Source organism: Lampetra fluviatilis, chromosome 3 (genome assembly GCF_964198595.1).
Source record: "Lampetra fluviatilis chromosome 3, kcLamFluv1.1, whole genome shotgun sequence".
Lineage (NCBI taxonomy): Eukaryota > Metazoa > Chordata > Hyperoartia > Petromyzontiformes > Petromyzontidae > Lampetra > Lampetra fluviatilis.
Genome location: NC_136277.1, coordinates 6,139,155 through 6,427,512, shown reverse-complemented (window position 1 = coordinate 6,427,512; position 288,358 = coordinate 6,139,155). Strand labels below are relative to the sequence as shown.

The following is a 288,358-nucleotide window of genomic DNA, read 5'->3' as shown; positions in this document are numbered from 1 at the left end:
AGGGGAAAGCTCTCTTGCTCCTGAAGTCAGCTATCGGGAAGCTCTCCAGTTCGGCCACTCGAACGTCCGTGCAACGAGTCGAGGTGTGCAGAGAGGACGGGCCAGCCGGAGCGCCGTACGCATCAAACTGTGAGTAAGAGGGAAAGAGAGTATTGAGATTTAGTCTTAAAGCCAAAGCAGCTTAAATCCTATCAAACTAGATAAATCGGGTACAGACCATCGGGAAATAGTGTAAGCCTGCCTTGCCGATTCCTACTGATTCAACAGTGGCTCACAGTCGGCCAGTAATACATCGTTAATAACTAATCACAGCCTCGTGTGGTTTCGACGAGCGGGTGGAAGCGAGTGGTGCTGTGTGTATGTACGCTCACAGCGTGTGGGTCGGTGCTCCACGGGTGTGCACTTCATCTTGCTGATGCGGACCCCCGCACTGCGTGTGGACAAACTCCCCTTGCGAATGCCCATCCCACAGCCTTTTAAACCACCAGTAACGAAAACCCCCAATCGGCAACGCGGACGCGAGCAACGTCATTCGCCCTCCGACTCCTGACCCCCTGTTCAGAGCGTGTGATTGCTGCGTGGGGTTGTGTAGGGGAGGCGTCGCGTTTGATTGGTGGAGAGGCAACGGAGTGTTTTCAGGCGGCCGTGAGCCGGCGACGACCCATGCCCCTCTCGCGGACTCGCGGGGGTGCGACCCCGGGAGGAGAGCCGGCGGGCAGCAGCCCTTCTCCCTCGAGTGATGAGCACAGTGGCTGCAGCAGCTGTTCACACACGAGCGAGGGATCGGGAGACCACGTACCCACTGTGGCCGGCGCCCAGCAGGGAGAGGCCTCGGGGGCCAGCGGCCTCAACACCTTGGTGTCAGAAGTGGTACGAACCCCCACACCCCTAAGGGGAGAGGCGCCCCACCCCAAGCTAAGGTGAATGTGTGTTCACCGGGCGAGGTATACCTTCATGGAAGTCGTTCGCCCACAACATTACAGGTGCTAAGAATTTTAATGGCTGGACAGACGCGGAGGCGTTAGAGCAGCTTAAAATGCATTTGGATGGACGGGCAGCCGACTTTGTGGAAGCTTTACCCGCAGGTACACAAACACAGTGGGGGGAAGTAATACGCCGGCTTGACCTGCGCTTCGGCGCGAGTAATGAAGAGGAGGCGCAGGCGGCCTTAGAGGCGCGCCACCGCCAATCCGGCGAAGACTTTCGCGATTATACCGATGACGTGCGCTCGCTAACACAGATCGCACACCCGGGGTACGCGACAGAGATAATTGAGGATCTCGCCGCCCAGAGGATCCAGCGGTATTTGGCTCACACCTATTGGTGGCAGCCCAATGTAGACTGTGCACGCCTTCCCTTTGACACCCTTGTCGAGCGAGCGCATGCATGTGAGAGACTCTCTGGTGAGCGCACGCAGTTCCGAGGACGGGGACGGGAGTGCGCCGTGGCGAGCCTACTCCCAGACTAGGAAGAGGAGGAGGAGCTCGCCATCGCGATAAGGGGACGAGCAAGGGAGCCCCAGAGACCCCGCGAGACAACCCCGGGGTGGGTAGCCGGGATACAGACCGGCATAGGAGATATCGCCGGCCAGGTGGCCCACGTACGCGAGGAAGCGAATAGAAATATGACCAAGCTGCAGTCCTCTGTTGAGACCATCCAGTCCGAGGTGGAGGAGCTACGCTCCACGGTAGGAGGGCTAACTGGAAGGGTAGCCCGACTAGAAGTAGAGTCTGGGCAGCGAAATACTGGGGGGAGAGGAAGTGGGCAAGGAGCCCACTACGGAGCCGCCACCCTTCCCCAGGCATGTTATATGTGCGACCATCGAGGGCATCTCATGAGAGACTTTCCTGAGCTCGCCCGTTCTAGGCAGGCGCGGGGGTTAAACGCCAATGCCCCCCAGAGCGTGGACCAACTAGGGGTGCAATCGACGCGGTCCCGATACAAATAGACAATGATGAGAATAATGACGAGCGAGTGACCTCCACACAGATCCCAGCAACAACACCCAAGGGCGCGGTGACTCCTGGCGACTGGCTGCGGGAACTGGTGGCGGGAATCACGGGGGCTACGTCGCTGGTGGAAGGGCAGGTCAACGGGCGGCGTACCCAGATCCTGCTGGACACGGGGGCGGTAGCCTCACTCATGAGCGCGGCGCACTGCAGCATGATCGGGGTCGATGTTAGCCACCTGCAGGCCCCGGACCGCATGCTGCACACGGCGAGCGGAGCCGGAATGGGGCTACTGGGGAGGGCCACTGGGAGGTCCGCATAGGCAGCCAGGTGTGCACCTAGGAGTTCTACGTCTCGAGTGTGTTGTGCCACGAGTGTATTGCAGGTACCGACCTCCTAGAAAAGCTGGGACTCAACGTGCAACCCCGCCAGCGGTGCGCCACCATGGAGGGCAGCGGGGAGCAGATACCATTCCTGGGACGAGAGCCGAATCAACCCCTCTTTGCACCCGTGGCCGCTACCCTGGTGACGGCCGTCACCATCGGGCCGCTCGCCAAGATGCTGGTGCCGGTGACAACACCCTCCACCGACCCCGCACACCGACCATCGGGTGAGGTAATGCTAACCCCCCTCCCGGAGTTGGCAAAACGGTATGGGGTTGTGGGTTCAGCCACGTTGGTAAACGCAGATGGGGGCCGATTGTTTATGCGGATGTTTAACCCTCACAGTACCCCGGCGATACTGCGACGGTGCACCACGATAGCCACCGTACACCCCCTGCATGCACGCCACTCTGACGACTCGGTGTTTGCACTCTGGGCTGAGGACCCCGGTCGCCCCGAGGGCGACCAGGACCTGGCCTGGCGAGTCGGCCCAAACCCCGAGCCGAGGTCGTTCCGCTGCTCGACGCATTACACGTACCTTGGGCAGATTTACCTAAGGGGGAGGCCGATCAGCTGCGCGGGTTACTGCAGGAGTATGCCGAGGTGTTCAGTGAACCCGGCTCGGACGTGGGTCGGACAGACCTTGTTAAGCACCAAATTGACACCGGTGCAGCCCGACCCATCAATCTCCCCGCGTACCGAGTGGGCGCCCCCAAATGAGCCCAGATCAAAGAGGCGGTTGGGGACATGCTTTGTGTTAACATAATCCAGCCCTCGGCAAGCCCCTGGTCGGCCCCGGTGGTACTAGTAACGAAAAAGGATGGGTCAACCAGGTTTTGCGTCGATTACCGCAAATTGAACGCGGTCACCCTCGCCAGGTTACGGGAGGTGTTCCAGCGACTGCGAGCGGCTCATCTCAAGCTCAAGCCGCGTAAGTGTTACATCGCACAGCGCGAGGTGGGGTACCTCGGGCATCGCGTCAGCGAGGCAAGGGTGCGCACCAATCCGGATAAGGTACGTGCCGTAGCGGATTAGCCACGGCCAAGGAACCTGACGGAGATCAGATCATTCTTGGGGCTCGCCACCTATTATCGTCGATTTGTAAAGGGATTCAGCGAGATTGCACGCCTCCTCACCAAACTCACTTCCCCTAAGAACCCCTATCAGTGGAGGGAGACCTGCCAGACGGCCTTCACCACCCCCAAAGACCACCTCACCCACACCCCCACCCTGGCTTTCCCCGATTCCACCACCGATTTTATTTTGGACACCGACTCCTGCAGCAGCGGGCTGGGCGCGGTGTTGTTGCAGGTGCAGGATGGGACGGAGCGGGTTATCACGTACGCCAGCTGGACCCTGAGTGGGGCCGAGCTGAACTATTGCGTGACCCGTCAGGAATTATATGCTGTAATTTTCGCGTGTAAGCAGTTCCGGCCATATTTGTACGGCAGGAAATGTCGCGTGCGCACGGACAATTATGCTCTGCAGTTCCTTCTTACATTTAAGGAGCCGCGGGGGCAGATGGCCCGGTGGCTGGCGCAGCTGCAGGAGTACAACCATCAAATCGAGTATCGGGCTGGGCGGACGCATGCGAGCGCGGACGCCTTATCGAGGCGACCCGCGGTGTGCGCTGAGACGAGGGCGGAGGAAGCCTGCCCGTGCTTCACGGGGGGATGCTGCCGGCAGGCAACGGACCCCCGGGAGGCCGCGACAACTGACCCGCCCCTGGTGATAGAGAGTGCGGTATGCATCACAGAGACCCCCACAGAGGAAGCTGGGGGCCCAGGGGACCACCCGGCGATCATGGAGCCCACGACTCAGGACCCGACGGATCACCCCGCCCTGATCGGACGGATCCAAGAGGATGTCAGCTGCGCCTTCCCGGGCCTGGACAACGAGCAGCTGAGACGAACCCAGAAGCGGGATCCAGGATCTTGTGGCAGTGGAAGCGGCCCTACGGGAAAAGAAGGACGCCCTGCCAGGACCCTGGAGTGGTTTGTACGGCCGGTTGTGTCATAGGGATAATCTTCACGGTTTCCTGTGGCCAAGGAATTTGGCGGTCTCCCCCAATGCTAACTCGCACCGCAGCGCTGTGACTTGGGTTGAGATTACATGGTCACGGCGGGGCTGCCCAGCCACCGCGGTTAACACACACACCCCCACACACAAATCGGCAGGCAGGTAGGGGAGCGGAGCCACGAACGGCGGGAAACCAGGGTGGGCGTCTGATTGGCAGGACGAATGTGCTTGTGCATGGCCGCCGGCGCAGCAGCCAGCGGCGGTCCCTTTGATATGGAAACCGGGATGTGGGCGGCGATGAGAGCGCCGAATGCTGCGGCGCAAGACGAGCAATCTGATTTGCCGAGAAGGCCCTCGGATCAGCGACGGCTTTTCTTTGATGTGGGTACACAATAAAAGGGTGACGCAGAAAGGGGAAAGCTCTCTTGCTCCTGAAGTCAGCCATCGTGAAGCTCTCCAGTTCGGCCACTCGAACGTCCGTGCGACGAGTCGAGGTGTGCAGAGAGGACGGGCCGGCCGGAGCGCCGTACGCATCAAACTGTGAGTCAGAGGGAAAGAGAGTATTGAGATTTAGTCTAAAAGCCAAAGCAGCTTAGATCCTATCAAACTAGATAAATCGGGTACAGACCATCGGGAAATAGTGTAAGCCTGCCTTGCCGATTCCTACTGATTCAACAGTGGCTCACAGTCGGCCAGTAATAAATCGTTAATAACTAATCACAGCCTCGTGTGGTTTTGACGAGCGGGTGGAAGCGCGTGGTGCTGTGTGTATGTACCCTCACAGCGTGGGAGGTCGGTGCTCCACGGGTGTGCGCTTCATCTGGCTGCTGTGGACCCCCGCACTGCGCGTGGACTAACTCCCCTTGTGAACGCCCGTCCCACAGCCCTTTAAACCACCAGTAACGAAAATCCCCAATCGGCAACGCGGACGCGAGCGACGTCATTCGCCCTCCGACCCCTGACCCCCTGTTCAGAGCGTGTTGTGTGAGGGGAGGCGTCGCGTTTGATTGGCGTAGAGGCAATGGAGTGTTTTCAGTTGGCCATGAGCCAGCGACGAGCCATGCCCCTCTCGCAGACTCGTGGGGGTGCGACCCCGGGAGGAGAGCCGGCGAGCGGCAGCCCTTCTCCCTCGAGCGATGAGCACAGCGGCGGCAGCAGCTGTTCACACGCGAGCAAGGGATCGGGAGACGGCGGACCCCCTGCGGCCGGCACCCAGCAGGGAGAGGCCTCGGGGGCCAGCGGCCTCAACACAGTACTGCTTATTATCAAGGCTTCTGTAAATGTGATTCAGAGTCTAATACAGCAGATGTGGTGCTGTATCTTTTTAGAAACTCAGATTGTTTTAGATGTAATAGATTGTTGTCAGACAGGAAACTGCTAATTTGGTAGTTCAATACTTTTTCGAAAAAATTCATCAACGGGGACAAAATTGAGATAGGTCCGTAGTTATTTGGATTATCTTTAGGGCCTCCTTTGTGAAGTGGACGAACATTGGAATGTTTCCATTCTAGAAGTACTGATGCTTCTTTAATGGACAGGTTGAAAATATGGGCTATATGTTTGTAAATTAGGTGACCAACATTTAGCAGAGCAAAGACGGGAATGCTATCCGCTCTGGTAGAGGAGGGCCCTTTCCGGTAGGAAAGTTGTTTTAGAACATTACTTTCGTGGATACGCTGGAAACTAAATTCGTTTAATGTTTGGGCAGGCGTGTAGGAAATTGCATGAGCAGGGGTTACTCCCAATACATTATTAAAAAGGTCTCCAGCTTCAGATAAATTAAGGTTAAAATTGTCGACTACTTTATTTGGCTCTGAAAAATAGTCCCCATTTCGGTTAAGCGCAACGGGAAGATTATCTGTGTTAGATGCCCTTTCGATACATTTGACTATTTTCCAGAAGATCCTGGCGTTGCCATGCGATTCCAGGAGAGTGGAGGAAAAGTAAGCATTTTTTTCATGCCGTATTTTCTTGACACATCTATTCCTTAAAAACCTGTATTCTAGCCAGTCTTTGACCAAATTACTTTTCTGAGCACATGCCCAAGCCTTGTCCCTAGTTTGCATGAGCTTAGCAATCAAAGGATCAAACCATGGTGGGCGGTTGCCTTTAATTTGAAATCTAACCAACGGAGCATGTTTGATAAAAAATTTGGAGAAATATTTACCTGAAGGTCTCCCAAGCCGTAGTTAGGTTGGGGATATCACAGACCTTGTCAATATCCGAGTGAAGCACATCATTAGTAAATGCCTGTATGCTGAAGTGTCACATGGAGTGCTTATCAACCAATTTAGGGGGCTTTGGGTCTGGCTGACGATCTCACCCCAAATATGAAGGAGTGATCACTACGGTTATTACCCAGAACACCAGTAAGTGGGAAATTGTGAAGAGAATTAGTCAATAGGACGTCAAACAGAGATGACCTGGATTTTTTTAGGTTGGGTCTTGTGGGGACATTTCTAAATTTAAATAGGTTAAATTAAACTGCTAAATATGTTGCCATAGCTAGCGGGTTTAGCCAATTCCAATTCAGATCACCCATTAAAATTATTTCAACTTTAGGGAGGCCCCCAAGAAGCTCCATCAGTGCGTTCCCAGCTTCAACATCCTTACCACTACGTGGTCTATAGCAGCACACTATCAATATCTGTTGATTTTTAGGGAGATTGATTCTGAGAACCAGACCTTCAAAGCAATATTGTTTAACAAGGAATGAGCTGGTGAACATGCAATAGTACTACAAACATATATGACAATTCTACCTCCTTTAGACCCTCGTTCAAGTCGAAAAAGGTTGTAGTTGTCAATCGTAATCTGCAAGTCATTGACGGCCGGAGTGAGAAATGTTTTTGTAAGGCAGAAAATGTCCGGGTCCAGATTTGCCACTTCGAGTTTAAGTTGACTTAATTTAATCATAAGCCCTCTGATGTTGACGTGTAAAACACCAACACCTTTTCTGCCAGAAAAATCTACAGAATTAAATGAGTTCTTTACATTTGGGCGAGGGTGAAGCTCAATATATCCCAGAAATAAGAAAAGTAGAATTAATAGTTTGCACAAGTATTTTCTGTGAAAGGATGAAGAGCGACGAACCTTGGACGAATAGCAGCTACTTACATATGGCGACATTTTTAAGAGCAGAATGAAGTTAACAAGGAGTGCTGGTGAAGTAATAGGACAGAGATAGGGTTAAAAGGATACAATGATGGAGTGTAGAAGTGGCTATAAGCTGTTTCACTAGGAGGTGTAGAGGGAAATGGAGCATCAAGTACGGACGAGAAATATAGAGGGCTGCCAGTGGTGGAGTTAAGTTTGGCACTAGATATGGCCGGGAGGGACAGCAGTAGGATACACAGCAGAACTGACATTTTTAAAATAACAAAAGTCCACAACAGTTAAACACACGAGTGAAAATGTACAGGTAGGCAAAGCGCGAGAAAATGTCTTGCCACACTCGTCGCACGTGTACGGCTTCTTGCCCGTGTGCTTGAGTTTGCGGTGGCGGTCAGCTCCAGGTCACGAAGTTGACTAGTCGTTCAAGTTCTTGCTGTTTGTAAGCACAACTTTGTGCGTTGCTATTTCTCTATGCTAGTGTAATGCGGGCGTAAGCGACCTTCCGGAGGTGACGTCACGGGGGGTGGAGTCATGTGACGTGGGGGGAAGGTTCGGGGCCTTAAGCGGGTAAACCGGAAGGGGAAGGCAGTCGGGGTGTGAGCGGAAAAGAGTGAGGCCACGCGGGCAAATGTGGAGAGGGGGGGGCGCCGACGGCCATCGGGAGCCAACCCCGAAGAGAAGAGGAAGCTGCGGAGTGGTGTGCAGCTGGGGAGGAGACAGCCAGGAGGGCTGTGTGTTAGAGGCAGCGGTGTGGCTGCCAGGAGGAGCTGCGGAGAGAGAGAGAGAGAGCAAGAAGCTGTGAGAGCTGCGGAGGGAGAAGAGCAGCAGCGAGTACAGCCAAGGGGGGCTGTGTGAGAGAAACAGCAGCGGAGCTGCTGTTGTGGATCGGGCCGACATTGGAGTCAGCACCGTGGAGAAGCTACAGAGTAAAGACAGCCGTGTGGGTGTACAGCACGAACCGAATAATAAAGGACACTGAGCCAGACATCGTGGTCCAGTCGATTATTACACTGGTGTCGGAAGTGCAACGGCATGTCGAAACAAGTGAGGAAGAAAGTTACTCCGGCGCCTGCATCGGCTTCTTCGTCCGACGACGACGAACTCCCTCCAACCACGGATCCTGTTGGGGTGGTGGAGGAGAGCCCGGCTGGGGCGACCACGGGAACAGGAGTGGAGGATGTTGGCGCGGTGGCGGGTCCGTCCACATCATCAGACGCGGATCAACGATGGCAAGCGATGGCGGTACAACTGGAGGCACTTAAGGACGTCCTGGCGCATCTATGCCATCTCGTCGCGCCAGGGACGATGGATGATGCAAGTGGTGCTCCGCGGGCCGCCACGTTGCCTGTCCTGCCGCCGCCATTGCCCACGCGGCAAGAGGCCGCCATTTTGCGCGCTCCGTGGCGCCAAACCGCCATCTTGGCCACGCCGCGGGCCGACGCCATTTTGAATTTGCCATCACAACCACCACCATTGGAAGACGGCGGGAAGAGGAGTCGGAGTCGCCACCTTACAACGGTTAAAGAATTTTCCGTCGGTGGGGACTGGAGCGCGTTCGCCTGCCGCTTCTTGGCGGCGGTACGCACAGCAAGATGGACCGATGCGGAGGCTTTGGAGGTGTTGCCGACTCTCCTGGACGACGAATCTGTCCGATTCTTCCGTTCCATAGCGACCGATAAGAAGGCAACTTTACGTGGTGTTTTTCAAGAAATGGCCGATGCTTATGAGCCACCAGATGATGCGCATCGGCGATTCGCTCAACGACAACGAGCACCAGAGGAGTCGCCCGTGGCGTTCAGGGGTGCGGTGCTGGAGCTGGCCATGGCAGCTTATCCTGAGACGCCACAGGACCTGCTTGAGCCTCTCATATTAGGGAAAATGTTGGAGCTGTCTCGGGATCTAGGGATCCCCATGCCTGTGTGTGGGCATGAGAAGCTAACTTCCCGGATGGCTGCTAAGTGTCTCGATGCGCAATTCAACCTCCGTCGCTGGAAACAAGTGACGGCGTGGACGGGGGGGCCCGTCAAAGAAGGGGAGGCGCTGGGGTGGAACCCTGCGCAGGCCGTCTATGTTCCGGATGACCGGGGCCCTCAACAACTGACGGCCGCCTCCGCTCCATGGACGGGACGCGGCGGGCCGAGACCGCGCGCGGTGCTACCAGAACGGGGCCGTCAGGAGGCGAGGCCTGCGCTTCGGCGCAACGAGGCCGAATGTTTCCGCTGCGGGCGTAGGGGCCACTACGCCAGAGACTGCTGGGCCCGCTTCCCGGCTCCGCCGCAGCAGGAGGCCTCGGCACCGGTCAAGTCGGCTAAAGATCCTCCGAAACAGGCATGTCGGCACGCACCAGACACTCGGCAAGGCTTTCCATCTCACCCACCACCTGTGTTGCGCGATCCTATTGTTGTTGTTAAAGAAAGGCCATCGACGGGGCCTTTTCATTCAGTTACGCAGTGGCGCAAATTGGCACGGAGAGTTGTCGCGGCCGCTACGGGTTCGTCCACTGTACCGGGGTCCATACAAGGTGTTGACGTGCGCATTTTGGTTGACTCGGGGGCGTCTGCGACTATTATATCGGATGTCATTTTCCATCTGTTGGGCATTCCGTCGGGGGCTGTGCGTCCGGTTTATGGGTCGTGCGTCGCTGCGAACGGGGGTAGCATGGGTATCGTGGGTCAGGTGGATGCTAAGATATCTATTGGGGATGTGTCGGCCTCGGGTGTTGTGTTGATATCGAGATCTTTGGCGGTTCCTTGTTTGTTAGGCACCGATTTTTTGGCTAAGATGCCCATTTTGATCAAGATCAATGAGAATTGTATTGAACTGCCGGGGGGCCGTCAAATCTCGTTTCTGCCGTCGCCCTGGGGGCGACCTGCTTCGGCCGTACAAGTGCAGGCGCTGTCCGTCGCATCTGTGGACATCCCACCTGGTACACAGATGCTTATACCCTTGCGGTATCGGAAGCCCCTGCCTGATCGGCTAGGAGCAGTAGGGGTCTTGTTGTCACCGTCCGCCACGATAACAACCGGGTTGGCGTTAGTGGGGGCACAGACCATCGTCCGGCCGGATCAATTACCGTTTTTGCAGGTGCTTAATGCGGGGGGAGAAAACGTCCGTGTCCCGGCCGGTACGGTTGTGGCACATGCCACTACGGCGTTTGCGACCCATGATTGTCCACATAGCCGGGGAGTTGTTGCTGGGGTTTCCGAGCCAAGGAGTTCGGATGATCGTTGGGTTGCTCAATTATGTGACGAAAATTCTTCCCTGTCCATGGAGCAACGTGGTGCGCTGCGTAAATTGTTGTTGACATATTCCGATGTGTTCAGCTCCGATGATTTGGATTTGGGCCGCACTTCCTTGCTTTACCATCACATTGAGACGGGCGATGCTGCCCCTATTCGATTAAATTCGCATCGGATGAGTCCTGCGGAGCGAGAACACGTACGGGGGGCGGTGGAAGACATGTTGGCTGCGGACATTATATCGCCATCTAACAGCCCATGGGGCGCTCCAGTCGTCTTGGTTAAGAAGAAGGATGGCAAATTGCGATTTTGTGTTGATTTCCGCAAATTGAATAAGATATCGGTGGCAGATGCGTACCCCCTGCCGCGTATGGATGACTCCCTCGACGCATTGTCGGGGGCTAAGTTCTTTTCCACACTGGACCTCTCTTCGGGATTTTGGCAGCTTCCCCTTGACGAGTCCTCACGAGAGAAAACCGCATTCCGTACGCCGCAGGGGTTATTTCAATTCAACTTTAAATTTCGATTTAAAGCTTTCGTGACTGCAGGGATTCATCTTATTATGTTTTATTTTTATTATTTTATTACTTCCCTTCTACGTGACTTTACCGAAAGAACCAAGAAGAAGGTTCAATTCAACTGTCTCCCGATGGGATTGAATGCGGCCCCTGCTACATTTCAAAGATTGATGGAGCTCGTTTTGACGGGGTTGCAGTGGGAGACATGTCTTATATATTTGGACGATATCATTGTCTTCAGCCGCACATTCGATGAACATTTGACGCGGCTGGAGACAGTGTTCACGAGGATGCGTTCTGCCAAATTGAAATTCAAACCAAAGAAATGTCACCTACTGCAACGGTCCGTCCGCTATTTGGGGCACATTGTGAGCGCTGAGGGAGTGTCCACGGATCCGGAAAAGACGGCGTGCGTCCGGGATTGGCCGACTCCGGCCACCGTGGGGGATGTTCGGCGGTTTTTGGGATTTGCCTCGTATTACCGAAGATTCGTGCCGGGTTTTGCGACGATTGCGAGGCCCTTGCATCTCCTTACGGGTAAGGGACGGAAGTTTGTTTGGGGACAGCCGGAGGAGGCGGCCTTTCGGAGTCTGCGTGATCTATTGGCCACGGCCCCAACATTGGATTATCCCGATTTCGATCACCCATTCATTCTTGATACGGACGCGAGTGACACAGGTATTGGGGCGGTGTTATCACAGTCTAAAGGGGGTGTAGAGCGTGTCGTGGCGTATGGTAGCCGAGTCTTGTCTCCTGCGGAAACCCGCTACTGTGTCACTCGCAGAGAACTATTGGCGGTTGTTTTTTTCCTACGGCAATTTCGACCATACCTCTACGGTCGTTCTTTTATTGTGCGTACGGATCATGCGGCCTTGCAATATGCCCTTAAAATTGACCAGCCATCCGGACAGTTGGCACGTTGGTTGGACACGCTACAGGAATTTTCCTTCCAAATTCAACATCGGAAGGGAGTGCGCCATGCGAACGCGGACGCACTTTCCAGATTACCGCGGCGCGGCCCTTGTAAATGTGAGTCGGGGACGCATAGGTGTTCGCCGATTCCAAACCCCCCTCAGCCGCTCACGTTGGCCGTCGAGAAGTCGGACACTCCGATGGAACCGGGACCGGCTGACGGGGTTTTGAATCTGCCGCGGTCTGTCTGGATCCGGGAACAGATGATGGATGAGTCATTGGTGTCCTTGCGGAAGCGGTCTGCTAAGGACAATGGGAGTCCGAGTACGGCTGTGGGGCCGCAAACCGCTCTCCGAGATGGTCTGCTTATGTGGCGGGAGGGTTTCCAGGAACGTTGGCGCCTGGTGGTACCAACGTCCTTGCGGTTCGAGTTGATTAGAACCCTCCATTGTGACACTCTCTTACATTTAGGGGTGCAGAAGACCTTGTTGACGTTGCAACGTCATTATTTTTGGCACGGCATGGCGACAGATGTCGTAGGGCACGTGCGCGCGTGCCCTGCGTGTGCACAACGTAAGCCGCCGAAACATCCTTACGTGCCGCCTCTCCAGTCGATTCAGGTGTCTCGAGTCAATGAATTGGTGGCACTGGACATATTGGGACCTTTTCCACCATCGGCGAGGGGTAATAAATATTTGCTGGTAGGGGTTGAGTACCTCTCCCGTTGGCCGATGGCCTGGCCGTTGCCCGATCAGTCGGCCGCGGCCATTACCGACGCCTTTTTGTTTGGGTATATTATGGATAAGGGGGCGCCTGAGAGACTCCTCACGGACCAGGGCAGGAATTTCTCTTCTAAATTATTGGCGGAAGTGTGCGCGGGCCTTGGGACTAAGAAAGTACGGACATCCCCATACCATCCGCAGACGGATGGTATGGTTGAACGGCTGAACAGGACATTGTCTGCCATGCTTTGCCATACCGTGAGTGAACAACAATCAGATTGGGATCTGCACATCCCAGGGGTGCTTTCGGCGTACAGGATGACGCCTCATGCGGCTACAGGATATTCGCCGTTTTACCTTATGTATGGTCGGGAAAACGTGCCGCCGGTGGATGTGCAATTGGGAACTGGGGTGAAGGGACCTCGGAAACCACTTCCTGAATACATTCAGGACACGGTTCGCCGAGTCACGGAGGCACGGGAGAATGCCCGCGTGGCTACGGCCAAAGCCCAGGCCCGGAACGAGCGATATGCGCGACGGTCTGAGGGGGAGTGCCCTTGGAAGGTTGGGGACCTAGCCTGGCTTCATTGTCCACAGGTACGTCCGGGGACCTCGCCGAAATTGCACAAACCCTGGCATGGTCCCGTACGCCTCATTGCGGTTCCCAACCCACAGTCAGCACGCGTCCAGATTGGGTCTCGTCGCTGGGTTGTGCATACGTCGCGCTTGAAACCATATGTTGCTCCCTTACATGATGCGTCATCCCCCAATGTTGCCTTGCCGGGGTCTGTTGCTGCTGACTCTCCCCTGCCTGCGTCCATTGATCTTGCTGGAGAGCCTGTCGTACCTGTTCCAGACAGGCCGGCCGTGACATTGCGGGGGACGAGGGGCCCTGCTCGGAGGACGCCTGCCAGGTCTGCGGGACCTTCGAGCCCTGCAGCCCTTCCGACCCAGCTGCGGGCACGGTCACAGGACAAGCCCAAGACTAACTCTTTAGAGACACGGGACGGCGGTGGACTTCCAGCTGCGACAGGGGGATTACCCCCTGTCGTTCCTCGACTTTCATCGCGTTCCCGTTCTGCGAGTGGGCCGCCGACCGTCCGGGACGGGCCGGCGACCCGCACACGTTCCAAATCGCTTACGTTTCGTTGATTGTTGTTGTCTTGTTATTTTCTTCTTACAGTTGTATTTATTGCATGCTTTTTGTACGTTCGTTGATGTTAATTGCGTGTTGTTGTTGTTCTTGCTGTTACATTGTATGCTTAGTGTCCTTTAGGGGGGGAAGCTCGGTTCGCCGCATTACGATTTGCTATTGGTCAGCCGAGGTCGGCTGGGATTTTTCTACGGGGGAGGGTGGTGTAATGCGGGCGTAAGCGACCTTCCGGAGGTGACGTCACGGGGGGTGGAGTCATGTGACGTGGGGGGAAGGTTCGGGGCCTTAAGCGGGTAAACCGGAAGGGGAAGGCAGTCGGGGTGTGAGCGGAAAAGAGTGAGGCCACGCGGGCAAATGTGGAGAGGGGGGGGGCGCCGACGGCCATCGGGAGCCAACCCCGAAGAGAAGAGGAAGCTGCGGAGTGGTGTGCAGCTGGGGAGGAGACAGCCAGGAGGGCTGTGTGTTAGAGGCAGCGGTGTGGCTGCCAGGAGGAGCTGCGGAGAGAGAGAGAGAGAGCAAGAAGCTGTGAGAGCTGCGGAGGGAGAAGAGCAGCAGCGAGTACAGCCAAGGGGGGCTGTGTGAGAGAAACAGCAGCGGAGCTGCTGTTGTGGATCGGGCCGACATTGGAGTCAGCACCGTGGAGAAGCTACAGAGTAAAGACAGCCGTGTGGGTGTACAGCACGAACCGAATAATAAAGGACACTGAGCCAGACATCGTGGTCCAGTCGATTATTACACTAGCGTGGATGTGACCTAACACTTCACTCTTTTTTCTCTCAGGGAGCATATTCGCGAACAGGGCAATAACCTGATCAAGCAGGTGAAGGGTCAAGACGGTCGAGGGCTTCCTGCCGAAGCTTCGGGTCCTTGCTGACGAGGAGCATTTCTGAGAAAACCAGGGAGCAGCAGTTAAGGCAGACCCAGGGAGCAGCAGCTCAAGCAGGCCCAGGGAGCAGCAGCTCAAGCAGGCCCAAGGAGCAGCAGCTCAGGCAGACCCGGGGAGCAGCAGCTCAGGCAGGCTAGGGAGTAGCAGCTCAGGCAGGCCCAAGGAGCAGCAGCTCAGGCAGACCCGGGGAGCAGTAGCTCAAGTAGACCCAGGGAGCAGCAGCTCAGGCATACACAGGGAGCAGCAGCTCAGGCAGACCCGGGGAGCAGCAGCTCAGGCAGACGCAGGGAGCAGCAGGTGCGGGCTTTGTTTACTCAGTTAAACTCTGTCCTGGGTTCACCTGCACTAAGTCTGATCGGCAGTGTGTGCTCCGTTAAGCCAATGCCGGGTACACCAGTGCGAGTGATCGTCAGTGGAGTTCACTCGCAGCGGGGCCGGCTCCCGAGTGGCGTCAGCTTCTCAAACTCCCCTCGCAGCAGAGGGCGCTTGGGAGCTGCAGAGACGCTCACAGAGTTCACCACCGACAGAGCCAGAACTCGGCCAACGGCGCTTCGAGACGCGGCTCAGTGGTGGCCGTGCTCAGCGCTGCCGCCGCTGCTGCACTCGCGGCGATGTCGGCGCAGGGACCACGAGAGCCGCTGCATGAATCCGCAGAGGACTCCACGAGCCGCAGCGCCGCCTCTATTCCCCGGGGACCCCGAGGACAATCTCAGCACGGGGGGGAGCATGGTCCCCCCCGTGCTGAGCGCGGTGGCAGCAGCCGGGAGCTCCCGGGATTCCTGGGGATCTGGCATGGGCCTCTCGACCTCGCACTCGGCCCTATGCGGTGCGCTGCGGTTCTATGTTTGTAATTTAAACACTCACCACTGCTGTGTTTACTTCATGTGTGATGGGAGTCAGGGTCATCTAAAGCATCATTGAAACTGGTAGCACCTGCTACCCACGTGGCATCTCAGTGGTTCACTTGAGGCTGGGATCAGCGCTGGGTATGGGATGAGAGGCCGGACTGTGGTTGGGGTCGGTGACACCGATCATCCCCCAGGGTGGATGTCTGTGCCAGCTATCAACTCATTCAACATTCTGGTCTAACTGACGTTCCATCCCCCCTCCAACCAGGATCCAGGGCCCAGCTCCCAGCAGTGACCCCTTCACTCCTCACGGCAGAGAGACTTTGGCATGAACTTTCACAATCCAGCCCCTTGCCTAAGACTCCACCCGCTCCTCCCACACCCAACCAATTTTCCTCCCATCACAGCCCATCAACTCACCGAACACTGCCTCTCCTTACCAAACCAGGTTTACCGCTCACCTCTGCCAGTCATCAGCACGCACAGCCCTACAAGCACCCTCTCTCCCTATCTCAGATGACCAACCCAACAGGGCTCATGCTATGTGGCACCGGATCTAAGTTGGAGTTTGCTGTTACAGTGGAGTGCAAAATGTGAAGAGAATGCCCACAATAAGCAATGAGTGTGAGTATTGATTTTAACTCGATACAGGAGGGTTCATGAATCAGTCCCCGTGCAAACGTTCTGAGAAAACGCTTGCTCTGTGTTCTCACTACAGAAGCGGGGTCTGGTGAAGCCATCGAACCCCAACCACTCAAGACCCGACCTCCCTGCATGGATTGTTGAAGCTAAGCAGTTTGAGCCGTGTTTGTACTTTGAATGCATCGGGAATAGCAGGTGCCAATCCCATTACAGTGATTCATATCTATCAATCACTAACTTACCTCTTTCCAATCAATTGCAGACCATATATGGAAGGCCAAACCTCCAGTGATTTGTCTGCTCAACTGAACATTGAGGTGGCCCTCATATACCATTTAAAGCCCTTAGCCAGTGTTGAAAAGGTCACGGTAGTATGGCCGGGGCGAGTCTATCCAGAGGAAACCCACTGGTTGACTTCCCCACAAAGTGGTACTCATTTTATAGGCTGGGCCACTTAGCCGGCTACGCTATTATCAAGACAACGTGAACATAATTTCCACAGTCGCCATTAGAGTGTTGCAAATAAACTGAAGATATCACCGAGTTTAGTTGGTTGCTCTGTTGTTGACACACAGGAATGGTTCTGTACGGTGTGAGTGAGCCCACGTGCGTGTGCAATGTGAGGCATATTCCCCAAGGCAAATGCTACTTAAATTTAAATGTTGAAGAAAACTGTCCCTTTACATCGTAGACCCTGCTATAGAAACAGGGAATTTTCCACACCGACTTAAATCACCAATAGACCTCATCCACAGACAACATTCATTTGGAAATCAGAGACGCCAAACATGGTTATGCAAGTCCAGTGTTCTAGCACCACAGCTACCACATCAGCCACCCAGTGCTGCCTCACAACTCGGAGGCACAGAGGCTGCTGCTGTGTTTGACGGCTCAGCTTTTACATTCGCCCGACAGTTTCTGGGTTGAGCTCGGCAAGAGAAGTGTGGAGTGGGTGGCGGAGTGGCCGAGAGGGAACTCTGCTGAGGCCGCGCACCTCCCAGAGAGGAGCCGCGCAGCCCCGAGGGCGGAGCGCTCCCCATGCTGGGGCCCACAGAGGCTCGCACGGCACGGGCCTGCGGGGCCATGACGTGACCAGGACTGCGTGGTCGTACAGCAAGTAGGTTGCTGCCCTGTACTGTCTAGGGATGCTGTGTGGTAGCCCCTCGTATGCGAGAGGATACCCCCAAGTTGTCCGGTTGCTCCCTCACGCGAGAATGCTCGGTCAGGAATTTGCTAAACATTCCCAGCAGGGCGCTCGCTACAAGAGTTGGGTGTCTGTGATTGTGTCGTGAATACGAGACAATCACTTAACTACACCCCTAGACACACTACCATTGTACTGTATATTATTAAACGTATAACGTCCGTAATGAAATGCACCCAATGACAACGCTGTGGTGTGTTGCACTGCATGGAGCAAGCCCCTGAGAGTGTCTGCAGGCAGCGCGAGACGGGGTCCTGGTTGGAGACGACCCCGGCCTGAGCATCGTCAGCCCCGCAGTCTCAGAGGCCGCGGTTCAATTCCTGCACTGCTCGGTCGTTTGTATCAGGAACGACCGAATCACGCGGTCGGCTCTCGAGTGGACGTTAAAGACACAGCCCTGACGCCATTCGAGAGAGAGGAAACTACTGCGTGTTGGCATCACAGCACTCTTGTGAGTATTACAGCGATCGCGTCTAAATCACCAAACTTGTACAACAGCCCCTATACCTAACTACAGACACCCCCAGGTCTCTCTTACTAAACACAGCAAGAGTCTCACTGGCTAAATAAAGGCCACAAGGTTAACAATCGAGACAGCTTTAACTGAGTCGACACCGTCAGCAGTTTTGACCACCCAGTGACCACCCATAGGCTATGAGCCAGATCGCCGGGTTGATGAAAAGGCTGAGAGACATCGTCCTGGCGATTTGTCCGATCGTTGGCAACGGAAAGAGAAGCGAGAGGACGAGGCGCGTTCTCTAGCTCGGGAGCGAGAGCGGAGCCCGGCCAGAGCGAGCCGCCACCCTGTGGCGCAGAGACGAAGCCACTCGCGACGCTGCTGATGCTGCCGCTCTACACAGACGCTGCTGCTGCTCTACACAGGCGCTGCTGCCGCTGCCGCTCTACACAGGCGCTGCTGCCGCTGCCGTTCTACACAGGCGCTGATGCTACTCTACACAGGCGCTGCTGCTGCTCTACACAGGTGCTGCTGCTGCTCTACAAAGGCGCTGCTGCTGCCGCTCTACACAGGTGCTGCTGCTGCTCTACAAAGGCGCTGCTGCTGCCGCTCTACACAGGTGCTGCTGCCGCTCTACACAGGTGCTGCTGCTGCTCTACAAAGGCGCTGCTGCTGCTCTACACAGGTGCTGCTGCTGCTCTACAAAGGCGCTGGTGCTGCTCTACAAAGGCGCTGGTGCTGCTGCTCTACACAGGCGCTGCTGCCGCCGCTCTACACAGGTGCTGTTGCCGCTCTACACAGGTGCTGCTGCTGCTCTACAAAGGCGCTGCTGCTGCTCTACACAGGTGCTGCTGCTGCTCTACAAAGGCGCTGGTGCTGCTGCTCTACACAGGCGCTGCTGCCGCCGCTCTACACAGGCGCAGCAGCAGCACCCAGCGAGGAGGGGCTGGAGACCGCCCTGGCTCGGGGTCACTTCACGCGAACCCCTTCCCTTTGCCTGCTGCTCGCACACCGCTGAGTCGCCGTGGTGGTGGTGGCACAGGCGGCAGTGAGCGCGCGTTGCTGGCACAAGAAGCACTGAGCAGTGAGAAGTGGAACTCGCACTTCCACGGCGTCCTAGTCAGGGTTAGGGTTACATACTGTAGTGTGGTTCTACATTGAGTAAAGCGGCTTAGAGATGGAGATACGGATAGAGACGGGGTTAGACACAGAGTAAGAGTGAGAGATGGCGTGATGGTCAGAGTTAGAGACAGAGTTAGGGTGAGAGATGGCGTGATGGTCAGGGTTAGACAGAGTTAGGGTGAGAGATGGTGTGATGGTCAGGATTAGAGACAGAGTTAAGGTTTGATACGAGTCAGGGCTGTGTGTACAGTAGTAAGAGTCACAAAACACAAATGTTTACATCTCCGGACACAGTATTTTTTTTACTTCCTTTAAATTAATCATGCACTGCCCCATCTCGTCCTGCTCTCTGAGCCCCGTCTCTCACCTGGCTTCAGTGTTGTCGAGAATAACGAGCGAGTAATCTTCGAAACGAGGCTGTGAGGGAGGTACTGGTTGTGAGAGAGGTACTGGTTGTGTGAGAGAGGTACTGGTTGTGTGAGAGGTACTGGTTGTGAGAGAGGTACTGGTTGTGAGAGAGAGGTACTGGTTGTGAGAGAGGTACTGGTTGTGTGAGAGAGAGGTACTGGTTGTGAGAGAGAGGTACTGGTTGTGAGAGAGGTACTGGTTGTGAGAGAGGTACTGTTTGTGAGAGAGAGGTACTGGTTGTGAGAGAGAGGTACTGGTTGTGTGAGAGAGGTACTGGTTGTGAGAGAGAGGTACTGGGTTGTGAGAGAGAGGTACTGGTTGTATGAGAGAGAGGTACTGGTTGTGAGAGAGAGGTACTGGTTGTGAGAGAGGTACTGGTTGTGTGAGAAAGAGAGGTACTGGTTGTGAGAGAGAGGTGCTGGTTGTGTGAGAGAGGTACTGGTTGTGTGAGAGGTACTGGTTGTGAGAGACAGGTACTGGTTGTGAGAGAGGTACTGGTTGTGTGAGAGAGGTACTGGTTGTGTGAGAGAGAGGTACTGGTTGTGTGAGAGAGGTGCTGGTTGTGTGAGAGAGGTACTGGTTGTGAGAGAGGTACTGGTTGTGAGAGAGAGGTACTGGTTGTGAGAGAGGTACTGGTTGTGTGTGAGAGAGGTACTGGTTGTGAAAGAGGGGTACTGGTTGTGTGAGAGAGGTACTGGTTGTGAGAGAGAGAGGTACTGGTTGTGAGAGAAGTACTGGTTGTGAGAGAGAGGTACTGGTTGTGTGAGAGAGGTACTGGTTGTGTGTGAGAGAGGTACTGGTTGTGAGAGATGCGTTACCTTCCCGAATGTCAACGCTAAGATTGCCAGTGGAGCTCTTCCTGCCGCAACGATTCAGGCGCAGATCTCAAAGTCGCGCAGCGCACAAGCGGTCACCGGGTTTGACGATTCGGTCAATCTCGACCTGGGACTACTCAGAGCTCTCTCACCTCTCGCAGCAGCAGCAGCGGCTCCTGGTGCTCCTGTCCCGGCCTCTGCAGGCGACGCAGCGATGAGCTCAGTGCGGGTGACTCTCTCCTGAGCTCTGGCTCGCTCTCCGCTTCTACCCTCGCCTCCTCCTCCTCACCAGCTCCTCACCGCTGAGTGAGCGTCTCTCGCCCAGTGAGGCGGGGAGGTGCGAGTGGGGCGGGGAGGTTCACTTCGCTTGGCTCCCTGCCCCAGGGGGTTCCAGGCTGGGACGCGGGGCGGGGGCAGCAGCAGCACCCGTGCTGGCCACGTGGTTTGGTAGTGTTTTTGCGGTGATAGGCCATCGCCCGAAACGTCGCCTGTTATATATTTTATTTTAAGGAAGCATCATTGACGAAGTTGTTGGGTTTGATGATGGGTGTGTTTACACTGTGGTGTATGGTACATGGAGTGTGTAGTATGGTGTGATGATGGGTCTGTTTACACTGTGTGGTGTATGGTACATTGTGTGTGTAGTGTGGTGTGATGATGGGTGTTTTTACACTGTGTGGTGTATGGTGCATGGTGTGTGTAGTGATGATAGGTGTGTTTACACTGTGTGGTGTATGGTAAATGGTGTGTGTAGTGTGGTGTGATGATGGGTCTGTTTACATTGTGTGGTGTTGCATAGCATGATATTTGTTTTGTATTTTATGGAATTTGTGAATCAAGATAACAGGGAAATAAGCGAAATTTACCAACTTGTATTCAATGACCATTAAACGAGGAAATATGATCTGGTGATGTGTTCGTAATCAATGTTTTAGACACACTCAAACATATCTTCATACAGCGAGTCCGAGTCTTTAGTCACCACGACTCACCAAGGCCGAAGGTTAATTCAGATTGTACAGGATTCAGTTGATACACCTGTGATGCCGCCGCCGCGAAGCCGCTCGGCGGGCGCCCCATCTACGACCTCGCCACCACCAAGCGACGAGGCCGACCCCGCTTCCCCCTCACCGCTCCCCACATAAACACACCCTCACACAATTCCCCCCCCCATAGAGCTCCGAGGGGAGGTCCCCTGGCTGGCAGGTTTTCACCCGAAAGCCCTCGTAGGGATAATCTTCACGGTTTCCTGCGGCCAGGGAATTGGACGACCTCCCCCGATGCTAATTCGCACCGCGGCGCTGTGACCGGCGTTAAGATTGCATGGTCACGGCGGGGGGCTGCCCAGCCACCGCGGTTGAAACGCACCCCCTACACACACGTATCGGCGAGGCAGGCAGGGGTCCACAACCACGAACTAAGGGGAAGCCAGAGGGGGGGGGGCGGCTGATTGGCGTGGCGGTATGCTCGGGAACCGCCGGCACGCCGCAGCACGCGGCGAGCCTTGTTACGACAAGCCGCAGCTAATTGGCATAACAAAGGCGCCCGTGAACCGCCGCTGCGGCCAGCAGGCAAACCCATTGTTAAGGAAACCTTGGGATGCGGCTTAACGGGCGGGCGACCTGATTGGCCGAGAAGGCTCTCGGGTCGGCATGCTTTGATGTAGGTAAACGATTAAAGGTGGGCGCAGACAGGGAGGGGGTCTCTTGCTCCAAAGTCAGCCCACGGGACGGTCTGCAGCCCGGCCACTCGAACGTCCGTGTGACGCGTCGAGGTGCGCAGTGGAGACGAGATCAACGGAACGCCGTGGGTATCTAACTGTGAGTAAAGACAGAGAGAAAGAGAGTGGTGAGACTTAGTATAAAAACCAACGCAGCTTAGATAGCATCCAAACTAGGTAAATCGGGCATAGACAATCGGGAAATAGTATAAGTCTGCCTCGCCGATCTCTACTGACGCAACAGTGGTTCGCTAATACGCCAGGAATAAATATTTAGGATCAACAAACAGCCTGGTGTGGTCTTTGCGGGCGTGTGGGAATAGCGTGCGAGCGGGTATCCGCTTGCCGTGTCGCGTATGATTGGGACCCGCGAGTACATATCGGCCTGGTGTGATTTCCGACGAGCGAGTGAACGCGCGCGGTGTTGGGATACGTACGCCCCCGGCGTGTACGATCGGCGCCCCGCGAGTGTGTGCTCTAACCCGCATCTACGGACTCCCACGTTGTGCGCGAGTAAACAGCCGGTGTGCTTGCCCATCCCACAGCCCTTTAAAACCCATTTAATACAACCCCCCCTAATCGGCGGCGTGGGCACGAGTGACGTCGTTTACCTTCGACCCCTGACCCCTCGATTCGCGCGTGTGATTGGTGCGTGGGACTGCGCGAGTGGAGGCGTCGCATTCGATTGCCGGCGAAACTCTAGCGGGTATCCGGACGATTGGGAGCAATGCCTCACCGGCCGGACACGCAGGCTCGGGGAGGGGTAAACCAGGGAGAGGAGCCGGAGCACGGCAGCCCTCCTCCGCCCAGTAATGAGTACAGTAGCAGCAGCAGCAGCTCCCACGCTAGTGGGGAGTCTGCGGGCGATGGGACCTCTCGGTCAGGATCGCAGGCGGGAGAGATCTCGGGGGCCAGCGACCCTCACACACCCAACACTCACAAAGCAAACTAAGATAAGGAAAGGTCGAAAAGTCAAAACGTCTGTGCTCAAGAAGCACGAGGGTGTCACTCATTCCTATTGGTAGCCCTAAGCTGGTAGTGTAAAGTCCACATTCCCATTTTTCCACATTCCGATGGTAGAGGCCAAATGCAGTGGCAAGATGTTAAACTCCCTCGCCAGGTATACAGGAGATTGTGGGTCCGATCCCATCCCTGATGCATCTCGTATATTTGGAGTTTGCATGTTCTCACCGTGGTCACGTGGATTTTTCTCCGGGTCCTCTGGGTTTTCCCTCCACATTCAGAAACATGCGTGTAGAGTATTTGGCTGCTATAATGTTCCACATGATCAGCCTCTTCGTTGAGCTATCATTTGTGGCCAGGTCGCTTCTGAAAAAAAGCTATATTCAGCTCAGTGGGCCTTACCTGGGAAATAAATAAATAAATACATTTTATTTTAGTTTCAGTCTAAATAGCATGGCCACTGTTGATGATAGGCTACCGAATATTCTAATAGGAGGGGGGCTGCCTTGCTTCACCACGCGGCGCTGGTGACGCTCGAGTCTCTGTTCCAAAGCATGACGCGAATCTTTTCCACACAAAACCCACTGGCCTCTGTAGCGAACTTCACCACCGCTCTGTGCTCTAGAGGTCAAGGGCACGAGGCGCGTGCAGTGCCCATGGTGTCTACCGGGGTGTCTGCGTATCTCTTCTACTTCTCGCCGGTACATTCCACGGGGGGCATTCACCAACAACGCAGAATCGTTCAGTCGCTTCACGGAGCCCCGGCACGCAGGTAAAGTTCGAGGCTTTTCGAGAGTAGCGGTGTTGTTCACTCGCGCGTTCAGGACGAAGCCAGCCCACACAGCCGCCCTGCCAGTCCAGCCCCACACAGCCAGCACGGTGCATGCCAGGAGTCGAACTCACGAGACTCAGATTGTAGTTTTGAGCAGCTGACTGCAACCACACAGAGCTGTGTTGATAAAAAAATATATATAATCGGCAATGTTTCAAGTCATTGCCCTTTATTAATAGAACATAGAGAGGCCAGAGGTAGAATTAAATAATTGGGGTACAGCGTACAACAATTCACTCCCCCAGTATGATGATGATCCATCATCACCACCACCATCATCACCTTGCTCACTGGACGAAGGCTTCCCAAGGCTGCCACCATCACTCGTGTTCATGGACACGTGCTGCCTTCATTGCTCCATCTCCACGGTGGACGACCTCCTCGGAGGCGCGATGCCTCCTTTGGCTGCCACTCTGTCATTATTCTCGACCACTGGCCACTATCCCTTCCAGTGGCGAGTGCTGGTCCAGACCCGCTCACTCTTCTAAACAGAATTAAGGAATCTACGTCTTCGTAGATTTCTTCCAGAACCCATCCGTCACATAGCCTTCTCGAATTGCATAATTTAGCACCATTTTTTCAAGACAAGAAAACTCTAGTCCGGATTTGACACGCATGGTCTCATCAAAAGTCAGGTTTGCTAGAATCAATGCTGGTGAACTAACAATATCACAGGATGTGTTTGAACAGTCAATACGATGTCTCTACCTCGTGTACAATGCCTGGTCCACGCGTCCCCTTCTAGACTCAATGTGGTTTCGAGTGTGCACCTCTCCACGCTTCTCTGTGCACTCTTCAGCTTCTGTTCCCTCTCCATAGTTCTAAATAAAATTAAATCGTGTTTAGTTTAAATGGCCATGCTTCTAATCCATGCCACAACAGGTGATACACACAGACCAACGCCGTCTTCTCTGGGAACAGCGGTATGCTGCTTCTCATCATCCAATTCCGTTTTTTTATCCGCTCCACTCTTGTCCACCTTTTTACTCCACCACTGTGATCCAGCTTCGCCTGCAATCGCTGCTGCCATAAGCAGCCGGTAAACACGCTGTACTGCTGTGTTTCCCACTGTCCCCCTTCAACAGAAGTCTCCCACTGTTTCGTGAACTTGCTGTTCGTGACTTTTGCTTTTATTGTATTTATCTTGAACCCAACGTTGCAGCATCATCTTATATATGTTTGACTTATTTCGCATCGTACGTAGCCAACCATGCTAACCCGCTGTGCGGGGGACAGATAAAAAAACTAAACACAAAAAGAAGTTCGAAAGAAATTCGTTTTCAAAGTCCTTCAATCACTTCCCGTAGTTCATCTCCATTGGTTATTGTAACGGCTGTGTCATCAGCAAATGCAACATTGTTTTTTTTTACATTTTTTACTTATATTTTATTTAAAAATTTTACCATTCGGATTTTTCCTTTTGAGTCCTCGACCCAGTGATCTGTGAACGCTTTCCCAAGTCGCTGTGAATGACTTTGGGGAGAGGGTCCCCTCGTCTGGCTGCCCTTGCAACGCCAATGTTGGCGCTTCCTTCACTGTAGCCGTTGCATTTTGTAAAAAGCTGTAATTATTGCTAAATGTGTTTATTTATTTGTTCATTATTTGTGTGTGAGAGCTTTGCTGATTCACCATGACCCATAGCGATGCTGACTGTAACATTAACACTGTGCGAGTACAACTGATCACATTCAGCGGGGGGCATTTTCGTCGCAACAGACTCGCTGAGTCGCTGCACGGAACCAGGTGGCGCAGGTAAGTTCGGGCTTTCCGACAGTCGCAGCGTTATTACCTTTCCTGTTCCTGAGAAGCCCGGCACACACAGTCGCCCTGCCAACAAAGACAAAGATCCCCCGATAGCCTTAACCAACTATTGGGACAAGGGCTGTTGGGGAGCACCAATGAAGACATGTGAGGGGTCGGTGGCAAGGACCACGCCCGACCGCCTTTGTCTCCCCAGTGGCAATGTTTACATATCGCAACAGGTACTCATTTGTGTTTCTGCCTGTCCCGAGCCAGGATAAAGAAGGGGGGTTGGCGTCTGGTGGTAACCGAACATAAAACCTTAAGGCCAAAAAAATCCTTGCAAACAAATGGCCATCAGTCCCACGCAGCCTTTAAGTAGGCAGGGGGTGCGAATAATCTCAGGACCCAAGGACTCTGCCGCTGCAGGGAGTGCAGACCCGGGCGGTGGTAATATGTTGTCTGCACATACGAAGATGGAGAAACAAAATGGAAAGAGAAGAAGGTTGTTCAGGAGGAGAATAAGATTGGCCACGTGGAATATTGGAACAATGACAGGAAAATGTCAGAAATTAGCAGACTGCTTAAGGAGGAGGAAAGTCGACATCGCACGCATCCAGGAAACTAATTGGAAAGGCAGTAGAGCGGAATAGATTGACTGTAGATTAAAATTGATATACCACGGAACATCAAGGGGAAATGAGGTTGGAGTTGTGCTGAGTGAGGAGATGAAGACCAAGGTGGTGGAAGTCAAAAGAGTGAATGACAGACTGATGATAGACTGGTTCTGGATAGTGGGGTTGTAAACGTGGTGTGTGCATATGCCCTGCAGATGGGCTGTAGTGGGCAAGAGAATGATTCATTTTATAGGTAGAAACAACAGTTCCACACTGCCCAACAGGGATTATTTGTCTGTCGTGCATAGCCCCTTCCAAACATGTGTAGTGGGTTCGTATTAGGTGCACACACACGCAGCTTGGAGGCAACACTATTTATTAAACGGTAAGTAATATAACACTGTACATGAGGTGGTGACTACCTTCCTCAACTCACTAACACTCTGGAACACAACACAGACTGGACCAGGCAGGCAACGGCCTGCCTGGTCCAGAACGACGACTCGGGACTTGACGACCGATGATGTCTTCACTTTGGAGTACAGTACAACAGCCTCGCTCCGCGTTCACACCACGCTTATATATGCTTTGGCGTGGCAGGCTCCGCCCAGGCGTGGCCGGCTCCTCCCAGGCGTGGCTGGCTCTGTCCAGGCCACGCCTCCCTTCCCAGGCCACGCCTCCCTTCCCCCCACCTCTGGGAAGGTCCGGATCCCTCCACCACGTGACCCCCCAGGCACCCCCTTGGGACCCCCAGCCCTCGTACGGGCCGACACAGTAGTGACCGTTCTATGTCACTACATCACCACAGCCCCCCCCCCCCCCGTGAGAATCACACATGCACCGACATATGAGTGTGGCCATTGGAACGACGGCGTAGGCAATGAGCAAGGAGTCTGAGAGGCATGTAGAGCAGCCAGTCTTCAACGAGTCAATGTGGCCGGGCCTGGGGAACCAGAAGCGGCCCAAAGGGCACGGCCCCTCCCCCCAGGAGTCAAGAACAGGAGGAGCAGAAGTAGCTGACGCATGCTCCACTCCCCCCCCCCCCCCAGTCCATAGCAGGTCGGCATAACCGGCGACTCCAAGGTGCCAGGTAGATACTGCCTCCTGTGACGAGAAACAAACCCTCCTGAGGCATCACTCAACGAACATTCGCCTCCGCTCTTCGGACATGACAGTCACCCAATAGCACCCCCCACCCCCGCCTTTCCGACATGGCGTCTCCATCCTAAAACCCGTGCACGTCAGCCATATTGGGGGGGGAATTTCCATGTTAGCACCCCACCGCCTTTCCGACGCGGCATCACAACCAGTAGCATGCGTCGGCCATATCGGGGGGGAATTTCCACGTTACCACCCCACCGCCTTTCCGACGCGGCATCACAACCATTAGCACGCGTCGGCCATATCGGGGGGGAATTTCCATGTTACAACCCCACCGCCTTTCCGACGCGGCATCACAACCAGTAGCACGCGTCGGCCATATCGGGGGGATTTTAACCCAGTCTCTCTCCAAGACTCGCATCGCAGCATATAGCTGTACCGACCGAGCTGAGACGACCCATCGTTCACTTACTGCACAACATGCACCCTAACAACTGAGGGATACAGTCCCAACGTAACGGGACAACTCCACCTGAACACTACGAATCTCCAGCCCACTTTTTCAACGCGCCTCGGAGTGTCTCACTCTCCGGGCCGTCAGGTCAAGCCATCAGACACAGCATGATGGGACCACACTCTCTGAGCCATGTGAGCGCACAGCCCACTAGGCTAGACAAGCCACAGAGTGTCTCGATCTCCGGGCTGTCAGGTCAAGCTGTCAGACACAGCATGACGGGACCACACTCTCTGAGCCATGTGAGCGCACAGCCCACTAGGCTAGACAAGCCACGGAGTGTCTCGATCTCCGGGCTGTCAGGTCAAGCTGTCAGACACAGCATGATGGGACCACTCTCTGAGCCATGTGAGCGCACAGCCCACTAGGCTAGACAAACCACGGAGTGTCTCGATCTCCGGGCTGTCAGGTCAAGCCGTCAGACACAGCATGACGGGACCACACTCTCTGAGCCATGTGAGCGCACAGCCCACTAGGCTAGACAAGCCACGGAGTGTCTCGATCTCCGGGCCGTCAGGTCAAGCCGTCAGACACAGCATGACGGGACCACAATGTTCGTGTTAGACACGCAACTCTCACTGGGCCATCCTGGTCAGGAACTGTGCCCAAGATAAGTGACAGCCAGCACCACAATTCCAAATCCCTGGCAGCATGTCACCATCGCAATTTAACACCATCACAACACATACAATTTGAATTATGATCCCCCACAGAACTGATCCAATGCCGAACAGGTACGCACAATTTGTGACGATCTCGAATATTCAATGGTCACAGCAATACACCTCACATCCCGTATCCGTACACATCATCTCCGAGACTCGCATTGCAGCATGCAGCTGTACCAACCGAGTGGAAAGAGCAACGCAATTTGACGGCAATTAACGTAAACGCACCCCCGATCCATGTAGAACACAAGGGTCATTCCCGCACAAAAGACATCATCTGTGCAACAACGGACAGGAACCAACCAGTGAGTTTGAAACAAACCGAACCTGTCATTTCAAAATCCCCTTCAACATTAACCATGGGACTCAGGGCATTCGAATTTTGAGAGCAAAAAAACTAGACACAAACCCCAAGAATCGCCGAATTGATTAATACAGTATATGCAGTATACGAAGTTCGTACAGTCAATCATTTGGCGCAATGCTCCATCCAGTCCCAACATGGCAACACACACAATCAATACTCCAGACAATCCGTACATAGTAAATAATCACAAGCAAGTACCCAACAGCCCATACACTGTTAACAATTTCAAGCAAAGCTCCATACGGTCTGTACATTGGCAACAATGACGATCAAAGTTTCTGACAGTTACACGTGACAATCGCGAGCGAAACTCCATACAGTATACACAATAACAATGGCGATTTCGCAACAAAACGACGTAACAACACGAGTCATTAACACGGCAACCTACAGGATATCAACGGAGCTCGGGACACCAAACAACGAATTAATCATTAACTACACCCAGAAGATACCGATCTGGATGCCGTAATTAACAACACTGTTACAAGCAGACACCCGCATGGAAGACGCATCAATTTATCAAGCATACAACCGGACGAACACGCTCCGCAAACCAGCGAGTTAAAAAAAAAACACCCACGATCGCAACCCAGCACATGCAAGATGGGTGAAGTTATTATTATTTTTTTTCTTGGGGCCGGGTGCTTGTCATGTCACGACTCGCCTGGCGACTGTGAATAGCGGAGGGCGGCAAGGTGGAGCACTGGGACGGCCAGAAGAATCTTTCATGGTGAACACGGCCTGCTCTTGCGAACGCATCCACCTCTCGCGCTCGAGCAGAAGACTGGAACTCCCCCTCTGCAGGCATTGATGTCGGCGGGAGCGGCATTTCGGCAGCAGGAGTGGCGTTTTGGCGGGAACTGCGCCCCGACCAGCCGCTAAGTTGGCGGGAGCGGCGTTTGGGCGGGAACCGCGCCCCGACTAGCCGCCGAGTTGGCGGGAGTGGCGTTTTGGCGGGAACCGCGCCCCGACTAGCCGCCGAGTTGACGGGAGCGGCGTTTTGGCGGGAACCGCGCCCCGACCAGCCGCCGAGTTGGCGGCCCCACCGCGTGGCCCACATGCCTGGGCCTCCCCCGCCAGCCCCCGCAGGGACGACGGTGTCCTCTCCCCGCGGCTCCATCGCTCCGTTCCCGATGGCGGCGAAGCAGCGATGCGATGGCAGTCCCGCCGCTCCGCGTGCAGCGCCATCTCTCTCTCTCTGTCACCGGGGCTGCCATCCCCGGGGCTGTCCGAAGGATGGTCGTCACACCATCCCCGTCGTACGAAGGCGTCCAGGTGAGTTTTGTATTTGTTTTTCGTGTGCCCATTTTACTTCCCTAGGATAACACCTAGCAATATTTATATTTCCACAACTTCTGACACCAAATGTAGTGGGTTCGTATCAGGTGCACACACACGCAGCTTGGAGGCAACACTATTTATTAAACGGTAAGTAATATAACACTGTACATGAGGTGGTGACCACCTTCCTCAACTCACTAACACTCTGGAACACGACACAGACTGGACCAGGCAGGCAACGGCCTGCCTGGCCCAGAACGACGACTCGGGACTTGACGACCGATGATGTCTTCACTTTGGAGTACAGTACAACAGCCTCGCTCCGCGTTCACACCACGCTTATATCTGCTTTGGCGTGGCCGGCTCCGCCCAGGCGTGGCCGGCTCCGCCCAGGCGTGGCTGGCTCTGTCCAGGCCATGCCTCCCTTCCCAGGCCACGCCTCCCTTCCCCCCACCTCTGGGAAGGTCCGGATCCCTCCACCACGTGACCCCCCAGGCACCCCCTTGGGGCCCCCAGCCCTCGTACGGGCCGACACAGTAGTGACCGTTCTATGTCACTACACATGTACGCTCCCGGATTGTTTGAAGTGCGTCGCGTGACCGCGAGCTTTCTGTCGTGCACGAATGCGCTATCCAACCAAGTTCCTACCTGCCCACTCCGAAGGAACGTGTTTGGGAGAGCTTAGACCAGGAGTGTCAGAGATTACCGGTAGATGAAGCAGTGGTTATGGGCGCATACTTAAATGGAAGTGTGGGAAGAAGTAAGTACGGATATGAAAGGAACCTTGGAGGATGGGGATATGGCAGTAGGAATGAGGGAGGAGAGGACATTATTCGAATGGCCCAGGCAAATGATCTTGCAGTGGTGAATACCTACTTCCAGAAGCAGAAGGGACATGTGATGACCTAGCAGAGTGGAGAGGTAGAGAACTGCAAAGTGATCCCTGGAGAGTGTGTGACTGGCCAACATAGAAAACTGGTAGCAGACTGCTTAGTGAAAGGCGTTAGGAAGTGGAAGGTGAGATGAAAGAAATGTCGCAGGGTGAAGTGGTGGCAACTAAACAATGAGAAATAAAACTTATGCAGGCAAGCTATGGATAACTTAAAAAGTGTAACGCCTAGGGGGAGCGTGAATGAAATATGGGAACAACTGGCAAGTGGAATACTGAAAGCAGCAGGTAGTGCAGTGGGAGGGAGCAAAGGAAGACAGAGGCAACAGAAGGAAACATGGTGGTGGAGTGGAAGTGCAAAAGGCAACAAGAGAGAAAAAGGCCAAGTTTAAGAAGTGGCAGAACACGAGAGAGAAGTGCCATCTTAATGGATACCGGGCAGTGAGAAGAAAAGCAAAGCTGGTGGTAGCAATCACAAAAACAACAGGATTTGCACAACTCTGCCAGAATCTTGACAACAAACGAGGTGAGAAGATGGTATACCGTTTGGCAAGAACCAGAGAGAAAAGGACCAGGGATCGTCGAAAATGTGAATCTCGTTAAGAACAGTGAAGGACGAACAATCGTGAATGAATCTTGATTTGAAGCTTTCATGACTGTGCACTGCGTTGCACCACTATCCGAGTAGATAACCTCGCATTCAATAAACCTTCAACGCCAGGGTGAACATCCGACTCCAAACGTATTTAATGAATTGAACGAGGTAAAACTGATGGAAAACACAGCACAAAATACAGCATCTGTTTATACTTGAAATATCAATACAATGAATGAACACTACAGCATCATAACATTGTCTTCGATAACATGAAACTCAACAATAGATCCTGGATCGACCAGGCACCTACATTAGTACTGAATAGCTATGCAAGAGAATAAGCTACTGTGTTTAATATGGGCACATCGTGTAATCACCATACTGCAGCCTAAATGTACAGCACTGCACATAACACTGAACTGTGGGTGAGATATTTTGTCATCCTTGCTCTCAAGATCGCAATAAGGTTACATGGGTACAAGTTTGAGTCGACTTATTCAATTACAAGTAACATTCACAATAATGCAAGTGGCAGGCTTCGTTGTTAACTAGGCCTCATATTTATCACAACAATTTAACAGCATTATAAAGGCATTTACAGCATTATATCGGCCATCCTAACATTATAACAGCATTCCCAGTAGTATAAGAACATAAACGAACTTATAGACAATGCTTCTTAAAGTCCCACAATGAACAGTTGCACCTGTCTTCACTGAGACGCTATTTTTGCCTCCATTTTGTAATCTGTGTAATGGTTGATAACCTGCCGCATGGCTTAGAGAATCTTAAATCGCAACTTCCTGGTCACGTGACCAAACTCAACATCAATTCAGGAAATTCCTGTGTACACACACCCCCACACCTGCCGTGAGGCAGAACACATACTCTTTGGTTCTTTCGGTAAAGTCACATAGGTGGAAATAAAACAAAATAAATCACGACGTTTCGGCTTCAAAAAAAGCAGCCATCAGGTGACCTGTCGAAACCCACTGCAACAAGGGGGTTATATAGTCTTGAGAGCTAGAGATTGAACTTATATGTAAATGTAAGAAAGGAGAGGTTTAGCTTGTCAACATTTTTGGTAAAGGCACGAAGGTCATGTAAATGTAAGAGGTTAGCATGTCAATGTGAAAAGGAGAGGTTTAGCTTGTCAACACTTTTGGTAACGTCACGAAGGTAGGTTAGCATGTCAATGTGAAAGGCTCCAGAAACAGCGGTTGTGTTAAAGGAGAGGTTTAGCTTGTCAACACTTTTGGTAAAGTCACGAAGGTAGGTTAGCATGTCAATGTTAAAGGCTCCAGAAATAGCGGTTGTGTTAAATGAGAAGGTTAGCTTGTCTAAAAGCGGCAGTGCAGGCCGCTGAGCGAGGAACCTGGGTAGAACAACCCAGGTTGCAGAGTTGGCTGCTGTGCTGCGAGAGGAAACTGGTTAGACCAGGTTGCGTTGCTGGTCGCTGTGCTGGTGAATTACGTCCTTCCAGTGGTTGCTCTTTCTTGGTTGTATCTTCTCGATTGAAGTTATCTCTATGTTTATATATCTGGATAGCTTCATGGACAATTTTTTTTTATGGTAGCCCGATGGTTTGCAGAGTGCCTTGGTCTCGGAAAAAACAATATCGTGCGAACCCACAGTGTTATAACAATGGTCCGCCACGACAGAGGAATTAGTTCTGCCATGTTTCAGATCTGCATTGTGTTCGCGAACCCGGTCCGAGATATGTCGTTTCGTTTCTCCAATGTAACTGATACCGCAGACACAGCATGTCAGGAATTACATCCTTCACAGATGGGATCAGATCACGGATTTTGTGTACTGTATTGAATCGGACCTGGATCTTGTGTTTGTTTAGGGTTTTGGCAATCTTTTTGGTGATACCAGCTATGTACGGTAAGGTGATGGTTTTGATTGGATCCTCAGAAGGTTGTGTCTAAATGGTTGGGGAAACAGCTTTGCGGATTGTGCCGTCAGAGTATCCATTCATCCTGAGGGCTTGGTGTACGTGCTCCAGTTCACTGGTTAGGTGGCGTTGGTCGGAGATGCAGCGGGCCCTGTGATGTAATGTTTTAAAGAGGGAATTCTTCTGGGCCGGTGGTGGTGGGAATCAAGCTTTAGATAGGAATCCGTGTGAGTGGCTTTCCTGTAGACAGAATGTCCCAACCAGCCATCGGGCCTCTTTTCAATCAAAACATCAATGAATGGTAGCCTCCCATCATTTCCACTTTTATGGTGAATTTGATGGAAGGGTGTATGGAATTGATGTGATTGAAAAATTTGTTCAGTGCTGGCAGGCCATGTGGCCAAATGACGAAAGTGTCATCTACATATCTCTTCCACAAGGAAGGAGGTAGGGTGGAAGTCTGGATGGCATCTGTTTCAAATTAATCCATGAAAACATTCGCTACCACTGGTGATAAGGGAGAACCCATGGGGGTACCTTCATTTTGTTTGTAGAAAGTTCCATTCCAGGTGAAGTAAGTGTTAGTAAGGCAGTGCCTCACCAAAGTTGGTACATCAGGATTCAGTCACTGTTGGACCAGGTCTTCAATAATTGCTATGGTGGCAAGTACAGGGACCTTGGTGAACAAATAGACTACATCAAAACTGACAATTAAATCATCTGGAGACAGAGAAATGTCCTTGATTAGAGAAACCAAGTGAGCTGAGCTAAGTACTGCCGAGGTGGTCTTGTCAATGAATGGAAGCAAGATCTCAGACAGAAATCGGGCCAGTTTGTAGGTAGGTGAGTTGATGGTGGAAATGATGGGACGACGTGGAGTACCTTTTTTATGGATTTTCGGTTTTAGGGAGAGCTGCCTGGTCGGTTCGATTAGAGAAGTCGAATTAGTGATGATATTGTTGGTTTTTGTGGCAAGAGCGTTGGTAGATCTTTGTTGATTTTGGTGTAACTGCCATCAATAAGAAGGTTCTGGATTTTTTTTGCTGTATGTGGTTTTATCCATGGTGAGATAAAGGTTATAGAAATATGTAAAGGGTACTTTGAGAAGCTGCTGAATGTGGAAAGCCCAAGAAGTGAAATGGTTGAGGAACATCAAGTAATGAAAGTAGTTGCAGATACTATAACCAGTGAAGAGGTGGTGGAGGCTCTAGTGAGCATGACACGTCAAAAGGCAGTGGGGCCATATGAGATTCGATGTGTTTGTTTAAATTAATGGAAGAGAATGGTGTTTATATATTGATGGGGCTGTTTGGGAAAGTCTGGATAGAAAAGAAAATGCCGGATGCGTGGAGATAGCACATTGGTTTCCATGTGTAGTGAGTTCATGGAGAGCGGAGACGACTCGTAGAGGCAACTCCTTTATTCCAATAAACGCTAACAGTCACAGTCCCAGCCTTCACTAAGACATCAGCCCTTTTTACCTATTTGCCTGGGGAGGTACAGCCTCCGGACTAGCGTGTCCTAACACGGGGCTACAGCTCTCAGCTCTCTGGCTACGAGTGACCTGAGAGAGGCTACGCTGACCTGACCCAGCCAAGGTCCGGGTCCCGACCACTGGCCCACTCGGACCCCGCCCTTACAAGGACGTTGGGCCGGTGATCCCAGGGTCTCACCATTGGTCCACAGAGTCTTGGCCCTTACAAGGACAGCGGGGCTAGGGTTCCAGGGTCCTAGCTAGCTGGTCTTCTGGCTTCTGTCTTGGACTGGCCCCGGACCCGTTGAGAGGTCCGGCTTTAATATGTAATATCTCAATAATGGCGGGAGACGAGTTGACGGGGCAGCACTTATTGATTAACAATGGTTGTGTAATATCTCAATAATGGCGGGAGACGAGTTGACGGGCAGCACTTATTTATTAACAATGGTTGCACAGTAACAGGCACAACCGAGATAACGCCTATGCTACGTGTGCCTGGCTCGGCCACGCACTCAGTCTCTCCCGTAGGGTACGCGTGTCTAACTCTGCCTTGCACTCAGGCTCTCTGGCTACGCTCTCCCCATGGGGAGCTATCAGACCCGCCTTGCCAGGCCACGGGTCTCGACCACTGAGTTACACAGCCCGGCCCTTCCAAGGACGTCGGGCCGTGAATCCCAAGGCCTTGCTTCTGAGCCTCACAGAGCCCCGGCCCTTACAAGGGCAGCGGGGCTAGGGGTCTCAGGGCCTATCTCTTCCTCCGTCTTCTGTCTTTACCGGTTACCAACTCCCCGAGTGCCCCCGCGCATCGCCTTACATAGCCCTCCGCTCCAGGGGGCGGGGCCTGTGCGGACCGTGATGTGGGCACCTGCCTGCGGACCGTGATGTAGCCACCCACCACGCGCTGTCTCACGATCCTCCCCGCCAGCACGTATCACCACTACATCACCCCCTCCCACATAGCTCGCAGCCGGCCCGGCTGCAAAAAAAACCCCTCTCCGCATGTGCGCCCCGTAACACCAACACAACACAACCCAACACAACACAACACAACCGCAATAAATCCAAACATTAAACAGTAATAAGAACGAACATATGTACACACCGACGAGTAAACCGAATAAAGTATTTACAAGAATGACGTCCCCTCGACCCCCTGGTCCCCCCGCTCGCCCCTTGAACGGAACATTAGAACGGTCGGACGGACGGGGAACGCTGTGACGAGACGATCCGGCAGAACCGTCCCGTGCCCCCCCCCCCCCCTTTTCAGTCAGGAAAAGTGGCGCGACCTAGCGCGAGTCCGCCTGGCCGGTCCATTGTACGGGACAGGACGTGGTTGACCGTTCGGTGGCTCCGGCAGCCCAGGAAGGCACGGAGCAGGCTTGGAAGAACCGCACGTGCCTTGGGGATCCGGTCGCCGACGGTCGGCAGCCGTCAGTTCCGAGACACCTGGGAGCGGATCAGGCGGAGACATGTGAGGATTAGGCGGAGACATTTCCCTCCCCGAGTCGACGGCCACATCACATGCTCGGTCATCACGACATAAAGGAAGGCCATATGGTGCCGAGAATGGTTTCAGCCGGGAGGGGTGAACGTACCAACGGCGCTTTCCCCATTTTATCTGAATGCACTGGGGTCGTGCAACCCGCACGACTTCCACGGGTCCCCGCCATGGCCTCAGTAGTTTAGGGGATGTAGCCAACGGCGCATGCGGGCAGTGCAGCCAGGCCCTATCGCCCAGTTTCCATTCGTGCACGTACACCTTTCGTGCACGCAACCGCTCGTTAGCAATTTGGCGAGGCCTCGAATTCAGCCTAGCAGCCTCCCGTGATTCGGCCAGTTTCGCTATGTTAAATTTAATATGGTCGGCCAACTTAGATCTAGGCCGCGGCTCGGGAATCCCCAGCTGGGCCTCCATGGGCGGATCGGCCTCCCGACCGTACATGAGATAAAATGGGGAAAACCCCGTAGCAGCATGGGGGGCCATCCTGTACGCGGCGAGGACACCAGGGACCTGCAAGTCCCAGTCAACCTGTGCCTCGCATACCTGTTGGCATAACATGGAAGTAATCATTCTGTGGAGTCGCTCCACCATCCCATCAGTCTGTGGGTGGTACGGTGAGGTACGGACTTTTTTTGTACCCAAAAGGTCGCACACCTCATGCAGTAAAACGCTCGAAAAAATTTTTCCCTGGTCGGTCAGCAAGCGTTCAGGAGCACCCTTGTCCAAGACATAGCCCTGGACAAAGGCGTCCGCCACGGCCGCTGCTGACTGGTTGGCAAGCGGCCCCAAGATATCCAGCGCAACGAGCTCGTTCGTGCGCGAGACCTAAATGGACTGTAGCGGTGGATTAGCCGCAATGGGCGGTGGTTTCCGTTGAGCGCACCCTACACACCCCTTGAGTATGTTCACCACATCGCTCCCCATCCCTGGCCAATAATAGTCCCGCTGGAGCAGAGCGAGCGTTTTGTTAACTCCCAGATGCAAGAGGCGTTTGTGTGCGGCCAGAACAACTCTGCCCCGCATAGCAGAAGGCACGGCAAGCACGTGTCGCCGGGACATACTGTCCCATCTCATGAGTAGGCCCTGTTTAAGCACCCAGGAGCCGTCTCCCTTCTGACCTTCTTCGGGACCCCCTGCCCTACAACGCAACGCAAGTAGGGAGCTGTCAGCCATCTGGAGTCGGCCCCACTCAACGAGAGACAACGAAAGTAGCGAGTCCCCGCCCGCAGGAGTAGCGGGAACGTCGACCCGCGGTGCATTCGCGGCCACGACCAACTCACAACCGGGGACAGCGACATGCGGCTTACAGCGCACCGAAAACACGCACATTCGGAACGAGGCAACAACCGCGACAGGGCATCCGCGTTGGTGTGGCGCAACCCCTTACGGTAAGTGGTCGTAAATTGGTAGTCCTGGAGGACCTCCAACCACCGTGATAATTGGCCCGAGGGTTGGGCGACCCGCAATGCGTATTGAAGCGCCGCGTGGTCCGTACGGACCGTAAAATGACGGCCGTAGAGATACGGTCTGAATTGCTGTACAAAAAAAACGATAGCCAGCAACTCGCGACGGGTCACACAGTAGCGCTGTTCCGCTGGTGACAAAACCCTGCTACCGTAGGCGACCACCCGTTTGACTCCCCCGACCACCTGTGAGAGAACCCCCCCATTGCCTGTGTTACTTGCATCCGTATCCAGCAGGAAGGGTTTCGTAAAATCAGGGTAACACAATGGCGGGGCACTCACCAAGGCGTCCCGAAGGGAGCAAAATGCGGCCTCCTCCTCTGGCCCCCAGCGAAACCTGACCCCTTTAGCTGTCAGAGCATGCAGGGGTTTGGCTATGGTGGCGAAGTGCTCAACGAACCGACGGAAGTAGGAAGCAAACCCAATGAAACTGCGGACCTCAGTAACCGACGTGGGCGTCGGCCATGAACTGACGCAGTTTGTCTTCGCGGAATCGGTGGAGATCCCCGAACGGCCGACAATGTGCCCCAAGTACCATACGGATTCCTGAAGTAGGTGGCATTTTGCCGGTTTAAACTTTAACTTAGCCGATCGCATCCTCAGGAACACTCCCCTTAAGCGTTGGAGGTGCTCCTCGAAAGTTCTACTGAAAACGATGACGTCGTCAAGGTAAATCAAGCAGGTATCCCATTGGAAACCCGACAAAACCAATTCCATAAGCCTCTGAAACGTCGCGGGAGCAGAATGGAGTCCCATGGGCAAGCGATTAAACTGAAACAGGCCTACCGGGGTCCGGAATGCGGTCTTAGGTTTCGACTCCTCATCGAGCGGCAATTGCCAGAATCCCGACAGTAGGTCTAGCGTAGCAAAATAACGCGCCCCCGCTAATGCATCCAGAGATTCATCCATTTTGGGGAGCGGATACGCGTCAGCCACGGAGATCTTATTGAGGCGGCGGAAATCTACACAAAATCGCAAGGACCCATCTTGTTTTTTAACTAGCTCGATGGGTGCTCCCCATGGACTGGATGAAGGCGAAATGATGTCGGCGGTCAGCATGTCATTGACGGCCGATTGAACGTGTTCCTTCTCGGTTGGGCTTAACCAGAAGGGATTCTGCCGAACCGGGGCCGCGTCACCCGTTTCAATGTGGTGGCGTAACAGGTCCGTGCACCCAATATCATATTTGTGCTTGCTGAACACGTCCGAGAATTCAATTAGCAGGGCGCGCAGCGCCCCCAATTGCACACCCGACAAGTTACTGGAGCCCGCACACAGCGAGTCCAACCACTGTTGATCTTCCCCCGATTGAAATTTCGGCGCCGGAGTGGGATCAACGTGCGCAATGAGCCGCTCTTCCACAGGGACCGGCGCCGCGTGAGCAAGCACGGTGCCCTGTGGAATGACGGCCGGCCGCGACCCCGCGTTCAAAACCATGACGAACGGGTCCCTGTCCGCCCATACCAACGTCTGAGCCACCGCCAAGTCCAGACCCCCAACAGCTCTGTTCGACGGACCCAACAGCACGCCCTGCCCCGCAGTCTCCCCACCCAATGGCTTCCATAACCGTAGGGGTACCAGCATCTGCGAACCCGGGGGTACGTGCACCGTATGGGTCGCCAGCGCTTGGACCATCGCACAAGCCGTGCGCAGTTTTGTAGGGTTAGACAACAAAGAAATACGGCGACCCGATGGCAGCTCGATACAACCCTGATCAACGATAATTTTTATCGGCATTTTAGCCAAAAAGTCTGTGCCCAACAGACATGGAACCGCCAGGGAAGCAGAGCCCAAAACAGGTCCCGCCAATTTAATATCCCCTATACAAATGCTCGCCCGAATCTGGCCGACAATACCCAACGAGCCCCCATTCGCTGCATAACATGGCACGTCTACCGGGAGCAGGGGCCGACATTGGACGGGGAGAATGTTGTAAATAAGATCAGAAATGATAGTTGCCGACGCACCCATGTCAACTAGCACCCTGACTTCAATACCATTTATAAATCCCCATAACCAAAGACGACCCGGCCGATGCAGCCACCATCCTGTGGCCCAACTCGGACCATTTGATCGCTCCCGGCCCCCGTACGAACCCCCCTTGCCGAACTGAATCCCCGTCCCCCATGCGCACCTCCTCTGCCGCGAAGCGGCGGCCCACGTGTGACGTGTATGTGGACCGAGCATGTGTAGTGCCGCGACTTCCCGGGGGTAGTTGGGACGACTTTGGGCCTTGGTCGTCGTCCAGCCGAGGTCCCGTGGCGCGCTGACGCGGAGCGCGGCACCCGGACGCCACGTGGCCGCGAAGGCCGCAGTTGTAGCACGTGACGAGGGACATCACAGGTTTCGGTTGCTCCAGCTTGCGGGTCGATCGCAGAGGCGAACGACCCCCCGACCTCCAATCCCCCGGTCGCGCTGTAGCGAATGCCTCCTCCCGATGCAGAATGACTTGGGGGTCGGTGTCCACCGGGGCAGGAGTTGAGACCGCGGCAGAAGCGCAGACGACCGTCCGCTTCCGTTTCAGGACCTCATGTGCCTGGATGCTCGTTGCAACCCGCAACGAACAAACGTCCACCTCGTCCGCCGTGTTGATGGGGACCCCCAGGTCCTGAGCTAACGCCAGCAGCTGTTCCATCACCATGGCGTCCTGCCCCTCCTCGTCCATGCGAGGAAAGGCGGCGTCCGCGAGAGCAAGCAGCGCTGTGCGGTAGGCGAGCGTAGTCTACGTGTCTTCCTTTCGTCGCCCGTAGAATTGGTGGCGGCAGGCCGAGGGTGGTCCATACACCTTGGCCATAATGCCCAGCGCGGCCTTGAGTGTGCAGCGGCCCGATCTCGGGGTGGACCTGAAGGCCGCGAGCTCGTCGTCGTCCAGCATTGCAGGCAGTGCCCGTAGCGCCGTAGCGTCGGACCACCCCGACATTTCTTGATGGGCGGGGAATCTCCGCTGGAAGGCGCCCCAGTCACCCCCCTCAGCTTTGAAGGCCGTCAACGCGGGAAGTCGCTGTTGAAACACCAGGTCGTCTTCCGATAGGTGATTTTCCCGCGCTGCGCCGTCGGTATGGGAAATGGCGGCCCCTTCCATGGGTGGTTCATGGCGGCCCGTGGCGCGCGCCGATGACGTGAGCGGCGGAGAGTGGAGGTCCCCGGTCACGTGTTGCTCGCGATTCCCGCCAATTGACGGGCGCTCCGTAAAAATGGCGCCATTTCCAAAGTCAGAGTCGCGAAGCGCATTTTGGCGGGAATCTCCCGCGCGACTCTTTTCGACGCCCGTCGTCGTCCTTCCTCCTCCCGATGCGGTGATCTCCGCCAAAATGGACGCCGCGGCGAGTAGCAGCTCCGCCAGTCGAGAGTGCGCATCCTGGAGTCCGGTGTCGGACCCCAGCGGGGCGTCGGGCGTCCCTGAAAGGTTCTGTGGCGTCGGCATCTCCTCTTCCTCTCCTCCCGATGCTCGCTGTCCCGATTCGTCGTGGTCGTCCTCCCGGTCTCGCTCGTGAGTTCGATGAGTCTTCCTGGTATCCATATCTCGAAGACAGTTTCACTTCTGATGCCAGTTGTAATATCTCAATAATGGCGGGAGACGAGTTGACGGGGCAGCACTTATTTAGTAACAATGGTTGCACAGGAACAGGCACAACCGAGATAACGCCTATGCTACGCGTGCCTGGCTCGGCCACGCACTCAGTCTCTCCCGTAGGGTACGCCTGCCTAACTCTGCCTTGCACTCAGGCTCTCCGGCTACGCTCTCCCCACGGGGAGCTATCAGACCCGCCTTGCCAGGCCACGGGTCTCGATCACTGAGTTACACGGCCCGGCCCTTCCAAGGACGTCGGGCCGTGAATCCCAAGGCCTCGCCTCTGAGCCTCACAGAGCCCCGGCCCTTACAAGGGCAGCGGGGCTAGGGGTCTCAGGGCCTATCTCTTCCTCCGTCTTCTGTCTTCACCGGTTACCAACTCCCCGAGTGCCCCCGCGCATCGCCTTACATAGCCCTCCGCTCCAGGGGGCGGGGCCTATGCGGACCGCGATGTGGGCACCCGCTTGCGGACCGTGATGTAGCCACCCACCACGCGCTGTCTCACGATCCTCCCCGCCAGCACGTATCACCACTACATATACACCTCCCAGGTGTGTCAGCCTCTGACCCCGCCTTCTTTCCAGAGAGTTCCAGAGGGGGGGGGGGTCCCGGGGGATCCTAGGAAACCCCGCAGCCCCCTCCTATTGGTAGGGGTCTCGGGGGATCGCAGAACACCCCGCAACCCCCTCCTGCTTTGGGCTGGGGAATGTAGCGACCCCCCTGCTGGTGCAAGGTACTGCCCCTGATGGGCCCTGTCTGCTACTGTAGGTAAGTGCACGCAGCCCATTTACAGCACTACACATGTTTCATGGCAAAAGTGATGTACAAGAGTGTGGGAATTACAGAGGAATAGCAATGATGAGTCGCACCATGAAACTGGGAAATAATCATAGAAAGGAGACTGAGGAAGCTGGTGGATTTTGGCGAGAGTCAGTTTGGATGCAGACAGGGAAGGTCAACAATGGATACAATCTTTTCACTGAGAAGAAAATTGATGGAGAAGTTCAGAGAGAAGAAACGGTCTTCAATATGTACCCGTGTACAGGTGTGTGGGTTCATATACACATTGAAGCTGCAGCATCTTCCTCATATACCTGTGTACAGGTGTGTGGGTTCTGGCAAAAACAACCTCCTACCTCCTCGTGGTGCTGGACGGCAACTCTGTGGTGGGCAGTGCCGTGGGGGGGCTCTGGACAGGTGCGAGGGGCTGGTAACCCCTCCACCTTCAATGAAATACCACCAAACCACGACTGAAATTTGTAATTAATAAGCTTGTGCCGGAGGCCCCCGGGGGACAGGCGTCTATGACGTCTCCTGGCCAAACCCTATTTGGCGGAGCCAGGAGACTGAATCCTTACCCTCGGGGCTCCTCCAGAAACAACAAAAAACCACTATGTGTAGCCACGTGGAATGTTCGAACGCTCACTGTGGAGGAGAGGCTGCCACTCCTCTGTTGGGAGCTTGACCGGTACCACTTGGATCTGCGTGGTATTTAGGAGGTCCAGTGGACCTGCTCTAGCTCCTGCCACTTTGAGGGGTGGACATTCCTCTTCTTGGGGCAGGAGACTGCCAAACAACAGGCAGTGGCTCTTCTACTGCACAAAATAATGAAGGGGGCATGGGAGCGTGGTGGTGAGGTGTGGGAAGCTGTAAGCCCCAGGCTACTTTGCGCTCGCCTTCCCATCAATCAGAGGCAAGGAGTGGTGGTCGTGGTTACTTATGCCCCCACCGAAGATGAACATAAATGGAGGGATGCAGGCAAGGCCGATGAGTCAGATGCCTTCTATGACCTGTCACAGGTGCTAGCTAAAGTTGCCCCTCGGGATAGAGTCATCTTGTTGGGTGACTTCAATGCCCGAGTTGGTCATGACGCTGGCACCTGGTCTGGAGTAATTGGAAGGCATGGACCATCATATCAGCTCAATAACGACGGCAGGAGGCTGCTAGATTTTTGTGCGGCACATGGGCTTGTAATTACCAACACGCTGTTCCGGCATCGGCACATCCACACAACATCATGGATGCATGCCGGGTCCAAGCAAGAACATCAGTTGGACTACATAGTGACGGAACATCGGATGCGGGCCCATTGCCTTGACACCAGGACCTACCGTGGAGCTTGATCTGCCCACTGACCACCGACTTTTCATCTGGAAAATGTGCCTGCTATTCTTCCACTCCGGTGTTGGGTGTCCACCCAGGACCCCATTCAAACCCCTAGTGGCATGGTCTCAGCTATCTGATGAAAGTTGCAAGCGAGAATTTCATCATTGCTTGCGGCTGTGGTTGGCATCGTCCCCCACTCCTCCTGATGTCGAGGGGAAATGGGTGAGGTTTAGGACTGTGGCTCATGCAGCTGCAATGGCTGCTTTGGGTACACGGTCCAGACCTCCCCAGAGACCATGGCTGATAGAGGAGGTGTTCAGGATCGTCTACAGCATCATACGTCGGAGAATGAGGAGGCTTACCATAGCCTTCGCTCGGAGGTTCAGAGAGCCGTGAGGCACTGCAAGGATGGGTGGTGGTCGCGGGTTGCTGAGTAGATGGAGTCTGCCTCAACGGCCCGCGATCACAAATCACTCTTAGATTCCATCAAAAAAGTTACCTGGAGTGCTACACCTATTACCATCATTAGGGGAAAGAACTGTGATCCAATCTCAAACCCCCAGGAACAGGTTTGCAGATTTGCTGAGCATTTCTGTGAGGTCTTGGGGGAAGGGAAATCCCTCAGCCTGGAAAACAACGTGGGACAAAATGGGGATGACCCTGACGAGGCTACGGTGCCTCAAATATTGGAAGAAGTCACCCCCACTCAGTGGCTGGCTGAGGTGCCATATGTTGAGGAAGTACTGAAGGCGATCCAGAGATGATCTCCCAAGCGAAATGCTGAGGGAGGGTGGCGTTTGTGCACAGACAGCCGTGCATGACATCATAACAACAGTCTGGACCAATGGACGGGTTCCACAGGATTGGAAGGATGCCCTGGTGGTCCCCCTCTTTAAGAAGGGGAAACGCACAGACTGTAACAACTACAGGTGCATCTCACACCTCAGTGTGACGGGAAAGGTCCTAGCAAGGATTATTCAACATCGCGTTACTAGGCACGCTGAGGAGAGGCTTGCGGAGCCCCAATGTGGTTTCAGGAAAGGGCGGTCCTGCACAGATGCCATATTTTCTGTCTGTATGCTACAGAAGAGGTGTAGGCAATTCCAACAAGACCTACATCTCTGCTTTATTGACCTGGTCAAGGCCTATGATACCATCATTAGGCCTGGGTTGTTCTTTGTGCTTTCGGAGTCCCTGACCCTCTGCTCACGATCATTAAGGACCTTCATTATGGTGAGCGGGCCAAGATAAAACTACGTGGCCGGCAGTCGGAGCCAATCCCTGTACATCTTGGGGTGCGACAGAGATGTCCTCTGGCTCCCACATTATTTAACATATATTTCGACTGTGTAGTTTGTGAAGCCTTCAATAGCTGTACCGGAGGAATTTCCATCTGGTACAGATACAATGGGAGGCTTATCGATGCCGAGGTGCAAGGGATGGCTCCCTATTGCTCAACCATGTTATGTATGAAGATGATCTGGTAATTGCTGCTCACTCAGAGGAAGATTTGGAGGCGCTCCTGCTGAACCTGGAGCGTGCCACTAAGAGGTGGGGCCTTACCATCAGCCCCACCAAAACTAAGCACCTGCCTAGGTGTTTTGCACCATCGGACACTCAACCCCCATAACTCCCAATTGGTGATAGGGCAGTTGTGGAGAGAGTGGAGAGTTTCCCATACCTGGACAGTGTGCTCATGACCGGCTCCGGTTTAACAGCAGAGGTCGCACTCCAAATCAGTCGAGCGGCATTATATTTTCATCGGTTGCATAATGCTGTGTGGGAGCTACCTGGTCTGTCGCTCCGCACGAAGCTTCAGGTCTTCTCGGCCACAGTCATTCCCTCCCTTCTCTATGCATGCGAAACGTGGACCCCCCTAATAGAACATTTTCGCCAGTTAGAAACATTTTGGTTGCCTACAATCCATCCTGGGTTTAACCAGGCTGGATTGTGTGAAGAGCTCACAAATCCTTGAAAGATCTGGACAGAGTCCGCTCGGTGAGCTCCTCTGGCAGGCAAGGCTGCTTTGGCTGGGTCATGTAGCCTACATACCCAGCCACCGCATGCCTTAACAGCTTTTGTTCGGCCGGATCGACGGGGCTTAACGGGCGCGGCATGTGCTCGAGAAGAGATGGAGTTATGTGGTACAGGAAGATTTGGAGCTGAGTGGACTTGCCGATTACTGGTACCAGCGGTGTCAAGATCGGCCTCTGTGGAGGAGGCTCGTGAATGACGCTTCTGGGCAGTTCGAGGCAGTCGCCCTCCAACAACAACGGAGGGGGCAGGAGCGATGCTCACAACAACGAACGGAGCACTGGATGGCTAAGGTACAGCAAGTTGGCACAATAGGGGGCACAGGTAGTGCATCAGCCAGTCGTCTTAGTCAGTCGACCTGTGGCATCTAGGTCTGTCCCGTGACCTCCTGCCAGCGGGCGATCGACACTTCACGTGGCCTCAACGTGCACATAGCCTGGCACAAGCGTCACCGCCACTTAGCGGCGAATGGCAGTTGTTGTTGTGGTGTTGTGGGTTCAGATACACAGCTAAACTGCACGATCTTCCTCATGTAGCTATGTACAGGTGCGTAGTCATGGCGAGTAATATCTAACCCAGTCATGCCCCCCACCATTCCTTAAACAACCCACATTGACCAGCGTGGTGAAGTATAGTCAAACAACCCCCATGATCAACATGGACTGGAGAGACCTTCTGTGGTGTCATCCTAACTTGTGTAATTTATGAGGAAGAAGCCACAGTCGTGTCCCACGCGAGTTATACAATCCACTGCTGGATGAAAGCCTCCCAAATGTCATTGTCATTGGGATTTTGACTATTCTTGATTGCACTGGTCAGTGTGGGTTGTGAAGGAGACTCAACTAAACTATTTTATTCAACATGTAAAGTCAACTGAGCTAGGAGCTTGTTTAGAGAGGCGACCACGTTACACATGTGTAATAAAGCACCTCCGAGACAAATCGACTGGCGTCCTTTTATTTATAACTGCTGTACAGCCCACGTCTCTCTCTCTCCGTCTTTCGCGACTGGCTTCGCTCTCTCTGTAGACGCGGCGCACACTCTTCCTCTTCCCCGCCGAGGCGCTCTCTCTCCAAGCTCGCCGCTGGCTGACGGCACCCTGGAGAAAGGGGAGGCTCCACTGGCAGAGCCCGCCACGTGGCAGGTGATGAGTAGAGATAGGTGATGATGTTGCTCGGACTCCAGGCTTCCCCACACCGACCCAGAGTCCTCTCCAGCCTCTTCTTATATTACTCTCGGCGGGGCTACGCCCCGCCTCTAGCCACGCCCTTCGGGGAACCTTCTAGATGGTCCCCGTACCTTCCCAATAGCTCTGCCCATTTTCCTTTCACCCAGATGGAATCCCCCTACAAATTGGATGTTGATTAACCTAGCGGTAGCCATGCAGTTACCCCTAGTCGTCCTATAGATGGCACACTCTCATTACATCACCCCCCCCCCCCCCCCCGTGGCAAAAAGACTAGACGTCCTGGCTAGGATAGGGGTTAGGAAGAATAATGAAGTGCCGCATAAATAACACCAGTATCAACAAGAACAGAAACGTAATGAGAATAAGCATGCGAATGATAATAAGAACGAGAATAGATGAATACACGTGAGTAGGGACAGACACACAATACGTTAAGAAAATCTAAGTGTCTTGGAACGGGTCCATGATGCCGGACCATCCACAGGACGCGAGTCCAACTCCGCAACGGCCGGAACAAGACGATGCAGGGTTGTAGGCGGCGGAGCGGAGGAGTCTGCCGCAATGGCACAGGACTGATTGGGTCCCTCCTCTGCAGCAGTGGTCACGGTCTCGGATGCTGTGGGCGGAAAAACAGAATCCCTTCGAGGATCATCCCGCAACAGCACTGTCCCTGGTTCGTCAGACGCGTCAGGCCCAGGTACACCAATTTTTGGGGATGACGAAACGGGACGCGGAGTAATGAACGGTTTCAACCAAGACGGATGGACGAACCAGCAACGGCACCTCGCCTGAATACAGACGCACTGGGGGCGCCTGATTTCAACAATCTCGAAAGGTCCGTGCCACGGTTTGTATAACTTGGGAGAGGTGCCGACCGGTACCTGTGGGCAATGGAGCCAAGCCCTGCCACCGACGGGCCACGGGATGTCACATACTGATCTCTGCGCTCAACGCTCATTGCGTGCCTGAGACTTTGAGGTGTTAATTCTAGCCATCTCACACGCCTCGGAAAGACGGCGTAGGGACTCCCACACGTGGTCTGATAAAGTAGTTTTAGCAGATTTAATGGGAGTTCCTAATTGGGTATCAATAGGCGGCACATTTTCCCTCCCGTAAATGAGAAAGAATGGCAAAAATCCCGTGGATGCGTGCGGGGCCATTCTATAAGCGGTAAGTACACTCGGCACGTGTAGATCCCAGTCAGCCTGTTTGGCGTCGACAGTTTGGCAGAGCATGGTGGTCAATGTTCGATTCAGGCGCTCGAACATACCATCAGATTGAGGGTGGTATGGAGACGTTCTAAATTTTCTTGGTGCCCAAGGTGTCACAAACGTCGCGCAGTAATTTTGAGGAGAAATTGTGCCCTTGATTTGTGAGCAATTTCTCCGGAGCACCCTTGTCTATGATGTTGCCATTCACAACCACATCCGCGATGGAGGCTGCCGATTGGTCAGGCAACGGCCAAGCCATCGGCCAGCAGGAGAAATACTCCACGCCTCATTGCGTGCCTGAGACTTTGAGGTGTTAATTCTAGCCATCTCACACGCCTCGGAAAGACGGCGTAGGGACTCCCACACGTGGTCTGACAAAGTAGTTTTAGCAGATTTAATGGGAGTTCCTAATTGGGTATCAATAGGCGGCACATTTTCCCTCCCGTAAATGAGAAAGAATGGCAAAATTCCCGTGGATGCGTGCAGGGCCATTCTATAAGCGGTAAGTACACTCGGCACATGTAGATCCCAGTCAGCCTGTTTGGCGTCGACAGTTTGGCAGAGCATGGTGGTCAATGTTCGATTCAGGCGCTCGAACATACCATCAGATTGAGGGTGGTATGGAGACGTTCTGATTTTCTTGGTGCCCAAGGTGTCACAAACGTCGCGCAGTAATTTTGAGGAGAAATTGTGCCCTTGATCCGTGAGCAATTTCTCCGGAGCACCCTTGTCTATGATGTAGCCATTCACAAACGCATCCGCGATGGAGGCTGCCGATTGGTCAGGCAACGGCCAAGCCATCGGCCAGCAGGAGAAATACTCCACGCCTACCAATAGGTACTTATTCCCTCTAGGTGTAACAGGAAACGGTCCCAGGACATCAAGGGCCACCAATTCGTTAATACGCATGACTGAAATGGATTGTAGCGGTGGGTGACACCTCTGCCGTGGTGGCTTCCGCCGGGCACAATCGGGGCAGGAACGAAGCAGCCTGGTAAAATCGGCCGTCATGCCCGGCCAATAATAATCCCGTTGTAGCGTGAGCAGTTTTTTTGATCGCCGAGGTGTAGCAACTGCTTCCCATGCAATATGCAACTCAATCCCTCATGAAGAGCAACGGGTAATACAATCCACCATCGGTCCAACATCTCCTCCCGCCACATCAACAGACTGTCATGGAGAGTCAATCGTCTGTCCCCGTCCGGCGTGGAATCACTCTGTGAGTGTTCTGCGACTTCTCAACTTGGTGAAGGAATCATCCAGCAGTTGCTAATGCACCCACACTGAGTGCAGAAGCTGCATCACGCTGTCAGCTGAGATGTTAACATTCTGGGTCGTCGAACTGTCCACGGCGGACATAACAGGTCAAGGTGGTTACGCGGCCAGTGTAAATTTACTCGTGCCGGAGGAACACGCACAACGAGACGCGTGTGGCAACCACGACAACGTGTCCGCATTGCAATGCAGGGACCCTTTCCGATAGACTACGTTAAAGGAGAATTCCTGCAAAATCTCAAGCCAACGAGCCAATTGGCCAGCCGGCTGCGTGATCAGTACGGATGACGCATTTTCTCCCGTAAAAGTAGGGTCTGAACTAACACACGAAGTAAACAATGGCCAAAAGCTCCCTTCTCGTGACGCAATAATGACTCTCCGCAGGTGAGAGTACATGGCTGCCGTACACGATAACCTTTTCCACACCCCCTTTCAATTGAGACAAGACGGCGCCGATACCTGTGTCACTGACATTGGTGTCCAGTATAAACGGCAGTGAAAAATCTCGGTAATCGAACGTGGGCGCATCGGATAAGCGACTGCGCAATGTCGCGAACGCCGCCTCCTCCTCCAGTCCCCATTTTAATCTTTGATGTTTAGCAGTTAGCGCGTGCAGGGGCTTAGCAATGGAAGCGAAATTGGGAACGAACCGACGGTAATATGATGCGAAGCAGACAAAGCTTCAAATGTCTCCCACACGCATGTAAGAGTCGGCCAATCATGGACGCAAGCAGTCTTTGTCGGGTCCGTGGCAATACCGTCGGAGCTAACGACGTGACCCAAGTAGCGCACTGAAGTCTGCAGGAGGTGGCACTTCTTATGCTTGAATTTGAAGTTGGCGGAGTGCATCCATTCGAAAACAGAGCGCAACCATCGGAGATGTTCATCAAATGAACGGCTGAACACAATCACGTCGTCTAAATAATGAGACACGTGTCCCATTGAAGACCATCCAAAACGAGCTCCATTAAGCGTTGGAATGTAGCGGGAGCCGCATTCAAGCCCATAGGAAGGCAATTAAACTGGAAGAGTCTCTGGGGTGTACGGAAAGCGGTTTTCGGCTTCGACAACTCATCCAGGGGCAATTGCCAAAACCCAGAAGACAAATCGAGGGTAGAAAAATACCGCGGCCCGGACAAGGCATCCAGGGAGTCATCCATACGCGGTAGCGGATACGCGTCGGCCACCAAAACTTTATTCAATTTCCGAAAATCTACACAAAACCTGAGGTTCCCATTAGCGGCCAGCATATCATCCACGGCGTGTTGTACGCGCTCCTTCTCACCCGGGCTCATGCGAGTTTTGACGGATAGGGCTGGCCTCGCCCATATCGATATGATGTTACAACAGAGAAGGTACGACCCAAATCAAAATTGTCTTTATTCAAAAGTGCTCGCAATTCCCCGCGCTGTACGGAAGACCGCGACAAGTTTTATCGACACAACTCAGCGATCCAACGATCATCCGAAACGGATGAAGATTGAGCTGCGCCAATGAATCGGCGCGACGCGTCCTCGTCATGATCCGTAAAGGCGGTGGTAGAATTAGCCAGCACCGTATCGGCAGGAACGACCACATCGTCCGGACCTCCATTAAGAACTTGCAAAAATGAAGCCTGACCCAGACGTACGATCGTTTGAGCGCCGAAGAGCATCAGGCCTCGTGTCGCAGTATTTGACGGGGTCAGAAGGACTCCGTCCGCCGCGTCATCATAGTGGAATCTCTTACGGTAATGTAATGGCACCAGCATTTGGGAACCCGCCGGAATATTGACAGTGACATCCACCAGCGCCTGAACAGCGACACACGGCGACGAGCGTGATAGCGGCGACGAGAGGAAAAATAATTTATGACCGGAGGGCATTTCCAAGCAACCTTGATCAACCAGGATTTTTATAAGCATCATCGCGAGAAAATCGGTGCCCAACAAACAGGGAACCGCCAACAATCTCGAGATCAAGATCGGCCACGATGCAGCGACATCCCCAATAGCAATGATGCCCATACTACCACCGTTTGCCGCGACGCAGGCGTCAAAGGCCGGACGAACTTGCGATGCGGGAATTGACAGTAACTGAAAGATAACGTCAGAAATGATCATGGCGGACGCCACAGTGTCTACCAGGACGCGAACATTAACACCCTGAATAGATCCCGGCACCGTCGAGGACCCCACGGATGCCGCAACAACCCGACGCGCCAATTTGTTCCAATGCATAACCGAGACAGGCCAACCTTTGGCGACCGAGTCCGACCGCGTTGCCCACTGAACCATAATGTAAGGAGCAATGTGAAACATTATGAGATGCATGAGGTGAAATATGCACCCGGGTGCCCAACGTTTACCGACTCACCTGTGTGGAGGGATGTGTAGACGGCAGAGTCGCAGGCGTAGTCGGTGAACAAGGGCGACCCCAGCAATCTCGTGCGAAGTGTCCCGACCGGCCGCACTTGAAACAGGTGATGGAAGGCCTTTGATCCACCAAGTCGTCATCCCGCCGTGGTCGGTAGAACCCTTGGCGACGTCGAGCGTCACCCCAGTGCTGGTTCCAGCGAGGGATCGCTGCCGCCAAATCACCCTCAGAGGGTGCGTCGTCGGGAATGTGCACGACTTTCAATGGAGCCCAACCGATCGGCTCCTCATCACGGCTAGGGTGCCCAGTCCAGGAAGCCATTTGTGCCCATCGTTGTAAATTATCGTGTGCATGAAGGCACCTTGCAGCCCATCGAGAGGTCTGTATCTCGTGTCGAAATCCAGGCAGGTCTACCCCCATGTCCCTTGGCAACGCCAGCATTCGTTCCATCACCAGGGAGTCTAGAACTTCTTGTTTTACGTCAGGGTAAGTAGCAACCGCTAGCGCCATCAAAGTGCTACAGTAGACGAGAGGAGACTCAGAGCTCCCCCACCTTCGGTGCATGAATTTCTGTCAAGTATCAGAAGGTGGCTGATAAACTTCAGCCATCTCGGCGTAGACATCTTTTATCGTTTTATTTTTATCAGGAGGAATTGAACAAAAGACTGCCAACGCATCATCATCCAAAAGGGTCGGCAGGGCGACCAATGCCTCTTCCTCCGACCAGTGCACTGACCTGAATGCGGCTTCGAAACGCCACGTGAAGGTGCTCCAGTCCCCCCCACAAACTCTTTGATGTGCGCCAGGCGTCGGTTGCGATCGGCTCCTTCCCGTACAGCAGGTGCTGCGACAGTCGGCAGCCCAACCTGCAGCTCCTCTGAAATGGCGGACGCCGCCTTGTCTCCTGCCGCGTGGTCCAAAATGGCGGCGGAGAGCCGCGTGGTCATAGGGGCGTCGCCTCGACAGACCTGGTTTTCACCTGAGGACGGCTTCTTGCGTTGTGGCCGAAACGTCTTGAGAATTTCGATTTAAAGCTTTCGTGACTGCAGGGATTCATCTTCTTGGTTCTTTCGGTAAAGTCACGTAGAAGAGAAGTAATAAAATAATAAAAATAAAACATAATAAAACAATTCTCACGACGTTTCGGCCACAACGCAAGCAGCCGTCCTCAGGCGAAGAATGAAGCACCTCCAAGCTTGGAGCGTATATTTAAGCTGGGTTAGAGGGGGGGAGGTGGGAAGAAGAGCGCCTAAACAAAATAATTTGCATATCAAGAGGAATTCAGCATATGGAAAATGCGTAGGAGGTGGGCGGGGGGGGGTTCCAAATCAATACTATGCCCGTGCATTATGCAGGATTAGCAGCATCAAAGGGGGGGGAGGGGGGTAGCATTAACAAAGGAAAGGAATGTTAATAGTATGTAGCTGCAGTTACTAAACAACCACGTAAAAAACTAAAGTAAAAAACTGCATAACAAACTAAAGTATAAACTACATAGCATCATTAGTATACTTACTATACTCTACAATAAGCTGAGTTACTAACAGTAAGTAATACATAAAAAATTCTACGTTGTAAAAAATTATATAATATGCTTCCATCTAAACTTTATTCTCTTACATCACACGCGTCTATACCGTACTATATACTGCCATAGGCCAACCCAACATTAAATTACATACTGTATTGCTATAAACCACCCTATACCTTATACATTTTAATATAACACTATGTATTATTCTACCCACCCTAATGTGTATCGAAATGGTTTATTACGTCCTTCCAGTGATTGCTAAGCCAGAATCCATCTTCTCGGTTAAAATTGTCTCTGTGTTTGTATATGTGGATCGCCTCATGAACGAATCTCTCATGATAGCCAGATGGCTTGCAGAGAACCTCTGTGTTGGAGAAGTCAATGTCATGTGAGCCCACTGAGTTGTAACAGTGATCTGCCACGGCTGAGGTGTTTGTCCTACCGTGTTTCAGGTCAGCTTTATGTTCACGGATGCGGTCTGAGACATGTCGTTTGGTTTCCCCAATGTAACTGCTACCACAGAAGCAACTTAGTTTGTAGACACCAGGGTACTGTATGTCTGGAACCACATCTTTTACAGACGGTACCAGATCACGGATTTTATGTACTGTGTTGAATCGGACCTGGATCTTGTGTTTAATCAGGATTTTGGAGATCTTTTTTGTGACCCCAGCAATGTAGGGTAAGGTGATGGTCTTGAAAGGCTCCTCAACAGGATCCTTCTTGATGGTTGGAGTGATGGCTTTGCGGATTGTGTAGTCGGAGTAACCATTAGCCTTAAGAGCTTGGCGTACGTGTTTGAGTTCACTGGAAATGTGTTCATGGTCGGAGATGCATTGGGCTCTATGATATAGAGTCTTGATGAGGGAATTCTTCTGGGATGGATGGTGGTGGGAACCCGGTTTTAGATAAGCATCCGTGTGGGTGGCTTTCCTGTAGACAGAGTGGCTCATTGAACCATCAGGTCTCCTTTTGATTAGGACATCCAAAAAGGGTAGCTTGCCATCATTTTCGACTTCCATGGTGAATCTGATGGCTGGGTGTATGGAATTGATGTGGTCGAGAAATTGGTCATCTGGCCACATGGCCGGCCTGCTCTAGACCAATTTCTCGACCACATCAATTCCATACACCCAGCCATCAGATTCACCATGGAAGTCGAAAATGATGGCAGCTACCCTTTTTGGATGTCCTAATCAAAAGGAGACCTGATGGTTCAATGAGCCACTCTGTCTACAGGAAAGCCACCCACACGGATGCTTATCTAAAACCGGATTCCCACCACCATCCATCCCAGAAGAATTCCCTCATCAAGACTCTATATCATAGAGCCCAATGCATCTCCGACCATGAACACATTTCCAGTGAACTCAAACACGTACGCCAAGCTCTTAAGGCTAATGGTTACTCCGACTACACAATCCGCAAAGCCATCACTCCAACCATCAAGAAGGATCCTGTTGAGGAGCCTTTCAAGACCATCACCTTACCCTACATTGCTGGGGTCACAAAAAAGATCTCCAAAATCCTGATTAAACACAAGATCCAGGTCCGATTCAACACAGTACATAAAATCCGTGATCTGGTACCGTCTGTAAAAGATGTGGTTCCAGACATACAGTACCCTGGTGTCTACAAACTAAGTTGCTTCTGTGGTAGCAGTTACATTGGGGAAACCAAACGACATGTCTCAGACCGCATCTGTGAACATAAAGCTGACCTGAAACACGGTAGGACAAACACCTCAGCCGTGGCAGATCACTGTTACAACTCAGTGGGCTCACATGACATTGACTTCTCCAAGACAGAGGTTATCTGCAAGCCATCTGGCTATCATGAGAGATTCGTTCATGAGGCGATCCACATATACAAACACAGAGACAATTTTAACCGAGAAGATGGATTCTGGCTTAGCAATCACTGGAAGGACGTAATAAACCATTTCGATACACATTAGGGTGGGTAGAATAATACATAGTGTTATATTAAAATGTATAAGGTATAGGGTGGTTTATAGCAATACAGTATGTAATTTAATGTTGGGTTTGCCTATGGCAGTATATAGTACGGTATAGACGCGTGTGATGTAAGAGAATAAAGTTTAGATGGAAGCATATTATATAATTTTTTACAACGTAGAATGTTTTATGTATTACTTACTGTTAGTAACTCAGCTTATTGTAGAGTATAGTAAGTATACTGATGATGCTATGTAGTTTATACTTTAGTTTGTTATGCAGTTTTTTACTTTAGTTTTTTACGTGGTTGTTTAGTAACTGCAGCTACATACTATTAACATTCCTTTCCTTTGTTAATGCTACCCCCCTCCCCCCCCCCCCTTTGATTCTGCTAATCCTGCATAATGCACGGGCATAGTATTGATTTGGAACCCCCCCCCGCCCACCTCCTACGCATTTTCCATATGCTGAATTCCTCTTGATATGCAAATTATTTTGTTTAGGCGCTCTTCTTCCCACCTCCCCCCCTCTAACCCAGCTTAAATATACGCTCCAAGCTTGGAAGTGCTTCATTCTTCGCCTGAGGACGGCTGCTTGCGTTGTGGCCGAAACGTCGTGAGTCTTGAGAATTATTTTATTATATTATATTTTTATTATTTTATTACTTCCCTTCTACGTGACTTTACCAAAAGAACCAAGAAGATGAATCCCTGCAGTCACGAAAGCTTTAAATCGAAAAATAAACATATATAAAAGACAACGTGTCGAGTCATGGCCCTTATTCATAGAACATAGAGAGGCCAGAGATATAATTAAATAGTTAGGGTACAGCATACAACAATTCACCCCCCCCCCCCCCTCAGTATGATGATTCATGATTCATCATCACCACCACCATTATCACCGTGCTCTCTGGACCAAGGCTTCCCAAGCTTGCCACCATCACTCGTGTTCGTGCTATGCAACCATCCATGTGGCTGATGGACATGAGCTTCCCTCATTGCTCCTTCTCCACAGTGTACGTCCTCCTCTGAGGCGCGTTGTCTCCTGCCACTCCATCATTATTCTCGACCACTGGCCACTATCCCTTCCAGTGGCGAGTGCTGTCCAGACCCGCTCACTCTTATAAACAGAATTAAGGAATCTACGTCTCGGTCGCTTACCCATCTCTTCATATAAACAAATAAAAGTATTTCTTCCAGAACCCATCAGTCGCACGGCCTTCTGGGATTGCATGATTTAGCAGCATTGTTTCAAGACAAGAAAAGTCTAGTCCAGTTTTGACACGCAGTGTCTCATCAGCAGTTAGGTTTGCTAGAATAAATGCTGGTGAACTAACAATATCACAGGATGTTTTTGAACAGTCAATACAATCTTGATTTGAAGTTTTCGTGACTGCAGGAATACATACTCTTTGGTTCTTTCGGTAAAGTCACGTAGGTAGAAATAAAATAAAATAAAACAAATCACGACGTTTCAATCGCAACACAAGCGATCCTCATTCGGTGGGACATCCACAGCAAGAAAATGCTGAGGTAGGTGGGAAAGCTGCCGTGGCAAGAGGGGGGAAGAGTAAGGGGGGGGGGGAGAGAGAGAGGGGGGGTGGGGTAGGGGGAGTGGGGGCGCCGCGTGAGCGCAAGGGAAAGAGTACGTGAGGCTGAGGGGGGGAAGTGGGCGGGGCTGGAAGTGGGAAGCTGAGTGTGGACACGGGGGAAAAACAGAAAAAAGTTCAAGTAGACAGGAGGAGCAAGGGGGGAAAGAGGGGGGGGGGGCCGTGTGAGCGCTAGGGGAAAAGGACGAGGCCGGGGTGGGGGGAAGTGGGCGGGGCTAGAAGTGAGAAGCTGAGTGTGGACACGGGGAGGAAACAGAAAAAAGGGTGCTAGTAGAACAGCAGGTACGATGGAAACAACCACAACCACACCAGGCATTACCTGGTTAATAACATCCTTCCAATGATTGTTCAATTTGTATCCATCTTCCCGGTTGAAATTATATCTATGTTTATATATCTGGATGGCTTTATGAACAAAACTTTGTTAGTAGCCCGAAGGTTTGCAGACTACCTTGGTCTCGGAAAAAACAATATCATGCGAGCCCACAGCGTTATAACAATGGTCAGCTATGGCAGAGGTATTGGTTCTGCCGTGTTTCAGATCTTCCTTGTGTTCGCGGACACTGTCCGAGACATGTCGTTTCGTTTCCCCAATTTAATACCCTGGAGCCTACAAACTGAGTAACTGCGGTAGTAGTTACATTGGGGAAACGAAACGACAAGTCTCGGACCGTGACCGCCTACCTCATTATTTTCTTGCTGTGGGTGTCCCACCTGATGAGGTTCGCTTGTGTTGCGATCGAAACGTCGTGATTTGTTTTATTTTATTTTATTTCTACCTACGTGACTTTACCGAAAGAGTCAATACGATGTCTCTTCCTCGTGTACAATGCCTGGTCCACGCGTCCACTTCTCATCTCAATGTGGTTTAAAGTGTGCACGTCTCCACGCTTATCTGTGCACTCTTCAGCTTCTGTTCCCTCTCCATAGTTCCAAATAAAATGAAATCGTGTTTAGTTGAAATAGCCATGCTTCTGATCCATGCCACAGCAGGTGATACACACAGACCAACGCCGTCTTCTCTGGGAATAGCGGCATGCTTCTCATGCAATTCCGTTTTTCAAAATCGACTCCGCTATTGTCCACCTCTTTACACCACCACTGTGACCCAGCTCCGCCTGCAATCACTGCTGCCCTCGGCAGCTGGTAACCACGCTCTACTGCTGTGTTTCCCGCTGTCCCCTTTAACATAAGTCTCCCATACTCTTAGGTTTTTTCGGTAAAGTCACGTAGGTAAAAAGTAAAATTTAATAAAAGAAATAATGGAAATAAAATAAAATAATAAATCACGACGTTTCGGAGGCAACACAATTCTCCGTCATCAGGTGGGACCGTCACAGCTAAAATTACTGCATCAAGTGAGGAAAATTCCAAAAGACCATCCCTTAAATACAAGTTAAGGGAGGAGGGGCTTATCTGAATGTGGTAACCAGGGAATGGAACGTGGGGGTGGTTTAAGTTCAAGTTCATTTATTAGGTATAGCCCTGTGAGCCATTCGGCTCTTCAATCGGGTGCAACCGCAACAAACAAAACAAAAACATCTTAAAGTGAATATGTGACTAAGTGCAAACAGAAAATCCAAGAAAAGACAGCAAAATCTTGCAGAAAAAACACCGTACACCAACGCTGTGTGCAAAAATCCCGGTGGGATGCAAGTCAAACAACAACAACCACAAGACAACTTAGATTAAGGCCATCAGTACTACAACAAACAAACATGGCTAAACCAATACACTTTGAAATCACTAAAATAAAGCCATGGAAGCAATGAAAAAGCAATCATACGAACTGTGACGGAATTTTCACAATAAATGGCATAAACAACATGTACTACCAAAACCCTGCAGCCATAGCTGGCTGCATGAGTCACTCCACAACAGCAGGAGCATCAATCGGAGTATTATAATTTTCAATGCACCTTTAAGATCAGCACACTAAATCAAGCGATCATCCGGAGCGAAACATTTTATTTTAGGCCACTGAATAGCACTAGCAGCTAGGGGTGTACAACTCCTCTAGAGCAGTTTTGAGTGAAGATCTCATAGGTAGTGACTCAAGTTTCAATTTATTGGCAACAGCATTCCAGACCCTGGGGGGCATCAATAGCAAAGGCCCTTCCTCCAGTATATGTGTAGTAGGTTCGAATTAGGTGCACACACACGCAGCTTGGAGGCAACACTATTTATTAAACGGTAAGTAATATAACACTGTACATAAGGTGGTGACCACCTTCCTCAACTCACTAACACTCTGGAACACGACACAGACTGGACCAGGCAGGCAACAGCCTGCCTGGCCCAGGACGACGACTCGGGACTTGACGAACGAAGATGTCTTCACCTTGGAGTACAGTACAACAGCCTTGCTCTGCGTTCACACCACGCTTATATCTGGTTTGGCGTGGCTGGCTCCGCCCCGGCGTGGCTGGCTCTCTTCAGGCCACGCCTCCCTTCCCAGGACATGCCTCACTTCCACCACCTCTGGGAAGGTCCGGATCCCTCCACCACGTGACCCCCCAGGCACCCCCTTGGGGCCCCCAGCCTTCGTACAGGCCAACACAGTAGTGACCGTTCTGTCACTACATCACCCCCCCCCCTGTATAAACACACAGCCGTCCCCGGCTGTAACACATCTGTGAAACATCGAAAAGGTGTGCCTCCGAACCAGCAACATCAATAAATGACCGGCGACCGATAAGAAATACAATCACGTAATATATACAGAATCGACGAGGGTAAAAGGGAACCGCATAGAAAACGGGGAATTAACAACAAATATACATGAAAACTGGCTAACCCACTTACGCTCCAGCCCCCACCCCGTTAGAATCACGCATGCAATGACAGTCACCCGTTAGCACCCCCCCGCCTTTCCGACGTGGCGTCACAACCAGTAGCACGCGTCGGCCATATCGGGGGGGGAATTTCCATGTTACCACTCCACCGCCTTTCCGACGCGGCGTCACAACCAGTAGCACACGTCGGCTATATCGGGGGGGGGAATTTCCATGTTACCACCCCACCGCCTTTCCGACGCGGCGTCACAACCAGCAGCACGCGTCGGCCATATCGGTGGGATTTTAACCCAGTCTCTCTCCAAGACTCGCATCACAGCATATAGCTGTACCGACCGAGCTGAGACGACCCATCGTTCACTCACTGCACAACGTGCACCCTAACAACTGAGGGATACAGTCTCAACGTAACAGGACAACTCCACCTGAACCTTACGAATCTCCAGCCCACTGTTCCAATGCGCTTCGGAGGGTCTCAACCTCCGAGCAGTCAGGTCAAGCTGTCAGCCATAGCATGACGGGACCACACTCTCTGAGCCATGTGAGTGCACAGCCCACTAGGCTAGACAAGCCACGGAGATTCTCGATCTCCGGGCTGTCAGGTCAAGCCGTCAGCCATAGCATGACGGGACCACACTCCCCGAGCCATGTGAGCGCACAGCCCACAAAGCTAGACAAGCCACAGAGTGTCTCGATCTCCGGGCTGTCAGGTGAAGCCGTCAGACACAGCATGACGGGACCACACTCTCCGAGCCATGTGAGCGCACAGCCCACTAGGCTAGACAAGCCACGGAGTGTCTCGATCTCCGGGCTGTCAGGTCAAGCCGTCAGCCATTGCATGACGGGACCACACTCTCCGAGCCATGTGAGCGCACAGCCCACTAGGCTAGACATGCCACGGAGTGTTTCAATCTCCGGGCTGTCAGGTCAAGCCGTCAGCCATTGCATGACGGGACCACACTCTCCGAGCCCTGTGAGCGCACAGCCCACTAGGCTAGACATACCACGGAGTGTTTCAATCTCCGGGCTGTCAGGTCAAGCCGTCAGCCATAGCATGACGGGACCACAACGTTCATGTTAGACACGCAACTCTCACTGGGCCATCCTGGTCAGGACCTGCGCCCCAAAATAGGTGACAGCCAGCAGCACAATTCCAAATCCCTGGCAGCAAGTCACCATCGCAATTTAACACCATCACAACACATACAATTTGAATTATGATCCCCCACAGAACTGATCCAATGCCGAACAGGTACGCACAATTTGTGACGATCCCGAATATTCAATGGTCACAACAATACACCTCACATCCCGTATCCGTACACATCATCTCCGAGACTCGCAATGCAGCATGCAGCTGTACCAACCGAGTGGAGAGAGCAACGCAATTTGACAGCAAATAACGGAAACGCACCCCCGATCGATGTAGAACACAAGGGGCATTCCCGCACAAAAGACATCATCTGTGCAACAACGAACAGGAGCCAACCAGTGAGGTTGAACACACCGAACCTGTCATTTTAAAAACCCCTTCAACATTACCCATGGGACTCAGGGCATTCGAATTTTGAGAGCAAAAAAACTATACACAAACCCCAAGAATCGCCGAATTGATTTATACAGTATATGCAGTATATGAAATTCGTACAGTCAATCATTTGGCGCAATGCTCCATCCAGTCCCCACATGGCAACACACACAATCAATACTCCAGACAATCCGTACATAGTAAATAATCACAAGCAAGTACCCAACAGTCCATACACTGTTAACAATTTCAAGCAAAGCTCCATACGGTCTGTACATTGGCAACAATGACGATCAAAGTTTCTGACAGTTACAAGTGACAATCACGAGCGAAACTCCATACAGTATACACACAACGATGTAACAACACGAGTCATTAACACGGCAACATACAGGATATCAACGGAGCTCGGGACACCAACAACGAATTAATCATTAACTACACCCAGAAGATACCGATCTCGACGCCGTAATTAACAACAACACTGTTACAAGCAGAAACCCGCATGGTCGCCGCGTCACTTTATCACGGACACAACCGGACGAACACGCTCCGCAAACCAGCGAGTAAAAAAGAAACACCTGCGATCGCAACCCGACACATGCAAGATGGGTGAAGTTATTATTATTTTTCTCGTGTCATGTCACGACTCGCCTGGCAAACTGTGAATATCAGAGGGCGGCAAGGTGGAGCACTGGGACGGCCCGAAGAATCTTGCATGGTGAATATGGCCTGCTCTTGCGAACCCCCATCCACCTCTCGCGCTCGAGCAGAAGGCTGGAACTCCCCCTCTGCAGGCGTTGATGTCGGCGGGAGCGGCATTTCGGCAGCAGGAGCGGCGTTTTGGCGGGAACCGCGCCCCAACCAGTCCTCGAGTTGGCGGGAACCGCGCCCCGACCAGCCCTCGAGTTGGCGGGAGCGGCGTTTTGGCGGGAACCGTGCCCTGACCAGCCCTCGAGTTGGCGGGAACCGCGCCCCGACCAGCCCTCGAGTTGGCGGGAGCAGCGATTTGGCGGGAACCGCGCCACGATCAGCTGCCGAGTTGGCGGCCCCACCGCGTGGCCCGCATGCCTGGGCCTCCCCCCGCCAGCCCCCGCAGAGACGACGGTGTCCTCTCCCCGCGGCTCCATCGCTCCGTTCCCGATGGCGGCGAAGCAGCGGTGCGATGCCAGTCCCGCCGCTCCGCGTGCAGCGCCATCTCTCTCTCTCTGTCACCGGGGCTGCCATCCCCGGGGCTGTCCGAAGGATGGTCGTCAAACCATCCCCGTCGTACGAAGGCGTCCAGATGAGTTTTGTTTTGTTTTTCGTGTGCCCATTTTACTTCCCTAGGATAACACCTAGCAATATTTATATTTCCACAACTTCTGACACCAAATGTAGTAGGTTCGAATTAGGTGCACACACACACAGCTTGGAGGCAACACTATTTATTAAACGGTAAGTAATATAACACTGTACATAAGGTGGTGACCACCTTCCTCAACTCACTAACACTCTGGAACACGACACAGACTGGACCAGGCAGGCAACAGCCTGCCTGGCCCAGGACGACGACTCGGGACTTGACGACCGAAGATGTCTTCACCTTGGAGTACAGTACAACAGCCTTGCTCTGCGTTCACACTACGCTTATATCTGGTTTGGCGTGGCTGGCTCCGCCCCGGCGTGGCTGGTTCTCTTCAGGCCACGCCTCCCTTCCCAGGACACGCCTCACTTCCCCCACCTCTGGGAAGGTCCGGATCCCTCCACCACGTGACCCCCCAGGCACCCCCTTGGGGCCCCCAGCCTTCGTACAGGCCAACACAGTAGTGACCGTTCTGTCACTACATATGTACGGCAATATGGTATATGAAGCTGGTAAATGAGTGTAGACCTTAGGTCAAATTTGTTCTTTGAAACAGAGAGGAGATCCAGTAGGTAATCTGCGGATTTTTTGCAAGTACATCATGAATAAATAAGATCTGGTGCACAAGCCATCGAACATTCAAAGATGTTAAGTTTGACCCAATGTAGAGATCACAGTGGTGAGTCCTATATGGGCAGTTCAATGCAAATCTTAAGGCCGAGTGATACATTGAGTCAAGCTTCTTCAGTACAGTACTTGGGGCTGATTTATACACAATGTTACAGTAATCAAGTAGAGGCAGTATGGTAGCTTTTATCATATCCAAACGGAACATAGGGGGGAAGCAGTGCTTGTGTCGATATAGAAAACCAATTTTATTTTTTGTCTTTTTCCCAATATAATCAACGTGATCTTAAAAATTCAGTTTTGAATCCAGGATGACCCCAAGATACTTATAGATCTTGACTTGCTCTATTTGATTATTATTTAAGGAATGTAATTGGGGGGAAAATAACTTCCCGCTTTAGTCCTGGTGAGAAGCATAGCACCTTGGTTTTGGCAGGATTTAGGACTAGTTTAAGAGCAACTAGCTGATGTTGTAGTTTGTTGAAATCACTCTGGAGATTAGCGATCACGTCATCCGGAGAGCGGCCAGCAGTAATCAGTAACATGTCATCTGCAAAAAGATTTACCCTGGAATAATCCAGTTCAGTGCCCAAGTCATTTACATAAAGAGAGAACAAGAGGGGGCCGAGAATGGAACCCTGTGGAACCCCTTTTGTTATCTTAACACTGTTTGACCTCCAACCATCTGTGAATACAGTTTGGGTGCGAGAAAAGAGGTAATTTTTTTACCATTTTACTGTGTGTTCGGAAAAACCGAGGCAACTTATTTTACTAAGCAGGATGTTGTGGTCTACTGTATCAAAAGCTTTGGACAAGTCAGAAAAAAGACAGGCGCAGTACTGCTTATTATCAAGGCTACTGTAAATGTGGGCGGAGCTACAAGAGAAATTGGTCAACGTCGACCTGTGCAAGAAAACGGAGCTACAAGAGAAATTGGTCAACGTCGACCTGTGCAAGAAAACAATCGGTGTACGTCGACCTAAACCGATGTTGGTTGAGAATCAAAATACAAAAAAGCAATAATGTTAAACGCTGGGGATGTCAACACTCGGTAAAGTAGAAAAGTAACTGTCAAATAAGATGGTACAAATATGTGTAGTTAAATCTCTTTTTTACATGGTTAATAGCATATTTCCAATGATTACTCAGTTTGTACCCATTATCACGGTTGAAGTTATGTTTATGTTTGTATATCTGAATGGCTTCGTGTACAAACCTTTGATGGTAGCCAGAGGGTTTGCAGAGCACCTTGGTCTCGGAAAAAACAATATCATGAGAGCCCACAGCGTTGTAGCAATGATCGGCATAAGCGGAAGACTCAATTTTGCCGTGTTTCAGATCTGACTTGTGCTCGCGGACACGATCAGAGACATGACGTTTCGTTTCACGTGGATATTGGCGAAAATCAGTTTGGATGCAGACAGGGAAGATCAACAATGGATTCAATCTTTGCACTGAGAAGAAAATTGATATAAAAGTTCAGAGAGAAGAAACGGTATTCCTCATGTAACTGTGTACAGGTGTGTGGGTTCAGATACACAGTGAAGCTGCATGATCTTCCTCATATACCCGTGTACAGGTGTGTGGGTTCCGGAAAAAACAACCCTCTACCTTCCCGTGGTGCCGGATGGCAACGGTGTGGTGGGCAGTGCCATGGGGGAAGCAGGGGTCAAATTAAATTGGCCCCCCTTTCCCCTCATGGCGATTGTAACCACCACAGTGGCAAAATTGGGGCTCTGGATAGGTACGAGAGGCTGGTAACCCCTCCACCTTCAATGAAATACCACCAAACCACGACTGAAATTTGTAATTAATAAGCTTGTGCCGGAGGCCCCGGGGGGACAGGAGTCGATGACGTCTCCTGGCCAAACCCCATTTGGCGGAGCCAGGAGACTGAATCCGTGCCTTCGGGGCTCCGCCAGAAACAACAAAAAAACACTATGTGTGGCCACGTGGAATGTTCTAACGCTCACTGCGGAGTAAAGGCTGCAATTCCTCTGTCAGGAGCTGGACCGGTACCGTCTGGATCTCTGTGGAATTCAGAGGTCCAGTGGACCGGCTCTAGTTCCTGCCCCCATGAGGGGTGGACAGTCCTCTTTTCGGGGTGGGAGATTGCCAAATAACAGGCAGTGGCTCTTCTCTTTCGATTTAAAGCTTTCGTGACTGCAGGGATTCATCTTCTTGGTTCTTTCTGTAAAGTCACGTAGAAGGGAAGTAATAAAATAATAAAAATAAAAGATAATAAAACAATTCTCACGACGTTTCGGAGGCAACACAAGTCTCCGTCATCAGGTGGGACCGTCACAGCCGAATTAGCTGCATCAAGTGAAGCAATGATTCAAGATGTAATCCCTTATAAGCAAGTTGAAGGGAGGTGGAGAGGGGGGGGGGGTTGGAGAGCTTATCCGACTGTGGTAGCCAATGAATGGAAACGTATCGGGAGGGAGGAGGAGCGGTGATCAAAGACTGCACGTAGTGCTCAACACAATGAATGGAGACGTGTCGGGACGGAGGGTGAGCGGTGATCAAAGACATCACGTAGTGCTCAACACAATGAATGGAAACGTGTCGGGACGGAGGGTGAGCGGTGATCAAAGACTGCACGTAGTGCTCAACACAATGAATGGAGACGTGTCGGGACGGAGGGTGAGCGGTGATCAAAGAACAATGAAGAGATTACTGTTAAACACTGGGGATGTTAACACTCGGTGAAGTAAATTAAGTAAATAGCGTTAATAAAGGAAAGGAATGTTAATGATATGTAGCTGCATTTACCAAACAACCACGTAGAAAACCAAAGCAAAAACTACATAAAAAACTAAAATATAAACTGATACTTACTATACTCTACAATAAGCTTAGTTACTAACAACAAATAATAAATTACAATTCTACGTCGTAAGAAGTATATAATATACTTCCATCTAAACTTTATTCTCTTAGCATATACAGTACTATATACTGCCATAGATAAACCCAACATTAAATTATATACTGTATTGCCTATACTTTATACATTGTAATATAATACTATGTATTATTCAACTCACCCTAATGTGTATCGAAATGGTTTATTACGTCCTTCCAATGATTGCTAAGCCTGAATCCATCTTCTCATTTAAAATTGTCTCTGTGTTTGTATATGTGGATCGCCTCATGAACGAATCTCTCATGATAGCCAGATGGCTTGCAGAGAACCTCCGTCTTGGAGAAGACAATGTCATGTGAGCCCACTGAGTTGTAACAGTGGTCTGCCACGGCTGAGGTGTTTGTCCTATCGTGTTTTAGATCCGCTTTATGTTCACGAATGCGGTCTGAGACGTGTCGTTTGGTTTCCCCAATGTAACTGCTACCACAGAGGCAACTTAGTTTGTAGACGCCAGGGTACTGTATGTCTGGAATCACATCTTTTACAGACGGTACCAGATCACGGATTTTATGTACTGTGTTGAATCGGACCTGGATCTTGTGTTTAATCAGGATTTTGGAGATCTTTTTTGTGACCCCAGCAATGTAGGGTAAGGTGATGGTCTTGAAAGGCTCCTCAACAGGATCTTTCTTGATGGTTGGAGTGATGGCTTTGCGGATTGTGTAGTCGGAGTAACCATTAGCCTAAAGAGCTTGGCGTATGTGTTTGAGTTCACTGGAAATGTGTTCATGGTCGGAGATGCATTGGGCTCTATGATATAGAGTCTTGATGAGGGAATTCTTCTGGGATGGATGGTGGTGGGAATCCGGTTTTAGATAAGCATCCGTGTGGGTGGCTTTCCTGTAGACAGTGGCTCATTGAACCATCAGGTTTCCTTTTGATTAGGACATCCAAAAAGGGTAGCTTGCCATCATTTTCGACTTCCATGGTGAATCTGATGGCTGGGTGTATGGAATTGATGTGGTCGAGAAATTGGTCTAGAGCAGGCCGGCCATGTGGCCAGATGACAAAAGTGTCGTCTACGTACCTCTTCCATAAGGTCGGGCGTAGAGTGGCAGTCTGGATGGCGTCCGTCTCAAATGGGCTCCCCCCTATCTCCGGTTGTAGCCAACATCTTCATGGAGAAATTTGAGACGGACGCCATCCAGACTGCCACTCTACGCCCGACCTTATGGAAGAGGTACGTAGACGACACTTTTGTCATCTGGCCACATGGCCGGCCTGCTCTAGACCAATTTCTCGACCACATCAATTCCATACACCCAGCCATCAGATTCACCATGGAAGTCGAAAATGATGGCAAGATTTTTGTGCAGCCCATGGGCTTGTTATTACCAACACGCTGTTCTGGCATCGGCACATCCACACAACATCATGGATGCATGCCGGGTCCAAGCAAGAACATCTGCTGGACTACATAGTGATGGAACAGCGGATGCAGGCCAATGTTCTTGGCACCAGGACCTACCGTGGAGCTGATCTGCCCACTGACCATTGACTTGTCATCTGGAAAATGTGCCTGCTATTCTTCCACTCCGGTGTTGGATGTACACCCAGGACCACATTCAAACCCTTAGTAACATGGTCTCAGCTAGCTGATGAAAGTTGTAAGTGAGAATTTCATGATCGCTTGCGGCTGGGGTTGGCATTGTCCCCCACTCCTCCTCATGTCGAGGGGAAATGGGCGAGGTTTAGGACTGTGGCTCATGCAGCTGCAATGGCTGCTTTGGGTACACGGTCCAGACCTCCCCGGAGACCCTGGCTGATAGAGGCCGTGTTCAGGCTGGCTGAGAAAAAGCGACAGTCTCACTCTCATCGTCTACAGCATCCCACGTCAGAGAATGAGGAGACTTACCGCAGCCTTCGCTCGGAGGTTTGGAGAGCCGTGAGGCCCTGCAAGGATGGGTGGTGGTCGCGGGTTGCTGAGGAGACGGAGTCTGCCTCAACGGTCCGCGATTTCTAATCGCTCTTTCATTCCATCAAATAAGTAATCTGCAGCACCACACCTATTACCATCATTTGGTGAAAGAATGGTGATCCAATCTCCAACCCCCAGGAACAGGTTTGCAGATTTGCTGAGCATCCCTGTGAGGTCCTGGGGGAGGGGAAATCCCTTAGCCGGGAAAAGAACGTGGGACAAAATGAAGATGACCCTGCCGAGGCTGCGGTGCCTCAAATATTGGAAGAAGTCACCCCCTCTCAGTGGCTGGCTGAGGTGCCATATGTTGAGAAAGTACTGAAGGCGATCCAGAATCTGAGACCAGGAAAGGCACCAGGCAGAGATTATCTCCTAAGCAAAATGCTGAGGGAGGGTGGCGTTTGTGCACAGACTGCCCTGCATGATATCACAACAACAGTCTGAGCCACTGGACGGGTTCCGCAGGATTGGAAGGATGTCCTGGTGGTCCACCTATCTACAGGGGCATCTCACTCCTCAGTGTGCCGGGAAAGGTCCTGGCAAGGATTATTCAACATCGCGTTGCTAGGCACGCTGAGGGCAGTCCTGCACAGATGCCATATTTTCTGTCTGTCTGCTACAGCAGAGGTGTAGGGAATTCCAACAAGACCTACATCTCTGCTTTATTGACCTGGTCAAGGCCTATGATACCATCATTAGGCCTGGGTTGTTCTTCGTGCTTTCGGAGTCCCTGACCCGTTGCTCACAATCATTAAGGACCTTCATGATGGTGAGCGGGCCTGGGTAAAACTACGTGGCCGGGAGTCGGAGCCAATCCCTGTACATACTCTTTGGTTCTTTCGGTAAAGTCACGTAGGTAGAAATAAAATAAAATAAATCACGACGTTTCGATCAGAACACATGCAATCTTCATGAGGTGGGACAACCACGGCAAGAAAAATGCTGAAGTTATCCCTGTACACCTTGGGGTGCGACAGGGATGTCCTCTGGCTCCCACATTATTTAACATCTATTTCAACCACGTAGTTCGTGAAGCCTTCAATAGCTGTACTGAAGGAATTTCCATCTGGTACAGATACAATGGGAGGCTGATCGATGCCCAGGTGCAGTCAAGGGATGGCTCCCTATTGCTCAACCATTTTATGTTTGCCGATGATCTGGTAATTGCTACTCATTCAGAGGAGGAGTTGGAGACGTTACTGCTGAACCTGGAGCGTGCCACTATGAGGTGGGGCCTTATCATCAGCCCCACCAAAACTAAGCACTTGCCTGGGTATTTTGTACCATCAGACACTCCACCCCCACAACTCCCAATTGGAGATGTGGCAGTTGTGGAGAGAGTGGAGAGTTTCCCATACCTGGGCAGTGTGCTCATGACCGGCTCCGGTTTAACAACAGAGGTCTCACTCCGAATCAGTCAAGCGGCATAATCTTTTCATCGGTTGCATAATGCTGTTTGGAAGCTACCTGGTTTGCCACTCCACACAGAGCCTTGGGTCTTCTCGGCCAGTCATTCACTCCCTTCTCTATGTTTGCGAAACGTGGACCCCCCTAATGGAACATTTTCGCCGGTTAGAAACATTTAGGCTGGCCTTCCTACGAACCATCCTGGGTTTAATCAAGCTGGATTGCGTGAGGAGCTCACACATCCTCAAAAGATCTGGACAATGTCCCATCGGTGAGCTCGTCCGGCAGGCAAGACTGCGTTGGCTGGGTCATGTAGCCCGCATGCCCAGCCACAGCATACCTAAACAGGTTTTGTTTGGCCGGATCGAGGGGGCTTAACGGGCTCGGTACGTGCTAGAGAAGAGATGAAGTTATGTGGTACAGGAGGATTTGGAACTGAGTGGACTTGCCGATGATTGGTACCAGCAGTGTCAAGATCGGCCTCTGTGGAGGAGGCTCGTGGATGACGCTACTGGGTAGTTGGAGGCAGTTGGCCTCCAACAACAACCGAGGGGGAGGAGTGACGCTCACAACAACGAACGGAGCGCTGGGTGGCTAAAGCACAGCAAGTTGACACAGTAAGGGGCACAGGTGGTACATCAGCCAGTCGTCTCAGTCAGTCGAATTGTGGCATCTGGGTCTGCCCCGTGACCTCCTGCCAGCGGGCGTTCGACACTTCATGTGGCTTCAACGTGCACATAGCCTGGCACAAGCGTCACCGCCACTTAGTGACGAATGGCGGTTGTTGTTGTGTTGTGGGTTCAGATACACAGTGAAGCTGTACGATCTTCCACATGTACCTATGTACAGGTGCGTAGTCATGGCGAGTAATATCTAACCCAGTCATGCCCCCCACCATTCCTTAAACAACCACATTGACCAGCGTGGTGAAGTATAGTCAAACAACACCCATGATCAACATGGACTGGAGAGGCCTTCTGTAGTGTCATCCTAACGTGTGTAGTTTATGAGGAAGGAGTCACAGTCGTGTCCCAAGCAAGTTATACAATCCACTGCTGGATGAAAGCCTCCCATATGCCATATTGTCATTGGGATTTTGACGATACTTCATTGCACCGGTCAGTGTGGGTTGTGAAGGAGACTCAACAAAACTATTTTATTCAACAGGTAAATTCAACTGAGCTAGGAGCTTGTTTAGTGAGGCGACCACATTACACATGATAGCTCATCGAAGTGGTTTAGAATCGCTTGTGGGAATCTATAGCTGACGAATAATGTACACGTGTGTTTCTAAATAATGTACACGTGTTTCTTAATAATGTACACGCGTGTTTCTAAATAATCTACATGTTTCTAAATAATGTACACATGTGTTTCTAAATAATGTACACGTGTGTTTCTAAGTAATATACACGTGTGTTTCTAAATAATGTACACGCGTGTTTCTACATAATGTACACATGTTTCTAAATAATGTACACGCGTGTTTTCACGTAATTTACACGTGTTTTTTAAAATAATATGCACGTGTTGTTCTAAATAATGTACACGCGTGTTTCTAAATAATGTCCACGTATGTTTCCAAATAATGTACACGTGTGTTTCTAAATTATGTGCACGTGTAATATCTAAATAATGTAAACGTGTTTCTACATAATGTGCACATGTGTATCTAAATAATGTACAAGTGTTTCTAAATAATGTACACGTGTGTTTTTATTGCCCGAAACGTCGCCTATTATATATTTTATTTCAGGAAGCATCATTGACGAGTTGTTGGGTTTGATGATGGCTGTGTTTACACTTGGGTGTTTGGTACATGGTGTGTGTAGTGTGGAGTGATGATGGGTGTGTTTACACTGTGTGGTGCATGGTGTGTGTAGTGTTGAGTGATGATGGGTATGTTTACTCTGTGCTGTATGGTGCATGGTGTTTGTTGTGTGGTGTTATCATGGGTGTATTTACACAGTGTGGTGTATGGTGCATGGTGTGTGTAGTGTGGTGTTATGATGGGTGTGTTTACACTGTGTGGTATTACATAGCATGATTACTTTTTTTGTATTTTATGGAATTTGTGAACCAAAATAACGGAGAATCAGCGACATTTACCAACTTTTATTCAATGACCATTAAACTAGGAAATATGATCTTGTGATGTGTTCGTAATCAATGTTTTGGACATACTCAAACATGAGAGACTCATAATTATAGAGTATACATAATACTCATCTTCATACAGCGAGTTTAGTCACCACGACTCACCAAGGCCGAAGGTTGATTCAAATTGTACGAGATTCAGTTTAAACACCCAACACTCACAAAGCAAACTAAGATAAGTCACAGTCGAAAAGTCAAAACGTCTCTCTGCTCAAGAAGCACGTGGGTGTCACTCATTCCTATTGGTAGATGTAAGCTGGTAGTGGAAATTCTACATTCCCATGGTAGAGGTCAGTTGCGGTGGCAAGATGTTAACTCCATCGCCAGGTTTCCAGGAGGTTGTGGGTCCGATCCCAATCCTGACGCCTGTTGTATATTTGGAGTTTGCATGTTCTCACCGTGGCCACGTGGGTTTTTCTCCAGGTCCTCTGGGTTTTTCCTCCACATTCAGAAAAAAGCGTGATAAGTATTTGGCTGCTATAATGTTCCACGTGATCAGCCACTTCATTCATTGTTGAGCACTCCGTGCTGTCTTTGAGCCCCGCCCCCCTCCCTCCTGATACGTTTCCATTCATTGGCTACCACATTCTGATGAGCCCCCCCCTCTCCTCCCCCCTTCAACTTGCTTATAAGGGATTACATCTTGAATCATTGCCTCACTTGATGCAGCTAATTCGGCTGTGACGGTCCCACCTGATGACGGAGACTTGTGTTGCCTCCGAAACGTCGTGATTTTTGTTTTATTTTATTTTCATTAATTTTGATGTTTTACCTACGTGACTTTACCGAAAAAACCTAAGAATATGAATCCTTGCAGTCACGAAAGCTTCAAATCTAGAATCACTTCATTGAGCTATCATTTGTGGCCAGGTCGCTTCTGAAAAAGAGCTATATACAGCTCAGTGGGCCTTACCTGCGATTAAAAGAAATACATTTTATATTAGTTATAGTCTAAATAGCATGGCCACTGTTGATGATAGGCTACCGAACATTCTAATAGGAGGGGAGCTGCCTTGCTTCACCACGCAGCGCTGGTGACGCTCGAGTCTCTGTTCCCAAACAGGATGCGAATATTTTCCACACAAAACCCCCTGGCCCGTGTAGCGGACTTCACCACCACCGTTTTGTGCTCTAGAGGTCAAGGGCACGAGGCGCGTGCAGTGCCCATGGTGACTACCTGGGTGTTTGCGTCTCTCCTCTACTTCTCGCCGGTACATTCCACGGGGGGAATTCACTAACAACGCCGACTCGTTCTGTCGCTACACGGAGCCCCAGCACGCAGGTAAAGGTCGGGGCTTTCCGAGAGAAGCGGTATTGTTCACTCGCACGTTCCGGACGAACCCAGCCCACACAGCCGCCCTGCCAGTCCAGCCCCACACAGCCAGCACGGTGCATGCCAGGAGTCGAACTCACGAGATTCAGATTGTAGTTTTGAGCAGCTGACGACCACCACACCGAGCTGTATTGATAAAAAAAGAATACAGATATAATAGGCAACGTTTCAAGTCATGGCCATTATTCATAGAACATTGAGAGGCCAGAGGTAGAATTTAATAGTTAGGGTACAGCATACAACAATTCACTACCCCCCCTCCCAGTATGATGATTCACTGTCACCACCACCATTATCACCATGCTCTCTGGACTAAGGCTTCCTAAGCCTGCCACCATCACTCGTGTTCATGCAATGCAACAATCCATGTGGCTCATGGACACGAGCTGCCCTCATTGCTCCATCTCCTTTGGCTGCCACTCCATCATAATTCTTGACCACTAGCCACTATTCCTTCCAGTGGCGAGTGCTGTCCAGACCCGCTCACTCTTCTAAACAGAATTAAGGAATCTACATCTCCGCCGCTTCCCATTCTCTTCATAACAACAAATACAAGTATTTCTTCCAGAACCTATCAGTCGCAAAGCCTTCTGGTATTGCATAATTTAGCAGCATTCTTTCAAGGCAAAAAAACTCTAGACCGGTTTTGACACGCAGTATCTCATCAGCAGTCAGGTTTGCTAGAATAAATGCTGGTGAACTAACAATATCACAGGATGTTTTTGAACAGTCAATACGATGTCTCTTCCTCGTGTAAAATGTCTGGTCCACGCGTCACCTTCTCGTCTCAGTGTGGTTTAAAGTGTGCACCTCTCCACGCTTCTCTGTGCACTCTTCAGCTTCTGTTCCCTCTCCATAGTTCTAAATAAAATGAAATATTGTTTAGTTTAAATCGCCATGCTTCTGATCCATGCCACAGCAGGTGATACACACAGACCAACGTCGTCTTCTCTGGGAACAGCGGCATGCTGCTTCTCATCATCCAATTCCGGTTTTTTTTATCCACTCTGCTCTTGTCCACCTCTTTACTCCACCACTGTGATCCAGCTTCGCCTGCAATCACTGCTGCCATAGGCAGCCGGTAACCACGCTGTACTGCTGTGTTTCCCGCTGTCCCCCTTCAACAGAAGTCTCCCACTTTTTCGTGAACTTGCTGTTTGTGACTTTGCTTTCATTGTATTTATCTTTAACCCAATGTTGCAGCAGCATCTTATGTATGTTTGACTTATTTCGCATCGTAGTATTGCAACAGGTACTCATTTGAGGCTGAGTCAACAGGAATCTGTTTCTGCCTTTCCCGAGCCAGGATGAAGGAAGGAGGGTGGGGTGGCGTCTGGTGGCAACAGACCATAATACCCTAAAGCCAAAACAATCCATGCAAACAAATGGCCCTAAGTCCCCCGCAGTGGGCAGAAGGTGCGAAAAATATCAAGACCCAATGCCGCTCCAGGGAGTGCAGACCTGGGCGGTGGTAGTATGTTGTCTGCGCATATGAAGATGGAGAAACAAAATGGAAAGAGAAGGTTGTTCAGGAGGAGGATAAGGTTGGCCACATGGAATATTGGAGCAATGACAGGAAAATGTTAGGAATTAGCAGACTGCTTAAGAAGGAGGAAAGTCGACAGCACATGCATCCAGGAAACAAAATTGAAAGCCAGTAGTGAGAAAGAGATTGACTGTGGTTTTAAATTGTTATACCATGGAATATCAAGGGGAAATGAGGTTGGAGTTGTGCTGAGTGAGGAGATGAAGATCAAGGTGGTGGAAGTCAAAAGAGTGAATGACAGACTGACGATAGACTGGTTCTGAATAGTGGGGTTGTAAATGTGGTGTGTGCATATGCCCTGCAGATGGGCTGTAGTGGGCAAGAGAATGATTCATTTTATAGGTAGAAACAACAGTTCCACACTGCCCAACAGGGATTATTTGTCTGTCGTGCATAGCCCCTTCCAAACATGTACGCTCCCGGATTGGTTGAAGTGCGTCGCGTGCCGGCGAGCTTTCTGTCGTGCACTAATGCGCTGTCCAACCAAGTTCCTACCTGCCCACTCCGAAGGAACGTGTTTGGGAGAGCTTAGAACAGGAGTGTCAGAGATTACCGGTAGATGAAGCAGTGGTTATAGGCGCATACTTAAATGGAAGTGTGGGAAGAAGGAAGTACGGATATGAAAGGAACCTTGGAGGATGGGGATATGGCAGTAGGAATGAGGGAGGAGAGGACATTATTCGAATGGCCCAGGCAAATGATCTTGCAGTGGTGAAAACCTACTTCCAGAAGCAGAAGGGACATGTGATGACCTAGCAGAGTGGAGAGGTAAAGAGCCAGAAAGATGTTATTCTGGTGAGGAGGAAGCACCTGAAATGAGTGAGGAACTGCAAAGTGATCCCTGGAGAGTGTGTGACTGGCCAACATAGAATACTAGTAGCAGACTGCTTAGTGAAAGGCGTTAGGAAGAGGAAGGTGAGATGAAAGAACTGTCGCAGGGTGAAGTGGTGGCAACTAAACAATGAGAAATAAAACTTATGTAGGCAAGCTATGGATAACTTAAAAAGTGTAACGCCTAGGGGGAGCGTAAATGAAATATGGGAACAACTGGCAAGTGGAATACTGAAAGCAGCAGGTAGTGCAGTGGGAGTGAGCAAAGGAAGACAGAGGCAACAGAAGAAAACATGGTGGTGGAGTGGAAGAACAAAAGGCAACAAGAGAGAAAAAGGCCAAGTTTAAGAAGTGGCAGAACACAAGAGAGAAGGGCCATCTAAATGAATACCGGGCAGTGAGAAGAAAAGCAAAACTGGTGGTAGCAATCACAAAAACAACAGGATTTGCACAACTCTGCCAGAATCTTGACAGCAAATGAGGTGAGAAGATGGTATACCGTTTGGCAAGAACCAGAGAGAAAAGGACCAGGGATCATCGAACATGTGAATCTCGTTAAGAACAGTGAAGGACGAATAATCGTGAATGAATCTTGATTTGAAGCTTTCGTGACTGTGTGCTGCGTTGCACCACTATCCGAGTAGATAATCTCGCATTCAATAAACCTTCAGAGCCAGGGTGAACATCCGACTCCAAACGTATTTAATGAATTGAACGAGGTAAAACTGATGGAAAACACAGCACAAAATACTGCATCTGTTTATACTTGGAATATCAATACAATGAATGAACACTACAGCATCATAACATTGTCTTCGATAACATGAAACTCAACAATAGATCCTGGATGGACCAGGCACCTACATTAGTACTGAATAGCTATGTCATCACCATACTGCAGCCTAAATGTACAGCACTGCACATAACACTGAACTGTGGGTGAGATATTTTGTCATCCTTGCTCTCAAGTTTGCAATAAGGTTACATGGGTACAAGTTTGACTCGACTTATTCAATTACAACAAACATTCACAATAATGCAAGTGGCAGGCTTCGTTGTTAACTAGGCCTCATATTTATCACAACAATTTAACAGCATTATAAAGGCATTTACAGCATTATATCGGCCATCCCAACATTATAACAGCATTCCCAGTATTATAAGAACATAAACGAACTTATAGACAATGCTTCTTAAAGTCCCACAATGAACAGTTGCACCTGTCTTCACTGAGACGCTATTTTTGCCTCCATTTTGTAATCTGTGTAATGGTTGATACCCTGCCGCATGGCTTAGAGAATCTTAAATCGCAACTTCCTGGTCACGTGACCAAACTCAACATCAATTCAGGAAATTCCTGTGTACACACACCCCCACACCTGCCGTGAGGCAGAACACATACTCTTTGGTTCTTTCGGTAAAGTCACATAGTTGGAAATAAAACAAAATAAATCACGACGTTTCGGCTTCAAAACAAGCAGCCATCAGGTGAACTGTCGAAACCCACTGCAACAAGGTGTTGTGTCTATACCTTTTTTTTTTATTAAGAACAATTCAAAAAAAAATATAATAATTTTTTTTAATCTATATATATACCTTTTTTTTTATTAATTAATGAAAACAACTCACTTCTCCTCACAAGAACACCAGGAATCCATGAAACATGGAGGGCGGTTAAAATGTTGAGAGTTCGGTCACAAAGAGGTCATAGACATCCAGATGGACAAAGATGTATGGACTAGCCTCCCAAGACATCTGGAGATGTACAGATAAGGGCAGAATAAATAACGGTTGAAACTTCGCGTTTTCTTAACGTTTTCCTTACCGAAAAGTAGAAACTTAACAAAGATAATTAACCAACAAACAATAATATTTTTTTCTATTATTATATGTTTCCTACCTACACGACCTTCCAAAAAATAAAAATAAAAACTAAAGAGTACGAATTCCAGAAAGCTTAACTGGAAACATAATTACGCTTAACCTCAGGACATTAAAATATAACTCAGAATAAACACCAATCTCTGGAGAACTAAACTTGGCGAAGCCAAAATAATAATGTGACGAGAATCATTACGAATATTCATTAAACATAGACGAATGATTACCACGATACTAAGACCGAAGGAACTCATAAAATATAATTCAAGAATAAATGTAACACACAGGACCACATAAATGTATTACAAACATCTCCTCAGCCACCTTTGTCTTCCAGCGGGGTCTGACGGGCAAGGAGGGAGCAAAAGGTCACAAGGGGGGGGGGGGTGTCTGCTTCTTCTCACTCTGTCTTGTTTGTTTTCTCTCGCAAGAGACGCGGAGAGAGGGGAGTCACGTTTTGAGTTAGGCACGGGCGCACACCGCGAAAGGACAGTCTGGGTTGAGTCGGTCCGAGTCGCGCTCAGCGGTGCGACGGGGCACGCAAGGGAGCTGTGGCAGTCGTGCCTCGAGAAGAGATGGGACGACGAGACATCGTTAAAGTGGCAGCCTGAGAGCAGTCTGGGTTGAGTCGGTCCGAGTCGCGCTCAGCGGTGTGACGGGGCACGCAAGGGAGCTGTGGCAGTCGTCCCTCGAGAAGAGATGGGACGACGAGACATCGTTAAAGTGGCAGCCTGAGAGCAGTCTGTCCGAGTCGCGCTCAGTCTCGCAACTCGGCTTGTGACGCGGTGTTGCGACGGGGCTCGCAAGAGAGCGGAGGCGCGTCGTGCCTCGAGGAGAGATGGAACGACGAGACTTCGTTAAAGTGACAGTCTGAGAGCAGTCTGTCCGAGGCGCTCGGTCTCGCAACTCGGCTTGCGACGCAGCGTTGCGACGGGGGCTCGCAAGAGAGCTGGGGCGGTTGTGCCTCGAGAAGTGATGGAACGAGGAGGAGTCGTTCGAGTCGCAGAAGTCTGAGTTCAACCTGAGTTGGGGCTGGGTTTCAGCCGTGCTCCGGCTGGCGGAGCGTCGTGAGGAAACGAAACACCGATGTCGATAGCAGGTGTCGCTTCTCGCAGAACGAAGTTAAGTGCGAGTGAAGCTGGCAGCTTCACGAACAAAGGAAGTACGGAGCAGAGAGAGTGACGAGTGACGACAAGCAATCAACCTGTAAAAGGGCGGAGATCGCCAAGCGTCGACCAAGCGTGCAAAGCAGAGAGCGCGAAGCAGTGGAGAAAGCCTGGTCAAACGGCTGTGGAGAGAGAGAGAGCGCAAGAGCAGCACGACTCGGACGTCACCGGGCGTCACCGAGCGTCGTGCCAACTCGTCATCCAGCAGTGGAGAGAGAGAGAGCGCAAGAGCAGCACGACTCGGACGTCACCGGGCGTCACCGAGCGTCGTGCCAACTCGTCATCCAGCAGTGGAGAGAGAGAGAGAGCGCACAAGCAGAGACACGCAGGGGCTCGCGGCGGCCACGCCCAAGCCAGAGAAAACTTCTGGCCGCTGTTTGTATCCTCCTACACCTCACAAGCTAACGACACAATTAATATTACGAGGGGACAACGCACACACAACACGCACACGAATAAGACTTTCAAAAGTTATCTTTGTGTTTCAAAAAGGGTTGCCATTTCGAGGTGGTGCGTTCAATATCAACTGATCGTGCAAAGCAGTGCTGCCGTCGAGTTACATGAATAATAAATGTTTTAGTCATTCATTTTCGTTAACTGCATAATTTCGCCAATGAATAAAAAAAAAATGTTTAGTCATTCATATTAGGTAATTGCATAACCTCGTAATTGCATAAGAATTTTAGTTATTCATATTAATCGAATGCATAGTATCGCAATGCATAAGAGTTGGTTATTCATGAATTATTGACGCATGTTTGACCTGCATGATAGAATGTCACATGCTTGTTAGAATAAAATTGCTTAACACCAACTGTTCGAGTGCTTCTTTCCAAGTCCATGCAAAACTATATTATTCTTGATAACTGTATCCTGCGATGAGATATGAAAATGGAGACCTAAAATATCATAACACACACTAAGATAATCGGTAAACGTTTAATCGATGATAATCGTGTTATCCTGATTGACAACTCTGGATAAACGAAGCTGAGCCTAATTATCACAACTGCACACATTAACATCGTCGCAAGCATCCGCATAAATTACTACGATTATCTCAGCGATTATCATAATTTATGCATATAATTACACGCATTATCATAATTTATGCATATTAATACACACATTAACATAATTAATGCGATTTGCGCATTTTTCGGAAAGTTATTAATTTTTATTTTTTTTATCAAAATTTCATAACCCGACACATACAACAAAGGGGATTATATAGTCTTGAGGTGGGCTCAACCCAAGGGTAAGTGGGCAGAGCTAGAGATGGACCTTATATGTAAATGTAAGAAAGGAGAGGTTAGCTTGTCAACACTTTTGGTAAAGTCACAAAGGTCATGTAAATGTAAGAGGTTAGCATGTCAATGTGAAAAGGAGAGGTTTAGCTTGTCAACACTTTTGGTAACGTCACGAAGGTAGGTTAGCATGTCAATGTGAAAGGCTCCAGAAACAGCGGTTGTGTTAAAGGAGAGGTTTAGCTTGTCAACACTTTTGGTAAAGTCACGAAGGTAGGTTAGCATGTCAATGTGAAAGGCTCCAGAAACAGCGGTTGTGTTAAATGAGAAGGTTAGCCTGTCTAAAAGCAGCAGTGCAGGCCGCTGAGCGAGGAACCTGGGTAGAAAAACCCAGGTTGCAGAGTTGGCTGCTGTGCTGCGAGAGGAAACTGGTTAGACCAGGTTGCGGAGCTGGTCGCTGTGCTGGTGAATTACGTCCTTCCAGTGGTTGCTCCTTCTTGGTTGTATCTTCTCGATTGAAGTTATCTCTATGTTTATATATCTGGATAGCTTCATGGACAATTTTTTTTATGGTAGCCCGATGGTTTGCAAAGTGCCTTGGTCTCGGAAAAAATAATATCGAGCGAGCCCACAGTGTTATAACAATGGTCCGCCACGACAGAGGAATTAGTTCTGCCATGTTTCAGATCTGCCTTGTGTTCGCGAACCCGGTCCGAGATATGTCGTTTCGTTTCTCCAATGTAACTGATACCGCAGACACAGCATGTCAGGAATTACATCCTTCACAGATGGGATCAGATCACGGATTTGTGTACTGTATTGAATCGGACCTGGATCTTGTGTTTGTTTAGGGTTTTGGCAATCTTTTTGGTGATACCAGCTATGTACGGTAAAGTGATGGTTTTGATTGGATCCTCAGAAGGTTGTTTCTAAATGGTTGGGGAAACAGCTTTGCGGATTGTGCGGTCAGAGTATCCATTCATCCTGAGGGCTTGGTGTACGTGCTCCAGTTCACTGGTTAGGTGGCGTTGGTCGGAGATGCAGCGGGCCCTGTGATGTAATGTTTTAAGAAGGGAATTCTTTTGGGCCGGTGGTGGTGGGAATCAAGCTTTAGATAGGAATCCGTGTGGGTGGCTTATCTGTAGGCAGAATGTCCCAACGAGCCATCGGGCCTCTTTTCAATCAAAACATCAATGCATGGTAGCCTCCCATCATTTCCACTTCCATGGTGAATTTGATGGAAGGGTGTATGGAATTTATGTGATTGAAAAATTAGTTCAGTGCTGGCAGGCCATGTGGCGAAATGACGAAAGGCCAACGTTTGGCGACCGTGTCCGACCGCGTTGCGTCGCCCACCGAACCATGATGTAAGGAGCAATGTGAAACATTATGAGATGCATGAGGTGAAAAATGCACCCGGGTGTCAAAGTGTACCGACTCACCTGTGCAGAGGGATGTGTAGACGGCAGAGTCACAGGCGTAGTCGGGGAACGCGGGCGACCCCAGCAATCTCGTGCGAAGTGTCCCGACCGGCCGCACTTGAAATAGGTGATGGAAGGCCTTTGATCCACCAAGTCATCCCGCCGTGGTCGGTAGAATCCTTGGCGACGTCGAGCATCACCCCAGTGCTGGTTCCAGCGAGGGACCGCTGCCGCCACATCACCCTCAGAGGGTGCATCGTCGGGAATGTGCACGACTTTCAATGGAGCCCAACCGATCGGCTCCTCATTACGGCTAGGGTGCCCAGTCCAGGAAGCCATTTGTGCCCATCGTTGTAAATTATCGTGTGCATGAAGGCACCTTGCAGCCCATCGAGAGGTCTGTATTTCGTGTCGAAATGCAGGCAGGTCTACCCCCATGTCTCTTGCCAACGCAAGCATTCGTTCCATCACCAGGGAGTCTAGAACTTCTTGTTTTACGTCAGGGTAAGCAGCAACCGCCAGCGCCATCAAAGTGCTACAGTAGACGAGAGGAGACTCAGAGCTCCCCCACCTTCGGTGCATGAATTTCTGTCAAGTATCAGAAGGTGGCTGATAAACTTCAGCCATCTCGGCGTAGACATCTTTTATCGTTTTACTTTTATCAGGAGGAATTGAACAAAAGACCGCCAACGCATCATCATCCAAAAGGGTCGGCAGGGCGACCAATGCCTCTTCCTCCGACCAGTGCACTGACCTGAATGCGGTTTTGAAACGCCACGTGAAGGTGCTCCAGTCGCCCCCACAAACTCTTTGATGTGCGCCAGGCGTCGGTTGTGATCGGCTCCTTCCCGTGCAGCAGGTGATGCGACAGTCGGCAGCCCACCCCGCGGCTCCTCTGAAATCAGATGCCGCCCTGTCTCCTGCCGCGTGGTCCTAAATGGCGGCGGAGAGCCGCATGGTCATAGGAGGATGTGTAATGGCGGCCGTCTTTTCAGCGCCCGCGATGGCGGCTGTGGTTCCCACAGGGGGACCCTCTGAGGCTCCGTCTCCGAGCCTCTGCAAGTTCACCCTCGGCAGTACCTCCTGTGGGCGCACTGCGACCATAGATGACGCGACGAGGGACACCAGCTGGAAAAGTGCCGTCCTCAATGAGTCCAGATGCACCTCCACTCTCGTCCAAGTATTGTCCGGACGATGCGGCAAAGATGTCGTAGACGTGCCGTCCTCCACTGGTGCGGTAACCACACAAGTCGTGGTTCCGGTAACTGGGACCACGGAACCCAGGGTCGGCAGGTCCTGGGTCCCCACCTCGTCGTCGTCGGAAGACGCAACAGGTGGGTTATTTTTCTTGAGGTGTTTTGACATTTCGCCGTCTGTTGTACACCGTCACGAGAAGGTCCACTTCTGGCACCAGTGTGGGTTGTGAAGGAGACTCAACTGAACAATTTTATTCAACATGTAAAGTCAACTGAGCAAGGAGCTTGTTTAGAGAGGCGACCACGTTACACATGTGTAATAAAGCACCTCCGAGACAAATCGACTGGCGTCCTTTTATTTATAACTGCTGTACAGACTGCGTCTCTCTCTCTCCGTATTTCACGGCTGGCTTCGCTCTCTCTGTAGATGCAGCGCACGCTCTTCCTCTTCCCCGCCGCGGCACTCTCGCTCTCTCTCCACGCTCACCAACTGGCTAACAGCGCGCTGGAGAGAGGGGAGGCTCCGCTGGCAGAGCCCGCCACGTGGCAGGTGATGAATAGAGGTAGGTGATGGTGTTGCTCGGACTCCAGGCTTCCCCACACCGACCCAGAGTCCTCTCCTGCCTCTCCTTATATTACTCCCCCCGCCTCTAGCCACGCCCTTCGGGGAACCTTCGAGAAGGTCCGCGTACCTTCCCGTCCGCCCGTTTCCCTTTCACCCAGATGGAATCCCCCTACAGGTTGGATGTTGATTAACCTAGCGGTGGCTATGCAGTTACCCCTAGTCGTCCTGTAGGTGGCGCACTCTCATTACACATGATAGTTCATCGAAGTGGTTTAGGATCGCTTGTGGGAATCTATAGCTGCCAAATAATGTACACGTGTTTTTCAAAATAATGTACAAGCGTGTTTCTACATAATGTACACGTGCATTTCGAAATAATATACACCCATGATTCTAAATAATGTACACGAGTAATCTTAATTTTGGAGCTTTCGTGACTGCAGGAATTACTCTTGGTTCTTTCGGTAAAGTCACGTATAAAGATAAAATAATAAATTAAATAATAGCATACGACGTTTCGATTGCAACACAAGCAATCATCATCAGGTATAAATGAAATAGCAACAATAGTTTTTTTCTGGTTAGAATTTTTTGTTGCTATTTCATTTATACCTGATGATGATTGCTTGTGTTGCAATCGAAACGTCGTATGCTATTATTTAATTTATTATTTTATCTTTATACGTGACTTTACCGAAAGAACCAAGAGTATGTACACGTGTGTTTCTACATAATGTACACGTGTTTCTAAATAATGTACACGTGTGTTTCTAAACAATGTGTAATAAAGAACTCTGACGACACACAGCTTGGTCTCTGTCTTTATTCTTGTTTTGCTGCTCACACTCCGCCGGTCCCGACCGTGGACCGGCTGTTCCTCTGGCGTGCCCCGCGGACTCTTTTAGACAGTTGCACTCCCGCACACCGCTGGCTGACGGTGTGCTTGGAGCCGTCTCCAGCCACGTGGCCGATGGCGCTGGAGACCTCCCACGGCTCGACGTGGTCCCACTTCGAGTCTATCCCAACTGCCTCGAGCCTCTTCCGGATCCCCCTTATATTCCCCTCTTTCGTCATCCCGTCTCCACCTTCCACCACGCCCTTTCCGAACCTTCCAGATCACGCCCTTCACTAAGCACCCGCCCCCGGCTCCGCTCCTAGGCTCCGCCCCTGATCATACGGGCATCCGATTGGACCGGAGGTGGGCGGAGGACCTACCCATAAGCCCACCTTACTGGGCCCCACCCCCAGTAATCCGGGCCGTCCAATTTGGCCCAGAGCTGAGCGGCGAAACCTCGCTTTACGCTCGCATTACAAATGTATACGTGTGTTTCTACATAATGTAAACGTGTGTTTCTACATAATGTACACGTGTATTTCCAAATAATGTACAGGTGTGTTTCTAAATAATGTACACGTGTGTTGCCCGAAACGTCCCCTATTATATATTTTATTTTAAGGAAGCATCATTGACGAGTTGTTGAGTTTGATGATGGCTGTTGACACTGTGTGGTGTATGGTGCATGGTGTGTGTAGTGTGGTGTGATGATGGGTGTGTTTACACTGTAGTGTATGGTACATAGTGTGTGTAGTGTGAAGAGATGCTGGGGTGTTTACACTGTGTGTTGTATGGTGCATTGTGTGTGTAGTGTTGAGTGATGATGGGTGTGTTTACACTGTGGTGTATGGTGCAAGGTGTGTGTAGGTAGTGTGGTGTGATGTAGGGTGTGTTTACACTGTGTGGTGTATGGTGCATGGTGTGTGTAGTGTGGTGTGATGATGGGTGTTTACACTGTGGTGCATGGTGTGTGCAGTGTGGTGTGATGCTGGGGTGTTTACACTGTGTGGTGTATGGTGTGTGTAGTGTCGAGCGATGATGGGTGTGATGGGGCAGTTGTGGAAAGAGTGGAGAGTTTCCCATACCTGGGCAGTGTGCTCATGACCGACTCCGGTTTAACAGCAGAGGTCGCACTCCGAATCAGTCGAGCGGCATTATCTTTTCATCGGTTGCGTAACGCAGTGTGGAAGCTACCTGGTCTGTCGCTCCGCACTAAGCTACGGGTCTTCTCGGCCACGGTCATTCCCTCCCTTCTCTACGCTTGGAAAACGTGGACCCCCCCTAATGGAACATCTCCGCTGGTTAGAAACATTTAGGCTGGCCTGCCTACGATCAATCCTGGGTTTAACCAGGCTGGATTGTGTGAGGAACTCACAAATCCTCGAAAGATCTGGACAAAGTCTCATCGGTGAGCTTCTCCGGCAGGCAAGGCTGTGTTGGCTTGGCCATGTAGCCCGCATACCCAATCACCGCATGCCCAAACAGCTTTTGTTCGGCTGGATCGAGGGGGCTAAACGGGCGCGGCACGTTCTAGAGAAGAGATGGAGTGATGTGGTCCAGGAGGATGTGGAGCGGAGTGGATTTGCGATGACTGGTACCAGCGGTGTCAAGATTGGCCTCTGTGGAGGAGGCTCGTGAAGGACGCTACGGGGCAGTTGGAGGCAGTCGCCCTCCAACAACAACAGAGGGCGGAGGAGCGACGCTTACAACAACGAGCGGAGCACCGGGTGGCTAAAGCACAGCAAATTGGCACAGTAGGGGGCACAGGTGGTGCATCAGCCGGCCATCTCAGTCATCTCAGTCAGTTGACCCGTGGCACCTGGGTCTGCCCCGTGACCTCCTGTCAGCAGGCGTTCGACACTTCACGTGGCCTCAAGGTGCACATGGCCTGGCACAAGCGTCGTGATGACGTCACCGCCACTTAGTGGCAAATGGCGGTTGTTGTTTACACTGTGGTGTATGGTAAATGGTGTGTAGTGTGGTGTTATGATAGTCGTGTTTACACTGTGTGGTATTGCATAAAATGATTATAAAAAACATTTTTAATGGAATTTGTGAACCCAAAATAAAGGAGATTCATCGAAATTTACCAACTTTTATTCAATGACCATTAAACTAGGAAATATGATCTGGTGATGTGTTCGTAATAAATGTTTTGGACATACTCAAACATGAGAGGCTTATAATTATAGAGTATATATAAGACATATCTTCATACAGCGAGTTTCAGAGTCTTTAGTCACCACGACTCACCAAGACTGAAGGTTGATTCAGATTGTATGAGATTCAGTTGAAACACCCAACACTCACAAAAGCAAACTAAGATAAGTCACAGAAAAGTCGAAACGTCACTCTGCTCAAGGAGCACGAAGGTGTCACTCATTCCTATTCGTAGCCCTAAGCTGGTAGTGGAAATTCCACATTCCAATAGTAGAGGTCAGTCGCGGTGGCAAGATGTTAACTCCCTCGCCAGGTATACAGGAGGTTGTGGGTCCGATCCCAATCCTGACGCCTGTTGTATATTTGGAGTTTGCATGTTCTCACCGTGGCCACGTGGATTTTTCTCCGGGTTCTCTGGGTTTTCCCTCCACATTCAGAAACAACCGTGTAGAGTTTTTGGCTGCTATAATGTTCCACATGATCAGCCACTTCATTGAGCTATCATTTGTGGCCAGGTTGCTTCTGAAAGAGCTATATACAGCTCAGTGGGCCTTACCTGCGAAATAAATAAATACATTTTATTTTAGTTTTAGTCTAAATGGCATGGCCAATGTTGATGATAGGCTACCGAACATTCTAATAGGAGGGGGGCTGGTAACGCTAGACTCTCTGTTCCAAAACAGGACGCAAATCTTTTCCACACAAAACCCCCTGGCCCATGTAGCGGACTTCACCACCGCTCTGTGCTCTAGAGGTCAAGGGCACGAGGCGCGTACAGTGCCCATGGTGACTACCTGTGTGCCTGCGTTTCTCCATTAGTTCACGCCGGTGCATTCCGCGGGGGCATTCACCCACAACGCCGACTCGTTCAGTCGCTACACTGAGCCCCAGCACGCATGTAATGGTCGGGGCTTTCCGAGAGTAGCGGTGTTGTTCACTCGCGCATTCCGGACGAACCCAGCCCACACAGCCAGCATGGTACAAGCCAGGAGTCGAACTCACGAGCCTCAGATTTTAGTTTTGAGCAGCTGACCGCCACCACATAGAGCTGTGTTGATAAAAACAGATATAATAGGCAACGTTTCAAGTCATGGCCCTCATTCATAGAACATAGAGAGGCCAGAGGTAGAATTAAATAGTTAGGGTACAGCATGCAACAAATCACCGCCCCCCCCCCCCCAGAATGATTATGATTCACCGTCACCACCACCATTATCACCGTGCTGTCTGGAATAAGGCTTCCTAAGCCTGCCACCATCACTCGTGTTCGTGCGTTGCAACAATCCATGTGGCTCATGGACACGAGCTGCCCTCATTGCTCCATCTCCATGGTGGGCGTCCTCCTCTGAGGCGCGTTGCCTCCTTTGGCTGCCACTCCATCATTATTCTCGACCACTGGCCACTATTCCTTCCAGTGGCGAGTGCTGTCCAGAACCGCTCACTCCTCTAAACATAATTAAGGAATCTACGTCTCAGTCGCTTCCCCTTCTCTTCATATAAAAAATTAAAGTATTTATTCCAGAACCCATAAGTCGCACAGACTTCTGGGATTGCATAATTTAGCAGCATTCTTTCAAGACAAACAAACTCTAGACCGGTTTTGACACGTATTATCTCATCAGCCGTCAGGTTTGCTAGAATCAATGCTGGTGAACTAACAATATCACAGGATGTTTTTGAACAGTCAATACGATGTCTCTTCCTCGTGTACAATGCCTGGTCCACGCGTCCCCTTCTCGTCTTCATGTGGTTTAAAGTGTGCACCTCTCCACGCTTATCTGTGCACTCTTCAGCTTCTGTTCCCTCTCCATAGTTCTAAATAAAATGAAATATTGTTTAGTTTAAAGAGCCATGCTTCTGATCCATGCCACAGCAGGTGATACAAACAGACCAACGCTGTCTTCTCTGTTTTTTTTTAAATCCACTCCGCTCTTGTCCACCTCTTTACTCCACCACTGTGATCCAGCTTCGCCTGCAATCACTGCTGCCATAGGCAGCCGGTAACCACGTTGTACTGCTGTGTTCCCCGCTGTCCCCCTTCAACAGAAGCCTCCCACTGTTTCGTGAACTTGCTGTTCGTGACTTTTGCTTTGATTGTATTTATCTTGAACCCAATGTTGCAGCAGTATCTTATGTATGTTTGACTTATTTCGCATCGTTGTATTGCAACAGGTACTCATTTGAGTCTGAGTCAAAAGAAATGTGTTTCTGCCTTTCCCGAGCCAGGATGAAGGAGGGGGGGGGCGTCTGGTGGCAACCGACCATAAAACCCTGAAGCCAAAAAAATCCTTGCAAACAAATGGCCCTCAGTCCCCCGCAGTGGGCAGAGTGTGCGAAGAATATCAGGACCCAATGCCGCTGCAGGGAGTGCAGACCCTGGCGGTGGCAATATGTTGTCTGCACATATGAAGATGGAGAAACAAAATGGAAAGAAAATAAGGTTGTTCAGGAGGAGGATAAGGTTGGCCACGTGGAATATTGGAAAAAAAACAGGAAAATGTCAGGAATTAGCAGACTGCTTAAGAAGGAGGAAAGTCGACATCACATGCATCCAGGAAAAAAAATTTGAAAGGCAGTAGTGCGAAAGAGATTGACTGTGGTTTTAAATTGTTATACCATGGAATATCAAGGGGAAATGAGGTTGTAGTTGTGATGAGTGAGGAGATGAAGACCAAGGTGGTGGAAGTCAAAAGAGTGAATGACAGACTGATGATAGACTGCTTCTGGACAGTGGGGTTGTAAATGTGGTGTGTGCATATGCCCTGCCGATAAGCTGTATTGGGCAAGATAATTATTCATTTTTGGGAGAGCTTAGACCAGGAGTGTCAGAGATTACCGGTAGATGAAAGAGTGGTGATGGGCGCAGACTTAAATGGAAGGGTGAGAAGAAGTAAGGACGGATATGAAAGGAACCTTGGAGGATGCGAATATGGCAGTAAAAATGAGGGAGGAGAGGACATTCTTCGAATGGCCCAGGCAAATGATCTTGCAGTGGTGAATACCTACTTCCAGAAGCAGGAGGGACACGTGATGACCTAGCAGAGTGGAGAGGTAAAGAGCCAGAAAGATGTTATTCTGGTGAGGAGGAAGCACCTGAAATGAGTGAAGAACTGCATAGTGATCCCTGGAGAGTGTGTGACTGGCCAACATAGAATACTGGTAGCAGACTGCTTAGTGAAAGGCGTTAGGAAGAGGAAGGTGAGCTGAAAGGACTGTCGCAGGGTGAAGTGGTGGCAACTAAACAATGAGAAATAAAACTTATGCAGGCAAGCTATGGATAACTTAAAAAGTGTAACGCCTAGGGAGAGCGTGAAGGAAAAATGGGAACAACTAGCAAGTAGAATACTGAAAGTAGCAGATAGTGCAGTGGGAGGGAGCAAAGGAAGACAGATGCAACAGAAGGAAACATGGTGGTGGAGTGATGAATTGCAAAAGCAAACAAGAGAGAAAAAGGCCAAGATTAAGAAGTGACAGAACACGAGAGAGAGGGCCATCTGGATGAATATCGGGCAGCGAGAAGAAAAGAAAAGCTGGTGGTAGCAATGGAAAAAACAACAGCATTTGCACAACTCTGAAATAATCTTGACAGCAAATAAGGTGAGAAGATGGTATACCGTTTGGCAAGAGCCAGAGAGAAAAGGACCAGGGATCTTCGAACATGTGAATCTCGTTAAGAACAGTGAAGGACGAACAATCGTGGATGAGATGAAGGTTAGCAAAAGATGTAAAGAGTGCTTTGAGAAGCTGCTGAATGTGTAAAACCCAAGAAGCAAAATGATTGAGGAAGTAGTTGCAGATTCTATAACCAGAGAAGAGGTGGTGGAGGCTTTGGTGAGCATGCCACGTCAAAAGGCAGTGGGACCAGATTCGATTCGATGTATTTGTTTAAGTTAAGGGGAGAGAAGGGTGTTTAAATATTGATGGGGCTGTTTGGGAAAATCTGCATGAAGAAGAAAAAACCGGATGCGTGGAGAGAGAGCACATTGGGTTCCATATTTAATGAGAACGGTGATGTACAAGAGTGGGCATTACAGAGGAATAGCATTGATTAGTCACACAATGAAACTCTGGGAAAAATCATAGAAAGGAGACTGAGGAAGCTGGTGGTTATTAGCGAGTCAGTTTGGATGCAGACAAGGATGGTCAACAATGGATTCAATCTTTGCACTGAGAAGAAAATTGATGGAGAAGTTCAGGGAGAAGAAACGGTCTTCCTCATGTACCTGTCTACAGGTGTGTGGGTTCAGATACACAGTGAAGCTGCATGATCTTCCTCATATACCTGTGTACAGGTGTGTGCGTTCCGGCAAAAACAACCCTCTACCTCCCCGTGGTGCCGGATGGCAACGGTGTGGTGGGCAGTGCCATGGGGGAAGCAGGGGCCAAATTAAATTGGCCCCCCTTTCCCCTCATGGCGATTGTAACCACCACAGTGACAAAATGGGGGCTCTGGATAGGTGCGAGGGGCTGGTAACCCCTCCACCTTCAATGAAATACCACCAAACCACGACTGCAATTTGTAATTAATAAGCGTGTGCCGGAGGCCCCGGGGGGACAGGAGTCGATGACGTCTCCTGGCCAAACCCCATTTGGCGGAGCCAGGATACTGAATCCGTACCTTCGGGGCTCCTCCAGAAACAACAAAAAACCACTATGTGTGGCCACGTGGAATGTTCTAACGCTCACTGCAGATTAAAGGCTGCCACTCCTCTGTCGGGAGCTGGACCGGTACCATCTGGATCTCTGCGGTATTCATGAGGTCCGGTGGACCTGCTCTAGTTCCTGCCACCATGAGGGGTGGACAGTCCTCTTTTCGGGGTGGGAGATTGCCAAATAACAGGCAGTGGCTCTTCTCCTGAACAAAATAATGAAGGGGGCGTGGGAGCGTGGTGGTGAGGTGTGGGAAGCTGTAAGCCCCAGGCTAATTTGGGCTCGCCTTCCCATCAACCAGAGGCAAGGAGTGGTGGTCGTGGTTACTTATGCTCCCACCGAAGATGAACATCAGTGGAGGGATGCAGGCATGGCCGATGAGTCAGATGACTTCTACCGCCTCCTGTCACAGGTGCTAGCTAAAGTGGCCCCTCGGGATAGAGTCATCTTGTTGGGTGACTTCAATGCCCGAGTTGGTCATAATACTGGCACCTGCTCTGGAGTGATTGGAAGGCATGGACCAGATCAGCTCAATAACAACGGCAGGAGGCTGCAAGATTTTTGTGCAGCCCATGGGCTTGTAATTACCAACACGCTGTTCAGGAATCGGCACATCCACACAACATCATGGATGCATGCCGGGTGTTGTATTCTAGCCTTCTTCCATCATTGATATATAATGAATGAAAACACACCAAAGCGCAGCAAACTGCAAAACACCAGGTGTTGTAGTAATGAACGGGAGGAGGGCTAAGATGGCAGAATTGCAAACCTTGCTTCAGGGATAGATAAGGCCTGATGAACGGGCATGTCACCTGCAAGGGCAGAGACAGTGGGAGAGTCAGCCAGACATGGTTAAGGCAGGGGGCCCAACCATCTATGACCTCAGCGCATGGGCGAATAATGGGGCAGTGTTGACTCGAAGGCAATGGAATGGAAGCAGAGGCGCCTTTGTCTGGATCACGGCCACAGAAGGCCGGGGGTCATCACTGATTGTGTGTTAGGGATTTCGAGCTAATTGGAACACGTGCACACAGGGAGGAGAAATACGCCTTGTTCTCTGCAGCTGAAAGAGCCAAGATAAACTCAGCTCAAGGTTGTGTACACAGGAGAGGGGGCTGATTAACAACCACTGCACGTCTGAACGTGAGGGGGCCTTGTCCTGAAATTAATCACACTCCCAGAGCAGAAGGTTGGATGACCACAGTGAGGCGAGAATAGGGTGTTGTTACTCTCAAGGCTGCTGGCTCAGCTGAACAGCGAGGCTGCGGGGGCCGCCGGGAGTTCGTGTTTGCCTAGTTAAGTCAAAAAGCTCAATTATTCTGTATTGCTATTAAAGTCACGTTAAAGTCGGAATTTAACAACAGGGTAGGCTCGACCCGAAGCATAACGGGATGAATCACCACCAGGTCGAATATAAATACATAATAAAAGAGCGATGTTAAACCCAGGGTCGGAGAGAAGGGAGATCCCGGCCGTCTTTGTATCCCCGCAGCGCGGGATGGGAGTGTGTATGTGCTCGGGGAGGCACCTCCACTTGGGTCAAGCACCACGATGGGAAACGACACACCTTAGGCTACATACAGAATCATAACTGGGGAATGGTAAGGGACAAATGTTAATTTAAAACTTTTTAACCATGTCTGTGTGCGTCTGTGAGGGTCGGAGGGAGTGTGCCCCTCCCTCCAGGTCGTGCAACACGGACAGAGACGCCTGTGAGACGATTTGTAACGTCTGTGTTTTGGTTCATGAAGAAGGCCAGACAAGAGATAATATTGCACCCAGACAGAGAGACGACTTCGAGGCAATTTGTAACATCTGATTGTTTGCTCATGGATTTTATGGAGGGAGTATGACAACGGAAAATACCGTGGGTGATGCACACAAGGACACACGGACGTACGGACACACACATGAACACACCTACACACGGACAGATCCTGACACAGTAAATCAAAAGAAAACCCCGCCTTGTGGGCAGGACCCAAAGGGATTTTTCGGCATAAAAGAAAGGACTCTGAGCATTGGAAACCAGTTCGACCAGGAGAGTCAACTCATCACGAGTGCGACCAACGGGTCGACTCATGAGCGAGCTCGACCGGAAGGGTCGGCTCGACTCATCAGCCGAGTTCGACCAGAAGGGTCAACTCACCAGCCGAGTTCGACCAGAAGGGTCAACTCACCAGCCGAGCTCGACCAGCGGGTCGGCTCGACTCATCTTCAGCTCGACCGAGCGGGTCGACTCAAGGGCGAGCTGCGACTAACGGGTCGGCTCGACTCTTCAGCTTCTGGGACTCAGCCGAGTTCAGACGGCTCTCGGGGCTCGACTCGAGCGGCTCCCCGTCTCCTCTGCAGGCGGGCAAGACCCGCTTGACAGCTCAACTCGGCCTGCGTGGGTCAACCTCTGCGTCAGAGGTCTCTGCTGCAGCTGAAGGTCGCGGTTTGGCGACGTGGCGACGACGCTGCGAGCGAGCTGTGAGCGCCACCTACCGACCGGGTTCCGAACTACGACAGCGTATCAACAGGCATCCAACCAATTCACCACGGCGACAGGAGAGCGACTAATACGTATGACGCGCACCGCCCCCTCACCACACGACCACCAGGCGTCTGCTTGACATAAAGAACCGACTCCGAACACTGACTATTGAAGACAACTCTTACCACTCAAACCCACTCGAACCCATAAGCCGTCCGTGGCTGTGAAGAGAACACTAGAGACCGAGTGATGGCCATCCGTCATTTATAAGAGTATTCGTAATATTATCTTTAATATTTAGTGGACTGTACTCTTAATCGCATAAATTCCCAACAGATCCATCAATACGAATTGATTCTTGGCACCTCCTTCCGCCGAGCCACGCTCACGTGGGGAGTGGTGGCCCACCAGATCCTTAACAGGTGATCTGGTCCCCAATTAGTAAACTCTGTATAAGATAACGATCTTCGGAAAAGGAGCGCCGTCGCAGGCCCTTACTCCGAGCCATTCTGTTGTCAGATAACCTGCCGATGTATCTGTCGAGATTGGTGCCTTTAAGAATAATAACTGTTTTTGATTGTGTTTTATCGCCGTATAATCTTTCAAGTATCTTTCATTCGTTAACGTTAAGGTTTTCTTAGCATAGTATTTGCATGTTTTAACGACTCTCTCTCTCACTAACAACCATCGCGTTATGCGGGATCCATGTGCCGTTGTCAAGTGAAATCAGACAATCGTTGATGATACTGTATTGATGCCGTGTTGACGTTCCGGGATTGAGAGTTCGCACACTATATCATAGTTGAGGTTGAATTAGTAATAAATTGATTAATACAGAAGTGGTTGTGTGATTCTTTCCTGAACTATGCATAAGATCTGCTTCTGCGTTGAGATCTGAACTTGGTGACCTTAATAAACACACTAACACATACTCAGTAAATGTTAAAGCGATAACGGGGTGAACCGGGGACCTAAAGATAAGCGAGAATGAGACGAACCTAGACAACGATGCCGAGTTAATCTAAGTTAATCTTGCATACTTACACCACACCTGCATAACTGCATACGATTAATTGCCTTATTCCGATCGATAACCCACCCTCGTCACCGAGGCGGGGTCTGGTTATCATAACGACTTGCATTATCATAATTACACCCACTCGCATAATTACTACAATTACCTCTCGAATTGGCATAATTAAATGTGCATAATTACATAAATTAAAATATTTCCGGATAATTACACATTTGGCCAAATTTCAATTGATTATTATTATTTTCACTGAATATTCATAACCCACACATACAACATAATAATTTCACCCACGCACGCATACAACACATCAAAATTTTAATAACCAACATATACAACACGGGTCCAAGCAAGAACATCTGCTGGACTACATAGTGATGGAACAGCGGATGCAGGCCAATGTCCTTGACACCAGGACCTACCGTGGAGCTGATCTGCCCACTGACCATCGACTTGTCATCTGGAAAATGTGCCTGCTATTCTTCCACTCCGGTGTTGGATGTACACCCAGGACCACATTCAAACCCTTAGTAACATGGTCTCAGCTAGCTGATGAAAGTTGTAAGCAAGAATTTCATAATCGCTTGCGGCTGGGGTTGGCATTGTCCCCCACTCCTCCTCATGTCGAGGGGAAATGGGCGAGGTATAGGACTGTGGCTCATGCAGCTGCAATGGCTGCTTTGGGTACACGGTCCAGACCTCCCCGGAGACCCTGGCTGATAGAGGCGGTGTTCAGGCTGGCTGAGAAAAAGCGACAGTCTCACTCTCATCGTCTACACCATCCCACGTCGGAAAATGAGGAGGCTTACCGCAGCCTTCGCTCGGAGGTTCGGAGAGCCGTGAGGCCCTGCAAGGATGGGTGGTGGTCGCGGGTTGCTGAGGAGATGGAGTCTGCCTCAACGGCCCGCGATTTCTAATCGCTCTTTCATTCCATCAAAAAAGTAACCTGCAGCGCCACAAATATTACCATCATTTGGCAAAAGAATGATTATCCAATCTCCAACCCCCAGGAACAGGTTTACATATTTGCTGAGCATCTCTGTGAGGTCCTGGGGGAGGGAAAATCCCTTAGCCTGGAAAAGAACGTGGGACAAAATTAAGATGACCCTGCCGAGGCTGCGGTGCCTCAAATATTGGAAGAAGTCACCCCCTCTCATTGGCTGGCTGAGGTGCCATATGTTGAGAAAGTACTGAAGGCGATCCAGAATCTGAGACCAGGAAGGGCACCAGGCAGAGATTATCTCCTAAGCAAAATGCTGAGGGAGGGTGGCGTTTGTGCACAGACTGCCCTGCATGACATCATAACAACAGTCTGGACCACTGGACGGGTTCCGCAGGATTGGAAGGATGCCCTGGTGGTCCACCTAACTACAGGGGCATTTCACTCCTCAGAGTGCCGGGAAAGGTCCTGGCAAGGATTATTCAACATCGCGTTGCTAGGCACACTGAGAGCAGTCCTGCACAGATGCCATATTTTCTGTCTGTCTGCTATAGCAGAGGTGTAGGGAATTCCAATAAGACCTACATCTCTGCTTTATTAACCTGGTCAAGGCCTATGATACCATCATTAGGCCTGGGTTGTTCTTCGTGGTTTCGGAGTCCCTGACCCGTTGCTCACAATCATTAAGGACCTTCATGATGGTGAGCGGGCCCGGGTAAAACTACGTGGCCGGGAGTCGGAGCCAATCCCCGTACATACTCTTTGGTTCTTTCGGTAAAGTCACGTAGGTAGAAATAAAATCAAATGAATCACGACGTTTCGATCAGAACACATGCAATCTTCATGAGGTGGGACAACCACGGCAAGAAAAATGCGGAAGTTATCCCTGTACACCTTGGGGTGCGACAGGGATGTCCTCTGGCTCCCACATTATTTAACATCTATTTCAACCACGTCGTTCGTGAAGCCTTCAATAGCTGTACCGAAGGAATTTTCATCTGGTACAGATACAATGGGAGGCTGATCAATGCCCCGGTGCAGTCAAGGGATGGCTCCCTATTGCTCAACCATGTTATGTATGCCGATGATCTGGTAATTGCTGCTCATTCAGAGGAGGAGTTGGAGACGTTACTGCTGAACCTGGAGCGTGCCACTAAGAGGTGGGGCCTTATCATCAGCCCCACCAAAACTAAGCACTTGCCTGGGTATTTTGTACCATCAGACACTCCACCCCCACAACTCCCAATTGGAGATGGGGCAGTTGTGGAGAGAGTGGAGAGTTTCCCATACCTGGGCAGTGTGCGCATGACCGGCTCCGGTTTAACAACAGAGGTCTCACTCCGAATCAGTCGAGCGGCATAATATTTTCATCGGTTGCATAATGCTGTGTGGAAGCTACCTGGTCTGCCACTCCGCACGGATCTTTGGGTCTTCTCGGCCACAGTCATTCACTCCCTTCTCTATGTTTGCGAAACGTGGACCCCCCTAATGGAACATTTTTGCCGGTTAGAAACATTTAGGCTGGCCTTCCTACGAACCATCCTGGGTTTAATCAAGCTGGATTGTGTGATGAGCTCACACATCCTCGAAAGATCTGGACAATGTCCCATCGGAGAGCTCCTCCGGCAGGCAAGACTGCGTTGGCTGGGTCATGTAGACTGCATGCCCAGCCACCGCATGCCTAAACAGCTTTTGTTTGGCCGGATCGAGGGGGCTTAACGGGCGCGGCACCTGCTAGAGAAGAGATGGACCTATGTGGTACAGGAGGAGTTGGAACTGAGTGGACTTGCCGATGATTGGTACCAGCAGTGTCAAGATCGGCCTCTGTGGAGGAGGCTCGTGAATGACGCTACTGGGCAGTTGGAGGCAGTCGGCCTCCAACAACAACCGAGGGGGAGGAGCGACGCTCACAACAACGAACGGAGCGCTGGGTGGCTAAAGCACAGCAAGTTGACACAGTAGGGGGCACAGGTAGTACATCAGCCAGTCGTCTCAGTCAGTCGAACTGTGGCATCTAGGTCTTCCCCGTGACCTCCTGCCAGCGGGCGTTCGACACTTCATGTGGCTTCAACGTGCACATAGCCTGGCACAAGCGTCACCGCCACTTAGTGACGAATGGCGGTTGTTGTTGTGTTGTGGGTTCAGATACACAGTGAAGCTGTACGATCTTCCACATGTACCTATGTACAGGTGCTTAGTCATGGCGAGTAATATCTAACCCAGTCATGCCCCCCACCATTCCTTAAACAACCACATTGACCAGCGTGGTGAAGTATAGTCAAACAACACCCATGATCAACATGGACTGGAGAGGCCTTCTGTAGTGTCATCCTAACGTGTGTAGTTTATGAGGAAGGAGTCACAGTCGTGTCCCAAGCAAGTTATACAATCCACTGCTGGATGAAAGCCTCCCATATGCCATATTGTCATTGGGATTTTGACTATACTTCATTGCACCGGTCAGTTTGTTGCCTCCTACAACTGTGTTGCGCCTCAGTCGACATACACTACACTTTGACCTCTTATGATCAAAGTGGCCTTCCTGCCTATAACACCTATCATGACGCGGACTGTACGTGGAGTACTTTGAGTACCAGTGGACACTGACACAACATCGACAACGAAGCCGAGGGGCACCGGATCAACATTGAGACTCAATAATTGTTGGGAGTCTCTCGACGAGGGTTCGAGGGAGCCCCACGGCTTCTGAGAAGCACAAAGCGAGGCGCGCCTCATGGATTCGAGTCCGCTTTCTGGAGAGACCGCGAGCCGCTGTCTCCAACGCCATCAACGCGGAGACTCCCCAAGCGTAGGCCTCACAGCCCCTCCCCTCAGCACGTGAACCCCAGCCCATGCGTCCACGCAGCCCACCGAGACCAGGCCGTGTCCGTCTCATTACATTTCGTTGTGTACATAGACAGATAGACACACTTGTGAGCACGGCTCCACTTTGGTTTTGTGGTGCTCACCCGTTTAACCAGCAGCAGCTATGGGAAGCCAACACGCAGCAGCCCATTCATCGCTGCAATAAATCTCAACTAATCGCGCGTTAAACCAGTCTCCAGATCACCCTCCGAGCAAACACCACGACTTTGTTTGGCACGGTCACGATCAATAGCAAATGTGAAATAAATAAGAATGACGTGAGAATCATTGTTGTGACACCAGCCACAGAAGTCGCAGCAGCTACTAGAGAAGGGTTCGTGTGAAAGGACAGAGCTGAGGCACGGGTAGACTGCGCAGCTTCAGGGTGCCTGCTGGGGGCAGCGAAACTGCGAGAGGCGGGCAACTCAGCGTCCGCTTGTGCGAGAGCACCGCGGATTTAACTCCGCGCGCCGCACCCTGGGGCACAGCCGACAGCGTTTATGTCTGCGGGCACGTGGCCACGTGGCGATTCGAGCCAATCACCGCCAGCCTGGTGTGGCCCCAAACACAAACCGGGAGCATTGCAACAAATACACAAAGAGGTCGTGATGCAGGCTGCGTTACTAAAGCAACACAGCTATTCCTTACGAAAAAATGTCTACTTCACGAGTTTTAAAAGGCTTAAATGAATATATAATATACATTTTGTAAAGAGCACGAACAATTAATCCCGATTATAAACATCGTTGGAAATCGCCGCCTCACATTTTCTCATCCTGCGCCATACAAACTGTTAAATCACGTCGACGTGGGGGTACTCGGGCACGCGTCACCTTGGTGAGTGTGGGTGGGGTGAGGAGTGCAGATGTGGGGGGTAATAGAGAACGCCTCATCATGGTGTGGGTGGGGTGAAGGTGGGGAGTGCATACGTGGGGTCATAGAAGTACTGTACAACAGGTGATATTGTTACTTTGTAGTGTCGTGACTACAGCCGCTACTGTGAGTGTAGACAGTTAAATGTCTCTGTGGGTCGCGCCAGCTGCAGTGCTGGAGAGACGCCGGGTGCCCCGATTGGACGCACAAAGGGCACGTGACTGGGAGCGGGCCTCGATTGGGCGAGCTAAGGGGACGTGACCGAATGCAGTGCCCGATAGGACGAGTCAAGGAAAAGTGGCCAAAATCGGTGCCTCGATTGGACGATCTAAGGGCACGTGACCGGAAGTGTGTCTCGATGGGACGAGGCCACGGACTGCTCCACGGACTGCGCCACAGAGATTTTAGAGGAAGGTAAACAATGATTTTACCGGGTAATACTTCACGCTACCTTTATCCTACCGGGTAATTCTTCCGCGCTACCTTTACCCTACCCTTTACCTTACCTCTTAGCATGTCGACACCTTTACCCTTTTACCCGGTAAAAAGGGTAAATTACCTTACCTTGCCGAGGCCTATCGGCCCATCATTGCTCCAGTGTGGTTAAAATGAGTACCGCATTGTGGGACGTCAACAGTCGTCGTCATAGCGAGGTACTGACCACACACAAACATGGATTTTTTTTTCCACAGAGATAAGCACTGCTTGAAGACGGAGACTCTGACGTTGAATTGACATTCGTGGGAGGGTTGTCGACCAAAGCCCTCATGGCCTTGCTTGCTCCCACCATTGTCTGCTTGCCCAGAGGTGACTGTGGTGACTAGGGTGTCCTCGAGATAGCGTAGTAGATGTACCGTGTCCCACATACAATAGGGGTTTCGCGATCCCCTAAAAGTGAACCAAATAGGCGAAATAATGGCGCTCCAGCAGCTCAAAAATGTCACGGGGCATGACGCTGCCTCGCCTTGAGTTGCATCTCCACGCTGCGCAGCCACGCATCAGGCAGCCCCAGTCAGCCACTGAATTGCCAATGCGAACCCTGCAGAACGTGCTCGTGTTTGCTGTGGTGGTCGCACCGACGTCGTTTTCTTTTCTGTTAGTGTATCACATATCTGACTTGCGTTAGACTGAGCTACAGGTGGATTTGTGTGAAGGTCAGATTTGTGTAAAGGTCAGATATATGAGCATCAATCGAAGATGACCGCTACACCGTGCACAAGCACAGCGCTGGGTGGTTAATTGGGCAAAGTGGATAGATGACGGTCAGATATGCAAGGTTGTACTGTATATACATTAAAAACAATATAAATAACATTATAAATTAATAATGAGCACATTTGGCCTTAATGGAGAAAAAACAGGGTACCCTACACAGGACGCACTGCAGCACCCAACACAGTCTGAGTGTTCACGGTTTTATGATTTATGGTCAGACGTCATGAACGCATCTACTAATACGCAATGAACGGCGCGTGCTATTCTGGGGATTAACACCCCCACCAAGAAAACATGTAACTTCTTATATCCATTGCAAAACACACTTTTCTTAAATATTACAAACTAATAATCTGACATTGGCTGACCATTATGAATGTCCTCAAAGTGACACGTGCCGGGTAATGTGTAACAGATGTGGTGACATGTGGGATGTCGCTGTCGAACTCGCAACATCCTCACGATTTGTGCTTGTGGAGGGAAACGGCTGCCCGTGAGAGAGAGGGGAGGAGTGGAGAGGCCGGGGCGAGATGAGAGGGCACAGGGAGCGATGGTTGACAACTGATAGGGGATGTTGGGTCGCTAGGTGGCAGTGTTATTGAAGTCAACTCCACTTGGAGAAATCCTGTTAATTCACGACAATTAATGCTGCATTCTCTATGTACGTATGTTTAACTCCTTTCGCACCGTACACGGCCAACCGCAATAATCGCAGGACAACGAGAAGTATTTAATCAGAACTGCAATGGTCTGACACAATTAGCCTTGTGCCACGAGATGCCACATGTGGTGAATTGAGATCTCATTTTACGATCAGATCCTGCTGCTTCCTGTGCCGGCTCACATTACCATAACGGTCTCAGTTTGCTTGTAATATTATTTGAAACATTATGCTGTTGATATAATGATTAATGTATTACTGTTGTCGATTGCATTAACAGTAGTAATTTACATTCTATAGCTGTGAGTCTTGGAATCATCTTTAGAGATGCGGTGCTTCCAACGACTGCCACGCACCGCCCATTGTTCGGGTGAATAACTTCGCGTGGAGGTGACATGATCATTAGGGGGTCAGTCGCAGACGTTGACTGCGAGAGGTGGAAAGAGTTGAACGCCAAAGCATCACTGGAGCCCCCACAGTGCCACGGTTAAAGGACCGGTGGCGATGATGGTGCCGACATCAGATATGGAGGCATCCGATGGCATCGTGGTTTGAGAGCTCAACTCACCATGACAGGTCGCAAGTTGAAATCCTGTTCGGGCAGGAACTGAACGAATCTATATTCCCATTGGGGTTTGTAAAATTGGTTTGAAGGAAGTCAGTCGCGGTTGTGATATTGAGAAAGTGCTCCCTGACCTGTTACTGTGGAATTTACAACACTGGCTCAGGAATACCAACAGCAATGAGTGCTGTCGTGTGAGGATGGCAACATTCTGACTCAGACTTCTTATAAAATAAAAATTAGTAAATTTGGGGAACGCTTACCGAATAATATGAAAATGTAAAATTTTACAATAAATACACCTAAAGTTAACAGCTAAAATAGTTAAACTCGAGCCTAAAACTAAAGACTGAATCATAACAAAACTTTGAAAATAAGTTACATTTAAACAACACCAACATTCAACCGCAGCCGAAGCGAGTGGCTGGGACGGTGACTCAGAGAGACATCACCACCATGGGAACTTATCCCAGCTCCAGCCTCCTCTTGGAGGTACGGTGCTCGGTGAGGTTGCTTCTGAAGGTGCTGCGCTCGGTGAGGTTGCTTCTGAAGGTGCAGTGCTCGGTGAGGTTGCTCCTGCGGTGTGGAGCTCGGTGAGGTTGCTTCTGAAGGTGCAGTGCTCGGTGAGGTTGCTCCTGAAGGTGCGGTGCTCGGTGAGGTTGCTCCTGGAGATGCGGTGCTCGGTGAGGTTGCTCCTGAAGCCATGTTTCTCGGTGATGTTGTCACTGGAAGTGCAGGGGAAGCACCGAATGTCCCGAGCTGCTCTCAGAGCAGTACAGCCTGTCCTGTTCGTGTGTGCACATGCACGTGTGTGTGTGCACATGCACGTGTGTGTGAGTGTGTGTATCTTTGTGACAAAGACACAGAGCAACATCTGCACTACAAACCAGGTGACTCAAGTTCGATTCCTGCTCACGGCCAACACCAGTGATTATCTGAACCGGTTCTGGGCCTCCCCTATGTCGACTCAGCCTCAAAGAAGTACCTGGTGCGGTGTGTAAACATCACCACTATGGAGACAAAGGTGTGGTGCTGGCCACCCCCCCACCCTTCGTGTGCCATCCCAGCCTTCATAGGTGTTCGCTAACAGCACTTGCTCCAACAGTCTGTTAAGGCTATACGGGGAATCTATGTTTTTTGTGTGAATACATTTGAAGCGCTGGTTCTCACGTCTTCGCAAGTAGAAGATGAGCAGAACCAGTACCACCGGAACCACCAGAACGACCACCACCACCGCAACCAAAGCTCCAGCTGTTAGAGACACAAATACAAACACGAGTGTCAACACACACACGCGCACATTCACACACACAGAGTGTCAACACACACACAGAGTGTCAACACACACACAGAGTGTCAACACACACACACAGTGTCAACACACACACACAGAGTGTCAACACACACACAAACAGAGTGTCAACACACACACAGAGTGTCAACACACACACACAGTGTCAACACACACAGAGTGTCAACACACACAGAGTGTCAACACACACACAGAGTGTCAACACACACAGTGTCAACACACACACAGTGTCAACACACACACAGTGTCAACACATACACACAGAGTATCAACACACACACAGAGTGTCAACACACACACACGCAGTCACACACACACAGAGTGTCAACACACACAGTGTGTAAACACACACACAGAGTGTCAACACACACACAGAGTGTCAACACATACACACAGTGTCAACACACACAGTGTGTAAACACACACACACAGAGTGTCAACACACACACATAGAGTGTCAACACACACACATAGAGTGTCAACACACACACATTCACACGAGCGCACCACCGTCGCGGCCAGTCATTTTAAAGGGGGAGGGGCCCGGCGTGAGCCCCGCCCCACGCGCGGTCCCCGCTCAGTGCCATGCAGCGACACTCGCCCTGCACTCTCCACTGCAGGGGAAACCGTTCCACACAAGCGAGGAGTGTCATATCGACCATGGCAGTGAACAGCGCTTTGTCTGTCCACTGTTGGATGAAATGATCCCTGCGCCATCGGTAATGGGGGTTGTTTAGCCATACTTCACCACGCTGGTCACTGCTGGTTGAATTGACGGGAAACCCAGTGCTGGGTCAGATGCCGCTCGCCACTGATGTTAGCCGTAGCTGGAAATCGGACTTGCCGGGTTACATCGCGCAGTGCGCTAACCACTGCACCGCCACTCCACCTCTATACTTGTGTAGAGGAGTAAAATGGGGACGTGATGTCAGGTGTGCTGTTCAGTGCGATGACGTCACGTCTCCTAGGGTACTTAAGGGAGACCGCGTGACAAAAGCGGGGTCACTGTGGGAACGGGTAGAGTAAGAAGGGTGAAGAGGGAACCAGGGGTAGAGAGGGATCGAGTAGTGAGTCTGGGGAGAAGCCGGTGGTAGCCGATAGAGGTGCTTCTCTCTCCGGTCGGTGGGGTCGGCAGAGTCCCCGATCCGACACGAGAGAGAGAGACCGGAGCTAGCCGGGCAGGGACCAGGACTCAGTGTAGGACCCCTAGCCCCTGGGAGTTGTGTACCTTGTGTGTTATTGTTAACCTTTAATAAACCCTTGGCGAAAGCCCATAACTTACCTCCGTCTCCAAGTGCGTCCGTGGGAACTTCTCTACACGCGTATAATTTGGCTATATGACACTTCAACGATTCCCACGCGAACGCTTCCACGTGTGTGCGGAGAGCACAGGGATCTATCCTGTTCGACGAATCGTGAGCATTGACGGCGCGTGTTGTGTGTACTCGTACGTGCGTGCGCTCCAGGCCGCGTGTGCGTGTGTGCGCGCTCGTACCCGGCATGCTCGCCTTGTCAGGTGCTTGCAGGCGGCGATTTCCAGGGTGCAGTTGCGGTGGTCGCACTCTGCACCGATGGACAACACCAAGAAGGAGACAGCGCGAGCACGCGGTGAGGCACGGCCACCGCTCAGCCACTCACCCCAGGCTTTCACCCTGGCCCGGGTGCTGCGCTTAGGAACGTGGCTTTGGCTTTGAAAACAAATAATTGGGTGTTGTCTGTGTGTCCCGCGAGGGGCTCGCGGTGCGGGACTCACCGAGTGGGTAGTCGGTGGAGACGAACGCGCACAGCGTGAGGTTGAAGACCCGGTGAGACGCTACACACGAGGCACACACACACACAGGCATGCAGTAAGAGATACACACACACACAGGGCACCCAGTGAGAGATATCCACACACACAGGGCACCCAGTGAGAGATATCCACACAGACACACAGGGCACCCAGTGAGAAATATCCACACACACACAGGGCACCCAGTGAGAGATATCCACACACACACACAGGGCACCCAGTGAGAGATATCCACACACACACAGGGCACCCAGTGAGAGATATCCACACACACACACAGGGCACCCAGTGAGAGATATCCACACACACACACAGGGCACCCAGTGAGAGATATCCACACACACACACAGGGCACTCAGTGAGAGATATCCACACACACACACAGGACACCCAGTGAGAGATATCCACACACACACACAGGACACCCAGTGAGAGATACACACACACACAGGGCACCCAGTGAGAGATATCCACACACAGGGCACCCAGTGAGAGATATCCACACACACACACAGGACACCCAGTGAGAGATATCCACACACACACACAGGGCACCCAGTGAGAGATATCCACACACAGGGCACCCAGTGAGAGATATCCACACACACACACAGGACACCCAGTGAGAGATATCCACACACACACACAGGGCACCCAGTGAGAGATATCCACACACACACACAGGACACCCAGTGAGAGATACACACACACACACAGGGCACCCAGTGAGAGATATCCACACACAGGGCACCCAGTGAGAAATATCCACACACACACACACAGGGCACCCAGTGAGAGATACACACACACACAGGGTATCCAGTGAGAGATATCCACACACACACACAGGGCACCCAGTGAGAGATATCCACACACACACACAGGACACCCAGTGAGAGATATCCACACACACACACAGGGCACTCAGTGAGAGATATCCACACACACACACAGGGCACCCAGTGAGAGATATCCACACACACACAGGGCACCCAGTGAGAGATATCCACACACACAGGACACCCAGTGAGAGATACACACACACACAGGGCACCCAGTGAGAGATATCCACACACACACAGGGCACCCAGTGAGAGATACACACACACAGGACACCCAGTGAGAGATACACACACACACACAGGGCACCCAGTGAGAGATATCCACACACAGGGCACCCAGTGAGAGATACACACACACACAGGGCACCCAGTGAGAGATACACACACACACGGCACCCAGTGAGAGATACACACACACACACACACAGGGCACCCAGTGAGAGATATCCACACACACACACACAGGGCACCCAGTGAGAGATATCCACACACAGTCATAAAAATATAAAAAACATACATTCTTATGCAAGCACGTCGACGCATGTGTAGTGATTGTAGCATCACTACTGTGTATTGTTGTATCTATGCCCTGTTTTCCGTTATTAATATTAAGAATAATTAAGAATTTTTTTTTATTATATCTATATATATACTTTTTAATTAAATAATGAAAACAACCCACTACAAGCACACCAGGAATCTGTGAAACGGCCATTAAACTGGTAAGAAGTCGGTCACAGAAAGGTCATAGACATCCAGATGGACAAAAGATGTATGGACTAACCTCCCAAGACATCTGGAGATGTACAGATAAGGTGCAGAGTAAATAACGGTTGAAACTTCGCGTTTTCTTAACGTTTTCCTTACCGAAAAGTAGAAACTTAACAAAGATAATTAACCAACAAACAATAATATTTTAATTATTAGTATATGTTTCCTACCTTCACTACCTTCCTAAAAACTAAAGAGTACGAATTCCAGAAATCTTAAGTGGAAACATAGTTACGCTTAACCTCAGGACATTAAAATATAACTCAGAATAAAACACCAATCTCTGGAGAACTAAACTTGGCGAAGCCCCAAAATAATAATGTGACGAGGATCATTACGAATATTCATTAAACATAGACGAATGATAACCCCGATACTAAGACCGAAGGAACTCATAAAATATAATTCAAGAATAAATGTAACACACAGGATCACATAAATGTATTGCAAACATCTCCGCAGCCACCTTTGTCTTCCAGCGGGGCCTGGCAAGCAAAGAGGGAGCAAAAAGGTCACGGGGGAATCGGTGCCTGACATTCCAAAGATATCTGTTTTTTTTAATTCTGTTTGTTTTCTCTCGCAAGAGACGCGGAGAGAGTGCTCACGTTTTGAGTTAAACACGGCCGTCTTTGTCTCCCCGCAGCACAAACAGATGGCCCATGAATGCTTGGAGGGTTAGGAAAGGTCGCGAGGAGGAGTCGCGGGGGTGTCTGCTTTTCTCGCTCTGTGTTTTGTTGCCCGCTCGCAAGGAATGCGCAGAGGGGAGTCACGTTTTGAGTTAGGCACGGGCGCACACAGCGAACAGGCAGTCTGGGTTGAGTCGTGCTCAGTCTCGCAACTCGGCTTGCGACGCGGTGTTGCGACGGGGCTCGCAAGAGAGGTGTGGCAGTCGTGCCTCAAGGAGAGATGGGACGACGAGACGTCGTTAAAGTGACAGTCTGAGAGCAGTCTGTCCGAGGCGCGCTCAGTCTCGCAACTCGGCTTGCGACGCGGTGTTTGCGACGGGGCTCGCAAGAGAGGTGTGGCAGTCGTGCCTCAAGGAGAGATGGGACGACGAGACGTCGTTAAAGTGACAGTCTGAGAGCAGTCTGGGTTGAGTCGTGCTCAGTCTCGCAACTCGGCTTGCGACGCGGTGTTGCGACGGGGCTCGCAAGAGAGGTGTGGCAGTCGTGCCTCAAGGAGAGATGGGACGACGAGACGTCGTTAAAGTGACAGTCTGAGAGCAGTCTGGGTCGAGTCGTGCTCGGTCTCGCAACTCGGCTTGCGACGCAGCGTTGCGACAGGGCTCGCAAGAGAGCGGGGGCAGATCGTGCCTCGAGAAGTGATGGAACGAGGAGGGGTCGTTCGAGTCGCAGAAGTCTGAGTTCAACCTGGGTCGGGGCTGGGTTTCAGCCGTGCTCCGGCTGGCGGAGCGTCGTGAGGAAACGAAACACCGATGCCGATAGCAGGTGTCGCTTCTCGCAGAACGAAGTTAAGTGCGAGTGAAGCTGGCAGCTGCACGAACAAGGGAAGCACGGAGCAGAGAGAGTGACGAGCGACGACAAGCAATCAACCTGTAAAAGGGCGGAGATCGCCAAGCGTCGACCAAGCGAGCAAAGCAGAGTGCGCGAAGCAGTGGAGAAAGCCTGGTCAAACGGCTGTGAGGAGGAGGACAGCGCTATTGAATGCGCCGTGTGTCTAATACACACCCAGATCAACCAGCATCAACCAAAACCGACTCGTCATCCCGCAGTGGAGAAAGAGAGTCAAAGTCTTCCGAGCGCCACCGAGCGCCACCGTGCGCCACCGAGCGACAACGAGCGACCGAGCATCTTCAAGGACAGCATCGTGCCAACTCGTCGTCCAGCAGTGGAGAGAGAGCGAGGGAGCAGCAGGAGCAGAGCGGCGGCCACGCCCAACCCAGAGAAAACTTCTGGCCGCTGTTCGTATCCTCCCACACCACACAAGCTAACGACACAACTCCCGGCTCTAAGAATTAATTAATATTACAAGGGGACAACGCACACACAGCACGCACACGAATAAGACTTTAAAAAAAATTGTCATTGCGTTTCAAAAAGGGTTGCCATTTCGAGGTGGTGCGTTCAATATAAGAAGTGTTTTAGTCATTCATTTTCGTTAACTGCATAATCACGCCAATGAAGAAGTATTTTTAGTCATTCATTTTCGTTACTGCATAATCTTGTCCATGAATTTATTGACGTATACTTGCTTTCGGATAAGAGAGTGTCATGTGCTTGTTTAGAATAAAATTGCTTAACACCAACTGTTCGAGTGCTTCTTTCCAAGTCCATGCAAAACTATCTTATTCTTGATAACTGTATCCTGCGATGAGATATGAAAATGGAGACCTAAAATATCATAACACACACTAGATAATCGGTAAACGTTTAATCGATGATAATCGTGTTATCCTGATTGATAACTCTGGATAAACGAAGCTGAGCCTAATTATCATAACTGCTCACAGTAACATAATCGCAAGCATCCGCATACATTACTACGCTTATCTCCGCGATTATCATAATTTATGCATATAATTACACACATTATCATAATTTATGCATGTTAATACACACATTAACATAATTAATGTGATTTGCGCATTTTTCGGAAAATTATTAATTTTTATAATTTTCATCAAAATTTCATAACCCGACACATACAACAGTATACACGCACACGTGTGACGTCACTATGCCGGGAGCGTCGCTACCACGTGGGTCTACACACACACATGACATCATCCCGGCTGGAGGCGAGAATGACGTCAGGGCCGGTTCGGGACTGGGGAGGCCACGGGGGTGCTGTGAGGCCGTGGCACTCTCTGTGATCCCGACAGGACACGTGACCGGATCCCAGTGGGGGCTAGGGGGCCCACGGGGCACCTCGGGGGGGGGGGGGGCACGTGGACAGCAGGGGGGCTTCGAGAGGGTTCTCGAAGGGAGGCGTGGCCGGGGTGGGGCCTGGGCACGCCGAGCCACATATAAGAAGCCTCCTCACGCGGTTCGAGGCTGCCCGTGCCAAGAATGAAGATGCATCGTGAAGACGCCAAGAAGAGTCAAGCCTCCAGTCAGTGGACCTGCCAGTAGCCCACCTGGCTGGGTCCCGCTAGAGTAGCTGAGAGTTAGAGAAGTGTGTGTTAGTTAGAGTAGGTCGGTGGTCACCACCCTATGTGTAATGTACAGTGTTATAATACTTACCGTTCTAATAAATGAGTGTTGCCTCCCAAGCAGTGTGTGCGCCTAAATCGAAGCCTCTACATTTGGTGTTAGAAGTGGCTAGCGTTAGGTGTTATCCTAGTCAGTATAGAATGTGCACGATTACTACAACTTACCTTGACGCTTTCACACGACGGGGACGGCGGGAAAATCATCTTCCGGGCAGCCCCGGGGTCTGCAGCCCCGGTGAAGGAGGGAGATGGCGCTGCAAGCGGGGCAGCAGGACGCACATCACGTCGCTGCTTCGCTGCCATCGAGAGAGAGAGAGCGCCGGAGCTGGAGGAGCGAGGACGCCGCCGCTGCTGCGGGTGCCTGGGCGGGAAATTCGCGCGGGAAATTTGCGCGGGAAATTGCGCACGCTGCTGACACCTTTGCGGCCAGTCGGGACGCGGTTCCCGCCAAAACGGCGTTCCTGCCATTTTCAACACCTGCGGAGGGAGATTTTCCGCCATCTTGGTGGCATCCTGTCGAAAGAGGATGCCGTGCTCACCATCCAAGATTCTTCAAGTTCCACCATGCCATCCTCCGTCCCTCACAGTCTCGAAGGCGAGTCGTGACACAATGCACCCGGCCCTAAAAACACACCTCACCCATCTTACGCACGCCACGTTGTTTTTGCGTCTTGTTTTTTTTGATTGCTGGGTTGTGGTACGTGTTTTTCTGGCTGTGTGAGTGCAGAATGAACGCGGCGTCTGTGCTCGTGTGTTGCTGTGGAAATTTATTTTTGCGTGCAGTTACTGGATCGTTATCTTCATGTGGCAGTTATTGATTAATTCGTTGTCGGGTGTCCAGAGCTCCGTTAACATCATGTGGGTTGCCGTGTTAATGACTCGCGTTGTTACATCGTTTTTGTTGTTGCGGAGTCGCGATTGTTATTAGGTATACTGAATGGAGCTTCGCTTGTGATTGTCAATGTGTGACTGTCAGACACTTTGATCGTCATTGTTGCGAAGGTACAGACCGTATAGAGCTTTGCTCGAGAGTGTTAACAGTGTATGGACTGTTGGGTACTTGCTTGTGATTAATTACTATGTACGGATTGTCTGGAGTATTGCTTGTATGTGTTGTGATGTTGTGAAATTGCGATTGTGCGTGGGATGACTGAGTGTTGCGTGTTTCTTGAGTTGGATGTCGAAGCCCCGTGGAAATCCCATGGTTGCGGTTGTGTGGATTTTTGAATGACATGACCGGTGTGGTTCGAACTCGCTGATGGGTTCGAGGGTGCCCCTTGGGTTCTGTGTGGATCAGGGGTGCGTTGGGCTGTGGATTGCCGCCAGATGGCATCGCTTTCTCCGCTCGATTGTGTACAGCCGAATGCTGCAATGCGAGCCTGGTGAGAGACACGCTTTAAAATTCCCCCCAATATGGCCGACGTGCACGGTTTTAAGATGGAGACGCCACGTCGGAAAGGCGTGGGGTGCTAACGGGTGACATGTAATGCCTGTGGTGGTCCTCAGTGAGGGCTGCTGGGACACAAGCGTGGGAAACCGCGGAGATGTTTGCGCGTTGGGCCGCCATTTTGTGTGAGCGTGGGAAGCCGTGGGGACGCGGGTTGCGCATGCGGCAGCCATTTTGTACATACACGGGTGGCCTCGGAGATGTGGGGTTTTCATGTGTGAACTATTTATGGGCAAGACCAGGCGTTTTTTTTTTCTGCCACGTCGATTTTACATAATTTGTAACAAAATGTAGATACTGAGGCAACCCTGAAGTGCGACTTCTTTGCCCAGTACATGGGTCACCCTGGAAGCATGACTTCCTTGACCCGGGATGTTGTACAATATCCAACGTTGTACCTTTGGGTGCAGCATACTGGCTTGAGCTTGAAGCATGACTTCCTTGAGCCAGTACATGGGTCGACCCTGAAGTGCGACTTCTCGACCTGGGATGTAGGGAGACGTCCAGAATGTTAAGCGGTGTTTGTAGGTGGTTGTTAGACTTTCAGTCTTCGCCCTATTGCCACCTGTGGGGTGGAACGGTAGCAGAGCGGTGTGAGACCCTGCCATCCATGGGGTGGTTGTGTGATTTTGGTTTGATTACCAGTGTTGGTTGTGCATCCAACGCGTCAAAATATGTGTATTTTTGTTTTTCTTTCTTCCACCGGGCGAAATACGACCATCTCCACTTCCCTGGGCCGGGTGGCTGTTGTGTCCGACGAGCTGAGACGCGGGCCCGTGGTGCTGTGCCTCAGGAGGTAGTTTCTTCTCGTCACAGGATTCCTGCACCTGCCGACCTTGGAGTCGCTGGTTGTGCTGACCGTATGTGGACCTGAAGGGGGGGATTAGAGTGCCCGTACGTCATTCCTGCTCATCCTGTTGCCCAACTCCTGGAGAGGGGCCGTGCCCTTTTTGGGCCTTTTTCAAAGTTCCCCCAGGACATCCAGGGAGACCGTGCTTGCCTCCCCTGTGGGCTCGGCCACGCGAACTCGTTCGAAGACTGGCCGCTGTGCATGACTCTCACACCTTGTTGATTGCCTACACCGTTGTCAAACAGTGACTTTCATATGTCGGTGCGTGCGAACAAATTCACACAGATGGGCTGTTGTTGTTGGTTCCCCTCGTCCCATACGTTCTTCCCTTCCCCCCTCTCGGTGCGTGTACATATGTTACTCGCGGTAATTATTATCGGTCGCCGGTTATTTATTGATGTTGTTGTTGGAGGCACACTGTTTTTTTCTGTATTGTCACAGCCAGGACGGCTGTTTTTTATGCGGGGGAAGGTGATGTAGTGATTGTAGCATCACTACTGTGTATACACGCACACGTGTGACATCACTATGCCGGGAGCGTCACTACCACGTGGGTCTATACACACACATGACGTCATCCCGGCTGGAGACGGGAATGACGGCAGGTCCGGTTCGGGACTGGGGAGGCCACGGGGGGTGATGTGAGGCCGTGGCACTCTTTGTGATCCCGGCTGGACACGTGACCGGATCCCTTTCGGGGCCGGGGGGCACGTGGACAGCAGGGGGGCTTTGAAAGGGTTCTCGAAGGGAGGCGTGGCCGGGGTGGGGCCCGGGCATGCCGAGCCCCATATAAGCAGCCTCCTCACGAGGTTCGGGGCTGCCCGTGTCAAGAATGAAGATGCATCGTGAAGACGCCAAGAAGAGTCAAGACTCCAGTCAGCGAACCTGCCAGTAGCCCACCTGGCTGGGTCACGCTAGAGTAGCTGAGAGTTAGAGAAGTGTGTGTTAGCTAGAGTACACATAGTGTGGTGACCACCGACCTAATGTACAGTGTTATAATACTTACTGTTCTAATAAATGAGTGCCTCCCAAGAAGTGTGTGCGCCTAAATTGAACCCACTACACATGTATCGTAAGCATTTAGAGTCGGAATGAATCGATGGATAGACGCGGTGTACCTACAGCCCTAATCAGTCTCCCTGTCCTACACAGGAATCGCGCTCTCAGTCTCCAAGGCGCTCACAACACGGCCCAGCCTCGGCTCACGGGGGAGTGGGTGGGGGGGGAGTGGGAGCTGTGGAGGGGTGGGTGGGGGGTAGCGGGGGGAAGGAAGGACCCTCCCTGCTCACCGGGGTTCTGAGCGAGCTCGTGGTCGTAGTTATGGAAGCACTCCGTATTGTTGAAGCAGCTGCTGAGCGCGCATTCTGCACAGTGGACGTACAGAGATGCGACTGAAAAACGCTCACACACAAAGGCACTCACAACAATGACAGCGCGCTCTCGAAGAACAGTGACAATTATTCAAACCAAGTAAACCTTGCTCAGTCTGGCGCTTATTCTTTAGGACGGTCCTGCATTGTGATGTTAGCTAATTTCAAACAATAATCCAATATCTGTGTACAATATTTCACAGACATAAATGTCCGTGACTCTGAAGCACGGGGGTTGTTAGTGGTCAGGTGAAGTTTGGGAAGTGCTTTGATGGTTTTGGCGATGGTGGTAAGTTTGTTCAGGTTAAATAAAGAGACCAACTGTGCTCTTGGCTCCTGTATTAGACACTCGAGTTGGCCAGTAGTGGTCATTACCAAGTTGTGGCAAGAGCCAGTTGCCTCTCAAGGCTTTTTTATGATGGTGGAAGTCGGGCCTGGGTAATTGAGATGGCATGGGAATACCAACGGATGGGTCACGCTGGAGACACGACAGAGAAGGTGTGGATGGGTGGGTGAGGGTTGGTCAGCCGTGGTGAGATTGGAGGAGAGATACTCACCCACAAGGTCGTCGGAGGCGTGCGGCCGCTTCAGCAGGGCTTCAGCTGCATTGGGAGGAAGGGAGAACCACAAGCCACGCACCGCTAGTACAGCCGCCTATGAAGGCTGACGTGTCACATGAGTGGGTCGTGTGGCTACCCAGTGCTGATGTTTACACATTGAACAACGGAGGCCCAGGACTGGTTCAGAGATTACTCCCCACTGATTGCTACCGTGGTCGAGCATCAATCTCAGGTCACCAGGTTCAGAGCACGGTGCGCTAACCACTGCACCACCACACATCCAAACAACCAGGCACCCGCGGTCTCACACATACCCCGCTGTGACCCCATCTCCACTTCCACGTCCGGTGGGGCTCCCCTCCTCGCAGCAGATGGAGTGGCACTTTTTGCTGAATCTCACAATGGCGAAGAAACACATTTTATCAACCACCATATTGTATCGACTTTTCTTATTCCTAAAGTACTTTATATAATTAACTTCAAGACTGTACTAATGACGACCCCTACGTAGCTGTGCGAGTTAACGATTTTATTTTATGGGAGACACAATTCAGGCATTAATGGGCATCATTTTGTGACATTCACAGTGGAAGGCTCTGTAATTAGGGGGGAGCTGAAGTGGATGCAAAAAATTTACAGTCAATTTGTGGACAAAGGCCTCCCCACGCCGTGTCGGTCATGGGTGTTGTTCGACCATACTTCACCACCCTGGTCATTGTAGGTTCGTGAAGGTGCCAGGACCGGTTGAGATGCCACTCGCCGCCGACGTTCGCTGTGGCGTGGGAATGGACCTCGGGCCGCAGAGTTCACATCGCGGTGGTGCGCCGATCACTGCTACGACTACGCGCTGCGCCTGTGGCTATGGACAGCAGCGGCTTCTCCCCTGCGAGGGAGCGAGGGTCACGCCGGATTGGCCCTGAGCGGTGCCACTGGGCAGCCAGCACATGGAGCACACTGACTATAGCGGGGGATCAGCCCCTCAATGCGTTTACTACTGTTCAATTCCCGCAACGTGGTGGTGATTCTATGGGTACTGAACCGAACTGTGTTGACCCGCCTAGCTGGGACTTGAGCTGGCAAGCTTCCACTTGTGAGTGACGTCCTGTGACCGTGGCCCATAGCTGAGCCCTCTACTACTCGTGAATAAGCGAAGCAGGCGATGCTGCGTGTGGGTAACTGGGCTTTCTCTAGACGCTAAATTCGCTCTCTCTCTCACGGCTATTTTCTTATTTGCTTGTTTGAAATGGTCACGTCCCAAAATGGTTTGTGAATTTGACATGAGGACTTTGACGCACGAACATCGCACTCTTCAAACAGAAACTCGCCACAGGAGTTTAATGTCCTACACTAAAGACCGTGCAGTAAATCTCGATTTGAAGCTTTCGTGACTGCAAGGATTCATATTCTTAGGTTTTTTCCGGTAAAGTCACGTAGGTAAAAAATACAAAATAAAAATAATAGAAATAATAATAGAAATAAAATAATAAATCACGATGTTTCGGAAGCAACACAAGTCTCCGTCATCAGGTGGGACCGTCACAGCTAAATTTACTGTATCAAGTGAGGAATAATCCAAGAGGCAAGCTCTTAAATACAAGTTAAGGGGGAGGGGTGGGGGGCTTATCTGAATGTGGTAGCCAGGGAATGGAACAATGGGGGGGGGGGGGGGCGACGGGGCTAAAAGAGAATCCCGAGTCTTTTAGCAGAGTCCAACGTACCGGGACGCAGGAGGATTATGCCGAAGACGCGCTGCTGCCTTCTGACAGCCCACGGGGGAGGACCGAGGGCGTGCCTCCCTCAGCGCAGTACGCCGGCCATCCATCGAACACCCCGCCGCCGTCGCAGGAGACGTTACGCACGACACACGCGCGTGTCGCCGACCTCCTGCAGGCTGCAGCATCTTTTTTAAACAACCTGCATCTCGGCGGACCAGCAGCTGAAATCGCCATCACGGCCTCACCATCAGCAACGCCCGCGGACGATTCAAAATTGGCTGCTGTTACGACTCGCCAATCGGCGTCCATTTCCGCGTCATTGCCTGCGCTGCAGCCACAAGCGGCCGCCATTGCCACTGTACTGGCTGCTCCCACCACACCGACTGCCGGCTCGTCTACGAAGCCGCAGTCGTTACAGCAGAGGCTGCCGGCGCTCAAGGAGTTTTCCGCTTCAGAAGGCGACTGGGCCGCCTTCCAGCGCAGGTTCACCACAAGCGCTAAAACGTCGGGGTGGTCAGAAGAGGTGGCGCTTCAAGCTCTACCATCGGCACTCGACGATGAAGCGCTGGCGGCCTTCCTCACTGTGCCGCCTGCAGATCGCGCCACCCTGCAGCAAGCGCTTCAGCAGCGACCATCCGCCACCGCGTCGTGGATAGACGGCGCAGGGAGCACGAAACTTCCCTCGCCTACCAGAGCTCCCTGCTAAAGTTGGCGAAGGCAGCGTACCCCAAGATGTGGGAGGAGCGAATTGATACCCTCGTCATGGAGAAGATGCTCGCGTTGGCGATGGACCTCCGATCTACCATACATACCATCGATTAAGCGGACATGAACTCGTTACAAGTGGCTAAACATATACAGGCTCATCTCTTCTTCCAACGCCATGCCACTCCACGGGTACTCCCTTGCTAGTCACTGTCTACGCGTTGAGAATCCCTGTGTGTTGTCTATATAGACGAATGTGTCTCCTTGCTAGTCACTGTGTACTCATTTTAAATACTGTAGCTGTGTAGTGTCTGAGTAGTTACGTGTACTCGCATGATTATCGCTGTGTACGCCTTGTTAATCCCTGTGGAGTTTCTATGTAGTCCCGTGTACTCCCTTGCTAGTCGCTGTGCGCCCCTTGCTATTCCTCATATATGTTCTATATAGACACAAGTACTGCCCTGAAGCCGCTGTGTACGCCTTGTTAATCCCTGTGTAGTTTCTATGTAGATGCGTTTGCTCCTTTGCTACTTACGAGCTGTCTACTCCTGGTTAATCCCCGTGGAATTATTATCATTAAATAATAATAAGATTGCATGCATATGGTGCTACACATTGCATGGGTGTGAGCATCGTGGTGCTTGGCAGGGTGGATTTTTTTCTAGAGCCCTCAACTCACCAACGGGCGGTTGAGAGTCCTCATCCGGGTCAAGGTGTTGCCTCATCACCTTCCAAGGTCAATAAAATCGCTATCACGTGGTAGAAAGCCAACAGTGGTCATCTTTGGATAGACTGTGGCCATGGCAATGATGTGGGATTCCCGCTGCTGCTACTCACAGTTGCTGGTGCAGAGGAGCAGCACCGAAATTCAGCAAGAAGTTCCCGACTATTTCGTATCAATGTGTGCTTTCGTGTTATTGCATTATCACAGAAGCTTCAGTTGGACCCAAACAATAATTTCAAGTGACCGCACAACTTAGCGATATGAGGTCACTTGCCACGGAGTGAGCTTGGTACATTAGACAGATAAATTCCTTTGCCCAGCTAAAGTTGACTGAGTAAAGGGCATTGCTGTAATGTGGACCTTTTCAGATGTTTAAACCAGTGACAAGGTTCACATTACACATTTTCCATGTCTATTTGTGTGATTTATTTTCCTTTGCAGTACGTTTTGTCAGTCCATGCTACCGGCTTCCATATCCGATCCCTCACCTTGTAAGACCAGACTTAGGGCAACAGACTGCAGGTGGCAGCATTGTCCTTTACAGCCGCATGATTGATGGCTTGCGTGATGTCGACTGCTTCCATGACTCAATGTTTTTACAATTATTTATTCACATAAACATTTACAGTCTCAGCCTGCTCCTGTACCACGACAAAGCAATGGTAGGATGCATGAAACATAAATACAAGGCAAGACTAGAGCACCAGAGCTGTAGCGTGTGAGATAGTCACCAAGCTAAAGTGATTATTATGATTTCAAGATGGGTCATCAGTCATGCATGATCACTGCTGAATGAAGGCCTCCCTAATCCGTGACCATCTCTCATGATTTTCCAATGCAACAATCTATTTAGGTCCTGCACACAATTCAACATCCTTGCTCCATCTCCACCTCCACGATGGACGTATTTCCATGCACTTCTATCCAGCATCTCTTCCACTGATTTGTCCTGCCCAATCCACGCAATGTTCTTATATTCTCGAATACACATGGCCCTCTGCCTGTCTCTTCATTCATTATTTTTTAAATGCCTATCTCCATGCTTTCTCAATTTTCAGCATGAGATCAAATCTTCTATAACTGCCCTAGGTATTCAAACTCGAATGGGTTTTTCAGATGTATCATCTGTTTACCTAAATTGTACAAACTGAGTTCAGGAAAGGTTTCTCTCCCATCGACCACATACATACTATTAATTAGATTCTGGGACAGACTACTTATAATCAAATATCATTGTGTGTAGCTACATAATAAAACACATTAGGAAAATATAACTCTACTCAAATGAATTATGAAAATAACCAAATATATAAATATATTCATAATCAACGATTTTTGGGTTTAGATCGCGTTATTTATAAATGTGTCGTAACCCTCCACCACCCGACACGGCCAATCAGTAAAAAAAGTGTCACGTTGACAAAAGACAAATAGTTCACTGCTTTAGCCCACCGGTGTGTTGAAGCGTGAAACCACAACATTTACAATTTGAGTACGACGTTTCGCTGGTAATTGCATCCAGCATCATCGGGCAATTCGCCAGAATGGTGAGGCTCTGCTGTGTCTCCCGTTCTTATATAGAGCAGCAGCAGGGTGACGTCATCATTAACTCATTAACTCATCAGGTGCAAAGATTTGAGGGGGGGGTTATTGTAATTATATACTTGATTAGTAATAAGGCTATTGTTACGATGCGAGTTGTAGATTAGTAATCATTTGGAATGTGTTCTATTGTGATTATGCTACATTAATAATCAGTTAGTGCTTGTTTCCCTTATAAGGAATTGTAATGCATCTTATTTAATAATACGCTTCCAGGCCGCACTAAGCCTGTAGCTGTCTGAGCGATTAAAGTTATTTCTGTTTCTCTCAATCTCAATGGATTCTCTAATTAGTCTTTGCCAGTAGTAACTAGTTTTACACAACACTTCAACGTTGTCAAAATCAATTGAGTGTCCCTGTTGACAAGCATGTTCTGCCACTGCCGACAGTTGTGTTTGCGATAGTTTAATATTTCTCTGGTGTTCTTTTAGTCTTACACTAACGTTACGCCCTGTCTGTCCAATATAGCATCTGCCACATACACAATTAATCCGATATACACCTTCTGTTGATAATTTAGGTAATTCGTCTTTAGTGCACGTTACTAGTTGTTGAATTTTGTGTACTGTACCAAATCTTACTGTAATGTTTTGCTTTTGCAAAACACGGGCTAATTTGTCAGTTACTCCTGAGATAAATGGTATTTTTATTGTTTTAATAAACTGATCGCTTTCAGCAGTGTTGCTTTGCGATCGTGATTTGGCATTTAGTGCTCTGTTAATTTGAGCATTATTGTAGCCATTCTGTCTTAGTGCTTCTTTAACATGTTTAATCTCTCTCACTAGACTTTCATCATCTGACACTGTTTTAGCCCGATGTATGAGCGTCTTGATTAGAGAGGATTTCTGAGCTGGGTGATGATGCGATTTCGCATTCAGATAGGCATCAGTGTGCGTTTGCTTTCTGTAAACGCTGTGTGTTATTTTACCATTTAGGCCATGTCCAAGTAAAATATCCAGGAACGGGAGTGTGTTATTCACCTCCATTTCCATGGTGAACTGAATGGCCGGGTTTTGTGCATTGAGATGATTTAGAAAATCGTTAAGTGTATCTTTACCATGTGACCAGACAACCAAAGTGTCATCCACATATCTAAACCAAAAGGATGTTTTTTTGGCCGTGTCGGGTGGTGGAGGGTTACGACACATTTATAAATAACGCGATCTAAACCCAAAAATCGTTGATTTTGAACAATATTGGTCGCGAAAGCCTACGTGTTATATAAATATATATTGAACAGGCACGCTATTATCAATGCATAAAGGTGGATTTGCAGATAAACCGCGTGATGGATTAACTCGAGATGGCAACATCACAGCAATGAATACATCCTCTTTAGCACGGTATGACCACTCAAACTTTACAAATTTCATGTGAAAAGTGCACTTGCCACATACCCTAAACGCGTCAAACATTTAACAACTCATTTAAAGTAAACCCACTTGACAAAGTCCACATTTGGCACAAGGACATGAGGTGGAGAGGTAATAACGCGACATCACGGGGTGAAGAAATGTCCGTGGTCTCCTTGGTGTTGCATGTGGACTGTGGTGGGCCACTATCCTCACCCCTCTCACGTGTCTGTAATAAACCATATGCTGAACGGGGATGTGTGCTGAGAAAACGAGTTGTGTTCCAGCACCAGGTGCACGACTGATTGTGTTCATATTATGGAGCCAATAACCTGAGAGACCTTATATTAAAAGTTCTCAACTTATATCTCATAGCAATCCAAAGTTACCTGGTTGTCAATTAATGTTGAGACCATATCGTAGACTAATCTTTGCCCATAACTCCATTAATATTTCCAATGCAACGGCCCAAATTGTCGAAAAAATATATAAGGAAGTATATTAAAGGCTAGACTCAAGGGATTGTCATACACAATAAAATAAACATTGCAATTTAAAAATAATTGGGTACAAATGTATATATTTTAAATGTTATTGGTAAATAAAATGCGCAAAAGCACAATCTTTTTCTACAATGTTCTCTAAAACTATGATCCAGACGCAAAATGACAAGTACTTGTTCTATCACCAAAGGTCACAACTCTCCTTGTGCCGCCGGATCCCTTGAGCACTGTAAAGAACTTCAAGTCGGATCCCAAGCCCCTCTCTTCCCCTGGAACTTCTGAAATTACCGCAATCTCCAGAAGCCTTGCCACTTCTCTTATCAAGGCTTGCTTCCTGATGAATCCAGGACTCTGCCCACACGGTACATGGTACTTGCCCTATGAATTATAGCACATGTCCTCACTTCATGGGCCCCAGAACCCATATTTAACTAGCAACCCCAACGTCTTTTGGAGGTGCCCGTCTGTACGTGCCTCACAGCCAGCCAGCCAGCAAAACTTTGATTCTTACAAAGAACCATATCTCTCTCCACCGTTCAGGTGCCTGCTCTGTACTGTAATCCACAATGTATCAAGATTTCTCCCGATGTTTCTGTGTCTATCAGCTTCTCTCTTCCCCTGCCCCTTCTGTACTGTAATCCACAATGTATCTAGATTTCCTACGTTGTCTCTGTGTCTATCAGCTTCTCTCTTCCCCTGCCCCCTCTGTACTGTAATCCACAATGTATCTTGTTCTGCTCCATGGCAGGAGTGGGGGTGTGAGTACACAGGAATTTCCTGTTTTGATGTTGAGTTTGGTCACGTGACCAGGAAGTTCCGATTTGACAGCCTTTCAGCCACGAGGCTGGGGGTCCGCCATTACACCGAGTTCAAGATGGCGGCACACATTGCGTCCCAGTGAAGCCAGCTGTAATTGGACATTGTGGGACTTTAAGAAGCATTATCTGTAAGTTCGTTTATGTTCTTGTAATACTGGGAATGCTGTTATGTTAGAATGACCGTTATAATGCTGTAAATGTCTTTATAATGCTGTTAAATTGTTATGATAAATACGAGGCCTAGTTGACAACGAAGCCTGCAACTTTCCTTATTGTGAATGTTACTTGTAATTTAATAAGTCGAGTCAAACTTGTACCCAAGTAACTATATTGCGATCTTGAGAGCAAGGATGACGAAATGTCTCATTCATAGTGCAGTGGTATATGCAGTGCTGTACATTTGGGGTGCAGTGTGATGATTGCACGATGTGCCTTTGTTTAACACAGTAGCTTGTTCTCTTGTATAGCTGTTAAGTGCTGTTGTGGGTGCCTGGTCCATCCAGGATCTATTGTTGAGAAACGTGTTATCTAGGACAATGTTGTGATGCTGTAGTGTTCATGCATTGTGTTGATGTTTCCAAGTATTAACAAATGGTGTATCTGTGCTGTGTTTTTCCATCAGTTTTACCTCGTTCAATTCAATAAATCACGTTTGGAGTCGGATGTTCACCCTGGCTCTGAGGGTTTATTGGATGCGAAGTTAACTACTCAGATAGCGGTGCAACACAGCGCACAGCGAGGCCGAGACATATCTCGATTTCTCACGTTGTCTCTGTGTCTATCAGCTTCTCTCTTCCCGTGCCCCCTCTGTACTGTAATCCACAATGTATCTAGATTTCTTACGTTGCCTGTCTCTATCAGCTTCTCTCTTCCTCTGCCCCCTCTTCTACCACTCCCTCTATTATTTTCCCATCTCCACTGTCTCACCCACTTCCCTCCCTGCGCTCTTTATCCCACCTTTCTCACTCTTCCTCACCTCTCACCCTCGCTCTTCATTCCCACCTCTCCCGTTCCCATCTCAATCTCTCTTGCCGCTCCCTAATCCTCACTCCCACTGATTGTCGCTTTGCCTCTCTCTCCGTTTCACGCCCTTTCACTATCTCCCCACTCCTCTCCATCTCTTCCTCATCTGTTCCCCTTCTGCACCTCCCTCTGCTATCGCCTTGCGTGAGACACGTGGCTGGGGTGGAGGGTGGGGAGTGGCACGACATTCTTTGTGAATTAAAAATAAAATTTCCACCATGCACCATGTAAAGGCTACGTGATGCGTTCACTCTTTTATATATTTCGATTATTGAAAAAGCCTTCGCCACAGGTTAGATGACTATTTTTGAAATTACAGCCAAAACTCATGCGTGGGTATGGGGTCATAATTGGTCGACAGCCAGGTAACGTTAGACTCGCCGAGACAGAAACTGCAGCATTTATTGCTTCGAACCTTTAAGACGAGTTCTGTCAGGAGTGGCATAATGCATTTGCACAGGGCATATAACTTACCTCTGTGCCTGGGTTCTAGTACCCATACACCTGTACGCAGGTACATGACATAGTCCATAGAGCTACACTATGTTCCTCTACCTCTAGATACCTATACAACTCTATTCAGGTACATACAAAAGTTCAAAGAATAACGCTCGGTATCCGTGCTGCACACACCTTTAGACAAATAGATTCGGGAGAGGTCATGCCCACACACTGTGCTGTATCTGGTCAGACTGGCAGGGCAGCTGTATGGGCCGGGCTTCTCAGGAACAGGCGAGGTAACAACACTGCGACTGTTGGAAAGCCCCTAACTTACCTGCGCACCCGGCTTCCCGATAAGGGGACTGTTTGTAACGCTTTACTTTGACCCTCAGACCCAGTCGTGGTGTTGTAAAGAACACAGACTCGTGGGCACTCCGGCCTCGTGTTGAATAGGTTCACGTCCTGTATTGGCAAACACAAAATCCCACCCATATATTCTTAAATAAAGCAGTCCTGTTGATCTGATTGGAGCGTCTCTCCCAATTGTTTGTAGCCTCTTATCAGCAGCAGTGTTACCACTCTAGGAATGTGGAATTTCCACTGCTGGCTCATGGCCACAAATGAAAATCAATGCCACCGCAGTGCTCTAATAGAGAGGCAATTTTACTTTGGATTTTTGGTCTTGAGTGTTTCAACTGCATACCAATGAACCAAAATCTGTCTTTGGCCTTGGTGACTCATGGCGACGCAAATACCCCGAAACTCGCTCTCAAGATATTTGTAATGTTTATAATATAAATTAATTCTGTAATGTTCGAGCATGACAAACGCATGCAATGTACGATGTGTACACAATGGTACGAGTAAATGAGCTTGCGAGAAAAACTATAATTGCTACTTATTTATCCAGGATATCCACAATGAGCCGTAAAACTCTTTTTTTCAGGAGGGTACTGCATTGCATTTTTATTTTAAGATGTTTAGGAAATTGACGATGTTTATACAAGTGGGAAGACACCAGAGCATCAGGAGAAAAGCCACACGCACCAGGGGGCAACACTCTATCCCTGTACAGATGGAAACAGATGGCGGTTAATCCACTTGCTGTACCGCCTTCTCCTGGCGAGCCAGGGTATGGCACCTCGACGCCCAGGGGAAGGGAGTTTCACGACACTTGTTTTATCCACCAACCCTTGCCTCCGCAGTGCTGGATTACAGGCTGTCTAACTAAGATGTTCATCATCACCATGACAGACACTCGTCTACATGACAGTATCTTACATAAATATTTGTCATCCACTTTAATAATCGTGGGAAATGTTATGAAGAGAATAAATATTTCTATCTTATTTTGAAAAATGTGCACGTCGAGTACCAGAAATTGTAATAAATTCAAATATTTGATTCATGAAAACAGCCCAAACTCAACAGCAAACCGTGGTGCAGTCTTTAGAGTCGCCACATCGCATGGCTGTCAACCCCACTCAAGGGATTGTGGTATTACATCGAGCCATTGGGTGGCGTTGTGGTACAGTAGTCAGCGCACATTCATGTGAGTTCAATTCAATCCACGGCTAACATGAGTGGCGTGTGATATCTAAACCATCCACATGGCATGGGGAAGCCTTCATCCAGCAGTGGATCATGCAGATAAGACACTGTATCTCTACCCAAAGACAAAGCTCCCCCATATAGCCTTAACAGTATGTCAGGGCGATTGCTGTTGCTAGCACCTATGGGGCCGTCCATAAATGACGTCACGCGATTTTGTACGATTTTTGACCCCCCCCCATCCCTTCGTCACACGGCGTTACAAAGAGTCAGACCCCCCCTCAAATATGACGTCACAAAGTTCTGCCCCCCCCCCCCCAAAAAAAAAACATGCTTCAAATCGCTTCAAACTATTGTCATTGTAGTGCGTATTTAATGTGGCGCTGCACTCTGATGTTACAGGTGTTAGGGGTGTTACGGAGGGGCTGTATACATAGGATCACACGGGAAACAAACACAGTGGGCGGGGCTTCGTGAGTGCACGGGGAGGTGCTCTCAACGACGTCCGCACCGGGCAGCCTGGGGGGCTGACCCGGAGTTGTGATCCCCCGGGGCCCCACCCCTCAGCGGGGGGTTTTGGTATAAAAGGGGATGAGCCGGAGAGCTCGGGGAACAATGTTAAAGCTAAACCAGTGAAGACCGAAGATCGTCTAGCTAGAGCCCTGGACTCCCCTGGGTCGCCGCCCTTATCAGGGCCGCGCAGGACCGAGCCAGCGGCGTGGTCCCGAGAACCAGAGCTAGTGCTCTGGGACTCCGGGTACTGTAGCCCGACTTACCAGTGTCGGGCCAGACAGCCTCCCCTAGCCCGTTAGTGGAGGACTAGGAGGTAGGTCAGAGATAGCTAGCCGGGTGAGGGGGCCGATACCCCCTCCAGTGTTGTATGTCCGCGGTTGTGACAACTGTTGCGGAATAAATACGTGTGCCTCAACCCCGGCGTCCAAGAGTCCTCAAAGATATTACACAGGAGAAAACATGTATTAAAAAGTCTATTTCATTAAGTAGAACGTGTTGTCTATATTTATTTAAAGTTGCGCATTTTGATGTGACGTCACATTTCTCAACCCCCCCCCCCCCCACACATCGTCACAAATGTCTGACCCCCCCCGTAGGTGCGTGACGTCATTTATGGACGGCCCCTGTGACTGCCAGCACGGCACACGAGGGGGTTGGTGGCCAGCACCAGGTCCGGCCGCCTTTGTCTCTCGAGCGGCGACATTTTTAGACACCGCACCAGGTGCTCATTAGATGCTGAGTTGACCTAGGGGAAGCCTAGGACGGTTTACATAATGGTCACTGATATTGACCGTGAGTGTAAATCATACTCGGGTCGCCGGGTTTGTAGCACAGCGCACTAACCTCTACACTACCGCTCCCCACTGTGTATCTACCCACACACCTGTACACAGGCACATAAGAGAGATCATGCAGCTTGTACCCCCTAAAGATGTGTTCCTGATATTGGATACATGCAATAAAATCCGAAAATTGGGCCGAGATACAAAATTTTGGTTGATCCAAATATTTATTTCAAATTGGTCGGTCTCTCCACGTAAAAATATACATTTTAAATTACACAACCCATTTGTCCCACGGCTTCTGAGAATATATTATTTCAGCAACATTGAAAACTCTGGACCGGTTTTGACAAAGTGTATCAACAGTAGTCAGGGTTGATTTCATCAGTGCTGGTGAACTCAGAATTATTTTATATTATGTCCAGGAGAACTCCTCTTATCTGTGAGGATGTGCAGCAGCAATATTGCAGATTTTATTATCTGCGGGGTAAAAATTCGCCGATAACGCAGCAGGGCGAATATACCGCATAATTCTTATCTGTCACTTGTTATAACATGACTAGTGACGTAACGTTCGGTACCCATTGGTGAGTCTGCAGATAATAGGATGGATTTGTCATGCATCTCCAAACATCTCAGATAATAGCAGATTTTAAAAGCAACAATGCGGTGCTTCAAAATCCCACGGCTGTCTCTGTATCTCCGAGTAAGCAACTGAGACGGATATACAGATACATACAGATACAAAGAGCCAAAATATAGCCTTAACATACTGCCAGGGCAAGTGCTATCAGCAAGCACCAATGAGGGCCAACACGGCACAAGAAGGGGTGGGGGGTTACCAGCACCACCCCCGTGTGCACTTTGTCTCTCCAGTGGCAATGCTTATACACCGCACCAGCTACTCAGTTGAGGCTGAGTCGACCGAGGCGCGGCCCATGACCGGTTCAGATATTCATTAGTGGTGTTGGCCGTGAGCGGGAATTGAACTCGGGTCGTCAGGTTTGTAGGGCAGCTTGCTGACCGCACACACATACATACTATGTATGATGGGTACACTATGGGTACAATCATAGATAACCATGGATAACAGTAAGACATCGGGCAACGGATAATAGGGCCGCGGATAAGAGGAATTCTCCTGTGTCTGGTTGGATTGCAGGGCGGCTCTGTGGGCTGGGTTTGTCCGCAACCGGCGAGCGAACAACGCAGCGAATGTCGGAAAGCCCCGAACTTACCCAGCGCCTGGTTTCCGAGCAGTGACTCAACGCGTGCTATAAATACCCCACGCGGAATGTGCCAGCAGGCAATAAAGCAGATAGATACCCGGTAGGCGCCCGAGGGCACTGCGTGTGACATGGATAAAACCCACGCGTGTGAGGGTGATCTCTCAAAGCTCTGCGCAGATGGATTAATCCACAGACTCAATCAACTCGGTGGACCCGATCTGTATGTGGAGTCGACTTGGTGCTGCACTTCACGAGCCTTGCAGTCCCTATTTCAGAACCCCAGGCAAGTCCTTGTGGTATCCCACCCGAGCGCTAACCAGGCTTCAGTCTGCTTAGAATGCGAGATCCGACAAGATCGGGCGTATAAAGGTGATTGCTGGAAGACAAATGGCGATGCAAATGCTGCTGTTGAGTATAAATCTAGAAGCGCAATAGGCCGTTGGCCTGGGGGGGGGGGGCGTCAGACATTTGTGACGATGTGTGACGAGGGGGGTGGTTGAGAAATGTGACGTCACATCAAAATGCGCAACTTTAAATAAATATATAATTGTTATAACAACACTCCTACAACATCAGAGTGCAGCGCCACATTAAATACGCACTACAATGACAATAGTTTAAAGCGATTTGAAGCATGTTTTATTTTCAAAATGGAAATATGGGTTTGGGGGGGGGGGGCAGAGCTGTGTGACGTCATATTTGAGGGGGGGTCTGACTTTTTGTGACGCCGTGTGACGAGGGGGGGGGGTCTAAAATCGTTCAAAATAGCGTGACGTCATTTATGGACGGCCCCTAAACAAAAACAATACATGTTTTGATATTGAGATATTTGCCGATGTATTTATTTTATTATCTAGAATTCTCCATGACGTGCATAACGAGTTTTAATGTGAATAGTCCAAACATCGTACAACGAAGCAATGCCCGATCTACAAATACGAAGGAGACATCACAGCGATACACTCAACCGCTCCTGACGCGGTTATCTGGTTTGACCACCTGAATGTGAAATTGTAGTTGTTGCTCTGCATCTGCATCAGTCATAGAAAAGAAGCAGAATGGGAATAGTGTGGTAGCAGGGGCACTCCGTAGCGCATCCATTGCCTGAAAATCAGGCGTACACGAGGCTGCCTCATGTGGCTGCCATGTTCATGAGTCATGACTGTGGTGTCGGTGTGCGAGTAAAATGGTTCACGTATTTCACTCGCGCGTTCACGTGTCCAAGGACAATCCGACAGCCCGCGATGTTTGGTGGATTTATAAACCCGCCGTGACGTCAGTGAATTACCTGATGATCCAATTGTGGTTGTTGATTCAAGTAGCACCACACAAATGACATCATTATAAGCACGATACTCCTCTTACTTCATCCACACAATCCATTTCCTTCATAAATCGTACGATTAGTAAGAAATAATCTATCATGCTAAATCTCAGTTTCACCTCATATTCAAATTGTGCTGTTGGCGTCATGAGATGGAAAGTTGACTGGAACGAGGCCTTCGGCTCGCTAGGATGGAATCCACGCGTGTGCTGTGCTGTATTCTACTGACACCTCAACGCCCACGGAGAGGGATGTTCCACGATCTATGTGCGATCCACAAATCCTCACCTCTACAGTGCTGGATTATGGGCGTGCAACACCAACGTCTGGCAAATAATATACACTCGAGTGGGAATCATTCTAGATTTTATGAGGAATTTCATGTATGATTCACCATGTTTCATGTACAAGCTACATTAAGTTTTCACTCGCGATTTTACTTTTTTTAAACTAAAACCACCTTCGACACAGGTTAAACGAATATTATTGAAATTGTAGCCACACCACATGAATTGGTATGGGGTCAAAATTGGTCAACATCCGGTAACGTTAGACTCGCCATGACATAAATCCGCAGCATTTCTTGCCAAGAACATTGAAGACGAGGTCTGTCGGCAGAGTGGCTGCATGCATTTGCATTGGGCGAATAACTCACGTATGTGAGTGGGTTTTAGAATTGCACACAGGTACATGACAGAATCCACAGAGCTACAACTCTGTTACTGTACCCCCGGGTACTTATACAACTCCATGCAGGCACTTACGAAAGTTCAAAGAATTACGCTGGGTATCCGTACTGCACACACCTTTAGGTAAATTGATTCGGGAGAGGTCATGCCCACACGAACTGTGCTGTATCTGGTCGGACTGACAGGTCTGCTGTGTGGGCTGGGCTTCTCAGGAGCAGGCGAGGTAACAACACTGCGACTGTCGGAAAGCCCCTAACTTGTTTGTAACGCCTTACTTTGACCCTCAGACTCAGTTGTGGTGTTGTAAAGAACACAAGCTCGTGGGAACTCCAGTTTCGTGTTGAATAGGTTCACGTCCTGCATTGGCAAGCACAACATCCCACCAATATATTATTAAATCAGGCTTGTTGACCTAATCAGAGCGTCTCTCTCAATTATTTGTAGCCTCTTATCAGCAGCAGTGTCACGATGGAAACTTACACACCTATACACAGCTACATTAGGGGGATCATGCAGCTACACCGCGTGTTTGTACACACACACCTGTACACAGGTAAATTAGAGAGATCATGCAGCTACACCGTGTGTTTGTACCCACACACCTGTACACAGCTACATTAGGGAGATCATGCAGCTACACCGTGTGTTTGTACGCACACACCTGTACACAGGTAAATTAGGGAGCTCATGCCGCTACACCGCGTGTATCCGTACCCCCAGAGATGTGTTCCTGATTTTGGATGAATTCAAAAAAAGTAAAAAGATTTGGCCGAGATACAAAATGTTGGTTGATCCAAATGTTTGTTTGTTTCAGATTGATCGGTCTCGCCACAAAAACAAACATTTTTAAATCCTTTATATTAAGTTCGCTTGCTTGCTTAGGACCGTGCAAATCTTTCGGTCGTTTTTTAACCCACTTCCCGTGATCCAATCGAGCTGACATTTTCCACACAGACTCGTTGTGCGTGACAATTAATGTTCTTGAAACATTTTTTTCCAAAATTTTACACTTTTTAGGACAAAAATATTATATTTAATTACCAATTGCTTAATGGTACAATGCAATGATCTGACCCATAGTTGGCAGCCATCTCAAGCCAGAGGACGAGAGGACTCTAGCCGCCACGCATATAAAGGATTTATAGTGAAAAACTTTGTTTTTACGGGTTATACTTATTACAGAAATCATTGGCCCCACGGCATTCTAAGAATTCATCATTTCAGCAACATTCATCAATGCAAGAAAACTCTGGACAAAGTGTCTCAGGCGGGATTGATTGAATTAATGCTGGTGACTTCAGGATTATTTTCTGTTATGTATAGGATAACTCCTCTCCTCCGTGATGATGTGAACAAGCAATATTGCAGCTTCTATTATCTGCGGGGTTATCCACGATTTTATCCCTCTTGTGCACGGGGTAAAAATTCGCGGATAACCCTTGGATAATAGGACGTAGTTTCCACATTACTCTTATCCTTGCAAAAATTATGGATAATGAGTTGTGGTGTAACCTCTGGTACCCGCTGTTAACTCTGCAGGTGATAGGGTAGATTTGAGAAAAATAATAAGCAGAAGGGACACGTATCTGCTTCAAGGACATATGTCTGTCTCTATCTCCGTGTAAGCAACAGAGACGGATATACAGACACACACAGATACGAAGAGAAAGATCCCCCATATAGACTTAATAGACTTTTCTAGCAAGTGATATTAGCAAACACCTATGACGGCCGACACGGTACACCAGGGGGTAGGTGGCCAGCACCACGCCCGACCACCTTTGTCTCCCTGATGTTAATGTTTAAGTCGATCTTGGGGAGGCCCATGACCGCTTCACATTTTCGTCACTGGTGTTGGCCGTGAGCAGGAATCTAGCTCAGGTCGCTGGGTTCGTAGTGTAGCGTGCGAACCGCACCCAGACACACGATGTATGATGGGTACACTATGGGTACAGTGACAGATAAACATGGATAACAGTAAGACATCAGGCAACGGATAAGAGGATATTTCACGGACCCTACAGTGTCCACGGGTAATAGGGCCGCGGATAAGAGGAATTCTCCTGTGTCTGGTCGGACTGCAGGGCGGCTGTGTGGGCTGGGTTTGACCGGAACCCGCGTAGCAAACAACGCCGCGACTGTCGGAAAGCCCCGAACTTTACCTGTGCGTCTGGTTTCCGTGCAGTGACTCAACGTGTTTCATGCATTATAAATGCCCCCTAAGGAATGTACTGGCAGACAATAATGAAGTTACCCAGGTAAGTACCCATGGGCACTGCATGTGACATGGAGAAACCCCACGCAGATGAGGGGAAACTCTCAAATCTCTGCACAGATGGATCAATCCACAGACTCAATCCAATTAGGGAACCAGATCTGTATTTGGAGTTTTCTTAGTGCTGATATTTGTGACGATGTGTGACGATGTGTGACCAGGGGGGGGGGTGAGAAATGTGACGTCACATCAAAATGCGAAACTTTAAATAAATATACGTTATCCTTAATTAAATATACTTTTTAATACATATTTTGTCCTACAACATCAGAGTGCAGCGCCACATTAAATACGCACTACAATGACTATAGTTTAAAGCGATTTAAAGCATGTTTGATTTTTTTTTGAGAGGGGGGGCAGAGCTTTGTGACGTCATATTTGAGGGGGGTCTGACTTTTTTTGACGCCGTGTGATGAAGGTAAGGGGGGTCAAAAATCGTCCAAAATCGCGTGACGTCACTTATGGATGGCCCCTAATTCAGAACTGCAGGCAAGCGCGCGGTGGGTCACCCATTCCGAGCGCTAACCAGGCTCCAAACTGCTTAGATTGTGAGATCCGACAAGATCATGCGTAGAAAGGTCACTGCTGGAGGCAAATCCCGATGCAAATGTTGCTGTTTAGCACAGAAGCTCAATGGGACATTGGACTAAATAATTATAACACATTTTTGAATGGAGATACTATTCGAATTATTTTTTATAATTTGCTAGAACCCTCCATTACGTTCATAAGGAGTTATTCAATGGTAAGTGTGGTAGCAGGGGGCACTCAGGAGCGCATCAACTGCCTGAAAATCCAGCGTACACGAGGCTGCCTCATGGGGCTGCCGTGTTCATGACTGTGGTGTCGGTGTGCGAGTAAAATGGTTCACATCGTTCACTCGCGGGTTCACGTGTTCAAGGGCAACCCGACAGCCCGCGATGTTTGGTGGATTTATAAACCCACCGTGACGTTAGTGAATTACCTGAAAATCAAATTGTGATTGTTTATTCAAGTAACGCCACACAAATGAGACCATCATAAGCACGATAATTATCGTGTTACTTCATCCACTCCACTTCCTCCATAAATCGTGTAACTATTATTAGTAGTAAGTATTTCTAGATTTGAAGCTTTCGTGACTGCAAGGATTCATACTCTTAGGTTTTTTCGGTAAAGTCACGTAGGTAAAAATAATTAATAATAATGAAAGTAATAGAAATACAAATATTTATATTATTAATAATAGTAATAGTTCAATTTGTAACGCGCGCAAATTTGCAGATGTAGTGGCCGCAACTCAGAGGCGCGGAGCCAAGCTCAGAGTCGCTCAAAAGCATGATTGTAGAGGTGAGTTTTTAAGTGTCTCTTGAAGGAGGCGATTGAGGTGATGCTGCGAATGTGCAGAGGGATATCGTTCCAGACTGTTGGGGCTGCCACCGACAAGCGGCGCATAGACATGACCATCCTGGATCTTGGTATCAAGAGGAGGTCGTGAGTCGCGCTGCGCAAGCATCTGCCGTGTGCTGAGCTGCAAGTTGTCAATAATGAAAAAAGGTACGGCGGGCAGGCGGATATGAAGGCATTGTGGCAGAGGCAGGCGGTCTTGTGTGTGACCCTACTGGCGATGGGGAGCCAGTTGAAAGCACGGAGACAAGCTAGTGAGTCGAGACGGGGATGAGTGTGGGCAATGACGATGCGTGCTAGGTTATTTTGTAGTCTTTGAAGTTTCTTTAGGTTGCCAGCGGAGGTCCGGACTAGGACGGAGTTACAATAGTCAAGGCGAGACCCAACTATGCAACATGCCAAAGTGTTGGCAATTTCAGTAGAGATGAGAGGACGTATGTGTCTAAGAGCCTTCAGGTGAAAGTTACATGAGCTGATGATATGGTTGGTTTGACGGTCGAAGGATAAAGTTGAATCTAGGATGACACCGAGGTAGCTGAAGTGGTCGGTGAACTTGATGCTGTGACCGAAGATGTGTATGTGTGTGGGGAGTGCTGCTGAATTGAGACGTTGCTTGGTACCTAACATGATGGCCACTGACTTTTTCGGATTAAGGGCTAGGTTGTGTGCAGTGAACCATTGTTGCACGGCGGTGGTACATTCCGAGAGCCTCTCGAATCCAGATGCATTGCTAGAATCGATGGCGATGAATAGAATCGTGTCATCCGCGTATGAGTGATGCTTAACACCGAAGCTTGCAATGAGCCGGCCGATCGGGGAAGTGTAGGCTGTGAAGAGCAGGGGACCTAGAACTGAACCCTGGGGAACCCCGCATAATGCTGTTGTTTCAGGCGATGTGGACATGCCCACCCTGACTGAAGATTGCCGGTCAGAACGGTACGAAACTATCCACTTGAGTGCTGAGCCGCATATACCGAAGTCGGATTTCAGGAGGGAAGTAAGGAGCGAATGGTTGATGGTGTCGAAGGCTGACGAAATGTCCAGACTTACAAGTGCAACAGTTGAGCCGGAATCAATGATCGTTAAAATGTCATCGAGCACTCTAGTGAGTGCTGTTTCTGTGGAATAGTTTTGAGGGTAAGCTGACTGGAAGCAGCAGTAGTTTGCGGAGGAGGTGACGTGTGGTTTTAGCTGGGCGAGGGCTAGTCGTTCAAGGAGTTTAGAGAGGTTCGAGAGGTTAGTGATGGGACGATAACTAGATGGGTCATCCGGATCTAGACTTGGTTTCTTTAACAAGGGAGAAACCAGGCCAGATTTGAGATTGGACGGAAAACACCCCGAAGAGAAGGAGGCATTTGCGATGTTCCTGATCATGATGGCGAGTTCCGGAGCACATTGCTTGAACAAGGAACCTGGTAGCACGTCGAGTGGAGATGACTTCAAATGAAGTGATTCAATTAAAGAGAAAACGTCTTTTGTAGACACCGGCTTTAGCATAATTAGAAGAGTGTCTGGGTTAGTGCTTACAATTGTAGGTACCATGAGCGGGGTACAATGGTGCAATGTGTCAGTAGACGTGCACGAGTTTGCGACGGTGGTACTTCTATATAAATAAAAATAATAGAAATAAAATCATTTTTATTATTATTTCTATAAATTTATTATTTATTTAAATAATTATATCGATTCTGTTTCAGTTCCACCTCGTATTTAAATCGCTCTGCTGGCGTCATGGGCTGGGAGTTTGAACTGGGACGAGGCCATCAGCTCTCGTCGCCTGATAGCCCAGCAGGGTCCCAGCAGCGCCCTGCCGTGGTGCAGGCCACCCGGCCACCCAGCCGCCTCTCTGTGGAACCTCCCTGCACCACTCACGCCTCACGCCGCGCCTGCTGCTTGACTCTGGGCACACCGACACGGACAAAGTGCCCCCTCCCCGGGCAGTGCAGCAGCTCTGTTAGCCAATGTCACCCAGTTCGTGGGGATCACTCTCGTATTTTTGTGGTCGACTCAGCCTCAAAATGAGTACCTGGTGCGGTGTGTAAACATCGCCACTAGGGAGACAAAGGCGGCCGGGCGTGGGGCTGGCCACCCACCCCCTCGTGTGCTGTGCCGGCCTCCATAGGTTCTCGCTAAAAGCACTTGCCCCAACAGTCTGTTAAGGCTATATGGGGGATCTTTGTCTCTGTGTGTATGTTGAACTTCTTTTGCACCGTACTTAACCAACCGTGCTAATCGGAGGTGAGGGGGAAGGACAACAAACTTAAAACAAAAAGTAGTTCTAAATAAAATGATTTGGTTCTTTCGGTCAAGTCACATAGATAGAAACAAAATTATTTAAAAAATTAAGTGAATGAAACAAAATAATAAAAAATACTGTAGCCTGGTTCTAATCGGTGTGGGTGTACTGGCAGTCTAAAATGTAGACTGTAGCCTGGTTATCAAGTTTGATGAGTGTACTGGCAGTCTATAATGTAGACTGTAGCCTGGTTATTACGTTTGGTGAGTGTACTGGCAGCCTATAATGTAGACTGTAGCAATGGTTATTAAGTTTGGTGAGTGTACTGGCAGTCGATAATGTAGACTGTAGCCTGGTTATTACGTTTGGTGAGTGTACTGGCAGCCTATAATGTAGACTGTAGCAATGGTTATTAAGTTTGGTGAGTGTACTGGCAGTCGATAATGTAGACTGTAGCCTTAAAAATATAAAAAAATCAACAAAGAGCCACGACGTTTCGATCGCAACACAAGCAGTCGTCATCAGGAAAAGGGGAGTTCTAAAGAAATTAGTTTTCAATCCAGATTTAAAAGTGCATAGCCCCAGTGGCTTCCTAATATCGTAAGGAAGGGCGTTCCAGACGGCCGCAGAAGCGCATCTGAAAGAGCGCGATGCGGTGACCACCGTCTTTGTTCGATGGCCAGCCAAAGGCCGCTGCGAGGATGGCCGGAGTTGGCGTGATGGTGGTTTATGCCCCGAGACGAGATCACCAAGGTGGTGGTGGTGGTGGTGCTTCATTTGTGGCGAGCGCTTTAGAAGGTGGCCACGAGCCTCACGCGACGCGGCTCAGCCCCAGCATGGACCCTGCACAGAAGTGGCACTCGCGGCACTAGATGTGGTGCACGCGTTCGTGTCCATTGATGCAATGACAATGAACACAATCCAGTCCGTGTGTGGTCATGGTTTAGAAGCCACTTGTCTCTGACTAACAACAATAATAATATTACCTAGAAAAGTATTTTTTATCTGTTTCTCTGTCTGCGCACGCCTTGCAACGCGTTAAGCCCCGCGGACGAAAATGCACTATTTGTTTTTACCCTCCGTCAAACGTAAACTAATAAAATCACATTTGACTTAAAGCTTTCGTGACTGCAGGGATTCATATTCTTGGTTCTTTCGGCAAAGTCACGTAAATAGAAAATAAAAATTGCATTAAAATTAAATTAAAAATAAAAGCAAAAAACCCACGACGTTTCGATCGCAACACAAGCGGTCTTCATCGAAAGAACCAAGAACAATAAAATCACACTTTATAATAATTTACATTATTACGCTGATCGCGAACGCCACAGCACGCATCCGCGCATGCGCGGGAATCCCGCCTCGTGGTTGCCCCCGGCAACGCACGCGCGGGAATCCCGCCTCGTGGTTGCCCCTGGCAACGCACGCGCGGGAATCCCGCCTCGTGGTTGCCCCTGGCAACGCACGCGGCGGCGTGAGGGAGCTTCCCCTTGGCGTCAAAAAGGCGGGAAAACAACACAGAGGCACGACGCTGAGGTACATTCTGCACGTTTTGATGTCCTCCTCTCCCCTCCCCACCTCGACGTGTGCAGTTACTACTACAGAATTATTACTGGCCAAGACTAGATAGAGAATCCATTGAAATTGAGAGAAATACAAATAACTTTAATCGCTCTGACAGCTACAGGCTTAGTGCGCCCTGGAAGCGTATTGTTAAATAAAATATATAACACAATTACAATTCCTTATAAGGGAAACAAACACCAATGAATAACAATTGAATGATTACCAATCTATTATATAATTACAATACCCTCCCCCTCTCCGCCTCAAATCACTGCAGCTGAACGAGTTACACGATGACGTCACCGTGCTGCTGCTCTATATAAGACCGGGAGCAAGTGGAGGGCTTCACCATTCTGGCGAATTGCCCGATGATGCTGGATGTGATTACCAGCGAAACGGCGTACTCACATTGTAAATGATGTTGATTCACTCTTCAACACACCGGTGGGCTAAAGTAGTGAACTATTTGTCCTTTGTAGACGTGACACATTTTTTACTGTTTGGCCGTGTCGGGTGGTGGAGGGTTACGACACATTTATAGATAACGCGATCTCACCCAAAAACCTTTATTATCAATAGATACTACTACAGAGACAGTAGGTACCGCTATAGAGTCAGCAGATACTACTGTAGAGTCAATAGATACTACTACAGAGACAGTAGGTACTGCTATAGAGTCAGCAGATACTACTGTAGAGTCAATAGATACTACTACAGAGACAGTAGGTACTGCTGTAGAGTCAGCAGATACTACTGTAGAGTCAATAGATACTACTACAGAGACAGTAGGTACTGCTGTAGAGTCAGCAGATACTACTGTAGAGTCACTAGATACTACTACAGAGACGGTAGATACAACTACAGAGTGAGCAGACACTGCAATAGAGTCACTAGACACTACTGACTCTATTGTGTGTAGCGTGTGTAGGTGTCTGTGCCTCCAAAATAAAGATTGGCGGGGGGGGGGGGGGGTAAAAATATTTTTGGAGGGAGGGGGGTCGACAATTTTTGGAAACTTTTAGATCAACTATTTACCCCCCACTTTCTATGACTTTTTGATTCTGGACTTCTGCAAGCCTCTTTAACTTTCATAATCAACGTTTTTGGGTTTAGATCGCGTTATTTATAAATGTGTCGTAACCCTCCACCACCCGACACGGACAATCAGTAAAAATGTGTCACGTTGACAAAAGACAAATAGTTCACTGCTTTAGCCCACCGGTGTGTTGAAGCCACAACATTTACAATTTGAGTACGACGTTTCGCTGGTAATTGCATCCAGCATCATCGGGCAATTCGCCAGAATGGTGAGGCTCTGCTGTTTCTCCCGTTCTTATATAGAGCAGCAGCAGGGTGACGTCATCATTAACTCATTAACTCATCAGGTGCAAAGATTCAAGGGGGGAGTGATTGTGATTATATACTAGATTAGTAATCAGGCTATTGTTACGATGCGAGTTGTAGATTAGTAATCATTTGGAATGTGTTTTATTGTGATTATGCTACATTAGTAATCAGTTAATGTTTGTTTCCCTTATAAGGAATTGTAATGTATCTTATTTAATAATACGCTTCCAGGCCGCACTAAGCCTGTAGCTGTCTGAGCGATTAAAGTTATTTCTGTTTCTCTCAATTTCAATCGATTCTCTAATTAGTCTTTGCCAGTAGTAACTACTTTTACACAACACTTCCACGTTGTCAAAATCAATTGAGTGTCCCTGTTGGCATGCATGTTCTGCCACTGCCGACAGTTGTGTTTGTGATAGTTTAATATTTCTCTGGTGTTCTTTTAGTCTTACACTAACGTTGCGCCCTGTCTGTCCAATATAGCATCTGCCACATACACAATTAATCCGATATACACCTTCTGTTGATAATTTAGGTAATTCGTCTTTAGTGCACGTTACTAGTTGTTGAATTTTGTGTACTGTACCCAATCTTACTGTAATGTTTTGCTTTTGCAAAACACGGGCTAATTTGTCAGTTACTCCTGAGATAAATGGTATTTTTATTATAATTGGTTCTTTACCCTTCTATCTGGCAACAAAACTGACACCTTTTTACAAGGAGTCATGTTTGCATAGACCGCAATACCTGCAGTCATAATACAAACAAAAGAACATAACTCTGATAATGTGCACTGTCCTTGAAGTTGATTGGTCCACACCCGAGACAGCTTTCCTTAGAGCCTAGTCTCATATGGGTTGGACCAGATGACGCCAAAAGGCGCACAACTCAAGGACAATGCACCATCAGAGTATGAGAGCTCGGGGCAAGCATCTACACTATGGGAACCTCATTTGCCAGTTAAAATATGATAATTGGTTCTTTACCCTTCTATCTGGCAACAAAACTGACACCTTTTTACAAGGAGTCATGTTTGCATAGACCGCAATACCTGCAGTCATAATACAAACAAAAGAACATAACTCTGATAATGTGCACTGTCCTTGAAGTTGATTGGTCCACACCCGAGACAGCTTTCCTTAGAGCCTAGTCTCATATGGGTTGGACCAGATGACGCCAAAAGGCGCACAACTCAAGGACAATGCACCATCAGAGTATGAGAGCTCGGGGCAAGCATCTACACTATGGGAACCTCATTTGCCAGTTAAAATATGATAATTGGTTCTTTACCCTTCTATCTGGCAACAAAACTGACACCTTTTTACAAGGAGTCATGTTTGCATAGACCGCAATACCTGCAGTCATAATACAAACAAAAGAACATAACTCTGATAATGTGCACTGTCCTTGAAGTTGATTGGTCCACACCCGAGACAGCTTTCCTTAGAGCCTAGTCTCATATGGGTTGGACCAGATGACGCCAAAAGGCGCACAACTCAAGGACAATGCACCATCAGAGTATGAGAGCTCGGGGCAAGCATCTACACTATGGGAACCTCATTTGCCAGTTAAAATATGATAATTGGTTCTTTACCCTTCTATCTGGCAACAAAACTGACACCTTTTTACAAGGAGTCATGTTTGCATAGACCGCAATACCTGCAGTCATAATACAAACAAAAGAACATAACTCTGATAATGTGCACTGTCCTTGAAGTTGATTGGTCCACACCCGAGACAGCTTTCCTTAGAGCCTAGTCTCATATGGGTTGGACCAGATGACGCCAAAAGGCGCACAACTCAAGGACAATGCACCATCAGAGTATGAGAGCTCGGGGCAAGCATCTACACTATGGGAACCTCATTTGCCAGTTAAAATATGATAATTGGTTCTTTACCCTTCTATCTGGCAACAAAACTGACACCTTTTTACAAGGAGTCATGTTTGCATAGACCGCAATACCTGCAGTCATAATACAAACAAAAGAACATAACTCTGATAATGTGCACTGTCCTTGAAGTTGATTGGTCCACACCCGAGACAGCTTTCCTTAGAGCCTAGTCTCATATGGGTTGGACCAGATGACGCCAAAAGGCGCACAACTCAAGGACAATGCACCATCAGAGTATGAGAGCTCGGGGCAAGCATCTACACTATGGGAACCTCATTTGCCAGTTAAAATATGATAATTGGTTCTTTACCCTTCTATCTGGCAACAAAACTGACACCTTTTTACAAGGAGTCATGTTTGCATAGACCGCAATACCTGCAGTCATAATACAAACAAAAGAACATAACTCTGATAATGTGCACTGTCCTTGAAGTTGATTGGTCCACACCCGAGACAGCTTTCCTTAGAGCCTAGTCTCATATGGGTTGGACCAGATGACGCCAAAAGGCGCACAACTCAAGGACAATGCACCATCAGAGTATGAGAGCTCGGGGCAAGCATCTACACTATGGGAACCTCATTTGCCAGTTAAAATATGATAATTGGTTCTTTACCCTTCTATCTGGCAACAAAACTGACACCTTTTTACAAGGAGTCATGTTTGCATAGACCGCAATACCTGCAGTCATAATACAAACAAAAGAACATAACTCTGATAATGTGCACTGTCCTTGAAGTTGATTGGTCCACACCCGAGACAGCTTTCCTTAGAGCCTAGTCTCATATGGGTTGGACCAGATGACGCCAAAAGGCGCACAACTCAAGGACAATGCACCATCAGAGTATGAGAGCTCGGGGCAAGCATCTACACTATGGGAACCTCATTTGCCAGTTAAAATATGATAATTGGTTCTTTACCCTTCTATCTGGCAACAAAACTGACACCTTTTTACAAGGAGTCATGTTTGCATAGACCGCAATACCTGCAGTCATAATACAAACAAAAGAACATAACTCTGATAATGTGCACTGTCCTTGAAGTTGATTGGTCCACACCCGAGACAGCTTTACTTAGAGCCTAGTCTCATATGGGTTGGACCAGATGACGCCAAAAGGCGCACAACTCAAGGACAATGCACCATCAGAGTATGAGAGCTCGGGGCAAGCATCTACACTATGGGAACCTCATTTGCCAGTTAAAATATGATAATTGGTTCTTTACCCTTCTATCTGGCAACAAAACTGACACCTTTTTACAAGGAGTCATGTTTGCATAGACCGCAATACCTGCAGTCATAATACAAACAAAAGAACATAACTCTGATAATGTGCACTGTCCTTGAAGTTGATTGGTCCACACCCGAGACAGCTTTCCTTAGAGCCTAGTCTCATATGGGTTGGACCAGATGACGCCAAAAGGCGCACAACTCAAGGACAATGCACCATCAGAGTATGAGAGCTCGGGGCAAGCATCTACACTATGGGAACCTCATTTGCCAGTTAAAATATGATAATTGGTTCTTTACCCTTCTATCTGGCAACAAAACTGACACCTTTTTACAAGGAGTCATGTTTGCATAGACCGCAATACCTGCAGTCATAATACAAACAAAAGAACATAACTCTGATAATGTGCACTGTCCTTGAAGTTGATTGGTCCACACCCGAGACAGCTTTCCTTAGAGCCTAGTCTCATATGGGTTGGACCAGATGACGCCAAAAGGCGCACAACTCCTTGTAAAAAGGTGTCAGTTTTGTTGCCAGATAGAAGGGTAAAGAACCAATTATCATATTTTAACTGGCAAATGAGGTTCCCATAGTGTAGATGCTTGCCCCGAGCTCTCATACTCTGATGGTGCATTGTCCTTGAGTTGTGCGCCTTTTGGCGTCATCTGGTCCAACCCATATGAGACTAGGCTCTAAGGAAAGCTGTCTCGGGTGTGGACCAATCAACTTCAAGGACAGTGCACATTATCAGAGTTATGTTCTTTTGTTTGTATTATGACTGCAGGTATTGCGGTCTATGCAAACATGACTCCTTGTAAAAAGGTGTCAGTTTTGTTGCCAGATAGAAGGGTAAAGAACCAATTATCATATTTTAACTGGCAAATGAGGTTCCCATAGTGTAGATGCTTGCCCCGAGCTCTCATACTCTGATGGTGCATTGTCCTTGAGTTGTGCGCCTTTTGGCGTCATCTGGTCCAACCCATATGAGACTAGGCTCTAAGGAAAGCTGTCTCGGGTGTGGACCAATCAACTTCAAGGACAGTGCACATTATCAGAGTTATGTTCTTTTGTTTGTATTATGACTGCAGGTATTGCGGTCTATGCAAACATGACTCCTTGTAAAAAGGTGTCAGTTTTGTTGCCAGATAGAAGGGTAAAGAACCAATTATCATATTTTAACTGGCAAATGAGGTTCCCATAGTGTAGATGCTTGCCCCGAGCTCTCATACTCTGATGGTGCATTGTCCTTGAGTTGTGCGCCTTTTGGCGTCATCTGGTCCAACCCATATGAGACTAGGCTCTAAGGAAAGCTGTCTCGGGTGTGGACCAATCAACTTCAAGGACAGTGCACATTATCAGAGTTATGTTCTTTTGTTTGTATTATGACTGCAGGTATTGCGGTCTATGCAAACATGACTCCTTGTAAAAAGGTGTCAGTTTTGTTGCCAGATAGAAGGGTAAAGAACCAATTATCATATTTTAACTGGCAAATGAGGTTCCCATAGTGTAGATGCTTGCCCCGAGCTCTCATACTCTGATGGTGCATTGTCCTTGAGTTGTGCGCCTTTTGGCGTCATCTGGTCCAACCCATATGAGACTAGGCTCTAAGGAAAGCTGTCTCGGGTGTGGACCAATCAACTTCAAGGACAGTGCACATTATCAGAGTTATGTTCTTTTGTTTGTATTATGACTGCAGGAATTGCGGTCTATGCAAACATGACTCCTTGTAAAAAGGTGTCAGTTTTGTTGCCAGATAGAAGGGTAAAGAACCAATTATCATATTTTAACTGGCAAATGAGGTTCCCATAGTGTAGATGCTTGCCCCGAGCTCTCATACTCTGATGGTGCATTGTCCTTGAGTTGTGCGCCTTTTGGCGTCATCTGGTCCAACCCATATGAGACTAGGCTCTAAGGAAAGCTGTCTCGGGTGTGGACCAATCAACTTCAAGGACAGTGCACATTATCAGAGTTATGTTCTTTTGTTTGTATTATGACTGCAGGTATTGCGGTCTATGCAAACATGACTCCTTGTAAAAAGGTGTCAGTTTTGTTGCCAGATAGAAGGGTAAAGAACCAATTATCATATTTTAACTGGCAAATGAGGTTCCCATAGTGTAGATGCTTGCCCCGAGCTCTCATACTCTGATGGTGCATTGTCCTTGAGTTGTGCGCCTTTTGGCGTCATCTGGTCCAACCCATATGAGACTAGGCTCTAAGGAAAGCTGTCTCGGGTGTGGACCAATCAACTTCAAGGACAGTGCACATTATCAGAGTTATGTTCTTTTGTTTGTATTATGACTGCAGGTATTGCGGTCTATGCAAACATGACTCCTTGTAAAAAGGTGTCAGTTTTGTTGCCAGATAGAAGGGTAAAGAACCAATTATCATATTTTAACTGGCAAATGAGGTTCCCATAGTGTAGATGCTTGCCCCGAGCTCTCATACTCTGATGGTGCATTGTCCTTGAGTTGTGCGCCTTTTGGCGTCATCTGGTCCAACCCATATGAGACTAGGCTCTAAGGAAAGCTGTCTCGGGTGTGGACCAATCAACTTCAAGGACAGTGCACATTATCAGAGTTATGTTCTTTTGTTTGTATTATGACTGCAGGTATTGCGGTCTATGCAAACATGACTCCTTGTAAAAAGGTGTCAGTTTTGTTGCCAGATAGAAGGGTAAAGAACCAATTATCATATTTTAACTGGCAAATGAGGTTCCCATAGGGTATTTTTATTGTTTTAATAATCTGATCGCTTTCAGCAGTGTTGCTTTGCGATCGTGATTTGGCTTTTAGTGCTCTGTTAATTTGAGCATTATTGTAGCCATTCTGTCTTAGTGCTTCTTTAACATGTTTAATCTCTCTCACTAGACTTTCACCATCTGACACTGTTTTAGCCCGATGTATGAGCGTCTTGATAAGAGAGGATTTCTGAGCTGGGTGATGATGTGAATCTGCATTCAGATAGGCATCAGTGTGCGTTTGCTTTCTGTAAACGCTGTGTTATTTTACCATTTATGCCATGCCCAAGTAAAATATCCAGGAACGGGAGTGTGTAATTCACCTCCATTTCCATGGTGAACTGAATGGCCGGGTTTTGTGCATTGAGATGATTTAGAAAATCGTTAAGTGTATCTTTACCATGTGGCCAGACAACCAAAGTGTCATCCACATATCTAAACCAAAAGGATGGTTTTAATGTGCTCGAGGCAAGTGCTCTGGTTTCAAAGTTTTCCATGGACAAATTTGCTATAGCAGGAGATAAAGGAGAGCCCATTGCTGCTCCCTCCCTTTGTTTAAAGAATTCGCCTCTCCATAAGAAGTAAGTGTTATTTAAACAATGGTCTGCGAGTTTCGGAATATCTTTTGGTAAACCTGTATTCTTTACCAGTGTATCAAGTAATTCAAGCGACTCGCTCACTGGAACCTTAGTGAATAGCGAAACCACATCAAAACTCACCAAAATATCATTAGGGTTAAGTTTAATATCTTTGATCATATTCACAAGATGTTCTGAATTTCTTATGAATGATGATGTCCTACCGATGTAAGGCTGTATTTGTTTAGTTACATATTTTGCTAATTTATATGTGGCAGAGCCAATTGTACTGACTATAGGTCGTAAAGGGATGCCGACTTTATGGATCTTTGGTAGCCCATACAGTCTAGGTGGTTTTGAAGCCCTTGGCTTAATTAGGAATTGCTCATTTTTTGGGATTAATGAATTTGCAATGATTGCAGTAGTCTTACGTTCCAAAGTATTAGTTGGATCTCGTTTAATTTTAATGTAGGTACTTTCCTCTAATAAATCTTTAATTTTATTATCATAATCGGCTCGTGACATCACTACTGTAGTGCGGCCGTTGTCAGCTGCTAGGATTTGAATATCTTTGCTTAGACGAAGCTCTCTTAAGGCTTTTGCCTCGTTCGAGCTAATATTTACTTTAGGTACTTTACTATTCTCAATAATTTTGGCAACCTCGTGTCTAGTCATCTCTGCCTCATTATGTGGAAGGAGTCTTACTGCTGATTCTACCTCAGCAATTATCTCATCCACTGGAATTGTCCGTGGGGTAACGGCAAAGTTAAGGCCTTTAGAAAGGACAGAAATCATGTCATTGGTTAAATCAGTGTTAGTCATAATTACAATCACTCCCCCCTTGAATCTGTGCACCTGATGAGTTAATGAGTTAATGATGACGTCACCCTGCGGCTGCTCTATATAAGAACGGGAGAAACAGCAGAGCCTCACCATTCTGGCGAATTGCCCGATGAGGAGGGCCGCGACCGCGGCTGGTTTGTATCTACTGTGTCTCTGCTGGTGTCGTGTCTAGTCTCGGCTCCCTGGCTGCCTGGCCAGTGGCAGCCTCGCAGGCCCTCGGGGCCATGGCGACCAAGCGATCTGGGGTGGTGAGCCAAGAGGCGGAGGATGGTGCGATGAGACGGCCTGGAGGAGGGAGACCCGCAGAGGAGAGGGACGAGGCGCGAGCGTCGACCTCGAGGCGAGCGGAGGAGGACGCCTGGTGGCAGCGGGCGAGGAAGGGAGAGGAGCCGACGAGGAGTGGGATGGTGTCGGCCAGCCCAGGAGAGGAGGCGGAGGAAGCACCGAGCTCGGCGGGCCTGCAGGCGCAAGGTGCCCAAAGCGACGCTGTCCAGGCAAGTCCTGGACCTGTGGGGGCAGGGCGGCCCCAGGAGCGCGCAGGGCGGTGGCGCGGAGGTTCGGCAGGGAACTTCACCCCGCTACACGCTAAGAGGCATAACTGCGTGCGGGTGTCCTTTAAGGAGGACGTGCCAGAGGAGGTCACGATCGACAGACCGAGGTTCGTGCGGTCAGTGATGGTCGAAACTCTGAAGGTGGATCCGGCAGATCTGTTTTTCTTGATAGCCTTGCCAGGTGGCAGGGCTTTTGACGTGAGCTTTAAGACAAGTAACTTACTGCAGCGTTTTATGACTTTGTTCGAGGAGAAGGCGGGGGAACGGCCACTGTCACTGCTGAAGCTCCAACTGCTCTCTGAGCTCGATACAAAAGTGGTCACCATATTTTTGTACAACGAGGCTCTGCCAGACCACGACGTCGAGGTGTGGCTGAGGCAGCACTGCCTGGTGCTTTCGGACAGTAAGCGGGTCCAAGACTCTTTAGGGATCTGGACGGGCGCCAGGCAATGGCGAGTGAGGTTGAGAACGGCAGAAGGGGCTCTGCAACACATCCCGAGCGCCCTGAACATTGGTGGCAATAGGGGCTACGTGGTGTATGCGGGGCAGCCGAAGCTCTGCAGGCGATGTGGGGGGAGTGGCCATCTGGCTGCAGCGTGCGAGGCACGGATATGTTACCGATGCAAGGCACGAGACCACGTTGTGGCAGAATGCTGTGCCCCGGCATTGTGCAACCTATGCGGGAATAAAGACCACCTGTACAGGGACTGCCCGCTGTCGTACGCAAATAAGGTCCGCGCACATAGGAGCAGGGTGGCGGATGGAGAAGGGGAGGTGGCCGAGGACGGGCTGAAGCCAACGCAGCCCGGCGGGAAGATGGAGGACGGGGGTGGAGAGGTGGGCAGGCAGGGTACGCCACTGCAGGACGAGAGGGAGGAGGGGGAGATGACGTCGGAAGAAGACGCGGATCCCACGGGCCGGCAGGTGGAGCACCCTGGGGACAAGGACGAGGAGCCCGTGGGAAAACCCCCCGACCCAACGGTGGTTGACTGGGCGGAGGCGGTGGAGGCGGGGGAGGACGGAGAGGAGCAGCAGAGGGAGAGCACCAGGAGGGAAAAATTCAAGAGGGTGGTGAAAAGGAAGCAGAAAGCGCCGCGTGGCCCAGCGAGGTCGACCCGCAAACGGGACCTGGAGGCAACAGACTCCTCGATAGACGCGAGGTCGTCGGAAGATGGTGCTGTGGCGGCTAAGACCAACCAGGGAAGAGGGCTGCCCAAGGAGCCTAGGAGAGGGGAACAATTGCAGGGATTGGCTGACACAAACCTGTATGAACTATTGGACGATGGGTCTGGGTAGGGAGAGACAATGCTGGGTATGGACCTTACCGTAGCATCAGTAAACGTGAGGGGAATGTGGGGCAGGGCTAGGAGGGGGGCCATTCTACATTATCTACGGTCCCTGAAAAAGGACGTTTACTTTTTACAGGAGTGCCACTTGCCATACTCCCTTGGTCGAGAGGATCTGGCTAGGGACTAGGAGGGACACTGCTTCTGGTCCGGAAGCAATGTTAATAGGTGCTCAGGAGTGGTTATCCTCCTAGGTAGAAAGAACATAGAGGTGCAGGAGGCCCGAGAAGTGGTCCCGGGACGACTCCACTATGTCGATGTTGCATATGGTGGGGCGGCGGTCCGGCTGATCAATGTGTACGCCCCCACAGGCTCTCCGGAACGTGTGGAGTTGCTAGAGAACGTGGCAGCCTTGCTGCTAACACGAAGACACATCGTCATGGGGGGTGATTTTAATTGCCCTCTAACCCTGGCGGACACGCGGCCAGTCGCCGGATGTCGAAAGTTGGACCCCTCCTCTAGGAGGCTGGGGGCTTTGGTTGGAGATTTTGATTTGATTGACGCTTACCGGTCGTTACACCCAAAGCGACCAGGGTTCACGTGGTCGAGTTGTTTGGGAACCGCACACTCGAGGATTGATTTCCTCTTTGTCTCTGCCAAGGTTAAAGTGGAGAGAGTGGAAAACGAACCTTTCTCTTTTTCTGACCATAAGATGATAGCGGGGGGGCTCAGAATCCCAGATGGGCTGAGGTTGGGAAGGGGAATCTGGCGCATGAACTCGGGACTGCTGGAGGACAAAAAGGTGGTGGAGGAATTTGTCAGGCAGTACGAGGAATGGAGGAGCCTGCGGTGTTGCTTTGGCACGATAGCTGAATGGTGGGGAATGGTGAAGGGGCGAATTAAGTCCTTTTTCCAGTCCCAGAGTAGAAGGAGGAGCGTAGGGGTTGTGTTGCGGGGATTGAATGAGAGATTGGAGGGAGCATATAAACTGATGGAACTGGGATTCCCCGTCATGGGAGAAATAAAGCAACTAAAAGATAGGATCACTGCGGTGTGGGAGAAGCAGGCCGCGCAACTTGCATTCAGGGCTCGGGTGAAGGCGGTCGAGGAGGGTGAGCGTTGCACGCGTTTTTTCTTTAAGAAGTGCAGGAAAGCGGACAACACAATCCGAGAATTGGTATGTCCCAGGTTAGGTAGACTCAAGAACACAGAGGGGATAACGGAGGCCGCCAGGGGTTACTACAAGGAATTGTACAGGAGCAGGCCGTCAGACGAGGGGGCGCGGAGCACACTGCTAGGGGGGGTAGATAGGGTTATTGAGGCTCCAGAGGAGATAAACAAGCATATCCAGAGGGCAGAATTGGATGAGGTGGTGGGGGGATTACGTCGGCACAGTGCACCAGGTTTAGATGGGATACCGGCTGAATTCTATGTTACGTTTTGGAGTACCCTCAGGGACAACATGTGGCAGATGTATAAGGAAATTACGGAGGAAGGCCCTGTGCCAGATTCAATGACAAGAGGGGTCATAACCCTTATATACAAGGGGAAGGGGGAGCGCAGCGACCTCGGGAGCTGGCGCCCGATCACCCAGCTGAACACCGATTATAAAATCCTGGCCAAAGTTATCGCGGCGCGTCTGGGGAAGGTGGTGGGGGAGGTGGTGGGGTCGGACCAGAAGTGTGCGGTTCCGGGCAAGCGGATATCCGATAACCTCGTTCTGTTGAGGGAGGTGGTGGAAACCACTGTGGAGAGGGGTAATTCATTGGGTCTACTCAGTTTGGATCAGGAGAAGGCATTTGATAGCATCTCGCACGATTATTTGTTCGCGGGTTTGAGGCAAATGGGGGTGGGGAAACAGCTTATAGACTGGATAGGGAAGCTATATCATAAGCTCACAGGTAGCCTGCTAATAAATGGAGTCCTCTCGGAAGGGTTTCCAATTGGGTCCGGTGTGCGGCAGGGGTGCCCGATGTCGCCGGTGTTATTCATAATGTGCATGGAGCCTTTTGCCCAGGCTGTCAGGGGAAGTCGGCTGATTAGAGGGGTGAGCATGCCAGGGTGTGCGGAACCAGCAAAAATTGTAACGTATATGGACGATGTTGTCATTTTCTGTGGGAATGTTGCTTCAGTATGGGAGGCCCTAAGACTTGCGGATAGATTATTTTTGGCCTCAGGATTAAAGGTGAATGTAAGCAAAAGTGAGCTGCTGATATTCGGTGACCCCAGCTTATTTGAGGGCCGCCCGCCAGGTATAACGGTCCAGGGTGAGGGTATCAAAATCTTAGGAGTCACGTTCTATAGGGAGGACTCGGCGACTAAGAATTGGCGGGGAAAAGAGTGCATGGTGAGAGGCAGGCTGGCTGGTTGGGCAGACAGGCGCCTTTCAATGGAAGGTAGAATGTTAGTTTTGAGGGTGGAAATCCTCCCGGTACTCATCTACCTGGCCTACGTGTTCCCGCCAGGGGCGCAAATGGCAAAAAGGTTGGAGCGCCTGTTTTTCAAGTTCATCTGGGGGGGAGGGATGGACTGAGTGAAGAGAGAAACAATGTACAAACGTGCTGAGAACGGTGGGAGGGGGGCCCCGAATGTCGTGTGTATCCTTAACACGATTTTTGTCTGTAATGCGCTGCGACTATATTTCTCCAATGGGCTCCAGGTGAAGACCTCATTATGTTCGGTATAGACTGGCGTGGCTCCTGAGACGGCTAAGCATGGCGTCGTTGCCGCGCAGCACCCCCCTGGCTTGGCCTCAGGGGTGGTTGTGCACCGCGGTAAATGAATACATCACGAAGTACGAGCCGGACCGGACGCGGGGGTCGTGGGTTCCCAGGGAAGTCCTGGCGGAAATGTCGAAAAAGGAGGTCTGCACAGAGGTGCCAGGTGCTCGGGGTACCCGGGCACGACAAATTTGGGAAAACGTAGCATCGGCAGCCCTGACAAAAAGGCAGCGGGACTTATCCTGGCTGGCCGCATGGGACAGGCTGGAGTGCAGACTATTTATGTGCTCCCGCAGATTGGCCCGCTCACCTGATTGCCCGAGAGGCTGCGGCCTGGGAGAGAGCGCTGCTCATGCCCTCGTACAGTGCCCATTTGCCCAGGAGGTGTGGGAGTTAAGCCGACCCCTGCTGTCCCATTTTTGCCCCGTAAAGGCCACAGCGCCTAATATGATTTGGGGGATGTTCAGGCAAAGAGCGGGTGGGGTCTGGGCTCAGGCATGGGCCGTCATAGGTGCCGTAAAAGAGGCCCTGTGGATGGCGCGCCAGAAACTGATTAAGGGCGCCTAATATGTCGCCTCCCGAGGTGTGCCGACTGGCCAGGGGGCTGTTGGAGAGGGTGGTGGAGGTGGAGCGGGCGACAACGGGCGGAGCAGCCACAGGCGCGAAGTGGCGGTGGCCGCTGCCCAAGTGCGGGATGGGCTGAATTCGAAACGACCCCCCCCCCCCCCCTTTTCGAGAATGAGTGGATTTTTTGCGACGGTGAATTTTTGGTTCTTTTCTGAGTGAAGGGTGTGAAAGAGGGGAACTCGATCGCGGCATAGCTCGATGCGTCGGCAGTGAAGGGGATCCCCTGTTCCCGTTACGTTTATGTGGTTTTTCCGGTCCTTTTGGCTGTACAAGGCAGAGGCCTGCTCCTGCTTGAAATGAAATAAAAACCTTAAATCGCGACCGCGGCTGGTTCGTCTCTACCGTGTCTCTGCTGGTGTCGAGCCTAGTCTCGGCTCCCTGGCTGACTGGCCAGTGGCAGCCTTGCAGGCCCTCGGGGCCATGACGACCAAGGGCTCTGGGGTGGTGAGCCAAGAGGCGGAGGATGGTGCGATGAGACGGCCTGGAGGAGGGAGACCCGCAGAGGAGAGGGACGAGGCGCGAGCGTCGACCTCGAGGCGAGTGGAGGAGGACGCCTGGCGGCAGCGGGCGAGGAAGGGAGAGGAGCCGACGAGGAGAGAGGCGGGAGCCCCCGAGCGGAGGATGTGGAACGAAGCCAGGGAGACGCCAGCAACCCTGGGGCAGGGGGAGGCCCGGAGGGAGAACGCGACAGTGGACGCTGGACCGGTGGGAGCTGGGAGGCCCCGGGAACGAGATGGGAAATGGCGAGGCGGGGCAGGGGTGAGTCTGACACCACCTCATGTCAAACGGCATAATTGCGTCAGAGTAATGATGAAGGACGAGGTAGCGGAAGAAGTGACCATCGACCGAGCAACCTTTGTACGGTCAATAATGATGGACTTGCTACAAATAGAGCCGACAGACTTGTACTGTTTGATAACTCTGCCGGGAGTGAGGGCGTTTGATGTAAGCTTCAACTCAAGCCCCCTGCTACAAAGATTTATGACCCGCTTCGAGGAAAAGGCGGAGGAGAAGCCATTGATATCAATGAAGCTACAACTGTTATCAGAGCTGGACACGAAGGTGGTGACTATTTTCCTATACAATGAAGCCCTACATGACCACGACGTGGAGGTCTGGCTAAGACAGCACTGCTCGGTACCGACGGGCTGTAAAAAGGTGAGGGACTCGGTGGGGATATGGACAGGGGCAAGACAATGGAGGGTGCGGCTGAAAACAGAGGAAGGGACCTTGAGACACATCCCGAGTGCCCTGAACATAGGTGGCAACCGGGGATATGTTGTGTATGCCGGACAACCTAAACTGTGTAGGAGGTGTGGGGGCAGCGGTCACCTGGCCGCAGTGTGCAAGACAAAGGTCTGCTATAGATGCAAGGCACTGGACCACGAGGTAGAAGAATGCAGTGTTCCGGCACAATGTAACCTCTGTGGTAGCCGAGAACATCTGTACAAAAATTGCCCGGAGTCGTACGCCAACAAGGTTAGGGCGTATAGGGTAGGAGGAGCGAGGGATGAGGAAGGGGGTGGGACCAAACTGGACCCGGATAAGGAACTGGTGAGGGAAGGACGTGGGGAAGTGGCTGAGCAGCAGCCACCAGCAACGGACGGAGGGGGAGAAGGGGAGAGGCATGCAAAAAGAGCAGAATTGACATCGAGCGAGCAGGAAGAGGGGCTGGCGGGGGAGGGGAGCGACGGCATGGGCAGCATCTCCGAGACGACCGTGGAAGACTGGGCGGAGGCGGTGGAGGAGGATGAAGAAAAAGGGGAACGACAGCAGGAGGAAGGCGGTAGCGAGACATGGGAGGGACCAATTGGAAGGAAAAGGAGGATACGGAGAGCCCCAAAAAGAGGTGCCCCTTCAGGCAGCACGGAATCCTCGGACTCCTCGCCGGACACAGAGGCCTCGAGGGAGGGGATGGAGGAAAGGATGGAGAGCCGGCGCAGGGGGAAACCCTTGAGAATAAGGGGCAAAATTAAATTGCGGGAACTGGCGAATGAAGACGGTTATGGAGGGCGAGCGGAGAAGGCCGCTTCGGACTGAGACGCATCCCAACATGGAACTATCCGTGGCGTCCGTAAATGTGAGGAGCTTGAAGGGAAAGGGGAGAAGAGGAGCAATAATACAACTGCTACAGGCTACTAAGTGGGAGGTGGTCTTCCTCCAGGAATGCCACCTACCATACACCCTGGGCCGGGAGAAGCTGTTGGAGAGCTGGGATGGCTACTACTTTTGGTCTGGGAGTAATGAAAATTGATGCACGGGGGTGGTTACCCTCCTAGGCAGGAGGGGTATACAGATAGTCGGGTCCCAAGAGGTGATCCCGGGCCGCCTCCATTATGTGGACGTGTCGTATGGAGAGGCAGACCTGAGACTAATAAATGTGTACGCCCCCACGACGTGCACAGAAAGAGTGGACCTATGGAATAATGTAGCGACCCTACTCGTGACGAGAAGGCAAGTCATAATGGGGGGTGATTTTAACTGCCCGTTGTGCCTGGCAGACCTATTATCGGTGGCTGGGAGGAGGCTTGACCCATCCTCTAGGAAGTTGAAGGAGCTGATAGAGGATTTTAAAATGACTGACACCTTCAGAGAGGTATACCCGGTGAGACCGGGATACACGTGGTCGGATAAGGGCGGCAGAACGCAATCACGAATAGATTTCATCTTTGTGTCTGCCAATGTGAAGGTGGATGGAGCAGACCTGGAACCCTTCCCCTTGTCAGATCACAATTTGGTGAAGGCAAAGCTCGGTATTCCAGGTGGCCTGAAGATGGGGAAGGGAACCTGGAAAATGAATGTAAGCCTGTTGGAAGACAGAAGGGTCGTGGAAGACTTTGTAAGGAAGTACGAAGACTGGACGACCCTGCAGGAATGCTTTGCCACGAGGGTGGAGTGGTGGAGCATGGTGAAGGGCCGGATAAAGGCCCTCTTCCAGACACATAGTAGAAGGAGGAGTGTAAACAGGGAACTGCAGCTGTGGAACGCTAGAATCGAGAAGAAGCACAGGTTACTTGAGCTGGGATTCCCAGTGAGTGAGGATATACGGAGAATGAAGGGAAGGTTATCCTCGGTATTGGAGAAAAGAGTCAAACAAATGGCATACAGGGCAAGGGTCAGGGCAACGGAACAGGGAGAGAAATGTACGAGTTTCTTCTTTAAGAAATGCAAGGCAGGAGACAACACACTTAGGGAATTGGTGAGTCCGGTCAGAGGCAGGCAGGCAACGACAGAGGGTATGATAGAGATAGCGGAGGAGTACTATGGGGAGTTGTATGGGAGGAAGGGAACGGATAAGGGAATAAGGGAGGCACTACTTGGGGAGCTAAGACATGAGGTTAAGAACCCAGAGGTACTGGGAGGGAGGATCCAGATGGAGGAAGTGGAGGAGGCAGTGAGGAGGCAGAATAAGAATAGGACGCCAGGACTGGATGGAATTCCAGCAGAATTCTATATTACATTCTGGGATTTAATGAAAGGGGACATGCTGCAGATGTATAGGGAAATGCTGGAGGGCGGACTGGTGCCAGAAGAAATGTGTGAGGGGCTCATCACACTGATGTATAAGAAGGGGGACCGGAGAGAGTTGGGAAACTGGCGTCCAGTTACGCTCCTGAACTCGGACTACAAGATTATGGCAAAAATAGCTGCGACGCGCCTGGGGAAGGTGGTGGAGGGAGTAGTCGAACCCGACCAGACGTGTGCGGTGCCAGGAAGAAGGATTTCGGACTCCCTGATTTTATTAAGGGAGGCAATAGAGGTAGAAGGAGAGAGGGGATGCCCCCTAGGGCTTCTTAGCCTGGATCTTGAGAAAGCTTTCGACCGCCTCTCGCATGAGTATATGTTCGCAGTGTTGGAAAAAATAGGAGTGAGGGGACCCTTGGTCGATTGGGTGAGGCGTCTTTACCAAGGGCTCAAGACCAGACTACTGATAAATGGGGAGCTCTCGAGGACAATTCCAGTAGAGTCAGGGGTGAGACAGGGGTGCCCGATGTCCGCGGTTCTATTTGTAATGTGTATGGAACCCCTTGCACAGGCAATGAGAAACAATGAGGAAATTAAGGGAGTGACCATCCCCGGGAATAAGGAACAGGGGAAGGTGGCGCTATATATGGACGACGTAGTCGTGCTCTGTAGGGACGTGGCATCAGTGTGGGGGGCCATGAAGGAGACGAACCGCTTCGGCCTGGCCTCCGGCTTGAAGGTGAACGCGAGGAAGAGCGAATTGATGGCCTTTGGGGACCCGAGACTATTTGAGGGCCGGCCGCCTGAGTTGGGGATAAAGACGGAGGAAGTCAAGGTCCTGGGAGTGTCCTTTTGCCGAGAGAGGTCGGCGGAACGAAACTGGGACGGGAGGATAAAGCAGGTAAAGGGACAGTTAGGCAAGTGGGCCGGGAGACGGCTCACGATGGAAGGGAGGATTCTGGTAGTGAGGGTGGTGGTTTTACCAACACTCAACTACCTCGCATATGTGTACCCGCCAGGTAGGAGGGAGGTAAGAATCCTGGAATCGCTGTTGTTTCAATTCATTTGGGGAGGCGGGATGGATAGAGTAAAGAGGGTGGTGATGTGTAAGCGCGTCGAGAACGGGGGGAAGGGTGCCCCAAATATTGCACGTGTGCTGTCCTCAATTTTTGTCTGCAACACTTTGAGGTTATTCTTTTCCGAAGAGCCCTGGGGGAAGGCCACTTGTTATTTAAGGTATCGCCTGATGTGGCTCCTGAGGGGGCTTGGGATGACACAATTACCGGCGGGCACGCCCTTGGCCTGGCCACAAGGATGGCTGAATGCGGCGGTGGGTGACTACATAAAAGAGTACAATTTGAGTCAGAGAGGGGGACCGTGGAACTCCAAGGAGGTATTGGCCAAAGTAAACGAAGGGGAGGCCTGCGAGGGGGTGATGGGCGCGAAGAGGACTATGTACCGTCAAGTGTGGAGGAACACTTCATCAATGGCGCTCACAAAAGAACAGAGAGATCTGTCCTGGTTGGCGGTGTGGGATAGATTGGAGACGAGGGGCTTCATGTTTTCTCGCCGAATGGCACGTTCGCCCAAATGTCCGAGGGGCTGCAACACAGATGAGGACGCGGTGCACGTCATGGTGAAGTGTCCCTTCGCACAGGAGGTGTGGAGACTGAGCAGTCCGCTGTTGTCCTGGTTTTACCCATCGCAGGTGATAAGTCGGGACATTATGTGGGGAGTCTTAAGGGAGGTGCGGGGAGATGACAAAGATCGAACGTGGGCCATAATAGGCGCGACAAAGGAGGCCTTGTGGGGGGCTCGCAGAAAAGAGTTGGATGGGTCCCCTATATCACCGTTGGAGGTGTGCTACTGGGCGAGGAGGTTGCTAGAAAGGGTGATGGAAGTAGACCGGGTAAGGCTGGGATACAAGGCCGCAGGTGTGAAGTGGAAGTGGCCCCTACCCGGGGTGGGGTAGCGAGGGGACGGGCGGGTATAGGGAAGGGATAGCGAAAGATGGCCATGCACATTTTAGCCGGCCTGCTAAGTCATGTGGGCGAGGAATGTATGTGTTCGATCGGGGGAAGGCGATGTGATGGAGAAGCGCATGGGTGAATGGTGGTGATGAATGTGAATAAGGGGAACGGGGCGGTGTGCGTTATGGCGGTGAGCTTTTTTTGTTGCATTGTATGTGGATGGTGCCCGCGGATGTGACGGAGACTCGAAGGGGCCAACCAGGGCGCCCGGGAAAGAATGGTTTTCAGTACTCTCTTTGGTTTTCCTTGTACCCGCTGAGAAGTTAATAACCTTTAAATCGCAATTACCAGCGAAACGTCGTACTCAAATTGTAAATGTTGTGGCTTCAACACACCGGTGGGCTAAAGCAGTGAACTATTTGTCTTTTGTCAACGTGACACATTTTTACTGATTGGCCGTGTCGGGTTGTGGAGGGTTACGACACATTTCTAAATAACGCGATCTAAACCCAAAAACGTTGATTATGAATAACATTGGTCGCGAAAGCCTACGTGTTAAACTCTTTAACTTTGTTGACGGACAAATGGACAAACGGAACGCCGGGCTTTCACGATAGCTCAGTATTTGTCTATGAGCAGTAAATGTTATATCTTGACTTAAAGCTTTCGTGACTATAGGAATTCATACTCTTTGGGTCTCTCGGTAAAATCACGTTGATCGAAAAATAATAAAGAATAAAAAAAATCACGACGTTTCGATCGCAACACGAGCAATCGTCTTCATGTGAAAAATACAGCAGGAGAACTGCCTAAGCAGGATAAATATTTATCCTGCCTCGGCAGTTCTGCTGTATTTTTTCACCTCATGACGATTGTTTGTGTTGCGATCGAAACGTCGTGATTTTTTTAATTACTTTTATTATTTGTCCATCTACGTGACTTTATGTTTTTAAGATACATTTTGAAATATATTTTTCCCCCGGGAAACGCCGGGTACTTCCCGCTAGTATTCAATACAATGCTGCTGATGACGTTGCTGCTGATTATCATTATGAAGTTTATAATTATCGTTTTGACGAAGGTGTTGATGATGAGGATAATGCGATGATGGTGATGACAATAATTAGGATGCTTTTTTTTATTTAAAGCTTTCGTGACTGCAGGGATTAATATTCTTGGTTCTTTCGGTAAAGTCACATAGAAGGGAAATAATAAAATAATAGAAATATAAAACAAAAATATTTATATCATTTTATTATTTCCCTTCTACGTGACTTTACCGAAAGAACCAAAATATAATTAGGATGCTGTTGATGACAGTTACGACAATGTTGCTGCTGATCATAATGCTGATTATAATTATAACGATATTGCTGCTGCTGATGTTGATAAATATGACGATGCTGCTAATTATGCTGCTGATGACAGTTTTTAAGATGTTACTGATGATAACTATGATGCTGCTGATGACAGTCATCGCATTGCGGATGATGATAATTCTGAAAATGCTACCGAAGATGATAATTAAGAAGATGGTGATGATAATTCTGATGATTATTAACACGCTGCTGATTATAATCGATTCGAGGTCACTGCGTGGACGATGTCCTCCTCGTGTTTCAGTCAAAGCGTCAAGGCGCAGCCCCGCAAGTGCTCGCTCGCACCGCTGCTCGTGGAAGGGGCTTCACTGGAGGCAGCTCGAGAGGGCGCCTGTTCGATTACTCCACGCTGACCAGATGCCCTGGAAGAGGTGAGCATACCCACACTTTACCCCACCGCACGCGACGAGACGATCATAGACTGGATGCAGTCTACCCAGTAGTCACGCTGCTAAGAGAAGACACGTTTTGAAATATGTTTTTCCCCCGGGGCAACGCCGGGTACTTCCTGCTAGTATAAAATAAACCCCTAGAACAACAACAACAACCCCGACGTGTCACGTCTGGCGCGTTGGTGCTGCTGCTTGAGGAAGCGCCGCCGGCTGTGGCCACGGCGCTCCTCACCTTGGTCCTCGTGCTCAGCCTGACGATGTCTCACCACTCACTCACCACTCACCACTCACACTCACTCACCACTCACACTTACTCACCACTCACACTAACTCACCACGCACCACTCACCACTGACTCACCACTCATACTCACCACTCATACTTACCACTCACTCACCACTCATACTCACCAAGCTCTTACCACTCACACTCATACTCACCTAGCCCTTACCACTCACACTCACTCACCACTCATACTCACCACTCACACTCACCACTCACTCATACTCACCACTCATACTCACCAAGCTCTTACCACTCACACTCACTCACCACTCATACTCACCTAGCCCTTACCACTCACACTCACTCACCACTCATACTCACCACTCACACTCACCACTCACACTCACCACTCACTCATACTCACCACTCATACTTACCACTCACTCAACACTCAACACTCACTCACCACTCATACTCACCTAGCCCTTACCACTTACACTCACTCACCACTCACACTCACCACTCACTCACCACTCACACCCACCACTCACTCACTCACCACCCACACTCACCTAGCCCACACCACTCAACACTCATCATACACCACTCATAGCCCTCAGCACTCGTGGTCAGCCTGATGATGTCTCACCACTCACACTCACCACTCACTCACACCACACACTCAAACTCACCACTCACCACTCACTCGCCTAGCTCTCACCACTCACACTCACCACCACTCACCTAGCCCTCACCACTCACACTCACCTAACCCTCACCACTCATCTTATACTACTCACCAGACACTCACCACTCACACTCACCTAGCCCTCACCACTCACCTAGCCCTCACCACTCACACAGCCCTCACCACTCACACTCACCTAGCCATCACCACTCACACAGCCCTCACCACTCACACAGCCCTTACCATTCACACTCACCTAGCCCTCACCACTCACCACTCGTCGTACACCATTCATCTAGCCCTCACCACTCATACTCATCTAGCCCTCACCACTCACACTCACCTAGCCCTCACCACTCATACTCACCATTAAAACTCACCACTCACTACTCATCTTACACCACTCACCTAGCCCTCACCTCTTATTTTACACTCCTCACAAGACACTCACACTCATCACACCACTCACCAGATACCAGTCATCACCCACCAGACATTGACACCACTCACTTAACACTCACTAATCGCTTGCCACTCACCAGATACTACTCACCCCACTTACCAGGTACTACACTCCTGACACCACTCACATAACACTCACCAGATACTATATTGAACCAAGTAGGCTTCAAAGCGATCCCTCATCGTGATTACCCATGCTCTATCCACTAATAACAGCCTCCTCAAGCACTAACTTTCCAAATCAATTTAACAACGCACATATATGCACACCGCATGTACAACGCCTCTCAACCTCATCCAGGCCACGAGCTCAGACATAACTTACATTTGTGACCATGTTGTATTTATAAACCACAACTTAAAACAATTCGAAAAAATGGCCAACCATAGTATAGAGGTCAGCTGTCTTGCCTCACGGCAGATGTGGAGCGTACGTTCACAGGAAGTTCCTGTTTTTTAATGCTAATTTTGGTCACGTGACCAGGAAGTTACGATTTTAGATTTCCACTGTACCACGCGGGCGTCGGCCATTACACAGATAAGTCAAGATGGCGGCACGCATCGCATCTCAATGAGACCACAGCCGCACTTGTCCATTGTGGGAGCTTAAGAAGCATTGTCTGTAAGTTGTTTATATTCCTATAATATTGGCAATGCTGTTGTAATGTTGGAATGACCGTTATAGTGATGTAAATGCATTTATGGTGCCGTTAAGTTGTAGTAAATACGAGGCCTAGTTAGTAACGAAGCCTGCGACTTTCCTTATTGTGGATGTTACTTGTGATTTAGTAGGTCGAGTCAGACTTGTGCCTATGTTGCGATCCTGAGAGTAAAGATGACGAAGTATCTCATCCACAGTTTAGTGTTATGTGTAATGCTGTACATTTGGGGTGCAGTGGGATGAATACACGATGTTCCTGTATGCAACGCACCGGCTTGTGCTTTGTCTAGTTGTTCAGTGGTAATGTAGGGGCCTGGTCCGTCCAGGATCTATTGTTATCCAAGACAATGTTCTGATGCTGTGGTGTTCATTGTGGGTGTTTCCGGATTATAACAGATGCTGTATCTGTTTTTTCTCACCAGTTTTACCTTGTTACAATCAATAAATGACGATTGGAGTTGGACGTTCATCCTGGCTCCGAGGGTTTATTGAACGCAAGGTTATCTACTCGACTAGCGGTGCAACGCAGCGCACAGCGAGGCCGAGATATCAGCCCTGTCCCTGCGTAAGGCTCCCCGGGGCATACGGCAGCAGTGAAGACTGATGACTGCTCCACTGATGAGTCCTCATAAAGACGAAGCCGGTCTACAGTTGTGTCTTTGTTTCACTGCTGCCTGTTGGTTGGCCATAATTTCTAAATGTTTCAGTTTGTGGTCTATTATAACAACGTGGCCACACGTGCAGTTCTTTGTGCACATTAGCGAAGTGTTATTGAACACAGCTAAACAGCTGAATATTGCATCAGACAAAACATTCCCTGTGCGTCTATCAGTGACGCCACATGCAGTGACAATCCCAAGTGTGGAGAGTAAACTCCCAAAACACTGTCAGTGGGCATTTGGGCCTCTTAAGAGTCTTGAGTAGAGTCGACCCGCACACCTGTACACAGGTACACAAGGGAGACCATGCAGCTTCACTGTGTATCTGTACCCACACACCTGTACACAGGTACACAGGGACCATGCCCACACACACGGTGCTGGGTGTGGTTGGGCTGCAGGGCGGCTCTGTGTGCCGAGCGTCTCAGGAACCCGCGAGCGAACAACACCGCCACTGTCGGAAAGCCCCCAACTTTACCTGCATGCTTGGGTTCCGTATCCGGGCACTGTGCGGAACGCGTTACTTTGACCCTCACACCAGTCGTGGTGCTGTAAAGTCAGAATCTGTATTTATTTAGAGTGGAGGAATCCGATGAGCTTTGAAGCTCTTTGTCACAGATGTCCAGTATGGGCGGGTCAGCAAGTGAGCATGCCAGTGGGCACCCAGCCTCCGTGTTGAACGGGTTCACGAATTTCCACTGCCGACTCAGAGCCACCAATGAAGATGAGCGCCACACCGTGCTGGTTGAGACGAGAGACAGTTGAAGTCGTTCACTTTGACTTGTCTTAGTTTGCCTCTCTCATTCTGGAGAATGTGAACGGAACTTTGAGAGCGTCCCAATGCGGCACAATTTTTAGCTACACAATCACGGGTATGCAGACACAGGTCGTGATGCAAACAGCGAGCATCGGTACTTGCTCCATATGATACATCAACAGGGAACCCGTTCAAAACGTGAATAAAAACGTGACTGCATCCTTTTACGAATTTTTTTTTGTAATTTACCGAAGACAACCCAATCAGCAACAGGGAACCCGAAGTGTGATCCACACAAACTTGAGTTGCACGTAACATTATTCTTTATTTTAGAAAAATCATCTCGAAAGACATTTACCAATTTCAAAGTAAAAGTAATTATTTGAAAATTTGAGGAGTTATTATATGCACTCACAACCCTTACACTGGATGATCCCTAATGAGCATGATGTCATCTCTGTACAAACATGTAACTGCTGCTAAAATATAAAACATCCTGCACTGTGCAGTGTTAATACAGCCATCATTACTCCACACTACACACACCATGTACCATACACCACACAGTGTAAACACACCCAACTTCACACCACACTACACACACCATGTACCATACACCACACAATGTAAACAGCCATGATCACACCACATTACATACACCATGCACCACACAGTGTAAACACACCCATCATCAAACCCAACAACTTCGTCAATGATGCTTCCTTAAAATAAAATATATAATAGGCGACGTTTCGGGCAATGTCCCTTCACTGCACAAACACCACCAGACCACGTGGCCAGCCCGGGTGCTGCCCCCGCCCCGCGTCCCAGCCTGGAAAGCCCCTGGCAGGGAGCCAAGCGAAGTGAAACTCCCCGCCCCCCTCGCACCTCCCCGCATCACTGGACGAGAGACGCTCACTCAGTGGTGAGGATAGAAGCGGAGAGCGAGCCAGAGCTCAGGACAGAGTCGCCCGCACTGAGCTCATCGCTGCGTCGCCTGCAGAGGCCCGGACAGGAGCAGCAGGAGCCGCCGCTGCTGCTGCTGCGAGAGGTGAGAGAGCTCTGAGTAGTCCCAGGTCGCGGTTGACCGAATCGTCAAACCCGGTGACCGCTTGTGCGCTGCGCGACTTTGAGATCTGCGCCTGAATCGTTGGGGCAGGAAGAGCTCCACTGGCAATCTTAGCGTTGACATTCGGGAAGGTAACGCATCTCTCAACCAGTACCTCGCACAACCAGTACCTCTCTCTCACACAACCAGTACCTCTCTCTCGCACAACCAGTACTTCTCTCTCACACAACCAGTACCTCTCTCACAACCAGTACCTCTCTCACACAACCAGTACCTCTCTCTCTCACAACCAGTACCTCTCTCTCACAACCAGTACCTCTCTCACACGACCAGTACCTCTCTCACACAACCAGTACCTCTCTCTCACAACCAGTACCTCTCTCTCACAACCAGTACCTCTCTCTCACACAACCAGTACCTCTCTCACAACCAGTACCTCTCTCACACACAACCAGTACCTCTCTCACACAACCAGTACCTCTCTCTCACAACCAGTACCTCTCTCTCACACAACCAGTACCTCACTCACACAACCAGTACCTCTCTCTCACAACCAGTACCTCTCTCGCACACAACCAGTACCTCTCTCTCACACAACCAGTACCTCACTCACACAACCAGTACCTCTCTCACACAACCAGTACCTCTCTCGCACACAACCAGTACCTCTCTCTCACAACCAGTACCTCTCTCTCACACAACCAGTACCTCACTCACACAACCAGTACCTCTCTCTCACAACCAGTACCTCTCTCACACAACCAGTACCTCTCTCTCTCACAACCAGTACCTCTCTCTCACACCAGTACCTCTCTCTCACACAACCAGTACCTCTCTCTCACAACCAGTACCTCTCTCACACAACCAGTACCTCTCTCTCACAACCAGTACCTCTCTCACACAACCAGTACCTCTCTCGCACACAACCAGTACCTCTCTCTCACACAACCAGTACCTCTCTCACACAACCAGTACCTCTCTCTCACAACCAGTACCTCTCTCTCACAACAAGTACCTCTCTCACACAACCAGTACCTCTCTCTCACAACCAGTACCTCTCTCACACAACCAGTACCTCTCTCTCACAACCAGTACCTCTCTCTCTCACAACCAGTACCTCTCTCTCTCACAACCAGTACCTCTCTCTCTCACAACCAGTACCTCTCTCACACAACCAGTACCTCTCACAACCAGTACCTCTCTCTCACAACCAGTACCTCTCTCTCACAACCAGTACCTCTCTCACACAACCAGTACCTCTCTCTCACAACCAGTACCTCTCTCACACAACCAGTACCTCTCACAACCAGTACCTCTCTCACACAACCAGTACCTCTCTCTCTCTCACAACCAGTACCTCTCACAACCAGTACCTCTCTCTCACAACCAGTGCCTCTCTCACACAACCAGTACCTCTCTCTCACAACCAGTACCTCTCTCACACAACCAGTACCCCTCTCTCACACAACCAGTACCTCTCACAACCAGTACCTCTCTCTCACAACCAGTACCTCTCTCTCTTACAACCAGTACCTCTCTCACACAACCAGTACCTCTCTCACAACCAGTACCTCTCTCTCACACCGCCAGTACCTCTCTCTCATAACCAGTACCTCTCTCTCACAACCAGTACCTCTCTCTCTCACAACCAGTACCTCTCTCTCACAACCAGTACCTCTCTCACAACCAGTACCTCTCTCTCACACCGCCAGTACCTCTCTCTCATAACCAGTACCTCTCTCACACAACCAGTACCTCTCTCACAACCAGTACCTCTCTCTCTCACAACCAGTACCTCTCTCTCACAACCAGTACCTCTCTCACACAACCAGTACCCCTCTCTCACACAACCAGTACCTCTCTCACACAACCAGTACCTCTCTCACACAACCAGTACCTCTCTCACACAACCAGTACCTCACACACAACCAGTACCTCTCTCTCACACAACCAGTACCTCTCTCTCACAACCAGTACCTCTCTCTCTCACAACCAGTACCTCTCTCTCTCACAACCAGTACTTCTCTCACACAACCAGTACCCCTCTCTCACACAACCAGTACCTCTCACAACCAGTACCTCTCTCACACAACCAGTACCCCTCTCTCACACAACCAGTACCTCTCTCACACACAACCAGTACCTCTCTCACACAACCAGTACCCCTCTCTCACACAACCAGTACCTCTCTCACACAACCAGTACCTCTCTCACACAACCAGTACCTCTCTCTCACAACCAGTACCTCTCTCTCACAACCAGTACCTCTCTCTCACACAACCAGTACCTCTCTCTCACAACCAGTACCTCTCTCACACAACCAGTACCTCTCTCTCACAACCAGTACCTCTCTCTCACAACCAGTACCTCTCTCTCACACAACCAGTACCTCTCTCTCACACAACCAGTACCTCTCTCTCACAACCAGTACCTCTCTCACACAACCAGTACCTCTCTCACACAACCAGTACCTCTCTCTCACAACCAGTACCTCTCTCTCACAACCAGTACCTCTCTCACACAACCAGTACCTCTATCACACAACCAGTACCTCTCTCTCACAACCAGTACTTCTCTCTCACACAACCAGTACCTCTCTCACACACAACCAGTACCTCTCTCTCACACAACCAGTACCTCTCTCTCACAACCAGTACCTCTCTCACAACCAGTACCTCTCTCTCTCACAACCAGTACCTCTCTCACACACAACCAGTACCTCACTCACACAACCAGTACCTCTCTCTCACAACCAGTACCTCTCTCTCACAACCAGTACCTCTCTCTCACAACCAGTACCTCACTCACACAACCAGTACCTCTCTCACACACAACCAGTACCTCTCTCACACACAACCAGTACCTCTCTCACACAACCAGTACCTCACTCACACAACCAGTACCTCTCTCTCACAATCAGTACCTCTCTCACACAACCAGTACCTCTCACAACCAGTACCTCTCTCTCACACAACCAGTACCTCTCTCACACAACCAGTACCTCTCTCTCACAACCAGTACCTCACTCACAGCCTCGTATCGGTGATTACTCGCTCGTTGTTATTCTCGTCAAGTCAACACTGAAGCCCGGTGAGAGACGGGAGGGCTCATAGAGCACGACGAGCTGAAGCAGTGCATGATTAGTACAGGTAGGAACAACAGGTTCCACACTGCCCACCAGGGATCATTTGTCTGTCGTGTATAGAGGAATTGAAATCGAAACCGAACCGATTGCTGTCCAACCAAGTTCCTACCTGCCCACTCCGAAGGAACGTTTTTTAAAGGAAGTTAAATGCTGTGTCTGCAGATGTAAACATTGGTGTACACACAGTCCTGACTCGATTCAAACCCTAACTCAGTATAACCCAAACTCTGTCTCTAACCCTGACCACGCCACCTATCACCCTGTGTCTAACGCTGACCATCATGCCATCTCTCACCCTAACTCTGTGTCTAACCCTGACCATCACACCATCTCTCACCCTAACTCTGTCTCTAACCCTGACCATCACACCATATCTTAATTTTAGAACTTTCGTGACTGCAGGAATTATTATTTGGTTCTTTCGGTTAAGTCACGTCTAAAGATAAAATAATAAATTAAATTAAATAATAGAATACGACGTTTCGATTGCAACACAAGCAATCATCATCAGGTATAATGAAATAGCGACATAAAATCTAATATTAGCAGACAGATATCACCAAGATACATAGCGAGAGCAACACAGGTAACAGAGAGGGGTGATCGTCTCTGTGGGGTGGCCTTAAATAGACAGAGGGGGGCGGAGGCAGAGAGAGGGAGGGGGGTTAGAGAAAAAAATTAGCATATCAATGAGTGGTCAACAGACGTGGTGCTGCAAGTACGATGACACGGCAAGCAAGCCTGAAAATCAGGAGAAAGACACACTAAAGTTAAATAACCTAGTAAAATATCGAAATGTAATGTAATACAACACAGAGGGTCGGTCAACACACAATTAACGCATAGCCTGGTTGATTACGTATTTCAAAGATTGCTAAGTTAGAATTTAAGTGTGAACATTCTAAAGAGGACACAGGCAGAGAAAACAAGTCGCCCCAGAGAGAGAAAAAAGATAAGCTTAAAACTTCCCCGTAGAAGTGGTTCAATCTTAATTTTAGAACTTTCGTGACTGCAGGAATTATTATTTGGTTCTTTCGGTTAAGTCACGTCTAAAGATAAAATAATAAATTAAATTAAATAATAGAATACGACGTTTCGATTGCAACACAAGCAATCATCATCAGGTATAATGAAATAGCGACATAAAATCTAACCAGAAAACTATAGACAGACATATTAGCAGACAGATATCACCAAGATACATAGCGAGAGCAACACAGGTAACAGAGAGGGGTGATCGTCTCTGTGGGGTGGCCAAGAACCAAATAATCACACCATATCTCACCCTAACTCTGTCTCTAACCCTGACCATCACGCCATCTCTCACCCTAACTCTGTCTAACCCTGACCATCACACCATCTCTCACCCTAACTCTGTGTCTAACCCTCACCATCACGCCATCTCCACCCTAACTCTGTCTCTAACCCAGTGGCGGCTCCTGCAAAATCTCTCAGGGGGGGGCAAATGTTTGGATGATTGATAAGGATAAGGTCCACCCATGCAATGGATAAATTAACAGCTTAAGCATGTAAAGGCAACTTCACTACTTTAATATTAATGAAAAATAAAGTGACTCTTACAATACATCTCCTTGTTTGTTTCTATACTCACTATTATTACACTACTTACATCACATTACTCGCTTAATACACTGCTTACTTATACTGAAATTTTGCTCTTCTCTCTTTCAAAGTAGCAAAGCGATCAATTACTCTCTCATTGAAAGCAGGCATGTTCCTGACTAGTTCCCTCTCCATGGAAAGCATAGCCATTGCATTCAGACGTTCCTGTCCCATTACATTTCTCAGGAATGTCTTGATTCTCTTTAAGGTTGAGAAACACCTCTCAGCTTCAGCAGATGTCATGGGAGTGGTTATGAGGATGTTCAACAGAGCAACAGTCTCTGAAAAAGTATCCTGGAGGTTGTACTTCAGCAAAACCTGGTACAGCGCTAGTGCACCACAGCAGCCCTTGAATTCTGGACTCTCATAAATGACAGACAGTTCAGTCTTCAGCTTCGCTTTATTTAACATAGGGTATGCCCTGACAGTGATGTTCAGAGCCTCAACAGGGAATGTATGGCCATGCTGTTGAAACATCTCTCCTTGTAGCAGCGTGGCACTTACACGGTGGTCGGTAAAGGAGAACCTTTCTTTGGTGTGCAATACAGTATATAATTTAATGTTGGGTTTGTCTATGGCAGTATATAGTAGGGTGTAGACTCGTGTGATGTAAGAGAATAAAGTTTAGATGCAAGCATATTATATTTTTTTACGACGTAGAATTGTAATGTATTACTTACTGTTAGTAACTCAACGTATTGTAGAGTATATTTAGTATACTGATGATAATATGTAGTTTATACTTTAGTTGTTTACGTGGTGGTTTTAGTTACTGCAGCTACATACTATTAACACTCCTTCCCTTCATTAATGCTACCCTTATCCCCTCCCTTTGATGCTGCTAATCCTGCATAATGCACGGGCATATGCAGTACTAGTCACATACCTGCATTTCCCATAAATATGCTAAATTCCTCTTGATATTTCATATTCTTTTGTTAAGGCTCCCCCTTTCTTCCCCCCTTCCAACCCAGTTTATATACATGCTCCAAGCACGTGTGCTGTTTCATTCAGACGCTGTCGCCTCGACAGACCTGGTTTTCACCTGAGGACGGATACTTGCATTGTGGCCGAAACGTCGTGAGAATTATATGATTATGTTTTATTTTTATTATTTTATTACTTCCCTTCTACGTGACTTTACCGAAAGAACCAAGAAGATGAATTCCTGCAGTCACGAAAGCTTTAAATCGAAATTCCACTAGGTGGCGACAAATAAAATTGTTGACTGAAACGTGCTGACGTATGATGACGTAAGCACGTTAGTGCGAGCCCTCCCGGAAGCCATAGAGAATGCATTGCAGCGCCCGCCTTTCGAAAAAAATCATCTTTGAATGTAAGTCTATGGGACCACTCTGGGCGATTCTCAGCCGGAGTTAAATCGCCCAAAAAGAGGCGGTACTCCACAGAACGTGACATGACGCTGATTGGACTATATCCAGAGGCACAGTAACGGCTAGCATAGCTCTGTGGTTGAATGAGATTGTTAATGTGATTGAAAAAGTCCCTTTCACACATTGGTGGTGCGTCGCCCAATCGCCCTAATGAAGAAACCGCCCCTGCTCTAACCCTGACCATCACGCCATCTCTCACTCTTGCCGAGCTCAACGCAGAAGCTGTCGGGCGAATGTAGAAGCTGAGCCGTCCAACACAGCAGCAGCCTCTGTGCCTGCGAGTTGTGAGGCAGCACTGGGTGGCTAATGTGGTAGCCATGGTGCTAGAACACTGGACTTGCATAACCATGCTGTGGATGGGTGTGACGTCTCTGGTGTCCAAATGAGTGTTTTCTGTGTATCAGGTCTATTGGTGATTTGAGTTGGTGTGGAAAATTCCCTGTTTCTATAGCAGGGTCTCCGATGTAAAGCGACAGTTTTGTTTAACATTTAAATTTAAGAAGCATTTGCCTTGGGAAATGTGCCTCACATATGACACACACGTGGGCTCACACCGTACAGCACCATTCCTGTGTCTCAACAACAGAGCTACCAACTAAACTCGGTGATATCTTCAGTTTATCGGCAATACTCTAATGGTTGACTGTAGCAATTGTGTTCACGTTGTCTTGATAACAGCGCAGCCGGCCAGGTGGCCCAGTGGGAGAGTGTGTGGCTCACAGTCGGGAGGCTGTGAGTTCATCATCCGTCTGGTGTCTATAAAATGAGTATCAGTTTGTGGGGAAGTCAACCAGTGGTTGTCCTCTGGATAGGCTCGCCCCCGCCATACTACCGTGACATTTTCCACGCTGGCTAAGGGCTATACACGGTATATGAGAACCACCTCAATGCTCAGTTGAGCAGACATCACTGGAGGTTTGGCCTTCCATATATGGTCTGCAGTTGATTTTAAAGAGGTCAGGTAGTGATTGATGGATATGATTAACTTGAAATGGGATTGGCACCTGGTATTCCCAAGGCACCTGCTAACTGCTTCAGTCGCATCATCGCCTGACACTCGCCAGGGCACAGCACGGCCATAGCCACTGTTTCGCGACATTTGACTGCAGCCCCACGGTGATGGTGGATGGCTCTCCACCAGGTTACTCAGTGGCGTTTGTTTACTGGCCACACCCTGCTGATGGGACTCAGTGGAGGCGAACCCTGGCAGGACTGGCCTCGTCTAAGTGAATGCCATGGAGATAAAGTTGTCGTGATGGGCCCACTGATTATTGGATTAGACGTTCTCTCATTTCGCCCACGAAACCCTGTCTCTTTATTTTATTAAATACAAATTCACAGCCTTTTTCAATCTACTTCTGGGTGAAGTCTTTCCCATGCCATGTAGTTCATGAGGGATGTTTGACCATACTTCACCATTTAGGTCATTTGGGATTGGTTACGTGTAGGTCCAGGACTGATTTAGATATCACTCGGCACTGAAGTTAGCCATGGTTGGGAATCGAACACAGGTTACCAGGTGCATAGCACCTGGTAACCGGCTCTACTTGTTTATTTTATTGTGATCCACAGCTCACTGAGATTGTGCATAAACGTAGCTTAATGTGTTTGACATTCCGCAATTGGGCACGATTTATTTCATTATTTAACGCATAAATTGTGTTGCTGTTAAACTCCCTTTGCCCTTCATTCTGTTCTTTACAACCCAGTTTTCCACTAGTACCAAGGGATCCACATTCATCCCTGTTATCTGAGTATTTTCCGTAATTTACTGATAATTCATGCACCACAGCGGAGGATCATGTCCAGTAACTCGTGACGTAAATTACCATCGTGGAGACATTTTTCCACAGCTGTTCCCCCCTCACTGATCCCCCTCTCTGTTCCTCACTGAGCTCCCTCTTTGTTCCCACAGTTCTTCACCCTCACTGATCTCCCTTTCTGTTCCCACAGCTGTTGCTTCCTCACTGATTTCCCTCTCTGTCCCCCCAGCTGTTCATCTCTCATTGAGCTCCGTCTGTTCCCACAGCGTTGTGAGGAGGGAGCGGTTCGACCGTTGAAGGTGACGCTGCGAGCTGAGCACGTGGAGCTATGGCTACAGGTTCGTACAGGAGCCGGGACCCGGGGCCACACGAGCCCTGACCTCAACACCTCTGTCATGGGTCACGGGGCTCAACTTTCTTACCACAGCCCCATGCCTCTACCCTCTACATGCAGCGTGTGAATCTGCAGCCTGTGTGTGCAGGGCCCTGTGTACAAACATGGCCTGATCACACAGCCCTGTGTACACGCATGGCCTGAGCACACAGCCCTGTGTACACACATATGGCCTTACGGTACAAACCTCGACACAGACATAGCCTTCTGTACTAGAAGCCATAGGACCACTCATATAAATATATAAATCACATCACTTGAAAACTATATGTATTTATGCTCAATATGCACGCAAGTTTGAGCCACTGCTCACTAGAATGCGTGCGGGACCCTGTGTGCCGCATCTGTGACCATGGTAGCCATACGCACGCCAAGTCTCCATCCACAGGCATTGCCGGGCGGCGTGGCAGACGCCGAGCGCCCCTCACAGCTCCCTCGGCGCTGGGCTCGGTGTGGCGCTCACAACCCACCCGGCCACTCGCGGGGCCTGTAGAGCAGCGCGACGCGGCCCGGTGTGGGTGGAGTTCTCTCCCCCTCCGTGCGGGGCGTGCTGCTCGCAGACTCACGGGGGGTTGCGCTCGCGTCGCTCTCCTGCGACTCCCGGCGCGACGCGGCGCGTAGCGGTTGCGCCACCAGGAGCCGTGGGGTGCGCGCGTCTCGTACCACGTGGGGCTGTGGGGGGCGCCATAAAGCGACTCCGCTCCCTGTTCGCATTACAGCAGCGGCTGTCGTGTTGAGCTCTCAGGGACTCGATCTGACCACCTCGAGTCTTGTAGCTGGAGCCTGGCTGGGACCCTCAGTCCCTTAGGCATGGGGATTGGCAGTCGGTGCTGTGGCAGAGAACCCCACTCCGTCGAAAGGTTGGAAGCTAAATCCTTATTGAGGAACGGCTCAGCCCACGCTCTCTATGTTCGCAAAATAAGTACTGTTGAGTTAGAAGCAAGTTGTTATGATGTAGAGGGTATGGCATCTGCCATGGGAATGTGGAATGTGGAATTTCCACCATGCTCCTGGAAGCCAGTCAACGTGAGTCAATGGATTTGAGCGTGACCCCAGTAATCCGGGTTGTGCTGCTGCTGTGACAGACGAGAGATTCAAGAAGAAGACGGAGCAGGTGCGGATTCTCCTGGACGACATGAAGAAGCTCTCCAGGTGAGAAGGACGTCTCCTCACCCGCAATGGGGTTCTCTGCTGCTCTACGTTTTAAGTACAGACAAGGAAGCCATGTTATCTCAATTCAGTGATTAGAGTGAGGAGTACAGCTGATACCTGAATCCCAAACTACTTCTCTCAGTGCAAAGGCCGAGGCAGGGGATGTAGGGAGGGGGGGTGCGGTGACACCGGGGGAGACACACGGGGCATACAATAGACACAGAGAGAGTGTAGATATGAGAGAGGTACTTTGAGAGATACACGGGAAAGGAAACGCAGTGAGAGACATGGATACGTGCCGAAAAATAGTGGGAGACACGGGAGAGGTATTGGGATGCAGGCAGTGTTACGGAGACATGGGGAATTGATGCCATGGAATGAAAACAGGGAGATAGGAAAGAAAAGAGAGGGAGAGATGTGTTTATTTTTAGACAATTTATGAGCATCTGGAAAAACCCACACTATCACCGTACAGATGGAAACAGATGTTGATTAGTCCACTTGCATTACCGTCGTCTCCTGGCAATGCCACTTCGATGCACACGAGAAAGAAGTTTCGCAACATGTGTGCGATCCACCAACCTTCGCCTCCAGTGCTCAGTTACAGACCACATGCATAGCCTCCATCGCCCGGCTCCCCATAGCCACCCTGCATGGCCCCGTGACACACACCACCTGCTGCACAGTGGATGGTAAAGATCCCGTGGCGTCATTCACCAAAGCTGGCCAATATGTGCTGGCATCACGGTGCAACTTTGCAAAATTTGAAACAATTACAGAACCTGTAAAATACTCCATTGGAATTTACAGCAATTATTGTCACCTACTGCAAAAACCTGGCAGTCATGATATTCAGTGAGGCTTTCTGGGCAAACAAGCATAATGATAATAATCCTATCTAGTAGTTACATCACGTAATATTTCTGGTATTTTACTTTTCATTGCATAAATATTGCTTTTACAGTGTGACTATAAACATTGAATTGAACATTCACATATCGTGTGGGAAGATCTAATAGTCCATGATTTAAAACATCGATATGCAAATATATCAAACAAATTTACAATATTCTGCATACACATTCATGACATTTCTATCGATTGCATTTGTGTATTAGCATTTTGTTCGATATAAAAATAAAGTAACCAGAATCCTCAACCGTACCCCTTGTTTTCCAGGTATGACATTTCCACCGTCCCAACCCTGTTGAGAATCAGTAACATCTACGATCCATACAACCTGGAGGAGCGATCCGCCCTAGAAAGAGCCTTCCATAAAGAAGGTGGTGTAGGTGGGTGCTGCTCCTCACTACACAGCACAGCAATTGCACTGCAACGATAAACTCTCCATCTCCTTGATGGACCTGGCTGTGCATTTTGCCATCCACAAGCCTCCAGTTACTGTGACATTTGTGGTCCCAGCGCCTCAGTACCACTGCTAAGCAGCAAGACCACGCTACCCTAGTTAGGGAACCGAGCTGCCCGGCCCAGCGCTTGGCCTGCAGGAGCTGCGGGCGAGAGTCGCGCTGCTCCTCACTGCGGCCTCGCCGCTTCATGGCCCCATGCAGTGTGAGCTGTGACGCTCACCCAGCGTCTGATAATTATATATCAGTGCTAAGAGCTGCTGGGACATTCCGTTTGTCAAAGGTGCGAGTTTTGTTGCAGGAGGTTGTCTTGCGATGAGACAGCTGTTGGGTGTGAGTGTGACAGTTCCTCTTCAACATTATCCCAGAGCACAGACGATGGAGATCGCAGCTCTCAAGCAGAGCACACCCAGAAGGGTAGAACTACTGAGACGCGCATCTCCTGCTTCTCACTGCTCCTGAGTGTCTCCTGGATGACACAGAACCCCATAGGACATGTGATACATTAGGGCTCACTACTGTGGTGTCTTCTGTTTGTATGTCTATGGTGGAATAGCATCGTATGGGACACGTGATACCTAACGTCTAATAGCATTTGTCTGGACCAGTTCTTCCACGGCCTTGAGAAGCACAGTGCTGCAGGAGATGCCCCTCATGTGCCCCAACCAGACTCACGCTGTGTGTGCGCTGTGCCCGTGTGGTTTACTGTGGCACATTCACCACTCGGTGATCCTCTTGAGTGAGAGCCGTTCACTTGGCTCATGAATCGTGCCTCGTGGCATCTCCATGGCTGAGCCTGGCACAGGGATCATCGCCGCGTTCGGGTCAGGGCAACCTCTGTGCAGCCTTAGAGGGGCTGCTGCTGTTGTCTGCCCCCACCCCGCCCTACTGCTGTGCCCCTGCCCCATTTACTCACCCTGAATTAGCCCTGCTGTGCTGCTGCCTCTCCTTCACTCACCCTGCGAGATGTTAACTACATTGCCTGGTATACAGGAGGTCGTGGGTTCTATCCCAACTCTGACACCTGAATATTTGGGAGTTTGCATGTTCTCTCTGTGGTTGCGTGGATTTTTCTCCAGGTCCTCCGGTTTTTCCCTCCACATTTAGAAGTGTTGAGAGTATATGGCTGCTATAAATTATTCACATGATAAGCCACTTCGTTGAGCTATCATTTGTGACCAAGTCGCTTACCTGGTAAAATAGTTTCATTCAGACAGTCCTCGACTTACGAACACCCGACTTACACGTACGAACCATCTTCCATTCAATATTTTTTTTAACATTGACTTAAAACGCGAACTCTCACTTGCAAACTGAACCGGAAAACTATTTTCTTCAACTGAGCGATCCTCTGCGGGTGTAATGAGTCAGCCTCGTGGTGGGCGTGATTGTGTGTGTGGGCATTAAAATACAGTAAATTACTGTTCCGACTTATTAACGGTCCCCCAGGAACTAATTGTGTTCTTAAGTCGAAGACTGTCCGTAGTTTGGTTTAAGTGTTGCTGCCTCTCCCACTCACCCTGGAATCGCCCTGCAGTATTGCTGCCTCTTCCCACACCAGGTGCGAGCTGTAAGCTGTCTTTATTCACATTATGGGGGTTGTTATTAACTTGTAAATGTCTGTGTCCAGGTTAGTGAGCCAGTGGGTTGCTTTAGAAGTAGCCCCGGGAACATCTGAAATGTCTCACAGCGAATGATCGAAGCGGGCAGTGTTGTATGACGTGGTCCATGGTTTGAGGCTGATGACCCCAATTGCACGCTAGACGATGCTTCATTGTCCATTGGTGCAGGAGATCGCTACCGTCCAATGTTCTGGTGTAGTTCAATGGAGGCGACTGCGGGGTGAAGTAAACCAAGAGGGCGTGAGATCAAAGTGAACATGGCAGAGTGCAGCGCAGCTACAGCCCCTGCGTCAGCACAGGGGCTGCGGTTTCTCTGTACACAGCCATGGACAGTCGCGCTAGTCACGTGGTCGATAGGACACGTGCACTATCAGTTGTGCTCATGAGGCAAGTTCTTGCTGCGGTTGTCTCCTAATTTTCATAAAATTGAAAACGCTATCACGAGGAACAGCAAAAGATAGCCATTTGCTGATATAGGGACTTAATGCATTGCCCAACAAAGGGAATGTGTACAGACATCATATGTGTTGAATGCTAATCTTTTACGTCATACAGGCACGAATACTGTGCATGATGTTGAGTTATCTGATGAGTCGCATTGTCTCTCAGAGCTGTTCATGAAGATGATGACGTCCATCTCGCCGGATGCCTCCAACATCCCGGACTCCCTGCAGAGACCCATGGAGTGGGGCACATGGAATGTGCTGAATTATGTTGGATACTCGGATATAAGTGAGTACCGTACTGCACCCACACCAGGGATTCCCATAAACCATAATGCACCCACACCATGAGAATACTGACATAAAGTTAGTACTGACACAGTTAGTAGAGACACAGTGTGGGTACTGATACAGAGTGAGGACTAACATGCAGGGTGAGGACTAAGACATGGTAAAGCCTTACACAGTCGAGGTACACAGTAAGAGTACTGACACAGAGTGAGTACTGGGACAATTAAAACAGACAATGAATACTTACACATACAGCGAGTATTGACACAGTGAGTACTAGAACACAGCGTGTACAAACACAAATTGAGTGCTTACACACAGTGGTGACACAGTAAGAGTCCTGACACACAGTTGGAATTGACACAGCCAGTGGAGACACACAGTGAGGGTACAGAGATTCAGTGAATACTGACACAGTGGTAGTATGGACATACACACACACTGAGGACTTTACACACATTGAGTACCGACACAGTGAGCATGAGGACTGTGGATACTGGCACACACGGTCAGTACTGGCACACAATGAGAGTATTTCTTACATTATTATTCTTCTCAACCTTTCCTCCACCTCTGATGCTGTTGACCACCCCACTCTTCTCTCCACTCTCTCCGACCTCGGCATCTCTGGCACCCCCTCTCCTGGCTCAAGTCTTACCTTACTTCTCACACATCCTCAGTCTCTTCCATCACTCCGTATCCCCTCCCTTCCCTCTCAGTGTCGGTGTTCCGCAGGGTTTGGTTCTGGGTCCCTTACTATTCTCTCTCGCTATATATTTCACCTCTTCAATCTCTGTTCTCAACATTTCTTTATTGACACCCAAATCTTGTTTCTCTTTCCTTCATCGACCTCTTGACCTTTCCTCTCGCATCTCCTCCTGTCTGGCTGCTATCTAATGCTGGATGGTGCTTCACTCTCTCTCTCTCTCTATCCGTCTAAAACATCGTTCATTCTCTTTCCCACCATCTCCTTCCCCCCTCTCTCCCTCACTGCTGCTTCCTCGCACCTCCACCTTGGTGTCACTTTTCGCTCTTCCCTCACTTTCTCCACCAAACATCGCCATGGCTACTGCATCTACCGCTTTTAGCTCTTCAATATCAGCAAAATCCGCCCTCATTTCACTTTCTGACACCAAACTCTTGGTTCATGCTCATATGGACTACTGCAATTATCTTCTTGGTCTCCCTGTCTGCGCTCTCTCTCACTCCCCTCCAACAAATTCAAACTGCTTCTGCAAGGATTATTTTCATCTCCCCTCTAATTCTCACACTTTGCCTCTCCACCTTCAGCTCCACTGGCTTCCCGCTCACGACCGCGGTCATTGGCCTTGCTCCACCTCATCTTGCCGCTCTCTTCTCCTTCTCTGTCCCCTCTCGTCCTCTTCACTCACAATCTTCTGTCTCTCTCTGTCCCTCCTTCTCCCTGTGCCCAATCTCATTTTCAATCTTTCTCCCTCCTTGCACCCCTCCAGTGCAATAGTCTCCTCTACATTCAGCAGCCTCCGTCTTTAACCTCCTTCCACTCCTCTCTTAAAGATCACCTCTTCTTCGTCCATCCGCTTCCCTCCCCTGCCCTTTCGTAATGCCCAAGTACCCTCTATCACTGTCACTCATTCCTCAATCCTTGCATGCTCCCATCATCTCAATCACTCTCTTCTGTCACAATTTTTTTAAACTATGTCAAGCACCTTGAGTGAAAGTGCTCAATAAATATAAAATAAGATAGATACACAAGTGTGAGTACTGACTCACACAGTGGGTATTGACACACAGTAGTTACTGACGGTGTGAGTATCGACAGAGTAGCTACTGATACAAAGTGGGTACTGATAGAGTGAGCATGATTACTGTGAGTACTGGCACACACACAGTGAGTACTTACACAGTGAGAGGACTGCCAGTGAGATGACTGCCTCACACAGTGGGTACAGACACACTGAGATTATTGACACAGTGAGAGTACTGACACAGTGACTCCCGACAGTGTGAGTACTGACACAATGTGAGAACTGTTACAGTGAGTACTGACAATGTGAGTAGTGACACAGGTGGTACAGTACTGACAGAGTGTGAGTAGTGACACATTCAGTATAGATACACAGTGTGAGTCCTGACACAAAGTGAGAGTAGTGACATGAAGTTTGTACTAACACAGTTAGTACAGACACACTGTGTGGGTACTGACACAGATTGAGGACTGACACAGTGAGTACTGGTACAGTGTGAGGAGTCAGTGTGTATTAACGCAGTGTAGGACTGAAACACAGTTTCAAGACTAGCACACAGGTTGAGGATTGACACATGGCGAGTACTGGCACAGTGAGTAGAGGCACACAGTGAGAGTACTGACAGAGTGAGCACTGGCACACAAGTAAAACACTGACACAGAATACTGAAACATACAGTGAGTAGTGAAACACTGAGTAGTAACGCACAGTGAGTACTGATACACACAGTGAGTAGTGACAGTGAGTAGTGACAGTGAGTACTGACAGAGTAGTGACAGAGTGAGTAGTAACACAGTGAGTAGTGACAGTGAGTCGTGACACAGAGTAATGACACACAGAGCAGTGACACAGTGAGTAGTGACACACACAGTGAGTACTGACACACAGTGAGTACTGACACACAGTGAGTAGTGACACACAGCTTGATGAATACATCTGCAAGACAGGCTAGTTGTGCTCGCCATTCAGTGTTTGAGCATGGTGGCCAATGGAGATGTAAGCTCTGACAGAAAGCTGTGCACTGCAGCTCGCTGTTCCAAGTCTGTTCAGTACAGTGATACCTCGGTTCACGAACTTAATTCGTGAACTGACTCTGGTCACGAACCGAATTGGTCGTGAACCGAGGCACATTTTCCCATAGGGTTCAATGTAAATCCGGTTAATCCGTTCTGACCTTTTGTTTTGGTTTTTGAAGCACAAAAATATGAAACAAATTACAATACACATTAGTACTGTACAGTATAGTAATGTATAAAGAGAGAACACTAACCTTGCTTGAGATGACTTCAGTAAGCACTGAAACGGGTGAACTGTACAATACAGTAAGTACAGTATTGTACAGAACAGTAGTACAGTACTGTATGTGCTAAAAAGCACACCAAAAAGCAAAAAGTCACTGAAAGTGTCTTCACAGTACTCACAGTACTTCTTTCTGCATCTCTTCTTCTCTCCACGATCTTCCTACAGAAAGTCACGACCATGTGACAGCCTGGAAATAGCATTAAAATGGCCGCGGCTCCTGTTCGTGAACCGAAGCGGAGTTCATGAACCGGAGCAGATTTTTATGAACTTTTCTGTTCGTGAACCGAGTTGTTCGTGAACAGAAGCGTTCGTGAACCGAGGTATCACTGTATTCTCCCTCGAGACAGCCAGCGCACCTCTGTGTGAAGTCATCGTTGCTCGTGTTCAGATCCCATGGCTTCGCACAGCTTTAAAAACAGTCGAGCATTAAGTGGCCTTGACTTAACCAAGTTGATTACTTTAACAGCGGCATTTAATATTGCATGCAAATCAGAACTCATTGTTGTTGGAGGCCAACGCTTCCTGATGTGTATCATGCAGTGGGTCCACTGCGCACCGCGATTTTCATTCCTAATCCATGCTGCGAGTCCTTTCACCCGCCCAATCATTGACGCGGCCGCGTCAACACCAACTTGGGTGCAGGGATTACAGCTCAAACCGTGTTCAGAGATAAAGTGGTGGACAATGTGAAGAATGTCCTCTGGTTGTATTCCCCTTTACACTCTTGCAGAAGGAGACATGCTTACAAATGTCGTCAATGTCCCTGCATCGTACACATGCAACCAGCTGTGCCTCCCCACTGATACCTGTAGACTCATCGATCTGGAGGGCAAATTAATTACCCATTTTAAGTTTTTCCACAATTTAATCGATAATATCGGTGGCCATGTCACCCATCCTTCAGGACACTGTGTCACGTGACAAAGAAACGCTCTTAAATGCGTCCACTGCTTTTGTGTCAAGCCTGGTCTCTGCAAGCACGATGGCTGTGGGCAACATGAGATCGTCAGCTACAAGCAGCGACACTGCATGAGACGCCTCAAGTGCTTTGGCTGATGTTGTTGAGGCTGTTTTCATTGTGAATTGACACGACCTAAAGTGGGAGAGCTTTCTCTGAAAACAACTCAGCTGGCTTGCAGACTTAAGGCATTGGTGTTTCCTGTTGAGATGCCGTTACAGATGGGCCGGCTTCATGCTCTTCTTAGCCACAATCTCTCTGCACAGGAAGCGTAGAGGTTAAGGAGGATTGGAGGTCGTGGAAGTAAATCCAAACATGGAATATGCTTCGCGAAATTGGCTGTATTTTGTGGGCTCTGTGTTCACCTTTTTTGCCATTTCTGCTTCTTCGTCACTGTTTCTGTCTTTATTGCTGCTAGTAGCGCATTTTAACCAATTGTCCATTTTGTGAGGTATCCTAACTAGCTGGTAACTGCAAGTGAATAAACAAAGCATCAGACGATCAGCATGCACCACGTAGTTTGTTTGCACTCGCTGGTTACTCTTGGAAACTACGTTGTTTACAATCAGTGAGTTTAGAAAGGGCTTTTATATCGTTATAGGTTTCCATGAGGATTGCTATTTTATATTGCCAGAATTATACATTCTCCAACGACTCTCGTGTATGATATAATTTCACACATTTATACATCACCTCACATTCCCCCTGGGGTCCGCGTACCCCCAGCTGAGAACCACTGGTTGACTGTGTAGTTCTTAGTTTGGGTTGCATGGCCACAGTCGCATTGTGACTTGTCTTTAGTTTTACATTTATGAATGAGATGAAGCAGTGAAATGTTTCACCAGTGTCTTCAAGGACGAATGTCAAAGCCAGGTGGTGTGATGTTTGGGTCTCAAATGAGGTGTTTATTTTGGATATCCAATTAGCACCCGCGCTTCCGATTAGCACGGCTGGCTATATACATACATGTCCGCATCGTTCCATCTGTTCCCCGGAATTGTTCTGGATCTGGGTGAGATTCTAGGATGGAGAGAGCAGTGCGATCCCAGAAGGACGATCGGGACTTGATTTGGTAACGAGGAACATTGCCGAGGTCTTGGTTGATGGGTCAGTGGTTGTTGTTGGCAAGAAGACGTGGAAACTGCCTTGCAGTTTGTGCAACGTCTCTGTGGATTATTGGTGGCAGAATGTTAATCAGAACAGGGAGCCAGGGGACTGGTGTCAGTTTCAGTGTTCCGGGTGAGTAGTGACACATTGAGTCATGACTCAATCTGTCATTGAGTACTGACAGAGTATGGACACAGTAAGTAGTGACATGCAGTGAGCATTGACACAGAGTGAGTACTCACAGAGTATGGACACAGTAAGTAGTGACATGCAGTGAGCATTGACACAGAGTGAGTACTGACAAAGAGTGATGGCGCATAATAGGAGTTCAGATAAACTGAGGACTGACACATAATGAGAGTACTGACACAATCTGAGTACTGACACAGTGAGAGTACTGACACAGTGAGAGTGCTGACGCACAGTGAGAGTACTGACACAGTGAGTGCTGACACAGTGAGTGCTGACACACAGTGAGAGTGCTGACACACAGTGAGAGTACTGACACAGTGAGAGTACTGGCACAGTGAGAGTACTGACACACAGTGAGAGTACTGACACACAGTGAGAGTACTGACACAGTGAGAGTGCTGACACACAGTGAGAGTACTGGCACAGTGAGAGTACTGACACAGTGAGAGTACTGACACACAGTGAGAGTACTGGCACAGTGAGTACTGACACGCAGTGGGAGTACTGACACACAGTGAGAGTACTGACACACAGTGAGAGTGCTGACACAGTGAGAGTACTGACACACAGTGAGAGTGCTGACACAGTGAGAGTAATGACACACAGTGAGAGTACTGACACACTGAGTACTGACACACTGAGTACTGACACACAGTGAGAGCACCGACACACAGTGAGAGTATCGACACACAGTGAGAGTACTGACACAGTGAGAGTACTGACACACAGTGAGAGTATCGACACACAGTGAGAGTACTGACACAGTGAGAGTACTGGCACAGTGAGAGTACTGACGCACAGTGAGAGTATCGACACACAGTGAGAGTGCTGACACAGCGAGAGTACTGGCACAGTGAGAGTACTGACACACAGTGAGAGTACTGACACAGTGAGAGTACTGACACGCAGTGAGAGTACTGACACAGTGAGAGTACTGACACAGTGAGAGTACTGACACAGTGAGAGTACTGACACTCAATGAGAGTGCTGAGACAGTGAGAGTACTGACACAGTGAGAGTACTGACACAGTGAGAGTACTGACACGCAGTGAGAGTGCTGACACAGTGAGAGTACTGACACACAGTGAGAGTACTGACACGCAGTGAGAGTACTGACACACAGTGAGAGTGCTGACACAGTGAGAGTACTGACACACAGTGAGAGTACTGACACACAGTGAGAGTGCTGACACAGTGAGAGTACTGACACGCAGTGAGAGTACTGACACACAGTGAGAGTACTGACACAGTGAGAGTACTGACACGCATTGAGAGTACTGACACGCAGTGAGAGTACTGACACAGTGAGAGTACTGACACGCATTGAGAGTACTGACACGCAGTGAGAGTACTGACACGCAGTGAGAGTACTGACACGCAGTGAGAGTACTGACACACAGTGAGAGTACTGACGCACAGTGAGAGTACTGACACACAGTGAGAGTACTGACACAGTGAGAGTACTGACAGTCAGTGAGAGTACTGACACAGTGAAAGTACTGGCACAGTGAGAGTACTGACGCGCAGTGAGAGTACTGACACGCAGTGAGAGTACTGAAACAGTGAGAGTACTGACACAGTGAGAGTACTGACACACAGTGTGAGTACTGACACAGTGTGAGCGCTGACACAGTGAGAGTACTGACACAGTGTGAGTACTGACACAGTGAGAGTACTGACACAGTGAGAGTGCTGACACACAGTGAGCACTGACACAGTGAGAGTACTGACACACAGTGAGAGTACTGACACGCAGTGAGAGTACTGACACACAGTGAGAGTACTGACACAGTGAGAGTACTGACACACAGTGAGAGTACTGACACACAGTGAGAGTACTGACACACAGAGAGAGTACTGACACAGTGAGAGTACTGACACAGTGAGAGTACTGACGCACAGTGAGAGTACTGACACACAGTGAGAGTACTGACACAGTGAGAGTACTGACACAGTGAGAGTACTGACGCACAGTGAGAGTACTGACACAGTGAGAGTACTGACACACAGTGAGAGTACTGACACGCAGTGAGAGAACTGACAGTGAGAGTACTGACGCACAGTGAGAGTGCTGACACAGTGAGAGTACTGACACACAGTGAGAGTACTGACACGCAGTGAGAGAACTGACAGTGAGAGTACTGACGCACAGTGAGAGCACTGACATAGTGTGAGTACTGACACAGTGAGAGCACTGACACAGTGAGAGTGCTGACACGCAGTGAGAGTACTGACACGCAGTGAGAGTACTGAAACAGTGAGAGTACTGACACAGTGAGAGTACTGACACAGTGAGAGTACTGACACAGTGAGAGTGCTGACACATAGTGAGCACTGACACAGTGAGAGTACTGACACACAGTGTGAGTACTGACACAGTGTGAGCACTGACACAGTGAGAGTACTGACACAGTGTGAGTACTGACACAGTGAGAGTACTGACACAGTGAGAGTGCTGACACACAGTGAGCACTGACACAGTGAGAGTACTGACACACAGTGAGAGTACTGACACGCAGTGAGAGTACTGACACACAGTGAGAGTACTGACACAGTGAGAGTACTGACACACAGTGAGAGTACTGACACACAGTGAGAGTACTGACACACAGAGAGAGTACTGACACAGTGAGAGTACTGACACAGTGAGAGTACTGACGCACAGTGAGAGTACTGACACACAGTGAGAGTACTGACACAGTGAGAGTACTGACACAGTGAGAGTACTGACGCACAGTGAGAGTACTGACACAGTGAGAGTACTGACACACAGTGAGAGTACTGACACGCAGTGAGAGAACTGACAGTGAGAGTACTGACGCACAGTGAGAGTGCTGACACAGTGAGAGTACTGACACACAGTGAGAGTACTGACACGCAGTGAGAGAACTGACAGTGAGAGTACTGACGCACAGTGAGAGCACTGACATAGTGTGAGTACTGACACAGTGAGAGCACTGACACAGTGAGAGTGCTGACACGCAGTGAGAGTACTGACACGCAGTGAGAGTACTGACATGCAGTGAGAGTACTGACGCACAGTGAGAGTACTGACACACAGTGAGAGTACTGACGCAGTGAGAGTACTGACACAGTGAGAGTACTGACACAGTGAGAGTACTGACAGACAGTGAGAGTGCTGACACACTGAGAGTACTGACACAGTGAGAGTACTGACACAGTGAGACCACTGACACACAGTGAGAGTACTGACACAGTGAGTACTGACACAGTGAGAGTGCTGACACACAGTGAGAGTGCTGACGCACAGTGAGATTACTGACACGCAGTGAGATTACTGACACGCAGTGAGATTACTGACACAGTGAGAGTACTGACACAGTGAGAGTACTGACACAGTGAGAGTGCTGACACAGTGAGAGTGCTGGCACAGTGAGAGTACTCACACAGTGAGAGTACTGACACACAGAGTGACTAGTGACACAGTGAGAGTACTGACACACAGTGAGAGCACTGACACACAGTGAGAGTACTGACACACTCATGGGACTGACAGTATTGACATGAATGTATGGACACACAGTAAGTACTGACACAGTAAGCACTGACAGAGTGATTAGTGACACAGAGTAGTGACACTGAATCTGTACACAGATTAGTGACACACAGATTGAGTAGTGACAGTGAGCAGTGACACGCACTGAGTAGTGACACACAAAGTAGTAACACAGTGAGTGGTGACACACAGAGTGAGTAGTAACACACAGAGTAGTGACACACAGAGTGAGTAGTGACACACAGAGTGAGTAGTGACACAGAGTGAGTGGTGACACACACAGAGTGAGTGGTGACACACAGAGTGAGTAGTGACACACAGAGTGAGTAGTGACACAGAGTGAGTGGTGACACACACAGAGTGAGTGGTGACACACAGAGTGAGTAGTGACACACAGAATGAGTGGTGACACAGTAGTGACACACAGAGTAGTGACACACAGAGTAGTGACACAGAGTAGTGACACACACAGAGTGAGTGGTGACAGAGTGCGTGGTGACACAGTAGTGACACAGAGTGAGTAGTGACACACGGAGTAGTGACACACAGAGTGCGTGGTGACACAGTAGTGACACAGAGTGAGTAGTGACAAACACTGAGTGAGTAGTTACACAGAGTAGTGACACACACAGGGTGAGTAGTGACACACACACAGAGTGAGTAGTGACACACACAGAGTGAGTAGTGACACAGAGTGAGTAGTGACACAGAGTGAGTAGTGACACACACACAGTGAGTAGTGACACACACAGAGTGAGTAGTGACAAACACTGAGTGAGTAGTTACACAGAGTGAGTAGTGACACACACACAGTGAGTAGTGACACACACAGAGTGAGTAGTGACACACACAGAGTGAGTAGTGACACACACAGAGTGAGTAGTGACACAGAGTGAGTAGTGACACACACACAGTGAGTAGTGACACACACAGAGTGAGTAGTGACACACACAGAGTGAGTAGTGACAAACACTGAGTGAGTAGTTACACAGAGTGAGTAGTGACACACACAGAGTGAGTAGTGACACACACAGAGTGAGTAGTGACACAGAGTGAGTAGTGACACACACACAGTGAGTAGTGACACACACAGAGTGAGTAGTGGCAAACACTGAGTGAGTAGTTACACAGAGTGAGTAGTGACACACACAGGGTGAGTAGTGACACACACACAGAGTGAGTAGTGACACACACAGAGTGAGTAGTGACACAGAGTGAGTAGTGACACACACAGAGTGAGTAGTGACACACACAGAGTGAGTAGTGACACAGAGTGAATAGTGACACACACAGAGTGGGTGGTGACACACACAGAGTGAGTAGTGACACACACAGAGTGGGTGGTGACACACACAGAGTGAGTAGTGACACAGAGTGAGTAGTGACACACACACAGTGAGTAGTGACACACACAGAGTGAGTAGTGACACAGAGTGAGTAGTGACACAGAGTGAGTAGTGACACACAGTGAGTGGTGACACAGAGTGAGTAGTGACACACAGTGAGTGGTGACACAGAGTGAGTAGTGACACACAGTGAGTAGTGACACACACAGTGAGTAGTGACACAGAGGGTGAGTAGTGACACAGAGGGTGAGTAGTGACACACACAGTGAGTAGTGACACACACAGAGTGAGTGGTGACACACACACAATGAGTAGTGACACACACAGAGTGAGTAGTGACACAGAGGGTGAGTAGTGACACACACAGTGAGTAGTGACACACACAGAGTGAGTAGTGACACACATAGAGTGAGTAGTGACACACACACAGTGAGTAGTGACACACACAGTGAGTAGTGACACACACAGTGAGTAGTGACACACATAGTGAGTAGTGACACACACAGAGTGAGTGGTGACACACACAGAGTGAGTAGTGACACACACAGAGTGAGTAGTGACACACACAGTGAGTGGTAACACACACACAGTGAGTAGTGACACACATAGAGTGAGTAGTGACACACACACAGTGAGTAGTGACACACACAGTGAGTAGTGACACACACAGTGAGTAGTGACACACATAGTGAGTAGTGACACACACAGAGTGAGTGGTGACACACACAGAGTGATTAGTGACACAGAGTAGTGACACTGAATCTGTACACAGATTAGTGACACACAGATTGAGTAGTGACAGTGAGCAGTGACACGCACTGAGTAGTGACACACAAAGTAGTAACACAGTGAGTGGTGACACACAGAGTGAGTAGTAACACACAGAGTAGTGACACACAGAGTGAGTAGTGACACACAGAGTAGTGACACACAGAGTGAGTAGTAACACACAGAGTAGTGACACACAGAGTGAGTAGTGACACACAGAGTGAGTAGTGACACAGAGTGAGTGGTGACACACACAGAGTGAGTGGTGACACACAGAGTGAGTAGTGACACACAGAGTGAGTAGTGACACAGAGTGAGTGGTGACACACACAGAGTGAGTGGTGACACACAGAATGAGTGGTGACACAGTAGTGACACACAGAGTAGTGACACACAGAGTAGTGACACAGAGTAGTGACACACACAGAGTGAGTGGTGACAGAGTGCGTGGTGACATAGTAGTGACACAGAGTGAGTAGTGACACACGGAGTAGTGACACACAGAGTGCGTGGTGACACAGTAGTGACACACAGAGTGAGTAGTGACAAACACTGAGTGAGTAGTTACACAGAGTGAGTAGTGACACACACAGGGTGAGTAGTGACACACACACAGAGTGAGTAGTGACACACACAGAGTGAGTAGTGACACACACAGTGAGTAGTGACACACACAGAGTGAGTGGTGACACCCACAAAGTGAGTGGTGACACACAGAGTGAGTGGTGACACAGAGTGAGTAGTGACACACACAGAGTGAGTGGTGACACAGAGTGAGTAGTGACACACACAGAGTGGTGACACCCACAGAGTGAGTGGTGACACACAGAGTGAGTAGTGACACAGAGTGAGTGGTGACACACAGAGTGAGTAGTGACACACACAGAGTGAGTGGTGACACACAGAGTGAGTAGTGACACACAGAGTGAGTGGTGACACAGAGTGAGTGGCGATATTTCGATCTTATGATCGCGATACGACAAAATTGGAAAATATTTTCAATTTCGCGTGGCAGGCAAACGCAGCAGTGTACGATGAGTACAGTACAATATGATACGTTACGATACGTTCAATGCATGTATGATACGTAGCTTTAGCGATTTCATTTTAGGGTTACCACGATACGATACGTTCAATGCATGTTAAAAGTTTTTTTTTATAGCAGATAGGATTGTTTCCTGAAAAAACTTTATATTAAATTGCAGTTCATATAGGTAGGCTAAGAATTTACCTTGATTTTTTACTTTACATTTTACTGTGCAATACAGTATTGTAATTAATAAATACATACAGTATATAGTTTATACAGTACGCTACTGTACATTTTTCTGTTTTGCTAAATTATCACCATTCTTTAAGACTCCTGGGTAGGCTAGGCCATCTTCGACTTACGATATTTTTGACTTATGATGGGGTCGTCGTAACGCATCTCCATTGTAAGTAGAGGACTACCTGTACTGACACAATCTGAGTACTGACACGCAGTGAGAGTGCTGACACACAGTGAGGGTAATGACACAGTGAGAGCGCTGATACAGTGTGAGTACTGACACAGTGAGGCTGCTGACAGTCAGTGAGGGTACTCGCAGTGAGAGTACTGACACTCAATGAGAGTACTGACACAGTGAGGGTAATGACACGCAGTGAGGGTAATGACACAGTGAGAGCACTGATACAGTGTGAGTACTGACACAGTGAGGCTACTGACAGTGAGAGTACTGACACACAGTGAGAGTGCTGACACACAGTGAGAGTAATGACACACAGTGAGTACTCATACGCAGTGAGAGTACTGACACACAGTGACTAGTGACACAGTGAGGGTGCTGACACAACGGTAGTAATGAGACAGTGAGAGTACTGACACAGTGAGAGTATTGACAGTGACACATTGAGATTGCTGACACAGTACTGTACTGACACACTCATGGGACTGACAGTGACAGTATTGACATGAGTGTATGGACACACAGTAAGTACTGACACAGTAAGCACTGACATAGTTAGTAGTGACACAGTATGTACACAGAGTGAGTAGTGACAGAGTACTGACACAGTGGGTAGTGACAGAGTACTGACACAGAGTGGGTAGTGACACACAGAGTGGGTAGTGACACACGGAGTGATTAGTGGCAGTGAGCAGTGACACACACAGTGAGTAGTAACACTGAGTAGTGACACAAAGAGTACTGACACAGCATTGACACACAGTGAATAGTGACACACATAAGGAGTAGTGGCACAGTAAGTAGACACTCGGAGTGAGTAGTGACACAGTGAGTGTACTCATTTTAGTTACACAGAATATGAATACAGTGAGTAGGGATACACATAGGGAGTAGTGACACAGTGAATACTGACACATTGAGTGTAAAGAGTGACAGTGAGTAGTGACACACATAGTGAGTAGTGACACACACAGTAAGTAGTGGCACAGTACTGACATACAAAGTACTGACACAGTAGTGACACCCAGTGAATAGTGACACACATAGGCAGTAGTGGCACAGTAAGTAGTGACACTCGGAGTGAGTAGTGACACAGTGAGTGTACTCATTTTAGTGACACAGCAGTGACACAGTGAGTAGTGACACACAGTGAGAAGTGACAGTGAGTAGTGATACAGTAGTTACAAAGTGAGTAGTGATACAGAATGAGAAGTGACACACATAGTGAGTAGTGACACAGTGAGTAGTGACACAGGGAGTAGTGACACACAAAGTAGTTACATAGTGAGTAGTGATACAGAATGAGTACTGACACACACATAGTGAGTAGTGACAAAGTGGGTAGTGACTGAATAGTAAAACAGAGTGAGTAGTGACACAGTGAGTACTGACACACAGTGAGTGTATTGACAGTGGCAGTGAGAATGCTGACAGTACTGTACTGACACAGTGACAGAATTAATGCGAGAGTACGGACATACAGAGTGAGTGGTGACACACAGAGTGAGTAGTGACACACAGAGTGAGTGGTGACACACAGAGTGAGTAGTGACACACAGAGTGAGTAGTGACACACAGTGAGTGGTGACACACAGAGTGAGTAGTGACACACAGAGTGAGTAGTGACACACAGAGTGAGTGGTGACACAGAGTGAGTAGTGACACACAGAGTGAGTGGTGACACACAGTGAGTGGTGACACACAGAGTGAGTAGTGACACACAGAGTGAGTAGTGACACACAGTGAGTGGTGACACACAGAGTGAGTGGTGACACACAGAGTGAGTAGTGACACACAGAGTGAGTGGTGACACACAGAGTGAGTAGTGACACACAGAGTGAGTGGTGACACACAGAGTGAGTGGTGACACACAGAGTGAGTAGTGACACACAGTGAGTGGTGACACACAGAGTGAGTAGTGACACACAGAGTGAGTAGTGACACACAGAGTGAGTGGTGACACACAGAGTGAGTAGTGACACACAGAGTGAGTGGTGACACACAGAGTGAGTAGTGACACACAGAGTGAGTGGTGACACACAGAGTGAGTAGTGACACACAGAGTAGTGACACGCAGAGTGAGTGGTGACACAGAGTGAGTAGTGACACACAGTGAGTGGTGACACACAGTGAATAATAACAGAGTGAGTGGTGACACACATAGAGTGAGTGGTGACACACACAGAGTGAGTAGTGACACAGAGTGAGTAGTGACACAGAGTGAGTAGTGACACACACAGAGTGAGTAGTGACACACACAGTGAGTAGTGACACACACAGTGTTGTGTTTACGACCGCCACGTACCCCGTGTGCTCGCTGTGCCATGTTCCTCAAGGGCCGTGAGCGCCTTTTCTGGGACGCTGCTGCTGCTGCTGTTGTTGTAGCTGCTGTTGTTGTAGCTGTTGTTGTAGCTGCTGTTGTTGTTGTAGTTGCTGCTGTTGTTGTAGCTGCTGCTGTTGTTGTTGTAGCTGCTGCTGTTGTAGCTGCTGCTGTTGTTGTAGCTGCTATTGTTGTTATTGTATCTGCTGCTGGCTAAGCGTGACGACTTCCGCCGTGTCACAAATCAACATCGACTTACAGAGCGAGAGAGCTCACACACAGCCTGACTACTTACACACAGTGAGAGTACTCACTCTTACTGTGCACCAGTACTTACACTGTGAGTAGTGACACACAGTGAGAGTACTGATAGTGCTTACTGTCAGTGAGTAGTGGAACAGTGTGAGGGTAATGACAGTGTGAGTACTGACACACAGGGACAGTGGGACTAATGACACACAGCGAGTACTGGCACTGCAAGTTACGACACAGTGAGGGTGCTCACACACTGTGACCAGTGACACACACGGTGAGTACTGACACAGTGATAGTACTGGCACACAGTAAGAGTACTGACACAAGTAACACTGATGAATGGCACAGTGAGAGTACTGACACAGTGAGGTCTGACATTCAACGTGACACACGGTGAGTAATGATACAGTAGTAAGAGTCCTGACAGTGCTCACTGACACACAGTGAGTACTGGCACTGTGAGCATTGACACAGTGAGTACTGGCACAGTGTGAGCACTGACACACAGTAAGTACTGACATGCAGTGTGAGCACTGACAAACACAGTGAGTACTGACATGCAGTGAGCGAAGTGAACCACGGTGTGAGCACCGACACGGCATGACGGTAGTGACACAGAGCTGGCACACAGCGAGTAGTGACACACAGCGAGTAGTGGCACACAGCGAGTAGTGACACACAGCGAGTAGTGGCACACAGCGAGTAGTGACACACAGCGAGTGGTGACACACAGCGAGTAGTGACACACAGCGAGTAGTGGCACACAGCGAGTAGTGGCACACAGCGAGTAGTGACACACAGCGAGTGGTGACACACAGCGAGTAGTGACACACAGCGAGTAGTGACACACAGCGAGTAGTGGCACACAGCGAGTAGTGGCACACAGCGAGTAGTGGCACACAGCGAGTAGTGACACAGAGAAGTGACACACAGCGAGTAGTGACACACAGCGAGTAGTGACACAGAGTAGTGACACACAGCGAGCAGTGACACACAGCGAGTAGTGACACACAGCGAGTAGTGGCACACTGCGAGTAGTGACACACTGCGAGTAGTGGCACACAGCGAGTAGTGACACAGAGTAGTGACACACAGCGAGTAGTGACACACAGCGAGTAGTGACACACAGCGAGTAGTGACACAGAGTAGTGGCACACAGCGAGTAGTGACACACAGCGAGTAGTGACACAGAGTAGTGGCACACAGCGAGTAGTGACACACAGCGAGTAGTGACACAGAGTAGTGGCACACAGCGAGTAGTGGCACACAGCGAGTAGTGACACAGAGTAGTGACACAGAGTAGTGACACACAGCGAGTAGTGGCACACAGCGAGTAGTGACACACAGCGAGTAGTGGCACACAGCGAGTAGTGACACACTGCGAGTAGTGGCACACAGCGAGTAGTGACACAGAGTAGTGACACACAGCGAGTAGTGACACACAGCGAGTAGTGGCACAGAGAAGTGACACACAGCGAGTAGTGACACACAGCGAGTAGTGACACACAGCGAGTAGTGACACAGAGTAGTGACACACAGCGAGTAGTGACACACAGCGAGTAGTGACACAGCGAGTAGTGACACAGCGAGTAGTGACACACAGCGAGTAGTGACACAGCGTAGTGACACACAGCGAGTAGTGACACACAGCGAGTAGTGGCACACAGCGAGTAGTGACACAGAGAAGTGACACACAGCGAGTAGTGACACACAGCGAGTAGTGACACACAGCGAGTAGTGACACAGCGAGTAGTGACACAGCGAGTAGTGACACACAGCGAGTAGTGACACAGCGAGTAGTGACACACAGCGAGTGTAGCAGTCGTAGTAGTCGCGGCGCGTGCGTCGTAGTCACCGGTAGCGGCGTGGCGCACGCAGCGCGCTGCCTGGAGCAGTGACACCACGTGGTGGTGGTGGTGCTCACGTGAGCAGTACCACGTAGTGGTGGTCTTGGCCTCGTCACCACTGCGCAGCGCAGGGGCTGCCGCGGTGCACGAGGAACGACCACTGGGGAATTATCCTCACAACAACAACAACCACTCACAACAACAACAACCACTCACAACAACAACCACTCACAACAACAACAACCACTCACAACAACAACCACTCACAACAACAACTACTCACAACAACAACCACTCACAACAACAACTACTCACAACAACAACCACTCACAACAACAATCTCTCAACAAACACTCAACGACTCGTCTCACTCTCTCGATCCACTCTGCCGATCCACTCTCTCACTCCTACTAGACTCGCCTTCACCACTGAGCAGCTCACCCCTCCCATCTCATTCAGCCCCCCTCCTCCAACGCATCTTCTCCCCTCCCTCTAACTCAGCCACTCACCTCTTACTCAGCCACTCACCACCCCTCACTCACCACCCCTCACTCACCACCCCTCACTCACCACCCCTCACTCACCACCCCTCACTCACCACCCCTCACTCACCACCCCTCACTCACCACCCCTCACCCGCCACCTCACCGTGCAGTGTCCACTCACTCATCTCCACTTTCTCTTCATTCGTGGACGTTCATGGACACGCAACCAAAAACAAAGATCCCCCGTGTAGCCTCAACAGGCCAACGGCAACATCCACTCACAACAATAACCACTCACAACGGCAATTCACAACAAGTCATCACAACAACAACCAATCACAACAACAATAACCACTCACTACAACAATAACCACTCCCAACAACAACCACTCCCAACAACAATAACCACTCACTACAACAATAACCACTCACTACAACAATAACCACTCACAACAACAATAACCACTCACTACAACAATAACCACTCACTACAACAATAACCACTCACTACAACAATAACCACTCACAACAACAAATACTCACAACAACAAACAACCAATAACGACAGCAATTCACAACAACAACCACCCAGTACAACAACAACCACCCACTTTAACAACAACCACTCACAACAACCACCCACAACACCAACCACTCACAACCACCCACAACAACACCACAACCACTCGCAACAACAACCACTCACAACAATAACCACTCACGACAAAAACAACCAATCACAACTGCTCACTACAGCAACAAACACTTCTCACAACAACCATAACAACCACCGACAACAACTACTCAACTCACTCTTCTCTCCCATTCACTGTCTCTCTTGATCCACTCTCTCCTGACCCTCAGCACGAAACTCAACTCCCTCACCACTGAGCAGCTCACCCCTCCCATCTCATTCAGCCCCCTCCTCCTCCCCTTCTTCTCTCCTCCCTTTCACTCCACACTCACCTCTTACTCAGCCACTCACCACCCCTCACTCACCACCCCTCACTCACCACCCCTCACTCACCACCCCCTCACTCATCACCCCTCACTCACCACCCCCTCACTCACCACCCCTCACTCACCACCCCCTCACTCACCACCCCTCACTCACCACCCCCTCACTCACCACCCCTCACTCACCACCCCCTCACTCACCACCCCTCACTCACCACCCCTCACTCACCACCCCTCACTCACCACCCCTCACTCACCACCCCTCACTCACCACCCCTCACTCACCACCCCCTCACCCGCTACCTCACTCACCGTGCAGTGTCCACTCACTCCACACTCACATCTTACTCGGCCACTCACCACCCCTCACTCACCACCCCCTCACTCACCACCCCTCACTCACCACCCCTCACTCACCACCCCTCACTCACCACCCCCTCACTCACCACCCCCTCACTCACCACCCCTCACTCACCACCCCTCACTCACCACCCCCTCACTCACCACCCCTCACTCACCACCCCTCACTCACCACCCCCTCACCCGCTACCTCACTCACCGTGCAGTGTCCACTCACTCCACACTCACCTCTTACTCAGCCACTCACCACCCCTCACTCACCACCCCTCACTCACCACCCCTCACTCACCACCCCTCACTCACCACCCCTCACTCACCACCCCCTCACCCGCTACCTCACTTACCGTGCAGTGTCCACTCACTCCACACTCACCTCTTACTCGGCCACTCACCACCCCTCACTCACCACCCCTCACTCACCACCCCCTCACCCACTACCTCACTCACCACCTCCACTTCCTCTTCATTCATGGACACGTGAACAAAGACAAAGGTCCCCCGTGTAGCCTCAGCAGGCCTTTGGGGCAAGTGCTGTTGGCGAGCACCGATGAAGGGCGGCACTGTGCACAATGTGGTGGGTGGCTAGCGACACGCCCGACCGCCTTTGTCTCCCTAGAGGCGATGTTTACACTTCACATCAGGTACACATTTCAAGCTGAGTCGACCTAGGGGAAGCTCATGACCGGTTTAGATAATCGCCACTGGTGGTGGCCGTGAGCGGGAATCGAATTTGGGTCGTCGGGTTCACAGCGCAGCTGCAACCACCATTACCTAACTACTATAACTACCACTACCACCACCACCATTACCTAACTACTATAACTACCACTACCACCACCACCATTACCTAACTACTATAACTACCACTACAACCACCACCATTACCTAACTACTATAACTACCACTACCACCACCACCATTACCTAAATACTATAACTACCACTACAACCACCACCATTACCTACCTACTATAACTACCACTACAACCACAACCACAACCACCATTACCTAACTACTATAACTACCACTACAACCACTACCACAACCACCATTACCTAACTACTATAACTACCACTACAACCACTACCACCACCACCACTACCTAACTACTATAACTACCACTACAACCACTACCACAACCACCATTACCTAACTACTATAACTACCACTACAACCACCATCACCAACAACAGCCGCGTCTCGGGCCGGGCTCCGCTGGCGAGGCGCAGGGAGCGGGCGGAGTTAAGGAGGTGAGGGTGGTGAGGAGGTGATGGTGGTGAGGGGGTGAGGGTGGTGAGGAGGTGAGGGTGGTGAGGAGGTGAGGGTGGTGAGGGGGTGAGGGTGGTGAGGAGGTGAGGGTGGTGAGGGGGTGAGGGGCGCCAGAGAGAGGCGCCCAGCGCTGTGAGACCACGGGGAGGAGGTAGAGGTGGTGGTGGTGAGGGTGGTGAGGGGGTGATGGTGGTGAGGGTGATGGTGGTGAGGGTGGTGAGAGAGCGCGGCCTGGGGGTCGAGTTGACGGAGCAGCGGCTGAGGGGTTGGACAGCAGCAGGCGGTGACGACGGGGAGGCGACAGTACACGTGGTGTGTGTGTACATGGTGTGTGTGTACATGGTGTGTGTGTGTACGTGGTGTGTGTACATGTTGTGTGTGTGTACACGATGTGTGTGTGCGCGCGCGGTGTGTGTGTGTGGTGGAGTGGAGGGACCTCTGAGTCTGATTCTCCTCTCTCTCTGGTCACAGTGACGACCTTCGTGGACTGTGGAGGCCTCAAGTTCCTGCTGAGCCTGCTCAAGCACCACGCCTGCCAGGGCCTCATGCTGCGCTTTGTGAGTCACGCGGAGAGGGGGGGGAGACAGAGAGAGTTAGAGACAGAGAGGGTTATAGACATGACTGCACGTTATTGACGTCCTAACAGACGAACCTTACAGCTCACAATGAGGGAGACAGACTTAGAAGACAAATGCCCACATCGAGTCGGAGCATCCTCAGGGTGTCTTGTCGAGGTGCTTGTAGAATCGCCAGTGTGAGTCCTGCTGGATCAGCACGCTGTTTGTGCACTCTGTGTACATTCTTGTGTTTCTGCTTCTGCTGCGTGTGCCGTGTTGTTGTTCGCGTCTCGCGTAGCAAGTCCGTCCTGCGCCGTGCGATGTCGCCGTGTCGTGTGTGCACTGAGCGTCTCACCGCCTCTACTACGAGTTGTCACTTGGGGGTCGCGACTTCAGATGCGGCAGCGATCTCGCGTGCGGTCCCTTCTGCCTCCTCCTCCTCTATCCGCTCCTCCTCCTCCTCTATCCGCTCCTCCTCCTCCTCTATCCGCTCCTCCTCCTCCTCTATCCGCTCCTCCTCCTCTATCCGCTCCTCCTCCTCCTCTATCCGCTCCTCCTCCTCCTCTATCCGCTCCTCCTCCTCCTCCTCTATCCGCTCCTCCTCCTCCTCTATCCGCTCCTCCTCCTCCTCTATCCGCTCCTCCTCCTCTGGCGCGATGAGCTTCAGCCGTGTGCCAATCTGGCGGAGCCGTAGACACGAGACCACGTGGCGGTGCAGAGTGAACGCGCCGTCTCACACAGTGGAGACGCTCGCACCGGGGGCACCACCATGCTGGTGGCCTGCTGCTGCTGAACGTTTCGAGAGAGAGGCAGAGAGAGTTGGAGAGTGAGTTAGAGAACGAGGTAGAGAGAGAGAGGTAGCGAGTGGGTGAGTTCGTGACAGGGTATCACTGTACCACTGTCTGTCTGTGTGTGTGAGTTGTGTGGAGCGGTAGTGCAGTGGCTAGCGCACTGCACTACCGCTCCCCGGGTTCAAGTCCCACTCACGGCCAACACCAGTGACGATTATAGAAGCCGGTCCTGGGCCTCCCCTAGGTTGACTCAGCCTCAAAAGAGCAGCTGGTGCAGAGTGTGAACATCGCCACTAGGGGGACAAAGGCGACCGGGTGTGGTGCTGGTCAATCGCCTCCTCGTGTGCCGTGCCGGCACTCATAGCTGCTCGCTTACAGCACTTGCCACGACAGTACGTTAAGACTATACAGGGGATCTTTGTCTTTGTATGTATGAGGGTGTGGGTGAGTGTGTGAGAGTGTGTGAGAGTTGGCACAGTAGGGGGCACAGATGGTGCATCTGCCACCCGCCAGTCAAGCCGGCGAGCCTTCGACAATGGACGTGGCCTCAGGGTGCACCTCGCCTGGCACCAGCACCGTAGTGGCGTCACCGCCACTTAGCGGCGACTGGCGGCTGTTGTTGTGCGAGAGTGGGGATGTGTGAGTAGAACAGAGAGGGTGTAAGAGTGAGAATGAGTGAGTTGGTGTGAGTGAGTGAGGTAGTGTGAATTTGTGAGTGAATGAGGGAGCTTGAGTGATGGTGAGTGGGAGTTTGAGAGAAAGAGGGTGAGAGAGGGGTGAGTGTGAGTGAGTTAGTGAGCAAGTGTGAGAGTGTTGTGAGTGATTAAGAGAGCGTGAATGAGAGGATGTGAGTGTGTGAGTGGTGGTGAGTGTGAGTGAGTGTGAGTGAGTGGTGGTGAGTGTGTGAGTGAGTGTGAGTAGGGATGAGTGGTGGTGAGTGTGAGTGGGGGTGAGTGTGAGTGAGTGTGGTGCCGTGTTGGCCTCCATCGGTGCTCACGCACAGCGCCTGCCCTCACAGTCTGTTCAGGCTACACGGGGGATCTTGTTGTCGTGAGGGAGAGTGAGGGAATAACTGAGTGTGTGATAGTGACTGTGTCTGTATGGGTATGAGTGTGTGTGTGTATTTAAGAGTGAGGAGCGGTGGTGCAGCGGTTAGCTCACTGCACCACGAACCCAGGGATCCCGGTTTGATTCCCGCTCACGGCGAACGCCAGTGACGATTATCTGAACTGGTCCTGGGCCTCCTCTAGGTCCACTCAGCCTCAAACGAGTGTCCGGTGCGGTGTGTAAACATCACCATAAAGGAGACAAAGGCGACCGGGGATGATGCCGGCCACCCACCACCTCATGCGCCGTGCCGGCCTTCATAGGCGCCGCTCGCTAACAGCTCTTGCCCCGACAGCCTGCTAAGACTATCTGGACGACCTTTGTCTTTGTGTGTGAGCGTGCGGGTGAGAGGGAGCGAGGCAGAGTGACGGTGAGTGACAGTGAGTGACAGTGAGTGGCAGTGAGTGACAGTGAGTGACAGTGAGTGGCAGTGATTGACAGTGAGTGAGTGACAGTGAGTGACAGTGAGTGGCAGTGATTGACAGTGAGTGAGTGACAGTGAGTGACAGTGAGTGACAGTGAGTGGCAGTGAGTGAGTGACAGTGAGTGACAGTGAGTGACAGTGAGTGGCAGTGAGTGAGTGACAGTGAGTGACAGTGAGTGGCAGTGATTGACAGTGAGTGAGTGACAGTGAGTGACAGTGAGTGAGTGACAGTGAGTGGCAGTGAGTGACTGACAGTGAGTGACAGTGAGTGGCAGTGATTGACAGTGAGTGAGTGACAGTGAGTGACAGTGAGTGAGTGACAGTGAGTGAGTGACAGTGAGTGAGTGACAGTGAGTGGCAGTGAGTGACAGTGAGTGACAGTGAGTGGCAGTGATTGACAGTGAGTGACCGTGAGTGAGTGACAGTGAGTGACAGTGAGAGAGTGACAGTGAGTGACAGCGAGTGATGACAGTGGGTGACAGTGGGTGACAGTGAGTGATTGACAGTGAGTGACAGTGAGTGACAGTGAGTGAGTGACAGTGAGTGACAGTGAGTGAGCGACAGTGACAGTGAGTGAGTGACAGTAAGTGACAGTGAGTGAGCAACAGTGAGTGAGTGACAGTGAGTGACAAGTGAGTGAGTGGCAGTGAGTGAGTGACAGTGAGTGAGTGACAGTGAGTGACAGTGAGTGAGTGAGTGACAGTGAGTGAGTGACAGTGAGTGAATGACAGTGAGTGAGCGACAGTGAGCGACAGTGAGTGACAGTGAGTGAGTGAGTGACAGTGATTGAGTGACAGTGAGTGACAGTGAGTGAGTGAGTGACAGCGAGTGTTGACAGTGAGTGACAGTGAGTGAGTGACAGTGGGTGACAGTGGGTGACAGTGAGTGATTGACAGTGAGTGACAGTGAGTGAGTGACAGTGAGTGAGTGAGTGAGCGACAGTGACAGTGAGTGAGTGACAGTAAGTGACAGTGAGTGAGCAACAGTGAGTGAGTGACAGTGAGTGACAGTGAGTGAGTGACAGTGAGTGAGTGACAGTGAGTGAGTGGCAGTGAGTGAGTGACAGTGAGTGAGTGACAGTGAGTGACAGTGAGTGAGTGAGTGAGTGACAGTGAGTGAGTGAGTGACAGTGAGTGAGTGACAGTGAGTGAGTGACAGTGAGTGACTGTGAGTGACAGTGAGTGAGTGAGCGAGTGACAGTGAGCGAGTGACAGTGAGTGAGTGACAGTGAGTGAGTGACAGTGAGTGAGTGACAGTGAGTGACTGTGAGTGACTGTGAGTGACAGTGAGTGAGTGACAGTGAGTGAGTGACAGCGAGTGAGTGACAGTGAGTGACACTGAGTGAGTGACAGTGAGTGAGTGACAGTGAGTGAGTGACAGTCAGTGAGTGACAGTCAGTGACAGTGAGTGAGTGACAGTGAGTGACAGTGAGTGAGTGACAGTGAGTGACAGTGAGTGACACTGAGTGAGTGACACTGAGTGCGTGACAGTGAGTGAGTGACAGCGAGTGACAGCGAGCGAGTGACAGCGAGTGAGTGACAGTGAGTGAGTGACAGTGAGTGACAGTGAGTGAGTGACAGTGATTGAGTGACAGTGAGTGACAGTGAGTGAGTGACAGTGAGTGACAGCGAGTGATGACAGTGAGTGACAGTGAGTGAGTGACAGTGGGTGACAGTGGGTGACAGTGAGTGATTGACAGTGAGTGAGTGAGTGAGTGAGCGACAGTGACAGTGAGTGAGTGACAGTAAGTGACAGTGAGTGAGCAACAGTGAGTGAGTGACAGTGAGTGACAGTGAGTGAGTGACAGTGAGTGAGTGACAGTGAGTGAGTGGCAGTGAGTGAGTGACAGTGAGTGACAGTGAGTGACAGTGAGTGAGTGAGTGACAGTGAGTGAGTGAGTGACAGTGAGTGAGTGACAGTGAGTGAGTGACAGTGAGTGACTGTGAGTGACAGTGAGTGAGTGAGTTAGCGAGTGACAGTGAGTGAGTGACAGTGAGTGAGTGACAGTGAGTGAGTGACAGTGAGTGACAGTGAGTGACTGTGAGTGACAGTGAGTGAGTGAGTGAGCGACAGTGAGTGAGTGACAGTGAGTGACTGTGAGTGACAGTGAGTGAGTGAGTGAGCGAGTGACAGTGAGTGAGTGACAGTGAGTGAGTGACAGTGCGTGAGTGACTGTGAGTGACAGTGAGTGAGTGAGTGAGCGACAGTGAGTGAGTGACAGTGAGTGACAGTGAGTGAGTGACAGTGAGTGAGTGAGTGAGTGACAGTGAGTGACAGTGAGTGACAGTGAGTGAGTGACAGCGAGTGAGTGACAGTGAGTGACACTGAGTGAGTGACAGTCAGTGAGTGACAGTGAGTGAGTGACAGTCAGTGAGTGACAGTCAGTGACAGTGAGTGAGTGACAGTGAGTGACAGTGAGTGACACTGAGTGCGTGACAGTGAGTGAGTGACAGCGAGTGACAGCGAGCGAGTGACAGCGAGCGAGTGACAGCGAGTGAGTGACAGCGAGTGAGTGACAGTGAGTGAGTGACAGTGAGTGACAGTGAGTGAGTGACAGTGAGTCACAGTAAGTGACAGTGAGTGAGTGACAGTGAGTGAGTGACAGTGAGTGAGTGACAGTGAGTGAGTGACAGTGAGTGACAGTGAGTGGCAGTGAGTGACAGTGAGTGAGTGACAGCGAGTGAGTAACAGTGAGTGAGTGAGTGACAGCGAGTGAGTGACCGAGTGAGTGACCGAGTGAGTGACAGTGAGTGAGTGACAGTGAGTGACAGTGAGTGAGTGACAGTGAGTGGCAGTGATTGAGTGACAGTGAGTGAGTGACAGTGAGTGAGTGACAGTGAGTGACAGTGAGTGAGTGACAGTGAGTGACAGTGAGTGAGTGACAGTGAGTGAGTGACAGAGAGTGACAGAGTGAGTGACAGTGAGTGGCAGTGAGTGAGTGACAGTGAGTGACAGTGAGCGAGTGCCAGTGAGTGACAGTGAGCGAGTGACAGTGAGTGAGTGACAGAGTGACAGTGAGTGACAGTGAGTGAGTGACAGTGAGTGACAGTGAGTGAGTGACTGAGTGAGTGACAGTGAGTGACAGTGAGTGAGCGACAGTGACAGTGAGTGAGTGACAGTAAGTGACAGTGAGTGAGCAACAGTGAGTGAGTGACAGTGAGTGACAAGTGAGTGAGTGGCAGTGAGTGAGTGACAGTGAGTGAGTGACAGTGAGTGACAGTGAGTGAGTGAGTGACAGTGAGTGAGTGACAGTGAGTGAGTGACAGTGAGTGAATGACAGTGAGTGAGCGACAGTGAGCGACAGTGAGTGACAGTGAGTGAGTGAGTGAGTGACAGTGATTGAGTGACAGTGAGTGACAGTGAGTGAGTGAGTGACAGCGAGTGTTGACAGTGAGTGACAGTGAGTGAGTGACAGTGGGTGACAGTGGGTGACAGTGAGTGATTGACAGTGAGTGACAGTGAGTGAGTGACAGTGAGTGAGTGACAGTGAGTGAGTGAGTGAGTGAGCGACAGTGACAGTGAGTGAGTGACAGTAAGTGACAGTGAGTGAGCAACAGTGAGTGAGTGACAGTGAGTGACAGTGAGTGAGTGACAGTGAGTGAGTGGCAGTGAGTGAGTGACAGTGAGTGAGTGACAGTGAGTGACAGTGAGTGAGTGAGTGAGTGACAGTGAGTGAGTGAGTGACAGTGAGTGAGTGACAGTGAGTGAGTGACAGTGAGTGAGTGACAGTGAGTGACTGTGAGTGACAGTGAGTGAGTGAGCGAGTGACAGTGAGCGAGTGACAGTGAGTGAGTGACAGTGAGTGAGTGACAGTGAGTGAGTGACAGTGAGTGACTGTGAGTGACTGTGAGTGACAGTGAGTGAGTGACAGTGAGTGAGTGACAGCGAGTGAGTGACAGTGAGTGACACTGAGTGAGTGACAGTGAGTGAGTGACAGTGAGTGAGTGACAGTCAGTGAGTGACAGTCAGTGACAGTGAGTGAGTGACAGTGAGTGACAGTGAGTGAGTGACAGTGAGTGACAGTGAGTGACACTGAGTGAGTGACACTGAGTGCGTGACAGTGAGTGAGTGACAGCGAGTGACAGCGAGCGAGTGACAGCGAGTGAGTGACAGTGAGTGAGTGACAGTGAGTGACAGTGAGTGAGTGACAGTGATTGAGTGACAGTGAGTGACAGTGAGTGAGTGACAGTGAGTGACAGCGAGTGATGACAGTGAGTGACAGTGAGTGAGTGACAGTGGGTGACAGTGGGTGACAGTGAGTGATTGACAGTGAGTGACAGTGAGTGAGTGACAGTGAGTGAGTGACAGTGAGTGACAGTGAGTGAGTGACAGTGAGTGAGTGAGTGAGTGAGCGACAGTGACAGTGAGTGAGTGACAGTGAGTGACAGTGAGTGAGTGACAGTGAGTGAGTGACAGTGAGTGAGTGGCAGTGAGTGAGTGACAGTGAGTGAGTGACAGTGAGTGACAGTGAGTGACAGTGAGTGAGTGAGTGACAGTGAGTGAGTGAGTGACAGTGAGTGAGTGACAGTGAGTGAGTGACAGTGAGTGAGTGACAGTGAGTGACTGTGAGTGACAGTGAGTGAGTGAGTTAGCGAGTGACAGTGAGTGAGTGACAGTGAGTGAGTGACAGTGAGTGAGTGACAGTGAGTGACAGTGAGTGACTGTGAGTGACTGTGAGTGACAGTGAGTGAGTGAGTGAGCGACAGTGAGTGAGTGACAGTGAGTGACTGTGAGTGACAGTGAGTGAGTGAGTGAGCGAGTGACAGTGAGTGAGTGACAGTGAGTGAGTGACAGTGCGTGAGTGACTGTGAGTGACAGTGAGTGAGTGAGTGAGCGACAGTGAGTGAGTGACAGTGAGTGACAGTGAGTGAGTGACAGTGAGTGAGTGAGTGAGTGAGTGACAGTGAGTGACAGTGAGTGACAGTGAGTGAGTGACAGCGAGTGAGTGACAGTGAGTGACACTGAGTGAGTGACAGTCAGTGAGTGACAGTGAGTGAGTGACAGTCAGTGAGTGACAGTCAGTGACAGTGAGTGAGTGACAGTGAGTGACAGTGAGTGACAGTGAGTGACACTGAGTGCGTGACAGTGAGTGAGTGACAGCGAGTGACAGCGAGCGAGTGACAGCGAGCGAGTGACAGCGAGTGAGTGACAGTGAGTGAGTGACAGTGAGTGAGTGACAGTGAGTGACAGTGAGTGAGTGACAGTGAGTCACAGTAAGTGACAGTGAGTGAGTGACAGTCAGTGAGTGACAGTGAGTGAGTGACAGTGAGTGACAGTGAGTGGCAGTGAGTGACAGTGAGTGGCAGTGAGTGACAGTGAGTGAGTGACAGTGAGTGAGTGACAGTGAGTGACAGTGAGTGACAGCGAGTGAGTAACAGTGAGTGAGTGAGTGACAGCGAGTGAGTGACCGAGTGAGTGACCGAGTGAGTGACAGTGAGTGAGTGACAGTGAGTGACAGTGAGTGAGTGACAGTGAGTGGCAGTGATTGAGTGACAGTGAGTGAGTGACAGTGAGTGAGTGACAGTGAGTGACAGTGAGTGAGTGACAGTGAGTGACAGTGAGTGAGTGACAGTGAGTGAGTGACAGAGAGTGACAGAGTGAGTGACAGTGAGTGACAGTGAGTGAGTGACAGTGAGTGACAGTGAGCGAGTGCCAGTGAGTGACAGTGAGCGAGTGACAGTGAGTGAGTGACAGAGTGACAGTGAGTGACAGTGAGTGAGTGACAGTGAGTGACAGTGAGTGAGTGACTGAGTGAGTGACAGTGAGTGACAGTGAGTGAGTGACAGTGAGTGAATGACAGTGAGTGACATTGAGTGAGTGACAGTGAGTGAGTGACAGTGAGTGAGTGACAGCGAGTGACAGTGAGCGAGTGACATTGAGCGAGTGACAGTGAGTGACAGTGAGTGAGTGACAGTGAGTGACAGTGAGTGACAGTGAGTGAGTGACTGAGTGAGTGACAGAGAGTGAGTGACAGTGAGTGACAGTGAGTGAGTGACAGTGATTGACAGTGAGCGAGTGACAGTGAATGAGTGACAGCGAGTGAGTGACAGTGAGTGACAGTGAGTGAGTGACAGTAAGTGAGTGACAGTGAGTGGCAGTGAGTGAGTGATAGTGAGTGAGTGACAGTGAGTGACAGTGAGTGAGTGACAGTGAGTGAGTGACAGTGAGTAAGTGACAGTGAGTGACAGTGAGTGAGTGACAGTTTACCAGCGCCATGCCAAGAAATTGAATCATTTCCATTTGAGCTGTCTGAGGAAACTGCTGAGGATCAAGTGGCAAGACAGAATCCCTGACACGGAAGTCCTCAGCAAGGCAAATATCCCCAGCATCTACACCTTGTTTGCGAAGGAACATCTTAGATGGACTTGCCACGTGACCAGAATGCCCTACGCGAGACTTCCAAAACAAGTCTTCTTTGGCGAGCTGAGGAATGGCAAGCGAGCACAAGGAGGCCCCAAAAAGCTCTACAAGGACACCCTTAAAGCTTCCTTGAAGAGCTTTGGATTCGATCTGAAAAGCTGGGAATCCCTAGCACAGGACCGACCTGCCTGGAGAAGAAAAGTACAGGACTGTGCAGTCCTCTGTGAGAGTAGGAGACGCTCCTGTGCTATCTTGAAGAGGCAGCAGCGCAAATCTACCAAGGAAGGACGTGTGGCTGCACCTCAGAGCTCTACATCCTCCCTGATCTGTCCAGTGTGCCACAGGGAATTCCGGGCTCGGATTGGCCTCTTCAGCCATCTGCGCACTCATCAAAACCCAACAAAATGACAAACGTGCCATGGTCATCATCAACTTTGATGGACGAACAAGAAGAAGAAGACAGAGAGTGACAGAGTGAGTGACAGAGTGACAGTGAGTGACAGTGAGTGAGTGACAGTGAGTGAGTGACAGTGAGTGACAGTGAGTGAGTGACAGTGAGTGACAGTGAGTGAGTGACAGTGAGTGAGTGACAGTGAGTGAGTGACAGTGAGTGACAGTGAGTGACAGTGAGTGAGTGACAGTGAGTGACACTGAGTGAGTGACACTGAGTGAGTGACAGCGAGTGAGTGACAGTCAGTGAGTGACAGTGAGTGAGTGACAGTGAGTGAGTGACAGTGAGTGACAGTGAGTGAGTGACAGTGAGTGACAGTGAGTGAGTGACAGTGAGTGAGTGACAGTGAGTGACACTGAGTGAGTGACACTGCGTGAGTGACAGCGAGTGAGTGACAGTCAGTGAGTGACAGTCAGTGACAGTGAGTGACAGTGAGTGAGTGAGTGAGAGTGAGTGACAGTGAGTGAGTGACAGCGAGTGAGTGACAGTGAGTGAGTGACAGTCAGTGACAGTGAGTGAGTGACAGTGAGTGAGTGAGTGACAGTGAGTGAGTGACAGTGAGTGAGTGACAGTGAGTCACAGTGAGGGACAGTGAGTGAGTGACAGTGAGTGACACTGAGTGAGTGACACTGAGTGACAGTGAGTGAGTGACAGACAGTGAGTGACAGCGAGTGAGTGACAGCGAGTGAGTGACACTGAGTGAGTGACACTGAGTGAGTGACAGTGAGTGAGTGACAGTCAGTGACAGTGAGTGAGTGACAGTGAGTGAGTGACAGCGAGTGAGTGACAGTCAGTGAGTGACAGTGAGTGACAGTGAGTGAGTGACAGTGAGTGACAGTGAGTGAGTGACAGTGAGTGACAGTGAGTGAGTGACAGTGAGTGAGTGACAGTGAGTGACACTGAGTGAGTGACACTGCGTGAGTGACAGCGAGTGAGTGACGGTCAGTGAGTGACAGTGACAGTGAGTGAGTGACAGTGAGTGAGTGAGTGACAGTGAGTGACAGTGAGTGAGTGACAGCGAGTGAGTGACAGTGAGTGAGTGAGTGACAGTGAGTGAGTGACAGTGAGTGACAGCGAGTGAGTGACAGTGAGTGAGTGACAGTGAGTCACAGTGAGGGACAGTGAGTGAGTGACAGTGAGTGACACTGAGTGAGTGACACTGAGTGACAGTGAGTGAGTGACAGACAGTGAGTGACAGCGAGTGAGTGACAGCGAGTGAGTGACACTGAGTGAGTGACACTGAGTCAGTGACAGTGAGTGAGTGAGTGACAGTCAGTGACAGTGAGTGAGTGAGTGACAGTGAGTGAGTGACAGCGAGTGAGTGACAGCGAGTGACACTGAGTGAGTGACACTGAGTGAGTGACACTGAGTGAGTGACAGTCAGTGAGTGACAGTCAGTGACAGTGAGTGAGTGACAGTGAGTGACACTGAGTGAGTGACACTGAGTGAGTGACAGTGAGTGAGTGACAGCGAGTGAGTGACAGTGAGTGAGTGACAGTGAGTGACAGTGAGTAAGTGACAGTGAGTGAGTGAGTGAGTGACAGTGAGTGAGTGACAGTGAGTGACAGTGAGTGAGTGACAGTGAGTGGGTGAGTGACAGTGAGTGACAGTGAGTGAGTGAGTGACAGTGAGTGACAGTGAGTGAGTGACAGTGAGCGACAGTGAGTGAGTGACAGTGACACTGAGTGAGTGACACTGAGTGAGTGACACTGAGTGAGTGACAGTCAGTGAGTGACAGTCAGTGAGTGACAGTCAGTGACAGTGAGTGAGTGAGTGAGTGACAGTGAGTGACAGTGAGTGAGTGACAGTGAGTGACAGTGAGTGAGTGGCAGTGAGTGAGTGACATTGAGTGAGTGACAGTGAGTGACAGTGAGTGACAGCGAGTGAGTGACAGTGAGTGACACTGAGTGAGTGACACTGAGTGACAGTGAGTGAGTGACAGACAGTGAGTGACAGTGAGTGAGTGACAGTGAGTGACAGCGAGTGAGTGACAGCAAGTGAGTGACATTGAGTGAGTGACAGTGAGTGACAGTGAGTGACAGCGAGTGAGTGACAGTGAGTGAGTGACAGTGAGTGACAGTGAGTGAGTGACACTGAGTGAGTGACACTGAGTGACAGTGAGTGAGTGACAGACAGTGAGTGACAGACAGTGAGTGACAGTGAGTGAGTGACAGTGAGTGACAGTGAGTGAGTGACAGTGAGTGAGTGACAGTGAGTGAGTGACAGTGAGTGACAGTGAGTGAGTGACACTGAGTGAGTGACAGCGAGTGACACTGAGTGAGTGAAACTGAGTGAGTGACAGTGAGTGAGTGACAGTGAGCGAGTGACAGAGAGTGAGTGACAGTCAGTGAGTGACAGTCAGTGACAGTGAGTGAGTGAGTGACAGTGAGTGACAGTGAGTGAGTGACAGCGAGTAAGTGACAGTGAGTGAGTGAGTGAGTGACAGTGAGTGAGTGACAGTGAGTGACAGTGAGTGACAGCGAGTGAGTGACAGTGAGTGACAGTGAGTGAGTGACAGTGAGTGAGTGACACTGAGTGACAGTGAGTGAGTGACAGACAGTGAGTGACAGTGAGTGAGTGACAGTGAGTGAGTGACAGTGAGTGAGTGACAGTGAGTGACAGTGAGTGAGTGACAGTGAGTGACAGTGAGTGAGTGACAGTGAGTGACAGTGAGTGAGTGACACTGAGTGAGTGACAGCGAGTGACACTGAGTGAGTGACACTGAGTGAGTGACAGTGAGCGAGTGACAGTGAGTGACAGTGAGTGAGTGACAGAGAGTGAGTGACAGCGAGTGAGTGACAGCGAGTGACACTGAGTGAGTGACACTGCGTGAGTGACACTGAGTGAGTGACAGACAGTGAGTGACACTGAGTGAGTGAGTGAGTGAGTGACAGACAGTGAGTGACAGTAAGTGAGTGACAGCAAGTGAGTGACAGCGAGTGACACTGAGTGAGTGACACTGAGTGAGTGACAGTGAGCGAGTGACAGTGAGTGAGTGACAGCGAGTGACAGTGAGTGAGTGACAGTCAGTGAGTGACAGTCAGTGAGTGACAGTCAGTGACACTGAGTGAGTGACACTGAGTGAGTGACAGTGAGTGAGTGACAGAGAGTGAGTGACAGCGAGTGAGTGACAGCGAGTGACAGTGAGTGAGTGACAGTGAGTGAGTGACAGTCAGTGAGTGACAGTCAGTGACAGTGAGTGAGTGACAGTGAGTGACACTGAGTGAGTGACACTGAGTGAGTGACAGTGAGTGAGTGACAGTCAGTGAGTGACAGTCAGTGACAGTGAGTGAGTGACAGTGAGTGACAGTGAGTGAGTGAGTGACTGAGTGAGTGACAGTGAGTGACAGTGAGTGACAGTTAGTGAGTGACAGTGAGTGAGTGACAGTGAGTGAGTGACAGTGAGTGACAGTGAGTGAGTGACAGTGAGTGACAGTGAGTGACAGTGAGTGAGTGGCAGTGAGTGAGTGACAGTGAGTGACAGTGAGCGAGTGCCAGTGAGTGACAGTGAGTGAGTGACAGTGAGTGAGTGACAGTGAGTGACAGTGAGCGAGTGACAGTGAGTGAGTGACAGTGAGTGACAGTGAGCGAGTGACAGTGAGTGAGTGACAGTGAGTGACAGTGAGTGACAGTGAGTGAGTCACAGTGACAGTGAGTGAGTGACAGTGAGTGAGTGACAGTGACAGTGAGTGAGTGACAGTGACAGTGAGTGACAGTGACAGTGAGTGACAGTGAGTGACAGTGAGTGAGTGACAGCGAGTGACAGAGTGACAGTGAGTGAGTGACAGTGAGTGACAGTGAGTGACAGCGAGTGAGTGACAGTGAGTGAGTGACTGAATGAGTGACTGTGAGTGACAGTGAGTGAGTAAGTGAGTGTGAGTGAGTGACAGTGAGTGAGTGACTGAATGAGTGACTGTGAGTGACAGTGAGTGAGTAAGTGAGTGTGAGTGAGTGACAGTGAGTGAGTGACTGAATGAGTGACAGTGAGTGAGTAAGTGAGTGTGAGTGAGTGACAGTGAGTGAGTGACTGAGTGAGTGACTGTGAGTGACAGTGAGTGAGTGACAGTGAGTGAGTGACAGTGAGTGACAGTGAGTGAGTGACAGTGAGTGAGTGACAGTGAGTGACAGTGAGTGAGTGACTGAGTGAGTGACAGTGAGTGACTGTGAGTGACAGTGAGTGAGTGACAGTGAGTGAGTGACAGCGAGTGACAGTGAGCGAGTGACATTGAGCGAGTGACAGTGAGTGAGTGACAGTGAGTGACAGTGAGTGAGTGACAGTTAGTGACAGTGAGTGAGTGACAGTGAGTGAGTGACAGTGAGTGACAGTGAGTGAGTGACAGTGAGTGACAGTGAGTGAGTGGCAGTGAGTGAGTGGCAGTGAGTGAGTGACAGTGAGTGACAGTGAGCGAGTGCCAGTGAGTGACAGTGAGTGAGTGGCAGTGAGTGAGTGACAGTGAGTGAGTGACAGTGAGTGACAGTGAGTGACAGTGAGCGAGTGACAGTGAGTGAGTGACAGTGAGTGACAGTGAGCGAGTGACAGTGAGTGAGTGACAGTGAGTGACAGTGAGTGACAGTGAGTGAGTGACAGTGACAGTGAGTGAGTGACAGTGAGTGAGTGACAGTGACAGTGAGTGAGTGACAGTGACAGTGAGTGACAGTGACAGTGAGTGACAGTGAGTGACAGTGAGTGAGTGACAGCTAGTGACAGAGTGACAGTGAGTGAGTGACAGTGAGTGACAGTGAGTGACAGCGAGTGAGTGACAGTGAGTGAGTGACTGAATGAGTGACTGTGAGTGACAGTGAGTGAGTAAGTGAGTGTGAGTGACAGTGAGTGAGTGACTGAATGAGTGACTGTGAGTGACAGTGAGTTAGTAAGTGAGTGTGAGTGAGTGACAGTGAGTGAGTGACTGAATGAGTGACAGTGAGTGAGTAAGTGAGTGTGAGTGAGTGACAGTGAGTGAGTGACTGAGTGAGTGACTGTGAGTGACAGTGAGTGAGTGACAGTGAGTGAGTGACAGTGAGTGACAGTGAGTGAGTGACAGTGAGTGAGTGACAGTGAGTGACAGTGAGTGAGTGACTGAGTGAGTGACAGTGAGTGACTGTGAGTGACAGTGAGTGAGTGACAGTGAGTGACAGTGAGTGAGTGACAGTGAGTGAGTGACAGTGAGTGACAGTGAGTGAGTGACTGAATGAGTGACTGAATGAGTGACAGTGAGTGAGTAAGTGAGTGTGAGTGAGTGACAGTGAGTGAGTGACTGAATGAGTGACAGTGAGTGAGTAAGTGAGTGTGAGTGAGTGACAGTGAGTGAGTGACTGAGTGAGTGACTGTGAGTGACAGTGAGTGAGTGACAGTGAGTGAGTGACAGTGAGTGACAGTGAGTGAGTGACAGTGAGTGAGTGACAGTGAGTGACAGTGAGTGACTGAGTGAGTGACAGTGAGTGACTGTGAGTGACAGTGAGTGACTGTGAGTGACAGTGAGTGAGTGACAGTGAGTGACAGTGAGTGAGTGACAGTGAGTGACAGTGAGTGAGTGACAGTGAGTGACAGTGAGTGACTGTGAGTGACAGTGAGTGAGTGACAGTGAGTGACTGTGAGTGACAGTGAGTGAGTGACAGTGAGTGACTGTGAGTGACAGTGAGTGAGTGACAGTGAGTGAGTGGCAGTGAGTGACAGTGAGTGAGTGACAGTGAGTGAGTGACAGTGAGTGACAGTGAGTGAGTGACTGAGTGAGTGACAGTGAGTGACTGTGAGTGACAGTGAGTGAGTGACAGTGAGTGAGTGACTGAGTGAGTGACTGTGAGTGACAGTGAGTGAGTGACAGTGAGTGACAGTGAGTGAGTGACAGTGAGTGAGTGACAGTGAGTGACAGTGAGTGAGTGACAGTGAGTGACTGTGAGTGACAGTGAGTGAGTGACAGTGAGTGACAGTGAGTGAGTGACAGTGAGTGACAGTGAGTGAGTGACAGTGAGTGACAGTGAGTGAGTGACAGTGAGTGACAGTGAGTGAGTGACAGTGAGTGACAATGAGTGAGTGACAGTGAGTGACAGTGAGTGAGTGACAGCGAGTGACAGCGAGTGACAGTGAGTGACAGTGAGTGAGTGACAGTGAGTGACAGTGAGTGACAGTGACAGTGAGTGACAGTGAGTTAGTGACAGTGAGTGACAGTGAGTGAGTGACAGTGAGTGACAGTGAGTGAGTGACAGCGAGTGACAGTGAGTGACAGTGAGTGAGTGACAGTGAGTGACAGTGAGTGACAGCGAGTGAGTGACAGTGAGTGAGTGACTGAATGAGTGACTGTGAGTGACAGTGAGTGAGTGAGTGAGTGAGTGTGAGTGAGTGACAGTGAGTGAGTGACTGAGTGAGTGACTGTGAGTGACAGTGAGTGAGTGACAGTGAGTGACAGCGAGTGAGTGACAGTGATTGAGTAAGTGTGAGTGACAGTGAGTGAGTGAGTGTGAGTGAGTGACAGTGAGTGAGTGACTGAGTGAGTGACAGCGAGTGACAGTGAGTGACAGTGAGTGAGTGACAGTGAGTGACAGTGAGTGACAGCGAGTGAGTGACAGTGAGTGAGTGACTGAATGAGTGACAGTGAGTGAGTGAGTGTGAGTGACAGTGAGTGAGTGACTGTGAGTGACAGTGAGTGAGTGACAGTGAGTGACAGCGAGTGAGTGACAGTGATTGAGTGACTTTGAGTGACAGTGAGTGAGTGACAGTGAGTGACAGCGAGTGAGTGACAGTGTGTGACAGTGAGTGACAGCGAGTGAGTGACAGTGAGTGACAGTGAGTGACAGCGAGTGAGTGACTGTGAGTGACAGTGAGTGAGTGACAGTGAGTGAGTGACAGCGAGTGACAGTGAGTGACAGCGAGTGAGTGACAGTGAGTGAGTGACAGTGAGTGACAGTGAGTGAGTGACAGTGAGTGAGTGACAGCGAGTGACAGTGAGTGACAGCGAGTGAGTGACAGTGAGTGACAGCGAGTGAGTGACAGTGAGTGAGTGACAGTGAGTGACAGTGAGTGAGTGACAGTGAGTGACAGTGAGTGACTGTGAGTGACAGTGAGTGAGTGACAGTGAGTGGACGTGGAGACGGAACGTGGGGGAGGGGTCGCGGTGCGGCAGCGACTGTGGAGTGGCAGCAGCAGCCTCGGGGCTCCACTCGTGGCCATCGCTCGTGGGGTTGAGGGTCACAGGGACGTGGACAAGACGAGTTTCTCTTCGTCTGTTGTTTGGTTTGCTGCAGAAAAGCCGACTCGTTGGGGGGGAGCAGCAAATTGTCACAGGTTTACGTCACAGTTCCTTTGCCAGTCCATGGCCCTCTGTGTGAGGTTGTGGATGGCTTCTCTACCTCCTTCGAATGAGCGAGAGATGCATTAATTGATGAGGTGTTGCATTGTTTGTAACGCTTGCGCCGTCACAGACTGGGCTACAGCCACCTTGAGATGATTCTGTTTGGCGTGTACCACGCTGTGTGCGGTAGTGGAAGCCCGGCGGTGCTTGTGAAGGGTCAGCGATGACATCTTTGTTATTGACGCCTTGGGTGACCGGACCCTTCCTTGTGTGGGCCCCAGGTTGTGGAATTCACTTCCACTGAACGTTCGCTCTACTGTCTCCCACCCCCTCGCTTTATTCAAATCACTTCTTAAGATGTTATTTTTAAGGAAATTATTTGTTTTGGGGTTGGTTCTGGTTGGTGTGCGTTGTGCCTGTGTGTGCACGTGTGTCTAGTACATCGCCTTGTGACCTCTTTGTGAAAGGCGCTATAGAAGTGTAAATTATTTTTACGTGGATAGCAAAAACAAAGTGATCGCAGATATACAGCGTGACATGCTAAGCGCTGTATTTACTCAAATACAGGTAGTCCTCTACTTACGATGGAGATGCGTTACAACGACCCCATCTAAGTCGAAAATACCGTAAGTCGAAGATGGCCTAGCCTACCCAGGAGTCTTAAAGAATGGTGATAATTTAGCAAAACAGCAATTTATAGTACCGTACTGTATAAACTGTATACTGTATGTATTTATTAATTACAATACTGTATTGCACAGTAAAATTGAAAGTAAAAAACAGGGTAAATTATTAGCCTACCTATATGAACTGCAATTTAATAGAAAGTTTTTTTCAGGAAACAATCCTATCTGTTATAAAAAAACTTTTAACATGCATTGAACGTATCATATCTTGGTAACCCTAAAATGAAATCGCTAAAGCTACGTATCATACATGCATTGAACGTATCGTAACGTATCATATTGTACTGTACTCACCCAGATTATGTTCGTCTGCATACGTGAACGCCATCGTAAGATCGAAATATCGTAAGTCGGACCATCGTAACTCAGGGAGTATCTGTATACATATTTTAATGTATATAATTGCATTTCCAGGAATCAAAAAACACGCTGAGGTTTGCCATCACAACCCTGTACAACCTGAGCATGGAGCCGGAGCTGAAGCCGTGCTTCCTTCAGGAGCGAGCGGCGGACGTGATGGCCTGCTACCTGGACGTGCCCGACGCTCCCTGCAAGCTGTGCGCTCTAGAAACGCTGGCCAGGATCTCCACTGAGCAGGACCTGGACATCATCTGTAACGCACAGGGTAACCCAGCAGATTCCTGCACAGTATACAGCTGTCTGTACGTCAGCGGGAACTCGCATCTGCAGCCTGCCTGGGAGGCACCACACCGGTGCCGCGTCGCCACTGCAGTCGGCGCTTGTTGGCTGTGCCCGTGGCAGCCCCTGGATCGTGGGAGGGTCCCGGGCACTGGGTCAGATTTCTGCCTCGTCCATCATCGGCAGCATTGTCGCTGTTTTCCCTGAGGATGCATTTGCGCAAATCTGACCAACTGGTAGCAGTGAAACGGAGACAACTGTAGGTAGACTTCGCAACCGTGAAAATTGGTGATTATAACGTGCTGATTAGCCCTAATAAGGATAAAACCGGTCCACAGTTGTTCCCGTTTGTTTCGCTACTGCTGGCAGTCGTTACATTTGCTCAAATATATTTGATGGTGCCCTAAGATAAGGGGACCACAAAGTGGTGCTGTGTAATTTATATAAATTGATGCCTTGACTTGAGAGAAGCGCCCTAGAATATTCTGTATGGTACAATATGTGTAAATACATGGTGACGACAAGGATGATGATGGTCATGAATATGCTAATAATGATAGTAATGATGACAGGTAAATATATTGAAAGTGAAGGGGAGATTGTGAATGTGTTTACTGTGTAAGCCTGTGAGAGACGCTTGCCATTGTAGCTCGCTCATGGCCAAAGTCATGCAGGGATCTGTTTAATTTACTGCATTCCTTCACATTGTGTTACTTAAGGTCACGCAGAACATTTTAGTTTATGTTTCATTGTAGTGCGGTCTTGCAGCATTTTGGAGGTTCGTCATTGGTTTGTTAGAAGACTGCACGCCGGTTTGATTAGTGACTCACAGCACGACTCAGCACCTGCGGAGCCGTGCTCAAACCAGGGGCAGCAACAGGGTAAGGATTGGATAGAAGCCTCTGGCAGGTTCCAGCATGGAGCCAGGGACCCTGTTGATATAACTTGAGCTGTTGGGTTAGTCCAGGGTGAAGAGCGCAGAGTGAAGTCGTGTAGAGTGTAACTTAACCACCATTGTTTGGTGATGCTCCTGCGTTGGTAGTGGTGCACGGGAACCATTAAAAACTTAAACGTATTAAATAACACTGCCTAAAAAAAGAAAAGTATACAATAGGTGATGTTTCAGGCAATGGCCTTGCATAGATTTATGTTAAATGGATAGAGACGATTGGCCAAAACATTCCTTTTTATGGCACTGTTATTGACGAATGTGTAACATAGTGTTCAGTGAAGTTAATGTTGCTAGTACACAGTTGCGTTGAGTATAGCTAGCGTGGTTACAGAGTTCACTTGTGTTCTGTATCTTCTGAGTTATCTTGTAAAGCTTCTCAGCTTATCTTTGGCAATATCGTCTGAGGTTATGTTAATATCCCCCAGGTATCGTATCATACTCTATTAGAGAAAAGTTTTGCTGGCTGGCCGGTGCAAGGGCAGGCAAGTGCGCGGTAGTGATGTCACCGTGCACACCTGCGTGATGACGTCACCCGCATCCCACAGCGTTGATCCGGGTTCGCGCTTCGCGATGGCGTCACGCCTCCCCCCACCCACCCTCCACCCTGGCCGTGAATCCCACTCAAATACACGGGCAGTGCTACGACTTATTGATTAGATTACGTTTTGGATTTAAAATTTCGGATTTGGGGGGGGGGTTGGCCATATTTCGGACTGTTTTAATACATTCGTGATACATTTAATACATGCGCTAAATGTAATTTTAATAACATTAATTTACGATGTATAAAATATTCACGTATCTGTCCCGTCACGCTCTGTATCTCCCAACGGTATGGCGGAGCATAAAATGACTGAAAGCAAAAAATGCTCCGCGGCAAGGACATTCCCAAAAATTGTTGAACTTTGGACAATAACATTTTTTTTACCCCAGTATTTTGGAAAATAACCTCTGCACATCCAGTCTCCCCGAAGAAGGAAGATTCGACCAATAAAACGTGGACATCTAGTCTCGAATAGTCTTCCAGAATACGCTGGTCCTATACAGATGAATAAGGAACTCATCTTCTGGAAGATGGAAGGCCCTACCAATAAAACCCGGATTTAATTCTCGAAAAATATTTCTAAAGTTGAGAGTCCAACACAAACCAAGGGAGCCAAAATATTGCATGAGTGACCTTCATTTTATTGGGATAATTGTCCGGAAGGTGGTTTCCCATTTATTTATAATTTAACCCGACGTCTACGCGTCGCGTCATCATCCCTTAAGCCACGCCTATGATTTGGACGCGGAACGTCACCCTGTGGGACTGAAAGAGGACGCGATGATGTCATCGCGCTTAGAGCAAATCACGCAACGCGAGTGCGACCACAGGCTTCGGTGGGGACGTTATCGTGCGCGTGATGACATCATCGTACGAGTCTGTACGATGACGTCGCGGTGCACGTCTACTTGCTGACGTCATCGTGCGCGTCTGCGTGATGACGTCAGCCCGCGTCTCTGCGTGGATATCGTTTCGTGCGTCGCGCTGACGTCACACCACCGATCACCCCGGCCGTGTGTCCCACGCATGCGCAGACAGTGCCTTTTGAATTGTTAACTTTAAAACAAAAATCATTCTGTTAAACAATAATGTAGCTGTACACATGTATACAGTTTCATTACCAAGCAAAAGTAATGTTACGTATAATCAAGATGACTGAGTAAAAGCAAATCCCTGTGACGTCACATTTGCGGATTAATCTTAAGACTTTTCCAGGATAATCGGAAATTTGGTACCTAGGCTTGATTATAAGATGTTTTGGATTAATATGGAAATCGGAAACGCGTGTAAATAATTATAGATGCTACGCTGTTTTTGCTTTGACTTAGCTCACTGTAAATAAACGCCGTTTCTTTAAAAACATGGTCTGCTCCGCTCATGACAACGTACCTCCCACTGTCCCACAGCTGTCCGCAAAATAACCTCTTTTCACAGAATAAGTAATAATGCAGAAGTAAAAAGTTGTCCAACCAAACTACGAATAACTGTTTTAAAACGGCAATAAATAAAATAGCAACACCTTTTTAAACGGCTTATTCCAATGCGATGCATTGTTTTTCATGTGGTTGCACAGTTCTTGCATTTCAAAATCTACCATTGTTTTATACGTGTGTGTGTGCGCATTAAACAAGTCGTGTTTATTTAGCATTTAACAGCATCATCTCTGATCTCTAGGTGCCATTGCCCTCCTGACGGACCTTATAAACAGGCCTTCATACAAAGACTTTGTGGCTCTGGAGAACATTCTCAATCCCATTTCTGAACTGGTGAGGAGTTTAACCATGATCTCCATCACGGCTGGTATTCGGAGAAAGGTGAGCTCTCTTATATTCGTGGGAGATATAAGTCGCTGGACTTGTTTCAATTTAGTTTTATGCATTACAGTGTATGTTGTGTATATTATTAACTATGTTTTAGATGTTTTTTTATTAACACAAAGCTTTATTAAACAGTTATGTGAACGGGAAAATGTAAAGGCTAGAATGTTTTTTTTTTGCCAGAAGTTGTAAGATGCAGTTACTGTATTTTAAAAGTGGTCTCTGTGCAGTGAGTTCGCAACGAGGGGATTATGATGGAATTGAGTTTGTGCGAACTCGACGATGGAAGTGAATTCCCATGTGAAGCAGAGTAAGGAAGAAGCAGAGAGAGAGAAGTGTTTGACGTGCAGTATGGTGGTTCAATGCGGTATGTGTGATAGACCAATTCATCAACTTGAGGACACTCAATCAGCCAAGTTCGTGGGCACAGTAATCAAAGTCGTAGTGATAGAAGAGTGATAAAGAGACGACTGACCACTGGTGAGAAAGTGACCTAAGTGAATTAGTGAGTGCTGGATCATCAACCTGACGGCTTTACATATACGTCTATAAATTGCAGCGATATAGGAACTGGATGCTCCACAGCAGTTTCCCGATTTTGGCCAAATGTGTGCTTTGTAGAGTAGTGATCAATATTTGGAGTTCAAGAATGCGTTTTCGCATGGACTGTAAACCAAGCTGGATGCCTCCTGAACCAGATTAATGATGCAGCCATACCATGACAGTTCAGATTATATATTGTGCCAAGAACATTAATGATAATAAAATCGTTGAATATGATGGCAGGAACTGGAATTGCCAATGTTATGTTATATTGTTAATTATGGGGTTTTTACAACTGTTTAGTTTTTTGCTGATGTGCTGCATGGCTGTGTGATGTTTTTTTGGTTTGCACCGCATGTTCAGAGTGATGTCCGACATTTGAATCAACATGCTGAGAGCTTCTTCAGGAACTCCATTGAGCATCTCATGTTCTCATTCTCTTAGCACTGCTGGCTGCTGCTAGGGTTTGGTGCAGGCTAGCTGGTGTTGTTTTACTTGCTTCATCACTTCTGTATACAAGCGTACTAGCACTCTGTAAGATTACGCTAAGCAAGACAGGTTCCCGAACCTGCTTGTTGTACTGCTTTGTGTCTTTGTAGTGTCCAAGTGTACCTCAGTGTCTGTGTCTTTATGTGCGAGTGTGTGGGTGTTCCTGGGTATCTATGTCTAGCGTAGTGGCGATCAGTGGTGTAGTGGTTAGTGCACTGTGCTTCTAAACTGGCGACATATGTTTGATTCCCGTTCACGACCATCTGTGACGAGTATCTGAACCGGTCCTGGGCCTCCCCTTTGTCGAATCAGCCTTTAATGAGTACCTGATGCAGTGGGTAACCATCAGCATAGGGGAGACAAAGGCGGTTGGGCGTGGTGCTGGCTACTCACCCTGTCGTGTGCTGTGCCAGCCTTCATGGGTGCTCTCTAACAGCATTTGCCCCAACAATATGTTAAAAGTTATACGGGGGGTCTTTGTTCCCCGTATAGCTGATAAATAATGGTTACCAGTTTGCAGCATGGAGAGAAATGTCAAGCAATGCACTCAGGCATTGTCGCACAACTATCACAGAGCACTCAGTGTGTGGCACTTACAATCAGGTATGTATTTTTTTTTCTTTTGTGAGAAACGAGTGGAGCTGTCACAATGTAATGGTTCACACGCTGGACTTGCAAATGGGATACACGGATTTCTCTGGGTGAGAGTGAGAAGATGACTCGTCGCTGCTTTGCCCCCAGACGCTGCAGCCGGGAGCCAAGCTGGATGAAAAGGCGCTGCAGGAAATCCTCCCTGAGGTGAGGCGGCTGCCGGGGCTCCCTCGGCTCCAGCGCGGCACCGCGCACGGTGCACGGGGGTGCCGCGTGGTGCACGGGGGGCGTCGTGACGAGCGCGTTGCCCGGCCTGTCGCTCGTAGAGCGACACGACACAGCGCTCGCTGCAGCGCTGCGCTCCACGCGTCCACGCCGCGCCCCACGCGTCCACGCTGCGCCCCACGCGTCCACGCTGCGCTTCTTGCACGGCAGTCGTGCGTCGTTACACCCGGACGTGGTCAGTGGGATCCCACTCTCCTTGTATTGACAAACACAGTTGTGGAGCTAAACATCGACAAATAAAATAATAAAACATTATTGGAGCTGTATTGTGGGAGGAGAGGGCAATGTAGAAGTATTATCGCGCAATAAATACTCCCATGTCTATTCTCCTTACTTTCATGAACCCACAATGACCAGTGTGGTGAAGTATGGTGAAGTATGGTCAAATTACCCCCCCAACCTGCACGGCGTGAGGAAGCCCTCATACAGCAGTGGATTGACGACACGGCCTACACACGTCCATGTGCACACTGCCAGCTACAATTCTCAGACGACGAATTTTCTTTACGACAACAAAACGCGACCGCGATGCAACACGCCGAGACATCCCAGTAACGGGCTACAGAACGTCGGCGGTAATCCATTGTGACGTCACAGCACCACACGGCAGGGGGAGGGGGAAGGGGAAGAGGCCCCCATCCAAGTGGGGAGCTCGCATTAGGGGGGTGAGGAAGATTCACATGGGGAGGGGACACGGAGAGGGAGGAATCAGCAGCAGGCTGAGGAGAAGCCAGGGAGAGGGAGGAGGAGGACAGCGAACCCCCTAATGAACGAGTTGACCCACACGCGGCTGGTGGGCTTAGCAGGCGGCCTTCCACCACTCCTCATTCCGCTGCCGCTTGACCACCGAGGGTCTCTGCCCCTCTCTTTCCCGTTCCGACCTCCCCACCTCCTCGTCCGCCCCGCTCATCGTAGACTCTGTAGGGAGGGAGATCACGTGACTTCGAGCTCCCACTCCCGCCTTTTAATCTTGTGGCTCAAGTGCTCCATGCCCGCCTGTGTCAGGGGGTGTCGTGTCAGGGGGGTGTTGTGCCAGGGGGGTGTTGTGTTAGGGGGGTGTTGTGTCAGGGGGGTGTCGTGTCAGGGGGGTGTTGTGTCAGGGGGGTGTTGTGTCAGGGGGGTGTTGTGTCAGGGGGGTGTTGTGTCAGGGGGGTGTTGTGTCAGGGGGTTGTTGTGTCAGGGGGGTGTTGTGTCAGGGGGGTGTCGTGTCAGGGGGGTGTCGTGCCAGGGGGGTGTCGTGTCAGGGGGGTGTCGTGCCAGGGGGGTGTCGTGTCAGGGGGGTGTCGTGCCAGGGGGTGTTGTGTCAGGGGGGTGTTGTGTAAGGGAGTTGTTGTGCCACTGTTTCCATGAAGCGGGTTCGTGCTCCTTCTGCTTGGCCAGTCGTCTTCCTGGCTGTGATGCTAAAGGGCTGGAGCAGGGCGTGCCGCTGTCTCGTCACGGTAGCGGGTTTCAGGCCCCACAGAGTCCCTTCAACTGACGGCGAGAGGTTGGTGCCACGTGTCATTGAACAGCACCAGAATATCGTGATGGAGATTTACAACGTCCGGACATAGGCACAAAGCATGGAGGTAGTCAGATGGCGACTTTGACGGAGCTCTTGAGGATGAATGATGAAGGAGCCCTGGCAATGAGCACGGCTCGGCACACGCAATGGGACACGGGCAGTGACATTGACGACGAGAGTGACGTGAAGACGAGTGCAGCAGGAAACGTGTGTGCATCTCTACCCCTCCACTCTGTCTCCCTGTCTCTCGCTGTGAGCGCAGCTGAGAGAGAAGCTGAAGGTGGAGACTGAGAAACGAGGTGAGGAGCACTCCGTGTGGTGTCACTTACACTCAGTGTGGTGTCACTTACACTCAGTGTGTCACTTACACTGAGCGTGTGTCACTTACCCTCAGTGTGTATCACTTACACTCAGCGTGTCACTTACACAGTGTGTGTGTCACTTACAGTCAGTGTGTGTCATTTACACTCGGCGTGTCACTTACACTCGGCGTGTCACTTACACTCAGCGTGTGTCACTTACACTCAGTGTGTGTCACTTACACTCAGTGTGTCACTTACCCTCAGTGTGTGTCACTTACACTCAGCGTGTCACTTACACTCAGTGTGTGTCACTTACACTCAGCGTGTGTCACTTACACTCAGCGTGTGTCACTTACACTCAGTGTGTGTCACTTACACTCAGTGTGTGTCACTTACACTCAGCGTGTCACTTACACAGTGTGTGTGTCACTTACACTCAGCGTGTGTCACTTACACTCAGCGTGTGTTACTTATACTCAGTGTGTCACTTACACAGTGTGTGTGTCACTTACACTCAGCGTGTGCCACTCACACTGAGTGTGTGTCACTTACACAGTGTGTGTGTCACTTACACTCAGTGTGTCACTTACACTCAGCGTGTGTCACACTCAGCGTGTGTGCCACTTACACTCAGCGTGGGTGTCACTTACACTCAGCGTGTGTCACTTACACTCAGCGTGTGTCACTTACACTCAGCGTGTGTCACTTACACTCAGCGTGGGTGTCACTTACACTCAGCGTGTCACTTACACTCAGCGTGTGTCACTTACACTCAGCGTGTGTCACTTACACTCAGCGTGGGTGTCACTTACACTCAGCGTGTGTCACTTACACTCAGCGTGTGTCACTTACACTCAGTGTGTGTCACTTACACTCAGTGTGTCACTTACCCTCAGTGTGTGTCACTTACACTCAGCGTGTCACTTACACAGTGTGTGTCACTTACAGTCAGTGTGTGTCACTTACACTCAGCGCGTGTCACTTACACTCAGCGTGTGTCACTTACACTCAGTGTGTGTCACTTACACTCAGCGTGTGTCAAGATTAGGCACTTTCACGCAACTTGTAAATGTATCCCAGTGAGTATGCCTTTCCAATCAATAAGAGTGAGTGTGTCACAGTGAGTATAACAGTGATTATAGTGTCTCACGTTCTTACAGTGAGTGTGAGTGACAGTGTCTCACGGAAAGTGAGTGGAGTGTGATTGAGTGTGAGAGTGCCAGTCAGTGTGAGTGACGCTGTCCCGTCTCACCCAGACTACACGCTCGAGTGGGGAGACATCGCCGTCCACCCCACGCGTCGCTCCATGCAGAAGTGGCCCAAGGCCGGGGACGGCCGAATCTACGTCCCCTACAAAGTGTCCCTCGCCTTCTGTGAGTGGCCTCGCCTCCTCCTCCTTCCTTGCTCCTCCTGTGCATTGTTCACCCTGTAACTGGAAGGTGACCAGACTATGCTCTGTGGATTGATAATCACGTGACTGGGCGTGGAGGTGGCTGTGGAAAGCTGGTGATGAGCGGAGAGTCAGCGACAGAGTTTGTCCCTGAGAAAGAAACCCAACTCGGTGTCTTAGTCTCTATTGGATGTCGCCTGGTTACTGGAATCCGCGTGAGAATCAAGCCACATCCCCCAAATGCTGAATGATTGACGCTGCATTGAAATAGCTGCAGGAAAATGAGTTGTTGATTGACATTTCACTATTGGTCATCCTAAGGGAGAAATATGGAAACAGAACTGATGATTAAGATAGAATCTGAAGATTATTGGAGGAATTATCTGCAGCTCTCTATAGGAAATACATCCACATAGCCCAGGAAGCAGACCGACTCTGAGATGAAGAGGACACACAAATCTAAGTGTCAATATACACACGGCATCATCACGCACAGTGGCCTGTAACCAGGCCTCGAGTCATTGACTTACATCGGTCGTGACTCGAGATACACGCATGGCACCGTGCATGTAGGAGCCAGTGACGTGCAGCACATACCCAGCGTGCGTGACTGATGGGAATGTCGCATTGGGGCCCATGGAGCAGAGGAAGCAGTGCACACGACACGGAGAGCGCAGAGCGGCGCTAGGGAGGCTCGCGTCGCCACCGCGGATCGTGGAGATTCCTCGCGTCGCCAGGCGGGGGACCGCGGGGCTGAGATTTCACTCACATAGGGACTCCGCTCAGGACTTTATCTGAAGCAGTGCCACTCACTCAACACAGCTTGATTAGACATTAGAAGGGATGGATACCAATTCGAAAGGACAGATAACGATGTTTGTTCTCTATCTGCTGTCAAATACATGCAGTGGAGACCCAAGAAATGAGTGTTAAGTCAATAACTTAAACCAAACTATTTTTTTATTTTACCAGGTCAGGCCCACTACGCTTTTCAGCTCTTTGTCATAAGTGACCTGGTCACAAATTATAGCTCAACGAAGTGGTTTATGATGTGAAAATGTATCGTAGCCAAATACTCTAAACTCATGTTTCTAAACGTAAAGGGAAAAACCAGAGAACCCAGAGAAAAATCCATGTGACTATGATAACATGCAAACTCCAAATATACAGCAGGCGTCAGGGTCACGATTGAACCCACGACCTCCTGTATACCAGGTGAGGCATTTAACATCGCCATCGGTGGTGCCGTTAAACCAGTAGTAATTATGATACTAATCTAAAACGACCAGATTACAGCATCTCACCAGCAGTGGCCATGAAAGAAAAGCAGTTCTCAATGAACGGCAAGTTACTGTCAACTCAAATAAAGCAGTGCCGTGGTTTGAATGAGCGACGTCTCTTGCTACCGAGTGTAAGCGCAGGGAGAGGCGGAGGAGCGGTCCCACAGGCCTTCCCCGGGGAGCCCAGCGCCGCCACCACTCACATCGCCGCCACAGCAGCATTGGTTGCTCTCGGCATGAGTCCTTTGCACGAACGCCTCTCACGCCCGGCGTGTGACATGCAGACGAGCGCGACGTCAAGAAGATCGAGGAGGCGGCACTGGAGTTTGAGAAGAAAACATGCGTCCGGTTCATCCCTCGCCCTAAAGACTCTAAAGAGGCCGACTACATCTACATCCATGCACGGGAAGGGTAAGACACGGACAATGCAGAGGCACGGCTACACAGTTATTACAGAGCCAGACACTAGCCCAGAGATGGTGGAAGGATTTCGAGATTTCAAGAGCTCCTGTGGGGCTGTAAAACTGCTGTCCACTGCTCACATGAGAAGCCTGTGCTGTCATGTGCCGGAAGCCCATGGCTGGTGCTCAGTGACTGTGGAGGTTTGTGTGGTGAGTGAATGGGGCCCCGTGCTCAGGCTGAAGTTGTCGCTGCAGGAACTGGTCATTCCTGGGCCGTCAGGGCGGAGACCAGGTGCTCTCCCTGGAGCCTGGGAAGGTGTCCAAGGGTGTCGTTCTGCACGAGTTCATGCACGCGCTTGGCTTCCACCATGAGCACTGCCGCAGTGACCGTGATGCGTACATCAACGTCTTGAGTGACAATGTCAAGCCCGGTAAGGAAGACCAGAAGCGTGACCTGAAGTGTGTTATATGTCAGTATTCATACAAGAGACTATACGTCATAACAGCACCGCACACTAAACTCAAAAACAAACTAAGTCAATTATCGTATCATATAAAGCTGGCGATGCCTCAAGTCTCCGACCATATTTAACCATAATCAGGTCACGCCACTAAACACATGTTCCTGGAAAGCTCCAGTCTGTTTGGATCCCATCCATAAAATAGTATAAATCTGTGTGTCGGTCAACATGAGTTACAAAAGGATACCTCAATGTTTATGTTACATTGAATATTTTTTGGACATTTGTTCAGTACAATGTACAACATTGCATTTATTAACGCATGCCACTAATTCTGTATTGCAAAAAGTGTTATTTAAAACTGCACGTGATTCGAGTCACAAGGATCCTTGGTAAATGATGATGCATTATAAAATGCTGCTTCTTCAACAAGAGGTTTTTTGAATGCCTTGTAGACCTGAACAGCTGCGCTGGATAGGGCACTGATACCCGTCAGACAATCTGTGTTCCCTGCACCAACCCGCTCTGACCAGCGTGGTGCAGTTAAACCATGGGCACCAGCAGCTCTAAATCCATCAGCTATGGCATTTGTTGAGATGCTTAAGGATCAAGGAGCTTTGAATCACTGGGTACAGGGCACCTTCTGGATTTGACCATCTGTGCGTATATATCTTTATCCAACATTGATCAGTGAATCGTCACGTTTTGATGTTAAATGTAGTCTTGAAAATTATTGAACCTTTATTGGTCAGAATTTGATCAACTCTTGTAAATGTGTTATCGACCAAAAATTTGGCATGGAAGAAATTCGATTGTAGGAACTCTAAGTGAGTGTAACTCACGTGCTCAGAACAACACAAACCTGAGCTCCCTCTCAACCTCTCATGGAGGCATGGCCTAGCCTACAGGACATTTGGACTAGCCACGCTGAGTCTCGCACTCTGCCTGTACGAAGTCCCTCCTTCCAATAATCACTTGGGGCTGTGATCTTATATGCAACTCATATACAACCACATTATTACACGGCCATCCAAGCTCTCAAAGAAGAAAAAAAATCCGAAGCAGAAGTATAATTTTTTACAAAAAACACTTATGAAAATGGAAAAATCCACACTAAGATTAAATGAATTACTACATTTCATATTATAAAAAGAGAAGTCGGACAAGATGATAAGCTTTCAAATTATTCAAGGTGTCATGGGACCTCCCTTGCCAGTGTCAAAATATAAGAATAGGTTTAACCCTTTATAGCAATACAATAGATGTTAAGATATTAAAATACCAAACAGAAACCCTTTGCAAGGAATTATGTCTGCATTAACCACATATACTTGTGGTGAACATGCGTACAAAAAAACATGCTTTTTGAAAAGTATGTGCTTGAAAAAATAAGTATGCTTCTCAGATAACCGGCATGTTTGATTAACCAGCACCCTCCATTCCACAATGATGCTGGATAACAGAGCTTCTGCTGTAATTTTATGTTTTGGTTCATTTGAAACCACGCGACACATGCCAATGCCTCTGTGAATCAGAACAATTTAAAATAATTTACAGAAACTCAATGTTACACGTGGCGGCAAGAAGATTAGGACCTTTTTTTCACTTCTCTCTCCCATCTGTCCTGGCCTTGATTTGGACTAGGCCTGCTTCTTGATTTTACATTTTCTGCTCTTCTCCTCTGCCATTGTTGAACTTGCCTGCTATTCCCACCACCACCACCACCCTTCTCTCTCCCTCAGCCACTCTGTGGTCTCTTTTCTGTGCCAGTGGTGCGAGAGGAACATCCTCATGACTGGCACTGTCCACGACCTGCACCTCATGATTTTCCACTCCGCAGACCCCGGCTCGTCTCTTCAGACATTTACTATCATTGTCTTGCTCAGAAGCAACTTCCCTGACCTGACCACCTTCATCTCTAGCTGTCGCTTCTATCAATGAAGCATCGTGTTCTGCGTAGGAGTGCTCCAAGAGACCTTTCTCTACAGACACAATCGTTTTTGTCAGCTGCCTCACCACGAGATGCCTCTTGACTCACTTTTCACAATGAGACGCGAGCGGCGTTTGGACGAGGTGGTGCCACTTGATCGCCCCGAGCTGTCACGTGACTCCAAACACCCAGTCCCAGCACTGGGGGGAGGGGCACAAATAATATAAATAAATAATCGCTGACCACGTGGGGGAGGGGACGTGTGAGGGCTTTTCAAACTAATATTATTTATTTATAAAAAGCCAGAACCCTGATGGCATGCTAACTCTATCATTAATAATAATGAGCGGGTGAAGTCACTCTACATGGAGCACCCTCCCCTCATTAATAATCATGACCGAAACATTTTTTTCGATTGAATATTTCAGATTTACTGCAATACACCCGTCCTTGGACAGGCTATAGGCTAGTCTGTAAATAAATGCTGCGGAAACTGTGGATTGTGGCTGATGGTGGTGATAGCTAGACGGCAGCTTTCATTGCATTACAAAATTTCTAACAATATGCAATCTTTCCAACGAACACGTTACTTTTTTACGCCTAACACAACGTTACTATAATTAACGCAGCAACATCTTAATTCACTTGTGTTCATTGCCACTGTAGTAACAACGTTCTGTGCGCTATTAATATAGCAATATGCATATATCATTAAGATACAATTTTGCAACCTTTCTCTACATTTCAATAAAATTGCATGTCTAATGTTAATACTCTGGAGTGTAGTGCATGTCTTGGGAATTGGCGCCAAATGTGTGCAGTGCCACACCTGGGAGGCTCGTGTGCACGAAAAGTGAAGTAGAAAACGCGTGGGGTAATTCCGCACTGTGACATCACGGAAACGGAGTCGGCCGCATGCTGACGAGCTTGTGACGTTACGGCTTTGTCTGCCGCAGACTCTACAGAACTCACGAGTCGGGGAAGCGACACTTTCATTGAGTGAACAAGAGTGTGGCTCAAAATAACTGTCGTGTTAAACGGCCCGGTGATTCCGTCACCCATTACGAGACTGACTTTTGTCTCACCCATACCAGACACCACACTGCAGGTCACACATACTGATGGAGATTTGTATTGATCACATTTAAAAAGTATAACATTACTAACTTAATATTTTACACGTTTATTTTCAGAATGGGTGGATGCCATTGTGAAGAAAACATCGCATGAGCACAACCTGACGACCCCCTACGACTACAGCTCCGTCACCCACTACGGCATGTACGTCTCTCTCCGCTGGGGTAGACGTGGCCAGCAGGGAGGTCGAGCAGGTCCTGCCCTCTCAACACCGCTCCAGACGATGACCATCGTGGGTGCCCAAGAGCGAACAGTAATAAACTATAACCTCCTTCAGCACTATGGTGGCAGTGTCACCAGATCATCTGCAGCAGGCCTGATGCACAGGAAGGCCAAATTGATGAAATTCCATTGGCTGCAGGTAATAGTGCAGATGCAGGTTCTGTGGATTGACTGATTAGAGTTCCTGATACCGGAGTCAACTTTTCTCCCTGCTATACCCCTCACCTTTGCTTGGGACACCCAACAGCTCACTGCTCAGCATTGTCCCATTCCTCGTGTCGATGGTGAAAGGCCACCACCAACTGCTCCATTGTGTTCGTCACAAGTGCAGAGGATGATCGGGACGTCACTGATACCAGACAAACCCCAGATCCACTCAGTCCAATTCCCCTTTTGATCCACACCAGTCTCCTGCTTCGGAATTCCATTCTTGTGCATGTCAATTCCTGTAGGCTTGGCTGCACAGGAGCTACTCGTTTATCCAGTAGCTGTGTGGAATGCAGATCTCGATCTCCACAGCCTCACTTGAGATAATATAGCTGCTGTGTTTAGTATTACTTTCTGCATTGCAATCATGCCCTGTTTATTACACTAGCGATGTGTACAATATAGTAGCTGTATTTAATTAATATTACTGTTTATACTCTGATATCACGTTACATAAATGGTTCATATACACATGCAAAAATACACTGCATGGAATGAATGGTACCCACCATATCAATGTGCAATTCCATCACTGGTTTAAGGACATAAACAGAGATGAGCACCGTGCCACACTTGTTTCAGCAGGGTCACACGTTGTCTTCTTTTCTAGAATATTTATAGGAATTGGGAAATTCAGTGTATGATAGGTTTACACTATGAGATCTCTTTTACCAGTGGCAAAATATAGTAGTAGGTTTTTACCCTTTTAAACTGGTACAAAACTGACACCTTTATTCAAGGCATCATGTTTGCAATGACCACAACACAAGTAGTCAAAAAAGCAAACAAAAATAAGCAAATCTGATAATGATAATAATATGCACTGTCCTTGAAGTAGATTGGTCGACACCCTAGATGGCTTTCTTTAGAGCCTAGTCCCCATTGGTATTGGACCAGATGACACCAGAAGGCGTACAAGTGAAGTATTCGGAATGACGGCAGGAAACCACTTGACGGGTAGCACACTTTTTATTAAACCTTGACTTGTCACGATACAACGTGTGGTCACTATTCCTCACACTACACACACTTCACTTGACACGTGTGGTCACTACCTCTCCCACTACACACTCCACCTGACACGTGTAGTTACTATGGCTCACGCTGCAGGCTCACACTGCATGCTCACACTGCATGCTCACACTGCACTCCAGCCCCGTAACGTCCGTGGAGCCTACAGGCCCACCCCAGCTTGGGCGTGGGCCACAACCTCTGGGTCCCGAGGGCCAGCCCTCACACGGACGTTCGGCCCCGGGTCCCAGGGTTCCGCCTCTGGGTCACACAGAGCCCCGGCCCTTACAAGGACAGCGGGACTAGGTGCCGCAGGGCCCTATCTCTTCCTCCTCCGTCTTCAGTCTTCGTTGGTCACCCCCCCCCGTGCGCCTGTGCGCACCGCCTTATATAGCCCCCGCTCTCGGGAGACGGAGCGTATGCGGACCTCGACGTGAGCATCCCCCTTAGTTGACCAATCCCCGCGCGCTTGCCCCAGGATCCCATCGCTGTCAGCGCGCGTCACCGATACCCAGCCAATCACTGCCTCATAACCCCCGACCCCGCGCTGACCCCTGATCCTTCACCGTCAGCGCGCGTCACCAACACACACAGCCAATCACTACGCGCTGGCACACGATCCCTACCCCAGCGCGTATCACCACTACACAAGTATGCCAATGGGGACTAGGCTCTAAAGAAAGCCGTCTCGGGTGTAGACCAATCGACTTCAAGGACAGTGCATATTATTATCATTATCAGAGTTGCTTCTTTTTGTTTGCTTTTTTGACTACTTGTGTTGTGGTCATTGCAAACATGATGCCTTGAATAAAGGTGTAAGTTTTGTACCAGTTTAAAAGGGTAAAAACCTACTACTATGATAGGTTTGTTACTAAAGCTCAGTGATACGTGGACACAGAAATACATCTCAAGTGCGTGTCTGTGTGTGTGATGTGCGTGTAACCTCTACGTGATGGGCTGCAGTAGCTCTCCTAATGCTGCTCTGCCTCTACCTTAATGGTGCCTGAATTCCCACGTAGCATTGTGCCATTATCTCCCTGCCCTAAAAATAATGTACCCTCTTTGTACAGCGTCTTGAGATGAGGTCACATTTATATGCTTTAAAAATTCCGATTGTTCTGTATTAAAGTGATGGCCAGGATATCGTTCAGGGCATCGGACCCCCAAGCACGAGACTTGACTTCAAATGCCAATCGGGGCAGATTCGGCCCATAGGTGCCACTGCTGGCTGGGAAGTCATTCGTAGTTTTCCTATGTAAACTTGTTCCATCCATGAAAATGTGGAATTTACATCACTGGCTCCTAATTTCTAAGTAGGTAGCACACTTGCAGTTAAACAATATTTCACTGGGTTGATGGTTTAAATCCCACAGGTGCCAATTCGCCAAGTTATGCTGAGGGACATCACCAAAGCAAAGTGTACATTAATTACCCTGTGGGGTCTTTTTCAGGACTAGGCCTTTAATATTTTCATGACCAAACCCCAGTTTTTCTTTTATAAATTATCTAAAACTAATTGACAAGAAGGAAGTGGTAGAGTCATGAGAAAAGCTCATTACACTGTGAACTCTGTGACTTGAGTTCGATTCCCAGCCATGGATAACATTGATTTGAAGCTTTCGTGACTGTTGGAATCCAAACTCTTTGGTTCTTTCGGTAAAGTCACGTAGGTAGAAATAAAATAAAATAAATGACGACGTTTCGATCGCAACACAAGCAACCGTCATCAGGCGGAACCGATACAGCAGGACAACTGCTGATTTAGCTGATTTAGCAGTTGTCCTGCTGTATCGGTTCCGCCTGATGACGGTCGCTTGTGTTGCGATCGAAACGTCGTGATTTATTTTATTTTATTTTTACCTACTTGACTTTACCGAAAGAACCAAAGAGTAGGGATAACATTAGTGGTGAGTGATACTCTATTCACCAACCATTACTGTATGGTCAAACAAACCTCACCACCTACTTGACATGGGAAGGCCTGTATAGGGGCCGTCCATACATGACGTCATGCCCCTAGGGAGGGGAGGGGGGTCAGACATTTGTGACGATGTGTGACGAGGGGGGGAGGGGGAATTTGAGAAGTGTGACGTCACATAAAAATGCACAACTTTTAATAAATATAGAATTGTTATAACAACACTAATTTTGATTAATTTTCATTATTAACTATTTGATTATTTAAATTTACTAAGGTCACCTTTATTTATTTCATGAAGGAGCATTTTGCTTCTCAATAGGAAAATGGAGAAACATACATTTTGTACATTTTTTGAATGATTGTTTTAAAACATTTTGATTCTAATGATTCTACCAGGGCTTTTCATTCTGTGGAATGAATGTGATTGTTATAATTGTACTCTCCATTTTGCTTTGTTCTACTACAAAGTTTCAAGTATTTTTTATAGTTATAAATACTTTTAATATTTTATAAGATAATTTCAACGTAAAATTCTGAACATCTGCAGTTTTAATTAGACGTTGAGGATTTTCAAGTGAATTTTATGCTAAATTTAAGATTTCCAACGCCTCCTTTTTAATACATATTTTCTCCTACAACACCAGAGTACAGTGCCACATTAAATACGCACTACAATGACAATAGTTTAAAGTGATTTGAAGCATGTTTTATTTTCAAAATGGAAATATGGTTTGGGGGGTGAGGGGCAGAGCTTTGTGACATCATATTTGAGGGTCTGACTTTTTGTGACGCCGTGTGACGAGGGGGGGAGGGGGGTAAAACATCGGCCAAAATCGCATGACGTCATTTATGGACGGCCCCATACCGCAGCAGTTTACATGAGGTTAAAATAATAAAGAATAATGTGCACTCATGCCAATGGGTCAAGAGATGCTGTTTCTCAGTGTTTACTCGCGTCATGGCACGTTAACAACCTCGGTGTCCCCAGCTCCGCCGGCTCCAAAGACGAGTACAGGCTGACTATGATGCCCAAGGACACGAAGAACATGCGTCGCTTTGGAGGGAGCCACGTCCTGAGTGACGGCGACGTCATGAAGATTGAGAAGATGTTCGGCCTTGACGTGGCGGCACGGGAACCCAGAAACCCAGCTCCAGCCCAGACGCACCCGGTCAGAGGTGAGAAACTCATGATTGCATTGACCTAGAGAGACACAAGACACAGGTGGGATCAGATACAGGTGGGATGTTCACCATTACATTGATCTATATAGATACAAGTCACAGGTAGGATCAGATACACTGTGGGATATTCATCATTATGTAATAAACCTTCTCGAGACGGCTCCTGGAATCAGTCCTTTATTTTCCACTTCCACAGTTTACACACACACTCCCCGTTGCTGGCAGGCAACGGGAAGCGGGCAGACAGCCAGCGAAGTCGCACCGCGCACACGTGGCGCCCAGAGCCCCGTACGCGCGTGGCTCCTGCTATCTTAGTTTCCAGGTCTACTCCCGACTCCTCCGTCTCCCCCCTCTCTTAACCCCTCGGTCACGTGGTACCCCTAAGCCAATCTCCCGTAGTCCGCGTCGAACATTCCAGATCACTCCCCGTCAACTCCCGGGACCACGCCTCTGATCCGGCTTCCCATTAGCTGAGGCCAAGATCGGCCAAGCCAATCACCTTAGCTAACATGCCGTGATCACGCCGAGATCATGCTCCCAGGCTCTCCCCTCATTGGCTACAAAGCGGGACCGGCAAGCCGATCGCCACGTGAGTCATACATGGCTCTCATTACAATTACATTGACCTAGAGAGACACAGTGCACATGTGAGATCAGATAGAGGTTCAAATGCCAGTGTGAGATTCCGTTTTACAAAAGCTTTCCATCTTGCTCCTCTTCACCTCTTTATGTCATGATTTCGATACTGATCTTCCTTCAAACATTTCCATAGATATACCTCATCTGATTTCAGCTGCATCCTCCCAGCAGTTATTTAATATATTACCATTTTTGTACTTGACTTTTATTTTTCATTTATCTTGGGTCTCACTTTATAACTTTTCTTTTAGTTTTTCGATCATTTCCTATGACTCTTTATCAGTGTTTGTTATATTGAATGTCATTAACAAGTCTGAGATTATTAATACTGTCCATTTGTTTATTTACACTTTCTCCCATTCAATTACCATAAAACATCTGCTAACGTTGCTGTGGAAAGCATTGGTGATGGAGTATTTCCTTTTCTGAGGCCCCTTCTGATTTGTATGTTGCCACTCTCTTCGTGAAGTCCCATTGTACGATTTATTTATTTGTAAATGTGTTTTTTTGTAAAGACCTTGGTTTGTGAAATCTAGGATGACTGATCTAGTTTCCCCTGATTCAAATGTATTCTACGAGTCTAAAAATATTGAACTCTGCATATGACAACCAAATCTCAGGGCACGTGTGTTTAAACAAAAATCACAATGCATGGCAAAGAAAAAGATCAAATGTAATCATGTATCATGTGAAGTGGTGCGTGAATAATGTTACCATCCACTAGGAAGGTTAATCTCTATTTAAAAAAAAACTATGTACACATACAATTTTACAGCGATTAATAATTTGTTTCTTTGGTTTAGAGTGTGCAGGTATAATGCTGATTTTCAACTATACCTTGAGTCAACGGACATAGCCAATCAAATCAAGTTGTCGTGTGGACAAATATGCCAGCAAACCAGTGTTGAAAAGCAAATAGAAAACTTTCAAATTTTTATGCAACGTTTGACTGGAGCTTGTATCGTCAGGTGTTAACAAAAGCTCAGCTCTCGCGTGCGTGAGCTTCCTGAACTGTGTTCTTAAGTGCCATGATGTCATCAACACAACCATGCACGTCATCCAGTTTAATCATCAGCGTTCATTGCTCAACTAACTGCTCAAGAGTGCCAATTCCCATGATGATAACTAACGATTTTACCAGTTAATGCTTAACTAGAATCAAAATAGCATTACAACTTCAGCTTCATTACCACCACAATACACATGAATATAATTAAGAAATGCATATGGTCACCAAGTGCAAAACAGGTTTTGCTTGTTAAACTAATCAAATCTGCGAATCACAACCAATCAACCAACCAGCAATCAACTCTTAACATATTTTACTGGATCCACGTGGTTGAGCTCCTTCGGGATCTAGATGGTCAGGGGCGATGATGCCTCTCTGGAATTGAGAAAAGCTATTAACATGCATGAGAAATGAAAGGAGAGGAAAGAGATGGCGAGATGTTAACTACCAAGCCTGGTATACTGCAAGTTGTCGGTTAGATCCCAAACCTGACGGCTTTATACAGTAATTGGAGTTTGCATGTTCTCCCCGTGGTCGCATAGATTTTTATCCAGGCCCTCCCGTTTTCCCCTCCATATTTCAAAACATACCATTTATATACCATTTAGAATATTTGGCTGCTATAAATGTCCACATGATAAGCCACTTTGTTAAGCTATCTTTTGTGGCCAGGTCGCTTCTGAAAACGAGGTAAATAGATCAGTGGGCCTTACCTGGTAAAATAAAAAATAGTTTGGTTTTCGTTTGTGAACTCGAGGGGCACATTTATTATGTATTCTGCTCAAAGTGTTTACTATAGTTTGTGAAATAGGATGAAATAAATATTAAAAACGAATAGGATTTACCCAGTGTTGAGATGTTCAAATACTAAATAGACACGCATGATGAGGTACGAAGTCTGCAATAATCACACATGCTTGTGGTAACACATGCGAATAAACGTGCTTAGGTAATGTACGCATTGTCCTTGAAACCAATTGGATTACACCAGAGACAGTCTCCTTTATGGCCTTGTCTCAACAGTATTAGACCAGAGAATGCCAAAAGGCAACCACAAAGACAATGCAAATATCACGGCATTAATATCTCGGGTTGAGCAGTTATATCTATTATCGTCTTGATACTAGCAAAAAAGGGTCCCATTTATAGGATAAACAAGCACACCCAACTGTGGTTAAGGGAATGCCAGTGCGTGTTTCGATGATACTAGTGAAAATGTTCCTGTCTGACAGATATGTAGAGGAAATTTGGGTTCGATTTGTAGACTTTATTATGTTCATTATGTCTGGACAGAGTCTATGGGAACTTCCAGGCATTTCAGGTGAACAATTGTGGTGCTCGGCGAGCAAACTAATCGTAGGGTTAGGGCTGCAATCAGCGTCAGAATGATGACAAACGAGGATGTATTCAAATATCACCTCAAACTCCGATAAATAAATAAACAGATAATTATGATTCCAATATTAAAGTAATATTTACTGCAATTAGTATAGGACAATCATAATGTAACACAACTGTGATATAATTATGTGAGTAGCTTGTCTAGCATATCATGTGCGTAGTCACCCAAAATGTCACTGCTTAGGGTTGCCAATGGGCTGGCTCCAAACACGCTGGCAGGGTGAGGAGGCTCCTGAGGAACGTGAGTGATGGACTCAAGCTTTTGTGGTGTCCACTTGAACACCGCTGTGGCCACGGGCGTTTTGTCTTCCAATTTGTTCAGTACCATGCGTATGCGTTGTCTACAGCCTTTAATAGGGCAGAGGTTTTGATTTAAAACTTTCGTGACTGCAGGAATCCATACTCTTTGGTTCTTTCGGTAAAGTCACGTAGGTATAAAATAAAATAAATCACGACGTTTCGATCGCAACACAAGCGGTCGTCCTCGGGCGGAAAAAATATAATCCAGCAGTGGAACTGCTGAACTAGCGAGAGAGCAGCTACAACAAGGATATATATATGGCAATGGGCAAGCAAGCGGTGGCAAGCACCTCAGTTGTATTAATGGGGGATTAGGGAGAGAGAGATTCGGGAGGTTTGTGATAGAAACGTGATCTATTACATTTTATACCTACGTTACTTTACCAAAAGAACCAAAGAGTAGGGCAGAGATTGCAGAAACATACGAATAGAAATAGGCCATTGGACCCAAGCTTTCGCATCGTGCAAGTTCCCAGCTCAGACCTTGGTTGGGCAATTGCAGATTTTGGCGGTTTCAGGCACTGAGGCTGAAAAACCGTGGTCTGCACATGAGATTTACCAAGGCTATGTTGATGACACTGTTGTGGGATGAGGCGTGTGCACCTTTATCAGACGTCATCAAGCAGTGAGACTGGAGACCGTAGAGGACCTGCTTGTTTAGACGGTTACGTGTTGGCATGTTCGTCCACCCCCACTGATTTGATAACTGCTGTGATTTGGGGGCATAATTCAAGAATCAAATCCTTTTTGTCAAATTTTTATTTTCACATTTGTCGAACTGACTTAAAAAAAGTCACAATGTTTTGTTTGCTCCATTGGCATAGGTTTAACATTAGCATATGTGTGTATTATTGCATATATCCTAACAATCAAATTGCACACGCATACCTCAACGCACGTTTGATGAATATAAGAGTTGATTACAGTCAATTAATTAATGGATCATTACATGTATGATACTGTGCAGATGCAGGGGTTTGTGAGAAGGAAGTTGAGAAAAACATTTTGCCAGAAAGTGTTTTTTGATGGATAAGATACACCACTTTGAAAGTGTAGAAGACAACTTTAGTCTAAGAAGGTGCATGTTTGAGGCAGGAGTGATATCTACTTTATTCTGTGCATCAGAAATATGGATTTTAAAAAGGAGCCAGCAAAGACGCTTTGTCATTTGAAATGTGGGTGTGTGCAGAAGATGTTAAGATTTCATGGCATATAAGGGTAAACAACTAAAATGCGGTGATACGCACTTGGTTAACACTTTCATTGATTAGTCGTTTATGATGATGATGATTGTGATTATACCCAAAAAGCATCATACCCACAGGCAACACAGTCCCAGAGTGTTTCGAGGTGGTGCTGTCTGCACTGCTGCGTGTGTTGGCGATCCTGCCCATTTGCACTCTGCACGAGTGTGTGCGCTGATTGCTCTCTCTGTGTTACCCCAGCAGGAGCCAGCGCTGTGTCCAGAGATGCTGGTGTCTCAAGCCACAAAATAACGGTGAGGTCTGCAGCAACATTCCATAATATAGGCAGAATATGGCCTGACTTCTGTAGAAAATGTTTTACTTATAGTGAAGCAAACCTACAGCATCAGCTGTCCCATATAAACCCTCGTAACACTCGCCATGGTGACGCAGCCTAGCGGTAGGGCGTTCGCCGCTTGTTGCAGAGGTTCACAGTTTAAATCCAGTGGCCACCCTGATTAATACTGCTGGTGTATTAACTTTAAAATACGTGTCGTATGCTTGACAGTGGGCGTTAGAGATCACGTGACGTAATCTACAAGAGGAGGCAATAGTGTGCTGATGACATCGTCCAAATTTGCCAAATTTGGAATGGTTACCTGCAAATTACTCAATTTGAATTATACTCAGCAATCATCACCTCCTAGTGCGAAACCTTGCCAGGGCCCTCCTGAAAACCTGGAAAGAGTCATGAGAAAAGCTTTTCTGGGCAATAATAACATACATTTCATTTATGGTTAGTTCTTTGTGCTTAATTTGTATTGCCTTATTTTATTTCAGCTTCCCCAGGTTCTGGAGAAGAAAGAGAAAGGTAGGCACCACGGGGCTTTGTTCAGGTTCACGGGGCCCATGGGAGGAATCCACCTTTTCCATGTGCCCAGTGCAGTGAACGCAGCGCCCTTCTTGATCAGCCTATATTAACCGTTACCTAATGTACAGCCCTTGTCAATCCACTGCTGGATGAAGGCCTCACCAGGCTGTGATGGTCAAGGGGGTGGTTTGACCATACTTTACCACGCTGGTCAGTGTGAGTCAGTGAAGGGTTTTTTCTCGTGAAACAAATTTTTTTTATTTAAAACTAATTTATTTTGAACTGCTTTTTGTATTTAATTTGTTGTCCTTTCCCCTCACCTCCAATTATCACGGTTATCTAAGTATGGTGCGAAACAAGTTCAACATACATACGTGAATAATATTAACATTGGCCAAAGTAGCGCAGCATAGAATCCTCTTGACCGCCTGTCCCCATCACATCAGTCCCAAAAGCAAATATTTTCGGTGGGGCTTTTGTTCATGCCATTAAATTGAGATATGAAAATGACATGCCATTTTCAAATTTCTATCTCCCGCAAAATATCCATAATTACATGTTCATTACAAGTCCATCAATTCTGATGCTGTATGCGACTAGAGCTTGCAGGCCGGTGTCACAACTCACACAAGCCCAGGCTGTGCGAGAAGAGCGTCCTGCGTGAGCTGTCTGCCCCCCCCCCTCTCTCGCTCCGGCTTCAGAATTCACCGGGTGTGGAGTCAAGGAGAGCAGCCTCTCACGCCCAGTCAGGCACTGGCCGAAGAGTGGCGATGGCCGTGTGTACATCCCCTACAAGGTGTCCAAGGACTTCTGTAAGTGTCGCATTGACCTCGTGAACTGTCAGTGCGTTAGTGCTCTATGGAGAGGCTTCTTTGACATTTTTTATTATCGCTTTAAATCCACGAAATGTGAATACTCGTATATTGGTTATAGTAGCATGCATAGTTAACCTTGAGGGTTTTATCAACACTAGTCTCATTATGACAGCTGAATTTTAGATTATGTTTGCGTCTTAATGTGCATTTGCCTTTACCAAGAGATTCGCAGTCATACCACCAACCAGATGCTGGAGACATTGAAGGTTGGCTGTTGACTTAACAGCATCAATGGCATCGCCATGATGACCTGAGCTCCTATTGACATAATAGGGTGCTACTCACAGCTATAATTTGATGTCAGCTGCTACAGTTCCACCAAATATTTTCCTTGCACCCACGTGTAGTATGTAGGTCCTGGTCTAATGCACCCTAACGTATGCATATAAATACAAACATTTTAATAATGCTTTGTAATAACAACCCCCCCCCCATTATGATAATTAATATAAATGACTTCATTGCAGACAATGCATACAAATTGCATTGAAGTGAACTGATATGAAATGCCTCACTGTCTTGCAGATGACTACGATGTGAAAGCCATCGAGCAGGCTGTAGAGGAGTTTGAGAAGAAAACCCACATGCGATTCCGCCCTCATGGCAAAGAGACGGACTTCATTCACATCCAGGCCTTGGAGGGGTGAGGATTTCACATCCAATACCCACATACTGTACAATACTTTAATAATTCACAGCCAGTACTCACATCTGGAATTCTCATTCAGCACTCAATCATGTTGACATAGATCTTTGTAATTCACAAGCTGTACTGGCTCTGCCTCACCACAGCCAATCCCAACACGTTGTGTGGTTGCTTTGGCCATTGCCAGAGGTGTCAAGTGGAAAAGTGCTTCATAGCTCATCGGATTCATCCAGCCAAAATAGAGATGATTTTGGTTTTGAATGTTCTCGTCTTACACAGTCACTATGCATCTAAAATCACATCTTAGCTGAAGAGAGTTTATTGTTGTCAGTGGAATATTGATTCAAAATAAATGTACGTGTTAGATCACATGAGTAAAGTGTGTGTCGTACACCCTCCTCCACCAGTGGAATATATTTTAGCCTAATTGAAGAGATTTTCAGGACTTTTTACGTCTCGTGAGATGATTTTGCTTCGGATGGAAACGCATTTTGTCTGGCAGAACAAATTGCATTTCTAGTTTACAGCAGTGGTGGGTGTCATAAAATGACAACTTCACTCTTCTGTACTCTTTAGTTTAGGGACTCTACTGTTCCATGCAAACTCATTGTCCCATTTACATAAAAATCTGAAATATACTTTATCTAAATGTATTTAAAATAATCACGTGATCCCATGGATGATTCCTGCTTTCAGGTCTCTCAGCAAGAGCTGGTCGTACGTGGGGAGGCAGGGGGGAGCCCAGGATCTGTCCCTGGAGCCCGGCAAGGTGACCAAGGGCACGGTTCTGCACGAGTTGATGCACGCGCTCGGCTTCCAGCACGAGCACTGCCGCAGTGACCGCGACGACCACGTCTGGGTGGTGCCAGAGAACATGAAGCCCGGTGAGAGGGACAATGTGACTCCATCTCTCAGTGCAGGATGAGCATCACCTGTGACTGTTGCTTCCGAACTGCCTCTGGTACTATGAGTGCCGATCCTCCTCTACTGTCCGCGTCTGGGCACTAGTGGTGCAACGATGGATCAATTAATCAATATTAATTATTTATCTAACAATACACGCATGGATGTGTGTAAAATAAACAAGATTTATAAATTCATATGTTTTTTGGATGAGTTCAGTAACCCCCTGCAGCCACTGGAGGCCACTGCATTAAACAGATTGTTAAAACAATTACCTATTCTTGAATGGAATCAGAACCCTAATCACGACAATTCATCTCGTGGTACCACAACTCACCTCCCTGACACCCCTAGCGGGCAAGAAGGCAAGTCTCATTTGTAATGACTGGAAGCACAATATAGCAGCGTGCCACCCTCTTAACTGATGCTAGGTTGTAAATGTGTTCACAGTTTATTCTTTTGTTTAATAGAATTGTACTGAGCAGACTGGCCTTCCCATTTGACTACAAATATTCTTCAAATTAAAAATAATAATTAACTCTAGATTTGAAGCTTTCTTGACTGCAAGGATTCATACTCTTTGGTTTTTTCGGTAAAGTCACGTAGGTAAAACAATTAATGAAATAAAATAAATGATAACAACAAATCACGACGTTTCGGAGGCAACACAAGCCTCCCTCATCAGGTGTAAAAAGGCACAGTAAAATAATGTACATCTGGCCCTCAAGATGAACGGATACTCAGACCGTACCATCCGCCAAGCTGTTTCTCCCACCATGCAGAAACAACCACCTGAAACTCCGATCAAAATCATCACGCTGCCATACATAGCAGGCGTTACCAAAAATATTTCCAAAATTCTAAACAAACACAAGATCCATGTCCGGTTCAATACAGTACACAAAATCCGTGATCTGATCCCATCCGTAAAGGATGTCATTCCGGATTTACAGTACAAATTGAGTTGTACCTGTGGTGACTGCTACATCGGGGAGACGAAACGACATATTTCGGACCGAATTCGCGAGCACAAATCAGATTTGAAACGCGGCAAAACGAATTATTCAGCCGTTGCTGATCATTGTTACAACGCTATGGGTAATCATGATATTGTTTTCTCTGATACCAAGGTACTCTGCAAGCCGTCTGGATACCACCAAAGATGTGTCCATGAGGCTATACAGATGTACAAACATAGACATAACTTCAACCGAGAAGATGGATTCAAATTGAGCAATCATTGGAAAGATGTGATTAACCATGTTAAACCTCAACCGTGACTCTCCCCCGCTCTGAGTCCCCCCTCCCCCATCCGGGGCTCCGTCCTCCTTCTCTATCACCTTCCTGGCTCCACCCACACCCCAACCCCCCCCCATCCTGCGCCCATCCTCCTTGGCTCCTCCCCCTCCTCTTACCCTATACAGTATAACAATGTCTCATCACAAATAACTCTCACTACAGTTATTTTGCTGTGCCTTTTTACACCTGATGAGGGAGGCTTGTGTTGCCTCCGAAACGTCATGATTTAATTTAGTTTTCATTTATTTAATTTTATTAATTGTTTTAATAATTAACTATTACAAATGTATTCGAATTTAATTTTATAAACGGTGGCAATTCTAACTTTAATTTATTGTTCATTTAGAAATCTGATACATCTGATTGGTTGTTTCTGTGGTGCTACAACATCCATTTTAGAAACCGGGTTGGGTGCAGGGGAAGTTCCGACTTCCTGGATTTTCCTGAATATGCTTGACAGTTTGAAGTGAAACGTGGCATCAGATTGCTAAATGTGGTTGTGCTAAATGTTCTTCACCTAACCCTGAGCTGAAACAATAATAATTTATGCGTTACACGCTTGTCACTATGTGACAATTACATTTGTTTGGCTGTGTCGGGTGGTGGTGAGCCTTTTGATACAAATTTTGCCAGATCATTACGTGGCCTCACCCAAAACTAAATTACAAATCAGACCGATAATATTCATAGCGAATGTGACAAAGAAGGTTTAACATGTTAGACCATGTTTCTTTTTCAGAATGGCACGGTCAAATCTTCACTAAGAAATCACACGCGCATGACGTGTCCGCCCCCTACGACTGCAGCTCCATCATGCACTACAGCATGTACGTGCCAGCCCAACCACTCCCTGTGTGTGCGCGCCTTATACTTCCCCTATATCACAGCATGTGTGTGCATCTTATACATTCCCTATACTACAGCATGTGTGTGTCTTATACATTCTCTGTACCATATATATAGTCTGTATGTTATACATTCCCTGTACTACAACATGTGCGTGTGCTCATGTGTATTATCTTCACTACAGCCAGCACGTGTGTACTAATATACTGACCTTACTGAAAGAGAAGTTTTCTGTTTCTCGTTGTAATTCCCAGCATGCTTCTTACCACCCTTTTTCTGTACTTTTCAGCTTTTGTTTATAATCTGTTTCATTATCTATCTTTATGATTCATATGTCATGGCAGATACTATTCACTGATTTAACCTTTATGATTTAGGAACTTTGGTTTGTTGCTTTTAATGGTAAAATACTATTTTGCAGTTGCACTCCATCCAGCTCCCAATTACCTCTTATTCCATAATTTTGATTCCAGTCCAACTGATTTACCCAGATACACGCACTCGGTTCTGTATTCAACAGGATGGCTAATTTGGCCGCCTTCCGGCTGGACCTGCACACAATTTAAGTTACAATTACAGCAGCATTACATTTTGACTTAAAACTTTTGTGACTGCAGGAATTCATATTATGTAAAGTCACGTAGATAGAAAAGAAATTTAATTTTTTTTAATAAAATACAATTATCCACTTGATGATGACCGCTTGTGCTGCGATCGAAACGTCGTGAGTTTTTAAATTATTTTTATTTTTTTATTTTGTTTTCTATCTTTGTGACTTTACCGAAAGAACTAAAGAATACAGCAGCATTGTTATCTAAAATTGCAGTTACATTTTCAAAGTGATTCTAATTAATTACAAATCATAGAACTAGAATTGTAATTAATCACGGATCTATCTCCTGCTCCTGACCTCTCCTTAGGTCGACGTGACTGTGTGCCGCTGATTTTGCTGCTGTCCAACCCAGACCTTCCCTGCTCATCCCCTCTGCCTCCCTGACACATTTTAATATTTTTTGTCTTCTCAACCTCCTTTGCTTTTGCTTGGCGTTAACCCTATGCCACCTCTGGACCCTTTCCTGACCTCTCCCTGTCCTCGCTCTTAAATTGCACCACCTCTGGTCTCTGTCCTGATCCTCATCTGCCACTGTGGCTGCCTTGGATCTCATTGTTGCTGACTCGCTGGTGACGGGCCCCTGGTACCACAAAATTATTCTGGGGCTCATTGGTGATTAGGCACTGGGGCCCACACAGCCTGTCCTGGGACTCGTGTGGTGAAGGGCCCACGAAGATATCACTGGGACTCATTGGTGCTGCCCTGGCTGCCCATGTATCATGATACCTCAACTTTGTCGTGCACAATGGGCTGTCAAAGCTGTCCCACTCTACAGAATGTGTTATGTGTAAATATTGTGTACTCCTGTGAACTGTGACTTCGTGTGATATATAACGACACTCCTGCCCTGCAGAATGTATATTTGTTCATCTAAGTCTTTCATTTGTATACTAATGTTTTAGTTGTGTTTACCAATAATGGCCTGATCAAGGAGTGCTTTGTACTTGGTGTTGTGTGTGTATGTGTGGGTGTGTTCATTCAGGACGGCGGGCTCAGTGGACGAGCGCAACCCAACCATCATCCCTAAAAACCCTGTCCTCATGCTGCACATGGGGCACGGCAACTCCCTGAGCCCCTGTGATATCGTGAAAGTGCAAAAGCTTTATGGCTTTCCAACAACCCGAGTGCTGAATTCTCACTCTGCAGGTGGGTTTACTGAGGTCATTTGTTCAGATGTCCTCTTCACTGAGGTTTGTACCATGGCCACGTCATTGGTAGCTGATGTAATTATTTTAATTCCTTAACCAACCAGATAGTGTGAGAACCTTAACATGAGACCCCACCAATATTTTTTTACGTAAAGGTTCTGGTGGTGGGGATGACAAAACTTTGAGATGACCTTCGTACAAACCCATTCATAGGAGACACTGCCAAGTTACAAGATGTACGGGAACTTGCGCTTCTGAAAATAACAGATCTCTTAAAGTAGTACCTTCAAATAATTCAACATCAACATTAGCTTATATCTTCACACGAACTCCGTTCATTTCACACAAACTCCGGCCATCCTCGTAGCAGCTTTTGGCTGTCCATCAAACAAAGATGGCCACTGCGTTGCGCGCTTTCAGATGCACTTCTGCGACCGTCTGAAATGCTCTTCCTTCCAATATTAGGAAGCCACTGGAGCTATGCACTTTTACATATAGACTGAAAACTTATTTCTTTAGAACTGCTTTTTGTGTTTAGTTTGTTGTCCTACTCCACACCTCAAATTAGCACGGTTAGGTACGTATGATGCTAAAGAAGTTCAACATACATACATACATGTACAGTGATCCCTCGTTTATCGCGGTTAATGGGGACCGGAACCCCTCGCGATAGGTGAAAATCCGCGAAGTAGGATTGGCCCCCTAGGAATTTCCGTATATGTGTGTGTGGGTACCAGAATGTTTAAAATATGTATATTTATACTTTATATATATATTTTACTTAAATCTATTTAATTATAAAACCTTAATATTATACATTCACTCTCTCTCTCTCATACGATACGTATTATGGTGTTCTACACTCACCAATGACAGTAGTATCTTGAGACTTGACTCCAGTAATGACGACGATGACAATGACGATGACAATGACGACGATGACAGACCTGTGCAGTTCGATGAATGTGATGATGAATGATGATGATGATGGTGTTACTGCACAGGTATAATGAGGCCTTTAAATCAGTTCGAAAAATCCGCGATGCACTGAGGCCGCGAAACTTGAACCGCGAAGTGGCGAGGGATTACTGTATATCTTAAAAATAAAGAAGACAAGTGTTCGTAATAGTAATTTTTCATGGACAGGGAATTGCATAAGGATTCTAGTCTTAAGGTTATCTTCATATCTTGAGTTACAATAGAATGTTAGCGATGGTTGTGATACATCTGGAATTGGTTGACCACTCCCAGTGCCACCCTTTAAACTTCACGTGTATAATATACGAATCGTGTAGTAAACAAAACCCCTCAATATGCCCGGAGATGGGAAGCCCTTTTCTACTGACAAACTGCGCCTCTCGTTACATTCATGGTATGCACTTGAGAGCTGCTCAGTGTTTCATTCAATGGGAGGGAAATCCGAATTGTACGACGAATGTGCACGATAGGCAGGCCTTGCTCGGGGCAATGTGAGGACAATGTCAACATTACCAATGACTTCTTCACCATCAACAGATCACAATTAAATAACTTGCTGCACAGTCGATAATCCCCAATTGAACAGAGCATCACACTGATAATTTGAAGAAAAGATGGCAAAGTGGCTCTCTTCTTAGGTTTTTTCGGTAAAGTCACGTAGAAAGTAAAATAAAATAAAAACAAAAATCACGACGTTTCGGAGGCAACACAAGTCTCCGTCATCAGGTGGGACCGTCACAGCCAGATTAGCTGTATCAAGTGAGGCAATGATTCAAGATGTGATCCCTTAAAAGCGAGTTGAGGGGGGAGGGAGAGGGAGGGGGGAGCTCATCAGACTATGGTAGCCAATGAAAGGAACGTATCGGGAGGGAGGGGGGGCGAGGCCAAAAGGGTGGGCGATGGACGTGGAAGCGCTTGTGCGCAAGCGGCCAATTACTGCACACGCCAACATAATGGGGCGATTGTGCGCAAGCGGCCAGCCACTGCACCCGCCAACACAATGGGCAGAGAGGAGGAGGGGAGGTATAATACACATGATAGACAAAAGAACGAAAATGATGATGGGTACAAACTTAGGGGGAGCTCATCAGACTATGGTAGCCAATGAATGGAACGTATCGGGAGGGAGGGGGGGCGGGGGGGGGGCGAGGCCAAAAGGGTGGGCGACGGACGTGGAAGCGCTTGTGCACAAGCGGCCAATTACTGCACACGCCAACACAATGGAGAGAGAGGGGGAGGGGGGGTCTGATACACATGATAGACAAAAGAACGAAAATGCCCATGTTTATACCAATGCTGGCTGAACAATGAAGAGAGTACTGTTAAAATAACTGGGGATGTTAACACTCGGTAAAGTACAGTAAAATAGTGCCTGTCAGATAAGATGGTCCAAAAAAATTTGTGATTAAGTCTTTTTTGCGTGGTTGATAACATCTTTCCAATGATTACTAAGTTTGTACCCATCATCACAGTTGAAATTATGTCTGTGTTTGTATATTTGTATGGCTTCGTGTACAAACCTTTGATGGTAGCCGGGAGGTTTGCAGAGAACCTTGGTCTCGGAAAAGACAATTTCATGAGAGCCCACCGAGTTGTAGCAATGATCGGCCACGGCAGAAGAATCAGTTCTGCCGTGTTTCAGATCTGACTTGTGCTCGCGGACACGATCAGAAACATGACGTTTCGTTTCTCCAATGTAGCAATCACCACAAATGCAACTCAATTTGTAGACTCCAGGATACTGTAAGTCAGGAACGACATCCTTCACAGATGGAATCAGATCACGGATTTTATGCACTGTACTGAATCGGACTTGGATCTTATATTTGTTTAGAATTTTGGAGATCTTTTTGGTCACGCCAGCTATGTATGGTAACGTGATGGTTTTGGTCGGAGTTTCATGTGGCTGTTTCTGTGTGGTGGGAGAGACAGCTTGGCGGATAGTACGGTCAGAGTAGAACTGATTCTTCTGCCGTGGCCGATCATTGCTACAACTCGGTGGGCTCTCATGAAATTGTCTTTTCCGAGACCAAGGTTCTCTGCAAACCTCCCGGCTACCATCAAAGGTTTGTACACGAAGCCATACAAATATACAAACACAGACATAATTTCAACCGTGATGATGGGTACAAACTTAGTAATCATTGGAAAGATGTTATCAACCACGCAAAAAAGACTTAATCACAAATTTTTTTGGACCATCTTATCTGACAGGCACTATTTTACTGTACTTTACCGAGTGTTAACATCCCCAGTTATTTTAACAGTACTCTCTTCATTGTTCAGCCAGCATTGGTATAAACATGGGCATTTTCGTTCTTTTGTCTATCATGTGTATCAGACCCCCCCTCCCCCTCTCTCTCCATTGTGTTGGCGTGTGCAGTAATTGGCCGCTTGTGCACAAGCGCTTCCACGTCCGTCGCCCACCCTTTTGGCCTCGCCCCCCCCCCCGCCCCCCCCTCCCTCCCGATACGTTCCATTCATTGGCTACCATAGTCTGATGAGCTCCCCCTAAGTTTGTACCCATCATCATTTTCGTTCTTTTGTCTATCATGTGTATTATACCTCCCCTCCTCCTCTCTGCCCATTGTGTTGGCGGGTGCAGTGGCTGGCCGCTTGCGCACAATCGCCCCATTATGTTGGCGTGTGCAGTAATTGGCCGCTTGCGCACAAGCGCTTCCACGTCCATCGCCCACCCTTTTGGCCTCGCCCCCCCTCCCTCCCGATACGTTCCTTTCATTGGCTACCATAGTCTGATGAGCTCCCCCCTCCCTCTCCCTCCCCCCTCAACTCGCTTTTAAGGGATCACATCTTGAATCATTGCCTCACTTGATACAGCTAATCTGGCTGTGACGGTCCCACCTGATGACGGAGACTTGTGTTGCCTCCGAAACGTCGTGATTTTTGTTTTTATTTTATTTTACTTTCTACGTGACTTTACCGAAAAAACCTAAGAAGATGATTCCTTGCAGTCACGAAAGCTTCAAATCTAAAAGTGGCTCTCACAAATCGGTGAGAAGCAGAAAGTTCCTATAGCTGTGTCCGAGTGCACTGCCACGCATGCTCCTCTTCACACTCTTCAGCTTTTGTTCCATTTTCTTTGTCAATGTCCATAACCCGGATCCACGGCATAGCAGGTAGTATACACAGAATAACATGTAATTCTTGAGGCACATTGGTACGTTTCTTTTAATCGTGAATTCAGTTTCACAAAAGAACTGTGGCCTACTTTCTTTCACATTTTCATCCATTATTTTTTCGCAGTCCACTTGCGGTAACTGTATTAGGTACACCCACAACTGCGGTGTATTTCGCGATGTGTCTCTCCGACATTGTTGACTGAATTTGTTGTATGTGAATTTGTTTTGCTCATTATTATCTTGAGTCAACTCTATAGCTTTCTTTACAATGTTATGCGCTAATTTCCTATAATTCAAAATGATTATTCTCGTCATTGTGGAGACTATAAATAACCAACTGAATAAGCAGACATCTTTCCTTCACACATCCATCTTTTAAGTAAAAAATTAAAATTATTTCTTACACAACCTATCATCCACACGACCATCTGTAAGTGTAGATATTCAGAAGAATGTATTCAAGACAAAAAACTACGAGCTGGTTTTTATATAGTGTCTCCTTACCATTAGAGTGAGGCTAGCTTCAATCAATGCTGGTGAACTGCCAACACTTACAGGCACGGACCCTCTATGATACAGTTCCTAGTTAGATGTAACATTATATAATACGTAACTCACGTTAATCGTAAGTGTGACTGTGAAGAATATAGAAAACAAAATAGATACGCAGACAGCATGTCTTTTTTACATATCCATCTCTCTACATACATTATAACACTATTTCTTACACAACCTATCAACCTTCTGGGAGTGCATAATTTCACGAGCATTGATTGAAGTACAAACAAACTATGGACTTCATGATGAAGGTTATTTTGGTTTGAGCTTACATATAAATGCGTCATTTGGCTTTTTAGACAGATGTATGAACAATAATAATTATTTTATATATTTATGTTTTTGTTTATTGTGCTTGTTTGCTGATTTGTCAGATGTGATAGCACACGGAGGTCTGGAGAACCATGTGAACATATCCAGAAAAAAGGTGAGAGGGATGAAGCAGTGGGAAACATGACTATAAATTGTTTCAGCTTTAGTTAAAAGTAATTTTATATTTTGTGGGGAGCAGACGTTGCATCAGTATGGTAATTTTAAGTTAATGTTTACGTACAATGGGGTTCTTTAATAGTAACGGCCATTAACGTTTTCCTGTGAAACTGCCAGACCTACATTACTGCAAACGCATAGCGAGAGGACCGCACGCCTTCACACTGCTCGGTGCAGTTTGGATAACACGCAAAACAGTGTTTCAGTTGCAAGTAAAATGTCTCAACAATGAGGCATAGCCGAGTTCCTGCTGTGACAGACAACGAGATCCTTGTGTGGTGCACACGGCGGGAACCGGAGGGGTGTTGTTTTAACATTCATGGGTGAATCGTTTTTGATCCCACACCACAAGTGGTCATGGCAACCCATAGCCACGGGAGTCTCACCGCGCCGGTTTCACCGACTTTGTTCACAGATGGTAAAATGGCACTGATTGCACTAATGAGGTAACAGGTCCCTGTGGGGTGGGCTGGTAGGACCGAACAATTGAATGGCTATAATAAAATGAAATGGCAAAAAATGGGCGCCAATAAGTGGATGGAAACGTAGACGTAGTGGAACATAAGAAACAATAAAGTAGTAGTAACCGTTGTGCAAAAAATAATAGTATTGCACAAGTATGTACCTACGTGAGTGCAGCTTGGAGCAGACCTTCTGCACGATATGCAGCGCCGTCGGCCACGCCCATATCACTATTAGCCCCGCCTCGCCCCCGGTACTGTATTCTCGACTGTAGACTCCGCCCCTTTTCGCCAACGGCCCCTCCCTCCATCGCGCTAAGCTCCGCCTCACACCGCTTGACCCCGCCCCGGTCTCCCGTGGCCCCGCTCCGCCCCCGTGGCCCCGCCCTCCACCCGCGTAACCCTGCCCCGGCCACCCGTGGCCCCGCTCTATCTCGGTGTCCCCGCCCAGCCCCGCGTAGCCCCGCCCCCTGCCGCTGTAGCCCCGCCCAATACACCCCGAGCGGGGGAGAGATTCCCCAGGCCTGGCTCGGCTGGAGAGTCGCCGACGAGGGGGGGGGGTAGGGAGTTGTTTTTTATGTAAAAGTTTTAAATGTAAATGTTTCTATTAAAAAACATCAGGGAATGTAACATTGTTAAACATTTACTCCCTTTCACACACACGGAGGAACTATACGAAGGGAGAGCTTGAGGCCTAGGTCTAGGTTTTAGGCCTAGCTGTAGGCCTTAGGCCGCTGTGAGTTAATTGTTAATATAAATGTTTTAATTATTTATGTAAAATCTTTAAATGTAAATGTTGCTATTTAAAAACATCAGGGAATGTAACATTGTAATTAAAAGCTATCTGAGGGAATTATAAGGGAATGTTACACTTGTTTAGCCAGGATAGCGTCACTGAGTCCAAAGGTTTTTGTAGGGTCATGCCAAGTGTTTGCAGTAGGGGGCGATGTTGATACACAGACGGACGGACGGATGGACAAACGGACGGACGATATAATCTATTGGTGTCTGGTCCACTTCGTTCCTGCCAGTATAAAATTACGTTTATGTGGGTAAATCTGTAGACTCCTCTTCATGTAATTTACAACTCTTTAGTTACTAAGGTTTCTAATAGATACATTCAATGACATTACCTCATAATTCCAGTGTGGTTGTTATTTAAAGAATGTTTATGCATTTTCGCAAGGCATTTCCTGTGGAGGGTTGAATGCGTGGTATTGCCGCTGTGGGTGTTGTTGGCCGCCACCACTCTGCTCACTCAGTTGGCTGCTCACGTTTCCTCATGGAGACACCGCAGTGCCGCCGGTGCAGCAGTGCTTAGTGAATGAGCTCACTAAGCTCCGCTGATGTCAGGCCTGTTCACTGGCTTTTTTAAATCCTTTATATTAAGTTCACTTGCTTGCTTGCTTACGACCGTGCAAATCTTTCGGTCGTTTTTTAACCCACTTCCCGTGATCCAATCGAGCTGACATTTTGCACACAGACTCGTTGTGCGTGACAATGTGTTTTCGTGAAAAAAATTTTCCAAAATTTTACACTTTTTAGGAAAAAATAAATTATTTTTAATTACCAATCGCTTAATGGTGGCAGGCATTCATCTGACCCATAGGTGGCAGCCATCTCAAGCCAGAGGACGAGAGGACTCTAGCCGCCACGCATATAAAGGATTTATAGTGAAAAACTTTGTTTTTACGGGTACATTTTTTACTTTTATTCATTTATGATTGTTATGGATATGGAGTAGTGAGTTCATATTTCATTCTTTTGCAAAGTAATTGGTATGTCCTTTGGAGCATGATTTTAAATGAAATAAAATACAACAAATTACACAAATAAAAAAATATTGTCCGGTTTTTCACAAAATGTTACTTTAATTGGTCGAACAGTTTGAGTTCAAACCAAGAGTGTGCTACTAAAAAGAGGAGTGACAACAAAATCCCCCAGTGTGATGGGACAGCGCATGGAGGGCTCATCCCAGACAGAGAGCCCTGCTGTGGTAGCAGGGTGCCACCTCCCAGACCGGCAGTCCCATTACTGTGCCACCGGGCCGAGCGGGGAGGGACAAGGCCACCTCCTGTGGCCCCCTGTGCACCGTTGTGCTCGGCTTGCCTCCTGGCTCTCGGTGCTGATGGTCGTCGTGGTTTTGTTTGTTCTCTCATCAGACAGAGGAGGAGGTGAAGGAGGAAAAAGCAGCCAAAGGTGAAGTTTGCATGTGTTATAAAGAACACAATATGGAGCCTCAGGGGATTTTATTTTACAATTACAGTGATCCGTCACAATGTATTTGAAAGAGTATCGATGTAATGAATACTATTTTTGCATCGGTCACACCTTAACACTTATAACAACCCAATGTCTATCACGATATCAATGCTTTTTGTAAGATTTTTTTGCGGAGCTGTTTGGAGATTTTCTATACAATTTGTAAAGGAATTTCACAAACCGGCACTGATCAGTGTGGTGAAGTACGGTCAAGCCATCCCCATGACCAACAAGTCAGCGGATGCCGTCATTCAGCAGTTTATTGGCACTGGTCTGTAACGTGTTATATTATTATTTTGTTTCCACAATAAACCCCCCCCCACCTGGAGAAAATCCATGCCTATGAGTGGAGCACCAAGCCAGTGCACACAGTACAGTAGAGCTGGGACAATTAGTCAATTAGGTCGATTAATTTAATACATTTACAGTTGACTATTTTGTGGTTGATTACTCAGGCCCATTTTAAAATGGCGACGGGCACCACATCCTGCCTCCTGAAGGTGGAAAACCCCCTTTGAGCCATGCCCAGGATGATGCGCTAATAATGCTGATGATGTCACCAAGCACCGCCCATCATCTCTTAATTATTTGTGACATTTTAAATGCATTGTGAAGTGTGTTTTTAATGTTTTACAACTACATTCGAAAGTTTATGCCTTAACCTTTAGTTGCTTTTCAAATTCTTAGAAGGACCCACTAATATTTAACCTGCCCATCGTGTGTTGTTGCTCACTTCTTTACAGTGCGGGCATTAAATGCAAAAGGAGACCCAGTTGTGAAGGTCATCACGGAGGTGGAAACGCAATGCACGTGAGTGTATCATCCTTAAAGTACGATCACAAGACATTCTGGGTACAGAGGGCACTGACAAGAGACACTGCTGGTCCAGAGAGCCCATGCAACATAATTTAGGACAGCACTCCAGTCTAAAATACATTGTAAAAATATTAATATTTATGTTGTTGATTAGGTTGGGTGTTGAAACCAATCCTGGTCCCATTACTGCCAAATCTTCTCCAGCACTCACCCATAACTCAATTGATTAAAAAAACAGACAGTCTTGGCTTTCATATTCTTGGTTCTTTCGGTAAAGTCACGAAGAAGGGAAATAATAAAATAAAACAATAAAATTCTCACGACGTTTCGATTGCAACACAAGCAATCATTATCAGGTGTGAAAACCACAGCAAGAAAATTTGAAAAAAGTGGCGTTTTTTTCTTAATGTTAGCACCACGGACAGCGACTGGCGGTTGTTCAGATGGACGAGTCCATCTATGCTCGGAACGGAGGAGGGGGGAGATAGAAAGAGAATGGAATGCGGTCTGAAAGTCACCGTAAGCGTGAACACAATCAATTAAGACCCGAAATGGTTTATCAAATCCTTCCAATGATTGCTAAGCCAGAATCCATCTTCTCGGTTGAAATTGTCTCTGTATTTGTATATGTGGATAGCCTCATGAACAATGCTGTGGTTTTCACACCTGATGATGATTGCTTGTGTTGCAATCGAAACGTCATGAGAATTTTATTGTTTTATTTTTATTATTTTATTATTTCCCTTCTACGTGACTTTACCGTAAGAACCAAGAATATGAATCCCTGCAGTCACAAAAGCTTTAAATCGAAATTTAACAGTCTTGGCATTGCCCATGTTAATATTTGGAGGCATTATAGCTAAATTGGGACAATACATTTTTTTAATTCAATAATCCGGACATCTTCTGTCTGTCTTAAACATGGCTTCCACGAATATAAATCCTATCCTAACAGATTTTGAAGGATAAAATATATTTTTATTAAACAATTAAGAGGATGAGGAGGTGTGGCAGTATATGTGAAAAATAATCTCCCTTGATGACACTCTACCACTGTATCTGACCATGGCTCTTTTGAAATTATTGCACAACTAATTTCTTCTCCAGGTAACCAATACTTTACTCCAATGTGTTGCTATAGACCACCAAATAGCAAAATAAAAATATATCTCTGGATAAAATGATGTCACCCATTACAAAAGGTGAGGTATTAATAATAGGGGTTTGAATTGTAATTACCCACCACATTACACGCAATTGGACTTTACAATCTAAACCTATGGATTACTTCAACCACTAGTCCTAGTATATTTACTTCAGATCGCTTGTCCATACTTGCTATGCTTAGGTAACCATCCCAGTGACCATGCCATTAGTCATACAGAACTCATTTTTAAATGTTGATTTTCAAGCATTTAAACATGACTCTTAATTTTGACTGGGATATGATGAGCAGTTTTTGAAAGTGCTTGGACATATTTTAAGAACCAGTTCATGAAAATCATTGACAAACACGCCCCCTTAGAAAAGTTCAGAATAAAGGGTGATTGTCCCACCATGGGTTAAGCCAAACATTTATGAATTCATGAAAACGAGAGATATAGTGTGGAATAATGCAAAACATCAAACGACCTCCTTGATTGTCTCACTTATAGAACACTAAGAAATAGGTGTACTCGCCAAATAAGAAAAGCTAAATTTTATTTTCAAACTATTTGAAATTCACAAAAAAATCCAAGACTCTTCTGGAAACAATAAATTCAGTTAAAAATAAAGGAAAGCAAAATGTTCTCCCAAAAAAAACCCTTCCTGGATGGGAAGACATTGGCCATGGATTAAATTCTAATTTTGGATCAGCAGAACATGTCTTTAACAAAACACCAGAGTAGCATTTCTCGAAATACACCACTGTTCACACTCACTTCTTCCTCCTCACGTACCAAACCTAAAAATGTGACTGAAAGTCTTCGGCCCTACTTCTCGTTTAGTCCCATATCTGAACTGGACTTGCTGCATAAGCTAGCATCAATTAAGACATCGTCATCCACACGGGAGAAGACGAGTTACCTGCGTTTGAACTTCTGGCTGTGGTAGATCTCGTCTATAAACCCCTCACACATATTTTCAACCACTCACTCACCGAAGGTATATTTCCACGAGTGGAAATCCACTCTTATTCGTCCAGCATATAAAACTTGCTCCAAAGAAGATCCTTATAATTATTTCACCAAATACTAAAATATTTGAAAAATACTTAAATCACAAATAAACTGCTTCTTAAAAACCCATAATATCCTGCATAGTAAACGTTCTGGTTTTCGAGAGGATTACTGCACTACCACAGCTATGATGGATGTATTACATTTTGTCTTGATTAACCTGAATAAAATCCATTACTGTTGTGCAATATTCCTTGACTTGTCGAAGCCTTTGATACCATTGACCGTAATATTCTACTCACAAGACTTGGTCAACAACATTTTCAGACAGTACAAGAAAATCATGGGACCTCCTTTGCCATTACCAAAATATTAGAATAGGTTTTCCCCTTTTTTCTGGCAACAAAACAGTTGTTAAGATGTTAAAACACCAAACGCAAACCTTTTACAAGGAATCATGTCTGCATTAACCACACTACTTATGGTTAGAATGCAAACAAAGCACATACTCTGATAATATATGCATTGTCCTTGAAACTGATTGGTCCACAACAGAGACAGAGACAGCTTCAAGAGACCAGAGGACACCAACTGGCGTCCTCTGGTCTAACACCGTTTGAGACTAGGCTCCAAAGAAAGCTGTCTCTGGTGTGGACCACTCCGTTTCAAAGACAATGTATATATTATCAGAGTATGTTTTTTTTTTGCATTCTGACCACAAGTATTGTGGTTAATACAGACATGATTCCTTGTAAAAGGTTTCACTTTGGTGTTTTAACATCTTAACACCTGTTTTGTTGCCAGAAAAATGGAGAAAACCTATTCTAAGTACAATAAAATATTTTTTTAGTTACCTCTCTGACCGTTCTCAAAGGGTACGTAGTGATAACATCGTTTGAAAATATTAAAATAACAAAGGGTGTTCCACAAGGTTGTGTGCTGGGTCCAATTCTCTTCTTATATTTAAACAATCTTGGACTAAACTTAAACCACTCAGAATTAAATCTCTTTGCTGATGACATTGTCATGCTAGTTTCAGGTAAATCTCCAAACAAAGTAAATCAGAATCTCCAACACCATTTTGACTTCATTCAATATAAATTGTCATCACTAAAATTGCTTCTAAATGTCCACCATTTTAAGATCGTGCTATTTGCTTTCAACAAGAATCCAGTTTCATGCCTTTCACCAATTACGGATATCAGAAACAACATCATTGGACAAACGGAATGCTTAAAATTATTGAGTTTATTAAACTTACGTTCTGAACCCATATTGATGACATTCGAAAGAAAATATACAAATATTATTTTCCCATTGAGTGCGCCTGCAAATTGTTGAAGCTATTCTACCACTTTTTGACGACTGACACTGAGACCTCTGCAAAATCTCTCGTGATCTCACAGCTGATCCACCAATTGTTTCAACTATTGTGGTAATGATAGGTAATTAGCAGGGCCGGATTAATATTTTGTAGGCCCCTGGGCTACAGGTACTGTGAGGCCCCCAGTAATATTTTCAAAAGGAAAACAAAGTTAAAGAAAAATACAATTTATATTTACAAGGCTAACTACAAATAAAATTCAGCATTTACATGTGAAATACCTTTTTACTTAATCTCAGGAGGCCCCTGGGCTGCAGCCCCTAAAGCCCATGCCTTAATCTGGCCCTGGTCATTAGAGGGGCATTGTTATACATAATAGTATTCTCTGTAACAGTATTGGCTATGCATTGCAGATTAAATTCTGTTTGCTGCTGTGTTTCTCTGCTTCACACTCCGTGTTGTCTCACCGGTGTGATGGCTCCATGGTGACTCACCTGGAGAGGCTGCTGGAGCTGTGATATGAGGCTGTGTTACTCCTGGGTTATGCTCTGTGTTGTCTCACAGTTACGACATCTCCACGGTGCCACGCCTGGAGAAGCTGCTGGAGCTTCTGTCTGCCAAGCGCCCGGCGCAGGAGAAGGAGGTGCTGCACACGGCTTACAGAGAGGGTGGTGGCCCAGGTGAGAGTCTCAACGCTCACCCTCTATAAAACTTTTTGTGTATTTGATTTATATACTATGCTCCTAATACTCATTTGATGACATCACCAAATTAGAGCAGCATAAGTAATTACAGGTCAAGATGCGATTCCACTCAAAACAGTCAGCCACCAAACACACAGGAAGCAGCCAAGTCGAAGCTTTTGTCTTTTGCACTAAATGTGCATGTAAAAGTATTTAACTTAAAACCACAACACTATTCAATGTCAAATTTCAACAAGATGTGTAGAACTTGGATTTCCTAGTCAGATAACCAAGAAAACACAATAACAATTAAACTAAACTCAAAACATTCGTCAATAACACTGCCATAAAAGGAATATTATACATATGTAGTGCTGAACTTCACGCGGACAACTTCTTCCTTTTCTGTCGTCACTTTATTTTATCAAACTCAGCACATTTCGCCACCATCCTCCAGCGCGTTCTCTGCTCGCCCGCCGCGCTCCGCTGGCCTCGCTCGCTCCGATCCTCCCTCTCTCTCTCCGTCTCTCCCGACTCCCCTCTCTGCTTCTCCGTCCCACTCCAGCCGTCGCTCTCTATCGGCTTCTCCGTCTCACTCCTCCGTCTCACTCCGACTGTCTCTCCCGTTCCCATTCCACTGCTAGCCTATTCGTCCTCTCGTCTCCTCTTTTTCCCCTGCTCCACCTCTACCCTATTCTACCTCTCATATCTTCCTCGTCTCCGTCTTCGTCTCCACTGCTACCCTGTACTTCTTCTTCTACTCCACTGCTACTCTATACTTCTCGTATTTTCTTCTTCTGGTCCGACCGTCTCCGTCCAGCTCCCAGCACAACCCCCCCTCTTGCCCTGACGCTCCCGTATTTATCCCCGTCCCTATTAATTTCCAATTAATTAACTGGCGTCCCCCCAACGCCCCGCGCCCGCGGCCCCCGCCGCCACCTGTTCCCATTCCCAGAATTTTAGGCGCCACCTTGTCCCTGACAACAACAACCGGCCAATCACTGCCCTGCATCCATAATTGCCTAACGGGCCGTCTCCGTCTCACCCGTTGTCCCCCAGCAACACCAGCATGTCCCAATACGACCCCACTGTTCCCAACCCGCACGTGTTTACAATTACCCCCCTTGGCGCGTGTTAAACCACTACACATATAATAGGTGACGTTTTGGGCATTGAGCTTCTTCCTCGCAGATTATAAAAATAGTTCACATGTCACAAGTAAACAACAACACTAATTAATTATCACTTTCCCAGTAAATTCTACTGCTCAGATTGCAACAGGTCACCAAGTACTACTGTCACACCACAATACTGTTCAAGGATTCGAGATTCAAAGTAAAGTCGTCAACTGTTTGGGTTCATTCATCCCACTTGCTATGCTGTTGTTTTGCATTTAGGCCCATTCTGCGAATAGGGGAATATTCAAGCGTTTTTGTCGTCTTTGTTTATGTCGTGATCGGCTATCTGCCTCCAAGGGACATTTGGCACTTTGGCTCCTGTTAACCCTTTCCCGCTCCAAGATATCTGCAAGTGGCAGGCTGGGTCTCGTTGACCGCAAGCGGTTAGCATTAATTTTATTTAGAGAGGCATAGCACTATGCTATTTGGTTTTTTCGGTAAAGTCACGTAGGTTAAAAAGAGAAAACAAATAAATTAAATAACGACGTTTCAGAAGCAACACAAGCAACCGTCATCAGGTGTTGACTGCTCCAGCAAAATTACGGTGCATGCAATTTGCCAATACATCCAGGAAAAATGCATACGGAAAGTAAAGCTCACAAAAATAATCATCACGTCCAAAAATACATACGAAGGCACATTCAGTCATGAGTCGGATTTATCGATGTCTGGCATTCAAAAAATCATGCTGCATTCATAAATCAATCAATCTGTCTTTATTTTACGTGCCAATATCACCCTCAATAAAGTAGGAACCGGTACACATAACAGCAGAACGGGAACGGCACAGAGGTATAGAGCAACATAAATGAAATAAAGAAACCCGTCACACCCTCAACGGCTAAAATAGACTGAGCAAAGTAAATTGCAACTGCACACAAAATGAATTGCAACTGTCTACAACAAATACAATAAGTAATGTAAGTCGTGAATAAAACAAATAAAGTAAAGAAATTGCTTTTTTCAACGGTTTTACTTAACTTGACTCCTGTGTCGTGGTCAAATCTTGTAATCTACATTTCGTCCACTTCCCGTTGTCCAATCAATCCCTAATTTTGCACACGTACTCAGATCCGGTGACAATGCATGTCTGTATTAAAATCGGCATCAAATAATCAATTAATTGCCTCCTTTCAAGCAATCAAAAAAAAATCATGGACGTCATATTAATTATATATTTTTGTGTAGGTGAAAAACGCCGCGGTTCTTAAAACTGGAATCGGCTCGCACAAAAAGCAGGTGCCGCGTGTCTCTTGTAATCAAGATGTCGTCCACTTCCCGTTCTCCAATCGAGTTATTTACTTTATAGTGCACTTTAAAATACAACCGTTGTTTTTAAAAATACATTTTTAAGGATTTTTTATTATAGATTTTATGGGAAGGCAAGACTGAATATAATGACGTATTAAAATGTTTTGCTGTGTTCATGTAAAGCCACTGAATAATAAAGCAATTCAGTTTAACCACAGAGTGGCGTGAGTGAGCGTGCCATCATAGCAGCAGGTAAAACGTTTGAGGACCGTCCATGTAAAAACTATTTCTTTATGGAGCAAACTTGAAACATATTATCAACAAAATGTTTTATCTGTGCATGTAAAATGGGGCTGGTGCTGAGAGGGATTAAACATTACCCTGGAATAAATGTATTAATTCTAGATTTGAAGCTTTCGTGACTGCAACGATTCATATTCTTAGGTTTTTTCCGGTAAAGTCACGTAGGTAAAACATCCAAATTAATAAAAATAAAATAAAATAAAGATCACGACGTTTCGGAGGCAACACACCTGATGACGGAGACTTGTGTTGCCTCCGAAACGTCGTGATCTTTATTTTATTTTATTTTTATTAATTTTGATGTTTTACCTACGTGACTTTACCGAAAAAACCTAAGAATATGGAATGAATGTGTTAGAATTGTACTATTTAACTACAAGAGACTCCTGGTTGCTACAAAGTTGTGGATTAATATATAATATAATCTCCTTTAGAGCTGCTCAAGAAAATCCTGGAGTTTCCCAAGGCAGAGTCATACAGAATTCCTCTTCTGCTTGTGGTCGCAAAAATCGTCAATGTTCTGGCTCTTCAGGCAGCAGATGAAGGTAAGGAATGCGTTGTCTGGGCTAGCTCTACATTTTAAATATGAGTTTGTTGATTTTAAGTTCTCAACACTAATAAAACACGTTTTGAGTACTTGAAGGTAATATTTGTAGAATGCAAGCTAGCATCTCTGTCTAGTCATTGCACACTGAGATGAAATATCAGTCCATGCGATTCACTTCAGGCTTCAAGATTTCACAAAAAAACTCTGAGCACTGTACATTTGTGTTTTAAAGTTTGAGGTATAATAAACATGTGACGAGTAAATCAGTTTTGAGATTATCAGCGACATTTCCCATCGGCAGCTCGATCGCCACTTGTTGCAGTTGTTGCAAAGGTCCGCAGTTTGAACTCGATAGGCTACACTGGTAAATACTGCGGGTGCATTAGCCATTAAGAGTACGTGCCATCTGCTCCAACCTGGACTTTAAAGATTTCATAAAGTCCTTAGAACAACAGTTGGCCATTGTGTGGTGGCGTCATGGTCCAAATGTGTTAAATTACTTGTAAATTACTTAATTAGGAAATACATACTAATTGTCGCCCTCTACTTTGAAAACGTATCAAGACCCTGATGTTAGAGTCTTGAGACTCAGTGATAATTCCGAGGTAAACAAGTGTAATGATATATAATTATTACGAATCATTAACATATAGCTATGTCACCGCACTGCCACGACATGTGCTTGGACTGTTATAGGAGTCACAGTGTGTGAGAAGAGTTATTTTCTTCAGCAATCTAAGTACCGTATTTTCCCGCATATAACCCGCGGGGTATACCACTTTTTACAAACAAAACAAGACCCTGCGGGGTGTATGGAGGTGCGGGCTATCCCAAAAATATTTTACACGTGTGACATGTCATAACTCGTTTAATGTTTTCATGGTATGACTAGCCACTATGCAACACTTACCTTTGACTAAAGCACTGCTGAATAAACCACTCACACTAAAATTGTACATGTTATCACGTTTTTAATTATTCGAATTGTTTGTACAATGAAACGACAATGTTTAAAGTAGGCGCAATTTGTTTACCGTAATACTTTCAGTGGCTGTAGGGGGGTGCGAAAGTTTCAGCTGAGGCTATGGATTGCACAATGGGAAGGGCCTTAACAAGCGTCTACCAGAAACGGAATCATAATTGCTGAGTCCCTTAGGTCGCTGCTATTAGCTGAGCACTATACAGTCGCGACCATGAACTTCCAATGGCTTTGTTGCCAGGAGGCAATGGCGTACCGTAGTGCCACTATCTGAAATTAGTTTTACACAAAACGCTATTTATTGCGGGGTATATGTGTCTGCGGGTTATATGCGTATGCGGGCTATATGCGGGAAAATATGGTACATCACTTATTATGTTTAGTTATTTCGGTAAAGTCACGTAGATAGAAAAAAAAATCAAAATTAAAAGCAAAAAACCCACGACGTTTCGGTCGCAACACAAGCGGTCTTCTTCAGGTGGAAAGAAACGTGACTTTACCGAAAGAACCAAGAATATGAATTCCTGCAGTCACGAAAGTTCTAAGTCTAAATTTTACATCACTTAGTGCTGTCTAGTGCCATCTCTATTCTTGCAATACTTGGAGCCCACTAATGGAACATCTGCGCCAGTTAGAAACATTCAGGCTGGCCTGCCTATTATCCATCCTGGGTTTAACCATGCTGGATTTCATGTGAGGGCTTCAAAAATCATTGAAAGATCTAGACAGTTCCATCGGTGAGCTCCTCTGACAGGCAGGGCTGTGTTGGCTGGGGCATGTAGCCCACATGGCCAGCCACCGCATACCAAAAAAGCTTTAATTTGGCCAAAAAGAGGGGGTTAATGGGCATGGCATGGGCTAGAGAAGAGATAGATTGATGTGGTACACCTCTGATTAGCATGGTTCGCTATATATGGTGCGAAGGAAGTTCAACATGCATACATACAAGATGATATGGAGCTGATTGGAATTGCCAATAACTGCTACAAGCATTGTCAAGATCGGCCTCTGTGGAGGACGTTATTGCACAGTTGGAGGAAGTCGTCCTCCAACAACAGCGGAGGGCAGAGGAGTGATGCTCGCAACAATGAGCAAAGTGCCAGACGGCTAAAACACAGCAATTGACACAGTAGGGGGCACAGGTGGTGCATCTGCCAGTCATCTCAGTCAACCCATGACACCTGGGTCTGTCCAGTCACCTGCCAGCGAGCCTTCGACACTTCACGTGGCCTTAAAGTGCACATATCCTGGCACAAGTACCATGGTGACATCACCGCCACTTAGTTCCGAATGGCAGTTATTGTTAGTGAGAACGCGGGTGTATGCCGACACGAGTAATGACGGTTCTAAGGCTGGTCCCAACTGCTCCTATGTTTTCACAGAAATGTATGCATTCCCCTTACGTGAATCACATAGGGACTCGAAATTGGGACATATATTGGCCTACGCAATTTATAGTAATGCTTAAGCCATTCAGTACTCAGACCCCTAGTATAGTGGGATGGTGTGGTGTGATGGTGTAATGGACTATAATGGCCATGATGGGCCACTCTGATATTTTAGCAAATTAGTTAAACTCCTAGATTAATTTAGCCTGTAGACATATTATTGCTAAGCATACACACTGATTAGCTAGAGAGAACTTTGTCACTTCATTCCATTTCCCGCCAAGTTTGCAGAGTCAATAATGGTTAATGTATTGCTGGTGATGGTTGCCGGCAGCAATTTCTCTAAAATTGCTGCATTCGATCATAACTTTCACAATCAGAATCAAGGTCATCCATAGAGGGGTGCGGGGCCAGGGGTAAATCACACTGTGTGGGCCCCCTGGCGCCTTCAAACTAAACCGGAAGAGTTACATCTGACACCGTGATGTTGAAGTGCGGGGCCACCAAAAGCGCAGGGCCAACGAAGCGCGGTGCCACCAAAGCGCGGGGCCACCGAAGTGCGAGGGCCGGGGTGGTCGCCATGATTGGCTGTACTCTAGGGACGGCTGTGATCGGATTGCAACAGCACAGCCATAGGGTCTGCCAAGGGTTGTGGGCTTCTCCTGTGAGTTCTGGCAGCATAGTTTTACACTGTGAACCTTCTCATACACTTGGCGTGACGGGCTTTTTGTAAACATTGTCAGACCTAAGTCTGCATTGAAATCTTAATTATTTTTCTTAACATATAATAATAGGTTTTTTTACCATTTTTTCTGGCAACAAAACTGACACCTTTTTACAAGGAATCATGTTTGCATTAACCAAAATCCTGCGGTCAGAATGCAAACAAAAAACAACTCTGATAATGTGTGCGTTGTCTTTGAAATTAATTGGTCCACACCAGAGACAGCTTTTCTTAGATCCCAGTCTCACATGGTGTTGGACCAGATGACGCCAAAAGGCGCACAACTCAAAGATATTTTTATTTTCATTTGTTGACTTGAAATTTCTGGTCTCTTTTAATCATATACATGCTAGGGTAGTCGAAGCCTTTATTAACAAGTTTACAGGCACTAAAACTTGGCTCCTGAGAGGTATTGTAATCTCAGCATATGGCTACTCAAGCATTATTTTGTAGTCTAAAAATAATTAAATTACTCCCCACTTGGCATTATTTAGCATTCATTGTGATCGCTACTTAAATGTTGGCACACATTAAAAAAAACAACCAAGAGACTCAAACATTAAGTTAGGTTATGTTCAGTTATAAATAATGTTTCTAATCACCATCTTGATACAAACTTGTTACTCCCACTTTTGCGACTGTTTTTATTTATGGTGATGTGATGTATAAATCTGCTCAAATTACAGTTTTAAAATCTCAATGCCTGGCATTCCATTAAGCCTTGTGCTTTATTATTTATTATTATTACACTTGTTCAAACTTGGTCCATCATGCCGGCACATAATTGTCTACAATTGCACATGACGTCATTGGATCTTTAATGTAACTGCAGAGACAACAGAATTCCTATGCTCAGGGCCGAGAGTGAGTGGTGGAGTTAGAGAATCTCCATTCACCATCGATGTTTCTCATTCACGGAACACTATCGCATCCCTATTACATGCAGATCTCGCTTAGCATGACCCCGTAGAACGCTGATTTGTTATAGCGCTCTTTATCCTGGAGATTTTTTTTACGAAAAATCTAAACAGTGCTTACGAGTGAGAACACGAAGCAGTGTCGGACAAGGAAATGTACACGCCCTCATCATTCACTCAGCCAATGCGAGCGACAGAGCCAGCCAGATCTCACCCCCTGCAAATTGATTTTCACGATTCATAATCACGATTACATAAAACCAAAAAAATATTTGTTTAGCCAGGAGAGAACTCACGAGACCAGGATAGAGTATCAGGCGTCACCTAAAAGAGACCTCACCACAGAAATTTAGACTGAGTGCATCACTAAGATCACAGAGGACCTGGATCAATTATCTGGGGGATTGGGAACACAGGAGCTCCTACAACCTCATATTAAGCCCTCATTGCTCATACAAAATAAATCACGCTATTGGGAACGCATCTCCATAAATACAATGGTACTAGCATAAGTACCCGGCGTTGCCCGGGTGAAAAATATATTTCTTAATAACCTTACATATATACACACCCTCACCACTCACCACTCACCCTCACCACTCTCCCTCACCACTCTCCCTCACCACTCTCCCTCACCACTCATCCTCACCAATCACACCCTCACCAATCACCACTCACCCTCAACACTCACCCTCACCACTCACCACTCACCCTCACCATTCACCCTCACCACTCTCCCTCACCACTCTTCCTCACCAATCACACCCTCACCACTCTCCCTCACCACTCATCCTCACCAATCACACCCTCACCAATCACCACTCACCCTCAACACTCACCCTCACCACTCACCACTCACCCTCACCATTCACCCTCACCACTCTCCCTCACCACTCATCCTCACCAATCACACCCTCACCAATCACCACTCACCACTCACCCTCAACACTCACCCTCACCACTCACCATTCACCCTCACCACTCTCCCTCACCACTCTCCCTCACCACTCATCCTCACCAATCACACCCTCACCAATCACCACTCACCACTCACCCTCAACACTCACCCTCACCACTCACCCTCACCACTCACCCTCACCACTCAACCTCCCCTCACCACTCACTAATCACCACTCACAATCGCCACTCACAACCGCCCTCACCATTATATTTTTGCCCCAGTCAACGCCGGATATTTCCCATTCGTAGCAGTTTATATCAACTATATAAACAACTTATATTAAACAGGAAGCGCGATCCTAAAGTAATTTACAACCTTCGATTAGTCCTTTGTGCGATTCAAAGAATCGATTCCTGGCATGTTGGGGGTTTACATTTTGAATGATAGAGTTTCATTTTCATTGTTATTTTATTTTTTCAGGAGTTTTTTATTACATTTTTTCCCCGGTCAACGCCGGATATTTCCCGTTCGTAGCAGTTTATATCGACTTTAAGCAACTTATAGTAAACGGGAATCGTCCGAATCTAAAGGAATCTACAACTTTCGATTCCTTTGCGCGATTCAGAGAATCGATTCTTGGCGCGTCGGGTTTAAAAGTAATTACACAGTTGACCGACCCTATAATAGTAATTGTACACATTGTGGTGGGGGGGGGAGTGAAGAGGACGTGAAACTTTGATGATTTTACCTCAGAGTCGCGTGCTGGGTGTCGAGGCCTAGTACCGTGCAGAGCCTCCGGCCTCGCTTAGATTGCCCACTCGGCTGAGGCTGGGTACCGGGGCCGTTCCCCCCCCCCTCGCTACAATAATACTGTCTAATCGCTATAATTGTATTATCTACCGAGCCTATAATAGTAATTGCACACATTGTGGTGGGGGGGGAGTGAAGAGGACGTGAAACTTTGATTAATTTACCTCAGAGTCGCGTGTTAATGCGTGCGCATATTTTTTACGGAAATTAAAAATGGCGTCCACCCCGCAGCAAATGCGTCGCTACCCGTTGCCAGGGGCAACCGCCGTCCAATGAAACTGCGTATGGTCCGGCGACACACAGACACACACACAGACAGACAGACAGATTTGCGATTTTATATATATAGATAATAATGACCCCTTTTAGCGCCCATTCCATTCACACTCAATTCTCCAGGAACGCATTTTGAGCGCTAAGCAAGGTGTGCCTGTACATTTAACAACCATCGCTACCAGTTGGCTTATAATGGGGGATTTGACTCTTAGCTTAGAAAACATGAATGCAAGTGTTTTTGATAATGTTCTCCTACCTCAGTTTAATTTGTATTGTTACTGATAGTTTAAGTTCTGTTTAACCTTTTTTATGGTCTTATTGCATAATCTTAGAATAGGGTTTCCCCTTTTTTCTGGCAAACAAGTGTTAAGATATTAAAACACCAAACTAAAACCTTTTACAAGGAATCATGTGTGCATTAACCACAATACTTGTGGTCAGAATGCAAAAATAACATACTTTGATAGCATATGCATTGTCTTTGAAACTGATTGGTCCACACCAGAGACAGCTTTCTTACGAGCCTAGTCTCAAACGGTGTTAGACCAGAGGACACCTGTTTTGTTGCCAGAAAAAAGGAGAACTTATTCTCATATTTTGGTACTGGCAAAGGAGGTCCCATGATGCATAATGTTACACACAAAGGTTTTATGTTTTGGACAATATTGATCTCTGCATCCGATCATCACGGGTTCCGTTTTGTACACCTCTCTCTAAAATCTGCTGCCCAAGAGCAGGGTCCATGGCTCAAGGTTCCTCCATTTCACCAATCTCACTGCCCCTCGTCACCTCACAGCACCACGCTCCACACGAGGGCTCTTGAGTCATAGCTAGAGAATGATGGCTCAGGTGGATTCCCCTTGCCTTTCTCAGAAGTCTTGTTTCCGTGACACTGAACCACTTAATAACACACCTAGGATAAACACTATATTCACTTTGATGATGCAGATCTCCCTTGAATATGAGACTTTCCATGTCAATGGCTATATATACAGGTGTTGTACTAATTGCATATTCAAACTTTGTTTTGTTTTCTTAGCTTCCGAAGTCCTCAGGACTGGAGACATTGCAGGTGACCCCTTGGAGAAAATTGTGGAGTGGCCCAAACACCGGGATGGCAACGTGTACATCCCCTACAACATCTCCATCGCGTTCAGTGAGTGCAGTGCACTGTCGACTGCATGGGTTTATTTGGGGTTAAATGCATCGACTGGGATATGATTGAGAGGTAATCCTCTTATATCTTACAAACCCGTCCAGAGAGTCCATTAATGGGGGTACATTACCCTAAATATTTTTTATTATCAGTCAATCAACAATCATTTGTGGGATAATTGTGTGATTGAAAAAAAAATTACTTCCTATACAACAACATTGCAGCGGCAATAGAAGCGTCCATGCTGCGATATGGCCTTTGTGAATTGTAAGGCTTTTTGATGTGGGTAGCAGAGTACACTTCATGATGCACAATTGTACACTGCAGTGAAGTCAAATTTACATATTGAGAGCCTTGGTAACCTCGAAGATTGTACGCAAGTGGTGCACGTGTTTTGCACGAAAATAAATGCTGCTTAATCCAGTTAAATCAGACGTTCTGCTGGTTGGCACTTGGGCTCAGGCAAAAAAATATATATTGGAGAATCAGATGTGACAGACGCAAGCAACAGCACGATTTTGGCCATGCAACCCAAACATTGGACCACACAGTAAATAATTGTAGTCTGCACTCCTTCAACGGAGGAATAGCAAAACTAGACAAACTCTCTTGAAGCCCACTCGTGACTATCAGACCTCAACATTGGCATATAGTTCCTGAACATAGTGCCATACGTAAGCATAGAATGTATTTGAACTTGCTTAATCCTCATGCTTTGTTTTCTAGGCGCCAGAGACAAGAAGGTCATTGAGCAAGCTTTCCAGGAATACCATAGCAAGACGTGCATCAGGTTCACTCCTAGAAAACTGGAGGAAGAGCATTACATCAACTTCCAGGCACTGGACGGGTGAGTGTGGGTGCACATGTGTGTGTGTGTGTTTTTGTTTCTGCTGTAATGGTGAATGTAGGTATATTTGTTTGTATGGGAAGCGGTGGCGTAGTTCTTAGCGTGCTGTGCTACAAACCTGGAGACTCGAGTTCGACTCCTGCTCACGGCGACCAACACCAGTGACGATTATTTGAACTGATCCGGGGCCTCCCCTAGGTCGACTTAGTCTTAAATGAGTACCTGGTGCAGTGTGTAAACATCGCCACTTGGGACAGACAAAGACAGCCGGTGATGTGCTAGCCACTCACCCCCTCGTGTGTTGTGCTAGCCTTCAAAGTGGTCGACAAAATCACTTGCCCCAAATGTCTGTTAAGGCTATACAGGGTATCTTTGTCTTTGTTGCATATGCTGTAGGGATGAGTGTAGGAGTATCTGTGTGTGTACTGTAGGAATGAATGTAGCCGTATCTGTATGTGTGTGTGTGCAATGTGCACCTATAGTCTGACACAAGCCACTTAGTGGTGAGTAGGAGTTATTGTTTTTGTTGTGTGTGTGCGCTTGAGGGATGGTCGTAGTTGCACTTATAGTGTGTTTACATACTATGGTTGTTAAAATCATAGTTTTTGTACATATAAAATTAAATCAATGAACATAACATTATTTCCTTTGAAACTGGCTCCCTTTAAGTTTTTATCTATCGCAAAAATTACTAGTTCGTGCACAGCATCTACAGTAAGAAGATGCATGCAGATCTGTACAGAAATGCATCAGAACCATTTTCCACACGGTTCTGACCTTGAACTTTTGGAACAGGAAAACAATCACATGTACATTTGGCCCTCCATTGCCATGCTTGTGGCAGACATCAATTTGACCAGGTACTTATCACCAAATGCAGAATTACAGAAAAACCTGAACATTAAAAATGCATTATATTAACATGTATAGCAAAAGTCATTGGCCATATAGCAATATTGCACAGCAAACGTAATGTTGAATAACATTTTTCCACCATGTGTAAGGTATAACAACTTATCTGGTCAACCAAAGTCATAATTCCCAGCTTAGAGGGAATCTTATCACCTTAATTGCAGCTGTGGACAGAGAAACGTGGGTCATAATAATTAAGACAACAGTTGTCAATTCCTCAATGACAAACAACTACTGTATAACCACCTGCACTGGAGTTAGAAGGGTTAGCTGGGACACGATTGGTGTGCAATAATCCTGAGAATCCAACTCTGTCATGTGATCACATCCGGGTCTCACACAGGCTCTCCATTAACACCAAGCCTCACTGGGCCTGAAGAAGCCTGAAATATTATCATGCGAATCTAATGCCAGATAAGGCCTCATAAAGCATGCTGCTGTGCACTTTGTTGTTGCCAGGTTTGTCGTGCATACTGCTGCGTATTTAAAATGTTGAAATGACGAATTACATCCATTGTAACAGAGTGGTAGTGCAAACTGGAAAACCATGAGTTTCAAACATCCCGGCGTAAAATGCATCAACCCATTATGCATTTGTGTAAAGTGCATTGAGGTTATCTTATCTTGTATTACCATATTGCTGTCAGTCACATTTACTCAAGTTTAATTTGATGGTGATCAAAGACAAATGGACCACAATGCACTTCAGGAAATACTGATGTTTTAGCATATGCACAATGGCTGTGTTCTTCTTACACATTTTTTCATCTTGTTTCAAACTTTTGCTGCATATTTGCTGCTACTACACAAGCCACTTTAGTCTACAGCCAACTGCGTGTACAGAACAGCAATCTGTAAGCATTACATCAGTACTCACTGGTGACTTACCTTCATGTTATATTCCAACTCCTAATTCGTTGTTTGCCATTGTGGTCTGCTGAGACTGGTTGGACGGAAGACTAAGCAACAACTGGTGAAGATGTCACACATGCAGTCACACTGTGAATAAAGTTTAAATATGAATACTATTCAAGGCTGCAGAAACCTCATCTAAGGTGTATTCATTATTAAAATTCCACTATAAATGTTAATTTCCTGACTCTAGGTACTGGTAAAAAATGCTGAAATATGGTTACCATTTTACGGGTTATTGTTTAACATCCCTGGTACATACTACAGGGGAAAGTGTCGGTGCACCTGTGATGAATGTCCATGCAGCTTCTGCAAACTAATGTAGGTTTTTATGTGCTGTGAGTATCAATATTTGTTCATGCATATTTTTTCCATACTTTTACTTTTCTTGAACTGATTTGTAGAACGTAATATAATAAATATTATTCCACATTTCTGTATATGACCCAGGCTGATATGACATAACAGAGAATAGATGTAATCAGTTCTTAGGTTATTATAGTGGTAATAAAAAACAAGTTGCTTTTTGAACAATGATGCCGGTACAATAATTCTACCTTTTTCGAATGTGATGGGACCTTTAACATCCACCACGATGGAGACAGCATGTATTTTACCATTAATACACCCAAAGTATTAACCGGGGCAACCAGGAGCTTGAACCACTAACCTCTGCAACAAGCGGCAAATGCCCTGCCACTCTGCCCTGTTACTGCCCCAACTTAATTGAGAAGCTGATGACCTGGTTTTATCAGCACCAGTTTGTTTTAATAAAAGAAGAGGACAAATTTGTACAAAAACACAAACTTTGCAAAGCATGATAATTGGATTTTTACCCAGATGACGCCAAAAGGCGCCTTTTGACGTCATCTGGTCCAACCCATGTGAGACTAGACTCTAAGGAAAGCTGTCTCGGGTGTGGACCAATCAACATCAAGGACAGTGAACATTATCAGTTATGTTTTTTGTTTGCATTATGACTGCAGGTATTGTGGTCTATGCAAACATGACTCCTTGTAAAAAGGTGTCAGTTTTGTTGCCAGATAGAAGGGTAAAAAAACAATTATCATATTTTTTTACTGGCAAATGAGGTTCCAATGGTGTATTTGCAAAGCATGTTGTGGATATTTATTGTTATTACTTATTCTGTTATTGAAACGGAATCAAAACCATGTTTCTGTGTGAGCAGGAACTGGTCATTTTTGGGTCAGAAGGGAGGGGCTCAGTCCGTGTCCCTGGAGCCCGGCAAGGTGACCAAGGGCACGGTTCTGCACGAGCTCATGCACGCGCTCGGCTTCCAGCACGAGCACTGCCGCAGCGACCGTGACAAGTACATCACAGTCCAGGAGGACAACATAAAGGAAGGTAAAGAAATATTAAACAATCAAGTGGCAAACATGGAGGCTATCATTTGCAGTATAATGTCCTGGACCGACTGATTCCTATGGTAAAATCAGCAGTGATCTCTGCGAGATTATCGACAGTCAGTTTAAGCGAGCACGTTAGCAGTGCAAAATATCACTTGGGAAATGCAGTAACTGTGACCGACGTTGTTGTTGAAGACATATGTATTTCAGATCAGTCTCCTAACGTGCAAAGTGGCATACCGATTATTCACGTACCTGTCACAACGCTATCATACAGAGACTGGAAACCACTGCGCCACAATGCTTTCCATCCGAAGATCTGGTCATCATCGGCGTGTCGAAATCCTGCATCGACGGTTGATTCATTCGCAGCTCACTGTTATTCTTGATGAACTCGTGCACATCCAAACAAGCACAAAAGGAACGGGGAAAGCATGCAGTAACTGGCAGTAACTGGCTGTGACTGGAGGCGATCACTGTGAAGCAGACGCAGAGGAGGCTGGAGTGTCTTTGGAAGAAAACTGGTTTCAAGACTCTCCGACTTGCTTAGAGCTGCCTGCAGATCTGCCGACTCCTTATTGAGTCTCGCAGATCATACTATGTTTTGCGCATCAATGACTCAGCTTGCGACCCCTGTGTTTTTTGGCGCATCGTGAAGGGCTTTGTGCACTCCAACAATCCATCAGCTAGTCAACCCGATCCATGCACATTACTTGCGATGTTCTTCACCAATAAAATAGTGACGATCAAGATGGCAGTTTCTCACTTGAAGGCAACGTATATTCCCGGTCTGCCATCTGAGTGTGAACATCCTGGAGCCAATGCAAAAATCGAGACCCTGGCACTAACGTCGGTGGCAGCAGTGTCGAGGTTCATCGCACGGCTGCCAAATAAGACATCGCTGCTCGGCTGAAAAAATTTGGCTTGAGCAAGAGTGACGCTGCAAACTATCACCCGATCTCAAACTTGAGTATGATTTCAAAGGCCATAGAGCACCTGTATCTGAAGCATTTATTTCCTCACATTGCTGCGATGGGCAGATTAGACCTGTTGCAGTCGGTGCGCCATAGCATTGGTTGGCCTCGATATCTCAGCCGCCTTCGACACCATCGACCATGAGATTATCTTCAGGTGGCTAAGTTCAAGATTCGGTATATTGGGTAAGGTCCTGGGATGGATGGAGTCATGCCTACATGATCGATCACAGTTCATCAAGCTGAGCAACGAAGAGTCATCGCGTATGCCTTGCCTAGTTGGTGTACCACAGGGGTCCATCCTTGGGCCCTTCCTCTTTTCAATATACGTGTTTCCGATCACCGATAACATCTCATCGCATCACATCAAGTACCATTTAATATGCTGATACACAATTATACACCGCAGTGAAGTCAAAGTTAGATATGGAGAGCCTCAGGAACCTCAAGGATTCCACAAGAGTAGTGCAAATGCGGCTTGCACGAAATGAAATGCTGCTTATTCCAGAAAAAAAAAGTTCTGCTGGTTTGTACTCAGCCTCAGGACAAAAGAATATGGGAGAATCAGGTGTGGCAGTTGCAGACTCCTGGATTCTGTTTTCTAGTTATCGAAAGAGCCTCGGCACCCTACTCGACCAGAATGTTTTTTGATGACCACGTGCAAACTAAGTCAGGTCCTGCAATTTTCATATCAGGGCTCTACAACACATTCGACCACTATTGAGTCGTGACACAGCCAACACGGTGGCGTGTAGCATAGTATCGACAAAGCTCGATTATTGCAACTCGCTACTCTACAGGACGTCTGACAAAAACATTACTAAGCTGCAGCGTGTACAAAATTATCTGGCACTTGTCATGACGGGTACTGCAAGATCTGACCATGTCCATCCAGTTCTCACAAATGAACCACAATACCTGGCTGATCTTGTCATGGAGCATAAACCATCACACGAACTCCGGTCATCCTCGCAGCTGCTTTTGGCTGGCCATTGAACAAAGACAGTCACTGCATCACGCGCTTTCAGATGCGCTATGGCCGTCTGGAAGACTCTTCCTTCCGATATTAGGAAGCCACTGGAGCTGTGCACTTTTAAATCTAGATTACAAACGAATTTCATTATAACTGCTTTTTATGTTTAGTTTATTACCCTTCCCTGCGCCGTCCAATTAGCATGGTCGGCCATGTATGGTGCAAAAGAAGTTCAGCATTAATAAATACAATAGTTATGAAGGCCTCATTAAAAAAGCAGAGTATGGAGTAAAACTCAATTTGTTATCACTTCTTTTTGAACTATAATTCCTGGATCTGGGAGAGAACAAGGATAATGTTGTAAGATGCTCATAAAACAACGTGTGAGCTATATTAATAGGGGAGCATGAATTGATAGCTCACATCTGTTGTTTATTCTTGCAAACTTTTAGTTCAGTCTAATTCCAACTTGCAGCCCAGCAACAGTTTATGTATGAGTGGAATCGTGACATATGCATTTGAAGGCAATTCACAATGTCCCAGTTCACAAGTCCTGGTTTATCCAGGCTGCCACCGTCCATCCCAGACCCAGTAATCGGTCACTACTTTATATTCAGAAAGTCAAGGAGGTTTTAAATTTACAAACTGCAAACGGCAGTATTTAAATTTTTTTCAGATGTGACATCTGCAATTTCATCCTTATATGAGGGAGTGGGAGAGCAGTGGTGCAGTGGTTAGCACGCCGTGTTATTAACCCGGTGACTTATGTCTCTCACCATTGTCTGGCAGATATGATTTATTTCAGTTGTTGTGTGATTTCATAAGCGTGTGTAGAATCATGGGCAGTCACTGCACACATGTGTACTCACATACCCACCAAATAATACAATCATGCTCCGGGCACAGATTAAGAAACTTTTAAGATGTATAGTGTTATTTGACTCAGAAAATGAGTATATAGTGCAGCATAGCTCGGCCAACTGCCTGTTTAATATATTAACAACACCAACCACCATTCACAACTGAATGACAGTTGCGTCACCACAGCGTTTGCCAGGTTATGTGCAGCTTGAGGCCACGTGAAGTGTGAAATACTTGCAGGCAGGAGTTCAAGGGACAGATACAGGTGTTCTGGGTTAACTGAGGTGACGACTCAAAAATGCACAACCTGTGCTCTCCAATGTGTCAACCTGCTGCATTGTAATCACCCGAGGCTCTGTTCATTGTTGTGAGCAAGGAGTAAAATGCACAGATGAACATGGATAATAAGAATCCACACCTAGTGTCCCACATCCAGTCGTATGGGAAGCATTCCTCTGTATATGTGATATCTATGAGACCTTTTTCCAGTTTTAAAATTATGAAAACATAACAATAGGCTTATCCTTTCTGGAAATAACACAGGTGTTAAGATGTTCAAAAACAAAATAGATAAGTTGCAAGACTTGAAGTCTGCATTAACCACACATACTTGTGGCAAAACATGCAAACAAATGTGCTCTGATACTATACGCAGACTTGCATTGTGTTTGTACTCTTCACCTTTTGGCGTTCTCTGGTCTAACGCTGGTGAGACAAGGCCATAAAGAAGGCTGTCTCTAGTGTAGGCCAATCAGTTTCAAAGGCAATGCCATATATTATCAGAGCCTTTGTGTATGTGTGGTTAATGCAGACTTGATGCCTTGCAATAGGTATCTATTTTGTGTTTGAACATCTTAACACCTGTGTTATTTCCAGAAAGGGTAAATGTATGTGATGCAAGTTAAAGATGTTGCTACTGTTTATGTTGCTAATAGGCCCTGTTATCAGGAATAAGCAAGGATCAGGTTGACTCCAACTATCTTATTATATGGTTCTGTCACATAGATCCTGACGACCGCTTGTGTTGCAATCGAAACGTCGTGATAATTTTATTCACTTTATTTTTATAATTTTATTGTAATTTTTTCTATCTACGTGACTTTACCGAAAGAACCATAGAATATGAGTTCCTGCAGTCGCGAAAGTTAAGTCAAAACCCAATTATCTTATTTTAGTGAATATACAGAACTTGTCATTTTCTCTCAGGTAAGATACGTGGACAAAAATGCCAATAAGTTAAATATGAAATAAATTAAATCCAATGTTGAATGTCTCTTAAAATGCATATTGTCATTGTGAAATTAAATTCTTGATCCCTTTTCTACCAGATGAACAGCGTCAGTTTCGACTGCTGGAAACCAGCGATTTTGAACTGCCCTATGACTACATGTCCATCACCCACTACGACAGGTAGGCCTTCCTGATATCACCTTCTTGGGTTTACACCCGAACCGTGTATGTGATTCCAGCAGCCCCCACAGCCACAGCTTCACAGTGAGACAGAGCCCTCGTACACAGTGGAGTCTCCATCTCCTGCTGTTCAGGGAACTGGGAAATTTGAACATTAGATTTCCCTCTCTCACCCCACTCATCTACTACCATCTCTCACCCCACGCATCTACCATCTCTCACGCTACTGATCTCCCCCTCTCACACCACTCATCTATCATAAATTCCACAGGGGGAAAACTTCTAAAATGCACTATATTATCGTGAATGAAAGGAGTCGCGTGGTTATAACCCCCCATATTCGCGATACACTGCAATGGCGTTAATAGTGCACCATCGCAGTGTATCCCGAATTTACGTTTGCATGGGCCGATCTATGGTTAGAGTATATAAACGGTATACTGTATGTACAGTGTATATACAGTGAGGGAAAAAATTATTTCATCCCCTGCTGATTTTGTACGTTTGCCCACTGACAAATAAATTATCAGTCTATAATTTTAATGGTAGGTTTATTTGAACAGTGAGAGACAGAATAACAACAAAAATCCAGAAAAACGCATGTCAAAAATGTTATAAATTGATTTGCTTTTTAATGAGGGAAATAAGTATTTGACCCCTCTGCAAAACATGACTTAGTACTTGGTGGCAAAACCCTTGTTGGCAATCACAGAGGTCAGACGTTTCTCGCAGTTGGCCACCAGGTTTGCACACATCTCAGGAGGGATTTTGTCCCACTCCTCTTTGCAGATCTTCTCCAAGTCATTAAGGTTTCGAGCCTGACGTTTGGCAACTCGAACCTTCAGCTCCCTCCACAGATTTTCTATGGGATTAAGGTCTGGAGACTGGCTAGGCCACTCGAGGACCTTAATATGCTTTTTCTTGAGCCACTCCTTTGTTGCCTTGGCCGTGTGTTTTGGGTCATCGTCATGCTGGAATACCCATCCACGACCCATTTTCAATGCCCTGGCTGAGGGAAGGAGATTCTCATCCAAGATTTGATGGTACATGGCCCCGTCCATAGTCCCTTTGATGCGGTGAAGTTGTCCTGTCCCCTTAGCAGAAAAACACCCCCAAAGCATAATGTTTCCACCTCCATGTTTGACGGTGGGGATGGTGTTCTTGGGGTCATAGGCAGCATTCCTCCTCCTCCAAACACGGCGAGTTGAGTTGATGCCAAAGAGCTCCATTTTGGTCTCATCTGACCACAACACTTTCACCCAGTTGTCCTCTGAATCATTCAGATGTTCATTGGCAAACTTCAGACGGGCATGTTTATGTGCTTTCTTGAGCAGGGGACCTTGCGGGCGCTGCAGGATTTCAGTCCTTCACGGCGTAGTGTGTTACCAACTGTTTTCTTGGTGCCTTGAGATCATTGACAAGATCCTCCCGTGTAGTTCTGGGCTGATTCCTCACCGTTCTCATGATCATTGCAATTCCACGAGGTGAGATCTTGCATTGTGCCCCAGGCCGAGGGAGATTGACAGTTTTTTTGTGTTTCTTCCATTTGCGAATAAGCGCACCAACTGTTGTCACCTTCTCACCAAGCTGCTTGGCGATGGTCTTGTAGCCCATTCCAGTCTTGTGTAGGTCTACAATCTTGTCCCTGACATCCTTGGAGAGCTCTTTGGTCTTGGCCATGGTGGAGCGTTTGTAATCTGATTGATTGATTGCTTCTGTGAACAGGTGTCTTTTATACAGGTAACAAGCTGAGATTAGGAGCACTCCCTTTAAGAGTGTGCTCCTAATCTCAGCTCGTTACCTGTATAGACACCAGGGAGCCAGAAATCTTTGATTGAGAGGGGGTCAAATACTTATTTCCCTCATTAAAATGCAAATCAATTTATAACATTTTTGACATGCGTTTTTCTGGATTTTGTTGTTGTTATTCTGTCTCTCACTATTCAAATAAAGCTACCATTATAATTATAGACTGATCATTTCTTTGTCAGTGGGCAAACGTACAAAATCAGCAGGGGATCAAATACTTTTTTCCCTCACTGTACAGTACAGGAAAACCCCACAGGGTGATGTTTCAGCTATGCACGGTTAGACGTTGCTAAGATAGTTATTATATAGGCTTGGGAAAGGTGACAGCGCTGCAACCCTTTGGAGCTACTACCGTGTGAGTGAATCGACTGTGAGCATGTATGTTTTTTGTATTCTGGTGTGATAATGTAACTTACTCAACCCGCTCATCCACAACGCAAGTGTTCACGCATGGCCACATGCATAGCCACCCACTCATTGAGGATATCAGCCATGCGGAAACCTAGATGGCGAATCGTGAACGTTCAAGTGATAGTGTTAGGGCAAGCATCGGGCTGGCAATTCAGTGTGAGAGGTGAGCTTTGGCAGTGCGAGTAATGGAGATGGGGGTTTTGTGTTGCGGTGAAATTGAACGTGTACACACACACAAGAAATAGAGAGCCACTTTGCATCCTTTACTAGAATAAGGGTGGAAATCATTTAGAATTAGTTAAACAAAGAGGGAAGGGGTGATCATTTCAGACCCAGGACACACAACCTTAGTTTTCCCTTAAGGTTTATTGTTTGTCGAATTCTGTTTTGCCCAACATGGCATTTCCCAGGAATGTAACCCCCACATTCATCGAGGTTTTTCTTTTTGTGTAAAAGAGTTGCAAAGCAGATGCTGGAAGGGCTGTTTATGAAGCCGGCAACACAACACGTCCATGCAGGGAGCCTGTTTTCGCAATGGCCGTTCCCAGGCCTTTTAAGCTCTTGCCTCGACCTTCCTGAATGTTCCAGGGCTCTCCCTCTCTCTCCACCACTCCCTTGATCTCTCACCCCTCACCAATGTTTCTCCAACCAATAAATGTGCCGTGCGTCTCTCATTCAAATTTTCCATCCAATGAGGTTCAATAACCTCACTTCTGAATGTGTCACATATGTATCTTCTTGGTTCTTTCGGTAAAGTCACGTAGAAGGGAAGTAATAAAATAATAAAATAAAACATAATAAAATGAAATAATTTCATTTTATTATGTTTTATAAAATGAAATAATTTCATTTTATTATGTTTTATTTTTATTATTTTATTACTTCCCTTCTACGTGACTTTACCGAAAGAACCAAGAAGATGAATCCCTGCAGTCACGAAAGCTTTAAATCGAAATGTCACATATGTAGTTAGAATTTTAGCCAATGAGAGGAAGAATATCGTATTTTAATAATTTTAAATTATAATTAATACATTTGTAGTGAGTCCAACTGAGTCGCAGACGTTGTCTTGGGAGCAACACTATTTATTTCACCAACATAACATAACACAACCTACACTTGGGTGTTGAATACCCATATTCTTTGGTACTTTCGTTAAAGTCACGTAGGTAGAAGAAAAAAAATATCACGACGTTACGATCGCAACACAAGCGGTTGTCCTCAGGCAGAAAAAATTATCCAGCAGTGGAACTGCTGAACCAGCGAGAGAGCTGTTACAACAAGGTTATATATGTGGCCATGGGCAAACAAGTGGGGTCTGAGCTGGAAAGGAATTCCATGTCTGGACGCAAGCACATCAGTTGTGTTAATGGGGGAGATTAGGGAGAGAGAGATTAGGGAGAGAATATCATGAAATGAGCTTCTGTCGCAGCGACGGAAGCTCATTTGACAGTTAAATGCAGTATGTTAATGCAGTCTTCTCTCTCAAATGCGGAAGATGATGCATGTGCTGTGTTCCTGTCAAGGTGTGCATTCTCTGTGGATGGGAGAAGCCCTACGATCATCCCTAAATCAGAGACAGTCACTATTGGTCAGCGGGATTGCCTCAGCACACTGGACGTCATAAAGATTCAAAAGATGTACAAGAATGTAAGTAATACGGTAGATGCACGTGGTGTCCAGTATTGTCATCGCGTCACATAACCTGTACAAGGCATGATCGCCATACGTTTACAGTGCAAAATGTGAGGCCATGCACGAGACACCCACCTGTATAACAGAGGTACATGGAAGAGGCAGCACTGAGTATTTTGCTGACCCATAGGTGCAAAGTTTGAGTTGCTTTCCTCTGGACACATTGGTTTTCCAGTAGAGTGCATGCAAACAATACTGAAAAGCAGTAGTGCACATGGCTGCATGCTCGCTCACTAAGCTCCGAGCCGGCATTGCTGGGATACTGGGTTCATGTTCACGTTTTAGTCACCATTGCTTAAATTAGGTACTCTAGTGTAGCGAGTTGATGGTCTCAACCGAGTCTTCAATGACTCGCTTATCACCTCATCCAGCTCTGAGGATTAAACATCTCAGATTGATTGCTGTGTGATAAATTTTTTCAGGTAATGAATGATGCACACAGAGTGGCCTATTGAGTGACTTCAGAAGTTGTTCCGTGGTGTCATCTTCCAGGGCTGTATGGGCATAAAATATCCGACTGCCTATGGAAAAAAATTAAATCTGAAAATGGAATTGGCCAAATGTCCTTTGAAACTCTCCTGAAACAGACTTGAGTCGTACTTCCTTGGGGAAAGAATTTCACATCTTGCAGTTCTAACGTTAGTCAAGTATTTGTTCGCTATGAAGGGAGCAAGCAGCCAAAATCGATGGTATATGTACCCCCATAAATTGTAGTGCAATGATGGGTTGGGTTTGACAATGTATATAATAAGTGCATAACTGGTAATTCTTCACGTTATAATTTTTCAACTAAGATGGCCAAGTTACTGAGCAGGGCGAGTGAGGTCACAGCCCACAGGGTCACAGCTGTGGTGGCGGTGAACACGTTAAAGCGTCACTGGTGCCAGAGTGGGCCCAGATAAATCTACTGAGTGGCGCACTCTCATAGCAATGGTCCAGAATGCAGGTCACACTGGGCCCACTTGCCTGTGAGGCACGGGTAGCCTTCACGGCTGTGGGGTGCCCCAGCAAAGGGGAGGTGTTCGCACGCCAATTGCCTAGTATAATCAGAACACGTTACGGAAACAAGCCTGAGCCTGCCCATTGAAGACCAGCTCTTGCCTGAACGTGGCAGGGAACAAGGGGGAGTCTCACTTGTCATGTTTCTATGGAATTCCGGGAACGTTTATTGACAATGATGTGTTTATACTTATTCAGGTGGTGGCTATCGAAATTGCTAGAGCGCTTCCTGAGGTAAGCATGGTTCCATACATCTGCACAATGTTGCTTCAATGCACACACAGCAAGCTAATGCTGGTTTGATGTACAATTGCATGTGCCAGTTATTTCCTGCAGCTCTTTCTCATTGGCAGCTGTAATCGTGCTATTCACATTCACATGTTTTATTGGAATATATACTCGTCATTATCTTCAATTTGTCAACATGTATTCACTGTTGTTAATCTCCAAACTATATATCTAGACCAAAGCATTTGTAGTAGCTAATCCATGAACCGTGTGTCTCTTAATAATGCACGATTCTCACCCACAAAAGAGACAGCTTTCTTTTGAGCCTCGTCTCAAACGGTGTTAGACCAGAGGACGCCAAAAGGCGTCAAAAGGTGTCCTCTGGTTAATGCAAACATGATTCCTTGAAAAAAGGTTTCAGTTTGGTGTTTTAACATCTTAACACCTGTTTTGTTGCCAGAAAAAAAGGAATAAAATAGATATTATCATGATTGGTAAGGTTCCTATTTGCTTATCTAGAAATAATTTGCCTGACAATTCATATAGAAACTTTGACTCGGCAACAACTATCACATATCATTGTGTTCCAGGGTAGCACCAGGCTTAGTTCTAGGCCATTTACACTTCATAATGCACGTTTTCTACAGGAATAATGACTAAAACATGTTTCTTTATAAATCACAGGTCTATAAGGTTTTATTTGTAAACGAAAAATAGGACTGGGTTGCATAAATCTAAAATGTATTCATTCTGATGTTCTGTTAGAATTGCTAAAAACTGGATCTACCTTGGTTGATCAAGGACGAGGCTTATATATAGTGAAGTTATTAATTTGCAGTGATGACAAAGCATTTTCAAAATTTACCCCAAACATGGCACGTTTGAAGTGAAATATTAAAACGAAAATACAGAACTCTTCTTATAGGTGGGCCTATTACCTGTGACTCCTATTATCTGCGGGAGATGTAGGGTTTGTGAAAACTTATATTACTCCCCGCCCTTTTGCTTGTACTTTTGTACTTATCTGCCATCATAGGTGATGTTTCCGAAAAGTCTATGCGGAACGGCATCCGAATACCCGCAATATTTTCACGGATAAGAGGAGTCATATGTCGAATTACTCCAATTACTTGTTGGTTATCCACAGAGTAACTCGGGACACACAAAAAGAGACAGAGACACAGACAAGGAGGCACACTTAGACAAGGAGTGATACACAAGGACACACACACATACACGGTGACACCTACTCTTTTGCATGAGTGGGATTGGACAGGATGCATAACTACAAGGGATGATGAATGATGGTCAAGAATAATTAACGGAGTGCCAGTCAAGGAATAGAACGTGTCCAAGAGGACATCTACCGAGGAAATTGAGCAATGAAATGAGGGGAGGCCCAGGACCAGGTCTAATCATTGCCACTGAGGTTAGCCGTGAGTGTGAATCAAACTCAGGTCTCTGAGTTTGTAACACAATGCACTCACAATCTACATGAAGCACTATGCGTCCTTAGCACACGAGTTCCCTCGAAATTCCACTGTCACTCGAGCATGATTGTACGCAGCTACAGCGAGTGGCAACCTGCGCAAAGCGCTCCCATTTGCCACGCCAATGCATGTGCGATTATTGCATGAGGCAGTGCGCACTGTCATGTGATCAATGATCTAGCAACCTATATACAGTGCAAAAGCCCTGAGCAGTCAACCTCACTTGCGTTTTTCAGCTCAACCCATTGTCTGCTTCTGGCTCGTAATTCATCATCACCACCCATGTTTAATCCACTGCTGGATGAAGTCTGTCACTTCAAGATTCTGAGATGTAAAAGCCACCTAGAATTTGGATCTCCTCACGTGTCCCTTGTAGTAGTGTTATTACATAATTATAACTACACATGTGTTACACAATACATAATCTATGTGTGTTGTACAATATTGTGACTATGCAGTGGTATAGCATTATATTATTACGTGTAGACATTTACAATATTAATATACTATACAGTGTACTCTATTGTATTAAACTATATTTTAGTTATAGTTTATGTCTATGGCATTGTTAATATACTGGAATTCAATTATTAATGCATTACATATTCTTAGAAATCGATTATATTATACACATTCCATTGTACGATGCAATTGCTCTCCATATGTGTTGCATTGTACTATATATATTGCATCGTAGATTGTGTTTGTTATATTATTCATATATTGCATTACAATGTATGTTACAGTTAAAGTATACATATATTTATGTTGTATGAGGGATACGAATGGATGGATAAAACAATATTGATTTCACTGGTATTACAGTTGTGAAATACCTAAATGTATGGGATTTTCGTTAAACAATCATGCATGGCTTGATTTACTCAAATACAATGCACACATCGCAGTCCGGTGAGATTTGGAGACTGCACGGGCTAAGTTTGTTTAACGAGGGAAGTGTTCTGCTGTATGTGCCTCACACCATGTGTGGCGTTATCCCAGCTGAAGACACTACTGCAACAATGGAGTCAACTAATTAGGAAGAGAAGTCTGCAGGGCTAATTAGGATGACGAGTCAGCAGGACTACAGTAATTTGGAGTTGGATGAGGAGCGATAAATGTCCACATAAGCCACTTTGTTGAGCTATCATTTGTGGTCAGATCGCTTCTGGAAAAATAAGCTATTAGCTCAGTGGGCTTTACCTGGTAAGATAAAAAAATAGTTTAGTGTTAGTTGTATATTTTTTTAAGTGATTGGTTTAGCCTTCCTATACTTTGCACTCCTATCGTGTTTTTTGTTTTGTTGTCGTAACGTTCGGACCCTCCCCTATTGGACAGCTGCAAAAATAAGCTTTATAGCTCATCGGTTTCTCCAGTATTAACATATATTCTGATTATGTATGTCTGTTTAACTTCTTTCACACCGTACGTAGCCACCCGTATTAATCGGAGATGCGGGGGAATGACAACAAATTAAACACCAAAAGCAGCTCTAAAGAAATGCATTTTCAATCTAGATTTAAAAATAGGACGAGAAGTCTGCAGGACAAATTAGGACGAGGAGTTTGTAGGACTAATTTAGATATCTGTAGGTCTAATCAGTGCCGGATTATCCTAGGAGCAAAAGTAGCATATGCTACGGGCCCCGCACTTTCAAGGGCCCCGCGCTAAATGCTTTCAAGCTATCAATTCCGGTTCAGTGATTCTGCACTTGCTCTATTACTATAGTACTATACTGCCTTCAACTTTTATGAATGACCGGGTGTTTAAGGTTAGCGAGTTGTCGTATTTAATACCTGGCTGTATAGCAAATTAAAAAATACAATTGCTTTACTATGAAAGTAAAAAATGTGTTTTAATATTTATGTCTTTTTTTATGTAGGGCCCCTTTATAACATATATGCTACAGGCCCCGCACTAGCTCAATCTGGCACTGGGTCTAATTAGGATGAGGTGTCTGCTGGAGAAACTGTGGCGATGCCGACTCCAAGCTCCACCCACATTGTTCCTTTGGTCTCTCTCCATCCTGCCCCTAATTTGGCCAAAAAAATGTCCAGATTATCATCAAATTCAGTCTATATGTGGAAATATTAATTAAAATAAAATAATATTATCCCTTGACAAAATGTGAATGATGCCCCTATTACCAATACATATTTACGACAGTACTTACTGATATGAATGTACAATGCTCGCTGATGTGGTTCATTCAGTGCCATGTCGATTCAAGGCCACTTCTCACTTCGTTCTCCCTTCACCTTTTGTTTCTGCAGGACAGAAAAAAATCATTCCAGGAGCTGAGGAAAATAATTTCACAAGTAAAAATGACACGCTAAAGGTACAGTAGGAAATATCACTCTAGTTTCATCAGACACAAGCCTCGCAGAGTGAGCCTGCCATAAGCCACATGTCTCATGTATATGTTTTGAGCTACAAAGCATAAAACAGTGTGGATATGGAACAACAAAGGGTTCAATCTACAGAAAAAAGTCAGGATATACCAATACTAATTTCTGCTACCCATACGACTTTATGACAAATGCAAAAGTGCTGGAAGCTGCCCTCCATATATGGTTGTGGTGAATGCAGTACATGGTAACAAAAGAGGATGTCTATTAATCTACAAATGAGCCATTAATCACATCGGTAATCAAATAATGTAGTCTGGGCCACGTATACTACACAACACCAGATAAAAGGGCTCAGCAGTCACCATGTGGGTTCCATAACATGGCAAGTGGGGATAAGGATGACTGCTGATAAGCTGTGGAATCAAACAGTGCATAAAAATCTTCCAACTGCAGGTGTCACATGCGGAGAGCTCAGAATGATGGTACAAGACCTTGAAAAGCGGAGGCATTGGGTTACCCAATCTGTCAGTGACACGTGATAAGCCACTTCGTTTAACTTCTTTCACACTGCACGCAGCCAACCATGCTAATCGGAGGTGCGGGGAGAAGGACAACAAACTAAATGCAAAAAGCAGTTCTACAGAAATTATATTTCAATTTAGACGACAGCCTAAGTACTAAGTAGTGCAGATAACAAGACAACTGGATTAACGGCACTTGCTTTCGTCGCATGGCATACACAAGTGGTGAATATTTGACTGTGCCCAGTGCCGGTTGGGCCACCAAATTTCCATCAGTCCTTTCCCTCTGCAGGCGTTGCATCGTTGTCACCTGGCTGCAAAGGCCTGGTCTGGTTATTTAGCTCTTGGTGCCACTCCCATGCTGTTCCCGGGGATCTACCAAACTGCACCCTGCACGTGTGTGTACTCATCCACCCTGCTGCACACTACGTGTACACTCATCCACCCTGCTGCACACTACGTGTTGACTCATCTACCCTGCCCCACCATGCACTCGTCATGACCTCCTCTTCCTGCTTACATCCACAGTGCTTTCCAACCATTTCTATTTATATATGATTTGAAAATAAGCACTTGAAAGTTGAACAATAACGTTGAGCAACCAAAAAGGACAAATACATAGGAACAATGTGAGGGCAATTTCAATGATGAGTGGGTCATGCTGTGTTTAGAGCACTTGACTCATATAATCAGAAGGTTGTGAGTTGAAATCCTGGTTGAGTGACAACTCGGCACATTATCCCTCCAGGATCAATAAAATGCAAAGATTTTGAGGCAAACCAACAGTGGTCATACTATAGGGAGACTGGCTCCTACCATGATGAAGTGGAATTTCCACCACTGGTTCAGAAATGTGAACAGAAAAGAGTGCCGTTTCTTGCTGTAATACTTCGTGCGGGAGGCTGCTACGTGTTCTCGACCGATGCACCTCGATATACGAAGTAGATGCGTTCCTGAAGCTTCGTTCATATATTGAAACTTCGTATATTGAATAACTTATAGCATTAGTAATATGAGGATGTGTTCTCAGCCTTTGTAACTTACCATAGCATACTATAAACACTTCATAACTTCGACTTCAAACTTTCGTGACTGCAGGAATTCATATTATATGGTTCTTTCGGTAATGTCACGTAGATAGAAAAAATATAATAACACTAGAATGATAAAAAATGAAGTTAATAAAAATAATAAAAATATCACGACGTTTCGATCGCAACACAAGCGGTCGTCATTACTTGTATTGCGATTGAAAGGTCGTGATATTTGTATTATTTTTATTCACTTTATTTTTATTATTTAATGTTATTATATTTATCTATCTACATGACTTTACAGAAAGAACCATAAAATAATACTTCGTAACTTACCATTCATATTGTAAGCAAATACTTTTATATTGAAAATAATATATTTAATACTGTCCAGTATTAAAATAAAAAACTGACATGAACAAAAGAAACGGTGGACTATACAGTAAAATATGATCACACTCACCAGTGTTGATTTCGGTGCAGTCGGAAGGTTGCATTGCACACCAAACACCATAGCTCCGTAACATCGTACGTTGCTGCGCGCTGATTGGCCGAGATGAAAGTACTGTAAACTTTTTATAACGCATCGCGATGCGCAATGCTTAAGAAACCATATCTTATAATTTGATTATTCACTATGAGACCTCCTTTACCAGTGGCAAACATGATGCCTTGTATAAAGGTGTCAGTTTTTGTACCAGTTTAAAGGGTAAAAACCTACTACTATATTTTGCCACTGGTAAAGGAGGTCTCATAGTGTATGTAAATGCTTACCCCGAGCTCTCAATACTCTGATAGTGCGCTGTTTTTGATTTGTCCGCCTTTTGGCGTCATCTGGTCCAAAACCAATGGAGACTAGGCTCTAAGAAAAGCTGTCTCGGGTGTGGACCAATCAACTTCAAGGACAGTGCATATCATTATCATTATCAGAGTTGTTTCTTTTTGTTTGCATTTTGACTGCTTGTGTTGTTGTTATTGCAAACATGATGCCTTGTATAAAGGTGTCAGTTTTGTACCAGTTTAAAGGGTAAAAACCTACTATAATTTGATTATTATTTATATCGTACTATAGATTGATAATTGTATTATTTAGTAATAAATGTCAGTATATTTAAGTATTATTGTACCTTATTTTTCATTAACAATAATATAATGGAAATAAATCAAAAGTTTGATATACCGAAACGTCATACGGTATATAGAATGTTGCAACATCGTACACGTTTGTGGTTGGTACACATGACACGTGCAGCAGTTGTGTAGTGATGTGTTATTATTGCTCTGCTGATCACTTTTATTGTATCACATTGCAGCGTCTTCTGGCTGCATTGTGCCGAGCTGGGATGACAAACCTGGTACAACCTGTCCAGCTAGAAGCGAGCGTCTTGGAATGGACCAATCATCTCATTATCAATTTACAAAAATCTTTCGTATCTATATTTTGCTCCATTGAATGCTCATTGACATCAGTAAAATATATTTATGGAATGCAATTTAAAACCATATATTTGCTAATTGTGGGAATTCTAAATCGTTCTATAAGTGTTCTAAATAATAGTGTTCAATACTGGCACATCATGACATTGTTCAATAGTAATTACAAAATATATATATGCCATGTTACCCCAATATATATTACTTTGTGGTTTCACTTCTGAAACTCCTTCACGTTTTCTTTTTATCGTCATGAAATAATATATCTTCATTTAATCACAATCTTGGTGAACACCTCGGCGTAAGCACTTATCAATTAGCAACATGAACAACTGACCTCATCACAAATTAAAAATCAGACCTTTATTCCACGAAGTGATTACCCTTGTACGATGTGGCGATGAGCATGGGTGGGGAGCCTCGCCATATTGGGCGGTGTGTCACGATTTAAAAAAAAGTTTGTATTCAGGGTAACAGCCTCCTTCGTTAGTTTTCTGTGTTTTGTTAACAAATGGAACATTGCCATTCAGTCAACAATTATCGATTGTTTTCTGCTTAGCCTGCGTATAACGTCAATGTCCTTGAGCCAGGTTATAGAGAACTGATATTAATTACCTCTTTCAGAAGAAGATCCCTGAGTGATGAAATTATAGAGGAATAGTTAATAAATTAAACATCTTAGGGTTATTAATAGATTAATACTACGACGTCACGTGCTTTTTGATAGCTCCGCTCAGAGCGGCCTTTCCCATGCAAACCGGTGCACGGGGCGCATGCTGACCGGGATCCAGCGACCCCTCCTCACAGTCATTGATTAAAGCGGCTTCCACAACAAGACACGGTGCATTGCACAGAATACGAACCATAATGAAGGGCAACTACAATGCAGGCTCATTAGCCTGACTCCCTACATTACAATTGTAGAGACATGCGTGGATACATATGAGGGCCAGCGTGCTTGCGACCAAGTCAATTTGTTTGGAGTTAGTGGGGTTTTTTTTCTTCCTTTCAACGAATTACAACTTTCTAACCTCAAATGAATGTCAGACACTGAGACGGTGTTGACACATGTATTAGAAAGTAACTAACAACTTCGATTATATAATTACTCTGGTATCGCCGCATCTTCCAATATCTGGCCAGTGTGGAAAATAATGCCACACGTTTTATAGAGGGGTTCTCTAGAGCTGTATCTATGCCCTTCAACCAGCAGTGGTGTGATCAAGCAATTGCAGGGCTGCACCTTTATATATACACAACTCTGCACTGATTACAAATGTATTATTTAAGCACATTGCTGTTTTGCTTGTCATTAGGTTTAGTTTTCCAAAAGCACTCCACCCTGCTCTATTTTGCCACTTCATCATTTTGACCTCGGTCTCCATCTTCAATAACTTCCCTGCGTCGACTGCGAAGTGCCTTGCAGGTGTGCGCTCATGCAGCGCAGGTTAGTGGACTTGGGCAGGACACGTCGCGAGAAGGGATGATTGTGGTGATCAAGACCAATGTGGGAGTGGTGGTCAGAGGGAAGGGAACACGACCGGTAGGATGTCCACCACGGAGATGGAGCGACGAAACTGGCTCCTGCTGTGAATGGATTGTTGCATCAAATGTGTCTCTTAAAATAGTAAAATTGAATATTTAAACAAATCAATACTGTCCATGTTTACAAATAACATTGACACAACACATGGGCATTGAACAATTCACCCGATTTGATACATGGTAACTGTTTGGGTTGCAATTCGACTCGATAAATGTTACGAAAATTAATTTTGTCAAATATAGACTTCATATTCAATTAAAACTCTGAGAATGTAAAAAAAAGTATTTCATAATTGGTCAATAACACTGCCTAAAATTAAAAAAGTGACGTTTAGGGCAATGGTCCTTCTTCATAAAACTTGTGATATATGTGGAACAATATCGGTCTGTCATTGACATGTATGTGTAGATGGGCTTGTGGGAAAGTGTCCTTTAATGTGTGGATATATACATTTCGCTTGCGGTCATCTCACAAGCAGTTCTGTGATTTACACCATTGGAACCTCATTTGCCAGTAAAAATATGATAATTGTTTTTTTACCCTTCTATCTGGCAACAAAACTGACACCTTTTTACAAGGAGTCATGTTTGCATAGACCATAATGCAAACAAAAAACACAACTCTGATAATGTGCACTGACCTTGAAGTTGATTGGGCCACACCCGAGACAGCTTTCCTTAGAGCCTAGTCTCATATGGGTTGGACCACGTCTTTTGGCGTCATCTGGTCCAACCCATATGAGACTAGGCTCTAAGGAAAGCTGTCTCGGGTGTGGACCAATCAACTTAAAGAACAGTTGGTGTCAGTTTTGTTGCCAGATAGAAGGGTAAAAAACGAATTATCAGTTCTGTGATGTCACTTCCCACAGCCCGTTCACTAACACGGGGTGATGCACTGCTGTGCAAGTTCGTA

The 288,358-nt window shown here is 48.2% G+C and overlaps 2 protein-coding genes across 5 annotated transcripts; one reads left to right on the top strand and one right to left on the bottom strand.

The window, feature by feature from the left end:
* Positions 1–100,030: 100,030 nt before the first annotated feature.
* LOC144951757 (uncharacterized) lies at positions 100,031–113,598 on the bottom strand. Of its 4 annotated transcripts, none has more exons than XM_078882125.1 (7): positions 113,465–113,598; positions 113,148–113,192; positions 112,510–112,584; positions 104,100–104,159; positions 103,842–103,909; positions 102,205–102,285; positions 100,031–101,819 (listed from the first exon to the last, which is right to left on the bottom strand). In XM_078882125.1, the coding sequence occupies exons 1-7, from the start codon at positions 113,478–113,480 to the stop codon at positions 101,757–101,759; spliced, it is 408 nt and encodes a 135-aa protein (XP_078738251.1). In that variant the 5' UTR covers positions 113,481–113,598; the 3' UTR covers positions 100,031–101,756. The 4 variants fall into 4 exon arrangements, with proteins under 4 accessions (XP_078738251.1, XP_078738268.1, XP_078738259.1 ...); XM_078882142.1 differs by having other exon boundaries at positions 100,031–101,759; XM_078882133.1 differs by lacking the exons at positions 100,031–101,819; positions 102,205–102,285; positions 112,510–112,584; positions 113,148–113,192; positions 113,465–113,598 and adding exons at positions 109,089–109,284; positions 109,401–109,545; positions 110,769–110,970 and having other exon boundaries at positions 103,800–103,909.
* Positions 113,599–160,838: 47,240 nt separating this feature from the next.
* Positions 160,839–288,107, top strand: LOC144947815 (uncharacterized). Its single transcript, XM_078877171.1, has 35 exons — positions 160,839–161,101; positions 169,311–169,382; positions 170,524–170,590; positions 171,770–171,882; positions 174,186–174,308; positions 194,640–194,725; positions 212,245–212,455; positions 215,640–215,779; positions 217,556–217,612; positions 219,457–219,493; positions 220,753–220,869; positions 222,451–222,577; positions 222,823–222,998; positions 226,152–226,239; positions 230,445–230,632; positions 235,436–235,485; positions 236,012–236,042; positions 236,744–236,854; positions 237,443–237,560; positions 238,260–238,447; positions 240,505–240,592; positions 242,207–242,370; positions 247,423–247,475; positions 250,161–250,197; positions 251,004–251,070; positions 255,124–255,239; positions 258,409–258,519; positions 265,556–265,672; positions 266,399–266,519; positions 269,533–269,708; positions 273,847–273,928; positions 277,675–277,798; positions 279,041–279,076; positions 282,834–282,898; positions 285,780–288,107. The coding sequence occupies exons 2-34, from the start codon at positions 169,373–169,375 to the stop codon at positions 282,894–282,896; spliced, it is 3,393 nt and encodes a 1,130-aa protein (XP_078733297.1). The 5' UTR covers positions 160,839–161,101; positions 169,311–169,372; the 3' UTR covers positions 282,897–282,898; positions 285,780–288,107.
* The last annotated feature ends 251 nt before the right edge of the window (positions 288,108–288,358 follow it).

Coding starts and splice junctions, on each gene's coding strand:
- LOC144951757 (XM_078882115.1), bottom strand. CDS start 110,825: ATGTACTGGCTCAAGGAAGTCATGCTTCAAGCTCAAGCCAGTATGCTG. Junction 109,546..110,768: donor CCAGTATGCTGCACCCAAAG/GTACAACGTTGG, acceptor GTGTGTTTTTAG/GGCCGGGTGCATTGTGTCAC. Junction 103,910..104,099: donor CTCCACCGACTACCCACTCG/GTGAGTCCCGCA, acceptor CCATCGGTGCAG/AGTGCGACCACCGCAACTGC.
- LOC144947815 (XM_078877171.1), top strand. Junction 215,780..217,555: donor CGGCTGGTATTCGGAGAAAG/GTGAGCTCTCTT, acceptor CTTTGCCCCCAG/ACGCTGCAGCCGGGAGCCAA. Junction 236,043..236,743: donor TCTGGAGAAGAAAGAGAAAG/GTAGGCACCACG, acceptor CTCCGGCTTCAG/AATTCACCGGGTGTGGAGTC.